Genomic DNA, 288358 nt, shown 5'->3' on the forward strand with positions numbered 1-288358 from the left:
GAAGTGCCTTTTTCCTAACAACTGCATTTGACCTTAGCGTTTTGCTTTCATGGGAACCTTGCTCAAATAGGGAAACAGGAAGATGCCTTATACTGAGTCAGACCATTGGTCCATCTAGGTCACGGGTGTCAAACACAAGGCCCGGGGGCCAAATCCGGCCCGCCAGACCTTGTCATGTGGCCCGCCGAGCGCCCCAGCCAGTAGGACCCAGCAGCGGGAACTTGCTGCTGAAGCGCCGCGCCGACAAAGCGCTGACAAACAGCTGGGGCCGGGGGGGGGATAGAAAGGCGGCCGGAGCAGCACTGCGTGGAGCGCCCCGAGCCACAGCAGGAGAAGGAGGAGGCAGCTTGCTGGGTCAGCGCCCGGCAACGCCGCACAGAGAGTCCCGAGCCTCTGCGACGCAGCAGTGCTCTGTAGCACTTTGAATCCTCCTCCTGCCATGGCTCGGCGCCTGGAAACGGCTGCTGCTGCTGCTGTTGCTGCTCCTGCTCCTGCTGCTGCTGAAGCACAGACAAAGCACCCAGCAGCGCCGCGTGAAGGAGGAGGATTCAAAGTGCTACAGAGCACTGCTGCGTCCCAGAGGCTTGGGACTCTCCGCACGGCGCTGCCGGGCACCGACCCGGGTAGCCGCCTCCTCCTCCTCCTCTTGCCTCACCTCCTCCTCCTCCTGCCGTGGCTCAGCCTCATGAACGTGAGCTCAGCAGCGGCTCAGCCTCACGAACGTGCAACTCTGAGGCTTTACGCACTTCTCCTAAAACGGACACCCGCTGCCTCACGCTGCACGGGAATTGCTTTTTGCCCCTGGGTCCCTTCGCGCTCTTTTCTGGCACTGAATCAAGGCGGCGACCCCCCCTTCCCTTTCTTTCTTCCTCTCTCTCATTCTTATTCTTTCTTTCCCTCTCCTTCCTTCCTTCTTTATCTCTGTCTTCTCTCCCTCTTTCTTTTTCTTTCCTTCTTTATTCCTTCTTTCCTACTCTTCTTTCTCTCACCTCTTTCCTTCCTCTCTCCCTCCTGCTCCCTCTTTTCTTTCTTTCTTTCTTTCTTTCTTCCTTACTTCCTTTCTTCCTTCCGTCCTTCCCATCTTTCTTCCTCTCCCTCATTCTTATTCTTTCTTTCCCTCTACTTCCTTCCTTCTTTCTCCCTTTCCGTCTTCTCTCCCTCTTTCTTTTTCTTTCCTTCTTTATTCCCTTCCTTATTTCCTACTCTTCTTTCTCTCCCCTCTTTCTTTCCTTCCTCTCTCCCTCCCACTCCCTCTTTCCTTCCTTCCTTCCTTCCTTCCTCACCCTCTCCCTCTCCTCAGAAACATAGGATGCTGCTTTATACTTCTGGCCTTTAAACCCTGGAACCAGGAGAGCAGCTCCAGTGAGTCAACCTCAGCCAGTCCCTTTGGTGAACATCTGTCCTACATGCAGAAGGACCCCAGCATCTCCAGGTACTAGTAGCTCTGCAAAGGTCCTGCATGAAACCCTAGCGAGCCTCCACCACCCAGTAGAGTTACCAAAAATCATTTTTCAATAAATTGTACAATAATTGTACATTTAAATATCTACTTGCCATTATTCTGACTGTGTTTCTGCTTTCAGAGCTAGTTATTACTTACATTATTACAAAAAACAGTAATAATTGAATGCAGTGACAATAATTTATGATAATAAAGAGTGGACACATAGTCCTACAGATACAACCGGCCCTTTGAGGGTGACCAAACTGCTGGTGCGGCCCCCGATGAATTTGAGTTTGACACCCCTGATCTAGGTCATTGTTGTCTACACTGACTGGCAGAGGCTATCCAGAGTTTCAATGCAGGGGACATTCCCAGCTCTACCTGGAGATAGAACCTAAGGTCTTCTGGATGCCAAGCAGGCACTCTGCCATGGAGCTACAGCCATGAGGATGCTAGACCTCGTGGTTATGGATAAGGGACTGAATTAAACAGGAACAAAATACTCTGACATACTGAGTCAGGGCAACAGTCCATCTGCACTCAGCCAGCCACCAGCCACTCCAGATGGGGACCCTCCTCAGTCTGAGTGTTGCTCTTACAGAACTCAACAGGGAGAAGGATGGGGATAAAACTACGGTAATTGGCTCTGCCTGTTGGTGTCTCTGACACCCCCTATTGTTGGGCTTCCTGCCTTCTACCCCACCATTCCCACCACTGGGAGAGATTATGTGAACTAGATTACATTGGGATAGGCTAAGAGTAGGATTAAGTGTGCAGCAGGAAACAGAATCCCACGTTACATGAAGCTCAGTGGATGTGGCCTTAGACCAGTCACTGTCTCTCATGCTAAGCTACCTCGCAGGGTTGTTGTGAGGGGTTAAATGGTGAAGAGAATCGTGAACACCACCTTGAGTGCCATGGAGAAAAAGGTGGGATAAAAATGCAATCAATCAAAACAAATCAAACCCTGAAATCTGGCGAGCACAGCTGCTGACCAGGGTTGTAAGCATTTTATACCTGATCATGTTTCTTAGAACTGATGGCGGTCCAACTTCTTCTGGGTTGCCAGCCACAGGCTCCCCCGTCCCTGCTGTAAGACTTGTCCATTTCAGCTGAGTTTTAACAGCAGAAACTAAAGAAGCATAAGATGGTTTTAATTTGTCAAGAGGATGCGGCCCTTTATATCTGAATTTGCTATTTTTACAGGGTTGTTTATCTGAAGCCTCAACCTGCCTCACACCCCCAGGACAGCAGCAGCCTCAAAAACTAGGCCCTGGATGTCAGATTAATTGAATTTTGTTAAATCGGATCAGTTTTCTAAACGGGATGCTGTAGGATTAATTAGGCAAACGAAGGGAGCTAAGTAAGTTTTAATTTGACTCGCCGACAAAACAATTGAACGATCAAATGCCAACGACAGAGCTAATGGGCACACAAGATTAATTAATCGGACTTGGCATTGTGAAAAGGGGAGCATTCAGAGGACTCTGTACAGCCACACATTTTCTACAACATCAGTAGGCTGTGGTTGTATTTGTGGCAGGAGAAAGGCATGTTGGCAGGGGTACCTCACGCCCTATGGGACTGGTAGGGTGGCAGACGGGAGGGCCATAACTGGGAAGTGCCAGATCCAGTGACAGACAGAGCTATCCACTGCTTGGTTTTTTTAAAAAGAAGGCATGCAGGTAGGGATTTCCTGAGGGCAGTGCTGCATTTGCCCTAATGGACTAATCTCCACAGGGTGTGTTGAAGAACTCCCATTATATTGGACTCCCATTATCCCTGATCACTGGCCATGCCAGCTGAGGCTAATGGGAGCCACAGTCCGGCAACATCTGGAGGGCTGCAGGTTAAATAGATCCTTGCATTTGCCATGGCATTTGTTTGGGTAACCTTTGCTTTCCACAAGACCCACTTGTAAGAAACACAAAATCCCCCTGTTCCTTTCTCCTCAAATTATACACTGTTTTTGTTCGGTTTCCTCGGTAAAGGGATATCAGGGTGCCTATTGTACAAAGGTAAAATGTGTGTGCGTTGCTGCACCCAATTTTACCTCTGGCCGCTCCCACCACTGGCACAGGGTGCTTAGAAGATTGTCCAAAAGGGAATAAAACCCTCAGGCTAGAAAAATGTTCCCCACCAGCCCTGGAAATCTGCTAGATTTAACCTCTGGCCCTCTTGCTGTGCCTTAAAGTAGCAACCTGTGATGCACAGAAATCCACCTCAATTAGTCCCACCCCCATTACTTTATCTAAGTGCTTTGACAAACAAAACCTGGCTAAAAAGGTAAAGGGACCCCTGACCATTAGGTCCAGTCGTGACCGACTCTGGAGTTGCGGCGCTCATCTCGCTTTATTGGCTTATTTTATCACCGCTTCTAGTGAAGCAGAGCAGCGCACAGAAACGCCGTTTACCTTCCCGCTGTAGTGGTACCTATTTATCTACTTGCACTTTGGCGTGCTTTCAAACTGCTAGGTTGGCAGGAGCTGGGAGCTCACCCCATTGCAGGGATTCGAACTGCCGCCCTTCTGATTGGCAAGCCCTAGGCTCTGTGGTTTAACCCACAGCGCCACCCGCGTTTTCAGCATTTTCAGGCTCCAGTTAAAGGTACAGGAGCAGAGCTGCTACAAGAAGTTGGCAACCCTAGCCGTTGCCTCCCTAGCAACTCTCCAAGGGGAAATGAGTTTCCTTAAGGACTAAAGGCAGGTTCTAGAGAAAGAAAGTAGCTGGTTTCCGTTCTCCTCCCACCCCCACCCCACAATTGGGAATTGACTTGAGCCTTTAAAATCTGTAGGCTTTGAATCAACTTTAAAGCTATTTTCTCCCCTCATTGCCTCTCTATGCTGTGGGGAAAATGTCCCTGTTGAGTTTCTGCATCTTGTGCAGCACTTAAAGGCACAGAATATGATTTAGGAGAGTAGGGACTGTATAGCATAGGCCCCTTGAGGCCATATTTTGTTTTGTTTTTTTGTTTCCCCCCTTCCACAGAGCAGGAGATAAAACAAGTGAGTTTGTACTTTGACTACAAATATTTATAGTCATTCAATTCTTAAGACTTCAGACTTTGTCAAGCTTAGATTAGACCCATGATTTCCTCTAAGCTTGACCAGTTCCAGAGACAACCCTATAGACATTTCCATGTGTGCACAGTTCATTCAGAGTTGTGCTGCACTGTGGGTTTTGTAGTGATGCAGGGCAATCCTAAAGTTGTTTATTTGGCTGTTGTAAGGCTGCAGAATTAACTAAATCCACAAGCAATGTGGCAAAACACATTCTTACAGTAGATCTGGGTTGAAATTTATCAGACATTTTTGTCTGGTGTGTGTGTGAAAATTTGATTATCTTCTTCTTCTTTTGCCTTCCTAGAAAAAGATGGCAATATTTTCCACCACCAAGAAAAAAACAAAAACAAAAACCCTTAGAGGGGGAAAAAGAAGCAGCTGCTTCATGGTAAGCCCATACTTCAGAAAATGCTGAAGAATTTCTCCTTCCCCTGGAGAAGCTCAGGGAAAAGATACCAGCCCTAATGCATGGCCAATTTTGTCTGCTGACAAATGTGGAATGCTAAGAGGTCATTTGCGCTCGACACTTGTTTACAGCCATAAAATTGCCGGCTATTGCACTGCATCATGGATTCTGAGTCTTAATGCTCAGTGAAGCATATTTATTGATTTAATAAAATTTATATACCACTTGATTGTGTAAAAAAAATATCCAAAACCTTAAAGCAATTTACAAAAAGATAAAGCAAGAAAAAATTACAGCCATACTTTAAAACATAGAAAAGTTAAAATACTAAAACAGATTAAAATTACCTCAATTTCCTGAGCATCTGGGTAGGCTTGTCTAAGCAAGAATGCTTTTAGCAGGCACCAAAAAGAGGGCAGTGACAGCACCTGCTTGATCTCAATAGGCAGGGAGTTCCAAAGTGCAGGCAGCACTACACTAAATGATCATGTTCTTACAAATGTGGAGTGGGTGTATGTGGCCAATTCGGTGGTGCCAATTCTACCAACTGAAGCAGTTGAGTGGGCCCATGTTGGGTAAGGAGATTTCGTAAGTACGGTAAGCTGGTCTCAAGTTGTTAAGGACTATATAAGTTAATAGTAACACCTTGAATTTGGTCAGGTAGCAAATGGGCAACCAGTTGTTAGATGCTGGCAGTGTTGGGATTCTTTTAGTGATTTACTTAAATAATAAAATGAGAATTCCCTGGATGCCTAGATCCAGGTGTGGGGCAAGTACTCTTTGGTGAGAAATTTAAAATCACAAAACATGCAGCAAAGTAAAGCATGGCAATCTAGGCTGTTAGACCTTTAAATATCCCCTTCTTAAGTTTCTTCCAAAGTTCCTCACTTCCCCTTAGCATATGTTTGGTAAGTTTGGTAAGAGATCATATGTTTGTAAGTTTAAAATGGTTTACTTACAAATATTTCAAAGCTCAGGTTCATGTGCTTTTCCATACAGCAGGAAGGGGGAAAAGGCAGTACAATTTAGGAAACATTTCCCAGTTTTTTGAATCTATCTTCTCATGAAGGGCTGCATCTCACCGGCAAAGAATGTGCAATGCATGTAGACGGTTCAGTAATTTTTCCTTATTGGGTGGGAAAGGAATTCATAGAATCACACAATTGTAGAGTTGGAAGGGATCCTAAAGGGTCATATAGTCCAACCCCTGCAGTACAGGAATCCAACCTCTGGTTAAAATTGCCCAAGGAAGGAGAGTCTACCACCTTCTGAGGAAGTCCATTCCACTGTCAAACAATTGTTACTCTCGTAAAGTTCTTCCTGATGTTTAGCCAGAATCTCCTTCCTTGTCACTTGAATCCACTGTTTAGGGTTCTGCCCTCTGGAACAACAGAAAGCAAACTTGTTCTATCTTCCATGTGACAACCATCCCTTTAGGTATTTGAAGAAGACTATCATAAGACCTTTCAGTTTCCTCTTGTCAAGGCTAAACATGCCCAACTCTCTCAATTGTTCCTCATAAGGCTTGGTTTCCAGACCCTTGAGCATCTTGGTCACCTTCCAGAGGAAGTCAAGCATTCCAAAATCTTCCACATTTCAACTATAGACTGCCAGGCCACAGTCAATAGAAACAATAAAAGTTGTTTAGATTGAAAATCATTGTTTGGCCCATGGCACAATGATGATAAAAACAGTTGCTCCAGCTCCTAGATCACTTTGGTCACCCTTTTCTGAACTTTCTCCAGTCGTACAGCATGGCAGGATGGGAATTCTCCAGGTGTGTGTGTGTGTGTGTGTGTGTGTGTGTGTGTGTGTTAAGGATTGTTATGTTTGAACAGAAAAAGTAGTCTTCTTTTTGTTGTTGGATGCTTATTTAAATGCACAGAGAGCCTGCCGCTGTTTGTTCCCTTCCCTAATCCCATCTCGGATGCCACCAGGAGGATGTTCAAAGGATGCACTCGGAATTGCAAAGGATGTGCTCTTTGGGAAGGGAGAATTAAAGTAGGGAAGAAAGCTGAACATCCCCCAGGGATCAGCTTGTGCCCTCAGGTGCTGTACTAATATTGAGGGGAGGGGAGAAGGAAGATTGATAGTATATGGAGCAGGGTGGGTGGGGAGACGAGGCTTATCCTGCCCAATATGCTGTTGATGGAAGAACAAGGATTGTGCCCTGCAGCTGTGGTTTTAAAATTAAATTACAGAAGAAAAGCAACTTAGAGCAGATGAATACCTGGTGGGACAGAGGGAGGGAGAGCCTGTGAGTGAGGATCCTGTCAGTGGCTGTCAGTCTCTCTGGGTCTCAAGGAACACACGCCCCATTTTAACAAGCTAGTCACTGGCTTATAGAACTGTAGAGTTTGAAGGGATCCCCAAGGGTCATCCAGCCCAACCCCCTCAGCAGTGCAGGAATCACAACTAAAGAATCCCTGACAGATGGCCTTAAACAGGCCCCTTAAACAGATGACAGATGCTCTGTTTAAAAACCCCTGTGGCAAACCTTGAAAAGCTGCTGCCAGTAGGTGTGCACAACGCTGAGCTAGATGTAGTAGTGTTCTGACTCAATACAAGGCAGCTTCCTAACTTCCCATGAAGGGGCTGCAACTCACTGGTAGAGCATCTGCAGTGCATAGTCCCCAGTGGCATCTCCAGCTCAGGCAGAGACAGAGCTCTGCCTGAAAACCCTGGAGAGCTGCTGCCAGTCAGTGTCAACAGTACTGAGCTACATGGACCATCAGTCTGACTCAGTCTAGTTTTATTTTATTTTTATTTCATAAAATTGATATACCACCTGATTGTAATAAAAAAAGAAACCTCAAAGCAGTTGACAAAAAAAGAAGAATACAGTAAAACAATAAAATTATCAGTTGGGGGGAAGCTATTTTTTTAAAAAATTAAATAAGTGAAAACCACATTAAAACACATGCCAGCATTCTGTGGGTTTGGATAGGTTTGCCTGAACAAAAAAATATTTATAGCAGACAGCAAAGGCAGGCACTAAAAGATGAATAGGGGTGTGCGCCCCTATGTTTCTATGAGCGAAATATTGGGAACCAAATATCTGTGGGTCCCAATAAGGGCTGGATGAGGTGTTAAAACTGAGGAATCCCGAGCGATTGGCTAGGTAGCTTGAGGGGGGAATCTTTGCCACCTCCCAAAAGGAGTCATTTCTTCATGCTGAAGGATTCCGCGCCCCCCCCCCCAAGCTTGCTCCTTCAAAAGCCAGGCTTACGCTCTTCGCTGGCTTTGAACTGGGGTGGGGGGGAGACGAGCTGAGATGAGAGAAAGGAGGGATTTTGTGCTCTTCCACACCCCTCGCCTCCTCGTGCCTCCGTCACTTGCATTGTCAAGTCTGATCAGAAGGAGGATCAGTCGTCCCGACTCTTCCTCTCTCTCCAGATTTAATTAACGGTCCTTTCATCTCTACCCTGAAGGAATCTGCTATCTTCTGTCTCCTTAATTAACGTTCATTAAGCAAATCAGAAGAACGTTTTCTCCTCACAGCCTGGAAGGTTCTTAGACCGCTTGCCAAGCACCATGTTTGCATGCCCCCCCACCCCTAAAGGGAGACGGCACAGTGAGGTCATGAGAGGGGGCGCAAAATGGGAGACCCTATGCAGAACCTGAATCTGTTCCTTTGTCTCAGCTGCTGAAGCCCTGTTAACTATTATTATTATTAAAGATAATGGGACTAATGTGGCTTGCAGATAAAAATACAAAACACAGATAAAATACAAAGAACTAAAAACAAATAAAAGATAACCATGAAGAAGTAATTAAGCTATAATATAATTAAAGCAATATCAAAAACAAACCTATTGAAATACAAATAAAGACAACACATAACTACTAAAAGCCCTTTCCTTCAAAAGTCAACCAGTTCCCATAGGCCTGTTGGAACAAGACAGTCTTCACCTGCTGGTAGAAGGACAACAAAGGAGGGAGCCAGTCTGGCCTCACTAGGAAGGGGGCAGCCAGTCTGGGGGCAGCCACCGAGAAGGCCCTCTCCTGCATCCCCATCAAGCCTGCCTGTGGGGGTGGCAGGACTGAGAGAAGCGCCTCCCTTGAATCATAGAATCATAGAGTTGGAAGAGACCATAAGGGCCATCCAGTCCAACCCCCTGCCAAGCAGGAAACATCATCAAAGCATTCCTGGCAGATGGCTGTCAAGCCATCCTCCAAAGAAGGAGACTCCACCACACTCCTTGGCAGCAAATTCCACTGCCGAACAGCTCTTACTGTCAGGAAGTTCTTCCTAATGTTTAGGTGGAATCTTCTTTCTTGAAGTTTGAATCCATTGCTCCATGTCCGCTTCTCTGGAACAGCAGAAAACAACCTTTCACCTTCTTCTATATGACATCCTTTTATATATTTGAACATGGCTATCATATCACCCCTTAACCTTCTCTTCTCCAGGCTAAACCTACCCAGCTCCCTAAGCCGTTCCTCATAAGGCATCATTTCCAGGCCTTTGACCATTTTGGTTGCCCTCCTCTGGACACGTTCCAGCTTGTCAGTATCCTTCTTGGAACTGTGGTGCCCAGAACTGGACACAGTATTCCAGATGAGGTTTGACCAGAGCGGAATACAGTGGTACTATTACTTCCCTTGATCTAGATCCTATTGATGCAGCCCAGAATTGCATTGGTTTTTTTAGCTGCTGCATCACACTGTTGACTCATGTCAAGTTTGTGGTCTACCAAGACTCCTAGATCCTTTTCACATGTACTGCTCTCAAGCCAGGTGTCACCCATCCTGTATTTGTGCCTTTCATTTATTTTTTTTTGCCCAAGTGTAGTACTTTACATTTCTCCCTGTTAAAATTCATCTTGTTTGCTTTGGCCCAGTTGTCTAATCTGTTAAGGTCATTTTGAAGAGTGATCCTATCCTCTGGGATATTAGCCACCCCTCCCAATTTGGTGTCATCTGCAAACTTGATCAGGATGCCCTCAAGCCCATCATCCAAAGATGTTGAATAAGACTGGGCCCAAGACAGAGCCCTGTGGCACCCCACTAGTCACTTCTCTCCAGGATGAAGAGAAGCCATTGATGAGCACCCTTTGGGTTATGTCAGTAAGCCAGTTACAAATCCACTGAATGGTAGCATTGTCTAGCCCGCATTTTACCAGCTTCTTTACAAGAATATCATGGGGCACCTTGTCAAAGGCCTTGCTGAAATCAAGATAGGCTACATCCACAGCATTCCCTTCATCTACCAGGCTTGTAATTCTGTCAAAAAATGAGATCAGATTAGATCTCAGAGCCTGGGCAGGTTAGTATAGGAGAATGTGGTCCTTCAGATAGCCTGGGCCTAAGCTATATAGGTCATAACAAGGGTCACTAAGAACAATATGGGTGCCCACCATGACCTGTGTGAGAAGGTAAGACAAGCCCTGCTGGATCAAGACAAATGTATGTCATGGTTAGCATGCTGTTCTCACAGTGGCCAACCAGAGGCCAGGGCACAGGAGATGGGTGAGCATCATACCCCTGCCAGGGATCTAAATGGGGGCTGTGAGCCAAAAGAGGGAAGCCATAAATTTCCTGGGACGTTTGCAGATATTATGTGAAGACTAGCTTTTACATTTTGTGTAAGCCTATATGAAACACTATGGCATTTCTTCCCACACCCACTTCCTGTCCTGCCAGCATGCCCCTGTCTACTTCTCCCAGGCAATCCAGAGAGGCAGCACTGAAATCCCAGTGAAAGATAGTATGAGAAGGCAAGGCGAGAAGGCGAGCTTGCTTTGCCTCCCCCCCCCCCCCCGTGGGAGACAGGCTCCGCCTCCTGAAGGGACTGCCATCTGCAGGTTGAGGGCAGTGGGTGTTGGTCCTGACAGCAGCCTGCCTTCAAGCTGAAGAGGGCAAAGCAGCTCACAGTCACCATTATCATCATGAACAGATGAAGAGCTGACTACGTCTGGTAAAATCATCTTTTCCAAACAACTCTCCTAAGAATCAGGAGGTGGTTAATATTTGCATTGATTCAAATTATATTTGTAAAAGTATAATAAAAGCAAAAAACAAACAAACAAACAACAGATATTTCATAGTGCTCTGCTTTGTTAATTCTGTGAATAGAAGACTGGGTAATCATTCATCTGTGCATTTCAGTTTGGAGGTTTTCTGACAAAAGGTGTTGTCAATTTGGAATTCCTGGTTAACCTGAGAAACAGCATTGCTCAGATATGAGGAACAAGGAATTGCAAAGTCTATTTACTACTGAGCACAACTCAAGTTAATCCAAGATGCTTTAAGGCAGATTGGATTCTCCATGTATTTCCCCCTGTAAAACAACAATCACAGAAACAGTCTTGTAAAAAGTAAAAATAACATTTACTCACTCAGAGTTTCTGTTGCAGAATGACAAATACAGCGACTTTGTTCAGGCAGGCTTAAAATTGTAATTCAGTTACAAAGACATGCTTTAGTATGCCTTAAGATGTCTTAAGATGGTGTCTGAGCGGACATTCTCACATTTCTGGCTTGATAATGAAGATGAAGAGTAAGAGAAGAAAGAAGATGTGCCCAGGCAGGTGGGACAATATATGTGTCTTGGGCACAGTGGGAAGTTCTCTCACGGGGTTTTCTCTAAGAAACTTACAGGATAAATAACTATGAGAGCTTCAGTTTCCAACATGCACCTATCTAGCAAACATGAATCGTTGGTTTGACTGCATTTTAAATATCCCAAAAAGTTGATAACTGATACATTGAAAGAACATGACATTCCTCTCAGTGACCATATTGCTCAAGATTATGATAATGGGGCAAATAGGGCCAGAAAACACAACAGCACACATGCAAAAATGGGAAAGAAAAAAGCTCTCAACAGCCATTTTTTCACCTTGTGGGAGTCACACACTCAATACATGTTGAAATGATAGTGCTGAATGCACACCTGAGACAATCACCTTTTTCAAAACAATTCAAACCGTGCAACACCACTTCCACTCCTAAGCAGTGGGAATTACTACAAAACGGTATTGGTTGTTCTCTTCATGGTATAATAAAACTCCAAAAGTCCGAAACAAGATGGCCAGATTGTACTGGATGTGTAAAACCTTTTGCAGCTCACTTGCTGGAAGACTTCCTAGAACCAAATTTGACAGCCAAAACAAGCCATGAAGTCCATGGAATTTTATTATATGTGACATGTTTTGTCTGTATGTTGATGTCAGCTGCGTGGTATCAAATATTAGCTGGCACAGATATTTGCAACAAGGTCATTCAAACTAGAGATGCCACACTGGATGTTGAAGTAGCAAATGTAGAAACTCTCCTCACAGAGCTGACAAAATTTGGAAGCAACTAGAAATGCATGTGGAATGAAGCCAGATTGGTTGTGTCAAACCTAAATTTAGAAATAAAACTCTTCCAGTAGAGGTAATGGAGTTGGGTTAAGAGGGCTAGGCCATATGATGACAGCACACCTGATGCCAACTTGGAAGAAATGAATGGCACAGATTTTACTCCAGAAGAGGCCTACTTCAGAAAGTGTATGTTTTACCGTTTGGAAAACAATATTCTAGCAGAATGTGATGCTGTTAAACAGTTGGCAGGAAAAAAAAATGATTTCTTGTGGAAATATCTCACTATGTCTGAAAGTGATGTGGAGGGGGGAAAGCTTTGTCTTTATCAGAACGATATCCTGCTGACCTTAATGTTGATGATTTTGGAAAAGAAATGCAACATTTATTCTCAGTACACAAACAAATTTTGTAAATGCACAATTAAAGCAAATGCAATAGAACTGTTGAACAGACTTGGTAACCTGTTTCCAAGTATTTGTGCTAGCTTAAAAGGTTAAAGGTACCCCTGACCATTAGGTCCAGTCATGGACGACTCTGGGGTTGTGCTCTCATCTCACTCTCTAGGCCAAGGGAGCCAGCATTTGTCTGCAGACAGCTTCCGTGTCATGTAGCCAGCATGACTAAGCCGCTTCTGGTGAAACCAAAGCAGCACACAGAAATGCTGTTTATCTTCCTGCTGTAGTGTTACCTATTTATCTACTTGCACTTTACCTATTTATCTACTTGCACTTGATGTGCTTTTGAACTCCTAGGTGGGCAAGAGCTGGGACCGAACAATGGGAGCTCACCCTGTCGCAGGGATTTGAACTGCTGACCTTCCAATCGGCAAGCCCTAGGCTCTGTGGTTTAGACCACAGTGCCACCCATGACATCCCTTTGTACTAGCTTAAGAATGCTATTAATAATTCCAGCAACAGTTGCTTCTGGCAGAGGTGGATTTAGGGCAGCACAACTGGTCCCCCCCCCCACAGAACTCTGTGCCAAGAGGGCACCTTCCCATCTCCTTCCCAAAGCCTTATTATTATTATTATTATTATTATTATTATTATTATTAGGGTTGTGAGACATTCGTACAGTATAAGGTTGGGGAAGAATGGGGTGGAGAGGTGGGGTGGGGTGGGGTGGTGAGGCTTATATTCTTTTGTATAGTGTACGTGTGGGGTTTTATGTCAGTGTCAACTGGGTAGGTTGTTTGTTTATTTGTTTGTTCGTTTGTTCGTTCAGGGGTGCCAACTCCCAAGAGACTGTGATATACTCAGTTATAAACTGGCAGTGATCACCCCCCTTTTTGGGGGGGGGGTTCAGGTCAAAGTTGTTGAGCTTTTTCTAGGGAGAAGGAAAGCCCCATTTTGGGGGGGTGCAGGGCAAAAAATGTTGAGCCAGTGATCTACCAGTGATCTTTCTCTGATGTCCAGTGATCCAGGGCCGGCTTTAGGTAGACCCCCGGTGGCGCGGTGCGCCAGGGCCCTGCGAGAGCGGGGGCGCCGGAGTGATCTCCGCCCCTCAGCGCCAGGGCGCGCGACCTGCTGGAGACTGCCCTGCAGTGATCTATCAGTAGATCACGATCTACCTGTTGGACATGTCTGGACGTTATTGAAATTCCTTGGTAGTGAGAGGTATTGGAGGTTAGGGTGTGGTTGGTTGTCTGCAGTAGGGTTTTTTTTTGCGTTGGGGGGGGGCTTGTTGGGTCAGGCAAGCCAGAATGATTTGTATGCTGTCGGTGGATTCTTGTTGTTGTCTTGTTGGGCTGTGTATGTGATAAAGGAGAACCATACCTAGCTATAGGATGTCCATCATAACTAGCAGGTACGTCTACTCCTGAACTGCTGATGGGAGCATCTCAAAACATCCAGAAGCAGGCATTACTCAGGGAAGAATGAAGTAGAAGAAACACTCTTAGCACCAGCAGGAGATCCTGAATGTTCACTTACAGAACATACATTTTCGCTTGCATTAGCCGTTCCAAGCGGTTTTAAGGATCCACAAGAAAAAAATAGCAGGGTTAAAAAAAAATGTTCTTAAATAAATCATGAGTGAGGGAGAGCTCTGTTTCATTCCCACAAGCCAACCAGGCTATTGTCTTCACATCCCCAGCCTTGGGGCCAGCTCTCTTGTCTCCCCACTCACTCACTACCTGTTATGCTGTGGGAGTTTCAAATCAGCTTGGAGCCTGGATGCCACACCGCAGCAAATGGTAAATAAATAAATAAAAAGAAATTTAGTGCCAGCATCAAACAGCAAAGGACACGAGGGAAAAGCTACCTCAAAAAGATTGCGGGGAAGTGATCCACTTGATAAAGAGGTATAATAAAGATGAGGGAGCACGCTCATGGAGATCACATGCCCTCCAACATTTCTCCGGTGAAAATAGGGGCATGGCCACTGGTCCCATCACCTCCTGGCAAATAGAAGGGGAAGAAATGGAGGCAGTGAGAGATTTTACATTCTTGGGCTCCATGATCACTGCAGATGGTAACAGCAGTCACGAAATAAAAGGACACCTGCTTCTTGAGAGAAAAGCAATGACAAACCTAGACAGCATCTTAAAAAGCAGAGACATCACCTTGCCAACAAAGGTCCATATAGTTAAAGCTATGGTTTCCCCAGTAGTGATGTGTGGGAGTTGGACCATAAAGAAGGCTGATCACCGAAGAATTGATGCTTTTGAATTATGGTGCTGGCTGGAGGAGACTCTTGAGCGTCCCATGGACTGCAAGAAGATCAAACCTATCCATTCTTAAGGAAACCAGCCCTGAGTGCTCACTGGAAGGACAGATCGTGAAGCTGAGGCTCCAATACTTTGGCCACCTCATGAGAAGAGAAGACTTCCTGGAAAAGACCCTGATGTTGGGAAAGATGGAGGGCACAAGGAGAAGGGGACGACAGAGGATGAGATGGTTGGACGGTGTTCTCGAAGCTATGAACATGAGTCTGACCAAACTGTGGGAGGCAGTGGAAGACAGGAGTGCCTGGCATGCTCTGGTCCATGGGGTCATGAAGAGTCAGCCATGACTAAACAACAACAAGGAAAAAATGCTACATTTTGGGATCAAACCAGGATGGCTTCTGTAAATCCAGGACTGTCCCTGGAAAATAGGGACACTTGGAGGATATTGCTTCCCCATTCTAAAGGGGGAGCCAGAGTGTCCAGCTTTAGTGGGGAGGCTGTTGTCAAGGCAACCATGACTCACCCCGCCCAGCCTATGTGACATCACTCACTGCTGGCTTCAAAGGCACCAACTGCAGCTAACCAGCAGTTGGTAGTGGGAAGCTGGACCATAAAGAAGGCTGGTCGCTGAAGAATTGATGCTTTTGAATTATGGTGCTGGAGGAGACTCTTGAGAGTCCCATGGACTGCAAGAAGATCAGACCTATCCATTCTTAAGGAAATCAGCCCTGAGTGATCACTGGAAGGACAGATCCTGACGCTGAGGCTCCAATACTTTGGCCAATTCATGAGAAGAGAAGACTCTATTCCAAGTGATTCCTATTATTGATAATATGAGATGCTTTAAATAATGGCAAAAAGTATTATCTAAATTCATCTGGCAGGGGGGGGAACCGATAATTAAATTTAAATTATTAATGGAAGAGAAAGAAAGAGGTGGTTTTTCCCTGCCAGGTTTAAAGATTTACTTTGAAGCTGCAGCTTTTTCTTGGTTGAAAGAATGGTTTATGTTGGAAAATGCAGACTTGTTAGACTTGGAAGGTTATGATAATGTATTTGGATGGTATGCATATTTATGGTATGATAAGATAAAGGCTCATAGAGGATTTAAAAATCATATAATTAGGAAATCATTGTTTAATATATGGTGCAGATATAAAGATTTGTTAGAAAGGAAAACACCTAGGTAGATTTCACCATTGGAGGCTAAGGCCCATAAAAGATTAAATATGGAAACTAAGTGGTTGAAATATCAAGATTTGTTGTTGGAAGTGGATAATAAATTTAAATTAAAGTCATATAACCAGCTTAAAGATAACTTAAGTGATTGGCTACAGTATCATCAGAATAATGAAATGTTTAGAATGGATAATAAAAATTTGGGTTTTCAAACAGATAAATCCAGATTGTAAATGGAATTGTTGGAGACTAAAACAAAAAATCTTTCAAAGATGTACAAATTGTTGCTGGAGTGGCATACGAAAGATGAGCAAGTGAAATCGGTTATGATTGGGTCACAATATTATGTTGATTGATTGGGAGAGGCTGTGGAAAAAAGGTTATAAATTTACTGCATGTACTGCTTTGAAAGAAAATATGATGAATATGATGTATAGATGGTATTTAACCCTTGTAAAACTAGCTAAAATGTATCGTACATCTGATAATAAGTGTTGGAAATGTAATGAAAAAGAAGGAACCTTTTACCACATGTGGTGGACATGACCCAAAGTAAAAGACTTCTGGGAAAAGATTTATAATGATTTGAAAAAGATGTTGAAAAACACTTTCATTAAAAAGCCAGTAGGGGAGGAAATCCCCCCAAAAGATGTTACATTCTTTCTGTATGCCACATCTGCTACAAGAATATTACTCGCCAAAAACTGGAAGACTCAAGAGATACCAACTATAGATGAATGACAAATGAAGATGATGGACTATATGGAACTCACTGAACTGATTGGGAAACTTCACGACCAGGAAGAAGAGATGGTGGAAGAAGATTGGAAGAAATTTAAAATATATTTGAAGAAATATTATAATATTTAATTTTAGAAACCTTAGGGAAGTGGAAATAGGCTTTGGGGTAGAATTTGGAGTTCCGGTATGTTTAGTATTTTAGGATATAGATGTGATATAAATGTTGATTAAATGCTAAAATGGGATAAATTGAGAATTTATAAATTTCTAAATAGGGAAATTGCTAAAGAGGATTAGAATTGAAATTCAGATAGGAGGGGCTAGGGGAAGTTACCAAACGATGTTAAGAAAAATTATGAAATTTTAAGAATTATGTGTTGTTTGTTGTTTGTGTTTGTACTTTTTGTTTTGTTTTTATAAAATGAATAAAATCTCCATTCCTCTTCTCTTCCGACACCATGTCCAGCTGAGTGGCAAACTCTGCTGGAAACGCTGAGCACTTTTTTACTATATCTTTTCAAAGCTGAGCTCCACAAGGCCCCAGGCCAGCCATCAAACCTCTTTGATACAACTGCAAATTCACTTTAAAAATAAAATAAAATGTAAGTACAGATGCAATGAATATCCTCGATGTTTGTTTCCCAAAGGCAATTTAGAAAACATATATGCATATTTATAATTGAGGATAAGCATCCCAAGTATAGCAATAGTTATCACAGGTCTGTGAGTGAGTGTGGTTGGTGTGTTTGTGTGTGTGTGTGTGTGTGTGTGTGTGTGTGTGTGTGTGTGTGTGTAAAATGGTAGGTTTTGCAATCCTGCTTTATTTTATTTTTACTTCCATTTATGAATTGCTTCCAATAAAGATATCTCGAAGCAATTTAACAATAAGAACATCAACAAGAAGGGCAGCAGCAGTTTCATATATGAAACAATCCTCAATCTAATACAGATACAGACCAGGATGAAAAATAAATACATCTCCACTGAAAAGTCTTGGTTTAAAAAGGAATGTCTTCAATAGGCACCGAAGGGGCAATCATCTGACTTACTATTACTACGACCACGACTACAATTTTTACTATTACTTTTATTACTATCACCTTCATCAATCTTTATTAGGGAGATGGTGTCTGTCTGATACATTCAAGAATGAACAGGATTTAGCGCTTAATATTGGGGCCATGAACTGGCCAGGACCTGGGGCAAATCTAGGGTTGCCATATTCTGAAGAGCAAAAAAGAGGACACATCTGTCAACTTCTACTTTTAACTATGGATCTCTAAGACAAGTCACATCTTACAGACCCATGAAAAGGAGGGTGTGTCCTGGAAAAAGAGGACACATGGCAACCCTAAAATAGGCAAGGCAGGCGATGGTCTGGTGGCATAGAGCAGGGTTAGCCAATGCGGTGCCCCTGGCCAGATGGATTCCAACTTCCCATACCCCTGACCACTGGCTATGGCTGGGGTTGATAAGAGCTGGAAGATATCACATTGGGCTGTCCCTGGCATAGAAGGACACATTAGTGGTAGAGATGTAGTGGTATAGTGTTTTATGGACTCAAAGACCCATTAGACCAGGCTTCCTCAACCTTGGCCCTCCAGATGTTTTGAGACTACAATTCCCATCATCCCTGACAACTGGTCCTGCTAGCTAGGGATCATGGGAGTTTTAGGTCAAAAACATCTGGAGGGCCGAGGTTGAGGAAGCCTGCTTTAGAGCATGATGCCAATAACACCAAGGAGGCAGGTTTGATCCCCATATGAGACAGCTGCATATTCCTACATTGCAGGGGATTGGTTGATCCTCTGGGTCCTTTCAAACTCTACGATTCTATGATTCTATACTATTTCTGCAGCGGGGTCTCTATCTCCAGCATCCCTGGGCCACCCACTCAGCATGAAAGGGGAGCTTTTTGTCCACTGAGAAGATGTCTTCTCACCCTTTGTACTGACTGGAGCCAATCAGAGTGAAAAGAAATGTGTCAACCACTCGGGGATCCCTTAGATGTCAATTCCATCCCTTTAAAGAAGGCCTGAGGGAAGGACACAGAGGAAAACTTGTTTTGACTGCTCCAAAGCTAAACATTTAGGAGCAGTGACGACACACGGGCCTTCAGTTTCCGTGGAATGAGGTACAACTTCTGTTAGGTACAATGGAACTTCAAGGGAAACAAAAGCTAAGAAGATATTGGAGCACTCCAGGTCATTTGCTCATGAATGTGCATAGAAAATAATAGGTCTAGCTGAAAGGCAACACGTGGAGATCTGCATTGATCATTGCAATGCATTCATAATCATTATTATTACACTTCAGGTTTACTAAAGTAACCAGCAAATCAACAGATGGATAGAGCAATGTATAAAAACACTTATGTATTATGCTGCAGAAATGTAGTACAACATAGAGTACAGCCCTAACCCTAACCCAACTCTCTTATATGAAAGAGATGTATATGTAATATATGTATTTTTTCATGTAATTTTTGAATAATTAGTGAGACTGCTTAAAACTAAACTTCAGATATACAGTAAGCAGGTGGTCTGATATTGACAAATTCTGATCGAGTCAGAATTGCCAAACATCACCTATAAATCTGTCTAAAGTAGAGTTCTCCTCCATCCCTACTTCTGAGTATACATTGCCACCCCAAAACCCTTCAACACCAATTGAAACAAATTCCTTCTTGAAGTAATTTTAAAAACCCTGAGCAATGCCAACTGCATACATTATGCAAATAGAGTGATTTTGCATAATTTCCCACAATCTGCACATTTTTAGATTGAATAATTTATTCTATTTTGCTAATCACAAGGAGGAACGAGAACTTATTGCTAGGAATCAGACCCCAGGGTCTGCACCTTTTCAAACAGGGTGTCCCAGTCTTAAGGACTAGAAACTCACTTTCGTTGTTTTTGTTACAAACTTAGATCTTCAGGAAGCTGTATTTTGTGGTCACTATCACATTCTGGAGCAGATCATGGCATATTCGTACGACTATTTAGGAAGTCAGAAGGAAAAGAGGCCAGCATTCTTTAACTAATCCCTTCATTCTCCTTCCTGAATGACAAAACCGCAGACAGCTGGACTGTAATGAGATTTGACTGAAAAATTCTACCAGTGGTGGACTCTGGAGCCTCACTGCACAGCCTGCTGGGAAAGATCTGCCTAGGTCATACATGTGCGTGCATCACGGCCAATCATGCCACTCCATGACTGACACTCTGGCAGAAGCCCATGCAACTGTCCTGAGTGATGTGTAATGATGGTTTTGTCAGGCCTGGTGCAGTTGGCACCTTGGCAGAAGGTCATTCGCGCATTCCCCAAATGAGCTATGTCAGGCCTCCGTTGCTTGAGTTGATTGATTGACTGGCAGCCCAACCGAGTGGCAGAATCGCCTCTGTGTCGCCGTGGTTTGTCAAATCTCCGACAGGTGCTCCAAGGAACCTGAAAGATGCCTCTAGCCAAAAGGCAGCTACAGCGACAGGTCACAGGAGGAGCTGCAGAGCCAGGAATGTTGCTGAGAAACCAGCAGAGCAATTCCATTAGCAGCAAAACCAGCAAATTCACACCAGGAATGCAGGAAGCAGCTCAATACTGAGTCAGACCAATGACCCATCCTGCAGCTATATTGTCAACACTGACAGGCAGTGCCTCTCCAGGGTTTCAGGCAGGAAGTCTGTTCCAGCCCTACCTGGAGATGCAATTGAGGTTTGATCCTGGAACCTTCTGCATGCAAAGCAGATACTCTGCTGCTGAGCAACAGCCAGTCCTAAAAACCTGAGCTGTGCTGTTTTTGGGTCTCCCAAAATTCAGTGGCCTTGCTGTCATTATTTAATGTAAAACGGTGGTTCCCAAACTTTTATTTGGGGGGACACCCCCTTGGTTCCATAATTTCATCCCCAGTGCCAACTACCCTATAAAAAGCAGTCAGAATAGTGGTTTGCATGACTCAGGAAGATAATAACACAATAAAATATAAAACAGTAACAATTACTGCATGCCAGGAAGAACACTTCCAGGATGCCTGGAAGAAGCGGACCATTTGGATCCCTTTCAGTCGGGATTCAGGCCTCATCATGGGATTGAAACTGCCTTGGTCGCACTGGTTGATGATCTCTAGCGAGCTAGGGACAAAGGTGAGAGCTGTTTCCTAGTTCTACTAGATCTCTCAGCGGCTTTTGACACAATCGACCATAACATCCTTCTGGACCGTCTAGGGGGGTTGGGAGCTGGGGGGCACTGTTATACAGTGGTTCCGCTCCTTCCTCCTGGGCCGTGTTCAGAAAGTGGGGGGGGATGAGTGTTCAGACCCCTGGGCTCTCACTTCTGGGGTGCCTCAGGGTTCTGTCCTCTCCCCCATGCTTTTTAACATCTACATGCAGCCGCTTTAACATCTACATGCGAAAGGCTGGACTAGATGAATCCCAAGCCAGAATTAAGATTGCCGGAAGAAATATCAACAACCTCAGATATGCAGATGACACAACCTTGATGGCAGAAAGTGAGGAGGAATTAAAGAACCTTTTAATGAGGATGAAAGAGGAGAGCGCAAAATATGGTCTGAAGCTCAACATCAAAAAAACCAAGATCATGGCCACTGGTCCCATCACCTCCTGGCAAATAGAAGGGGAAGAAATGGAGGCAGTGAGAGATTTTACTTTCTTGGGCTCCTTGATCACTGCAGATGGTGACAGCAGTCACGAAATTAAAAGACGCCTGCTTCTTGGGAGAAAAGCAATGACAAACCTAGACAGCATCTTAAAAAGCAGAGACATCACCTTGCCTACAAAGGTCCGTATAGTTAAAGCTATGGTTTTCCCAGTAGTGATGTATGGAAGTGAGAGCTGGACCATAAAGAAGGCTGATCGCCGAAGAATTGATGCTTTTGAATTATGGTGCTGGAGGAGACTCTTGAGAGTCCCATGGACTGCAAGAAGATCAAACCTATCCATTCTTAAGGAGATCAGCCCTGAATGCTCACTGGAAGGACAGATCCTGAAGCTGAGGCTCCAATACTTTGGCCACCTCATGAGGAGAGAAGAATCCTTGGAAAATACCTTGATGTTGGGAAAGATGGAGGGCACTAGGAGAAGGTGACGACAGAGGACGAGATGGTTGGACAGTGTTCTCGAAGCTACGAACATGAGTATGACCAAACTGCGGGAGGCAGTGGAAGACAGGAGTGCCTGGCGTGCTATGGTCCATGGGGTCACGAAGAGTTGGACATGACTAAACGACTAAACAACAACAACAATGCAGCCGCTGGGAGAGATCATCAGGGGGTTTGGGCTGGGTGTTCATCAGTATGCGGATGATACCCAGCTCTACCTCTCTTTCAAATCAGAACCAGTGAAGGCAGTGAAGGTCCTGTGTGAGTGTCTGGAGGTGGTTGGAGGTTGGATGGCGGCTAACGGGTTGAGTACTGTTTGTGGGGGACAGAAGGTGGGCAGGTGTGGAGGACTCCCTGGTCCTGAATGGGGTAACTGTGCCCCTGAAAGACCAGGTGCGCAGCCTGGGAGTCATTTTGGACTCACAGCTGTCCATGGAGGCACAGGTTAATTCTGTATCCAGGGAGCTGTTTATCAGCTCCATCTGGTACGCAGGCTGAGACCCTACCTGCCCACGGACTGTCTCACCAGAATGGTGCATGCTCTAGTTCTCTCTAGCTTGGACTACTGCAATGCGCTCTGTGTGGGGCTACCCTTGAAGGTGACCCGGAAACTACAACTAATCCAGAATGCGGCAGCTAGACTGGTGACTGGGAGCGGCCGCCGAGACCACTTGAAAGACCTACATTGGCTCCCAGTACGTTTCCGAGCACAATTCAAAGTGTTGGTGCTGACCTTTAAAGCCCTAAACGTTCTCGGTCCTGTATACCTGAAGGAGCGTCTCCACCTCCATCGTTCTGCCCGGACACTGAGGTCCAGTGCCGAGGGCCTTCTGGCAGTTCCCTCGCTGCGAGAAGCAAAGCTACAGGGAACCAGGCAAAGGGCCTTCTTGGTAGTGGCACTCGCCCTGTAGAACACCCTCCCACCAGATGTCAAAGAGAAAAACAACTACCAGACTTTTAGAGGACATCTGAAGGCAGCCCTGTTTAGGGAAGCTTTTAATGTTTAATAAATTATTGTATTTTAATACTTCTGTTGGAAGCCGCCCAGAGTGGCTGGGAAACATGGGCATAGGCAGGGGGGCAGGAGGGGGCAGTTGCCCCCCCCTTAGAAGCAGGGCCGCTGGTGGCCAGCCTGCCCCGCTGCCCGCCGCCGCCCGGTGCCGTCTCCCTTCTCCCTGGCTGGCTGGGGGGGGGGTGGAGGGAAAGCCCCAGAGCCGTGCAAAGCGTTTGGCTGGCTTTCCCTCCGCCCGCCCCACAGCCAGCCAGGGAGAAGGGAGACGGCCCTTCCAGCCAGCTGGCTGAGGGGCAGGTGGAGGGAAAGCCAGCCAAACGCTTTGCGCGGCTCTGGGGCTTTCCCTCCACCCGCCCCACAGCCAGCCGGCTAGAAGGGACGTCTCCCTTCTCCCTTGCTGGCTGTGGGGCGGGTGGAGGGAAAGCCAGCTTTCCCTCCACCCGCCCCTGCCAATCGCGGAGGGGGTCAGAGCAGCCCGATTTTGGGCTGATCCTGGTGCCCCCTCGCCCCTGCCGGTTGCGGAGGGAGAGGAGGGGGTCGGAGCAGCCCGATTTCAGGCTGATCCTGGCACCCCCTCGCCCCTGAACGACCATGGCTTTCCTTGCCCCACTGTGGCCCCTCCCCCTGCCTTGGTCCCGCCCCTTGCCCCTTGCCCCCCCTAATTTTGATCCTGGCTACGTCCCTGCCCCCAGGGGTTCCTACTGCTCACCTTGGGTACCACTGGTCTTAGCCATTAATAATCCATTTCCTGGTAGCAACCCGGATGGAGTTAGCATTCTCCTGCAGGTGTGAAAGAGGGAGATGCGGGTTAGGCAAAGAGACTGTTCCAAGAGCTTGATGGCCAGAGGGAGATTTGAAGCTCTTTTCTTCCCAGTCCTGACGTAAAACTCTTAACTCAGATCCCTACATGATGGACTGGGGAGGCACACCAATTCAGACTTTCAGGGTAATGGTATTTAAAGAAGAATCTAATACTGTACGTCAACAGATCATATATGATCCTGTGCTAACTCTACTTTCACTAGGGAGTGATAGCAAGCCATGTGCTTTTTTAATTTTTATTTAATAAAATCTATACACTGCTGCATTGTAAAAAAAATTAAAGAAAGAAAACCTCAAATAGGTTTACAAAAAGATAAAACAACAGAATCAAGAAAAAGATACAATAACTTTAAAACGAACAAAAAGTTAAAATGCTAAAACCAATTAAAATTCACAACAGCATGTCTAAGATTTGCTTAAATAAGATTTTTTTAAAAAATAAATAAATGTATAAATGCCTGACAGCATTCTTGCTAGCAGTGACTAGGATGGAAATAGCAGCCAGATGGAAGTTGGGCTCAGGTCTATCTGCCCCAAACTTGCTTGCAATGATTTGGGAAATAGTATGTTGGCTCAACACGGTAGAGTGGTCTGAGGCCAAGCAAAAAAATGCAAGTTTGGGGCAACGTGTTTTATGTTTCTTACTTCTCTGGTCAAACGTCCAGTGATGCATATATCCTTATGGAGAGATACAATTTCATAAATGACTTTTACTGTTGTGTAATATTGCACTTATTCTATGCAAATGAATACTCCAAATGTACTCCATATTAGTTTGGGTTTGTTTTTTATTGCTGTTTCTGTATGTGTATGAAAAATCGATAATTTTTGTTTGTTTTTTTAAGCCTCTGGCTCAGTGTGGGCAACCTGCAACCCTCCATCTGTTGTTAGACTCCAGCTCCCATCAGCACAGCAAGAATGGCCAGTGGTCAGGGACGATGGCAATTGTAGTTGAGCAGCTTCTGCAAGCCCAAAGACTCCGCACACCTCCTCTAATTGCTCCACCAAGCTGATTCATGCATCGCTCCCAGGCGCTTGTTTCCTAGAAAAGTAATGTCTGTTTGGTTTAATTTGACTTTTTCTCCTGAGTATGATTGCATTATCTCTGGAAAATTGTCTAATTTTAAAAGACAAACACAGGCCATGTACATGAGGAACGGGAACTCCTGAATCAAAGATATAAGTTCTGCATTAAGAAATTAATTAATTTTATTACGTTTATAATCTGCATCGCCTCTCTCTCCCTTCAGTTCAGTCTGCTTAGGGAGGGGAAACTGTTTTCATTCCCTTCTGGGCAAACTTTTGGGAGCCACATGCCAGTAGTGGGTGGGCCCAGAGGCAAAAGTGGCCAGAGCAACAAATATGAATGTTACAGTAGTGTAGTTTTTGAGTACTGTAATCTCTCTCTCTCTCTCTCTCTCTCTCTCTCTCTCTCTCTCTCTCTCTCTCTCTCACACACACACACACACACACACACACACACACACACACCCTCTCACCATCTTCTATCCAGGAGAGCAAGAATTCAAGGACACATCCTAGCTGCAAAGCAGGGTCCCTTCCAACTCTGCAATCCTATGGTTCTCTAGATAAGAACAAAACAGAGCAGTTGGGAAAAAAAACCTCTCTCCTCTCTTCTCTCAATATCTAAATGCCGCCTTCTGCACCATACTCTCTTTCTCTTGTAAAGTTTTTTTTAAAAAAAAATGTGATAATTTATATAAAACAGAGAATAGTAATTTTAACAACAGGTGAAAATTAAAAGATGAACAACAAAACCACAAAACAGGCGCATAGAATGAGTCCAGTTGCACTTGAATTAAAACAACACAGTCCAAGTAAAGACTACCATCATTATCAGATTATCAACTCTAGTTCCAGATTTGCTAGGCTTGTGATTTGCTAGGCTTGTCTTGAAAATCAGGAAGAACTTTCTGGTGGTAAAAGCCATTCAACAGTGGAATGGTCTCCCTGGGACTCTCCTTCACTGGAGGTTGGATGGCCATCTGTCATTAATGTTTTAGTTGAGATTCCTGCATTGCAGGGGACTGGACTAGGTGACTCCTTGGGCCCCTTCCAACTCTACGATTCTATATACCTTCCCAAAAAAACCTGAGGAAATGTTATTAGGAATATTGAGTAGGAACATAAAAAAGAGGATCATAAACTTTTCATATATGCCACCACTGCTGCGAGAGTTATTTTGGCCCAAAGGTGGAAAACGAACGAAATACCAACTATAGAGGACTGGAGAGAGAAAATGCTAGAATATCTGGAGTTGGCTAGGCTAACGGGAAGAATAAGGGAGCAAAAGGAGCAAAAGTTTCAAAAGGAATGGGAGAAATTTACAGATTACTTGAAGGAGTATTGTAAGATATGAAACACCAGTAGGTTAACATTACAAAATGCAACAGGATTTAACTTAACCTAAGTCATAAATTTATGTTTGATTTGAAAGACAATCTGTGACGGGTAAAACTTCACAGAGCGCCAAACCGGAATAGATGGAAGAATAAAACCAAGAGAGAGAGAGGTGGAAGTCGAGTTCAAGAGAATTAGAACAAGAACGGATTATTGAATGGGAAGGGGAACTGAAACAAATAAGTCACAAAACTAGGTTGACAAACTGTAATAACTTTGAGTTTATTCAAGAACGATATGGTACACTTTGAAATTTGTATATCTTTTATTCGTTCTCTTTGTATCGTACATTCCTTTCCCATTCTTGTTGATGTATGTACAGAAAAAACAATAAAAACTTTTTTTTAAAAAAAACAACTCTACGATTCTATGATTTTTATACATTGGTATCTTCCCATACTCTCTTTGGGGGCAGCTCCCCAAAGAACCCATTGCCGTAATCTAGCCTGGATAGAACCAATGAAAATAACCATCTCCTTTCTGGTTTTCTAGTTACAGTTCTACATTCTGCACTCACTGAAGTTCTCTGTCTTTCATGGAAATCCCACAAAATACGCATTTCAGTAATATAGCCTAGACAGAACCAGTGCATGTGTCAATATACACGGCATGAAACACAACAATAGAAACAACCTTTCTCAGTGTCTAGTTGCTCCCTTCTACACCAATTGAAATCTCTAAACATTATTTAAGAGCAGCCCCACCAAAAAAAAAAAAGCATTGCGGTAATCTAGTCAGGATGGAGCCAATGGACACGTCACTAAGGCAAGGCCGGCCTTCTCTAGATAAGGTGCAAGCCAGAACAAGCATATTCTCTCTCCCTATTGATCTGCATTTTTTCTGCCTCAGGGGTTGCTGAAAGCAACCTATCTGAAGCCCCTGGGCCTTGCTTGTCACCTTCACTTCCCACTGTTTCCCCCTCAATAGCCTCCAGCTCCCACGTTTCCATATCAAATGCCAATTTCGCCCCTGTCCGGTGTGGTTCCTGATAGTGGCTGGTGGGTGGGCTGAAAGTGTCAGAGGAATTCGCTCCAGCACACTCTTCCTGCTCTTTGGCTTCCCAGTCATGTGCTGCTCCAAAGCATGGCTGAATAAACAGCTCAGCCAGCACCCCAAGCTTTACCGCCCTTCCAATTTCACTGCAGAAGAGCCAGTTTTGCCGTGCATGAATTGGCTGGCGGAGGCCAGGCTGCATACCAACTTGCCCTGTCTTCAGATAAACCTGGGAACAGAACATCCAGGGGAGGCAGAACATAGCCATCATGCCTAGTAGCTGTTGATTAGCCTTATCCTCCACAAATGTGTCTAAAACTAGTTTAAAGCATATATTCCTGCAGCCATCACTAAATCATGTGGGTGCAGATTCCATAGTCTAGCTATGCACTCAGGGCCGGCCCACCTATAAAGCTCAGTGTGGCAGCCACCTCAGACAGCAGGTTAGGGATAGCTGGGAAGGGCAGCAATTCTGGCCATGGAGCAGCCCACTCACCAACTCCTGCACTTGTCACTTGCTGCCTCATCTTCCACCACTGCCACTCAGCCTACTTTTTTCTCCCCACCACTACCACGTTCAGAGTGCTGGGGCTTCCCCACACACACACCCCAGCTGTCTCTAATCACCTCAGGTGGGGGTGGAGGGAGCACCTGGGGTGCAATTTTCTATTTTACCTCAAACGGCAAAATGTTTTGGGCTGGCCATATACATGCTGAATGAATAAGGACTTTGTCCTGAATCTTCCAACATTAAGCTTCATTGGATCTCCATGAGTTCTAGTGTTATGGAGAGAATCATCTCCCTAACCACTTTCCTCATAGTTGTGTTGCTCCAACTACGTGGTGATTTTGGTTGCCTTTTGAACTATGGTAACTCCACCCACTGAGGCACACCAATGACTCTTTCTGAACAAGAAGGGGTATACAGTATAGGTCTTTTTTTTTTTTACCAGTTGATCCTTCCTAGGGCTAAAGTTCAGTGGTAGAGCTCAGTGGTTCAATTCCTAATGGCATCTCCAGTAAGGGCTGGGAGAGACTCTGAAACCCTGGACAGCCGCTGCTGCCAATAAGTGTAGACAGTATTGAGCTAGATGGGCCCAATGGTCTAACTTTGTGTAAGGCAGCTTCTTATGTTTCTGGAATGGTCCACAGCTCAGTGGTAGATCCCCTAGTAAACAAACAAACAAATAGCCAAGAAAATAAAACTGCAAAACAAGAGGAATGTTATGTAAGGTGAGTGGGGGTGGGGTGGGGGTGGGCACTCGGCTGGCCACCCTGAAGGTGCTTTTTTGCATAGGCAGTTATCAGAACATAGACAACCAGCAAGGGGTATTGCAAACAGCAGCTGCTGCAGCTCCAGGGTGACTGGTCAGGAGCTGTTGCCAACCCCCCATCTCAAATCAGCACCGACTTATATTATCATCTTTCAAATAAAATTTTAAAAAGCAATGGTCTGGTAGGTTGTTATTCCACCACCACCATCCCCCAAATCTGGAGTCCTTTATAAATGCGGAACCCAGATCCAGCCATAATCCCAATACTTACTTTCTTTCATTCATGCATGCTTAAGGGAAAACACACAGATCTATTTAAACAAGAAAGGAGAAAGGGAGGAGGGAAGGCTAGAGGCTTAGCTACCAGCCATCTCCGCGCCCCGCCCCACCCCCCACCCCTCGCTTGCCCGCCGCTTCCAACAAGCAGCCAAAGCAAAGTTTCTCTAGTCCTGGGAATCCACTCCTGGCTCACGGATTCAGCTCCAGCTGTCAAAACCCAGGTCAATATATGTTAATGAGGCTTTGAAAGTCCTGAGCAGAGGGAGTCACTTTTAGACTTCCTAAGACCTTCATAATTCACGGTTATTCTCTTGCGCTTTCCCCCCGGTGCTTTAAGAGAGAACGGGGTGGGCAGAGGGGAGGAGGAGAGACGGAGTGAGGAAAATATATTTAACAAGAGAAAGAGCGAAAGGGGCTTAAATTATAAATGAGGGCTAAGTTTCCAGAACCTTTTGCAGAGTGTTTGTACAGACAAATTAGCAGAGCCGGAAAGCGCCGTCGAAGGAGACAGCAGGTGCATACCAGTGGAGCGTGGGGAGATTTTTACCCTTAAAAAAAAAAAGTGGAGAGAGTGGGGTGCATAGACTACAAAGGTGGCTAGTCCAGTTCGAGGTCTGCCACCTCTGCTGCGTAATCAGGAGGTGGTCTCTTCAGGATGCCGCTGTCTGCAACCTCCCTCCACAAGCGCACACAGCGATCCCATCAGTAAAACATAGAGATGATCACGTTGGCTGACCTTCCATGGTTACTGAAAGGATTGCTAAATGAGGTATTCAAGGTGTTATGAATACTTTCTTAAAAGGAGGGGGGAAACGCTGTATAAATTAAAGACAGGCCTTCGTTTTGGAGTAAGAAACCGAATTGCTGCAACATTTGTTTCATAAAATTTATACACCGCTTGATTAAAATAAAAAAGTGGTTTGCAAAAAAAGATAAAGCAATAAAATTATCACTAAGAAAAACTGACAACAATAATTTAGAACGTTCAAAAAATTGAAATAACAATAGACTAAAAACAGATGAAAACTTGCATCCACTTTCAAAGCATCTGGACAGGCTTGTCTAAGCAACAGTATTTTAAAGTAAAAGGATCCCTGGACGGTTAAGTCCAGTCAAAGGCGACTATGGGGTTGTGGCACTCATCTTGCTTTCAGGCTGAGGGAGCCAGCGTTTGTCTACAGACAGCTTTCCAAGTCATGTAGCCAGCATGACTAAATCACTTCTGGTGCAACAGAACACCATGATGGAAATGGCATTTACCTTCCCACCGCAGTGGTACCGATTTATCTACTCATGCTGGTATGCTTTTGAATGCTAGGTTGGCAGGACCTGGGACAGAGCACAAGGAGCTCACTCCATCGCAGAGATTTGAAGCCCAAGAGGCTCAGTGGTTTAGACCAAGTGTTTTAGCAAGCGCCGAAAAGAGTATAGTTGCAGCACCTGCCTGATGTCATTAGGCAGGGAGTTCCAAAGTGTAGGTAATGCCATACTAAAAGATTGAGTTCTTACAAATGCAGAATGGGTATTTTGTTGCAACTGTAACAGTGGGCACATATCAGGTAAGGCAATATTCCCACTTGCTGGATCATCACCTTGTTGTGGTGATGCCTTATCCTGAGTCTTTCATGTTCCTATGACCCTTGTGAGCGAAGCCATCGGGAATCTCGTACTAAGAGGAAGGCACGCTTGGCAAATCCACACCGTGATCAACTCCCGCCTGGAAACCAATGTCCCCACTGTGGAAGGACGTGTGGATGCAGAATTGGCCTCCACAGTCACTTACGGTCCCGGACCCATTGTTAAAATCGTGTTTATGGAAGACAATCTTACTCAGCTATGAGTGATCGCCAAAGAAGAAGAAGGCAATATTGTGGGTGAACTAGTCCCAAGCTGTTAAGGGGTTTATTTACTAATAGAATATACTCAGGGGCGTAGCCAGAGGGGCAGGAGGAAGCTGCATTCTCCCTAAATCAATTAAAAGAATACAAATCTGAGGCTCTGCCCCACACAACAAAATCCCATGTATACGCCCATGTATTTACTTATTTAAAATACTACTTGTTTCTTTTGTCATTTTAAAAAAAATGTACACTGCTTTTCAGGGTGAAACCCAAGTTAGTGAAGTGAACTCTGAAACAATCCAACAACCTACGTAGATATGTAATAGTGATTTATTCCTATATATGTGGAAATGCATGGTGCCGCCACACTCTGCAGTTCATGCAGCCACCAACAGGAACAGCAGACATGCCCAGGCAAGCTGTATAACAGAGCGAGGAAGCATTGTTAAAGCATCTCTCCCCCCCACCCCCACCCTCCGTTAAACATGCCTACCTACAGTGGGGTTTAGCAAGCTGCCCTGCGTGGTCCCTCCTCCTCCTTTAAAAGGAGGTGGGGCTTAGGGTAAAGAGGGAGGGTTTTCAGGTGAGTCTTCAGGCGAGGGAGGGGTTTCCGGTGTGGGGAAGGGCAAAGAGGGAAGTGGGGTCAATGAGCAGAGCAAGCAGGGGGTGGCAGCTCCAGGTTATCAATATTTTGTGTAATTTTAGAATTTTATTGTGCCTGCTGTTTTTAAAGTCTGCTTTTATTGCTACTTTTAATGAATATTTTATGCAAACCACTCAGAGCTGCTTCTTCTTTCTGATTAAGTAGCATGCACACCTTGCTGAATAAATAATAAATAAAATGCAATGTATCAGTAAAACTGCAATAAATTCCTAAAAGTAGGGAACGGCTGTAGCTCGGTAAAGAGGATCATCTACTTTGCATTGAGAAACTCCCAGGTTCAGTCCCCCATTGCATCTCCAGGTGCAGGGCTGGGAAAAACCCTGGAGAGCTGCTACCTGCCACCTGAAGACAGCACTGAGCTAGATGGATCAATGGTCTGGCTCAGGATAAGGCAGCTTCTTGAGTTCCTAACAGAAGCATGAGAGAACTACCTATTAGAGTGTACCTTAATATTTTTTGTTTAAGAGCCACATGAGTGGGGTCAGAGGCATCAAGACTTGGCATGGTTGGGCATGCAAAGCAGCAGAGAACCCCCTGGACTCACAGAGGAAAGGAACGCCATGGAGTGTGTTGTAGCAAACAAAGGGTCTCCCAAACTTGGATCCTGGCTACCTGAAAGTTTGTATCTCCCTATGCTTGAATGCCTAAGATGAGCACCTTCTCTTGCTCCCATCAGCATCAGCGGTGACAAGAGGAAACAGGACCTTTTCTGCACCTGCTCCCCTATTGAGGGATTCCTTCCCAAGAGAGGTCAGACTGGCTCCCTCTTTGCTTTCCTTCCACCAGCAGGCTAAGACCTTCCTGTTCAGATGAGCCTCTGAAAACTAAGGTGCAAATGATGCTGATCACTGGGCTGCTGTCAGGGCAAAGTGGATTTTAACGACTGGGTTGTGATGTACTTTAACTATAGTTTTTCAACGGGTTTGTTTTTATGGCTTTGTATTGTATAATGATGTTTTTAAATCCCAGCTTAGAAGAAAGGCAGGATATAAATCCATTAAACAACAACGGCCTTTCCCAAAAGTGTGTTATTATTTTTTATAAACACCAAAACACTTGCCAGAAGAAAGGAGCTGATTCTCTCTAGGCCTAGTTGACTTTGCTGTCGGCTTCTGTTTCATCGCTGGGTGCACAAAGCAGGCTCCCTTCCACCCTGCTGCCTTGGGTGAAGAGGTGAGTCTTACAATGAGTCCAGAAAAAGACAGAGACACTGCTAGGCTCTTCCTGCTCTCCTTAGGGAAGCCATGTCAGAGCCATTGCCCATCTCACCGAACTCGCTCTGCACAGGGACGCTTGTGGGAATAGTCCAGGTATGAGCACAAACAGGTGGACAAGAAGTACAGATTCCTGGAGGAAACTGCCTTAAGAAACTCTATTTGTTTATTGCAGAGGAGAAATCTGATTCGGAGCACTTTTAAAGGAAAGCCTACCTAATTCCTTCTCAGTTGAACAAAACATGAACAAAAGGCAGTCTCTAGCTGAATGCTCAAGTTAAGCAGAGAACATGCAGGACCTTGGAGAGCTCTGAGGGATCCTTGTTTGCTGCAGCAGGGGATGCTGTCTCTGCTGAGAGCCAAAGTCTGGGAGGGCTACGTCCCTGGAAAAGTGGGCTGATTGGTTCAAGGGCGAAGCTAAAAAAACCCAGCAGTGGAGAAGTGGTGAGGATAGATCCCTACCTCCTTTAAAAAAAATTGTCCTCCCCACTCACAGATTTTCTCTCCCCCTTGGCCCTTGTCTCCCATTTCATACAAATTTGAAGATGACCCATGAGAGCATAAGATGCTCCTGTTGTATCAGGCCAAAGGCCCATCTAGTCCAGCATCCTGTTCTCACAGTGGCCAACCAGAAGCCCCAGTGGGAAGCCCAGAAGCAAGACACAAGCACAACAGCACAACTCTCCCCACTTGAGATTCCCAGAAACTAAAATTCAAAGGCATGATGGCTTTGGTAGCAAATATAGAATATAGCCATCATAGATAATAGCCATTGGTAGCATTAGACCATATTGTTACTTGCAGGTCTGCATCGTCACATGTGTCTAGCCTCTGGTTCTGCCTTAGCTCTTAGAGATAAGACCCATCCTAATCTACAAATATCCTACAAAAATCTTCTAGGCTGGCGTTAGGTTCAGGCCACTCACCCCCATGTAATAAACCCATCTACGTAGTACAAAAGGAGGTTTAACTAGGCAAATGCCCAACTACTGTCCTCCTAGTTTGTACAAACTCCCCTGAGCTCCTTCTTTAATAACCTAGCTTTTCTCTTAAGAAAAATAATAATACAATTTATTTTGTTTAATAATAATAATAATAAAATCCTGTTATGTAGGTAAGTCAACTTCATTCAGCAATGCACCACTTCTGCCATCTAGTGGAGAGATTCATTGCAGCACACAACCATTTTTGAAGGGACTTCCATGGCTGACAGCAGCCTTTGGAAGAACTGGGAGCAATTTTCCCTGTAGTGCCTTGCACTGGCCTAGATTTCCAAAAGGTCAAGAATTCAGTCCAGTTGGAGGTGTGTGTGGAGGAAGTGTGTTCACTGGCAAAAGAGGGCATGAACCATGTCTCCTCGTTTGCATTTTGGAGGACATGTGGTGTCTTCATTATTAATAAAATAAAAATAGCATTTCAGTATACAAAAAGTTGAGTTAAGAGGTAACAATGATAGAAGTTTACAAAATTATGCATGGCAAGCTGAATACCAAATTAAACAAATTCCTTCAGTAGCACCTTAAAGACCAACTAAGTTTTTATTTTGGTATGAGCTTTCGTGTGCATGCACACTTTGTCAGATACCAGTTATTATAACTGAATACTGTACCAGTTATTGCAAAGGACAGGAGGGCTCTTGTGCTCAGATCTTTCCCACAGGCATCTGGCTGGCCACTGTGAGAACAGGATGCTGGCCTAGATGGGCCATTGGCCTCATCCAGCAGAGCTCTTATTATGTTATTATGTAGGACAAAGCTGTGAGTGGCATGCAGTCTGGTCTGAGCACCCTAAGCAAGCCTGGTGCTTTCAGGTGCTCTGATGATATCCCATTGCTGGCGCTGAAGTAAGGCTGCATATACACCATGCATTTAAAGCAAATATTCCTGGATAGGGATAGCCTGAGCCCAGTTGTCCATACATTGGAAACTTGTAGCTGCATTACTGCAATGCACTCTTTGTGGGGTTGCCTTCAGGATTGGTCCGAAGGCTACAGCTCGCGCAGAATGCAGTGGCTGACTTGCTTGTGGGGGCAAACTACAGCTAGCATATAGGTAAAGGTAAAGGGACACCTGACCATTAGGTCCAGTCGTGACCGACTCTGGGGTTGTGGTGCTCATCTCACTCTATAGGCAGAGGGAGCCGGTGTACAGCTTCCAGGTCATGTGGCCAGCATGACAAAGCCACTTCTAGTGAACCAGAGCAGCACACGGAAACGCCGTTTACCTTCCCGCTGTAGTGGTACCTATTTATCTACTTGCACTTTGACGTGCTTTCGAACTGCTAGGTTGGCAGGAGCAGGGACTGAGCAACGGGAGCTCACCCCGTCACGGGGATTCGAACCACCGACCTTCTGATCGGCAAGCCCTAGGCTCTGTGGTTTAACCCACAGCGCCACCCGCGTCCCATAAACCCCCGGCTAACAAGACTTGCACTGGCTGCCAATCTGCTACTGAGCCAAGTTCAAGATGCTGGCACTGTTATAAGAATTTAAAGTCATATATTTTTAAAAAATGTTCATAACTATATACCGGTATATAAATCACATGTCTGAAACCCCACAGAAAAGGTCCTGAACAAATTGACCTCAAATATTTCTCTGCAAGGTCAAAGTGGAAAACCTCCCCATTGTCTCTTTCCTCACAAATCCTGTCTTAAGGGCACATTCAAGATGAGAACAGGGTGTGAGCCTGTGACCTAGATTCAGGAATTAAGTAGTTATAATAACAAAAGAATTATGCTTTTGAATTATGGTGCTGGAGGAGACTCTTGTCTTGAGAATCCCATGGACTGCAAGAAGATCAAACCTATCCATTCTGAAAGAAATCAGCCCTGAGTGCTCACTGGAAGGACAGATCGTGAAGCTGGGGTCACGAAGAGTCAGACACAACTAAGTGACTAAACAACAACAACAACTTGCCAGACAGGAGATAAAACAATGCACTCAGATTTCTGTTGTAGACCACCTTTTCTGTGATGTATGTATGATGTATGATAAAGAAGGCTGATCGCCGAAGAATTTATGCTTTTGAATTATGGTGCTGGAGGAGACTCTTGAGCAGGCATCCCCAAACTGTGGCCCTCCAGATGTTTTGGCCTACAACTCCCATGATCCCTAGCTAACAGGACCAGTAGTTGGGGAAGATGGGAATTGTAGTCCAAAACATCTGGAGGGCCGAAGTTTGGGGATGCCTGCTCTTGAGAGTCCCATGGACTGCAAGAAGATCAAAGCTATCCATTCTTAAGGAAATCAGCCGAGTGCTCACTGGAAGGACAGATCCTGAAGCTGAGGCTCCAATACTTTGGCCACCTCATGAGAAGAGAAGACTCCCTGGAAAAGACCCTGATGTTGGGAAAGATTGATGGCACAAGGAGAAAGGGACAACAGAGGATGAGATGGCAGGACAGTGTTCTCGAAGCCACCAACATGAGTCTGACCAAACTGCGGGAGGCAGTGGAAGACAGGAGTGCCTGGCGTGCTCTGGCCCATGGGGTCACAAAGAGTCAGACACGGCTAAACGACTAAACAGCAACAATGATGTTTCTGGGGGTGGTGTTGGACTCCAGGGCGGGCAATTTAAAATGTCTATATAAGGGCTTGCACGCATGGCTCGGGGTCCTCCTCCTCCTCCCTCCTGTGTGTGGGGAGTGAGCACCCTGTTGCAACAGTTAATAAAGATCAGGCTTACTAGCTGCTTTGCTTCTCAATATTCCCTGGCTGGTCTCTGTTATTTTCTCCTACCGATAGAGAACCTACAAAAGGACTCTATATGGGCTCTTGGGTACCTCTTAAAGGAAAAGGAGCAGGTTTTTTTCTTATATCAGTACTAACCTATAAGTCCCTATATAGCACAGCATCAAGTTGCTTAAGAAACCACCTTACCCTTTATATACCCGGTAGATCACTGCCATCTCCTGGAAAGTTTCTCCTGCAAACTCCAAATATATGAGAAACCTGCTCCCCAGTAACTTGGAACAGGGCCTTCAGCATGGCTTTCCCTGTTCTGAGAAATAGCAAGTACTCACTGTACTTTTCCAAAGCAGCCTTTTGGTTCCCGCAGGTTTTCCCAGCTGGGTAAATTGGTCTTTACCACCAGTGTCTACATTGTTAGGTTTTTAGACCTGTTTTAAACGTATCTGCTGTTTTTAATCATCTCATGTGTAAATCACCTTTAGACAGTTGTTTAGAAAGCAATTAATAAATCACAGATGGATATGATGATATTAAGGACCATAATTTAAAGCACAAAGCTTCACCCAGGAAGCCTGGGAACTGTGATTTACCCCTCACAAACATATAATCAATCCCCAGCACCCATAACAAACTACAGCTCCCAGCACTTTAGGGCAGTGTTTCTCAACCAGTGTGCCTCCAGATGTTTTGGGACTACAACTCCCATCATCCCTAGCTAGCAAGACCAGTGGTCAGGAATGATGGGAGTTGTAGTCCCAAAACATCTGGAGGCACACTGGTTGAGAAACACTGCTTTAGGGTGAGTGCAAATGCAACTTCGGTCACTTTACAAACCCTTCTCACTAGAACCAGCAGTGTTGTGTGTGGAGGGTGCGTGTCACATTTTACTAGCAACCCCAGCTCTGGAGTCCCCCAAATGGAGTCACAACCTTGTTATAAGAATTTTAAGGCCTCAAATATAGAATATTCTTAAATGCACACATATATAAATATATGAACCATGTGTCTGAAACAGAACGGGAGAACAATCCTGAAGCCATTTTGATTCTCCCACAAATATTCCTCTGCAGTAAGGGAGGCAAATGGGGAAAGCCTTTCCTTTCTCTTTTTGCTTACAAAGCCTGTCTTAAAGGGCATATTTGTGTATGAATAGGGTGAGCCTGTGACCTGGATTCAGGAACTAAGGTATTAGCCATCACAAAAGAATGGCCAGACTGCACTAGTAATGCAATCAGTGGCCATTATCAAGTATCCTGACAGACAGGATTTCTGCTACAAGTAGGTAGCCGTGCTACTGGAAGGATTTCTGCTGTAAACCGCCTCCTTCTGTGATGTATGTATGTTTTAGGGGGGTGGTCTTGGGCGACAGGGTGGGCAATTTCAAGAGTCTACATATAAGGGCTTGTGCACCATTGTTCAGAGTCCTCCTCCTGCATGTGGTGAGCGGGGATCCTGTTGCAACAGTTTATTTCCTTTAATAAAGATCAGGCTTACTAGCCGCTTTGCTTCTTAATGTACTCTGGTTGGCCTCTGTTATTTTCTACCAATGGAGAACCCACTTAAGGACTCTATACGGGCTCTTGGGAACCCCAATAAGAGAAAAGGAGCAGGTTTTTTTCCTTATAACATTGGACATCTTATTGATTTATATGAAAGGCTTTTTTGCTGCTTTGGAGGGAAATTGCTTCACGATCAAGCAAAAGGGAGCATTAAAATGAATCAAAACCTACCACCGCCAAACAGAAATGGGTTAAAAACCAGGCTGCAAACACACCATGCATTTAAGTCACCATACATTTAAGACTCCCCAGATCTTGGGAACTGTTGTTTCCCTCTCACAGAGTTATAATTCCCAGCACCCTTGAACTGGAGTCATGTCCATTTTAAAGATGTTTCACCATCATGAGGTCTAGCAGCTCTTGTTTTGTTTAAAGACAAATTTCTACACATGGAATTGTTTTTTCTCTTCCAGAAACATTCAAAGCTTTGGGAGACATCAGTGGGAAGTAGATGTTTCTTATACCATAAGCACAGATTGAGTGTGGCAAGGAGGCTGGAAAAAGAAGTCTGGGTTTTTGTCTGGAAGGATGTGTACAGTATTTTGCTTTAGGCCTAATTCTGATCTTGGGGGGGGGGTTGGAAGAAACAATGCTATCGTACTTTGATTTATGTAAGCTTGTACGAACCTTCGAAGTTTCTAGTTCACAATGTTTTTCCTGACATGTTTGCCTGCATTTGCTGTTTGTTTTTTAAAGTGCCAAAATTGCTAACAGTTCCCTACCTGGTCACCTGTGGGGGAGGAAACACTGGCCCGTGAGTGCTCCAGTTGGAGAACAGCCTTTACCAAAGGTGTCATGGGCTTTGAAGACACTCGAACTCAGGACACAAGGGAGAAACGTGCGAAGAGGAAGGCACACTTGGCAAACACATGATCACCTCCCACCCGGAAACCTATGTCCCCACTGTGGACGGACAGGTGGATCCAGAATTCGCCTCCACAGTCACTTACAGACTCTTTTATAGAATACAATCTTACTTGGCTGCGAGTGATTGCCAAAGAAGCAGCTACAGGCCTGATTATTAGAGTTTGATATTTGCACGTTATTGCATTTAAAAACAACGGAATTTGATCTTTGGGGATTCTAACCTAATCTGCACCTTCCAGGCTCTAAGACAGGCATCCCCAAACTGCAGCCCTCCAGATGTTTTGGCCCACAACTCCCATGATCCCTAGCTAACAGGACCAGTGGTCAGGGATGATGGGAATTGTAGTCCAAAACATCTGGAGGGCCCAAGTTTGGGGGTGCCTGCTCTAACATATGAATCAGGGCTTACAGCACAATGCTAACTTAGCGGGAAGTCCTAATGAATTCACCGGGCTTATTACCAGGTTAGTGGGAGTTAGAATTTCAGCCTTCGAGGTGTGTGAGAGGAGGAAGGCGCTCTCCCAATCCATCCCTGATCCAGCAGACAGTTTGTTGGACTAGGAATGCATCATCTGAACTAGACATCACTGAATACAGAATGGTCCTTGTTGCAAGATCCCTTTCAATCTTGCTTTGAAGATTGTTGCTGGCTTACAGTACTCCCTTCACTCAGAAATTGCCCTTTTCTTGTTAATCTCAAGGTATCTGGGGCAGGCTCCAGGGTTGTGGGGGATCTGGGCAGTGTCTGTTAATAAAGAATAGGCTGCTCTAGTCTTTATCATGGATGGCGATAGTCTGCGGTCCTCCAGTTGCTGCCGCACTCCAACACCAACCCTGCATGGCCAATTTGTAGTCTTAATGACCAGAGCCAGGCCCACAAGTTCCTCATCAGTTAGATCTCTACAGATTTCCTCCTGGTTTCAGCCATGGATACTTGTACAACCAAGATTTCCCACCCCCAAATGGATTCCAGTTGGTCACCGAGAACAGGATGCTGGACTAGATGGGCCATTGGCCTGAACAAGGAGGCTTGTCATATGTGGGAGAGCTTTGCTGTTCCTCTTCTGAAGAAGTGAAGGTGAAAGCAGGAAGACTCTGCAGATTTAAACCAGGAGGTTCCCTTACTTTTCATTTTGTATCTTCCACAACCAGCCAAAATAATGGTGGTGCATTAGAGAGTTTCCTCTGGAACACATGTCCATTAACTCCCCCTTGGACAGATGGGCAAATGCTAAGCTTCTGCCTTTTAAAAAAAGCTTGACCTCTTTTATTATTATTATTATTATTATTATTATTATTATTATTATTATTATTATTCCAGGTGCAAATTCTGGGGTATTGCAAAATATATTTATTGGTGGGTGTATGGAAGAAATCTACTGGGAAAGATGAAAAATTTGACAAGGACCTTTCTTCAAAGGATTTTGAGGTTTTAGCACAGAGAAGCTAGCTGGATCTTCATTCGCACTGCCATAGCCCTTCACAGAAAAACCCTAAACATAGACGGTTCGTCTCACCCACAAAGGAGGCTGTGGGTAGATGAGGGCTACATAAAATGGAAGCTTTTCACCAAACCTATAAATAATTTGGTGGAAATCAGTTCCACAAAATAAGGCAAGAACATCTAGATTCCAATTTGTTGCCATTTGCTGTGAGAGAACCTTCACAGACAGAAGCATTTTACCTCTGGATACTAGATACCAACAGCTATCTGCCCTGTTTGTGACGTAATATAGTCATAGGGAACCTACTGTTCTCCATATCTTAATAGACACCTAACTCACATCTCCCCCTGCCAAGCATGGACAGTGGTCAGTGAATTTTGGCACTGCTCCAAAATTTATAATGTATGCAAATTTCCAGCAAAGTAACAAGGTGAAGATGGATTTGAGAAATCTGAATTGCCATGGGACTTTGTTCTGATTGACCCGCCTGAAAGAATTTTTCATGAAACCCAAACACCTGCCCCCCCCCACTTCTTTTTGCTACAACATAGCAGTGGATAAGCTTTTTGCTAGGAGGGACCCAGCTGCTGCACATATTTCCTCCTGCCTCTGTTTCAAGGGATGGTCCTCTCTCTAGCTGTTTTAATACTGTGGTGGGCTGGCTTGTTTCAAAGCAGAAAAATCCCTTTCCCATAGTACAAAAGGTGTGCTAGATCTATCGTTCAGATGGTCAGGGCTCAATCTGGGAGGCGACTTCTTTAATTACAACAAGAATGCAAAAAAGAAGAAGTGGGGAACACCTTGACACCAAAAGTATACAAACAGGGATATCGGATCACAGTAGTTTTTGTTTTGTTTTTTTAAAAAAATGTGTCTTAAAAAACCATTAAGGAAACTAAAAGGCGGCAAATACAGTGCCCACATGGTGCTTGGAAAGCCAGCTTCTATAGGTTTCAATTTTTGGAGATTACAAAAGAAAGCAGAACAGTGTTTCGAGGCAAAAAACAAACAAACAAAAACATTCCTTGATGAAGAATGCTCTAGTTATCAGATTATCAGTGCGGTCATGAATTCGAAAAATAATAATAATAATAGAGGTGTGCCTTTTAAGAAGGGATTGTTGGGCACATACATAAGATGCTGGCAGTTTGGTTTTATTCCCCCACGGAACCCATGTTGAAAAAGTCAGTCCCCAGACTCCGAGATGATGCGTTTTCCCTGCCCCTCCTATTTCTACCATTCTTTTTTCTTCTCATCCATAGAGACGCCACCAGGCCCAAGGGCCACCACCAGCAGGAGGCCTCCAATGACGGACATGGTCTGGAAGAAGTCGTACTTGAGGAAGTCGTGCATGGGTTTGTAGACTGGGATGGTCCAGAAGGCATTGAAGTAGATGTTGATGGCAAAGAGCCAGATGACCAAGGTCAAGGCGGCCAGTTTTGTCTTGAAGCCAACAGCCACAAGGATGATCAAGGCTGTGCCCACGATGTTCTGGAGGATCTAGGGGAGGGAGGTGAGACAGAGAAAAGTAGGAGTCATCAGAGGCTGGTGTAAGGGAGAAGAGGGCATCTTACCCCACCTAATTCAGCCTCCCCTCAGCCAGGCCCCACCTGCTGGCCTTAGGATTTGCCACCATTCTAGGGGGAGGCAGCCCTGGCTGTCAGCCCCCTCCTCCTCCTTAGCCCCCCTGGTCTTTGACAACAGGCATTTTCAGTAGTGGAATGCTCACACACACCCAAGAAGCAGACCTGGCCCTATCACTGTCATGTTTATCCAGGCTTATGGTTTTTAACTGGGAGAGTAGTTAAATCTATATCTGGCCTTTCTTGTGCTTATCCTTTACACGCAGTGTAAGGACACATTCTTTGTAAATACATTATTTTAGTTACAGGTAGGTAGCCGTGTTGGTCTGACGTAGTAAAAAAAAAAAATTAAAAAAAATCCTTCCAGTAGCACCTTAGAGACCAACTAAGTTTGTCATAGGTATGAGCTTTCATGTGCCATCAAATGCCAACAGTGCCCTTCAGCTCTCTATATTGGACAAACAGGCCAAACCCTACGCCAAAGGATAAATGGACATAAATCTGACATCAGGAATGACAAGACAGAGAAACCAGTAGGAGAACACTTCAATCTCCCAGGACATTCTATACAAGATCTCAAAGTAGCTGTTTTATTACAGAAAAATTTCAGAAACAGACTGGAAAGAGAAGTTATTGAATTGCAACTCATTACCAAGCTTAAAACCATGGAGAGACCAGGTCTGAATAAGGACACTGGATTCTTATCTCATTATACATGATAAAGCTTTCTTTAGCATCTCACTCCTTGCTTTTTCCTGCAAGACCAATTGCAGTCGTTAACAGTTGTTAACTGTCATCAACAGGTTTACCACTCCTATCAGCCTATCACCCACTCCCACCACCCTTCTGAGTAATACCCCCCACCCCCACCCTCTGACTATTCATAAGGTTCTGGTGACTTCTGTTTCAGTGTATCTGAAGAAGTGTGCATGCACACGAAAGCTCATACCTATGACAAACTTAGTTGGTCTCTAAGGTGCTACTGGAAGGAATTTTTTTATTTTTGTTTTGACTATGTCAGACCAACATGGCTACCTACCTGTAACTGTTTCAAAATATGATATTGATGTCTTTGCTATTTTATTTTTTACTGTATGACTTGCTTTGAGGCAGCTGAGTGCAAAAAATATGGCCAATGCATACAATAAAGAACAATAGCATCTCATTAGGAAGGAGGGTGAGGAGAAAGCTATAATCTGTTGACTCTGCCTGCCCATCACTTGCCCATCGACATTGGCCTCCCTGCTTTCCACCCTACCAGGATCAATAGGCTACCTACCAGTGCTGGGAATAGGAGGAGCTGGAGGAGGAGGAAGAGGCAAGTCCCATACAAAAAATACCTCTCCTCCTAAATGAAAACAAAATATTTGTAATGTTTGGGCCACTTACCGAAAAGAAGCTAGCGTCAAAATGCAGCAGCGTCATAAACATGAGGACTAGCAGCACTCGTCCACCCAGCTGCATGTACTGCTTAGGGGAACTTTCCCGCATGGTGGGGACTCCAGCGAACATGCTCTTCCCCTCTGACCGTGATTCAGCCAGCAGCAGCAGCAGACCGCCCCCCAGAGCAAGGTTCCTGTAGATGGCGAAATATAGTTACCGGTAGTCCAAAACACACACACCTGAATACCTACGCCAGGCGTGACAAGATTCACAAAGGGCTTGCGCACCAACAAAAATTAAAGTGACACAGTGGTGTTCAAATATGCTGTTACAAGTCTTAAGATGCTTAAAGGTTATATGCTGGTTGCCTCTGGAGTTTTTGAGTGACAAGTCCCAAGAGTGAAAGTGGCTTACATTTTGACACCTGAGATGTATATATCTTTTGGGATCCACCTTATTTCTTTGATTGTAAGTTGCAAACAGTTTTTAACCTTGCGATTTGATTGTTGTTGCCAAACTGAGGCCTTAAGAGTGAAAGGTAGGTAACGGATGATAGCGATAATGATAAAACGTTAAGAAACATTCAAAAGCAACCTTGACAAGCAAAATGCACAAGGGACACTATAATCATTTTCTTCAATGCTGGCTGGTTAGAAGTGAACGATAAATGAAACTAAGAATAAATAAGCAAGAACTAGTAAAACGAGATAAAAGAGAATGAGACATACCTCATCAAAAACTTCAGATCCCATAAAATGCTGTACGCAATTGTCTAGGAGGAAACAACCAGACACGATTGAACCCTTTGCTTAAAACCACCTTTTCCTTTTGATCTTGAGGTTGCAGCAGCTAAATACTCCAAAAAGAAGCTTGGCATCTATCTGCTGATGCTCACTTTCATCATTTCTTCTACCTTCCCTCTCCCACACTCTTTTTCTGCCCCCTATTTAGCACAGAAACTCCTTGGGACATTCACTTATGCTTTCTCTGCAAAGATCTATGCACATTAATGTCACTGTGTAAATAAGATGGGTTCTTTGGACAAGCAAGGGGTATGAGAGTGAAAATGGAGTAGCGCTTTTTTGCTAAAGAAAAACAAATGCTTTTACAGCCTTACTGCTAATATATTTTGCAAACGTGTGCACGACTTAGAAGAAGGGGGTACCCATTTTTAATTTATTTTACTTCCCTGCTCCCAAGAACTATGCAGCAGCTATCTCATAAGATAAGAACATAAGATGAGTCTGTTGGATCATGTCAACAGCTCCTTTAGTTCAGCATCTTGTTCTCACAGTGGCCCCCCAGATGCCACACGAGCAGGACCCAAGCACAAGAGCATTCTCTCCACAGGAACTGCAGTGTTGCTTTGGGCTGTGAGGCAGAGCATAGCCATCATAACTCAGGGCTCAAGGTGAGTGTGCAGATTCCGCCTGAAGTACTGAACATTACACTGCTGGAAACGGGGCTGTTTTTGAATTTCTGTCCCCCCCCCCCCATTGTGTTTTTCTTTAGAAAACAAGAGGTGTTGTTGTTTTTCCACTTCTACATAACTCAGAGCTAATGTGACCACGCCTCTTGTTTTGACTTCGAGCCCGTCAGCACTCAGACACCCTAGTTTGCTACAGGAGGGGCAATGGAACCCCCAGCTTCAGAGCCAGGAGGAGCAAGTGTGAATAGGCACGGTTTTTCAGTGTTGTGCAATTAAGAGTTGGGATTGATTTCCTTACCTGTAGTGCTATAATGCCAAATAATCCAAAGCAGGCATACTGAACAAAGTTCCTACTCAGCACTAGGATGCAGCCACCTAGGAAAGGAGGCGGAAGAGAAGAAATAGCCAAGTCAACAGCATTAGTGAATCATGTTCCCCTTGCTAAGGTTCTGTTGACCCTCATATCTTTTAAATCCTTGACTCGCCTGCAAAGCTTTCTGCTGGCTTGTCTCTTGAACCATAGCAACATCAATCTCTTTAAAGGCATCCTTGTTTTTAAGCACTAGTCCGGCAGCCACCAGATCACCTGCCTGTCAACCATGTGACATGGCCGTAACATCAGCTGACCCGTTTTCCTTCCCCACTAAAAGCAAACTCAGGGGGCGGAGTGCTGACAGACATGGGAGCCAAAAGAGAGACAAAAACAAAGCGCATAGGCAAAGGTCCAGGGCTTGGCATGCACTGATGATCAGCCGTCATATACAGTCAGGTGCAGCAGGGCTGTTGGGCATGGGCTGGCTGAAATCAGGTCCACGGTGATTCCCCACTGCTCTTCTACAGTATATTAAGCCAAGAGTATATTAAGCAATTGTCACTGCAATTTACAACTGATGAAATACTCCAAAGCTCACTTACATAAGCTATTGGGCATCAAGCCATGATGTACTGCTGCAGGATTGGATTGGCCAGAAGGGTCTCCTTAAGTCTTGCTGATCAGCTGATCTGTGGGGCTTCAATGCACAATGCAGAGCTCTTTGCTGCCAGTCCCTTACCAAGAGCCCCAAGTGGTGCTTTGAAGCCCCGCGGATCAGATGATTCATGGGGCTTCAAAGCACCTCACCACTAGGCATAATTGTCAAATTTGGGGAGGGGTGATAAGGATTTTGCCTGCTGGATGTATCCGCTTCCCCACCCCTGGTTTTAAGAGGAGTAAGGGCGGCTTCAAAACCTGTCATCTGGCATAAAGGGGTGGGGTGGGGAAGGGATCTGAGAATGCTCTTAAGGGTTGTGATCTTGTAGAGGACACACCACTATTATAGACTGGGCAGCTGTAGTCCAAGCAGAGGATTTATGGGTCCCTTGGTCCAGAAAACAGAATCTCCATTTAACAACAAGCGTACAGGATCTCAATATTGTGCCACTTACTTAGCTGTCCAAAAAGATTAATGAAGACAAAGATGGAGGCCAGGAAGTACCCACAGTTCCATGTGGCATCAATGTAGTCCCTCTGCTCGCTCCACTGGAACCACATGCGGATGCCATCTTCAAGGAACGTGCTGATCAAGCAGAGGCGGGCCACGTGCGGGAGGTACTGTTTTGTCACTCGCAAGAACTGCCAGGGGAAAGAAACACAGGTGAGAAGAATGGGCAGGAAGCAGGGGCCACCTGGCTTCCTAGCAGGATAGGGATAGCTTGCCTCTCAAAGTGCAGTTGTGTTCTCCCTCTGCTGTCAGAGGTAGCATGCCTCAATACCTGTTGCTGGGAATCGCGAGTGGGAAAGATTCAGGTTCTGCTTTCAGGCTTCCCTTAATGGGCCTCTGGTTGGCCACTGTAAGAACAACATGTTGGACTTAATGGGCTTTGACCTTATCCAGCAAAGCTTTTCCTAATGTCCTTAAGGGCAACTCCAAAGTGTTTAGCTTGGGGAATGCCTTCTCATCACTTAAATGTAAACAAACCAAATCTGTATCTTGGGTGGTAAGGTTGACCCACCAGGATACTCTAGACAGAGCAAGTTCCCTCTGAGGCAACTGCAAACTGAGTGGGATGCAGGAGCCATGACCCCGTTACTTAAAGGGTAGAAATGGGGCACATGCCAAAACACATCTAGCTTGAAAATGTTCCCAATTGTGTGACTGTACAGAGACCAAAGCTAATCAAAGTTGGAGGGGAGGGGGGACTTCCAATGAACCAGCCTTTGAAAACTTGGGTGCTCTCCAGATTTTTTGGGACTACAACTTCTATCATCCCCAACTATCAGCAATGCTGCTTGCGGCTGATGGGAGTTGTAGTCCAAAACACACACACACACACACACAAAAACCAACCAGGTTAGGGAAGGCCGCAGTAGGCAGTCTAATCCCAGAGCTATAGCAATAGATCACATTAAAGGATTTGCTAATCCACCACCTTGTTTCTCATAAAGTGCATATATAAAATTTACCGGTATATCCAACCCTCCTTCCAAGGAGCTCAAGATGGCATACGCAATCTCATAACAACTCTGCGAGATAGCTGAGGCTGAGAGGCAGTGAATGGCCCACAGCTCACACAGTGAGCTTCATGGCCAAGTGGGGATCAGAACCCATCTCCCAGGTCCTCATCCAGCACTCTTAACCATTATACCGCACTGGTTCTCAACTGTCAGCCCTAGATGCTCCAAGGATGCCTCATTTACTCCAGTACTGATGATTTATGAGACAAAAGGCTCAGCAATAAGTCTATTTAGCCAGAGCCTTTTAACAGACATAATTCTGCATGATTTCATTTTTAAAGCTATTTTAAGCTAGTGGCCCTCTCCAGTGTACAGTACTCCATCATTTTAATTTACACACAGTGCAAAGTACTTCCTTTTGCTCATCCTGGATCTACTGATCAGCAAGCCCTAGGCTCTGTGGTTTAACCCACAGCGCCACCCACGTCCCATAGTGTTCTTTAGCTGTCCTTTTATTCATGTAACCAGGGTGCCAGAAACCCTATAAAGTCATTCTTTATTTATTAGTCCATTTTTATCCTATGTTCCTCCAAGGAGCTTGAGGTCTTTGCCCAACTTTTTTTTCTAATCCTCACAACAACCCTGCTAGGTAGGTTAGGCTGGCTAACTCAAAATCACCCACATCTGAACCTGGATTGCTTTGGTATAAAACTGCTGACTGGTACATCAGTGCTTCCTCAGGGGGGAAACTGGAAGTCACAGAATGCAACTGCTTTTAGGCAGCGTCTGGAAAGCCCCATTCACCACCTCCCTTTTGTTTCTTGCAATACAGCAGGTGGTTTTAAACAACAGCAGAGGCTTGAATAAAGCAGGGAGGGAGGAACACAAAATACCTGAGTGGTTCTGAAAGGATGGAAGGGTTGGGTGAGGTGTTAAGGGAGCAGGTGGAAATGCTGGCAGGTAGGTAGTTTTGACCAGCAACACAAAAAGGGGCAGCACTCTAGTAACATTATATATCTTCCTCTGTGTTATTTTAGAGCAGGCATCCCCAAACTGCGGCCCTCCAGATGTTTTGGCCTACAACTCCCATGATCCCTACCTAAGAGGACCAGTGGTCAGGGATGATGGGAATTGTAGTCCAAAACATCTGGAGGGCCGAAGTTTGGGGATGCCTGTTTTAGAGGTTGAGAGCTTGCATCTTATCTAACTGACAAAAGTCTAATACTGTACGTTCTTTCGTTACCTTTTTTGGATTTGTTTTTTCTTGTTATGGTTTTGTGCATTAACTTGTTTCTCTTTATATTGGACAAAGCAATTTAAAAAATGGTTACAAAAAAGAGGTTTTCCAGCTTCCCCCCCCCCCCAAAAAAACACCCCACCCTTCCTGGCACATAGGAAAAAAGCAAGTCAGAAAAAAAGCTTCAGCCTAGCATTTTCCCCAACAGGCTAGCTTTTTGGATTCAGGCACCGATACAAGTACATGCACACACACACACACACACACACTCACACATTTTGAAGTGATAAATACCAGGAAAGGCTTGCCACACTCATTTCTGATGACTGGGTAAATGCACCCTTCACAGGAAGTAAGCAGATGAAAATAAGTCTTCATGCTGTTTGTTGAGCATGGTTACGGGACAACCAACCAGCAAGTTGGGGAAGATGAAAACTACAGTGTGAATAATGCCAGGCAAGTAACTTCTGGGAGCTCATGAACAGGACTCGTAAACAGGGGTGTTTGCAAGGATTGGTGGAGGAGACTGAAGAGAGTGAGCTTGTTTCTTTCGGATTAAATCTGGTAGTTTGTCTTGTGCTGTTTGGAGATTTGATTGTTTGCAGGCCTGGTCCTCACCTACAAGAGGAACTGTCTGAAAAGTGGAAGTACTTTACTTGAAAACTTGGGAGGAAGTGATCATGTCCTCTCCCTCTTAGGGTTCATGATACAGAGGCAAGGGAAATGTGAGCGTAGTTCGGACAGGCACCCTGGACTTTAAGAATGCCAATTTCAAAAAGCTTAAAGTACTACTGGGTGAGATCCCATGGTCAGAAACCTCTGAAGAAAAGCCCAAGGTGGATGGGAGTTTCTTAAGGGCAAAATACTGAAGGACCACAAATGCAGACAGTTCCAACAAGAAAGTGGGAGGTATTTAAACAAACCAGCGCGGCTGCATAAGGAGCTTACAGATGAACTGAGATTTAAGATGGACATGTTTCTTCGGCTGTGTTTGAAGCAAGAGGAACAACAAGCAAGTGGTAGGTCCTCTGTGTAGAGAAGACAGAAAAATGCTATTGGGTGACAGAGAGAAGGTGGAACTGCTCAAAATCTTCTTTGCCTCTGTCTTTGCACAAAAGGAAAGCAATGATAACAGATTAAATGATGTAAGGAGGGAGCTGGAGAGCAAGATAGGAAGAGATGATAAGGGAATACCTAGCTACTTTAGTTGATTTAAAACCTCCAGGGCCTGATGAGCTGCACCCAAGGGTACTAAAGGAGCTTGCGGTGTAATCTCAGAACCTCTGCCTATAATCTCTTGGAAAGCATGTGAGGTCCCAGCAGACTGGAGGCGGACAAATATTGTCCCTGTCTTCCAAAAAGGGGAGAAAATAAGATCCAGGTAACTGGTGAACTTGACATTGATACCAGGAAAGGTCCTAGAACAAATCACTCAGCAGTTGATCTGCGAGCACTTAGAAAAGGATGTTATGAATACAATGGTACTTCACAAGACGAATGCCCCGCAAGACGAATTTTTCACAAGACGAATGCGTCTTGCGATCTGATGGTGACTCGCAAGACGGATTTGTTTTGCGAATCGCAGTTTCCCATAGGAATGCATTGAAATTTAATTAATGTGTTCCTATGGGCAAAAAAAAAGAAATTTCAATGCATTCCTATGGGAAACCGCGATTCTCAAGACGAATTTTTCGCAAAACGAATTGACTCGCGGAACGAATTAAATTCGTCTTGCGAGGCACCACTGCACTAAGACCCAGCACAGGTTTCTCAAAAACAAGTCATGCAGACTAATCTCATTTCTTTTTCTGATGGGGTAAAAAAAAAAACTTGGTGGATCAGGGGAACTAACTCATTTCCAGCCCCAGGAACAGCATGGGAAGAGTTCATTTGACACACCTAAACACTGCAGCCAACACACTAATGTGTCACATCACACAATTTGGAAAGCTGTGCATTAATGGTTCCTTGTCATCCAGGAAAAAAGTTACAAGTGGGGTGCCGCAGGGTCCTGTTCAACGTTGCTTGGATGAAAAATTGATGGGATGCTCATAAAGTTCGCAGGTGATACCAAATTGGGAGGGGTAGCTAATGCCAAAGAGGACAGAATTGGGATTCAAAATTACCTTAACAGATTGGAAAACTGGGCCCAAGCTAATAAAATGAATTTGAATAGGGAGAATTGCAAGATTCTACACTTGGGCATGAATAACCAGCAGCACAAATATAAGACCCCTGGCTTACCAACAGTACGTGTGAAAAAGATCTATGGGTCTTAGTAGACCACAAGCTTAACATGAGTCAACAGTGTGATGCAGCAGCAAAAAAGGCTAATACTATTCTAGGCTGTATCAACAGAAGTATTGTGTCCAGATCAAGAGAAGTAATAGTACCACACTATTGTACCTGGAATACTGTGTCCAATTCTGGGAGCCACAATTTAGGAAGGATATTGACAAGCAGGAATGTGTGCAGAGGAGAGCAACCAAAATGATTAAGGATCTAGAAACCAAGCCTTATGAGGAATGGTTGAAGGAACTAGATATGTTTAGCCTGGGGAAAAGGAGACCGAGACATGGAAGGTGAAGCAAGCTTGTTTTCTTCTGCTCTGAAGGGTAGGACTCGAACCAATGGCTTCATGTTTCAAGAAAGGAGATTTGAACATGTTACAAGAAAGGAGATTTGACAGTAAGAACAGTTCAATAGTGGAACAGAATCCTTCAAGCAGTTGTCAACTCTCCTTCATTGGATGCTTTTAAGCAGAGTTTGGATGGCCATCTGCCATGGATGCTTTAGTTGAGTTTCCTGCATTACAGGGGGTTGGATTAGATGACCCTTGGGAGTCCCTTCCATCTCTACGATGCTATGATTCTGTGATCACCAGATGTCCCCAACTCCTGATGTCCACCATGCAACAAGGCAGGAATTTATGCAGCTCTCCAGGTTAAAATGCAAGTGTTGAGATCGCTTATACACACAGAGAGAGCAAGATGCAAAAGCAGTAAGTAAAAATTCAGGCATGCTCACAGACCATACGTGACTAACACAGAGAATTGTACTTTTGGGTGAAACTAACCGAGGAAATCTGGAAGAAGAAACAAGGAGAAAAGCATGGCACATATTTACTCAAGTTGAATAGCCTTGTTCATAGTTTCACAATCCCTCCCTGATAAGAATTTTACACGAAATCTGGCACCTTTCATGAAGAAATTATTTGTTAACTCATGTTACTATGTGGATACATATTTTCCCTTGGTTGTTTTTTTTTTGAACCCTTGCACTTGTGGTGGCCCAGTGACTAGATGCAAATAAACAAAATTTGAAACTGGGACAGAAGTTTGGCAAACTATCCTGGAACCCTAAACATCTTAAATTCAATATTTACAACCACAACATGGTCCTAGCCCTCTGGAGGAAGACACAGTGAGACATGCAATTACAGTGGTACCTCCGTTTGCGACCACAATTGGTTCCGGGGAGCCGGTCGCTCCCCGAGTTCGTCGCTCCCTGCGGCACGCTTCTGCGCGTGCGTGAAGCACCGATAGAGCACTTCTGCGCATCTGAGCACCTCGGAACCTGGATGTAAACACTTCCGGGTCCGCAATGGTCGGAAACCGAAGAGGTCGCTCCCCGAGGCGGTCGAAAACCAAGGTACCACTGTACTGATTCAGGTCACACTTGTTAATGTCGATCATTTACATCAGGGATTGAGAAATCTCTGACCCTCTGGACATTGTTGGACTACAGCCCCCATTATCCTGGCTAGGGCTGATGAGAGCTGTAGTCCAACAGCATACGGAGGACCGCACTTTCCTTGATTTACATAGTACAGTCATACCTCGGTTTAAGTACGCTTCGGTTTGAGTAATTTCAGTTTCAGTACACCACGTACCGTCTAGAACGGATTAATCCATTTTCCATTACTTTCAATGGGAAAGCTCGCTTCAGGTTAAGTATGCCTCAGGTTAAGTACAGACTTCCGGAACCAATTGTGTACTTAAACCGAGGTACCACTGTAGTTGCTTTTGACTTTCTTGTTTCCCAGTTGCTTAAAACCTGTAGATCCTCCCCCTGCCTCACGCTCACATAGTTGCAACTGGTTAAATGTCAGAAAATGGTATAAAGATTATCTGATCTAAGGAAATAACCCAAATAGAAGAGTTATAGAGCTTCCTACAGGCGTGTGAAGCGGATGATTTTGTTTTGGAAAACCCTGAGAGGAGGCAGATTATCCTGCACTGTACATAATAAAAAGCAGTATGTTTTTCTCCTGTAGTTTCTATGCTAATGGAACTACCGAGCTTCTGAACAGAGTACCTAGAGTAAGAATATAAAGATGTTGCACAGGAGACCAGCAGCTTATTCTCTCTCAAGCCAAACCATTAGTGGGAAGGACTTTTATGCAGACAGCTTAGTTATATGAATAGCCTGCCAAGCCTTGTAATGGAAAAGAGGGTAAAATAAACAATAATTAGAGAGCACCTGGCTGCATTCAATTCAGATCTTCTACTGGGTCTAGTTCTCTTCAGGGCTGAGCTCTGGAGAGGAGGCTTGCTGGGGAAGAGAAAGGGCAATTGCTAGTAGCAAAGGTCACCATCTTATAAGGAGTGAGACTGTTCATCTCTCTAGTGCAGTACTGTCTACACTGACTGGCAGCAGCTCTCCAGGGTTTCAGGCAGGGGTCTCTCCTAGCTCTATATGGAAATGCCAGGGGTTGAACTTCGAACCTTCTGCATGAAAAGCAGGTGCTGTATTACTGAGCTACAGCTATCTGTCTAGCAATCATCTAGCTATCTACATTGCCTCAAGGCAATGTACACGGTGCAGTAAACACAGCTAAAAACAGTTTTAAGCACCTCATAAAATAGCAACAGATAAATTTTAAAAGAATATGAAGTAGACACCCATTGCAGAACCTATGCATTAAGCTGGGAAGCCTATCAGAACAACAAGAAGTTTCCACTGTTTCCAGAAAAGTGCAGAGAGCGGGCACCTGTTGTTGCCTTGATGGGAATGCTGTTCCACACATCCATACTGAAAGATCTGCTGTGAATTACTATGAAGTAGGCTTCTGAGGTCTTTGGAACTTGACTAAGCTCTCCTGTAGACTGCAGGGACCTGCTGTGTATATGTGGGATAATGTGGTCTCTCAAGTTTTGCTGGCAACCACAAATGGCTAGCAACCATGGCCAGCAAAAATTAGACAATCCCATATCACAATCCTACCGGTGCAATCGTTAACAACATGTTTCCCCTTCTGGGTGTTTCAGCTGTGCTGGCATCACACTAATTAGAGCAGAAATGCCAGCCAATAAAAAAAATGATAGCTTGCAGAGTTGAATTTTCCATTCCTCCCCTTCCTTATCTAAAGAAGCTTCAATTAAATCCCAGATTAGATGTTTTCAGGAGTTGCTTGTTACACAAATGCCAACTGTGCAAGTATCTCTCTCCACATACAGACATATAACTTGCGGTACATTGCTGCACTCCCCCAAAGTTGAATGGTTCTGCTTTGTAGTTGCACAGGTGGTAATTGGCCTGTCTGTTGGGGCAAGTGACATGAAGAGGAAATTATCTTGAGAAGTTGGCAGAGAAATCAATTTAGCTGCAAAAACCTCAACAGCTGCTTTGCAATTAAATTGCCAAGTACTTGCAAAACACCTGAGGCTGCCTTTTGCAACCATGGCAGAAGTGCATCAGTGCTCCTAGAGGTTATGGTTTACATATATTTAAAGGGGGAATACCCACCTTGCAATTTCAAGAGGATCCATGCACGCCAGGCATCCCCAAACTTCGGCCCTCCAGATGTTTTGGACTACAATTCCCATCTTCCCCGACCACTGGTCCTGTTAGCTAGGGATCATGGGAGTTGTAGGCCAAAACATCTGGAGGGCCGCAGTTTGGGGATGCCTGATGCACGCCCTCACACACACCAGATAATTTTGCCAGTTTTGCACTCTTTGGCTTGATCAACTGAAGGCAGGAACAGATTTACATTTTACTAAACAATTCAAAAAATACTGCCTTCGTGCTTTAAAAAAAATCCTCAAATTGAAGAAAACTAAAAGCATCTTTCTTTTGAAATGAAAGCCAACAATTTAGGAAAGGAGTCTGGAAGATTCCTAAAGGGACCCATTGGGGGAGGTGAACCCCTTGTGGTTATGGACCCATGTGGCAATGAGAATTCCACTGGCAGAAATGCAAACTCTGTTGCCTACGTCAGTCTGTCTCAGGTGTGAGGAACTTTTGGTCCTCCCGATATGGCTGAACTACAACTCCCATCATTCCTGGCCATGCTTGTTAGGGCTCATGGGAGTGGTAGTCCAGCAACATCTGGATAGCTAAGGTTTCCACACACCTGCTCTTGTCTTCTCACCCAAAAGCAGCCCTGCCATACCTCAATTTGTCCCCATGAGATGGGAAGAGCAGACTGTTGAAGACCAAGTAAGAAGCCTCATTCATATTTGAACTAAGACAGACACATCCTTATTTCACACCTCTGCCGACACACCATTTGAAAAATGGATCAACAGAGTATGTGGCTACGAAGATGTGAGTATTTTTTTAAAAATCAGTGCAAAAAAAAAAGTTATTTTTAGTGGAAGGCATTTTGGGAAGGGCAAGAAATATCTTCTCCTGGACAACTGGGCTTTCAGAATGTTGTGTTTAAGAAACCTCATTTCGCAACTAGTGTAAACAAACTCATAGAAATAAACATGCAAATATACATATAAATGCACAGTTTCCTTTTTTAAAAGGACAGAAGCATCTGAGAATGTAGTCTTGTAAAAGTGGGCAGATCCAAAACATCTGTTGTCGCCCTGCATTTTACTTCTTCTATCCAGCTGATGGGCCTGCCAGCAGCATGGAAGAGACACAACTCAGGGTAGAGCATCTGCTTTCCATGCAGAAGGTCCAAGGTTCAATCCCAGGCATCCCCAGGTAAGGCTGGGAGAGCCCTGTCTGAAACCCTGAGAATCCTTTGCTAGTTAGTGTAGATCAGTGTTTCCCAACCTTGTGCCTCCAGCTGTTTTCGGACTACAATTCCCATCATTCCTGACCACTGGTCTTGCTAGCTAGGGATGATGGGAGTTGTAGTCCCAAAACATCTGGAGGCACAAGGTTGGGAAACACTTGTGTAGATAATACTAAACTAGATGGCATAAAGGCAGCTTCCTATGGTCCTAGATGATGCTTTAAAAAATATTGTTTCACCTAGCAACCTCTGCTCCTAGGACGATATTAAGTTGAGGTTTTTATTGGCAAAGGGCATGGCTAAGAGGTAGTGCATCTGCTTTGCAAGCACAATGTAAGCACAATGGTTCACTTCCCTGCATCCCCAGGCAGGGGTAGGAATGTCTCCTGCCTGAAACCCTGGAGAGCTGCTGCCAGCCAGTGAAGGAAATTCTGAGCTAGATAGAAGAATGGTTTCTAGGCAAGAATGTTTACTGTTTTTTTAAAATACTAACGTGCACAGCAATTTGCAGAGTAACAGTATACAAAAAGATTATTGGCACCTGGAGCATAATCAAGGTGGAGAGGCAAGGAGTTGAGACAAAGAATAAATGTGAGCAGGTGGGGAGTTGTCAGGGGTGAGGACGGGTGCAGAATTGTTGAGCAAAGCTAGGAGGATGCAACTCATGTGAAGGGAATTTATCATGAATCAAAGCTTAGGGATAGAACAAAACTGGGCTGTAGAAGGCTTAAACAGGGATGTAGCCATTGTGGTGCCCTCTAGATGTTGCTGGATTCCAAATCCCATCAACCCCAGCCAGTTCAGTCGGAAGTCAGAGATGATGTGAGTTGTAGTCTAGCAGCAACTGAAGGACACTGCAATTGTCTGGGCTAGCTAAAGGGGAATGAAGCTGTGTGGGGATTGGGGGGGGGGGCTGAGGAAAATGGGATCATTATTACCGCTAACTCAGCATTTTTATATGCTTGCCTAAAGACACAAGATCATAAGCAAAGCTTGCTGAATCAGGTCAATGGCCTATCTAGTCCAGCATCGTGTTCTCGCAGCAGCTAACTACGGCCTGATAGAAATTGGAAAGGAGGCTCCGAGCACAAGAGCACTCTTCCTTCCAGAGGTTTACAGCAACTTGTATTTAGAAGCATTAACGCCTCCAACCACAGAGGTTGCAGTGCACAGGGTTGGACTAGGTGACCCTCGGGGTCCCTCACAACCCCATGATTCTATTATTCTGACATCTTTGTACCCAGAAGGTCACAGACACAATCCCAGGTATCTCCAGGTAGGGTTGGGGTATTCCCTGCCTGAAACCCTGGAGAGCTGCTGCCAGTCAGTATAGACTATTCTGAGCTAGATGAAGAAGGTCTGACTCAGGATAAAGCAGCTTCCTGTGTTCCTATGGCACAATCTCAGCCACTATGCTATGTCTAGTTATTTGTCCCAGTTTTTCTCCAAGGAGTTCACAGTTGTGTACACTGTTCTCCCCCTCTCCATTTTATCCTCACAACAACCCTGGGAGGTAGGTTAGATTGAGAGTAAGTGACAAGCCCAAGGTCACCCAGTGCACTTTATAGCTGAGTGAGGATCGGAACCCTTGTCTCCTGGGTATGGCAGTCTAACTACTGCACCACAACAGCATCCCATAATTTGTCTGTTGGGGTAATGTAGAAGTTCAGTTAAGCTGCTAAGCTCCAGGGCCCTCGATTATCAAACTATAAAAACTCTTACAGCAGAAGTGACAGAAGTCACTGCTACCATGCTTGCCGTCTCAGGTGGCTTTTTTTTTTTTTAACCCAGGGTAAATTAAGGTCATGCAGTTAAATGTATTTGCTACCAAGGGATATTTTTACCAAGGGATAATATTCTTTTTTCCAAACCAAGGAAAGCAGATAATAACGTAGGGTGTAAACTGCTTTGAGATTTGTTTATTTTCTTAAATATAAAGCAGTATAGAAATGAAAGGAATTATTATAATTATTCATTTCATTTCTATACTGCTTTATATTTAAGAGGGAGGAAATACCCTGGAGTACCACATGATGTATGTACCTTTTTTGTAAAGGCAACACCCCCACCCCAACCATCATTTGCTGGTTCACTTAAGAGGCACCAGACACATGAAACAGCTTAAGCTGTTGCCTGTCTCACACATGTTTTCCATCACAGTGCCAGACTGTGGTTAGATAAACCTGTACCAAGACAGGGACAGTTGACACTGGCTTATGAGATAATACCGGATTGTCTTGTCCAAAAGGTAGGAAGCACAGAAGTGTATTTTACCTTCCACACACCTGAACAACAGAATCTGTCACCAGCTGCCTTTACCGGTAATTGTTCTTCCCCTAACACCAAAAGAATTAAAACAACTTTCAACACCTCCTGGCCATTTTCTTCTTAAAAAGGGAAACCCGAGCGGCAGTTTTCTACCTTCTCATAAGCTAAAAGGAAATATACACAAGGGCAGTAAGGAACCAGATGTCACATGAGCTGAGGAAACGAAAGGAAGCTTGAATTCCATTCATTCAGGAACACAGGGGATAGGGAGGAAAGTTTTTAGCCTCTCCGCTTTTGATCCAGAGAAAGGTGAAGATTTGGCTCTTCTGGCTGATAAACAACCCCCAGGAAAAGATTGGTTTGTGATAGCACTCTATTTAATCTGGAGTGCCAAACAGAGATACTGATGCCTCCAGTAAAAAAAATCAGTAAAAAAGAAAAAAAGACTTGGGGTTTTTGTAAACTTGAATACTACTCAAATATAATAGGTAAAGGTAGATATAAAACACAGACAAATGATCAGCATATTACCAATACACCGATCAATTTCCTCATGCTTTGTCCAGCATTTTGATAGGATCATGGTCTCTGAGAAAAACCACTTTTCTGACTTTACATTACTTTGGAAATCTCCATATCCCCAAATGTGGAAAGTGTTTTAAATGATTTCATTAAAGTACCGGGGGGGGTAGTTCTTTGTGCCCCACTCCAAAGGTAGGGTACATTAAATGACTCATACATACAGTACACATTCTACAGAGGAACAGGGAGAGATTATACTGGTGGTGACTAGACACCATAGCACTCCCAGATTGCAGAAGCTCTTGGGTAGAGAAACTTCTCATTATTTTCACATTTTCTTTCCCTTTCTCCCCACCCCACCCTCAAATTTATAGACCACGTTAAATAAGCACCCTACTTCACCATTTTCTGGAAATCGCCAAATCTCTTACCTCCCTCAAGGATAGGATAGGTATAGCAAAGGAACGCACAAGACACACCTTCATTTCGCTAACGTGCAATGCAACCCCATAACGTTAAAGCGAATCCCTCTAATCTCAGAGGCAAATTATTGCCAGTGGGGAGGAAAATCTATGATGTCTGAAACTGGTCTTCTGTCCCATAATAATCCTGAGTTACGATCTCTTTGAGGGGAGTGGTGGATTTCACACTAGTCATCTGCTTGATTAGCAGGATCGATAGGGCTGGCTATTCACAGATGACCTGAGCCCCAATTATCGCAAGACGCAAAAATTTAGGAGGTTGAGGAGGCGAGTGTTAAAACCCTGGCCCTCTTGACATTGCTTTGGTTTCTCATTCTGCGAGCACTCCTTTAAGCAATCTTCTCCCGTCATTTTAGATTAGATCAGTGAAAGATGGGGCCGCGCCCCTCAAATTTGTGCGGGTGCAAAGCACTCGGGATCTGGGAAGGCTGATCTCCCGATTCCCTCTGAGGTGGATCCTATGATGTTGGGAACGAGATCGCATCCTCAACGACCAACCCCCCTCCCCCCAGCACACACAAAAAGCCACAAAATATCAACACCCCCCACTCCGCAAATCTTCCTCTCTCCTATATAATACAAAGAAGACGCGTGAAGGAAAGGGACTGGACTCTCCAGAAATATCTGCAAAACCCCATGTGTGCAGGAAGGCCTCCTCTCCTTCAAGAGAAAGTGGGGGGAGGAAAGAGGAATGAATCCACACCCACCTGGTCTGCAAAATCCTCTGCGGTGCTCATCAGATCGTTCTGCCCCATGGCTAAGTGAGTTCTGCGGGAGTGGCGAAGGGAGGAGTGGGTTTCGCTCCAGGATGTGTTGGGTGCTGCTCAGCGCCTGGGAGACCGGACTAGCCGCTCACTCACACACACCCCCGACAACCCCTCCTGTGGTGGCTGCTGGCAGCTTGCTGCTGCTGCTCCTATTGCAACGAGGCTGCACAGGAAGTGGCTGGGCTGTGTTGCACTCGCTTCGAGAAGCACTGCCACGTAGGCCAACTCTTAAAGGAACCGCGCGGGGGACGGGGCGGCGGAGCCTCTGCCAGGCAGAACAGGGAGGAATCTCCCTTAGGCTTGGGGCGGAGAAGCACCACAAGCTGACCCGGGAGGCCTCGCTCGTGGAATCGGAGCCGGTGCACGTGGAGTCGCCCCACAGAAGGCCCCGCCACCCTTCCCGAGGCCAAGGGCGCAATCCCGTGTGCAATGCAAGAGGGCTGGGAATAAAACCCCAGTGAACCCTTAGCCTCTGAGCAAAACCTGCATTTGGTGTATTAGGGTTGCAGTTTTGCAGTCCGTTTCTAAGGCATCTGGCAGGTATTGGGATCTCCATGTGTTCTTAATTATTATTAATTTATTTGTTCACTTGTTATGGCCAAGGTCTCTAAGCACCCTCCATTTAAAAACAACAAACATAGGAAGCTACCTTATACTGAGTCCAACTAGCTCAGTATTGTCTTCACTATCTTGCAGCAGTTCCTGGGGTTTCAGGCAAGGATTCCTTCCCACCCAGGCCATACCTGTAGATGCCACTGGGACTGAACCTGGGACCTCCTGCATGCAAAGCAGATGCTGTACCACTGAACTACACCCTTTCCTCTAAATATAAAGTAAGATTCTAATCTAGTCCTTACGGTTCTGAATTAAAGGCTGAATTAAATAAAAAGCTGTCATTTGCTGAGTCTGGTTCAGTATTGTCTACACTGACTAGCAGCAGCTTCTTCGGGTTTGGTACAGGGAATCTTTCCCAGACCTATCTGGAGGATACTCAGGATTGAACTGTGGACCTTCTGCATGCAAGGCAGATGATCTACCATTGAGCTACAGCCATTCCCCAATATATAAACATACCATTACAAATTCAAATGAAACATTTAACATTATACAAACAATTCATGGATGTATATACAGTACACACTATAACAGTAACAGGAAGCACTGGCAGAATGCTAACAGCAGAATAAAATCAGTTTGGTCCATCAAAAGCCTGAAGGGAAAGGTCAGTCCAGCACCAAAAAAATGGCAGTGAAGGCGGAAGGTGAACTTCACCTGGGAGAGCAATCCACAGGTGAGGAGCCACCACTGAAAAGGCCCTTTCCCTTGTCACCATCTTTTGAGCCTCCCTTGCAGGGAACCCGGAGAAGGGTCAGTCACTCTTAGCCTAACATTCTTCACAGGGTTTTTGTGGGGATAAAATGGGAAGAAGCAAAACTGTGTACACCACTCTGAGCTCCTTTGAGGAAAGATGGTATATAAATGCAAAACTAAAAGCAACAATGTCAGTTAATAAACTATGCTGATTGCCGATTTGCCACTGGGCCAAATTCAAAGCACTTATGTATAGACCCAAATAAATACAAGAGTGCCTCCTATATCAATTATGCCTAACACTAGATCACTTCCCAACTTTTTTGTCAAAGCTGACCAAGGTAATGCCCCAAGGAAGCCTATGCACATAGAAAATTACAGGGAAACCCATAACATAGGGTTACCAGATGTCCCCGGTTCCTGGGGACAGTCTCCGGATTTGCAAATCTGTCCCTGGACAAATTCCATCCCCATAATGTCCCCAGATTTGCAAATCTGTCCCCGGGAAACATGGTAGCGGCAGCCTCAGCAGCCCAAAGCCAGCCTGGTAGCGCAGTTGGCTCTGTCTGGCTTCAGGAGCTGCCGTGGCACCCACCATTTTTCCTCTCCGGAAGTCCCCATATGATGTGTTGCGTACATCATATGGCGACTTCCGGAGAGGAAAAATGGTGGGCGCCATGGCAGCGAGCAGCTCCTGAAGCCAGACAGAGCCAACTGCGCTACCAGCCTGGCTCTGGGCTGCTGACTGCCTCTGCTGCCGCCACTGCCGAAGGGGAACCGGGGACATCCGGCAGTACAGATCTCCTGCCATCTTCCCCCTTTGTTTTGACTGATCGGGGGAGGCTCATGAGTAGCGGGTGGGCGACTGTTGCCCAGTTTTTTTTTAAAAAACTGCATTTATGTTTCACAGTGTGTGAAAGAAGGGCTTTGCACCTTGCCTGGCAGAGAAACCGTGTGCCTTGTGCCCCTTCTGGGCACCAGCGCACCGCCCGCGACTCCCAGGCCTGCCACGGTCTGTCAAAACAAAGGGGGAAGGGGGCAGGAGATGGGGAAGGCTTGGGAGTCACAGGTGGGCGGAGTGCCATTGCCCAGTTTTTTTAAAAAAAAAAAAAAACTCTGCACATTTATGTTTCACAGGGTGTGAAAGAAGGGTTTTGCACCTTTATACAATATGCATGTGTGCTTGGGCCCAGGGTCTTTTGCTTCACCATCCCCACTACAGTGGTACCTCGGGTTATAAACGCTTCAGGTTACAAAGGCTTCAGGTTACAGACTCCGCTAACCCAGAAATAGTACCTCAGGTTAAGAACTTTGCTTCAGGATGAGAACAGAAATTTTGCTCCAGCAGCACGGCGGCAGCAAGAAGCCCCATTAGCTAAAGTGGTGCTTCAGGTTAAGAACAGTTTCAGGTTAAGAACGGACCTCAGAGGTACCACTTTACTGATTCCCTGTTGCTACTCAGCTTTAAAAAAAAAAGTGTCCCCTGATTCATTGAAAAAAATCTGGTAACCATACCATAACAGTATATACGTATTTGTATGGTAGCAGTACTGCTATTGTAGCCCACATGAGGTCAGGTGCTGCAGCCAGGTAGTGGGATTCCCAGCCTATCTGTTAAAGTCCAGTGCAGCACAGAGACTAAAAATCGCAAAATCTCTGGTTTGAATCTCACCTCTCCTGTGATGAACTCACCTGGTGGCATTAAACAAAGCCATTCTTACTTAACCTCCTTGCCTCCCACCTGCAATGTGAGAATGGCAAACAACAGTGTCTACATTACAGGGCTGCTGTAGGGAACATCGCATATGTCAGTCATACTGGCATCCTCTTGGACTTGATGGTACTTTACCTGGTTACACAAGTTCTTCAAAGAGATTTGTCTCTCTTAGGCTTAGCTTTCAATTTCAATTTCCTTTTTACCAATGTACTCGAGTAGTTTCCTCTTTTGAAGTGATTGTGCTGTACTTTCCTTCACACCAGTTCCCTTTGCATACAACACTGAATCTGACAGCAATATAGTACTGCTTCCAAAAGATTCAGCAATGCTTCCATCACACACCAGGTCCTCAGTGTCACTGGTGAATAAGCCACCTTGAGCACCTGGGAGAGAAAGGTGGGATATTAAATGGAAAAATACATAATAACGTCCCAGGTTTTGCTTCCCATATACAGTAGTCAGCATCATAATCAACTGCTCTAGGACACAGTCTTACCCGTGTTTCTCCAAAAATAAGACACCGTCTTATATTTATTTTTCCTCAAAAAAACCCACTATGGCTTATTTTCAGGGGATGCCTTTTTATTATTATTAAGTATGGTACAGTTTAACCTTGTAGTTAAACTGTACCATACATAGTGATAAGCCTATCACTATGGCTTATTTTCGGGGTATGGCTTATATTCCTTGAATGCTTAAAAATCGTGCTATGGCTTATTTTATGGCTACGTCTTATTTTCGGAGAAACAGGGTATATCACATCCATACTATATATTTAAAGCATAATTAAAGCATGACTTCCTCCAAAGGATAATGGGAATTGTAGGGGTGTTTTTTTAAGGGTGGTGAGAATTGTAGCTCTGTGAATGAGTAAATTACACTTCCTATGATTCTTTGGGCAAAGTCATGTACTTTAAATGTATGGTGTGCATGTGATCTTAGTGTATCTATAAATTTGACCCAGGTCAAGACTTTATTCAGTTTGGATTTTTAGGGTGCTTCATTCAGCTGCTAGGTTTATGTTGATTTTTAAACATGCTTTTCTGTTACGATCTTAATGAGTATGACTAAGGTCCATAACTTTCATTGTATTTACTCAGAGTAAACTTAGTTGAAAAGTACCTTTTTAAAAAGGTCTCTGCCTTGACTATTTATCTGTATTGCTTTTAAATCTATCTTCATTTGTTGTTTTTGGTATTATTTCAAAATCTGCTTTAGTTCCTTATATGATTGTAAATTGCCTTGAGACTTAACACCAACAATGATACATAAATTAATAACATCATCATAATTTCCATGGAGGCGCAGGTTGCATCCACAGCAAAGTTGGCATTTTTCCATCTCCACCGCATCAAGCAGTTGGCCCCTTACCTCTCTCGCCCTGATCTGGCCACAGTGATCCATGCGACGATCACCTCCAGGCTTGACTATTGTAACTCGCTCTACGCGGGGCTGCCCTTAAAGCTGACCCAGAAACTCCAGCGGGTGCAGAATGCCGCGGCGAGGCTCCTTACAGGGTCCCGGCCGCGGGATCACATTCATCCAGTGCTTTACCAGCTGCACTGGCTCCCGGTGGAGTACAGGATCAGGTTTAAGGTGCTGGTTTTGACCTTTAAAGCCCTATGCGGCTTGGGACCCTCGTACCTACGGGACCGCCTCTCCTGGTATGCCCCGCGGAGGATCTTAAGGTCCACAAACAATATTCTGGAGATCCCGAGTCATAAGATGGCTAGATTGGCCTCTACTAGAGCCAGGGCCTTTTCAGTACTGGCCCCAACTTGGTGGAACGCTCTTTCCCAGGAGACCAGGGCCCTGCAGGATTTGTCATCTTTCCGCAGGGCCTGCAAGACAGAGCTGTTCCGCCTGGCCTTTGGGTTAGACTCAGCCTGACCCCTGTGTTTTTCTCCCTCATGGCTTGGATTTATGGCCTACTTGAAATGAGGCTGCACTTTAAATTTTAATACTGTATTTTAATCTGTATTTTAATTAATTGTTTTTATGTTTTATTGTAATTCTGTTGGTGTCAGCCGCCTTGAGCCCGGTTTTTGCCTGGGGAGGGCGGGGTATAAATAAATATTATTGTTGTTGTTGTTGTTGTCGGTCAGTTTTCATAACAATGAAATGCGGCCACCTGTCTGTGCGACCTTTTGCCTGTAAATAAGGTCATAATAATTGTTTAATAATAATAATAATAGAAATTCTCTGATTTTATGTTAGCACAAAAGTGCTACCCAGCAACCTCCACTTAGACTTATGATTAGCAAATATTTGCTCAAGCCTAAATGTAACTTTGCAGACTTCTGGTTGTTGGGTTTATTTTTAAAACCAGCTGTATTCGCAAAGGAAAGGCTCCCTTCACTGTTCTCAGATAATTTTGACCCTTAAAAAAACACACTTCATTGTGGGGCAAAGAAACCACTTTGCACATGCTTTGGAGCCCTTTCCTCTAAAACACGTCACGCCCTCTTGAGGAATTGATGTGCAGCAACCCTAATAAAATATCACAGTGTTGGGTGTGTGTGTGTGTGTGTGTGAAAGACAGTGGGAAGAAGTAGGTTCCGTTTTGGGGTAAGGTTCATAGCTGCCAAGTTATCCCTTTTTTTAAGGGAAATTCCCTTATGCTGAATAGGCTTCCTCGCGAGAAAAGGGAAAACTTGGCAGCTATGGTAAGGTTATGAGCTAAATTCTAAAAAGTTGGCGGGGGGGGGGGCGGAACTGCGAAATGCATTTGGATATCATGAGAGGAGAGCATATATATATGAAAGCTGAAAATGGGCGGGGGAAAGTAAAACAGGTCTGAGGACGAGGCAGACTTTTTTCCCGCCACAGAATTGGCAGGTGAAGAACGAGTGGGGGGAGGGGAGAGGAGGAGGAAGGCGGGAGCCGTTTGTGTCTGTTGCCCCTCCCCCTTCCCCGGCCAGCCATGGAGAACTACGAGGTGGGGGGGGGCAAAGGGTTGGCCTGAGGAGAGGTGGGGGGGGGACACGACAATTTGAGGCGAGGAGGAGGGAAAGCAACGGAGGTTTAACTCCTCCCCCTCCCCACACATGCATTTGAAGTGACGGAGGGGGCAGGATTGGGGAGGGGATCTATATCTACATCTCCCCCCCCAGATGCTGTTAAGACTACAATTCCCGTCATCCCCTGGTGGTTTGTCAATTCTGGCTCATGGGGCTTTCTGGGAGTTGTGGTTCAACAACATCTGGAGGGTGAAAAGAGCATTTCTGTAACCTCTCCGCATGCTGTTAAGGCTACAATTTCCTTTATCCCCCGACTACTGGACCATGCTGACATCTGGGAGTTGTAGTACAATCACATCTGGAGGCCCAAAATGGCTGCTGCCCATCCTCTATGTACATTTATTTCATTGCAGGAGAGTGGTAGGAATTGGGGGTGGGGGAGTTTAACATATGGGCAATTTGTGTGAGAAGGCATATCAGACCTAGGGAGGGGCGTCTGGAGGTAAGCCAGGTTTTCAAGGAGGGGATAGATGGAACTATGCTGCTATCATCGTTGTCATTCGTTGTCTTTTTATTTTACTATTCCCACTAGAATGGTTTTAAAGGTGTGGGTGTTGCCTCCATGTGGGTCGTGAGTCCCGGAGGAAAGAGAATCAGTGAGAGCTGCAAACAGGGAATGTTTCAACTGTTTTTAATTCTGAATTTTAAATGTTCTCCAAAGAATAATTGGAACTGTAGTTTGTTAAAGGTGCTGGGAATTGTAGCTCTGTGAAGGAGTAAACTGCATATATTAAAAGCACATTTAATGCACATCTGAAGTTCATAACTTCCCCCAAAGAATCCCAGGAACTGTTGTTTCCTCCTCACAGAGCTATAAGTTCTTAAACTAAGTTCCCATATATTTTTCAAAGGACACTGTCAGCTTTAAATGCGCGTTGAACGGGCTCTAGATGTACAGTGTGGATCTGCTTGAAAATTCCTTTTCTTTGTTCCCAGTATATTGTGATGGATTAATTTGGAACTCCCTGCCAGTGCATATTGACATCAGACAGGCACTTTTACTGTCCCCTTTGTGACAACTGCTAAAAACATTTTGTGTCTACAGTGTGGATCTGATTAAAATAATCAATATACTGTATTTCTTCACAGTATATTGTGATCTGTGTACCAAGCATTCTGTGTGTAGCTGAAATGTATCTGTCTTGTCTTGAGGAAGTACAGTATGGTGCCTTTAAGGTGTTCCCACTGTCCTTAAACCACTTGACTTACATACAGTACATCTACTATTCCTTGCAGATTCTGAATACGCTGCCTCATGGGGCCCTTGGGACAATGCTAATAGTGGAATCAAAAGTGGAGAAAGAAAAAGATGGCAGCAGAAAGAAGTATATTATGAAAAAGGTAAGGGGGGGGAGCAAGGGCCTTTATGGACAAGATGGGTCTCCAGTGATTTTATTTTATTATATCTGATTTGATTGATTGCAAGGATGGGGGACACGTGGCTTGAAAGGAGTACATGTGGATCTAAGGGTCTTAGTTGACCACAAGCTTAACATGAGTCAATTGTGTGACGCAGCAGCAAAAATGGCTAATGTAATCCTAGGTTGCATCAACTGAAGTACAGTAGAGTGTCCAGATCAAGGGAAGTTATAGCATCACTCTATTCTTCCTTGGTCAGCCCCCACCTGGAGTACAGTGGCCAGTTCTGGGCAACACAGTTTAAGGAGGATATTGACAACTTGGAAGGTGTGGAGAGAAGGGGCACCAAGATGATTGAATGTCTGGAAACTAGGCCTTAGGGGGGAAAGTGAAGAGAGTTGGGCATGTTTAGCCTGGATAAAAGAAGACTGGAAGTGGAAAGGATAGTGTCAGAGGGTCGTCGTGGCTACTCTAGAGTAACTCCGCCTGAGTCCAGTTTGTCTTCAAAGAAGTTTATTGTGCTATCTATTTACAGTGTAGAGACAGCTTAAAACATGACCTCTCATCCTGAATCAGAATCCGGCAATGGCGTACATCTGTTCCTACGCCAGCAAAGTAGTCTGGGTACCCCAAAATGCCACCACCTTGACGCGTGTTGCGGTGCTCTCCTCATTTCTGGCGCCGGAAGGAGCTATGCCCTTTCAGTTTCCTCCCTCAGCAGTCAGTTGCCTGGCTCTGCAGTATCCCCAAACATCTGCCTGCATCCCTCCGCCTCCGAGCTTTCCCATTGTTCCTCACTCTGATTTCTCTCCCCCTCCGAGTCTCTTCCTCCCCCTCTGGCTGCTTCAGAACCACTGGTGCTCTCTGTACTTGAGGTGGACGTTAGGATGATGGGGGATGGCTCCCTGTAGGGAGTCCCCCTTACAGATAGCCATCATCAAATATCTAAAGGATGGACGGACCAAACTTGTTTTCTGCTGCTCTGGAGGATAGAACCCAAACCTTTGTCTTCATAGACAAGAACTGGGCAGTCTCGAGCAGGTCGGCTGCCCTGGCGCTGAGGGGCGGAGATCGCTCCGGCGCCCCTGCCCTCGCAGGGCGCAGCATGGTTTCCGCGCAGCTTCGCCGCACGGCGCCCTGGCACACCGCGCCACTGGGGGTCTACCTAGAGCAGGCCCTGAACAAGAAAGGAGATTGCGACGAAATATTAGGAAGAATTTTCTAACAGTAAGAGCTGTTTGACAGTGGAATGGACTACCTTAGAAGGTGATGGGCTGTCCTTCATTGGAGGTTTTTAAAGAGATGGTCATCTGTCAGGGATTCTTTAGCTGTGAATCCTACATTGCAGAGGGTTGGACTAGATGAGCCTTAGAGAGGTCTCTTCCAACTCTATGATTCTATTATTTATATCCCACCTATTTCTCCCAGGACTTCATGGTGGCATACATGGTTCTATCTTGCTCCTTATTTAACACAACAACCCTGTGAGGTAGGTTAGGCTGAGAGGCAGGGCTGGCTCAAAGTCATATCCAGTGAGCTTCATGGTAGTGGGGGAACTCTGGTTTCCTAAGTCCTAGTCTGACACTCTAACCATTGCACCATATTGGCTGTATGAAAAACCACATATTCATCAAGAGCCCTTTGGCTTCTGTTACAAAATGTATTATTATATTAACAATCAGAACATTACTAGAGGAAAAGGACTTACATATTCTCACCAGTCCATTTTATCTGTTGTGTAATAGCCAGGACTTAATACAAACAAGCATTCAACAGGGTTTAGCCTGGGAACCTGCTTATATGTGGGTGTGTACTATATAATATTTATTTTTGATATTTATTCAGAAATGTATGACCTGTTTGCTTCTCGGTCTATATGGTTTGCAGTAAAAAAAATTTTTTTTACCGTACTTCATATAACCACACAGAGATATTTACAACACTCAATAATGTCAAAACGAAATGCCAGGGCTCAATGCTGTTGGGACATGTAAAGAGTCTTTTTTTCACTGAATAGCCACAATCAGGGCTGGATTTAGGTTCAATGAGGCACTAAGCTACTGAAGGAAATGGAGCCCTTACATGTCCAGCTGCCCTTTGTCAACAACAAATTGTTGCTGTTTTTTGTGTTGAATATATGCTATATGGTAATTTATGGACCTGTTGTTGTTGTTTAGTCGTTTAGTCGTGTCCGACTCTTCGTGACCCCATGGACCATAGCACGCCAGGCACTCCTGTCTTGCACTGCCTCCCGCAGTTTGGTCAAACTCATGTTCGTAGCTTTGAGAACACTGTCCAACCATCTTGTCCTCTGTCGTCCCCTTCTCCTAGTGCCCTCAATCTTTCCCAACATCAGGGTCTTTTCCAAGGATTCTTCTCTTCTCATGAGGTGGCCAAAGTATTGGAGCCTCAGCTTCACGATCTGTCCTTCCAGTGAGCACTCAGGGCTGATTTCCTTAAGAATGGATAGGTTTGATCTTATTGCAGTCCATGGGACTCTCAAGAGTCTCCTCCAGCACCATAATTCAAAAGCATCAATTCTTCGGCGATCAGCCTTCTTGATGGTCCAGCTCTCACTTCCATACATCACTACTGGGAAAACCATAGCTTTAACTATGGTTTAACTTTAACTTGTCGGCAAGGTGATGTCTCTGCTTTTTAAGATGCTGTCTAGGTTTGTCATTGCTTTTCTCCCAAGAAGCAGGCGTCTTTTAATTTCGTGACTGCTGTCACCATCTGCAGTGATTAAGGAGCCCAAGAAAGTAAAATCTCTCACTGCCTCCATTTCTTCCCCTTCTATTTGCCAGGAGGTGATGTGACCAGTGGCCATGATCTTGGTTTATGGACCTAATAGGTATCTAAAGCCATTTGCACATAACAAAATATGTATTTTATCAAAGTAATTGATAAAGAAATGCGCAAATCAGTTTAGGGAGCAGGCTAGCAGGCGGGGCCCATTACTTAAATCATAGGAGCCTACACAACACAAAACACTGTTGCTGTATGTAGGTTTTATTTTTGTTTTTTATCTTATATTTTTGAAATGTACATCCATTTTTTTTAGAATAAATTTTTATTCAATTTTCCAATTTAACAAATTTAAAATAAAAATAAAATAAAAAAACAATCTTTTCTACAAAACATCTTATATTATCGTCTTACATCTTGCTCTGCCGAGCAGTGACTTCCCCCCCTCCCCTCATGCGGGTATCTTGTTAACTCCAGTTTTTGCAGTTCCTTTTTAACTTTTTTTAGTCAATTCGTAGGATTTATTTCAATCCTGCAAGTGTTTTCAAAGATCTACAGTTTTTCTCCATATAGTCCACATATTTACTCCAGTCCTTTTGAAACTTCATCTCTCCTTGGTCTCGGATCTTGCAAGTCAGTCTAGCTAATTCAGCATAGTCCATCATTTTCATCTGCCACTCATCAATTGTAGGTACATCCTGTAATTTCCATTTTTGGGCTAACAATGTCCTAGCCGCGGTTGTCGCATACATAAACAATACTTGATCTTCTTTTCTAATCCCTTCTCCTATTATTCCCAACAAAAATGCTTCCGGTTTTTTTGGGAAAGTATATTTAAACATCTTTTTCAATTCATTATATAACATCTCCCAAAATCTTTTTACCTTATCGCATGTCCACCACATATGATAAAATTCACCATCTTTCTCTTTACATTTCCAGCATGCTTTTTCACTCATTCTATACATTTTAGCTAATTTAACTGGTGTTAAATACCATCTATACATCATCTTATATACATTTTCCTTCAAGGCGGTACATGCTGTGAATCTTAAAGTTTGATTCCATAATTTCAACCACGCGTCATATTCAATATTATGCCCAAAGTCTTTTGCCCATTTAATCATCACCTCTTTTGTTAACTCATCTTTTGTGTACCACTCTAACAACAAATCATACATTTTTGACAAAAGCTTTGTTTTGCCTTCTAGCACTTCCATTTGAAATCTGGACCTTTTGTCCTCAAAACCTATTTTCCTATCTTCTCTAAGAACATCATTTATTTGATGATATTGTATCCATCCTGTTAAGGCCTCTTTGATTTCCTCATATGGTTTCAGTCCCTAGCCTTTTTCAGTTTTTGTCAAAATTTCCTCATATGTGGCCCTCCTCCCCTCCATATTTACTTTCTTAACTGTTAGTACCTCTGCTGGTGATATCCACCATGGTGTCTTAGTCTCTAACAGCATTTTATTCCTTTCCCACACCTCGTACAGAGATCTTCTAATCACATGGTTTGTAAACCCTTGATGGGACTTTTTTTTATCATACCATAAATATGCATGCCATCCAAATCTGTTGTTAAAACCTTCCAAGTCTAGCAGGTCTATATTCTTCAAAACTATCCATTCTTTTATCCAGCACAGACAAGATGCTTCATAATACAGTCTCAAGTCTGGTAAGGAAAATCCACCTCTTTCTTTTCGATCTATCAAAATTTTATGTTTTATTCTAGGCTTTTCCCCCTGCCAGACAAATCTTGACAGAATCTTCTGCCATTCTTGAAATTGTCTTGTGCCTTTCACTACAGGTATAGTTTGAAATAAGAATAACATATTCGGTAACACATTCATCTTTATTGCTGCTATTCTTCTGAAATGTACATCCAGTTGTTTTTGTCCTTTAAATTTTTGGTGGGCCCCCAAGAGAGTGGGGCCCTAAGCTATAGCTTGTTTAGCTTATACTGTACGTGAATCCGGCATTGGCCACAATAATTCTCTAGAGACATTCAGAATTAGAAGGACTTCTGAGTTGTAATTCTGAAAATAAGGTAAAGGTAAAGGACCCCTGGACGTTTAAGTTCAGTCAAAGGCGACTATGGGGTACGGTGCTCATCTTACTTCAGGCTGAGGGAACTGGTGTTTGTTCACAGACAGCTTTCCGGGTCATGTGACAAGCAGGACTAAACCGCTTCTGGCACAATGGAACACCGTGAAGGAAGCCAGAGCACTCGGAAACACTGTTTACCTTCCCACCTCAGTGATACCTATTTATCTGTTTGCACTGGTATGCCTTCAAACTGCTAGGTTGGCAGAAGCCGGGACAGAGCAACGGGAGCTCACCCCTTTGTGTGGATTTGAACTGCCAACCTTCCAATCAGCAAGCCCATGAGGCTCAGTGGTTTAGACCACATCACCACCTGCGTCTGGAGATAGGAATGCAAGGTAGAAAACTGTTTTATATTGTAGTTTGTTGAGACTGCTGGGTATTACAGCTCTGTGAGAGTGAAACTACACCCCACAAGATTCCTTAGGGGAAGCCATGTGCTTTAAATGTGTGTTAAATGTTTAAGTGTATTGAATGTGCCTTAAGTGTTTGGAGTGGATAATAAGTTGTTCTACTTTTACCAACTTATTTGTTGTTTGTTGTTTTGTGCAGGTTGAATGTATTGATGAAAAGCAAGCAAATGATGCTCTCCAAGAGGTAGCTTTCTGTTAATCTTTCTTTTTTATTTCACACATCGAGTGAAGGAGGCAGAGGAGTAGCTAGCCGCTTGGGTGCCCGGGGTGGCGCGTGCACCCTGCAACCAGGGGTGGAGCAAGCTGCCAATGGGGGGGGGGGAGGCAGCTGTAGGGTGGCTGAGGCAGTAGGCAGACACAAGCCCCACGCTGCTCAAAAAAACATGGAGTTTGCAGGCACTGGTATGTCCACCCACCGCCGCCTCCTCAGGATAGATGCGTGGCTCTGACACACTGCAGGCCCCGCAGTGTGACGCCCACTGCCCCCTGCATTACCTAGCCTCTGGATTAGACAGATTCATGGAGGAGAGGGGCTGTTGAAGGCTACTAGCCATAAAGGCTGTGCTCTGCCTGCAAAGTTGGAGGCAGCAATGGTTCTGGTTTCTGGAAATAACTCAAGGAGAGAGTGTTTCTGCAGTGGCGTAGGAAGGGGCGTGCGGTGGGTGTGGGAGTTGTTTTTTCAAAAAACACATATTTTTGCTTTTTTGTCACCCCCCTCAATGATGACACCCAAGGCGGCCTGCACCCACCGCACCCCCTTCCTATGGCACTGGAAGTAGGATATTGCCTATTTGTGGTATAGTATCAGACCAACCAACTATCTGGCTCAGCATTGTCTATGCTGAATGGCAGTGATTCTCCAGGGTGATGCTCTACCACTGATCTATGCCCCATTCCTAAACTATGAAAGCATATGGCACAATACATTTATTTGTCTTTAGAGCAGCACATTACTACAACACACTAAGCTTCCCTTCTGGACTTCATGCAGGAAACCACAAGGGATTTACCAATGGTTAGTCCTACTCAGAGTAGACCCATTGAAATTGATAGACATGACTAAATTGCTGCAGTTTGTGTGTTGTCTGTGGTCAAGAATGGAAACCAGTTAAGCAAATTAATGACTGGTACTTGTACACATCATAGTTGTTGGGGTTTTTTAAAGTTTACTAACAATATACAATTAATAAATGCTGTCTTACCATTCTTCTGATATGTCCTTTACACTGAAATGAATAGGTAGCCGTGTTGGTCTGAGTCGAAGCAAAATAAAAAAAATCCTTCAGCAGCACCTTAAAGACCAACTAAGTTTATATTTTGGTATGAGCTTTCGTGTGCATGCACGAAAATCTGTGTATCTGAAGAAGTACACGTAATCTGTGTATCTGAAGAAGTGTGCATGCACACGAAAGCTCATACCAAAATATAAACTTAGTTGGTCTTTAAGGTGCTGCTGAAGGAATTTTTTTATTTTACTGAAATGAATGTAAGTTGCATTAAGGAGGGGACAGTGTGATGAATAATGTCATATTTGGTGGAAGCGAAATGGAAGTAGTGCTGATTGTGAGAAATATAGGTTGGAATGGAAACAGCTTTTCTTCTTATGCCTCTACTTTCAAAGAAGCTGGGCTATTACCTGTGAATCAGGAACAGGGGTTGATTTTAAAACAAGCCAACTTCAGACCATAGAACTATGGAACTGGCTTATTTAACTTACTCATGGACTCAGGTTTCTCAAAGCTGCCTCTGATATTATTAGTTTTTATTATTAAGTGCCTAAAGCATCTAACCACTTGACAAAAATTAGAAACAGCAAGCCCCTGCACCAACCCCAACTGCAGGCTTAAACTTATAATTACATCCCCGATTAGTCAATGGCGACACACATACAAAAAATTATGGGGATGGCACAGAAGGGACTAAGGATATTTCTAGGCTGGCAAGAAAGAAAAATTGCAGCATATGTTAACGATAGTTTAGAAATGGGGGGCAAGTTGGGGAGCAAGTTCCTTGTTAGATGGTGCTTTCCTCCCTGCCCGGTTCTGCCTATATGATTAGTTACTCTCCTGTAATTTTAGAATTACATTATCCAGATGTGGAAAGGGTGGAGTCCCATGGCAGAGTAACTGGAAATCTCTTGCAAAGCTAGGATCCCTCTCTAAACCTAGGTGAGGATTGTTACAAACCGTAGATCTATCTTGGCTTGGAAGGTGGTTGGACTCCCAATCCCTCCCTCCCCTAAAAAAGAAGTTAAGGTGTGATCCTAAGCACAGTTTCATGGGAGCATGGTCTGCTGAAATCAGTTGTATAGCATCCAGCAGCATGACTGAATCAGGAGGAGAAATTTGGCAAACAAGGGACTGCACCACTTTAGCTTAAATTGTTTTAGTTTACTATAGAACCTTTCTCATCATTTTTCTGAAAGGCCATGGAACTGCTGAAGCTGAATCATCAGAACATCTGCAGCTACAAAGAACTTTTCATCATCTGGGACAACAAGGTGACAATTTCCTAAGGCTACTATGGTATATACGGGACCCAGGTGGCGCTGTGGTTAAACCACTGAGCCTAGGGCTTGCTGATCAGAAGGTCGGCGGTTCGAATCCCTGTGACGGGGTGAGCTCCCGTTGCTTGGTCCCAGCTCCTGCCAACCTAGCAGTTCGAAAGCACGTCAAAATGCAAGTAGATAAATAGGAACCGCTACAGCGGGAAGGTAAACGGCGTTTCCATGTGCTGCTCTGGTTTGCCAGAAGCGGCTTTGTCATGCTGGCCACATGACCTGGAAGCTATACACTGGCTCCCTCGGCCAATAATGTGAGATGAGCGCGCAACCCCAGAGTCGGTCACGACTGGACCTAATGGTCAGGGGTCCCTTTACCTTTACCTTACTATGGTATATACCAGGCATCCCCAAACTTCGGCCCTCCAGATGTTTTGGACTACAATTCCCATCTTCCCAGACCACTGGTCCTGTTAGCTAGGGATCATGGGAGTTGTAGGCCAAAACATCGTACAGTATGTACGCTTACTGAAAAGATTAAGTTTCCTGAATTCAATGAGACTTGCTCCCAAGTAAATTGCAGCAGCTCTAAACTGGTGATCCAGGGATGTGTCGCTTCTGAATCCATATCAGTGTAGTCCAGTGGATGCCTTTAAATAACAATGATCCATACCATGGAGACCCATGTTCATATTCCCCATAGTTGTTAGATCTGTGATTTCCCTGTAACTGGATCGTACCACCTTAGGTTGGGGAAGGTAGGATGGGGGGCAGACAAATATTTTAATGCATCCCCATTTATTTATTTTGTCAAATTACTTGTACTTACAAAAAGTATCATGTTAGGGAGAAGCTCTGCCAAATTATCATATGAAGAGGCCGGACCACATGCACTTAGGCAGATTGCAAGTCCTGGGATTTATTGCCTGACCCTATATGCAAAGATTGGGTGGTGGTTTCACTTGGAAAAGCCTGTACAGTGTTATTAGCATCCCCCTTCCCCACACTGGGCTGGAACTGGTGTAGGAAGCCTTACTGTGACAAACTTTGAAACCCCTTGACTAAATTGGCATGGTGATTTTCATCTTCATCCTGTTCCATGCAGATTTCCTCCCTCTTTCTTTGTGTGGTGATGCATTATTCAGATCAAGGGGACCTTTCATCTCTGATCAAGGCCAAGAGGCAAAAACCTGAGAAAATTAAAAAGAAGGTAGAAAAGAATGTTTTTATTTAATAAATATGTATAATACAAATAGTAATAATTGTGGAAGGTTAGCAGCCAAACTTAACAAGTGCATATTCTTGCTGGTTAGCATTAGAAGGGGCTAGGTCCACAGAGCTTTGTAGCCGATAGGCAGATACTCAGGCCATAGAAAAGCAATTGGTAGAGAAGGTTCTGCGTGGTGTCATTTTCTCCTCCTGAAGAGGAAGGAGCATATACTGTAGTACATCTGTTCCTATCTCTCTTCCTTGGACCAGCCATGAGGGCAGGCATTTCCTTTGTTTGCTCCAGTCCCAGGCACATGCCTAAGACTGGTTATACTGAATATATAGTTTGTCTGCATAGTTTTTTTACAGCTACTGATTATTCCTGCCTGGGTAGCTAAGTACACAAACTCCTTGTGGGCATTAACCACAGGAACTGTTGAGAGAATGTCTACTTCTGGGACCTGGTTCTGGGTGTTGTCACTCGCAGGCTCAGCCTACTCTTGGCATGTTTCACAACAAAAATCTATGTTATGATAGCATAATCAGAAAACAGGTGGGCAAATGTTGCTACGGAAGGAAGAGCATTATTCCCATTGCCCATCCTTTCTTTGTCAAGGGTCAACAGGAAGGAGAGAATTTCTGAAGACTTTAACATGGCATGACAGCAAACTTTTCTCCTGTATATTATGTCCTCATTATTTCATATATTTCTTTCCATAGGTGATTAAAATGTTTCTAGGGCAGATGGTGGATGCTTTAGTTTACATCCACAAACAAACCATTTTTCACAGGTGAGGTGTCAGTTTTTCAAAATATTGTTTTGTTATTTATCTGCAGTAGTTTGTAGTGCAAAACCTAAGGTCTTTTAACAAATGAACTCTTAACATGGCTGCAACTCTATTTCAACATGCTGTAAAAACAACTCTGATGTGTTTCAGAAACCTCAAACCATCCAACATCCTTTTAGACGACAAGGCATCTTTCGTGCTTGGTGATTTCAGCACGGAAACCCTAATGAATGATGAGATGAAATGGAAGATTAGGGTGGAAGAAGGTAGCAATGTGTTGTTATCTTTTCAGCAGCCCTGTTCTTCAGAAAGACTGTGGGGTTTTTGAAAATATATGGTCAAGGAGAAAATATTTCCTTATGACATGACATTGTTGGCATCTAGAAGAACGTTAAAGTATACAGTATGTAATTTAGTAATGGTAGTTTGACATATATGTGGAGTGTTCCACACCATACATGTAAAGTGCAATACTTCCCCCAATGGACCTTTGGAATAGTAGTTTGCAGAGCTGCAATTCCCAGCACCTAAATTAGAATTCCCCCCCCCCAAAAAAATGGGGGGAAGCCACATGCTTTAAATGTACATTAAATGTATGGTGTGGATGGTTAGTGAGTCTCAGTGCAATAGACATGTGCTCATATTGTCAGAACATATTCACATCCAGTACGTTACAATGGGCTGTATCCAGATTAAAACTGAGGAGGAGGAGGAGGTGAGTCTCAGAGGAGAGTTATTGAAATTAACTGAAATTACCTACTTATTACTTTAAAAGGGTCTACTCTGAGACTTGATGGAAGTTCCAACAACATATATAGAGGGCCACACTCCCTATCCCTGTTTGAAGCTGTTCTGTCACCTCATGTGAAGCAACACGTTGGGTTGCCATATGTCCTCTTTTTCCAGGACACGTTCTCTTTATCATGGGTATGTAAAATGAGAGTTGCCATAGGTATCCATAGTTAAAAGTCAGCAGATGTGTCCCCTTTTTTGCCCTTCAAAATATGGCAACCCTAAGTTACAGTGACATTATTATTATTACCTGTCCCTTCACAAGCAAGGTTTTAACGATTTAAAGTTCAGCATTAAAGACCATTAGAACAAACTGCAGTCACAGGAATGGGGTGGGTCCTGAAAATACACATGTTAGGTGTCAAAAGGTCAGTGTATAGAGGCTCGTGTTCACCATTTCCTGAAAGCTTGAGCACAGCAAATAAATCTCTGTGGGGAGGGAGTTACACAACGGAGACTGCTCTCCTAGACCAACACCACCCCACATTTATGAGGACTACCAAGAGGGGCCCCACTTTACTGATCTTAGTACCCAGGAGCAGTGCTTTCTTTCTGGGGGGACACAGGAGGACACATACCCCAAAACATTTTGTGAATTTAAGTTTGGCCTCATTGAGGGGCAGTATTTAAATAAGAGTAGGAAAATGAGAGTACCCCTAAACATTTTTAGGGGGGGGAGCACTTCCCAGGAGGGACTATAGGGAAGGAGGCAGTCTTCCAAATATTTGGGGCCTGTTATTCAGGGCTTTAAACACTACCACAGACACCTTAAATAAGGCCCAGAAACAAACTGACAGATCTCTGCAGTGCCCCATGCAAACTGAATGGTAGCTTATCCTTAGAATGTTTTGCGGGTTCTTTTACAGTTAAGGTGTAGAAATGGTTCTCTGAATATGGAAAGCTTGAAAACCACTATCTTTATTTATTTCATTGCATTTATAGACCACCTTTTTGTCTAAGGAACTCAACATGGTTCTCCCCCTCCTCCTTTAATCCCCACAACAACCCTGGAAAATAGATTAGGCTGAGAGGCAGTGACTGGCCCAGGGTCAGCTGGGAAGCTTTATTGCCAAGTGGGGATTTATCTATCAGGTTCTAGTCTGGCACTCTAACCACCATGCCACGCTGGCTCTTCAGTTTATTAAATGTATGAATTGCCTTTTATAAACATCTCAAGGTGATTTACAAACATATCACAAAAATGGTACAGAGCAGCGATTGAAGATAGGTTTAAAAATTGAACAAAATTAACATTAACACATAAAGCACAGACCTACCCCCTCCCCATCTAGCTAGAAAACATTTACAAAACAAAAAATATGTATTCAGTTGTTGCCTTCTGATGGAATATTGTTACACCTCCAAAGAGATGTTACTCTTGGTTACAAAGGAAAAGTTACAAGGGATAAAAATAAACAAATAAACCACACCCCTTGGCTTTTCTTCCCACAGATCCTCCATTCAAATCCTGGATGGCTCCAGAGGCACTCAAATTTTCTTTCAGTGACAAATCTGACATCTGGTCTCTTGGCTGTATTCTTCTCGACATGATCTCCTGTGTGAAAGTAAATTTCCCCTTTAACCGTACTGTGAAGGTGTTCAGAGTTGGCTCTTGAGATAGATAGTTACATTAAATACACGCAGAATGCGGTTTTCAGTGACTGATATTCAGAAACCTACCAACAGTATATATATAAGAGGTATAAGAGGTATCTCCAACTGGTATCCAGAAGCATGCTGCCTCCAACATTGGAGATGTCTACGAAAGATATACCCACCTCTGTTATGTATATGATAATAGATCTATTGTGCTAAATGATTAGATTTTGTAAATATTAGGATTTAATTATAACTTGTACAGTATGTTATAACTGGGATATGTTATAAGACGGTCTCAGTGTGTATTAGAAGGGGTTAATGTAACTGGTTTGAGGTGTTTAATTAGCATTTATGTGTAAACATATAAATATAAGGCCTTGAGAATGTAATCAAGATCCATGTGTATTGGAATATGTGTGTGGACCTACATATGAGCATCATCAATTAGCATGTGAAAATTCAATTAACCTAGGTAAGCATCCTAAGTGTGTACTAGCCATTAATCCTAGTATAGGGACTCAGGTGGCACTGTGGTCTAAATCACTGAGCCTCTTGGGCTTGCTGACCCAGAAGGTCAGCAGTTTGAATCCCTGCGACAGAGTGAGCTCCTGCTGCTCTGTCCCAGCTCCTGCCAACCTAGCAGTTCGAAAGCACACCAGTGCAAGTAGATAAATAGGTACTGCTGTGGCGGGAAGGTAAATGGAGTTTTGTGTGCTCTGGTTTACATCAAGGTGTCACGTTGTGCCAGAAGCGGTTTAGTCATGTTGGCCACATGACCTGGAAAGCGGTCTGTGGACAAACGCCGGCTCCCTCGGCCTGAAAGTGAGATGATGAGCGCTGAAACCCCATAGTCACCTTTGACTGAACTTATGGTAACCGTCCAGGGGTCCTTTTATCTTAATCCTAGTCAATCAACAAGTGTTGATGAGGTCAAAGCATCAAAAGAACTGAATATTAGAATACAAATGAATAAAGGGGGATACTTTTGGAAACAGCAGAATTAGGAGATAGTACCAGGAAGCAGAGAATAAAGTATGGGACCCAGTTGGTTGGTTTGTGTGTGTGTGTGTGTTTTGGACTACAACTCCCATCAGCCGCAAGCAGCATTGCTGATAGTTGGGGATGATAGAAGTTGTAGTCCCAAAAAATCTGGAGAGCACCCAAGTTTTCAAAGGCTGGTTCATTGGAAGTCCCCCCCTCCCCTCCAACTTTGATTAGCTTTGGTCTCTGTACAGTCACACAATTGGGAACATTTTCAAGCTAGATGTGTTTTGGCATGTGCCCCATTTCTACCCTTTAAGTAACGGGGTCATGGTTCCTGCATCCCACTCAGTTTGCAGTTGCCTCAGAGGGAACTTGCTCTGTCTAGAGTATCCTGGTGGGTCAACCTTACCACCCAAGATACAGATTTGGTTTGTTTACATTTAAGTGATGAGAAGGCATTCCCCAAGCTAAACACTTTGGAGGTGCCCTTAAGGACATTAGGAAAAGCTTTGCTGGATAAGGTCAAAGCCCATTAAGTCCAACATGTTGTTCTTACAGTGGCCAACCAGAGGCCCATTAAGGGAAGCCTGAAAGCAGAACCTGAATCTTTCCCACTCGCGATTCCCAGCAACAGGTATTGAGGCATGCTACCTCTGACAGCAGAGGGACCCAGGTGGCGCTGTGGGTTAAACCACTGAGCCTAGGGCTTGCTGATCAGAAGGTCGGCGGTTCGAATCCCTGTGACGGGGTGAGCTCCCGTTGCTTGGTCCCAGCTCCTGCCAACCTAGCAGTTCGAAAGCATGTCAAAATGCAAGTAGATAAATAGGAACCGCTACAGCGGGAAGGTAAACGGCGTTTCCTTGTGCTGCTCTGGTTTGCCAGAAGCGGCTTTGTCATGCTGGCCACATGACCTGGAAGCTATACGCCGGCTCCCTCGGCCAATAATGCGAGATGAGCGCGCAACCCCAGAGTCGGTCACGACTGGACCTAATGGTCAGGGGTCCCTTTACCTTTACCAGGAAGCAGAGAATAAAGTATGCTTATATGTGCCCTGGAGTCCAAGATAAGCTGCAGAGCAAAAAAAAGATGTTGATGATGCTGCCATGAGGATAGGCCGGCACTGCATCTTGGGGTGCTGTTGCTGTGCACCCCTCCATTGAAGACTAAAGGTTACATATATGTGTAAAACACTCATATATCTTAAAACTCTACTGCCTCTGCCATGTCTGAACTTCCATCAGACACATGACTGGATGAGTTTCTGGAATCCTTGGATGTGTGTATGTATGTGTGTACATATAGAGGTTGGAGGTACTTCCACTGTCAGGCTGTATGCTTCCGAACAAGGGGGTGGCACTTACTGCAGGCCCTGCAGCCCGCCCGAGCCACACGTCTCTCCTGGGAGTGACACAGTGACTCAGGTGCCTGCAGGCTCTGCTCTGCCTGAAACGGCAGTGTGGGGCTTGCATCTGCCCACCATCTCCCCCTCAGGCTGCCACCCTACAGCTGAGGGGGAGGCACTGGCAAGGCTCCACGCAGTGCGCCCTGCCCTGGTTCATCTTGCCCTCATGGGTGGCTCGCCTCACCCCTGGATGCAAGGCACGCATGCTGCCCTGGGCACCTGAGTGGCTAGGTATGCCGCTGCTTCTGAATACCAGTTGCTGGAAACCACAGGAAGGAAGAGTGTGGCACTCATGTCTGGCTTGTAGGCCTCCCATGGGAGCATCTGGTTCGCCACTGAGAGAAGAGGATGCTGGGCTAGATGGGTCACTAGCCTGACAGAGCAGATTCTTCTTATCACTCAAGTCTTCACAACATTGAATTGCGCACCTCAGCATTGAGGTTTCTCTTCTTAGGTGTGGAAAAGAGGAAACCATTGGACATTTTACTACAAACTTCAGTTCTGAAAAGTTAACTACTTTTGATTATCGTGGGAGAAACTGAGGCTGCGCAGCGCCCTCCTGCCGACCCAGCCTACCCCTAGAGCCGGCCCAGGGATCATGCCTTTCTGGTGCCAGTGTCATAGCTTCTTGCTAAGTAGCTCTGGCAGCTGTAGTCCTGCAAGCAAATGAAGATGCTGTTAGGGCAGGCATGTCCAAAGTCCGTTTTGGGGACCTAATCTGGCCCACCATTCAGTTTAATCAGGCCCCTGTGGAAGTTTATTTCCTGGGGTAAAATCCTAAAGAAAGCTCAACAAATTCAACCCTTAAAAAAGCTCAACAACTTTGGGGTAAAAGCTCAATAAATCTGGCCATCTTTGAAAAAAGTTTGGACACCACTTAGGGTATGTCTTTACAGGAAGTGTAACCCTCCTGTGGACCCATTTCTTTCTGTAAGGTAAAGGTAAAGGGACCCATGACCATTAGGTCCAGTCGTGACTGACTCTGGGGTTGCGGCGCTCATCTCGCGTTATTGGCCGAGGGAGCCGGCGTACAGCTTCCGGGTCAGGTGGCCAGCATGACTAAGCCGCTTCTGGCAAGCCAGAGCGGCACATGGAAATGCCGTTTACCTTCCCACAGGAGTGGTACCTATTTATCTACTTGCACTTAGTCGTGCTTTCGAACTGCTAGGTTGGCAGGAGCTGGGACCAAGCAACAGGAACTCACCCCGTCGCAGGGATTCGAACCGCCGACCTTCTGATCAACAAGCCCTAGGCTCTGTAGTTTAACCCACAGCACCAACTACATATCAGTGATAAACCAGAAGTGAAAGAAAGCAGAACCTATAGAAAATAAAATTGTTCAAAGCCTTTGCCAGTTGGCAAGGTCACTTCCATCATTTGAATTATGAACAACCCATGCTCACTTTAGATATGTATGAAGAGTTAGGGGGTCTGCAGATGAAGGCTGGTCTATTAAGGAAAGTGGAGCACTGCACTACTCCTCACTGCCTTCAGCCAACCCCCTTCTACCTGCCTTCCTACTTACAACCAATCCAAAGGACAACTCTGGCTGCCAGCAGCGTCCTCAAGTCTCAGTTCTGCTATTCTAGAACTCGTGTCATTGGCTCTGGCTCCACTAATAATATAAGTGTAAGTCATAGCTGTCAAGTTTTCCCTTTTGTCGCAAGGAAGCGTATTCAGCATTAGGGGATTTCCCTTTTTTTGAAAAGGAGAACTTGACAGCTATGGTGTAAGTGCCTTCTGCCCCACCCGTCCCAACGGGCACCAACCAGCACTCACACTTATCTTATTATTGGTTACATTTTTGTCCCACTGTTCCTCCCAAAGATGCTCAGAATAGCAGCTATACCAGGGGTCCCCAGACTTACCCGCCTTTGGGCCGGTGCCCGCCGCGCCGATCGCGCGGCTGGCCGGAGGGCAGGGGAGTGCGCGCGCAGTGGGCCGGAGGGTGGGGGATTGCGCGCCAGTGTGCATGCGCACACCCATTTATTGGCGCGGTGGCGCGCTTCCAGGCCGAAAAAAATCGCCGAAAATTGTTTGTGCGCATGCGTATGGGCCTCCCCAACCCGGAAGTGCACCTCCCCTGACCCGGAAGTGCATCGGAAATGACCTCTTCTGGGTCGGGAGAGGCCCATACGCATGAGCAGAAACGATTTTCGGAGATTTATTTCAGATCTGGAATGGCGCCGCCGCGCAGCGCGCTTCAAGAGCAGGCGGCGGCAGCGGGCGGGGGGGCGTTGCGGGCCGGATTGGGAGGCCAATTGGGCCGCATCTGGTTCGTGGGCCGTAGTCTGGGGACCCCTGAGCTATACTATAAACAGTTCTGCTACCATGAGTCTGTAAAGAGAAAACATACACAGATTTCATTATGTGCTCCTTTTGTGTATTTGCATGAGTTTCTTTTTAGGTGAAAGATCCAGTTTCATTGCTGCATAACATTAAGGAGAATAGCAGTCACCTGGAAGAAGCCCTGATAACTATGAAGCAGACGGATACACCTTTGTCTTCTCTTTTGCTAATGATGCTGCAGATTGAGCCAACAATGAGGCCCACATCAGGGTCAGTCCTAGGTTTGTTTTCTCCCTTGCTCCACCCAATAACCCACACAATGCATTTAAAGGACATTTATACCACTTCACTGTAGTAGTCACAGCTTCCCCCAAAGAATCCTTGGAATTGTAGTTACAGGTAGGTAGCCGTGTTGGTCTGCTGTAGTCAAAACAAATTTAAAAAATCCTTCCGGTAGCACCTTAAAGGTAAAGGGACCACTGACCGTTAGGTCCAGTTGTGGACAACTCTGGGGTTGCGGCGCTCATCTCGCTTTACTGGCCGAGGGAGCCAGAGTACAGCTTCCGAGTCATGTGGCCAGCATGACTAAGCCGCTTCTGGCGAACCAGAGCAGCGCACGGAAATGTCGTTTACCTCCCCACAGGAGCGGTACCTATTTATCTGCTTGCACTTTGACGTGCTTTCGAACTGCTAGGTTGGCAGGAGTAGCACCTTAAGAGACCAACTAAGTTTGTCATTGGTATGAGCTTTCATGTGCATGCACACGTCTTCAGAATTGTATGGAATTGTGGTTTACCTCTCCCACAACAATGCCCTTTACTCTTAACAAACTACAGTTCTCAGGATTCTTTGGGAAAGCCATGGGCTTTAAATGGACTTTAAATGTGTGGTGTGGATGTAACTATGGAAGTTACTGTCGTTGTTCACTGAAAGAGAGGGTAGTTGGCTAAACTTAAAGGTTTATGCCCCCAATCTCAAAGAGAAATTAGGATCCCTCAAAATGAATGCCCAGCTTTAACAATTAAATAATCCCTTCCCTTTATTTTGCTTATTTTACATTTCTAACTTACCTTTTAGCCCAAATTGGACCCTCAACATAATGTACATATTTTAAACTAAATTAATTGATTCCCCACTCCACTTCTCTTGCTACTTTAGGGAGCTAACTGACAATGCATTCATCAGAGAATGCCTGATTCTTGCTGGGTCACCCTTAGTAAAGGTGAAGAAGACTCTGCCTCCAGGATTACAGGACTTAATACTCAACGGTGGGATCCCAACTGTTCTAGGTAATGCTGGAAAAGCAGCTCTGAAACAGAGGCTTGTAGCTTTCTTGGGAATATGAAAGAATGTAATATATGAGGGGTTGTTTGTGGGCTGCATTTTCAAAGTGATTCAGATGCACCCCCACTTCCAAACACAGTCCCTGTCTTATAGTTGCCTTGAACCTCTTCCCCTTTACACTCAATGACAGAAACATGCAGAAAATCTGAAACCATTAAAACCCCACATAATCCTTTTGTTTTAGGCAGATGGGTTAGTGAGAGAACATGTTCTGCATTTGAGGTACCCACAAACTGTCTCGTAAGGGCGTGGCTAAACTAAGGCTTAATCCAGGGATTTGCAGTTGATGTTTCATGCCCTTAAATGCAGTGGGTTTGTATCCAGTGTTAGTCATACTCAGAGAGTAGACATACAGTACTGAAACTGGGGGCACGTATTCCCAGTAAAGTTTGTGGGAAGGCTGTGGACATATAGTTGCATCCAACTGCGTTCTACTCAGAGTTGGAACCATGAAATGAATAACCCTAAATTCATTGTGGCATTAATCTACTTTGAGTAGGATTAATATTGGACAAGCCACGGGTATTATATGCTGCTATTATCAGAAAACATTAACCCATGCACATTTATAGGCATTTAATAGGGTATTTGAAGAACAATGAGCTGTATCCAATGCTAGTGCTACCAGTCATACAGCTAATTTAGGTCCAGTAATTTCAGTGATTCTCCTTGGAGTAGGATTAGCACAGAATACAATTCTGTGTATTCTCTCTCTCTCTCTCTCTCTCTCTCTCTCTCCTGTTTTGTCTCCTGCAGAATTCATGCTGTCTTACGAGGACATAGAGGAAGCTCAAGAAAAGAGCATTGAGCGTCTAACTGTCCTCTTGAAAGAAGAAAAGGGTACGCTTTGACTGTGCTGCTGTCTCTCATTGGATACATATAAATTGATGCACAGGGTTCCATGAGGATAAGGAGCATGAGTCAGAGTGGGAAAGCAGAGTGTTGGAATTCTCCCCAAAGAGAGTGCAAATGTGGAGGTTTCTCCTGCCTGCCCCTGCTATACTTGTAATATAGGCATAAACAGTGCTATTTTTGTATGAAAAGGTGCTGGAACTCACCATGAACACCACCCCTCATTCTCGTTCTGGTGAGTTCCAGCTGAAAAAAAAAGCCCTGGGCATGTTACTTCTGTTTGGAGGGTAGTGTTGTTCAGAGCCAAACTGGATGGGAAAGGCTTATCTTGGTCATAAGAGTGGGGCATTGTGCTAGTTGCATGTGCCATAGCTCCTACCAGTGGGTTGGGATTTACTGCATTTCCAGCAACATTTCAAGGATTGGGAAAGAACCGTGAGTGATTGAAATCAGCTACATGAGAGGTGTATGTGACATGGGGGGGCAGGAAAAGACGCATCTGGATTGGCTGTGTGATCAGGAACTTCATTGTACAGCCAATCTATGCAGAAAACAGATTTGAAGTCACCATCCTGGTTAGACTTGGCTAGATTGGCTGTGCTGGATTGGCTGTGCATCTACCGGTATGTTCCCTATGGGGTAACTCAATCGTATAGTCAGTTCCTGCAGAAAGCAGCTTTGCCAGCCTTATGCAGCTGCTATGCGGTACCTTGTAAGTTCTGCAGCCACGCTGATAGTCACTGCATGCCTGTCAACTTGGCCTGCTCCCAGACCCCAGAGATATCATACAGCAAAGTGGCAACCCCTAAAGAAGAAGTGCTGTGGACCATCATCCTCTGCCCACATCCACATATCTGCATTTCCCAGCATCCATGCAAAGAAAATTTTAAAAATTTAAACTATAAGAAAAGAGCAGTAACATGTATAATAATAATAATAATAATAATAATAATAATAATAATAATAATAATAGCAACTGCTGTTTCTTCCCCACAGCCAATCTAAAAGTCTTCTTTGGAGTAACGGAGCTTGTTATCTCTGCAATGAAGAATCACATTGATTCTCCTGAGGTACAGTTAGCTGGATATTCTTTGCTGCTTGAGCTCACTAGCAGAGGTAAGGGTGATGAGCAATGATTGAGTTCCATACCTATTTTATTTTATTTTATTTTATTTATTTATTGAATTTATATACCACCCTATACTTGGAGGTCTCAAATTATAGGCAAAGTGTCTTGCTATTCTTATCATCTTCTTTCACCTAAGTTGAACTTGCTTTAATCTACTTCTTACCGTGTTCTTTGACCTCTTTTTTTAGCTGTTAGATGTTGACTTGCCCCAAAGCTACAAAGTGGCTCTTCTGATTTGTGTCTCTTTAATGGAAAAGCGGGAGGGGCACAGACAATGCAATGTAATAAACCAAGTTTAAGTGCTCATCTGCCAGACACCTCAGCTTTCACTATGGTTAACATTGGCTACGGTTTAGTATTATGTGTGAACCAGGCCAGAGACTGTTCCTGAATCCAGTCTTGTGTCTATGTAGCAAGAGATGTTCTCTTTGCAGTGGAGGCTGGCCCATTGTGACAAATGGAGCGCTGCACCACCAACTTCAATCTGCCTTCAGCTAGCCCCCACCTGCCTTTCCTCTTTCTTCTGATATGTCCCGGGGGGGGGGGGTGGCCCTGTCTGCCAGGAACTTCCTTCTTAGTCTGAGTGTTGCCCTTTTCTTTATTTAACAAAACATATATACTGCTTGATTATAGTAAAACCTCTAAGTGGTTTATAAGAAATGACCAAATTCAACATGGAGGCAGATGGAATGAGTTGACTCTGCTTGTCATTGGCACTGGCTCCCCATATTGTTGGCCTCCCTGCCTTACACCCTGTCCTAATAGGCACCAGTCACCATCATTTTTTTTATTGGCACCTTTGTGATGAGCTGTTGGAATGAGTATCTGATGCCTCCTTGATTTTATGTTATGCTTTTGGCAGCCATGAGGCAGAACCTGAATGTTGAATTCCTAGCCTCCGAAAACATACTCGATTGCCTGTTAGCCTCCATGAGAACTCATTTCAACAACCAAGAGTTGATCTGGATGATTTGCACATTGTTCATGATGATGTCGACTAATGGTAGGTACAATATAGACCAGATATTGCCCTAGTTCAAAGTGGTATCCTGTTTACTCCAGAAAGCAGTGGTGAGCTTGGTCCTGGAGCCTGGTAAATAATGGAATAATGGTTGCACTCACACTATATATTTAAAGCACATTTGCAGGAATATAACAGTCATGCTTCCCCCCAAGGAATCCTGGGAATTTTAGCTTGCCCCTCACAGAGCTATAATTTCTAGCATCCATGTTGGGCAAAATATTCCTGCATTGCAGGGGTTTGGACTAAATGATCCTTGTGGTCCCTTCCAACTCTACAATTCTGTGATTTTGTAAAGAGTTATACTTCCCAGGATCCTTTTTGGGAAGTCCTGTGCTTTAAATATATGTTGTGTATGTATTCAGTGTTTGCTGACAAAGCCCAGGGTAGCAACATGTGTTATTTCACTCATTACAAAATGTAGACACAGCCAGCCCTGCTATGTTTGGGGACCCTTTTGCTCAGGGGACCAGAGCTGCTTCCTCAAAGTATGCCTTGGTGGTAGCAGTGAGAAGGCAGCTTTTTTTGTTTTAGGGATGAACAGCTAATGGCTTGAGGGTTCTCTAACCAGACTCGCACTTGAGCCAAGAAAGAGGCAAAGGGCATTTTAAAGTACTCCACACCCCTGTGTAAACAGCAACAGATGCTCAGGGCTTGCACATGCTTCTGCTTTTCCCACCACTTTCTACTGGTAAAACCCACTCTTTACTGCTGAATTGGAGCAAACGTCAATTGGGTTTTCTGTGGATTGATGTTTGCTCTGATTCAGCAGTAAAGAGTGGGTTTTCCTGGTGAAAGTGGTGGGGCAAATGGAAAACCACTTGGACCCATGCCTACAAAGCATGGGACAAGTAGAACACTGCTCTGACCTGTGCTTTCTAGGCACATGACAAGTGGAAGTATGGACAGGCCCTTAGTTGGAAGTCTCAACTGCACACACGATATGTCCAGAGAGGAACCTTTTTTTAGCCTGAGGGGGCTGCTTTCCGGGCCATATATTGGTGGTAGATGCTGTGAAGAGGGGCAGCAAACACACACGTTTCTCAAGTTTTCATCCAAGCATGCTAGAAGCATTATCAGAGTTCCAAGGGCACATTCCAACCAGACAAAAACACTCAGGGAGGGTGCAAAGCAGGGCTGGTGAGGCATGTGGCCTGGGGAGAACCACAGGGGCCAAATAGAAATGCTTGGAGGGCCGCATCTGGACCGCAGGCCTGAGGTTCCCCACCCCTGTTATGTGAGGCAAGATACAGACCAATGAGAGTCAGTAGCTGTGATGCTTCTATGGAGGACTCTGCCAAAGCCCCCATTTCTCTTCATACTGGGGAAAGGAAGCCAAATAACTATTAACTTGGACTGGTAATGGACTGGATGAGAACCAACAAGCTGAAGCTCAATCCAGATAAGACTGAGGCAGAGTTAGTGGGTGGTTTGCTAGATCAGATGGATGAGAGGTTGCCTGCTCTTGGTCAGGTTACATTGCCTCTGAAGGAACCGGTACGCAGCTTGGGAGTATTTCTGAATCTGTTGGTTGAGGCTCAGGTGGTCTCGATGGTGCAGAATTCCTTCCATTAGCTTTGGCAGGTGACCCAGCTGTGCCCTGTCTAGACAGGGATAGCTTAACTTCTGTCGCCTATGCCTGGTAACCTTTAGGTTAGATTACTGCAATGTGTTGTATGTAGGGCTGCCCTTGAAGACAGTTCAGAAAGTTTAGCTGGTGCAGAATTCAGCAACCTGCTTGCTCACCAGGACAAGACGGTTTGAGCCAATCCTGACCTACCTGCACTGTCTGCTATTCAATTTCCAGATCCAATTCAAAATATTGGCTTGACCTATAAAGCCTCAAATGACTTAGAATTGCAATTATCTCAAGGACCACCTCTCCCCATATGAACTGACCCAGAACCTGTGATTATCATCAATGGTGCTTCTTCATGTGCCCCTTTGTGTGCCCCTACAAGAGGTATGGAGGGTGGCAACATGAGAACAGGTTTTTTGTGATAGCTCACCATTTGTGGAATGCTCTCCACAGGGATGCTTGTCTGGTGCCTTTGTTATATAACTTTAGATGCCAGGTGAAAACATTCCCCCCCCCCCACACACACAGTTCTTTTAAAATGTGGCCATCTAAACCAGAGGAGGGTATTGGTTTTGTTTGTTAATATATTATGTATTTTTTGTGTTTTATATTGTAAACTTCCATATGATCCTCAGATGAATGGCGGTATAGAAATTTAAATTAAAAGAAATATAAATTAACTGGCATTTTTGCTTCCATGGAACTGAGTCAATAGATAGAGATATTACTTGGCCTTGAACCTTCCTCTATTCAAAGTCCAGTCTCAGAAAAAAAGGTGTGTGTGTATAAAGTTATTGGGTGTCAGCAATTAAAAAATATAACTAGGTCAGGTACTCCCAAGCTGTGGCCAATGAACTACTGTTCATTCAGATAGTCCTCCATATGCTTGTGGATTTGTGGTTGAAGGCAGAAGAGGGCACATCCATCACATTCAGTATTTGTGTTGATTTTTAATTGCATTTTAATTGCCGTTTTTATTTCTTAGCGCTGTGTTTTATTGTATTGCAATTTGAATTTTATGGTATACAATTAAATGCAATAGATAATAAATTAAAGGAAGTAATAAACACCATACAGCATCTAGCATGTACAGCAGCATTATAGTGGCCACTATAGACAGAAAATCATTAAGTACAGTAATCCACTAAGCCCCTGCACAATTTTCAAGTGTTCTATGGGGATAAAGAAAGGTTTGGGAACTGCTGAAGTACATAGAACAGGAAAAGGCGGAAAGCATTATGTTATGGTCAAATAACATTAGGATCTCTTTCTTTAGTCATATAAAAATTCCTTCAGTAGCACCTTAAAGACCAACTAAGTTTTTATTTTGGTATGAGCTTTCGTGTGCATGCACACTTCTTTCTTTAGTCATGTTTTTAAACACTCACATTTCATGCTGTCATCAATTTGCTGAGTGCAAAAAAGAACTAGTGCAGTTATCAAAGTGCCTTCGTGCAGTTACAGCCACTGTCCATTAAAATGGGAGGAGAGGACAATTTTATTTGTTTTATTATATGTTGTATAGTATGTTTATTTATTGTATGATGGTTTAATTTGATTAAGTCTGAGAAACGATTAGATTGCAAAGGATAATGCAGTGGTATGATAAAATAGATGGAGTTGTGTAATACTTACAATTTTATGTATTATCTAAAGGTTTGTAAATTTATGATTTGTAAACTTTTTGTTTTTATGTTTTTTGATTATTTTCAATAAAGTTTATTTAAAAAATTAATAAATAAAAATGCTTTCCCCTTTGCTTCTCAGAAGTTGCAGCTCAGGCCCTGAGGAAAGTTGGTGTCTTCACAGATATCCTGACCATTCTGGGTAACTTTGCCCAGAACAAAGAGATCTGCCTTGCTTGCTGTGGGGTTATTTGGAGTCTGGTAGTGCATGGTAGGTATGTGTATGTGCAACACGTGTTGGCTTCTGCAGTTGGGAAAAATGCTTCCTAAATTTGTTGACTTGCTCAGATTTCTCTGGCAGAAAATGTTGGTGGTAATAACTTGAATAAAAGCAGAAGCAAGGGAGCAGATCTGCTTAAAGGGCTTTTCTTGGGCCTTTGTTACACCTGACTCTTTCATTTTCAAGGCTCCCCCCCCTATATATATATATATATATATATATATATATATATATATATCCCTACTCTGTTTTTCATCTGCTCATTCTAATCCATTCACTAAATTGCATTGGGTTTTCAAGTCAATATGGAAAGATAGGGTGCAAGTGTTTAAACATATTTTGCTTATTATTTATTTATTTGGTTTATATATTTATTATTTATACAAATATTTGTATAACACCATCTCATAAAAAACCCCAAAGCGCATTACTGCAATAAAAATATATAACTATACAATAAGAACCATAAAAAGTTAAAAACAGACATCAGTTAACCATTGTAGAAGGATATATTCTTAATTGCCTGCCTAGGCCTGGTGGAATACAAACATTTTTAGCAGGTGTTTAAAAATTGAAACAGAAGGCGCCTGCTGAATCTCTATTGTCAGAGAATATTCTATAGGATTGGCCCAATGACACTATAGGCTTGGTTTCTTGTTGTCCCCCTAGTTGTTGAGGCTCATATGGCAATCATTGATGCCCCTGCAGATCATCTCAGTGATCAAGCTAAGATGGAAGTTTTCAGGCGACCTTGAGGTACCGTAGACCTAATTTGTTCAGGTCTTTGTAAATTAATACAAGAACATTGAACCTGGCTCAGTAGCAAGTGGCCAGTTTAAACACTAAACATTATAGATAATGAAGACTGATGGTATGCATTCACGCCAGCTGAGAGCTGAAGGCATGTGTGCTGCCTGGCCTGGGTTCCCTTGGGTCTGCCTTTCCTCAGTGCACACAGGTCTTTAGCTTACTTATTCGCTTCATTTTACTGTTGCCCACCCAAGGGCTTTAGGGAAGGAGCAGGCTGTAAAAGCCAGTCACCTAGCTGCTGTCTCATACGGTATTGCCTTCTTTTGTTGATGCAGATACCAACGTGGCTGAAAGCCCCCTGAAGTATGCTATTGAGGTTGTCTCTATAATCCTTCACATGCACCTTCAGGATGTGGAAGTGGCTGAGGCGGCATGCTGCGCTTTCTGGGCTCTTGCTCTCCATGGTGAGCTTTCAAGACCTGCTTCATCCATAGTGGTGGGACAGAGGAGCTTAACTTCCCCCATCTGGGCACGGTGGGTATTATTTCAAAGTACAGCTTACAGGCACACTTCTCAACCAAGATTTGGCAATGGTGGGCAACTTGCTCCGCATGATTGATCTTCCCCACCAGTGCCCATCTCCAAGGCAGTGCTAATTAGCTAGATCCAAAAAAGGCCTCCCTAGACACACACGCACACACCATGCAAAACTGAGCTGTGCATTCTAAAGCACACTCCAGAAGAGTCTCCAATGTGGAGTAATTCCACAATGATTGCTTGAATATTTGTCAGCAGATGATCAATGGAGAATTATCTCCTGCTGCTAGCTTTAAAATTTAAAGAGCAAAGCCATATTGTACATTCCCATTCTCTGATTATTTCATGTAGACCAGGAACAACATACCCTAACAGTTCTTCACCCATCTTTGGAGCAACGTTGGGGGTGGGGAGTCATCAAAATGGCATTTGCTTAACCGGATTCCTCCCCCCTTTCCTTGCCAGGTTGTATTGATGAAGTTAATTACGAACCCTATTCCTTGCTTATCCTGGAGGCTCTCCGGAACCATCCTGAAAGGCCAGTGCTGGCAAAGAACGCCTGTCTGGCATTGGCAAGCCTCTTGAGGACATCTGGTAATAGCCTATATAATGGGTTGGGCAACACTTGTGGCCAACACCACTTGGCACATTAACTGTGGAATCCTACGAGCTGCTGTGCAAGTTGCAGCACCAGTGCAATGATTCAGAATAATGCAATTGAACCATACAGGACTTTTCACAAGTGAGATGTGGATAGGGTTGACAGACTAGTAGTTGTTGCCAGTAGATGTTTTGGAAAGATTTGGAAATGGCTTAAAAGAGGTTTGGCATTTTGCCCTGAGATGTTGACAAAGAACATACAACTAGGTAAAAGACAGAGGTGCAAAAGCTCGTTTACAGCTGGAATCCAAACTTTTTGGGTTGGTCTAGGTTAAATTATATTTTACACATCAGATTGCTGCCTGTGTTAATGCTGTATTTTTAATATATACCTAGATATTTATTTATTGCTATGGTGGGGTGTAATTTTAAAACAACCACCAATTAATGAAAATCAGTGGTCCCACACAATTATTGCCAAGCCATCAAATGCTACCAGTAACTATTTCTTAAGGCACCCAGAGGAACACAAGCCAGTGCTAATAGATGCAGAGCATGGCAATTGTGCCTGAGCACTCCCAAGTCAGAGTGGTTCAGCTTTCACCACAGTGCAGGTGGGCAACAGATTGTTTGCAGAGGAAGACTGGTGGTGGTCAGGAACCTTCTGATTAACAAACTGTCTCCTTTTTTCCAGAGTTGTGTGGTTTCCGGTTCATAGTAACTGATGAGAAGGGCAACGGGATTGTCCTGCTCAAAGACTGCTATGAGCTCCACCGTGAGGATCCTGAAGTTGTGGAAAACATTTGCATGTTGATTAACGAGATGTTTAAATATGGCAAGTCTGTCTTCTTTGGAATCCCAGCCTGTGTGCTCTGCAAACCAATGGGATGAGGGGAGAAGATTCTGGGCCTTGGGTTCCAATCCATGTTTAAACAAGGACTTATCAGGTAGCCTTGAGCAAGTGAAAATGGTAAATGAATTACCAACCTCCCTCACAAGCAAACCCAATGAGGAATTTTTACTCTAAGGCTTGAGGGATGGAGTGCACTAGAAGTCTAAAACACTAAGGGGTGGTATCAAATGTAGCACCCAGTTAAAAGTCTCTGGGTTGTATTCAACTAAGTTTTACTTAGTAAGTGTACCCTCTAAAATTGATGGACCCAAGTCATTCATGTTTATTACTTTCAATGGGCCTACTCTGAGCAGGACTAGCATTGGATACAACCCAGTTAGTGGTATACGTGTTCCACAGGCAAAATGATTTGTGCCAGTGGAATATTGTTGGGCAATAGATTGCACAAGGCTACAGCAACCTGCTCACACAATTTGCTGCATAGCAAGCTTCCACTAGCACAACTGTTGCAGCTTCCAGTCAAGCTACTGGAGTCTATATAGCTCCATATTGTCCACACTGAATGTCAGAAGACAGCAGTCTCTCCCAGCCCTACTGGGAGATGCCAGTAAGGATTGAACTTGGGATGTTCTGCAAGCAAAGCAGATTATCACTTAGCTATGGCCCTTTACTCACTACACATCTGATATCATAGGATGCCACCATTGTTGAGGAAGATCAAACAACAGGCAGGGAAATTAATTAGTAATGCTCACTGCATAACAAGGGTTGATTATTCCCTTTCTTTGAAATGCAGAGGATATAGTTTTGGAGATGGTTTCCCAGCACATTACTGAGATGCTGACTGAAATGAAGAACCGGTTTACATCTAGTCTGGTAAGCAAGGATGCTAGAGATTACAGTGGACAGCCTTGACACTTCAGTAAAAAGCCCCGTCTTTTCTATACCTACCTAGAAGGGATAATACAAATACAGTAATAGCATCTGGCCTACAACTAAGCCACTGGGCTAAAAATAATAAACTGAAAAGATTGGATTTGTTGCCTTCTGTTCCTCAGCTGTTTATAGTCAGCATCTTATAGGACTGGCTCCGGGGCTTGGTCTTGTTGTGCACCTGCTAAGGCTCACATTCCTTCAGGAGGGCCTTAGGTTGCCAACCCTGGTCTTAGCTGTAAAGCCTACTGAATGGTGTATTTTGATTGTTTTTGTAAACTGCCCTGGGGGGACTTAGGAAACATAGGAAGTGACAGTTAATACCATTGGTATCCATCTAAACTCTGTATTGTCCACACTGATTTGGCAGTGGCTCTTCAGGTTTCAGGCAGGGGGTCTTTCCCTGGGGCCCTCTGCATTCCAAGCAAGGTGGTCTACTTCTTTGGCTTTGGTCCAGTACCTGGCAGATATTAACTCCCCTTATGAACCTGCCTAGGTGCTAAGATCCTCAGGTGAGCACCTTCTCTTGGTCTCATCAACATCAGGAGCATGAGATTCACACATTCTTGGAATTCCCTCCCAAGAGGTTGCTGGGAGTTGTTAGGATATTCCTATTGCCCTTTCAGAGGGACTGACTGTTGAACCACTCTGAGAGGAAAAGGGGACTCCTAACAACTTGCAGCACCCTTAAACTAACTGCATTGCCAGGATTCTTTATTTCTATTCTTTATTCTCTATTTAAAGTGGCAGTGTTGTGCTTTAAATGCAGGGTACAAATGTGGCCTTTGACTCGGTACTTGCCTTGCATTCATTAGTTTTCATTGTCAAGCTTTAAAGGGACACAGCATACATCTGAGAGAGTCATGGGAGGATTGGCATAAAAAAGGAGCTACCTTACTGAAAAGAAGTTTAAAAAACAAAACAAAAACTGGCATCTGACACTTGCTTATTTCCCCAACCAGGAAATAGTTGCTCTAGCAGAAAATGCACTCTCTAAACTGCACAAAAAAGGTAAATGATATCAAAACACAAACTTCAGCTCTTTATTTTGAAAGCTCTGAATCTTCAGAAGTATTCTTTAAAGCATGTATCTTTTACCCCTACCTGCAGGGCTCCTGCCTGAAATGAGACAAGTCTCACTCTAGAAGATTGCTTCTTTGCACTATTTGTCAGTCAGCAACAGCATTCAAGAAACCTGCCATATTTCAGGAAAATCTTAAACCTTCTATACACTTTTGTTTTACAAAACAGTCAATAAATATGAATACCAGATGAGAACATGTGGTCCTTCAGTTTGTTAGTCAATGCTATTTTAAAAATTAGGAAATCCAATCAAGGCATCTACTTTGTCCCTTGATCTGTGTTGCTGCAGAGGTATTCAGTTTCAGATGCAGATATTTAACTAATCCAATTAATTTTGGGGATTTTTGCTGATCCATATACCGTATATTCCAGTGTATAAGACGACTGGGCATATAAGACAACCCCCAACTTTTCCAGTTAAAATAAAGAGTTTGGGATATACTCACCATATAAGAAATACGACCCGACGTATAAGATGACCCCCGACTTTTGAGAGGATTTTCCTGGGTTAAAAAGTAGTCTTATACGCAGGAATATACAGTACTTTTATTTTTACTTGCTCTTAAAACCCACCCCTTTCAAAAGCAGTTTACCATACACGGTGGATAATGCTATTTGAAGAGCGAGAAATCATGCCTAAGGCTCCCCTTTCTGCCTGCAGAACTATTTCTCTGGATGCTAGTGAGAGAAAGCAGGTGGTGACCTGAAAGGAATTGTAAGCCAACTGATTATCAGTGTTTACAAGCAAAGCTGTCACCAGAAACATGAAGTGCCTCTATTTTCATGGCTTATTGTGTTTCCAGCTTACACATATACAAGTTTACATAGATTTTGAAGTTTACATAGATTTCCTCAGCCACTCAGGCCAATGGCTCCAGGCTCCTCTTTAACTTCTGACAGCTTTGTATGTTCACCAAACTGATGCCTGAGGTGTGCTTGCTACAGCAGTTCACCTTTCAAACAATTCATTCATTGTCCAGCAACAATGCCCTGGGCCCTGCTGGTTCCCATCTGCTGGTACATAAGCCATATTAACATTTTGGCTGGCTCATGTTTCACTTTAGGGGGGAACAAGTTGTCTAATTTCATCTGCCTGTTTGAAAGCAGGAACCTGATTTATCTCAACAGGCGCTCAATGATATGTCGAGCTGGAGAAATATTCATATATTTTCATTATAATAGTACAGTCAGCTCTATGTGCAAAGAAGCACACTATCTTCAAAAGCGGGGTTATGGGTAGAAGCAGCTATTTCTCTCTTTTCAGAACATTTATGGAGAGAAATCATAGACTTCCTCAGAGTGGCAGGTGACACACTAGTTTGGTTCTTGGGCTTGTGCTATCCTTGAATGGTATATCAAATACAGTAGCAAATTTTAAGGCACCCAGGACACAGTTAACTGTTCCAGGTAAGGTAAGAAAATCATTGTGTTTCATTGTGTTTCTCAAGCTTATGACAGAGGCTCCAGGAAGCTGTCAGTTGCAGAAGCAAATAGAAGGGTTTCATAACTGAATAACTTGGAGTAATTTCTGTATGGTAGCTGACCAAGGGCAAACAAAAGCGTCCAAGGGGAAAGGCCAGCTTGACAACTGATATTTTTACTCAGTCAGTGCTGGTTAGTACAGCGAGCAGGACATATCCAGAGATACTCAGATTTATTATTTCTTGGTCTTTGATTTTTCTTTGAACGAGGCTTCCCACTGCTTCCTCGCCATCATGTACAGCCTCATGGCTGCTTGGGCATCCTGAACCTGAGAGAGAGAGAGAAATAAGCAACAAGTTTAGGATACACTGAATTAGTTGACTTTGTGTCAAGTGATGGAATCAACAGGGTGAAATCTTGCCAAGTGACCTGACTGCAGGAATGGTGTAACTCCTGGTTGGTCCCCAATTACTCTCACATTTCTACCAACAACAATGGGCATCTTACATGACCAAATTATAACCCTTCCCCTGATTTTAAAGGCTGGTGCATTGCACATTCTACCAGCAACCAGCCGCATCACATGAGGAGGGCAAAAAGCATTTCTTAAGGCTTGCATTAACGACTTTGGTTTTCATTTGAAAAAGGAAGGTGGGACAGAAATATAAAAACTTAATAGGAACATAAGAAGCCGCCTTATACTGAGTCAGACCATTGGCCCATCTAGCTCAGTATTGTCTCTGCTAACAGGCAGTGGCTCTCCAGGGTTTCAGACAACGAACATTTTCTTAGTCCTGCATGGGGTTATACTTGGGCCCTTCTACATTCAAATGAGATGCTTTACCACTGAGCTATGGTCCTCCCCATTAAAAAGCATAGTCTTTGAGATCATATAAAAGCTCTCTCTGAGGCATTTGTTTTTTGATGGCTGTGTTACATATGCAAATTATCAGTCAATACATGACAAGGACATGTGTGAACTCATCTTTATTTTAAGATTCAAACACATCATTTGTGAAAACGGCATAGAAAACTGTTGGGACACTTAAGCTGCAGTCCTATATGCAATTTCCTGGGTGTAAGATATATTGAACCCAATCAGCCTTACATCTGAGAGGACATGGGAGTTTACTGCTGAGTATACATGCCTGGAACTGCACTGTAAAGTCTCTTTGACACTACTAAAGAAGAAAAAAGTAACATCAATTTTCTGCATTTTAGCAAAAAAAGGGGGGGAGAAACATAAGCTTTTTGGTAAAGCTTATGTAAAGTGGGTTAGATATAGAGCCCGGGAGCAGGGTAGAGTTAGCAGTGTTAAGAAGTGATGGCCAGTGTACCAATAATAATTTATTAAAAGCTGTAATTTCTTAGAAGAGAAAATATAAACAATTAGGAGATAGCCCAGGCTTAAACAAGAGCCAGCTCCCCAGTAAAATAGAATACATTTCCCCGTTAGTTCCATTCTGAGCCAGGAATTAATACGTCACTTGCAACCAGAACCTAATGAAAGAATACCTACTGAACTATGTTCGAAAGCTTGCACCTTCACATTCAGCAGTTTCTCGCAGAGCAGCTTCAGAGATGGCCTCCCACTCTATATGAAAGAAGAAATCGTGATTTGAAGAGGAGGAACTGTGCTTGATTTCTTTGTGTTGCTGTGAGGCCAACAACAACTTGGCCTACACTAACAAATCCTGACAGGTTTAATTGTTGAGAAAGCTCAAGGGATCCAAGATTACCACAAAAGTCAATCTGCTTTGTCTTCACCATTTGCATTAATGGATGACGCACAAATCTCCCTTACGTCTGTTAAATAAAACCTACAAAGCACACAACTGGACAATGCCTTTTTACATGCTACCCTGAAATGCAGGAATCCACTTAGGTAGGGGACTCCCATGCTACAACTTGGAAGGGATTCCCTGTTTATATGTTTGTTTACATTTCCCAGAGATCCTACCAAATACATTGAAAACCTATATTCCTGTACATACACCACTACTTATAACGTGTTTTACACATCTGTAAACTTATTAAATGATCCACAAGTTAATATAAACCTTTGGAAATGGTTTTTGATTTTCTGGAGAATTTGTAAATGAAATAAAGCTCCACCCTTCTCCCACAAAGTATATTTGTGCTTTGTTCCTCTTGCCTATCTTAATTCTGTCCACTTGTCAATTACCGTACTTTTCCATGTATAAGACAATTTTTTTTTACTCTAAAATTATGTTTAAAAACAGGCTTCGTCTTATACATGGATAGTGAATGGGGTGGACGGTTGATTGGCTGCTGCTTCTCTAATTGGGTTGGTGATGGGTTTCTGCTGCAAACACTGCTGTGGATTGGCTGTCGCTGCTGCAATTGACAGCTGCTGTTCTGGGATGCATGTGATTACCAGCGGACAGCTTTTCTCAGGTAAGAGATTTTTTGCTGGGGAAGGGCTGTCGCTGTGGCAAGTGGGCGATTGTCAGCTGCCAGCGATTGTCAGCATGGATGCTGCATGTGAGCGATTTTTGGAAAAACAACAACAACCCAGCTGTAAAACTTTGGGCAATCCTCCACAAAAAAGCGGAGCCATCTCTCCCCTTTCTTCTGAAATTTGAGTCCCCCGAAATAGGGGTGTCTTATCCATGGGGGCATCTTATAGATGAAAAAGTACGATAATAAATCAATTTTTCCATAAGTCCAATATGCCATTCAAATTTGCACCTTTCAAGTCCTTCCTGAATGTGCCCCTAAAAAAAATCCAATTAGTGGTTTATCTTCCAAGTCCTGATTCTCTCTTAATTTTTTGCAAATAATTTTTATTCATTTTCAATAAAATCCTCCAATTAATGACAAATTCCAAATTATAACAATAATATATTCCAATTATTAAAAAAATTCAAAAGGGGACTCCCCATGTTCCAGATGTCTGGTCCGAAAGTAGTGGAATATCAGACATTACTGATTCTCATTTAAATACAGACTAATTAAACACTTGTTCCCCAAATTGTGCGAGCCCCTGGTGTTCCTGGATTGAGAAGATGAAGCAGTGGGCTTTCTCACCAAGAAGCTAGGAGGGAAATGACAGCTGCCACTTGGACTAGAAGATTAACTTGTCCAGAAGGAAAATGGCAGTGGAATGATCAACGGCCCCAAGTTCTAGTAGCCTCCATACTTTTTGATTTAAAGGAGAGGGAAACATTTTCTGGCCCACCGAGCCAGATCTTTATCTCACCCCCACACTGAAAGCCAGCTTTTGACAGGTGGGCGGGCCCATGCACTGTCAAACATGTGCTGCAAGGTGAATAATAGGTGGGCAATAGGGTGATGACTTTCTCATTTTGTTTTCTCAAAAATTATTTCCTGTAGCACAAATAGATGAACTTTTGCCTATTAATGATTAAAATGAGGTATATTCCATTGAAATATTTAAAAAGGTCACGCACAAACCGTTTTAAATTTTTTTTGTATGCCGTTTTACCATTTCATAAAATTGTATTAACAATTCTATATATATTTTGTATCAAATTTGGACACAACACCACATTGCACAATGGGGAGTGTTCTTAGCAACATAGGGTATACAAGGTAAAAGCCCCTTTTTGGGACCTCAAAACTCAGCCAGCAGACCCTGCCGGGCATGCTGGGAAAAGAACCTACAGGAGAGGTAGCAAAACATCGTCTATACTGTTACTGCAGCTAAAAAAAGCTTCCTTGTGTGTTTGATGACCCTATATAATGTTGTATATATGTGACTCCAAAGCTTGGGTTCGTTTTTATATCTGCTTACAGTGTCAAAAAACTGATAAATAAAAAATTTAAAATCATTTTGTGCGTGGTTTTTTTTTATCAAATCTCTTTGAAAGTAAGATTTTATCTAATCTTTAATGAAAGCTCATCAAATTATGATACAGGGAAATGAGGTTGTTAAAAAGTCATCACCCTAGTGGGCAATCATGCTCAGCTATCAAAGTTGGCCTGCGGTAATGAGAGGAGGAGTCTGCTTCACACCAGCACAATGTTTGCAGGGAATGCACACAGGAAGCAGCACTCAGCAAGACTGAGGGCACCCCCTATTGGGCCAAGACCAGCCCACAGGGCAGAGGTTCCCAACCCCAATGTAGATTCTGTTGGTTTGAGATGGAGGAAGGGGATGTCTCTCAGTTCCTACCTTGACCTCTTGTTTGAAAGGCTTGTATCTTTGTGTATCCCGGATTTTCTTCTTGGGGTGGTCAAGGAACAAGATCTGAAAACGGTCAAAAGGTTTCCACTGTGAACATTGCTCATGGTGCTGAAAATCATGTAGCAATTGATTAATCGAGACATTGGAGTAGCATCCACAGTTGTAACGTGAACAGGTAACCTGAGTGAGAAGCAACTGGGCTTGCAAATTGCAGTTCAAACTTCAGCTGACAAGAGAACAGTCTCAGCCCAGCATAGGACATCTCAGAGTGGGAGACCTCAAGAGGAGAGGAAGTATGGCCTTTCTGGTTGAGTTTGGGGTGGGAGAAGCAGATGAAAAACCAGACTGGTTGCAAGTCTCTGAATACCAACAATGAAAGGCAAGGGTTGAAAGACAATGAGCCAGTGTGGTGCAGTGAGTAGCATGTCAGACTATGACCTGGGATACCAGGGATCAAATCCACATTTGGCCAAGAAGCTTATGGCTGTGATCTTGGGCTAGTCGCTGCCCCTCTCAGCCTAACCTACTTCAAAGGGTTGTTGTAGGGCAGGCACCCCCAAACTTCGGCCCTCCAGATGTTTTGGACTACAATTCCCATCATCCCCGACCACTGGTCCTGTTAGCTAGGGATCATGGGAGTTGTAGGCCAAAACATCTGGAGGGCCGCAGTTTGGGGATGCCTGTTGTAGGGATTAAATGAGGAGAACCATGTACACCACCTTGAGCTTTTTGGAGAAAAGGGTGGGATATAAAATATTGTGGAGGAGGGATTATTATTTTTGTTTTTTTACTATGCTATATATTTTTTTGTATTTTTAAATTGTAGACTGCCCTGTGACCTTCTGATGAAGGGCAGCATAGAAATAGATATATAAAAAATTCAATACAAAAAAAAAATAAACAAAGTTAAGGGCTCTGTACCTTTAAGTCATTGTGGAGAGCATGACCAACAAGGACTCTTCCTTTTAGGATGCTGGCCACTTCCTCCTGAACGATTTTAAAATCCTCACCTGGACAACCAAAGAAACACAGAGAAAAATGTTCTCAGCAAAAGCACAACAGGAGTCCACAGAAACACACCACACAAGGGCCTTTCATTCTTTTAACATATGTGTATATGTTTTTGAGAACATAGCGGTAAAAAGTCAGCACGATGTACACATCAATCAGAAGAAAAACCCATAACTAACCATAACTGTGACTGAGTGAAGTATGAAGATTGTTTACATCACCATCTTCTTCAATATTAATAAATATGGAGCAATGGGTCAGAGTTTACACCAGAATGAAATCTGATCAGAACCCATAATCAACAGCAACAACAATTGCTAGGGAGGGGGACAATATGGGCCTTTTTAAAAATAACAGGCATTTTGTGGTCCCTTCCAACTCTTCAAGGGGACGCGGGTGGTGCTGTGGGTTAAACCACAGAGCCTAGAGCTTGCCGATCAGAAGGTCGGCGGTTCGAAACCCTGCGATGGGGTGAGCTCCCGTTACTCGGTCCCTGCTCCTGCCAACCTAGCAGTTTGAAAGCACGTCAAAGTGCAAGTAGATAAATAGGTACCACTACAGCAGGAAGGTAAACGGCGTTTCCATGTGCTGCTCTGATTCACCAGAAGTGGCTTTGTCATGCTGGCCACATGACCCGGAAGCTGTATGCCGGCTCCCTCGGCCAATAATGCGAGATGAGCGCTGCAACCCCAGAGTCGATCACGAATGGATCTAACGGTCAGGTGTTCCTTTACCTTTACCAATTCTACAATTCTATTATTCTGATTCCCTTGCAGAACTACAATTCCCAAAGTGGTTTAAACAATCCCTCTTCCCAGGGGAGCCATGACTGTTCAAAGTTGTAGAATGGTGCTTTAAATGTATAGTAGAGATATGGCCTGACTCAATAAAATACAGATCCTTACAGTCATAATATGAAATCAGTACACCCACAGAGCACCAACCTGTCTTTAGGTTTTCAGGGCGAATCCCACTGACGGCCGTCCTGTAGTCTGTCACTTTTTCCATTGCCTTGACATACTTGTCGTAAACACACTTGCCAAAGAGGTTCACAATGGACACACGGGCCACAATGCTGTCTTTGCCTGTGGGCCCCACACCCACCATTTCACAGTCCATGGCCACAGCTTTGGTTAGGCTGCCAAAAAGGAGAGAGCCTTATTATTATGTTAACCAGCTGCTCACCAGCTGCCTCCGTAGGACATCAACATTTCTAGGGAAAGGATTTAAAGAGCTCTTTGCCCAGAGCTAGGCCCTAACTGGAGATAGCTTATTCCCAACATAAAATAGGATGCACAGTTAAGCAGCTGCAGTGTTAAATCATTCTGACTGGAAAATTGATTAATGAAAGCTTTAATTGGGGGGAGCCAATTAATTTAGTGGGTGCATTTTCAAAAAAATTAGGTTGCAATAACAACATCGTACACACATTAAATATCCCACGCTACACAGAAGGCATTACGTCTAAAATAATATCCAAATAATGTAGGAAATTCCTGTACCAGACAACCATTGTATAGAAGACAATACACAGTTTATGTTTTACCAAAATGATGTTTTATAGTGGGGGTTTTTGGGGTGTGTGTGTGTGTGTCATTTTAAGCCATGTGCATGATAAAGCTGAAGAGAGAGTTGCAAGAGTCTTTATGCTTCAAACCTTTGTTAGTTAATTTTCCTATAAGTGTTATTTGCCATATTTAATTTAATTTGCCAATCTTTTCATGAGAATCAATACGAACTTAAAGTTAAAACCTCTTAATAAGTCCTCTTTTACTAGTGGCCAGGCTTTTAATAATGAGATACTGAAAGAATTTGTAGGGTGCTTCTTCAACAAATTGACAAGGAGAAATTTTCAAATGGTGGTGCTGTGTGTTAAGAGCATGCTGGTGTTTGTATGTGCATGCATTTTCATTCCCAGGCTATTTTAGTTGCAGCATATTAACTGTTAACATGCACAAAGCAGAAAATATTGAAGATGTTGGTTTTTTTTCTTTCAACAGTGAGAATCAGAATTTCTCCCATTAAACTATAAGCTCTTAATGCCTCATACTGCTCCTCTGTTGAATTTTCTTTTAATAAAATGAAGATGTATTTAATGAATCCATATATCCATCAATTCAAAGGCAGTTTAATGTTCAATTAATATTGCTGCAACAGTTCAAAGGCATGTGCTATTAAGTACCAGTATCAGCTTTACTGAGAAACATTTACCCTTCAAAAGCATTTTCTTTAACCAGTGCTTCTTCTGCTAACTGCTGGGGTCTGACTTCTGGGATGCCCAGATTTTTTCGGGCAATTTTTGCTGCTTCTGGACCCAAGGCTGCTTCAATATCATCAGGATCAACATCATCAAACCAGATACTAGAAGGGAAAGCAAAAGATAGGTGACCAAAAAATGCACAAAGTATTAACCAGGCAAAAGAGTCAGGCTGCTGAAATGGAGATGGGTGATGATTCATGTCTCCATGTAGCCAAGGAGCTCATTTGGGCCACTCTTTATCACTTAGCCTTGCCCACCTTTTAAGGTTGTTGTGAGAATAAGAATGGCATAATCCTTTGTATGCCTCCCTAAGTTTCCTTGAAGAAGTGTAAGCTATAAATGTGATGCATCTTCTTGAAGTAACTCAGATTTAATAAGGCAACTTCCTTATAGGGATGTTACAACATTTGGGGCTTTTTAAGTTTAGAGATGAGGCGAGTAAGAAGCAACATGATAGAAGTGTATAAAATTATTTGTGGTATGGAAAACAAGGGCAGGGAATGAATCATATCTGAATGGGATGTCCATAGCGCCTGCAAAAAGTGACATTGGTAATAGAATCAGTCTGTGTAGCACAGATTCTATGGAAACATGTTTGATGAACATGCCCATAAAATTTTAAACACTGCAAATCAGATGTTGACCTCAGTGGGACTGCTCTGTCTTAAAGAGTTGCTACCCAACTGGTCTGCAAATTTAAACACACACCCAACCTCCAACCTGAAATACACAGACGGTAGTTTCACAAGTGGCTACAAGTTAAATTATTTTGGTAAGATAAGAAGACCAGTGGCTCATCTAGCTCAGGATCCTGTTCTCACAGTGGCTAACTAGAAGCCTGTGGGACTCCTACAAAAAGGAACTGAGCACAAGGGCATCTCTCCCCTTCTGTGATTTCCAGCAACTTGCATTTGGAAACATTACTGCCTCCAAATGTGGAGACAAGAGCATAGCCATCCTGACTAGCAGCCACTGACAGACAAATTCATGGAGGAGGAGAAGGCTAATCCTCATTTAATGTCATTAAGTTGGTGGCCATCACTGCCTCCTATGGGAGGGAGTTCCACAGTTTAACTATGTGCTGCATGAAGAAACTAGGGGCCTATACATCTGCAGCTTTATGTGCAGCCAGTTAAGTTGTGTGTGTTTGTAAAGATCATTAAGCAGAAGCCTGAAAAAGACTTACTCTGCTGGCTTTGGTTCCACTTCTTCTTCTGCTTTCCTTCTTTTCTGTTTAATGTCCCCATATATCCTCTCCACATTGTCCCTTCTATGGCCTCCTTTGGGCTCTTTTCCATCCTCCTGGGCCTGGTGCGAGTTCTTTCCATGTACAGGCTTTTCAGAGCTTGCAGAAACTGGAAGAGCAAAAGGTTCAGCCTGATTCTTCTTGGCCTTTTCTGGAGGCTTGGATGCCAGCATCCTCTCACTTCCATTTACCTTTGGCATTTTGAGGGCAGCTCCTTCTTCTGTGGCCTTGTTTTTTCCCTTGGAATATGTGCTGGGGGCAGTAAGAGCGGAATCCAGAACAGCAGCCTTTGGTTTCAGAAGCTGAAAAACAAACCAAGAAACGCAAATCAGTGCAATTCCAATTTGGTGTTGGCAACCAGAGACTCCAGCTCATGCAGATTCCCATCTGGTCCCCATAACACTCTCACCCCTCAACAACCACATTGTAATCTCCAGGAGCAGCGGCGGCGGAGGAGGAACAGCACACACATTTGCCACCATGTCCACCAGCTTGGCTGTGCTGCTCCAGCTGAGGTAGAGGATGGGGAGCTGGAGGACCACAGCCTCTAGGGCCGCATGTGACTGTGTGTTAGACCATCCTGCTCTAGAAGATAAATGCTCACAGAAAACAGAGAACCATTGTCCAGTCATACCTCCTGCAAGGCCTTCCAGTTGCACGAAACTTCCTGGGGATTTTTTGGAGGCATATCTGCCATGGCTTTGGAATCCTTTTGTGCTTTCTTCCTTGCCCCTTTGATTTTCTTTTTCCAAAACAATGTTTTCTTCTTCTCCTTCCTGTGTTGTTTTTTTAAATTTTCTGATATACTTGTGGAGTTGCCTGCTAGGGCTTTTGATTCTTTGGTTCTAATTTTTGCCATCCTGACATGACAGTCACTGACCTCTCACCAAAACCATTTCTGAAACAAAAAGTCAAACTTTATAACCCATGTAGTACAAATTGATGCTTTTGAATTATGGTGCTGGAGGAGACTCTTGAGAGTCCCATGGACTGCAAGAAGATCAAACCTATCCATTCTTAAGGAAATCAGCCCTGAGTGCTCCCTGGAAGGACAGATCGTGAAGCTGAGGCTCCAATACTTTGGCCACCTCATGAGAAGAGAAGAATCCTTGGAAAAGACCCTGATGTTGGGAAAGATTGAGGGCACTAGGAGAAGGGGACGACAGAGGACAAGATGGTTGGACAGTGTTCTCGAAGCTACGAACATGAGTTTGACCAAACTGCGGGAGGCAGTGCAAGACAGGAGTGCCTGGCGTGCTCTGGTCCATGGGGTCACGAAGAGTCGGACACGACTAAACGACTAAACAACAACAACAGTACAAATTTAGGCACTTATGTATTTAATTAATTCCTCCCCCCCCATGGTCCAAAAGGCACTCTACATGGTCATATAATCACAAAAAATCAAAAACCTGATACGCCTTTGCTCATCAATTACACATTTCAAAACAACGTAAGATCTGTCTTTAAAAAGTAACTATTTGCTTTATTACTGTGGAATTTCCAAAAGAAAGCATTTGTAAAAATTAAAATTAAAATAAAAAATAATAAGTTGCATTACTGAAATAAATGCACTTTTCGACGATATTCTAATTTTCCTAGTTTCACCTGTAGTTTTTAAAGCAATAGCCCCTGCCTGTCCAAATCGTCCTGCCTCTTACAACTTCAGTTCTCCCAGATGACTCATAATAATGATAATGATGATGATAATCTTTCAGGTAAGGCAGCGTTGCACAAAGATCACTTAACTCCACGGTGCTTCGACCCTCCACTTACCCAGCGCTCGGGCTCCGGCTCTGAAGCTCGCGGGGCTCAGCACGTGGCAACGATGCTGCCCGGCTCCTGCAACGCGCCTCCTGCCCAAGAAGCAACGAGCTCCCAGCCTGACGCCAACCGGAAGTGAGTCCTCTCCCAGGAAAGCGCCGGTGGGAAACGCAAGCTCTGTCGAGCTGGTTCCTGCGGAAAGGGACGGAACAGAAACGAAAGGACAGCACCCTCTAGTGGGGGCGACGTGGAATAACAGGGGTTGCCAAGCTTGTGTGGCGGGATGTTAATGCGGGATGCTTGGGTAATGGTAAACAGAGGCTGTAATCGAGGAAGGGACGGGGGAATCTTCAGCCTTCCGGCAGCTGATTGGACTACAGCGCCCAGCAAGCCGGGCCAGGTGATCATGGGAGTTGTAGTTCATCAGCATCTGAAGAACCAATGGGTCTCCCCCCCCCCCCACACGCCTCTTGCAATATATTTACCACCAAACTCAGAAGGGGTCTACTTCATAATTCGTTTGCTTCATTTATTAATTGGTCGCTTTTTCTTTTTTTATCAAGAAAACGGACAGTTAGAGCTGTTTGGCAGCGGAAGGGTCTCAGGAGGTGGTGGACTCTCCTTCATTGGAAGTTTTTAAAGCAGAGGTTGGATGGTCATCTGTCATGGATGCTTTATGGCCGCCGAGACCACATAACACCGGTCCTGAAAGACCTACATTGGCTCCCAGTACTCGTTTCTGAGCACAATTCAAAGTGTTGGGGCTGACCTTTAAAGCCCTAAACGGCCTCAGTCCAGTAGACCTGAAGGAGTGTCGCCACCCCCACTGTTCTACCCAGACACTGAGATCCAGCTCCAAGGGCCTTCTGGCGGTTCCCTCACTGTGAGAAGCCAAGTTACAGGGAACCAGGCAGAGGGCCTTCTCGGTAATGGCACCCGCCTTGTGGAATGCCCTCCCATCAGATGTCAAAGAGATAAACAACTACCTGACATTTAGAAAACATCTGAAGGCAGCCCTGTTTAGGGAAGTTTTTAATGTGTGACATTTTAATGTATTTTAATCTTTGTTGGAAGCCACCCAGAGTGGCTGGGGAAACCCAGCTGGATGGGCAGGGTACAAATAATAAATTATTATTATTATTATTATTATTATTATTATTATTATTATTATTGTTGTTGTTGTGTATTGAGTCAAAGGATTTTATATCTGTATTATTATTGTCTGTATTTGCATTAGGATAAAGTAACTGCCTTTTGGTTCCAGAGGGTACAGCTACTATTGGTTCATTTAAGCTGCTGTATTTGGATCCTCTGTCTTATTGGTTTCCTCCAAAAGGCAGCACTGTGATTGCTTGATATTGTTCCCTCCAAAATGTATCCCTTCCTAGCTAGTCCCCTGTCCCTATAAATGTAGCTTTCCTCTCCTCAGTCTTCAGTCTTGTTCACTTTAATAAAGAGCTGTTACTAGAGAACTGTCTCCAGCATGTTTTGTCAAGAGAGCTGAAATCACAAACCCCACGTCACAACAACTGGCGACGAGGATGGGATCCGGAATGCTGAGGAGCGGTTAAACACAACCCTGCCTCAGAGTCCGGATTGCAGCTGAGAACAAGACTCACTGGCCAGCTGAGAAGACGACCCTGCCCGCTAGGACAATGGAGAGTCCAAGGGTATTGGAGCCCTTCCAGCCATCAGAGCCCCACACCTGGGAAGACTACGTCGAACGCTTCGAGTTCTTTGCAGTGGCTCAAGGGATCACCGATGCCAGCAAAAGAAGGGCCACATTCCTGAGCTACTGTGGGCCCGAGACCTTCAAGCTGGCCAAGGCATTACTTGCTCCAGCGAAGCTGAGTGAGACATCTCTCAAAGATATTCTTGCCTGCCTAACAAGCCACTTGGCGCCTACTGAGACCAAGATGGCCCGGCGGATGGAGTTCCATAAGAGGCAGCAGCATGCTGGGGAGTCTGTATCCACATTTCTGGCTGAACTCCGGAAGCTCGCTCAGCACTGCGGCTTCCAAAATCTGGAAGAGACTCTCCTGGATCGGTTTATTGGTGGTCTGAGCAGCAAGAAAGCCAGAAGACGCATCGTGGCTAAAGAAGAGGTTACCCTTGCTTCAGCCTTGAAAGAGGCCACCGCCACGGAGAATTATGAAAGAGAGGAGCTTGATGCCAGTCGCAAGGCCACTAAGCCACAGATAGAAGTTGCACATGCCATGGACGAGCTAGAGGCTACTCCGAGCCAGAGCCCAGTCCGTGGGGTCGAGTCGGTGCGTCAGGCCTGCACAGTGCACAGAGATCGCCGAGGCAGTTGCCCAGGTTGTGGCGGAAACCATGAAAGGAAGAGTTGTCGTTTCAGGGATGCTATCTGCCGGACGTGCGGAAAGACGGGTCACATCGCCAGGGTCTGTAGATCGGCGGCGTCGGGAGCGACAGGAGCACCTAGACTGGAGCATCGCAGACCGCCCACAACAACTCGTTTTCTAAAGGACTGCCACTACGTAACGGAGATCAACGGGAGGGCCGTGCAGTTTCCAGCGCAAGGCAAGGCACACGTCAAGGTGAAGATTGAGGGTCAGCAGTGCGACATGGAGGTGGACTCCGGATCCGCATTCACCATCGTGTCAGACCAGACCGCGAAGACATTCTTCCCCAGGGGTAAGTTGCCCCCTCTGGAGCCCTTTCCGGCAACCTTGCAGTCGTACTCAGCAGGCTGCATCCATGTTATGGGAATGTGTGCCGTGGAGTACAGTTCCGGGACAAACAGGCTGTACTCAAACTGGTGATTGCGAAGGGCAGTCGCCCCAGTCTCCTGGGCACTGACTGGTTCCCTGCCCTGGGACTGAGTATCTCAGGGCTTAATTCAATCCAAACCTGCCCTGAGATGAGCGAGGTATTATGCAAGGAATTTGCTGGTCTCTTTAATGGAAAACTGGGTTGTTATAAAGGGCCCCCAGTTGACTTCGAGTTGGACCCCGGGGTGGCTCCAATCCGACTGAAACCAAGGCGAGTGCCATTTGCACTGCAACCCAAGATCGAGGCAGAGCTGGATAAATTGGTCAAGCAGGGAGTTCTCTCACCCGTGGACTCTGCTAAGTGGGAGACTCCAATCGTCACACCCCTTAAAGCAAATGGGGAAGTCAGGATATGTGCAGATTACAAATGTACTATCAATAAGGCACTCAGGGGAAACTCATACCCCATTCCAGTCGTATCACATCTGTTGGCTAAACTGGCTGGGGGCAAGGTGTTCGCCAAAATTGACCTGGCACAAGCTTACCAACAGCTGCCAGTAACCCCACAATCAGCGGAAGCACAGACTATTGTCACACATAAAGGGGCGTTCAGAGTTAACAGATTACAGTTCGGAGTTTGTGTGGCCCCAGGGATTTTTCAAGGGCTCATGGAACGCCTGTTAAGAGGTCTGCCGGGGGTCTTGCCATTTTTTGATGATGTTTTGATTGCTGGAAAAGACCCACAGGAACTGGTTGCGCGTGTCCGTGCAGTGTTGCTCAAGTTCAAGGAGGTGGGGTTGCAACTGAAAAAAGAAAAATGCAGTTTTGGGGTGCCAACTGTGGATTTCTTGGGGTTTAAAATTGATGCATCAGGCATCCACCCCACAGATGCTAAGATTAAGGCCATCATCGAGGCACCACGACCACAGAACAAGACGGAGTTGCAGTCATTCCTGGGACTTATTAACTTTTATCATTCGTTCTTACCCCAGAAAGCTTCGGTAGCTGAACCATTACATAGACTATTGCAGAAAAAGAATGTGTGGCGATGGGGGCGGGAGCAGCAGAAGGCTTTTGACTCCTTGCGAGGAATGCTGAGTAGCAGGAGCGTCCTTGCTCATTATGATGAGTCAAAGCCGCTGGTCCTGGCATGTGATGCCTCTCAATACGGTCTGGGGGCTGTGCTGAGTCATAGGGAACCGGATGGGTCGGAAAAGCCCATCTCTTTCTATTCCCGTACGTTGTCGCCCACAGAGCGCAACTATGCTCAAATTGATAAAGAGGCACTGGCTATTGTGTCCGGAATCAAAAGGTTCTATGATTATTTGTACGGTCGCCATTTCTCCATTGAAACGGACCACAAACCACTGTTAGGGTTGTTCAACCCAAACAAACAAACGCCACAAATTCTCTCCCCCAGAATGTTGCGTTGGTCAATATTCCTGAATGGGTTCCAGTACACCTTGACCCATGTGCCGGGGAAACAGTTGTGCCATGCTGATGCGCTGAGTCGATTGCCCCTTCCTGGCGGGAGCAATGAGGATCCTGCTCCGGCGGAGCACATTATGATGCTAGAAACACTTCCGGGGGCTCCTGTAACAGCTACGGATATAGCTGAGAAAACTAGGAAAGATGCTGTTCTCTCCCGTGTGCTCACTTGGGTGGGGAGGGGGTGGCCAGGTGGTCCGCATGAAGAAAAATTCAGGCCTTATGCGACAAGGCAGCACGAATTGTCCATGCATAAGGGTTGTCTCCTATGGGGAGATAGGGTGTTCATCCCAGCACCACTGAGAAACAGGGTTCTTGAGACGCTTCACATGGGACACCCGGGAATGGTCAGGATGAAGTCGCTAGCCCGATGTTATGTGTGGTGGCCTGGAATGGACCAGAACATAGAACAATGGGTACGAACATGCAAGGCATGCCAAGAGGTGCGGCCAGAAGTGGCCAGAGCACCAGTCCACTGGTGGGAGCAGTCCAGGACTCCCTGGAGCCGGCTGCACATAGATTTTGCTGGGCCATTCCAAGGGAAGGTCTTTTTGGTTATCGTTGATGCATATTCCAAATGGTTAGAAGTGGCGATGGTCCCTAGCATGGCATCAGCTGCCGTAATCAAGGTGTTGAGGCAGCTGTTTGCTACCCACGGGTTACCTGAGACCATTGTATCAGATAATGGGGCAGCTTTTGTATCCCAAGAATTCAGGGCATTCTTGGCTGATAACTTTATAAGAGGGGTCACATCCGCGCCCTTTCACCCATCCTCCAATGGGCAGGCTGAGCGCATGGTAAGAACAGCCAAAGAATCCATTGCGCGCTTAATGGAGGGTAACTGGTCGGCTCGCATTGCGCGAATGTTATTTTTGCAGCATGCGACGCCGTGTACTGCGACGGGCAAGTCGCCAGCCGAGCTGCTCTTAGGTAGAAGACTGGTAACGGTGCTGGATTATGTCCACCCAGATAAAATGCCAAACCGTAATTCAAGAGCAACCCCCCAGGCTGAGACTGACACAACAAGGTATCTCGCCCCTGAAGATCTGGTCTGGGTGAGGAACTATTCACGAGGTCCGCGGTGGGTGGCCGGTGTGATCACCCGGGCTAGTGGACCTGTGTCCTATTATGTGACCTTGGAAAATGGGCAAGTTTGGAAGAGACATATAGATCAGCTGAGGCGCCGGGTGCTCAGCAGGGAGGAGTCAGATAATTCATCCCTGGCTAATGACCCACAGCTGCAAGACCAGAGTGAAAATGGTCCAGAGGTGCAGTCACCAGGGGCTTCAGCAAAATGAACCAGGGTCTGCTAGTCCTCATGATGACGAGGTACAGGTCGGGGACCCTGAGATGTCTGGGACTCCATCTGTTCCTGATGAAACCCCTATAGCAGCCCCTCCACCACAGGTAACAACCAATCCAGAACCTGCAACACCTGTTGTCAGGAGATCAGGTAGAAGTTGTAGGACCCCACAGTACCTGAGGGATTACGTCTGCTGTGCTCACTAGGGGGGGGAGGGGTGTTGTGTATTGAGTCAAAGGATTTTATATCTGTATTATTATTGTCTGTATTTGCATTAGGATAAAGTAACTGCCTTTTGGTTCCAGAGGGTACAGCTACTATTGGTTCATTTAAGCTGCTGTATTTGGATCCTCTGTCTTATTGGTTTCCTCCAAAAGGCAGCACTGTGATTGCTTGATATTGTTCCCTCCAAAATGTATCCCTTCCTAGCTAGTCCCCTGTCCCTATAAATGTAGCTTTCCTCTCCTCAGTCTTCAGTCTTGTTCACTTTAATAAAGAGCTGTTACTAGAGAACTGTCTCCAGCATGTTTTGTCAAGAGAGCTGAAATCACAAACCCCACGTCACAACAATTATTATTAGTTGAGATTCTTGTATTGCAGGGGGCTGGGCTACATGACCCTTAGGGTCTCTCCCAACTGATTATATGATTCATTACATGTCTGTTGTTATAGAAAAATAGGTGGGTTGGCTTTTGCTGCCCAACTCCCCAAGGTCCATGATTGGTCAGAGATGAGTGGATGGAGACAGGATTCAGTGAAAGCCAGGCAGATCTTTATTTTTCTGTTGCAGCAGAGTTCCCTCTCCTTGCAAGGAGGCAAGAGAGACCTACAACAAAGGTGTGCAAGCCCCTATAAAGACTTTGAAAATTGCCCACCCTGTAGTCCACAACCACCCCCCAAAACATCATACATACATCACAGGAGGAGGCAATCTCCAGCAGAAATTTGAGTGTGTTGCTTCTCTCCTGTCTGCCACGATACCTGATAATGCCTTACTGATTGCATTTTTTGGGTAGCCTAGCCGTTCCTTTGAGATGGCATAACCAGGAAATTGGAAGGGGGCTGAAAGACCACACACACACACACACACACACACACACACACACACACCATGAGAAGAGAATCCCCTGCACATTACCAAACTATTCACATATTTCCCAGCCTTTCACCTGTCAAACCAAATCCTCTAGTGTCAAGAGAAAATAACAGCAATATATCTGCAAAGGCATTGTATCGGCAAGGGAAGCTCAGCTAAGGAGTTCTCTGGGGATACTGTGAATGTCCAAATTCGGTCATCAAAAACAGATCAATTGCAAAAAGGTGTCATGCTGGCACTTGCTCCAACAGAAAAGGAGGCCCCTGCGGCGGAGCATGCCTGGTCGCACAATAGGGGTCCTAACCTTAACATTCACCCCAAGGTACGCATTTATTGGACGGGCCACCGGTGCATGCATTGGCCAGGCTTGATGGCCATGCTCAGCAAGGCCGCAGCGGCGCATGACCCCCCGAGAGTTTTGATTGTACATCTGGGGGGGGGGAATGATCTAGAGTTGAACAAAAAGGCATTGCACTGACCCTTGCTGCAAGGGCGGATATAGAAAGCTTGCATGCCTTCTACCCAACAATGGCCTTGGGGCCTTGAGTAGCGGTTTTAGGCCTTGGCAAGGTATCATTTAGTAGTCCAGGCATCCCCAAACTGCGGCCCTCCAGATGTTTTGGCCTACAACTCCCATGATCCCTAGCTAACAGGACCAGTGGCCGGGGAAGACGGGAATTGTAGTCCAAAACATCTGGAGGGCTGAAGTTTGGGGATGCCTGCTTTAGTCTATCATCAGGTTGGGGGAGTGTTCATGCTCCCTTCCCATGCGGCGGTGTTTGCAGGGCCCGTTAAAGGGCAAAAAATGGGAGTCCCTGGCCTTAGAGCGGCGGCATGTACCGGTAGGTCAAACTCTACTGGAAGAAAAAAGGTTTTACTACTTCCCTGTAGCAGGAGATTTTACAACAAAGGCCTCCTTAATCTTTTATGGTTACAGGAAGCCTGGTTCAGAGAGAGCAGGCGGTCTTCTGTGCCTGCTTGCAATTAACTGACAGGATTGCGTACCTGAGCTATCAGCTATTTGTAATGGGAATAATCCATATCAGAAATCATATTCATAAGGTGGCCCTTAGCTAGGAGACACCTACTCGACTGAATATCCATCCAGGAGTATCCGACTCAACTATTACCGTGTTTCTCACATTTTAAGACACCGTCTTATAACTTTTTTCCCTCAAAAAAACACTGGGTGGCTTATTTTCAGGGAATGTCTTGTTTTTATTACGTCAGGAGCAGTGCCCCTCTTGCTCCCTGGCTCCCTGCGGGGCAGGATTCTTGACTGAAAGAAAAGGACGGGCAACAGCCACCACCAAACTCCGTGAGAGGGAGTCTGAGGGAAGGGAAGTGTGTGCGTCCCTGGCCCAGCCCTCTCTCCCCGGCCCTGGGATGTTCGTGAGGGAGGGAGGGAGGGAGCTCCTCCGAAGGGCTGCTCTCTCTCTCTCTCCTCCCAGGTGGGGACTCACTTAATAGCAATCTGCTACACTGGAGCTTCTTAAATTTAAACCAGTACAGTATAATGGAATCTATCTGTGTGATGCAGTACGTATAGCAAATAAGGATCTCTACCAGCCAGCCCAAGACTTAAGAGCGAAAGTTCCAACAATGTAGCACTTTGTAGCACTGATAGCAAAGAGGCTACCGGCTGATAAGAGATACTGTAGAAAACAAGGCAGTTGAGCAGCAATTAAAATGGTAAATGGTAGCAATTGTAGCAATTGAGCCAGCAGGAAAGCGGGGTGAGATAATCTGCTGGTCCTAACTGCTTCTCTTACCCACAAAATGTTAACTTTTAGCAGCTCCTAAACAGCGAGAAGCCACCGGCAGCGATCCCGGTACCAGTAAAAATCCTTAAAGGGGCAGCTCTACAGACAAGCAATAGAAAGAAAAAGAATCCTCACTTTTTAAAAGGTTTTTAAAAGGGGGGAAGGTGGGGGGAAGCGAGAGGTGGGCTCTGTGTGTGTGTGTGTGTGTGTGTGTGTGTGAGAGAGAGAGAGAGAGAGAGAGAGAGAGACACGCAGGGGAGAGAGAGAGAGAGAGAGACGCGCACACAGAGTCTCTCCCTAAAGGGGAAGGCAGCGTCTTCAATCGCCCCTCTTTTCTTCCTCCTGTTTCATCTCCTCCCCACCGCAAATGCCACTTTTCTCCTCTTCACTCACACAGCCTAGCTAAAAAAAAAAAAATCGAACGGGAGGGGAAATCACGAGTCTGCAGCAACCAGCAGCTATGGCTCTTCGGTGCATTTTTACAAGCTTTTAAAAGAAATACGTGTCTTTGGAGCGACAGCAAAATGGGGAGAGATTTTTAGGGGGGGGGAGTTTGCTGGCGGGAGGGGGGAAGGGTCTATCACTATGTCTTATTTTCGGGTTATGGCTTATATCGCACAATTGCTTAGAAATCCTGCTATGTCTTATATTATGCCTACGTCTTAAAAAAGGAGAAACACGGTATATGACCAAATTAGTTCATGATTTTTCATCATAAATATACTGAGATGCTACAATATTCCAGGGCCATCTCAGGCTCCAGGCGATAAGAGGAAAATATCCAGCTGATTACTAAAAGGAGGCAGTGAGGGCATAACTGCACTCTCTTCATGTTTGTTATGTCAGAACCATAGCAAGTTCTGTGGATCAGCGGCATAGCATCTGCCTTGCATGCTAAAAGCTCCAGCATTTCCAGGTAGGGCTGAGAGAGACCCATTGCCTGAAACCCAGGTGAGCTGCTGCCTGCCAGGGTAGACAGTACTGAGCTGGATACTAATACATACAAATATATTGCTGGATGTTAATGAATCTGATTGTAGTGATGAGCCAGGTACTGCACAGAGCTTCTGCAGAATCTTCCACAGATGACACAAAAACTGCCCCCCCCCGTCATTTTCCTCAGATTTCCCAGAGGCCTGCCTTGTCCAGGATTCTGCCAAATCTGGAGAGGATGCTGTGCTCAGGTGGGGCCTCCTCCTAAGCCCCATAGCGACATTTTGCCTTGGAACTTGGCAGGTAAATGCAAACGCTGAATCTGAGGCTTGCTCTGTGAAGCCTCTACACCCCACCCCATTGTTTAAAGTTTTATCATAAAGCTAAATGATATAACATTTAAAATAACTTGTCACTTTAGTCAGTCATTAAGAATAAGTCCTCTTCAAGACATTGTGTGTGTTGTAGGTGGGAACAAACTTTGCTGGCTATTAATGAATTCTACAAATGAATGACATAATTAAAAAAAATCCCTTTTTTGCAGTGCATCTCATGTATGGTGATATAGTTTTTCAGATAGGACTACCTGCTGTACTCTTATCTAGCCATTTATTATGCGACAGCCCATTTATGTTCTTCCAGTGGGTCGCTAGTACTGATCTGGCTGCTCTACAATTCTATGCAGAAGGACATAAACTCCACAATTCTATGATTCTCAAAAAAAATATTTCTCCCTCTTTCCTCCTCCTCTCTCTTTCCCTCAATCCCAAATTGCCAATAACAGTAATGTCTCATTCCGGATACAACTGATTTGTTTGAATGGTTTTATGTCTTGAAAACAAGAGACTCAATATATTGTATTGCTTTCAAAGAAAATAGTTTATTAGAAATATATTAAACAAAAAAAATACATTATCTTACAGGGAACAGAGAACCAATCAGAAAGCTGGCAGTACAGAAAAGGCTGTGGAGCAGCCACAATAAGAGTTCTGGCTTATACAGGTAGGGCTACTCCGTTGTCTTCTGCCGCTTGGGATCTGTGCGACTATGGCTCTCAGTGGCGCTCCTTTTGATTCCTTCCTGTGCCCTCTTGGCCAGCCGTGGATCTCTTGGCCTATTCTGAGATGTAGCCTGTGGGTTTGAGGAACTGGAATCCCCAGATGCTGGCATCAGAGGTGCCCCACTGTTCCCTGGAGCAGGAGCACCAGAAGATAATGCCTGGGGATGTTGTACAGGAGGTTTACCCAATTGGGCCGCCAGGGCCAGCTGCCCAAATCTGACTCCCAGCAGACTCCCTGGAACAGGAGCACCAGAAGATATCTGGGGATGTTGTGTAGAAGCTTCACCCGACGTGGCCACCATGGTCACATGCCCAATCTTGGCTCTCCCCGGACTCTGCTGGACTGGCATGGGCTTCAGGATCATCTTAGCACCACTTGCATAGCAAGGAATATTGTTGTAATTGGTGTTGGAGGTCCTGATGATGGAGCCTCTTTTCTGAGCATCCTGAATCAATGCGTTCCAATCTTTATTTTCCTACAAAAGGAAAATTTTCCTTTTTACAAAACAAATTCTTACTATTTGGGGGTAGTGGTGGTTTATAAACGGGGAAATTAATCTGATGCCTCAAACAAGAAGCTGTTGTAACTTGATCTCAGTTCTCTTTCCCTCTCAGGCAGGGAAGGGAACCTGACTTAATCTGCCCCCCTAGTGTTCCCAGCTGGCCTGCCAACCTTCAACTTCTTCTCAACCCCACTGCCTGCTGCTTAGGAGACCATTCTAGCTTCTCTGCTACACTACAGGAAAGTGAGAGTCTGACTGTGTGGGTCTTGGGCTTCCCCTGCTTTTGGACTGCACCTCTCAAGAGCTTTCAGTTGTGGAAAATGGGGGCCTTAGTTTGAAAGGTGTTCTTCACCCTTTGTCTAAGGCTGGCTGAATTAATCTAAAATACTAGAGACCACTAATAATGGGTGTCAGGAGAAATGAGGACAAACTTCCTCTGGATTGCACCCACTGAACACACAACAGAGGATCCCTCCAATATGCCCGTACTCAGGCTATAAGGATCCTTCCCTCCTCACTGCAGTTACAAAACAAGCAGCAGCAGCAGGAAAATGAGTGTTTAACAGGAATTCATTCGCAACTCTGAACTGTACAGGAGCAAACCATCATTGCCAGGCCTTCCAATGGACAAACCAGGATTGGAGGCCCTCTAGTGGCAAAGTCATTACGCTACAAGGCTGGGAAAAAAGGACCATATGAAGACTTTGCACCCACATGGGAGTAATTGTGACCTCATGCAGGAAAATGGCAGGACGGAAAGAGGGGAGTCCCCCATGCCACTTGCTTTATCCCCCGACTGGGCTCACTCCCAGCCCAAGCGCCTTCCCAGGAGAAAGCTGGGAGGACAGGAATCTGATGGGACAGAGGCAACAGGCATGGCAGAGGGTGGCATTCCTTTCTCTGCTTGGAATCAACGCTCCCCTGCACACAGCTGGCATTCTAGCACAGAGGAAGGAGTGGGGAACTTTTGTGGCCCTGCAGAAGTTGCTGAACTCCATCTCTCACCACCCTTGACCAATGGCCAGGCCAGTGGGGCTGCTGTCTGTCACACATCTGGAGGGCAACAGGAGCCCTGGCCCTTACAGCATCTCACAATCAACCTTCCGGCCTCCTCCCATAAATGCCATGCTTGGCCTTGCATGAAAAACCACAGTGGTCAATGGTCAGGAGTGATGGGAGTTGTAGTCCAGCAACCCACAGCTTCCTTAGCTCTGGCCTCTGGAATACCATACTGCCAGTCTAAGATCAATTGGTGAAAGAGCTAAAGTAACGAAAGTTTACAATCTATGAAATCCAAGTTTCAGGTTCCTCTGGGCGCCCACAAGCAGGGGCAAAATTGAAATGGCACTGACCCCCTCCCCAAACAGGGCCTTCTCAGTGGTGGCTCCCTCTTTGTGGTTACCCCCTCCCTGGGGAGCTGCGCCTGTCTCACTCATTATTGCCTTTCAGGAGCAGTTTGAAAACCAGTTTGAAAACCTTCAGCCTTCGGTGGCTGAAGGAAAACTGGATACAGGATGAGAGAATGCCTTTTCCAAAGAGGTTTAGATCTGTAGCTCTTCTTAGAAGGCTTTCAAAACCATTGTTTTGTGTGTGATATGTTTACCACCCTGGGCTCTTGAGGGCTGGACCTAAATTCAATAAATGAATGAATGAATGTGGCCCAACATTTTCCCCAACCCCGCAGATTCAAAAGATTTAATTGTCTACAACACCTTTGGCCAGCCTGGATCTCTCCCAAAGTTTTGAACTGCAATTCTCACCTGCCACAGCCGGAGCAGCAAATCCCCCTTTTCAAGGGCAGACAAATGACACCACCTATAAATACAGCATACTGGGCCTGTTGGCACCCTGCTCCTCAAACGAACCCTATGAAGTAGGCTTGATTTATTGCTTTGGGAGGCAATGGGGGGGGGGGCCTTGGGCCAAGCCCCACACAGGGCCAGGACAACACCACTGGCCCTCCAAGTCCCGCTTTTCTCTACAAGGAAGGCTGACATATATATCCCGAAAGAGAGTTTATGCCTTTTTCCACGTACCATGAGCGTCTCCAGGTGTCCAAGGATGAAGAGGCTGTACTTGGCTCGGGTGAGGGTGACATTCAGACGCTGCAGACTCTTCAGGAACCTGGAGAAGGCAAAACAATCCACAGGTGAAGCTGGCTCAGGATGGGCAGTGCACCCTGTGTCCTCCTAGCTGACCACAGTGGGGTTAACTAAATCCCTGTTGAAGTTTCAAGGGCATTAGAAATGCATTCGTAAGTGCATTACTAAAAGGTTGCAGGCATTCCTACCAAGGTTTCCATGTCTATGTATAATTTCAATGGGCCTCCTCTGAGTAGAGACAAGCCCCTGTTGCCATGTTTCTGCTTTACATTTTTTTATTGGAGGCCCAGATTTTGATCAATTTTGTTAGTGGTGAATATTTATTATTGATACTCATTTATACATGGTTTTTTCCACTTGCTTTGCAATATTTTAGCTTCTCTCTGCCTCCCTCATAGGTTCTTTATGGAATACCTTTTAAGATTATAATTTAAAACATTCATTATGCTTGTTTATTGATAGCTCTAATTATCATTTAATTTAATTGTTCCTTGGGTGCCTCCTTTATTGGACATCATTTGAGAGCAAAGTGAGAAGCTTGGGGCATAAATCTTAGAAGCCAGTCCATGATCTGCTTTTGCAATTTTCACTCCCTGCTCCCCCCACCATGTGGCTTCCAAGCACAGAGCCCCTTCCACCCCCCACCCCCATGTGGAAAGGAAGTGGGCTGGTGGTGGGAACCAGCTTTAGGTCAAGACCTTGACACACACACACACACACACACACACCTCTGTAACACAAACCATTGGTGGATTAATATTATTTGTTGTGATTCATGTCAAAACTCTCTCGTTAATATTTCAAAACCGTGCCTGAATATTTATTTGTTTCAAAGGTGATTTGCAAAACAGAAAGGCACCATTAGCGCAACTGTGACCTTTTTCTCCTTCTCAAAAAAACAGGAAAAGTCCAAACCTGTAAAGGAAAAGGAAAAGAAGTGCAGCCCTGTTTCCCTATTTCACCCCATCAGCCCTCCGTGGGGCCAACAATTTTGCCGGGTCACATCTCAGAGCACCAAACCCCTTGCCTACCAGGGAGGACAGGGGTTTGGTGCTCCATTTCTCCTCTCCCCCAGTGAGACACAGCGGAAGCTCCCTCACAGAGAACAGAGAAGCACCAGGAATTGGAAGTTCACTGGAGTAAGAAGCTGCAGTGATGAAGCTCACATGGCCTTGGCCTGCCCTCACCCCCTGCAAAGAATATTGTGGGACCACAAACCTCTCCTCTCCTGAATCCCTTATGGGCATCACAGGTGGCTGCAAGAATGCGGCCAGAGACCAACAGGGGGCTCTAACAGACAACTGTGACTTGTGGACAATGGTCCACACACTTGACCACCCCAAGGATTGCACCTGAGCCCTAGAATTGCCAGCAGAGGCACCCCAGTTGACACCTCACAAGACAACAGCAAAGCCTTACCCTATTGACCCTTGCGTGCTTTTCGCTCTGACACAGGTGACAATGATGCAGTCCTTCTCACGGCCCTGGAACCCATCCACAGTGTCGACTTCTGCAACGCTGAAAAAGGAAGGAATGTTGTACAGAGCCATTCAACACATTTCTTTTTACTAGTACTGCCTCCAGAAAGCAGAGGTAAAACTAAGAAGGAAACAAGCCACAGTCTTATGACATTAGAAGAAAACTCTGCACTTCTCATTGACTGGGGTGGGGGGGGGTGGGAGAGAGGAAGGGGCGGAGGGAAGATTACCAGAGTTACTGAATGGGCTGCGGCACATCACTTGGCCCACCTCTAAAATGAGAACATATCCTACATTTCACACACACTGGTGCATAAAGAAAATAGTTCTTTGGGGGGTGGGGGTATTTTTGTATACATACTTTTTCTAGGGTTGCCGTATTTCTAAAAGATCCAGGACAAAAGGCCACCTTTCAGAAATCCCCCCAGATGTAATTCCCTGACCACTCAAGGCTTCAGAAGCTTCTACCTCTTTTCTTCTCTTCCAAACTCTTTCTCCAGCTCGCTCAGGATCCTTCTTTTCTGAGCATTGTATGGGGTGATGATCCCAATGTTATGAGAGTTGATGCCTTTCTTCATTTTTGTAATTAACTTCATTAATTCTACGACCAGTTTCACTTCCTCGAGATTGATGAAGGAACTGAAGAAGAAAGAAGTAAAAAGAAGTGGGGAGGGAGAAAAGGTTGAGCAGAAGGCCTTGTAGATGGATGAGTGCCTCAGGTTAAAAGTCAACACAGGCTGTTTGTTTCTCTTAGAGGGGGGTTTGGGGGACATATCCTGCCCCAACATGGTTCTGGATAGGTGACCTGAAAGATGACTTCAAACTTAATGATTCTCCCCAACTCTGAAAAAAGGTAGCTCTCAAAACTCTTTGCCAGCAGTGAAGGAGGACATGGCTGCAAAAACTGCCACCTGCTCTTGCTGTAGCGGACAGTGGGAAAGACCAGATTAAGACAGCTGGAGGCTTTCCAGTGGGGCATCTGTTTGGCCCCTGTGAGGACAGGATGCTGGACTAAGGAGGCCTTGAGCCAAGCTTGGAAAAGGGCAACCCAAACAATGAAGGGGTTGCAACAACTCTCCCTATAAGGAAAGGTTGCAACGTTTGAGACTTCTTAAAGAAATGGCAATGCAGTAGAAGTTAATAAAATTATGCATTTTGTTTTTTGAAAGTTTTTAGTCTTATTTGTTTGTGTAAAAAGCAGCTAACAAATACAATAAATTAAAACAAATCAATAATGTTTAATTTGTATTGGATTTTACTTGAATTTGTTTATTTTGTATTTTGCTTTTTTATTTCACTGCTGGTAGCTACTGTGAAAAAAGCGGACTAAACGTTTAACAAGCAAATAAATGAGTATCTTACTCGCTCTCCCTTCTCTCCTGGGCATCCAAAACATCGAAGAGGAGGTACGGTAGGAAGGGCCAATTGTTAGAGAATCGGTTCTCTTCTGTCCACCTATAACACCATGAGAATAGTCACCATGTAATAGCATTTTAAAAACAGTGTCCAGAGTCAAATGGCTAAATTCTTCACTCCTGAAAGAGGCACTGTCCATTCACATGATATTCCCCACCTGGAGAAAACTAGCATGTCAGTGGAGCCGTAGCTAGTGATCTTGTGCCTCTGGCAGAACTGTTCAGATTGCGAGCCCTAGCCACAAATTAGCTCTTCTTTCTGCCTCTCCTTCAACCCCCCAACCCCACCCATTCAATTCACCCTCTATTTAAAACCATTTCTTATGAGACAATAATCGATATTTCTATTTATGGACTTATTTTAGCCGATTTTGCATCCCTCCCCCATCGCCTAGGCCCCTGGCAGGGGCCCACCTAACCACCCCCTAGCCACGGCCCTGCGTGTCAGGGAGGCGGGGATGATCAAAACTGCTCTCCCCGATGTCCTAGTTTTCTACTTGCAGGGAAACATTCCAAAAGTATGACATTAACAGGCAGAGATTAGCAGTGGAAGGGTGAAAAAATACAGATGCTTATACAGATTTTCCCTGGTGAAGGCTCAGAAAGTCTATGGGACTCTGCGAAGTTCTTTCAGTAGTTAGGGTTAGACCTTAGTATCCTGGTTCGTCCCCAAGATTCTCATTCTCTGTTTCTACAGTCTCCTGTTTCCCTGCCCTTTGAAAAGCATCACCCCCTTTGCCACATAGTCTGGATTGCTTGAAAACAACTTTAAGCAACTGTGCCTCATATGATTAAGTCTTTGGGGTGCACTTAATCCTAAATGCGGTGTTGCAGATTCCAAACAATCACCCAGTTCTAGAGAGACAACAGGGCATGAAAGCTGTTTTCAGTGCTGTTGGCATGCTGAGATTCTGCAGGACTGCAGAACGTGATACTGGGTGTGAAATCCAACTTCCTGATAATTTTAACTTCCATTCAGTAAAAATAAGTTGTTTCAAGCCTTAATGCTCCAAAGACATGCCTGATTATGAAAGCACAAAGGCAATGCCTGCCAAAGCCCCCAGGAGCAAGAAGAAAGTCAGAACAAGGTTTCTGGAGTGCTTTTGACTTTCCCAGGAGCAACAGAAAACCCATCTAAGAAATTGTGCAAAGTAAGATAAATTTCAAAAACAAATTGTATGTACAATTCATACATGTCACAGAAACCAGCTTTTCCTGACACAGAATTTGAATTTTATGGGCACAGAATTTTATTTTATTTTTATTTTTTTAAATAGCTCAGCAGCAGCAGCAGCAACAGCAGCAGCGTGGCATAACTATAGCTACTTGCCACTATATATATCCAGTCAAGTACCAAAGAGCACATAACATTTCAGAAATGGTTAGAAAGAACGATTATTATTGTTTAAGTATCAAATCAGGTTGCCAGAAGGAGTCAGGATGGACGCCTATGATCATGTGCAGAATTTTCACTCATATGAGTACTCACGTGTAGTGCTTGAGCAAGTGTATTCCCCCTCTCTCTAAAACACACACACCGGATATGATGTCCAGGTGTTGCCAGGCTACAAGTCCCCCCATCCCTGACCACTGGCCCTTCTGGCTGGGGCTGCTGGCTGCTCGACTCCAGCAGCATCTGGAGAGCACAGCCGACCCACCACTGGACTTGGGGGTTCTGAAAAATCCAGGGTAAAGTGGAACCTTTGCCCACGTTCAGGTCAACTTCTTCTGCAACATCTTTTGGCTTGAGGAGAGATAATCAATAACAAAAAGATGACTACGCACCCGTCAGTTTTCAGAGCATGGTCATAGACGTAGTTAGAAGGGAAGAGGCAGATCTCGGGGTGCATCCTGTATTGAATGGTCAAGCACAGGACTGGAAGCCTGTTAATGACTTTCTCCTGGAGCTGCCCATTTAACTGTCTGCACAGCCGCTCCATCAGAGACTGCCCATAGCCGTAATCCTCAGCTTTCTGCCAAGGTGGGAAAGAAGCAAGAGAAAGGAGGAATGAGACTTTCGGTGGGTGGGTCAGGCGCAGGCAGAAACTAAAAAATAACAGGTTGCCATGTGAAATTGCTCAGGGTATAGAGCTAACTCCACACCCTCTGGGTTTTTTGTCTTTTCCCTCTCCAAAAACCTCTCTTAAGCCAGTATTTCATGGGCACTGGCACACTCAGTTCTCACTGGGCTGTTTTAGGAAGAAACAACATTGGGTCTCCCACCACCACCCATATTTTTGTACTTCTGCAAACTGACAGGCCAAACCAAGTCCGCTGACACATGTCTTGTAAATGGCTGTTGCATTTTCTGCATGGCTGCTGCAAGCCACATTTTTTGTGCATAGCTGCTACATTTTGGCTACATAAACATGAGGGCTTGGAGATCAGTATTAGTTTAAAGTTTAACATTAACAGTGATTTAGAGGGCTCAACATGTCCCATGTACATTACCCTGTGATAATCCTTACCACCATCCTATAAAGGCAAATCAGTACTATTATACCCATTTCACAGATTGGGAGGGGAGGGAATGAGGCAGAAGTAGGTTCATGGCAGGGAAGAGATGTTTGAAGTAGAGATTATGAATGAGTGAGCCCTCGAGCTACCTAAAAGGCTTGGGAAATTAACAGTCCCATGAAATAACCCTACTTTTTATATGCTTGAATGTGGGGAAGATGGCAGAAGAAAAAGAGTGCAGGAACATCTCCCCTCTTCTGACGTTGTCCGCAGTGCATCAGAACTAAGAGAATTAGTGGTGCTTGAGGAGCAAAAGTCTCTCAAAGGCTACTGCTATAGGAATATTTCTTGATATACATTTTAAAAATACATTTATAAAACACTGGCCCTACCCACTTTTTCCTCTGCCTCACATGCCACTGAAATGTATCCCAGCGTGCTTGGGTACATAAATCTTTCTTCTACCCAAAACGCTATTGTCTACCAAAATGGGGGCCACATGGGCTGATTTCAGAAAAGCCTGCAAAACTGTGTGATTCATTTGATCAGGCAAAGTAATTCAGTCATCGTCACTGGAAACAGCTCATATGCCATTAAGGAGCTGATAGGTTGTCTACTTTATTCATGCCAATAACAGGGTCATGAGATAAACAGAATGCCAGCTCTCGACTGCACAACTTCATCTTTTCTGGGATAGATAAAACACCTTAATTTGTGCCATACTCACCATGGATTTAACTGTGGGGGGCAGCTGTTTTGGGTCTCCAACCAGGACCAGTTTTTTGCAGCCATGAGTGAGCGGAATGAGACTTTCAATCTCACAAGACTGTGCAGCCTTTTAAGAAGAAAAACACACCAGTGTGAATGGAGTGACAGGAAGAAAGGTGTATTCCAGGCAATGACAGAAAAGCCACAGGTATGGATCCTAAGACCTTGCTGCAGGAGCCATCTTGCATCAAATCCTGCCCCCCCTTCCCACATCTGCAGCTCATCCACTGCAACTCCCAGGAGCCAGTTTTCAGGAGGAGGGGGAAAGCCAGGGTCTTCCGATCCAAACCACAGAGGTTCCTGAGGATCTTGCATTAAAAAAACACAACCCTAATTCCTAGCCCTCCAACATTTATTTCTCTGCGTCCCATTTCAATGTATTTCTGCTTTACCTGTATGGTTATCTTGATCTAGTTCAGCTTTCCCTCCCAACCCAGCAAGTGCCCATCAAAGGTTTTGGAACTGCAACTCCTACCAGCCCCAAATGGGAGCCCTTTCACATAATGCTTGACGGCACAGCTAAGTATTAACATACAAACAATACTATTTTGTTCTTGGATTACAGCAACTGAATTTTAAAGTGTTGAGGTTGGTTTATTAAAAAGTGGTGGTGATGGCTTCTTCAACTTGAGATTGGTGGATAGCCAGTTGCAGAAATAAGTTATCTAGGCATCAAAGTCAAAATGCCCACCCTCAAAAATGTGCAAAGCACTCAAGCCAAGAGGAAAACTCATTTTCAAATCTCAGCACACACAGAAAATTAACACTCTGCATGTTGTTCTTGCCACGACAGGGGCTGGGGACAGTGTCAGATTTTGCTAAATGAAGTGACGGAGGAGAGCCTGCTCATGGCCCAAGAATGACTGCCTTCAACCAGGCTGAAGGCAGCTTACGTCCATTAATATAATTCTTTCCCCTTACAAAGATATTAATTGGGGTTCTGGGACCAAGAACAAGCTTTGCAACTCTCAAGTCCCCTGCTCTAGGCATCTTTGAGAAAGACTTCACTGGCAGAAGGTTCAAAGAGGGGGTGCTGCTCTCTGGGATGGTGGAACCACTGGTCTGAGCTGCAAAAGGAAAAACTCCTTACTGCCAGAAGGAAGGCTGTGCAATGTGGTGATAAGGCCCAGGGTCAGAGAAAGAGGAAACAAGCGGCAGTCCTTATAGGCAAAGTATATTTACTGTTGTTACGCTGCAGAGAAGGGGGGTAAGAGAGGCCTGTCTAAGGCCTCTTGTGGGGAGACAAAAGATGTCCTCCAGAAGGCACATGCTTTGCAGAAGGTCCCAGGTTCAATCCCCAGTGGCATCTCCAGGTAGGGCTGGGAGAGACTCTTGCCTGAAACCCTGGAGAGCTGCAGCCAGTCAGGATAGGCAAGATGGGTCAATGGTCTCATTCACTATAAGGCAGCATCCTTCATTTCCTAACAGGGATACCCAACCTTTTGGCACTCAGGGGCCTATCTGGAAATCTAAGAAACTGTTATGGGCTCCACAAAAAAACCCATTCACAGAAGAAAAACTGGCAAGGCTCTGACTCACTGGTACCTCCAACAAAAAACCCCAGGCAAACCACCCATGCACATCTCAAAATATCACACTGAACAAAAAAAGCTGCCTTGAGGGAATTTAGCATCAGAAGGTGGTGTCAGTGATGGAAATAAACAATCAAATAAATAAATACAAAGCCAGCCAACGTGAACAGGGTTTCTGCGGTGCATAAAAGGTACCAAGGACACCCTCCCCACTGAATACCCCCTTGCTGCCATAGTGCCCACTAACCTCATCCACAATGACACAACTCAGAGGGTCACAGCCCTGCCGCTGGAATGCTGATACCAGCATGCTACTCCCACTGGTGCTCAGCGTGCAGCAGATGATGTGAGACTTCAGGATGATGTTCGCTTTCAAATCGCCTTGTGATCGTCCGCAATCCTGGAAAACACAAGAGCCGGGAATTTCATTTTGAAGAAGACTTAGTTTTCAGACAGAGCCCAATTTGTTTTTACAACAACAAGTCCATGCTCAGTGTTTGGTTAAAGATGAATTCAGCTCCTTTTAGAGGAAGAAGTGGCTTAGATGCTAAAATGAAGGGCCACAGCTCTGTGGAGGGGTACCCACTTTGAATGCAGAAGGCGGCAGCTTCATTAGCCAGTAGTCAGCTAGGGCTTTAGATGTCCCCTGCCTGAAATCCTGAACAGACACTGCCAGTCAGTGCAGACAGTATTGACCCTGATAGACCAATGGTCTCAATATAAAACAGCTTCCCTATGCTCCTATGACTCAGGATGAACACAGCCAATACCTGCGTAGAGTCCATTTGAAGACATATGTGTTCACCAGTGTGGCACTCAACAGTGCTGCTTCTCCCAATGCCCACTAAGCCCCTGAGCCCCACCTTCTGTGCCACAAGGTGGTGAGGAGAGCTACCCCCTGCCTTGGAAAGTGCAAAAGGTTGTATCCAACATAATGAGCCCATTAAAATTTAGTTGCATACAACTTGTAGAGCTGAAAGAGGAAGTAGGAGGGAGTGCTACACTTCTAACTTCTTCTTTTCATTTGATGTGCATTTCAAGGCTCAGACTGGCACCTTAATAGCTGAACAGAAAGCAAGACACTGGACTAGATGATCTCTGAGCCCCCACAAATGCTTATAAGTCTATGACTTGGCTGAGTTAGGGGCACATGACTGATGTGCAACAGAGCTGCAGCACCATCAGTGATCTGCGGTAATGAGAGGTATATCCTAAGCTGGAGCTAACTCAAGACACAAACACTTTTTTGCACGATGAAACAAAGCAGTTCACTGAGTGAGGCTGTTTTTAAGAACACCTTAGAGATCAAATGGTTACCTTCTTCAGTTGAACAGTGACCCTCCTTCTTTCCTCAGCAAGTGTGCAAATCTCCTGGTCTAACATTCGCATCTGAATGAAAGTGGGAAAGTTGCACTCTTATTTTTAGCAAGCATAAACAACCAAGCATGGGGAAGAGCATAGTTCAGCAGCAGAACATCTGCTTTGGATGCAGAGGGTCCAAGATTCAATCTCCAATGGCATCTCCAGGTAGGGCTAGGCAGGTAACCCTGTCTGAAACCACAGAGAACTGTTGCCTGTCAGTGTTGAGAAAATGAGCTGGATGGATGAAAGATAAGGCAGCTTCCTGAGCTCAGGAGCAGTATCTGCTAAGCATGCAGAAGCTCTCCAGTTCAGTCCTCAATAGCATTTCCAGGGAGGAATATCCATTGTCTGAAACCCTGGAAAGCTGCTGCCAGTCAGTGTAGATCAGGGGTGAGGAACCTTTTTCAACCTCATGGCTGCGTCCCTTTCTGAGAAAGCTTGCAGGGGTCATGTGTCAGTAATGGGTGGAACAATGAATGCAAGTTGTTCCCTTTGTACAGTTGACTCAATTCTACACCCTCTCTCCCAATCTGCTATCCAGGAAAGTAAAACTCGGAGGACACATTCTAGCCAGGCAAAAAAACAAACAAACCACTTCCTACCCCTGATGTAAACAATGCTAGAGAGATCAATGGTCTGATTCAGTGGAGAGCAGCTATTAAGTCAGCTTTAATTCAGAACCCTGGGGACTGGAACCTTATTTCATTTTAGGGGACAGGCAGCTGTGCAGAGGTAGAGCATCTGCTTTGCACACAGAGGGTCACAGTTCAATCCCCAATGGCATCTCCAGGTAAGCTTGGGAGATACCCTTGCCAGAAACTCTGGACAGACACTGCTAGTTAGAGCAGACAATGCTGAGCTAGATGGGCCATTGCTCCAACTCAATATAACAAATATTACTTAAAAAAATGTGTTCTGCACAGCCCCCTTGCTGCTTGAGCCCCCCATTTATGGAGACTGCGTCCTTGATCAAGTGAAGCATGACACCACAGCATTTTGGCCCCTCCCCCATGCCTTCACACTTTTAACTGCAAAGCAGGTCCAAACAAGTTTCAGAATGCCGGCCTACTCAACAGTCTGATTTGGACACGCTAATCCTAGTTCAATTACCCATGCTAACAAACAAGTACCTTGTCTACGCTTTTGTTTTTTTCTATAGCACGCTGGCGAGAAAGAATGTCCAGCTGTTGATCCAGCTCTTCTTTTCGTCTGTAAATATCTTGCTTTGTGCCAAGGGCTGCTCGGTCTAAGGAATCCAACCAAGTGGTTTTAGTTTAGTCATTTATATCCCACTTTTGAAACAGAACATTGGTCATTTACCAAGATGCTTTCTCACACACACTGAAATTCAATGCTCCTAAAATTCATAAAACTGCAGGTTTGTATCTAGTGCTAGTCAGGTCCATTAATTTCAATGGGTCTGCTCTAAGCTTCCGGGCTCCGGGAAGGCAAACGGCAAAAAGCCCCCGCCGCGCCGCACTTCGGCTCGGGGACTGGCTTGGCGGCGGGAAGAAGGGGAGGAATTCCTGCTGCCTGCCTGCTTGCCTTCGCCGAGGAAGTGCTGCTGCTGCTGAGCCGAAGCGGCAGCGGGCACTTCCTCGGCAAAGGCAAGCAGGCGAGCTGTCTGCCCACTTGCCTTCGCCGAGGAAGCGCTGCTGCTGCCGAGCCAAAGCAGCAGCAGGCACTTCCTCAGCGAAGGCAAGCGGGCAGGCAGCCCGCCTGCTTGCCTTCGCCCAGAAAGCACCCGCTGCCCCTTCGGCTTCCTTGGCGAAGGCAAGCAGTCTGCTGCTGGTCGCCAGGGGGAGCAGCCGGGAGCAGCGGTTGGCGGCCGCAGGTAAATGGTAGGCAGAGGGGTGGGGGGTGGGGAGTGTGTGTGTGTGTGTGTGCATCCAGTCTCTGCATCCAATCCCTGTGTCCATGGGGCACATGCGCAGTAGCGCGGACACAGGAACTGGACGCAGAGACACAGGGACTTTATTATATAGGATGTTGTTGTTTATTATGTTGTTTATTATGTGATGCTTCATTATTTCTATTATATTTAAATAAGAAGCCTTGTAAGGGCAGAGTACACACAGGTCCTGCTGTCTGCATGCTTGCTATCTGAAAATTCACCTAATGGCACATAAAGAATTATGCCCAAACCTCACCATACACTTTGCAGATTCAGACAGCCAAACAATCAACTTCCTTACTTTCTTGTTTGTTTGTGCTCTGCTAGCCAGCAGAAGCCATTTTCGGGAGATAAATCCCACATTAGCATTAGAAGTAATTACTTAGGGACTACTTGTTTTACGAACTTTTGCCTAACAAACTATTTCCAGGAAACATATTGTGTTTGCTAAGCAGAACCTGCACATATAAATTTATTTAATTAAACAATCTCCGGCTACAGACCTGGATAGGATGGGAGGGATAGGATGGTATTACAGGATTTCATCCCCTCAGCTAATCTCAGCTCTGGGTTTATAATGTGGGAAGACTATTTCAGATAGAACAGAGACCAACTTTTGTACCTCACTATTAAAACAACTAATCAGGAGACAATTGCCCATGGGGGAAAAACAACAACTGATAGATGAAGACGACAAATTTTACATGTACGATACTCTTAGAGAAAAATACCATCTGTCAGAGGTGGCCCAGCGACAATACTTGCAGCAACAACATCTTTGGTCCAGTGGCCTTCACAACATCTGACACACCCAAGATTTTGGAGCAATTAGATAATTTAGTTTGAAACTAAAAAGGCAGGGATTACTTTTTATAGATATTTATTATCAACAAATAAGTGCGATAGGCAGAGTTTAAGAAATTATTGGAATAAAGATTTGGAATGTTCACTATTTCCTAGACAGTAGGAAAATGTCATGGCTTCAGTATCGGATGCATCGATGGATCTTATACAAACATAAGGGAGTCCAGTAGATTCTAAGTATTATTTTCTACTGGACTCCCTTATGTTTGTATAAGAAATGACTATCTAATGTAGCTCTTTGTTGTAGCTGTAATATAGACAGTGCTTCATTGAAACATATGCTTTTACTGCGTCCCACACTTACTAAGTTTTGGGGAGGAAGTGTTGAACTATATAAAAAAAGACACTACAGAAAAATTTAAGATTTTCAGAGGTGAATGTGCTCTTGAACTATATACCCATTGTATGGAAATTGACAAGAGGACAGCAAAAATGGAATCTACGTGACCTAATGGTGGCCAAGAGACTGATACTGACGAATTGGAAGAACAGAGCTATGATTCCCCTTAATGGCTTAACATATGATTGGACAGTTTATAGATGCAGACTTTCTTTGGATAAATACAATAATATTTGGAATGAGTTTAAACAGAATAAACTACTGACAATTGTATGTGTATTAGGATAATAAGAATATACACATCTGGATATTTATGTATGGTAATGTAACAGAATTTTCTATTTTTCATTCTCACTCATTTTCTTTCTCTTTCCTCACTCTCTTTTTATAAATGAAATGCTTCTAATAAAATAATACTACTAATAATAATTTATTATTTGTACCCTGCCCATCTGGCTGAGTTTCCCCAGCCTCTCTGGGCAGCTTCCAACAAAGATTAAAATACATTAAAATATATTGGGCCGGGGGAGGAACCGTAAAAAACCCTTTATAAGATACTCACTCATCTCATGGTCAGCCTGGGCATCTAGACTAAACCTCCAGACATCATTGTTGATCGAGCTTTCTTGTCCCAGTCTCACCAAGTTGATGTCGCCACAGTTTCCTAGATGTAAAACAGATACTCAGTGCCTTGCTAAATTAGTTTGTTTTTTGAAAAAGAAAGAAAGCAAAGCATTCGACAATTAGCAAATCCTGAAATCTGCATCTTGGACATTAAGTTAAGAGCTGGAAAATGTTCAGGAAAGGGCAACTAAATGATCAAGGGGATAGAACAACTCTCCTACAAGGAAAGGTTGCAGCATTTAGATTTTTTGGGTAGTCAATATGAGAACCAGAAGAGGGCTACATGGACTATTGGCCTGATCCTGCAGGTACTTAATGTTCTTTTGCTGAAAACACCCATAGGATGGTTTACCAAAAAACAAATACAAATAACATTTTTAAAAACAAAAAAACAAAAACCCACTAAAACTAGCAAGAATAAATGAAGCAAACCTTTCAGTAGGTAAGTGCAACACTAAAAATATCTCAAAGGATCCTAAATATCCTTTTTTAAAAAAAGTGTAAGGATGTACAGGAAAGACCATGCTTGGAGTCTAAAAGATAAACAGAGATGGCACCAGGCACCATTTGGAATGACTTTTCTGCAGGAACATATGCTACAGTAAGAGTAATTACTGCTAACTACACTGAAAGGGTGGAGGCACAGTCCTAAATGACTTAAACCCTCAATAAGTCTTAGTGTTTAGCTATAACCAAGCCAATTGATCCCACCAAACCATGAATTCCACAGATGAGAACTGGACAAGAACTCAGTGTACCCAAAGGTTTGCTACTGTCCTGGCAATTTTCCTTGAACATAAGAATAATTTTTTTCATCAAGTCGTCGACGGCAGCGTTGGATGGGGCACACAGCAGCACACGGTTCTTGATTTTGCTTTGCACAGAATTTCTTTTTCCTGGTCTCTGGAGATTGCAAAAGGGGGAGGAGAGAAGTTGTACATTACACCCAGAGTAGCACAATTGAAACAACTGTATCATATAAATAGTCATGTCCAGTCTAGGAATGCACAACAATCCACACATGGAAGAACAAGGAATTGTATTATAACTTGGCATTGTTATAATGAGGCTAACATTGGATTATTGTAATTGAAAACTAATAAAAATTATTATCAAAAGAGGAATGCATAATAATTCTTGAATAATTCCCAGTGAGCATCTGAAGAAGTGTGCATGCACACAAAAGCTCATACCTGTGACAAACCTTGTTGGTCTCTAAGGTGCTACTGGAAGGATTTTTTTAAATTTTGTTTTAATCCTTGAAGGGTCTTTCAAACACCATCTAGTCCAACTCCCTACTGGACAAAGGGTCTACACTGCAACCTCAACATCCCTGAAAAAAATGCTGGGGGTAAAGGACCTCCTGCAACCCACACACCCTGAGATAGTCTCATTTGAAAAGCTCCTAACTCTATGAAGTGCCCTCTAATATTTAGCCAAATAACTGACTCCCTTGCAGTTCCCTCAGGGCACAAAGAAGATGGAGAAAAAATGTAAATGCAATAATGTAGGGCAGTCTTACACCCTTTTATATCATGGTCCCTTTTTAAAGCATAATGGTTGTATCCATCTAAATTTTACTCAGAGTAGACCCTTAAAATTACGAGGCCTCTGTTAATCATGCACAGTAACTGCAGAGAGTCTATTCCAAGTACAACTAAGAAGAGCCTGCTGGATCAGGCCAATGACCCAACTAGTCCAGCATCCTGTTCTCACAGGGGCCAGCCAGATGCTTGTGGGAAACTAGGAAGCAGGATCTGAGCACAAGTGCACTCTTCCCTCTGGGGGGTGTAACCAGTTGCTCCGGCACTCGGAGTGGCGGGGCAATCCGCCCATGGGGGCACCATGGTGAGTTGCCCATGGAGTCCACCCAGCAGACGCAAGCCCCATGCTGCTGTTTTTGGCAGCGTGGGGCGCCGAGCCACCATGTCACTCCCAGGAGACTTGTGGCTCAGGTGTGCTGCAGGCTAGGCCCCACCCTCCGCAGTGTGCCACTTTGTCACCCTCCTCAAGGATGACTCTCAGGGTGGACCACATCCCCCGCACCCCCCTTCCTATGCCCCTGCTTCCCTCCTGAGGTTTCCAGCAACTGATATTCAGAAGCATTGATGCCTCAGGATGTGGCTAGTAGCCATTGATAGTCTTATTCTCCATAAATTTATCCAGTCCTCTTTTACATACTGCCTGCTATAGACTAGCAATGGATTCAACAAATTGTGTACTCTGGATTTTATGTTTGAAGGATCATAAATCATATGAAGAATATGAATCTTTAACCATTCAGAGTTATCTATATACATTTTTTCTTTACCAGTCCCTCCTCTTACACCTGTGTCTTTAATAGCAACCTAATACATAGCAATTTATAAGATCTTCATCTTTTCTGCATTTTTTTATTAAACAAGATTTATATACCGCTGTGTGTGTGTGTGTGTGTGTGTGGGTGGGTGGTTTACATAAAGTTAAAAAAATAGCAAATAATCAGACATATAAAATGATGAAAATAAGAGATAAAAATAACCTTTTTAAATAAAAAAAACCAGATGTACATAATAAAAGTATACGTCTGGATAGGCTTGCCTTAAAGAAAAGGTTGAGCAGAAATAGTACAAGGAATATGCTTGTACTATTTCAATGGGCAGGGAGTTCCAGAGAATAAGTGCTGCCTCATTGAAGGCTCAATTCCTTGCAAGTGCAGAATAGACATTATGTAAAGGGACAAGAACAGGTCCAATAAAAAAAGAGAAGAAAGCAACCCTACTTTTTTTTTTTTCTTTTAAGCGCCAGGCTAAAACCAGTATATAATAAGAGGGACTACTATTTATTTAACAAGATTTATATAGGAACATAGGAAGCTTCCTTATACTGGCCCATCTCCCTCAATAGGATGCATGGACTGACGTCACTTGCCTCCAGGGTTTCAGGCAGGGACCCTTTCCTAGCTATACCTGGAAATGCCAGGGATCAATTATGGGACCTTTTCTGTATGCTGAGCAAACACTCTACCATTATAGCTATGTTGTTTCCCATTAATTAACAACAATAACTGAAAATAAAACCTTAAGTGTTTTACATAAAGCAATATAAAATATTGTGTCTTGTAATCTGCCACCAGAATAAGACAGCTGGGGATGCCATTTGTTGTTAAGCCTATTAACTACTCGCATGCATTTCACAAGGACTGGCACATGCAGGGTGTTATCAACCTAACCCACCTCAATGAAAATGCAGTAAAGGAGTCCAAGGATAGTCTCAGATTTCCCAGACCCAGGTGGCCCATGGATCATGCAAACTTTGGGCAGAATAAGACACCAGAATAAGACAGATGGGGATGCCATTTGTTGTTAAGCCTATTAACTACTCGCATGCATTTCACAAGGACTGGCACATGCAGGGTGTTATCAACCTAACCCACCTCAATGAAAATGCAGTAAAGGAGTCCAAGGATAGTCTTAGATTTCCCAGACCCAGGTGGCCCATGGATCAAGCAAACTTTGGGCAGTGAAGGATACTGTGTCACGAGGGCATAAGCTGTTTTAATAGCTGTCCTTTGATCTTCATTAAATTCTCTCATGTACAAAGACTGTGGGGTGGGGGAGAGGAAAAAGGCATGTCATTCACCAGAACTTTCTATTCCCTGAGATTTCTGTGACTTGGTTCACACTGCTGCTATGCCAAACCATGGCTTAGTGTGCGCATGTGGGTTCCTGGGACAGGAACCTTGCTAATTCTCCTGCTTTGAGCTAGGCCATAGTTCATGCAATATTACTATTTTTATAATGAGTGATTAAATTTGTATACCGCCCTTCATCCGAAGCTCATAGGGAGGTTCACAACATAAAAATACAAAATGACAGCACAAAATGCATAATAAAAAGGAGACATAAAGGAGTAGGTAGAATTATACTCCTAGGTGAAGACAACATTCCTTCTTGAGCAACCTTCTAAGGCCAAATGCCAGGGACAAATATGAGCAGAACAACATAGTAGATTTTACCTTTGTACAGTTGCTTCTTCACACTCAAGACACCACATCACAGCCAGGCAAAAAACAAAACCACTCAAGGAAGGTGCAAAGCAAGGCTGCTGAGGGAAATAGCCTGGGGACAGTTGCAAGGGCCAGACAGAGGCTTTGAGGGTGGAATTTGGCCCCTGGACCTGAAGTTCCTCACCCCTGTAAGACATCTAAAAGACCATTCCCTGTTCCCAAGGTCTAGTGATCTGTAGCCATGTTGTGGGCATCATATGAAAAGCAGCAGTTTATGAACCATAATTCCGAAGGTTTCCTTGGAGATGGCAGAAGGAAAGAGAGCTTCCATTTGTTGCTGATCTTACCAGTTAACTGTCACTTCTTTTCTTCCCCCTCCCCAACCCACTAAGGAAAGTTGGCTGCTGGAGTAGAAATACAGTAAACAGACATCATCTCCCCTCTCTCTGGCCTTCTCTACCCATCTCTGGGGGAATTTCAGCTTAAAACATGGCTCATTGGTATACAATTTGGTAATGGGTAGCAAGGATCTTATACTTCCCTAAATCAGAACTGGGTAATATCTTTAACCCATTTAAAACCAATTCAAACACTTACACAATTATCAGAGTTCGCATTTGATCCCGTGAGAGAGAAGTTGGTGTATTCTGGGCGTATTATGGCTTGGGCTAGAGGGCTTCGGTTAAGCAGAAGAAGGGCCTTAAACATTCGCTGTATGGTGACCATCGAACCAATGGTGAGGCACTTTACTCTCTTTTCGATACAGGACAAATTCCCTTGTGTCTTGATAGACAGGCTAATGGCATCCTGCTCTTTGCTTTCTATTTTTTAAAAAGAAAAGACACATACATAGGGATAAAATTCAGAAATAACACTATATGCATTCATCATCATTTAAAACCCAAATCATAGTTTGAGAGCATTTCCAGTACTGTATATATAAAGTTAAAGGGACCCCTGACAGTTAAGTCCAGTTGTGAATGACTCTGGGGTTGCGGCGCTCATCTCGCTTTACAGGCCGACGGAACTGGCGTTTGTCCGCCTCTGCAGACAGTTTTTCCAGGTCATGTGGCCAGCATAACTAAGCCGCTTCTGACAAAGCCAGAGCAGTGCACTGAAACGCTGTTTACCTTCCCGCTGGAGCGGTACCTATTTATCTACTTGCAATGTGTGCTTTCGAACTGCTAGGTTGGCAGGAACTGGAACCGAACAACGGGAGCTCACCCCGTTCAAACTGCCGACCTTCCAATCGGCAAGTCCAAGTGGCACGGTGATTTAAACCACACCACCTGCATCCCAAATCATAGTTTGAGAGCATTTCCAGTATATATACATACTAACAAATATGGTTTAGAGTTCTTTGTCTGCATTCATTCCCCAAAACCATGGATTGCAACCCCACTTCAAACCATGGTTTCTGATGTCAAATCATGATCTCTAGATTTCTTGGCTTGCCAGCTGACCATACACCATAGTTTGTCAAGTCCGGCTTTACATCAAACTAGAGTTAATTTTCCTTAACCACAAAGCTTGTTGCAATATATGGGCCGAGCTAGAATTCCACGCTCAAATAGCAGAAAGGAATATCCCAAATCAAAAGAATTAATGACACAAATGGTTGGGCTAAGGTGATTCTTTCCCCCACTGTTACTTACTATAATAAAACCGAGTCACGCAACCGACATGGTGCACTGGGCGGCTTTCTCCCTCGCCAGGGTTGCTATGAAAGGCTTGCTTTTCATACACTGTTAAGACCACAAAGTCATCTTGCTTTGGGTACTGATTTTTCCTCAACTTGCTCTCCGAGAGGTTAGCTGGAAAAATAATTTGAACACAGAATAAAAATATGCAAGCATCTAGCCACATATGGATATGGCTTTGATATTACCAAACCCTCAGTAAAAAGAAACACATCAACCACAAGTTGCTGAAGCTCAGCTTTGAATTTTCAGTTACACCTGTGACCCATCCTAATAATCTTTTGTCAATTTAGTAGTATGAGTTTTTTGTTTTTTTCATTTGTAAGACCTGATGAGAACAGTTTCAGAAACATAGAAAGCAATCTAGGTGTTGAGATAAAACAGGCACACCTCTCCTCAATCCCTGTTGTTTTTTAAAGTAGTATTAGTTTTTTATTTATTTAATCCTTTAGAGCCCCTGGAGTTCAGTTTGCTTGGGTCATGGGCATGGGATATTGATTTATTTTGTTTCCCAAAATTTATACCCACCCACCTCAAGGTTTTATACTTCTTTTATACAAGAGGTATAAAACAATAAAATTATTGGTATAAACATCTTTTTTAAAAAAAATCAGATCAGTGCAAAACTGAAAATGGTCTAAAACACCCATCAACATGTGGGCAGAAAAGCAAAAATTATGCAGGCAAGAAGAAGTATAATAGCACTTGTCTGCTTACCCCAGCAATTTCACCTTAACACAAGCATTTGCTATCTACTTCAACCACCACTGAAAACAGAACCGAATTTTTACTGCAGTTTGTTTATATGCTGTGAAATTCTCACTCACCTGTAAAATCTGCTTCATTTGTGTCCAGATTGAAGTTCAGCAAAATTAAGTGGCAAGGCCTTTTGTCTTTCGATTTCTGGTTCTCTATCCAATCTTGTGCCACCTACAAGAAAAAGCAAGTTTTGGCTTAACACAGCAGCTATGAAGAGTGCTCTTCCATCCACTAGACTTTACAAAGGGGTGATCCAGACATCAATGCTTTGTGTAAGTGAAAAATTAATTCATGGGCTCTTCCACCCTGAGGAGTTCGTGTCCCCACTCTCCACCACCATGAAGGCATTTTGGTCTCAATGGGAGAGTCTAGAGCTCACGGATGACATACTATACAAATAATGGGTAGAAACCACTGGGGCTGGGCAAGGTGGCAGCTAGTTGTGTCACAGAATCATAGAACTGGAAGGGACCCTGCAGATCATCTAGTCCAAACCCCCGCAAATGTAGGAATATGCAGGTGTCCCATATGGAGATCAAACCTGCAACCTTGGCATTATCAGCACCACACTCTAACAAAGCTGAAGAAGCTGGGGCACTCTGGTGTAGCCAAGACCCTTGGTAGAATAAGGAAGAAATTCTAGTTGGTCAGGGGCAGACAGGCTGTAGAGAATTGGTGCCAAAGGTGTGGTGCCTGCATCAACCACCAGTGGAGTTGGGCCCTGGGCAAAGTGGCTCTACCACTGTAGCTAACATAGCCACCTGGAGTTCAGCAGAACTAAAAGAGAGGGTTTATACTACACTAGCTGGCCCTGCCACGCGTTGCTGTGGCTCATCTGTGTGATTCCCCTGACCCTGTCCTGACCCATGACATATCACGCCCCCTTCTCCCCCACCCCCAGCTCATCCCTGTGACTGGGCCCACCGTGTCCTGACCTATCCCGTCCCCTCCCCCCCAACCCCCACCCAGGCAAGTCAGTACCTCCATTTGGCCTAGTCTATAAAGGCTTCGGCCGTATGTAAACGGGAGCTGAGGTGCTATTGAGAGGGAAGGTTTTATAGGTGCACTACTAGAGGGCGCTGGTTTGCAACCTGGTTCTTTTTCCAGCATGCATTTTCATCTGAGTGGTGTGTTTTGAAACACAGGGGTTGGGGTTTTTTACCGAGCACAGGTGTGACATCCGTCTTAGCAAACTTTCCTATAGCCTTCGGACATTCGCATGTGATGTTGTGTGAAAAGTTCACCTCAATCGGTCAAGCAGTTTTGTTGAACATTGGAGATGAAGGAACATACCCAGTTTACATATATACATATACATATACATATACATATACATATACATATACATATACATATACATGGATGGTCTTATGGTCTACTGGAAGAACCTGGAGTCCAAACCTCTGAATTTGTTGTAAAAATGAGATTTATGAAGGATTTATTAAATACGATCGAAAGTCATCACATCAGTGGCCGTTAAAATAAAGGATTAAGATCGGAATTGTGGAACTTGGACTAATTAAAAGACTTGGTGCAGGACCAAGGAATGACATCAACTCCTGATAGCCGGAACATGGGAAGTCACCCAAAAATGTTTAATTCGGAACTGATTAATTGGCTCTTTTGATTGTACTGTGATTTGGCATGATTTGGTATTGTATTAATGTGGCCTACACTGGAATGTTATTAATGAAAAATTAATAAAAATTAATTCATTAAAAAGACAAAGAAAGTAGTATGATAATGATTTAAATGTATGGTGACGATGTAGCCTAAGTGGAATTGCAGTGGAGGTAGGAAGAGAAGAGGGGAGGAAAGAGGAAAATGGGGCATTCTGTTGCCAACTCTGGTCCTGTCCCCTGCTGGTATGCAGCAGCTCCCAACCACCTCCACTGCACTTCCTGAAGGGTCCACCAACTAAGGTATGTATCCTCCTTACAAGTGTGTATTTTTAAAAATACTTAATTCTTTGTACATAAAATGCTGAATATAAAGCTATGGAACGCTAGACTGTCCAACCTGTATTTGCACATGCCCAAGAATGCACTTTAAAATAGTACACCAGTGGCACTGTGCATCAGCACAATTATCCCACATTACTTCTACTATAGCACGGAACAATTGGCAGGACTGCGGGAACAAAGGGACATTTTCCACCTTTGGTGGGAATGCCCACAGGTCGTATCATTCTGGTCTGGGATCAAGAAATACCTGTTCAAATTTTTGCCCAGCTTTCTTTGATAAATATGTTGGCAGAAATGATGAAGACCTTTCGCTCAAAGGAACGTTAAACATGGGTGCTGGCAGCAGCCTAGATTTCCGTAGTCCCAACAATGGAAAACATTACAGAGCTTGAATATTTCTCTATGGTGTAAAAAACCTAAATTATGGGTCTGCAAGGGGAAGGAGGACCCTGAACATTTTTACTCGGTTTGGTGGGAATTTCTCTTAGGTTTCAAAGATGGACATGAAAAGATCTTCCCTTATACCACCTAGAGAAACATGATGTCATGATTTAAAATTGGGTGTCATTACTTCTTATGGTTCTTTTATCTGCCTTGACTTGTTTTAGATGTCAAGTTATTATTATTTTATTGTTATTGTTTCAGACAAGGTCTGAAAATCAATTAAAAATGTGTTTCTTTAAGCCAGGTGGGCCTCCCTGAAACTAGCCAAAAGACTCCAGTTAAAAGTGGCCACCAGACTACAAAGAGCTGAGGGAGACTTTACTTACTGTTTCAAAGGTATTTAGCATCATTAAGGGGAAGAAAGTATTGAAGTAGTCATTGTAATCGTTAAACGTGGCTGGAACAGTTGTGATGATAGATTGTAGGAGGTGACTTGGTGGCCCAAACTGACTGAACTGTGCAAACATGTCATAGTTCCACTTCAGGATTTCTCTGATAAATATAGCAGGATTTCTCTGCTGGGCATTCACACTGTTTGCTTGTGTGACGCGTGGATTCATTTCACGCCTGGAAACAGCTCTGGAGGCAGGCAGCACCCCACCATTATACACATTAGATTTATTTTGCACATTTAGCAACTGAGGGACGTTATTCAAATTCTGCGGTTGGAGAAAGCTGTTCAGCAAAGGGATTTTGTACTGCAATCCATTCTCCTTTGAGGTGGGGGGCTTGAAGGGATTTGATTTGCTCTTCGGAACTGCTGGGGTTTTTGGGGTACTCTCGAGCTCCTTAGTGAGGTTCGCACTCCGGGAAGAAACACTGAAGATTTTCACCGTGGAGAGCCTAGGGGGTGCAAAAGTCTTGGTGGATGCATTGTCTTGTGGGCCACCAGCAGAACAGCTTGTGCTGTGAGCCCCTGCTTCAGCTGCTTCCTTGCATATCTCCTTAGCATCCTGTAGTGGGCTTGCAGATACACTGACTTCCATGTGTGGGGGGTTACTGCCACTTTCTCTTTGTGAACACAGCTCCATGTCCACTGGATCCAGCTGTGTAAGAAACAAGTTGTCATCTTCAATGTTCTCATTCAATTGTGGCTCTCCCACTTTCAAAGCCACATCCTCATCAGAAGAGCTAGAGGAGGAATCTGTAGAGGTCAAGGGGCTGGTTTTACTAACTCTAGCTTCAAGGATTGAGGAACTTGGGTTCTTACCCTTCTCTCTCTCATTAGGCCTTGTCTGCCTATAGAACTGAAGTTCTTGGCAAGAAAGAATTTTTCTCTTTTTAATAGGTAGGTGTGTAGCATTTATTAGCTGTGATGCCCTTTTCTGTACAACCCTGCCAGCAATTTCCCCATAACGACGCAACTCAGCGAGACTGTCCTGCGTGCGCTGAGATAGTTCAGCTGCTCTACGGACTTTCTTTGACAGGCCAAGTTCCTCTGTCAGTGAGGCTGGGGGTGGAAAATGGTGGACTTTGGCGGGTGGGACCACAGCAGGAGTGGATCTTGCTGATTCTGCCTGTGGTGGTGCATTCCCTGGCTGAATAGTAGACTCTTTGACAGTAGATGCTGACTCTGAAGGATCAATAGGTGCTGATGGATCTATATGTCTGGAACACCCTGCATCCGTCCCTGTGGAAGTCGAGTAACACATTGCATTTCTGCTGCTAATGTTGACCTTCTGAGCCGGTGTATGTGGCTTTGTTTTAGTTTTACTATTTTGCACCTGGTCCTCTTTTGCTTCTTCAGTGGCATTAAGCCAATGAGGATTCGGCTCATAACCCCAGTTATTTATTTCCAAGTCAATGTTTGTGTGGCCATTGTCTGTCTCCACTAAAAGGTTCTCCTCCTCTGTCAGTTCCTCATCCATTTGACTGTCCTGCCATTCTGAGTACATGTCATATTCTGCTTCGAACTCAAACAACTGCGATTCATGTTCTGCATTTGTCGGTGAGGTATTCATTGGCTCTTGCCCCTGTGCACTGGGTTGCTTCTCAGACACACACGTTTTATCTTTCCTGCTCTCTCTACTAGAGCTCACTTGGTTTTCATCCTCATCTGAAGAATCAGAAATAATAATCCTCTGGATTGACAACTCGTCCTCACTGGAAGACTGAGATTGATCAGAGTCTATAACTTTCTTGCTGCTTTCCTGCCTAGAGTCAACAGGGGAACTAGTGTCTTTGGTGTAAGCAATGAATGTGTCTTTACTGAGGACGTCAGTTTGGGAATCTGTTGCTGTGGTGGTTGCGTCAGCGACAGCTTCTGCAGGTCTATTCTCCAGATCCTTCATAATGTCAAATGACGTCTTATCCCTCGAGTCATCACTGCTGCTTTCTTCAGGATTGTGCTGATCTGTTCTAAACTCTACTTGCAGGTCCCTGTAGAGAAATGGCTTTGATGTGTTGCTAGCGCTACCTGCAACAATATCACTCTTCCGCCCTTCCTGGCTTTTCCTTTGGTCTCTAACTGACTGCTCCTCCTCTGTTTCTGGCTCCAGCGCGGTGCTTCGTCTACTGTTTTCAATCAGCTGTCTCAACTTCAGGGTGACGTCAGGTCTCAGAGGTTTCCTTTGGCTTGTAAGGTCATTCTGACCAACACTTTTCTCCAAAGCATCACTGTTGTCATTGTTCTTTGTCATCAGAGGTCTGGAAACTATAGGTGTCTCCGCCAATGACCTGATGTTCTCAACTCTTATGTGCTCAATACCCCAGTCCAAGTCTCCCTTGTTATGGGCCCCTAGTGTCTGGTGACAGCTCATGTTTTTTTGAACATCCGTGTCATCCTGTACTTGGCCTTCTTGGCAGACTTCATCCTTCCCTGCCCCTGTGTCCTTGCACATATTCACTGGACACATGCCTTCCTGCTTTTCAGTTACACAAGTGGGAGGGCTCTCCAAGGTGGGGGGGGAAGTTACTAATTGGACCCGCATGCTCCGTATGATATGCTTTAGAGTGCCCTGCAATTCTTCAGTCTGTCGGGAACTCAGCTCCCAGTTCATCCGGTTACGGAGAAGCATGTTGAGTTCAACAAAGAAATGCTTACAAACAGGAGCCTTCTCACCACATAAGCCTTCCTTCAGGATATTACGAATCAGTTTCATGCAGAAAGACTGCACAGACTCAGTTTCCACAGATGGTGATGTAGCTGTACTTCTTAAGCAGCTCCTGGCCACCATTCTTTCAATGCCAACCATGAACACTGCACGTGGAACCTTGGCCCATGCTACCACTATCCGCACCCATTTTTCCGCGCTGACCCACAGAGAACCCAGGCACTGTTTCTTAAGATGGAGTTGAATCACGATCACCAGGATCCAAATATAGAACTGAGATACTTTGTCATAAGATTTAGCAGAGTTCTCGGAGACATCTGCTTTTAAACACAGGTGGTTCATAACCTCTACACTGTAGCCAATCCCCAGCTCCCTGAGGCCCATAAGGGAGTGGATGAAAGGGACGAGCCATAGAAAAGTGCTGTTGTGCAACCGTATGTCTTGGCCAAAGTCATTCTGGAATGCATCGATTAATTTTCTCATATCTTCATACAAGTCAGGGAAGTAATTAGCACAAACATCATATTTCTGCCCGGTAACCTGAAACAAGAAGTCACTGTTTTAACAGCATGTTCTCCATTCCTTCCCCGCCCCCCACCCCCCTGCATATACAGCTGCCATCCTCCTTACTTCCAATGATTTTACTATGACATGAAAGGGGGTTTGTTGTGCTTCAGATGTTGGACTCAAAATCCCATCAGCCTCAGCCAGCATGGCCAATGATCAGAGACGATGGGAGTTGTAGCCCAGCATCATCCAGAGCGCAGCATTTTTTAAATGAAAAAACCAAAGTTTTCAGGAGGCTGAATTCTGTTGCCGGTAGGAAACCACCCTTCAAACAAACATCAGGATCCAGCCTTTGAAAATGAAAAGTGTTTGTTCTAGAGGACAGGTGTGGTTTGATTCTTCTCTCCAGATATACTCTGGAGCTGCCCATATAACCATATTTCAATCATGGAAGGAGACAAGAAATTAGATCAACATGCAAGTTACCTTCTGTGGCTTTTCTAGGTGGTAGCCATACACCAGTTGGCTGCAGGTGACCATTTCATCTTCAGTTTCTGATAGTGGCACAGATCTAGTCCTTCAAAAACATTAAGAAAGCAAAGCATTTAAACCAAAAGCTATTTATTGAAATGTGTAGTGTACATCATTCTTAAAGCTCAAGACCCTGAGTCCCAAAGACTATGCAAATAATTATGGTTTTACATTTGTCACAAAGAGTACTTAAATTGCTCTCAGACTTAAACTGCCTTAGTGAAAGCTAATTCGCTTAAGCCAGAGAGATCAGCGTTCCACTCAATTTTAACTCTAAACCACAGATGATTGCAAAGAAATCTCCATTTTTCTTCATCTTGTTTGAATCCACTTTGACCCTTTAGGACTCATATTTAGGACTCATATTATGTATTAGTTTTAACATATGTGTATGAAGATTAACTAAGCTCGTCTAGTAAGGAAAAAACATTGTACAGTATTTAACTAAGAGGTTATGTGTACCTGGTACAATGAGGGAACAAACTCTGAAGGAAAGTAAGCAAATAATCAGTATGGCAATGGTGAAAGAACTGCTAGGCATAGCAGCACTTATATTTAACCTGATAAATGAATCACAGATAATGGAAAACAGATGTTGATAAACAACTAATAGAGAAATTAATCTAAAAGACCCTTAAAAAGGTTACCCTTAAAAATGTATATTAAGATGAGGTTGAGATGGACTGGACAGAAGAGCAAAAGGATCTCTGGTTGGTCTAGAATGGTGTCAGTGAGTTGTAACTGTGATGGGAAAGTTTGCTGTAATGTTATGACTGGTCAAGTAGAAATAATGTTTGAAAGCACTAAAATGCAGTCTCCTCCAGTATTTTTGAAGAGACTGACCCTATGTACATTTGTACTAATAAAGGCCTACTTTTCAACTGAAGCCTGTGTCTTTGGGGAGTTCAGTGGAGGGAGGACTTCTGGTCCAACTCCTTTACTAATTTCTTTCCAGAGCTGGAACATCTGAACCCAGCCTAGATGACTAACCACAGCTTGCTTTGGTTGATTCCAGTCTGGCACTACAATTTAAGTTTTGTAGAAAGAAACTGGTTTGTTTGCTCATCTGTGAGACAACCTAAGGCACGCTGGAACAAACCATAGTTCACATACACACCATGGATGCACAATGATTTGTAAATGCAGAAAAGACAACCTCACTAAGTCATAGGCTCCTTAGGTGGCTTTGGAAGAAATACCACAACATCCACAAAATGGGCATGAGCAACATAGCTCACCCAATGATGTTAGATGGAAACTGTTCCACTGATATATTTTCTGCAGGAACCATGTTTCATAAAATTAGAAAGTGCCACAATGTATGAACACAACACAAATCCAATCAGGAAACTCATAATTAAAATCAATGTAGTGGTTAACTTTTTACAGATAACCATCCCTACAAAACATAATATACTTATAAAACTAGTATTAGAACTAAAACAAAAAACCAAAACAAATTACAATTGAAACAGTGAGTTTTATTGATAGGTATTTTAACTGGAACACTTGAAAACATTTTAAGCAAAGCCTTTATCTGATTTGCAGATAACATAAAAACTATATCAAATCTGTTTAATCTTAATCCAGGGGTAACTAATATAGTTACATGTTGATGGACAATTCCCATCAGCCTCAGCCAGAACGGCCAGTTGCTCAGCAAGAATAAAAGGACATCACACTGGCTTCCAAAATGCTGCATTATAAAAACAGTAATAAAAGGATAAAGGACTGACCTCTTGCACCTTTGGCGAATTCTCTCTATTTCTTTATTATAACTCACACTGTTGTTAATAGTTTGGAATGCCTCAGTTGGATCAATGTGCTGCCCCCACACTTTGGACCCAAGCTTATCCAGGATCACCATGAAGCAGTGGAGTGCAGGCCAGAAGGGACTGTTACTTTCATCTGAAAAAGACAAGCCAAAACACGCTGAGATGGGGAATAACAATTAGTCAATGAAAACACATAAATGAAAAAAATGAAAATGTTGGGTACATGAGGAAAATAAAATAAAAACCCAGTATCAAGCAATACTGAAATTGCCATTAAATCAGTGAGCAAGTTTGTTTGTATTCAAATTATGTTTTACTCAGAGTAAACTTCAAATGAAATGAATGAACCTGGCTAAGTTAAAGAACTGAATTGATGCTGAATCCACGAGCAACCTATGGTCCCTGCAAGTATTTCATGCTGCCTGCTGCAGCTGATCAGCTGTCCTCTGGCAGCAAAATTTTGCTGCCTTGGGAGGTGGAATGCCCACATGCTTGGAGCAGGAGAGTACTACTGTATTAAGCTGAACTGAGGAGAGAGTGTTTCAACACCAAACTAGAATGTATTCAATTAGAGAAAATACTAAAAATCAGCGTATGTGTTCAACCACACAGCCAATTACACAAACTGCCCCAGGGTGCGTAGGATCCCCTCCACCCCCTGCAGGAAATGGACCTTCATTGGTGCGCCAATGTCACATTTCCGTGACGGGGGGGGGGGGGAAGGATCCTCGGATAGGATCTACCAAAGCTGCTCATATGAGCAGGACCAGCCACAGACCTATCAAGGAAGTGACTTGGAACACCCCACAGGTTCATTCCCTGGTAAGGAACTCAATCAATCAGTAAAATAAATAATAATAATAATAAAATAAATGACAAAGAGGAAGAGCAAGTAGAAATGGAAAATGATAGCAGTAGTTCAGAAAATGAGATAAAATAAAGTGTCTTCTGTTTTTGTTTTTTTTAAAAAAGCACTACTCAAAGGGTAAGGTAAAGGTAAAGGGACCCCTGACCATTAGGTCCAGTCGTGACCGACTCTGGGGTTGCGCGCTCATCTCGCATTATTGGCCGAGGGAGCCGGCGTATAGCTTCCAGGTCATGTGGCCAGCATGACAAAGCCGCTTCTGGCAAACCAGAGGAGCACATGGAAACGCCGTTTACCTTCCCGCTGTAGCGGTTCCTATTTATCTACTTGCATTTTGAGGTGCTTTCGAACTGCTAGGTTGGCAGGAGCTGGGACCAAGCAACGGGAGCTCACCCCGTCACAGGGATTCGAACCGCCGACCATCTGATCAGCAAGCCCTAGGCTCAGTGGTTTAACCACAGCGCCACCTGGGTCCCTTCAAAGGGTACTCAAAGGGTAGTGGAGCTTAAATATTGAAGTGGACCTTAACTTTATTTGCTGTTGGTGCTAAGGGGCAAATCTGATTATTTTTTATGTTGATGGTTTCTTGCTTTTTTGTTGCAAAACGGGTGGTTACACGTTTTATCACAAGCATAATACTTTAATCTACGCTGTGTTTCACGCAATTTGTAAAACTACTCCGCACTGAACTTGTTTTCAATTTCCCCCCAAATTCCCATTTCCCCCGGAAAAAAACAGGGGGGGGGGGTTTCTCATGGCTTCAAAGTTCTTGGAATATTACATCTCTAGGCAGGACTAAGTTGACTTCTTTCCTCCCTGCCGATTCTGTCCAGTCTCTCTAGAACTAGGTGAGAACTGGTTCTGCTATTTGCCAGGGCTAGAATCTCTGCCCATCCCGCTGGTACTGCTAGCTTCCAGGGCTATAGGCACCACCGGAAGGTCAAATGAAGTCTTATCATCTGAGTTCCTAGGAAATTCACCTGTGTCCTTGGCTGTCATTGTACCCACTGTATCGAACACACAGAGGTACGGTGGGGAACTCAGCATTTAGCCATAGTCTCAGGTTGAAAGGTATAAAAAAACCTTCTAGGACCTGGGGCCTAAGGAGTGACTATCCCCAGATACTGAGAACAGATGGAAAAGGTGCCAAAAGGGTTGAAGGACTGGAACAATCTTTACTTTGGCACCGCCGCCGGCACCACCAGCAGCTCCAGTGTTCTTGGGCACAGTTATTGCTAGGATCTTCAACAGGTGGGCAAAACTCTCAGCACAAAACAAGTGTGAGGCCCTGTTTCCCGCCAAAACCTTGGGCACTGGCTCAGAAAAGAGTAGGCCCAAGAAATGCCATCTGAGGGACTGGGACTAAACCAACTCCTGCACTCTGGGCCAATGCCTGCCGGATTCACTGACAGTACTCAGTGTGGGGTGTGGTGCTGTCAATCAGTAATTGAGGGGGTGGTGCAAGGCCCAGCTGCTGTGGGCCCTACAAAGCCTCAGTTCTCTCTGCTGGCTGTTCCTCTGCTGGCTCCTGGGATGCAGTTCTTGGCAAGCTTGAGGGTACACCAAGGGAGACCCGCCCACTGCTGTGGGTGGCCTCTGCTCCTCCGGCCTCCTCACCTGAGAAATTGGTCCAAAATGGAGGCTGCGACTTTTTGTCGTTGGATTCTCTAATTAAATGTGCCTCAAGGAAATGAAAGCTTCTCCCCATGAAGCAAACGGCCCAGCAGCGGGGCAGGAAGGAAACGAGGCAATTACCACTTAGGTACTGTACCTCTTCCTTACCACTGAGGTAAGATCTGTCTAATCTACATATTCCTGCCTGTGGAGCAAGTGTGGATGGGGGGGGAACAATCCATGTGAGGATTCCCTCTCTGCTGCAGGAAAATGCCAATTAACACAACAGCGCTCATTAGCAAACAAAAGTAAGAATAAAGGTCTGCAGAAACCTAAATGATTTTAATTATCAACTGTGCTGAAAGAAGATATTACATTGCAGGTAAATATGCATGAGCCAAAGCACATTGGGTAGGGTGGGGTGTAATGTTTTTAAACTGAATTTCTCATGTAGCAACCAAAACAGAAGCATTACGGATAAAGGAAGGCAAGTTACAGGTATCAATTTATGCAATTTCAATTAGAAATAAGGCACAGTCTAAAAACAGATTTCTATTCCTCCTCAGAAGAAATCACACCTGATTCTCCAAAAAGAAACTCCCTAAAACCTATTTGGTGATATCAAACTTCAGTTAATAATCTAGACTCCAATGAAATCAATGGACTTTCATTAACCAATGTGTCTAATCTATGACTTAGTTAGATCTCACCCAATAACTGCAAAACACATAAGAAAAACAAACTTTCAATGACATTTGAGGTCTGTTTCTTATAAGCATAGAAACTAGCAGTCAGCCATCATGCACTATAGCATTTGAACATTAAATAATTTGACATGCAAGTTTTATGGCTATTCAGACTATTTTTAATTTACTTTTATCACCGCCCTCAAATATTATTAATTAATTACCATCCGTGTCTTTCTTAAGGGTACTTATTATGCATTGCATGAAGTCTGTCTGCTTTTCAGGGTTAAGCAACATCGAATCCATGGCTTGCTCATCCAGCACCATCAGCATCATACAGATACCTACAACAATGAAAATTACAAAGTTCAGAAACTGGGCATTGCCTTAACCCCCAATCTTAATCCATAACCAAACTAAAACCTACTTATTGTAATTGCACCTGCTTACAGTCCTCTCAAACTTTAGACTGTTTGTGTCCTCCAGAGTTTGGGAGCACACCATCCCTGGCAATAGGCCATATTGACTGGGGCTTAAGGAGGTGGAGTCCAGCAACATATGAGGAGAACCATGTTAGCTACCCCTGCTTTACATTACACATCCCTTGGGACAGGAACCGTTGTTTTAGAATTTAGCCAGGTTGTAGATACATGGATTGAATGGTTGAATTAAAACAGGGGTCCCCAAACTAAGGCCCCGGGGCCGGATGCGGCCCAATCGCCTTCTAAATCCGGCCCGCGGACAGTCTGGGAATCAGCATGTTTTTACATGAATAGAATGTGTCCTTTTATTTAAAATGCATCTCTGGGTTATTTGTGGGGCCTGCCTGCTGTTTTTACATGAGTAGAATGTGTCCTTTTATTTAAAATGCATCTCTGGGTTATTTGTGGGGCATAGGAATTTGTTCCATTCCCCCCCAAAAATATAGTCCGGCCCCCGCAAGGTCTGAGGGACAGTGGACCGGCCCCCTGCTGAAAAAGTTTGCTGACCCCTGAATTAAAGCATAATGATATATATAACTGTTAAGCGCCACAAAGTCAATGATAAGGAAGCAAAGTTTTAATTATAAATGGAACAGGAGGAAAAGGAGCCTGGCGATGCCTTAAAGGGGGTGGGGTGGGTGGACAAACCTGTGGCCCTTCACATGTTATTGGTCTACAACTCCCATCATCCCCAGCTGACATGTCCAAAAATAAGAAGAGGATAATAAATGTACTCCAGAAACATCTGAAAGGCCAGAGATGAGCTGGGTGTGGGGAGAGAAGCCTAATAGGTTTATTGTGGCACCTGATTTCATGGATGAGGGCTGGAATACAACCCCTGGGGAGAGATGCTGCCCCAGTCAATGTGAACTATTAGCTGGATAGACCAATGGTCAATCAACTTCCTATGTTGTTGTTGTTGTTGTTGTGTGTGTGTGTGTGTGTGTGTGTGTTAGGCAGAGGCAGAGGCTGTGCATATGGTCATTGCACCCACTTTCACCCCATACCCATTTTGGGAGCACTGCTGGCATGAGACCCTCAGAGCATTCGTTATGAGCCAATGTGGCTCTCACCAAAGGGAGAAAGAAAGTTTAGATATTTCTGCTGTACCACAATGTTACCACACCCAGTGGAATGGGGCATGCCTAAATCCCTTTACCCTTCAGACCATCTCAGCTTGCTTCTACTCACCTAGCCAGTAGTTTTTGTAACTGGTACTATCGTACAGGTGGTCAGGCAACAAGATGAGATTACCCTTCTCAATTGTTCTGGGGCTATAAACACAAGCATTTTCAAAGAGGTCCAGCTCTATAACTTTGAGCAAGCAAGTTAGCACTTCTTGGATGTCATAGTAATCGTCCCTGTCCACCTTTCCCAGACTCCTGGCTGTCAGAATGGCCCATCGACGGATCTGTGGATTTGAAGGGACATTATTAATTACTATGGGAAGGAATCAGAGCAGCTATTGTTATGGAAAGTGGGGCAGATGCCAAGTTGGTGTGAAAGACAACTGGTAACCAAGTCTAACCTAAAGGTTCACATTCCAAACCAGACAGTGTAGATATCTTTCGGGGGAAACTTACTTGAAAGCCGTGGACTTCTCCACAGCCTCCTCACTTACCAATCATCCCAGAAAATGAGGGACAGGGATATTTTAACAACAACTTATCAAAAACAAATAAAAAACCTGGGTGGAATCACTAAAAATAAAACTGTGTTAACAACAGTATAGAACAGCTGAGATGTTACTTTAGGTTGAATCCAGTGTCAGTCCTACTCAGAGTAGACCCATTGAAATTGATGGGCATTACTAACTTAGGACTGTTAACATCAATAGATCTCTTCTAAGTAGAAGTTAGATACAAGTTTTTTTTTATACCTCACCCTTTAGCCACCCTTTAGAGATACTTACAAAAGTTAGGGTTTTTTATTTCTTCTCACACAGGGTAGCCCCCCCCCCAAGGGTCTTAACCAGGCAGAGATTTCTGTTGCCAGGCCCTCAGCCTGATTAAAAGAACAAGCTTCCTATAAAGGTTTGGTGGCTTCAATATTGCATTAATGCAATGAGCTGTGTGGGGTTTTCCTTGTACTGCAGTTAGTGCAGAATGGTGCATCATGGCTGCTGAAAGGTGCGAGACCTTGTCAGCATATAACACACATGCTCACAGACCAACATGTTGGTTTGTTACCAGGCCAAGTTCAAGGTGTTTCTATTAATATATAGAACACAGAACAGCTTGTTTGTTATTTCCTAGAACTATTAAGGAAAGCATTGTTGGAACCATTGTTTTCTCAAACTTGTTAACGTAATGTGAAAAATACAGATTTGTGTCAGGCTTTTGGCAAAGTCTCCCATTATATACTTGTGAAGAAGCTGGTAAAATATGGGCTGGACGAGGTAACGGTTAGGTGGATTTGTAGCAGGCCGAATAACTGAACTCAAAGAGTGTTCAAGAATGGTTCCTCACCATCCTGGAAAGAAGTGACAAATAGGGTGTTGCAGGGTTCTGTCCTGGGCCTGTTGTTCAGTGTCTTTATAAATGAACCGGAGGAAAGAATTGAGAGGATGCTCATCCAATTTGCAGGTGACACCAAACTGGGAGGGGTAGCTAATGGCACTTAAGACAGAATCAGAATTCAAGAGGACCTTAACAGATTGGAGAACTGGGTCCAAACTTCCAGAATGAATTTCAATAGCTCCTGTACTTTAGGCAGGAAGAACCAGTTGCACAAATATATGATGGGAGGGCACCTGGCTTGCCAGTGGTACATATCTAGGGGTCTTAGTAGACCACAAGCTTAACATGAATCAGTACTGCGATTCAGCAGAACAAAGAGTGAATACTATTCTAGGCTACATCAACAGAAGTGTAGTGTCCAAATCAAGGGATGTATAGGTACAACTCTATTCTCCCTTAGTTAGACTACAACTGGAATATTGGGCACCACAATTTAAAAAGGATATTGACAAGCTACCACAATTCTGGGCGCCACAATTTAAAAAGGATATTGACAAGCTGAAATGTATACAGAGGGCAACCAAGATGATAAAGGGTCTGGAAACCAAGCCTTATAAGGAATGGTTGAAGGAGCTGGGTATGTTTAGCTTGGACAAGAGGAGACTCAGAGGAGAGATGATAGTCATCTTCAAATATCTTAAGGGCTGTCATGTGGAAAATGGAGCAAGCTTGTTTTCTCCTGCTTGGAGAACTTGAACCAATGACTTCAATTTACAAGAAATGAGATTCTGACTAAACATAAGGAAGAACTTTCTAGCAGTGACAGCTGTTTGACAGTGGAAGATACTCCCTTGGAAGTTGGTGGGCTCTCCTTCCTTGGAGGTTTTTAAACAGATTGGGTGTCCACCTGTCATGGATGTTTTAGCTGAGATTCCTGCATTGCAGAGGGTTGGACTAGGTGATGCTTGGGTCCCTTCCAACTCTACAATTCTGTGCATAAGGACTTTCTTTCATTTGGCCAATGGTTAAGGCAGCTTAATCCTACATTTAAGCCTGGGAAGCAAAACTGAAAATGAAGAAGGAAATTAAAGGAGCTCACCGATTCATTAGGGTGTACCATGAGCAAATAGATCCCTGGGTGTTTCCCAAACACCTGGCAGGGGTAGTTGATTACCTCCATTCTGCATAGGGTCCTCACAAACAGTATGCCTACAATTCAAAAAAAAGAGAACACTAATTGTTAGGGCTGCTGAAATAACCATAATTTGAAGGGAAATGATCCTTGCATAAGATGAAAGCCATTTTCAAAGATTCATAGAACAGGAATGGACTCTGTGGAACCCTCTGCATAGATCAACACTATGCAGAGGGTTTTATCCTATAAATTTTCTTAAGGGAGATACCTGTCTGGCATTTTAATGAAACACACCCCCCCACACACACACATATATACACAGGAGAGAGTTGGCAAACCTTCCCTAGGCACCTTACTATATGGCTGGACCAAAACAAATCCACAGCTTGTCTTTCCAGCACTGTTAATACACAGGTGCCTGCAACAAAAAGAATTCTACCCTCCTGCTTTTAGTAAACAGCAGGGATGCATGTCTTGGGGAAGTCAAGTGAGCAACACCACCCAGGCCACAATTTCTGATCACTTGTGATGGCAACATAATATAGTAGTACTGTAATAATAATTTTGTGTACAAGATTTTCTGAGGGAAAAAATAGTACAAAATAGCCCAGTCAACCTACCACCACCTGGTGTATCCTGAGAATGCAACCACTAAGTGATTTGTCACAACCTGTTTCAGTAGCTGTTTTCAAATACTGTAACTACCGTATGCAAGGGAGAACCAGATCAAGTTTAGGTGCCCCGAGATACTCACTGAGGTCTTTATGAACCAATAGGTAGGGGTATTTCAGTATTTCCAACAATGGCACTCTAACTTTTTTCTCGAAGTCGGAATCCCGGCATTGCACCTGTCTTTCCTCATCATTGTCCAGGATATAGATGACATCTTCCTTCGGCATTGATTTCTCAAAATGGGCAATAAGACGAGTGGTTTCAAGCTTCCAAAGGATCTGTAATTTGAAAATAAATTAACTACAGAATTATAGAACAGAGATTGCAGCAACTAACTCTGTGACCCTAAAAAGATGCTAGCTAGAAATAGAACCTACAGATTATTATTTATTTTAAAACATTCCCACTCTTCATCCCAAAAGGATCCCAGAGCACCAGACACGCAAGTAATAAAACACTTAAAAGATCTAAAAACAGTTCCAAAGGAGATACAGACTGGGAAAGATCTCTATTTAAAAGGCATAAGTGGGCAAGTAGTAGCAACCAGAAAGGATTTGTTTTGGTTTTTTTTTTAATGTATCATAAACAATGACTGCATTCCAGGAAGTATAACTCACAATGATATAGCATAAATGAAATCAAAACTACATTATGCAAAATTACTTATTCTTGAGACAATTCTGCCCCTTGTCTTTCTCTGCCACCCTAGTTGGTATGTTAGATTTCCAAGTATGTTAGATGGAGAAAAAGAAAAAAAATTACAGTTACCTATTCATAACAGGAGTTCAAGAAATAGATTTGTACAATCTCAGGTTGTAAATTAGCATAAATCTGTCTAGTGTAGGAAAGCCAGGAAAAATTAATCCGGTTGAAAAACAGTAACTAAAAGTTAAAATATTTTTGTTTGAGCTTCACCAGAGAACAAAGGAAATAAAATGGAGAAGATGGCAATGGGCAAAGCTACTTGTCCTTGAGCTCTGTAGTCTGTTTTAATTTGTTTTTATTTTGAGAAGTTTTGAAGCCGGTTAGCTCAGCTGTTAATGTTAATTGCAACATACAGGAAAGGAACGTATCTGTTTGATCTATTTTAATTTTACGTGAGCTTAAAAACCATATATTTTAATTGGGAGGACAGGTGCTGGGAAAACAGCTGTTTTTGACTCTGATTAGTTGATAAGGAATGTTTAGAATCTCATCTCAACTGAAGGAGATTCTATAATTTTAACAGTTTCAATACTGTATGGTTAGGTAAAGCTAAAAGACCCCTGAATAGTTAAGTCCAGTCGAATTCGACTATGGGGTGCGGTGCTCATCTCCGCTTTCAGGCTGAGGGAGCTGGCATTTGTCTGCAGACAGCTTACGTGGGTTGTGCCCATCATGACTAAACTGCCTCTTTTTTATTTTTACAACCTCTTTTTTATTCCCCAGCAACCCAAAACACATTCTTTTTCTAAAACCTCGAATTCCTGACTGTCTCAAGACTTCCTGTGTATTTTGAGGAGGACGACGACTGGTGATGCTTAATAGGAATAACCTCAGCCATGTATCTTCTTGACACTGGGCTATTATTCCATAGCTGGTTCCATAGCTGGGCCAAAAGCCTAGCCCACCTATCCTGTATTTTCTCACATCTATAAACTGAGGCTGAGAGAAATCAGGAGGGACAGCCCTGTATGTAAAGCAAGTTTCTAAACTTAGCTTTTGCACACTCCTATGTGCCTCCATGATTCCTTATAAACCTTTGCTTCCCTCACCCCCAAATACATGTGGATTCTACCCCATAGAGGTCCAGACTGAGGCCCTGCAAGTTGAAGGGCTGCAGCTCAGGTCCAGAGCAGCTTCTTTGCATGCAGAAGGTTCCAGGTTCAGTCCCCAGTGACATCTCCAGGCAGGGCTGGGAGAGACTCCCTGTCTAAAACCCTGGAGAGCAGCCTGGAGAGCAGCTGCCGGTTGGTGTACGCAGTACTGAGCTACAGAGACTAGTGATCCAACTGGTAGCTGCAGGGGAGAGATTTTTAAATTAAGAAATAGATTTAAAAGTTATGCAAACACAGAAATGTTGCAAATGGAGGGTCAAAGCAGGATGGAGCTCAGGACTGGCAAATGGTGTTGTACATTGATTGTATTCAGGAGCCAGACAAAACATATCCTTGGCCATTTTGTAATCTGATGAGTTTTCAACCATACTCGAATTCTCACTGTTTACATTTTTCCACTGTGCTGTGCCAGTTTTCAGAAAAGATTATATGGCCCTGTTTCTGAAAGGTCAGGGCAAAGGATAACAAGCCATTTTATAAGTCAGGGGCCACCGACAAGGTTAAGTAATGCTGAAAGGATGTGTAAGTATTAAGTCAAGCAGAAAAGGAAGCAATACAATAGAAATGCTAAATGCTGGCAGACGCAAGAAATACAAAAACTGCAGCAATAACCCTCATATTGTGGCACCTAAAGATCAATAAATTTGTTGTTTAGGCTGCAGTAAACTAACATGACAATCACTCTGGAAATCGCCCATTACATGAGAAAGAAAAATCCAAGCACATCAAAACAAATCTGCAGTGCAACTCCCTCCTCTTATTCTAAATTATATAACCCACAATCCCCCCTCAAAAGATATCCACAATTATTAGAAAACTTACCTATACCCTCATAACTCATGAAAAAACCTTTTTTTAGATACCCCTATCTCCCTATAAGAAATTGACAATATTCTTAAAAAAACCGAAACCACATAAAGCCCCAGGACCTGGTGGCTTCACTTCTGAGCTTTATAAACAATTCAAAGAAACATTATTATCATATATGATGCTCTTATTTAATGGCCCAATGAGAGGAACATATATCACCAAAACATGGTACCACACCAAGGTTATAGCTATCCCAAAACCATTTAAAGACCACCAAAAAGTAGAATCTTTTTAGCCAGTCTCTCCGATTATGAAATTTCTACATGAGTGCTAGTCAACAGGATTAAGACATTGTTATACAAACAAATAGCCCCAGACTAAGCCCAAGACCAAGCTGGTCTTGTCCTCCATTGAAACATCACCTGACCTATCAAAAAGCTTTTAAACATAAACATTGTAGACAGACAACCTCCCCACTGGTAGTCATCACCTTAGACATCAAGGCCTTTGAACGTCTGAAATGTGACTACTTGCAGGCAGTCCTTTTTAAAATGCAATTTGGCCCCAAATTAAGACAAATTTTGAAAAAGGGTCTTTTAAAACCTCTGGGTCAGCTAATTGCTTTCTGACTCCTCAAGCAGGAGAGATGCTTATCTGATTTATAATACAAAAATGTGAACCCGATGCAGCTGTGATTTAAGGGGCTGCTCACGAGGTTATCAAGGGCATTATGATTTAAGATACGTGCCATAGTTCAGCATGAGAATTTGGGGAATATCTTGCTTGAGTATAAACAGAGTTTCAGCTGTGTCAGTTTTGACAATCATACAATATATGCTTGCCTGGAAAGAGAAGGCAGGACTAACTCCAGCACTGTCCCCTCTGGTAGCCCTCACCTTCCACCCACAATTTCACAACACTTCTTGACAATTTGATGTGGCCAGATGGAGAACAGAAGGTTTATATCAGTTGTGTGACTTTTATAACAGAAATACACCACTATCAGATCAAAAAATATGGACTAAATAAGGACACTTACAAACCCTTGGCTGCTACTTCTCCAAATCTGCACTTTATTTGCTAACCCAGTAAGCAAACTGTCACCACTAAGGCAGCCACAAGGCCAATGGCCCCATTTGAAAGACTTGCAATTGCCAAAGAAGGACATGGCCCATATATAACACCCATAATCTATAGCATTCTACTCAGTGGATTCACTTGACCCTAATAAACATCAAAGGGAATGTGATTTTGGCTATGAATTTGATCCAGGTCAATGGAATAGACATTGGACAGAAAAACCCCATTTAAGTCTATTTTGGCAAACAATAGAGAATGGCTTAGTTGGTAGAGCATGATAATCTCATGGTCATTGGTCCAAGCCCCACATTGGGCAAAAAGATTATTGCATTACAGGGGATTGGACTAGATTACCCTTGTGGTCCCTTCCAGCTCTATGATTCTGTGAATCTGTAAATCCTAAAACTCATATGGGTGGTACCTAACCCCCAGGAAGATGGAAATGATCCACCCTGGCACCTCACCACTTTGCTGGAGGGGCTGCTCCACACCTGGTACATATCCCACATGTGGTGGAAATCCAAAAATCCAGAATACTCCCCCCCCCCAAAAAAAATATTGAAGTCTGGTTAAAGCTAGAATTACGGTAGCTTTAATGAATTTATTTAATAAATGTATTTCAAAACAGCCATCTATTGCAAGTGGCGAGATGCAACATAACCAGACACTGGAAAGACCTTTCTGGCAGAATGATAGACAATTGGTACAAAACAGTTTGGAAACAGTCCTCCTTGAGAGATTAACAAAATATTTATGGTTCACACATAGCATTTCCCTCATCAGCATTTGGCTCAATTTGGTTAATCCAAATTTAAATTTAAATGTAATTATCTTCACTTTGAACTCCCCCTCCCAAATTCGTCAATACACCAAAACTATTTATTGTTTCATCGATAATTTAAAAGGAGCATGATTATTACTCATACAGTGGTACCTCAGGTTAAGAACTGGAGGTCTGTTCTTAACCTGAAACTGTTCTTAACTTGAGGTACCACATTAGCTAATGGGGCCTCCTGCTGCCGCTGTAGCACGATTTCTGTTCTCATCCTGAAGCAAAGTTCTTAACCTGAGGTACTATTTCTGGGTTAGTGGAGTCTGTAACCTAAAGCGTCTGTAACCCGAGGTACCACTGTACAGTACTTAATTTAATTTAATTTAAGTACTGTATTGGATGTTTGGCAATACAACGTTAAATGCTATTTTTTAACTCTACTCTGTACTATTTCCCCTTTGCTTTTGTTTTAACCAATTCACGAACCAAGAAACTATACATTGATCACTAATGATGAATCATATGTTGTAGGTATTACTGCACATTTATTATGCTATTTTTGTGATAAACAAATGACATGTGACGACTGTCTATTTATATGCATCATTTATTATGCCAAACCTAGATAAAAGTTACTGGTATTCAAAAATGAAGAGCAAAAAAAAAGTGTGTCATGTCAGAATGTAATCCTATATAATAATGTCCATGTTGTCCCTGCGTCCAGATGTCCCGTGTGTCCCTGGGGTACTGCGCATGTACCCCAGAGACACAGGGATTGGACGGAGGGACAACGGCCAACCGCCGCTCCGCCAACCGCCGTTCCGAAGCCCAGTCTCATGCTGGAGGTGCGCGGCGAGGCGGCGGGGGAAAGAAGCGCTCCCCCCGGCAGCCTTGCCGCGCACCTCCGGCATGGGACGGCGCTTCCTCGGCCGAAGCGGCAGCAGGCGCCGAGGGAAGCCGGCTTTGGCTTGGCGGCGGCGGGAAGAAGAGGAGGAATTCCTCCTATTTTTCCCACCGCCGCCAAGCCAGTCCCCAAGCCGAAGTGCGGCGCGGTGGGGGCTTTTCGCTGTTTGACTTCCCGGAGTGAAGGGGGAGGCAAACGGCGAAAAGCCCCCCCCCCGCGCCGCAATTCGGCTCTGTCCCCCGCACGCTTTAGTTTGGGGAAGCAGGCAGGGAGACGCAACAGCCCGGGAAGCTGCGGGCTGTTGCGTCTCCCTGCCTGCTTCCCCGAGCCGAAGATCGGCGGGCGATGTTTGCCGGGGTTGACAAACCCCGGCAAGCGGCGCCCGCCGATCTTCGTGTGACAGGCAGTGGGGAATGCAGGCAGGCAATAGAGCAAGCGCCTGCCTGCCTTCCCCGCCGCCAGTCCCCCGGTGCTTCGTGCAGCGCTGCTGGGTGCCGACCCGGCAGGCCGCTTCCTTGATCTGGCGGCCTGCCGGGTCGGCGCTGATCAGCGCTGCGCGGAGCACCGGATCGAGGAGCCAGCATGCATTCTAGCGCCCGTTTATTTAACGGGCTGAAGACACTAGTGAGCAATAACTCCTTAAGGCTTCAATATGTATGTGGAATGTTAGCATCCAAAATGCATATGTGAAGGGTTAATTGCAAAAGCTGTAGAACTCTATGACAGTTAGTAGAACAGTCTTAACTGTTACAGCATCAGGTATGTTATGTTGCACTACTGTCTGCCCTGGTTAGTTAGTCTGTAACAGTGTAACCCAGGGGTCAGCAAACTTTATCAGCAGGGGGCCAGTCTACTGTCCCTCAGACCTTGTGGGGGGCTGGACTATATTTTGAAAAAAAATATGAACCAATTCCTATGCCCCACAAATAACCCAGAGATGCATTTTAAATAAAAACACACATCTACTCATGTAAAAACATGCTGATTCCCGGACCGTCCGTGGCCCGGATTTAGAAGGTGATTGGTCCGCATCCGGCCCCTGGGCCTTAGTTTGGGAACCCCTAGTGTAGCCTATGTAATACGTATTAGCAATTTAAGAAACATCCACCTTCATTGTATCTTTTAATCTGCAACTGCGAATACACTAAAGGAAAAGCTACAGTGGTACCTCTACTTACGAATGACTTGACTTACGAATGTTTCTACTTACGAATGGAGGTCCGTCCGCCATCTTGGATGCGGTTTAGATAGAATTTTTTCTACTTACGAATTTTTAGATAGGCTTGCTTCGACTTACAAATTTTTTCTCCCAATGCATTCCTATGGGATTCGACTTACAATTTTTTTCGATTTACGAATGTGCGTTCAGAATGCATTAAATTTGTATGTAGAGGTACCACTGTATTTGTTATTTAAACTTTAAAAGAAAGTGTCTTGCATAGTTTTTATAGGAGGGAAAAGAGAACTAATTAAAGGGGCAAAAGACCCAGGGCTGTCTTCCATATACTGTACAGTGGTACCTTGGGTTACAGATGTTTCAGGTTACAGACGCTTCAGGTTACAGATTCCGCTAACCCAGAAATAGTACCTTGGGTTAAGAACTTTGCTTCAGGATGAGAACAGAAATCACACAGTGGCGGAAGGCCCCATTAGCTAAAGTGGTACCTCAAGTTAAAAACACTTTCAGGTTAAGGACCTCCAGAACGAATTAAGTTCTTAAAAAGAGGTACCACTGTATACTGCAAATAGGAACTAGAGTTTAATTACAACAGGATAGGCATTCAAAAGTATAAAACAGAAGGACACGGCAGAGGAAAGAAAAAATCTGGGCATGGGGAGGGGGGAACCCTCCAAAGTCTGCAGCTTTTAAAAACACTTGTGTAGACTTCGTTAGATCATTCTCTGTGCAATTCAGATTTTGAGTTACAGTACACCAAAGGACAGAGACAAAACTAAACAAAACATCAAACACCACTTGAAAGCCTAAACAGAAACAGTTAATCTGAAATTTGTTTTCAGAACTAGAGGAACAAGGACTTTATTTTTAAGGAGATAGAGAAAAAGTAACAAGGCAAAGAAAAGGATTTGCAGACCACTTTTTTATTTTACACTAAGAAAGACTCATTTCCAAAGTGAATCAACTGCACATAATTTACTTTCATAGTTGCTGCAGCCACCTTGTGAATTCAACTTCAAAACCCCTACAGTGGATTGTATTCAATCTGAGCTGGTTCCTGTTTAATTAATGGGCATGACCGACTAACTTAGAGCTGAAAGCAGCATTCAGCATTTGGAAGATAGGTAGAGATTTGTTTGGCAGCCCCAACATTTTGTTGTTGGGGCTTTAAAGTGCTGCATATCACATAGGGTAGGGGGGAATGAGTCACCTGACAACATAACTTGTCAGGTGACCGCCCATCTCTCCCACCAGGTGAATAGTGGTACCTCTACTTACGAATTTAATGTGTTCCGAACACACATTTGTAAGTCGAAAAAAATTGTAAGTCGAATCCCATAGGAATGCATTGGGAGAAAAAATTTGTAAGTCGAAGCAACCCTATCTAAAAATTCGTAAGTAGAAAAAATCCTATCTAAACCGCATCCAAGATGGCGGACGGAGCTCCATTTGTAAGTAGAAAAATTTGTAAGTAGAGTTATTTGTAAGTAGAGGTACCACTGTAAATGAAAGCAAATTACCTCATGTAAGGATGGCATCTCATCCTTCGCTTTATGATACTCATCCACACACTCCAAACAGTAACAAAGGTCTTCGTTGGCTGCAGCAAATTTATCTGGGGGCAATGAAGAGGAGGCATAGCGCTTTAAGGTGGTGGCAACTGAATTAATAGGGGTGCACCAACAGCACGTCTCCATTCTGTAGATAAACACAAAAATAAGGAAAAGGTTAGATAAATTATTGTTTTAATTATATGAAAACATGAGCACAGAAATGACCTGAGCCAAGTTCAGTAACACACAAAGCTACCTTATACCAAGCCTGGCATAAGAACATAAATGAGTTTGCCAAATCAACCCAAAGGGTTTCCAACAGGGGCAATTCAAAGCCCTAATTGGAGATGCTGGGGACTGAACCTTGTACTGTCTGCATGCAAAGTGAGTGCAGCTCCATCACTGAGCTACAGCCCCTCCCAAATTACCTCAGGGGGAAGCTCCCCTACACAGGTTCACATCTGTACATACAAGAACTATCAATATTATTTTGTGACTGAATGACTTAATGTGCCAATGTAACTTTTACCAACACACACTCCCCACATACTGGTACATCTATCTCCCAGCTTCCTGCTGACAAGGCAGCACAACATAGGTTGTGTTAAAGCAGGCACCCCCAAACTTCGGCCCTCCAGATGTTTTGGACTACAATTCCCATCTTCCCCGACCACTGGTCCTGTTAGCTAGGGATCATGGGAGTTGTAGGCCAAAACATCTGGAGGGCCGCAGTTTGGGGGTGCCTGTGTTAAAGCATAAATATTTGTCAAAAAGAATGGCTCCCTGCATCAGAGTTGTGGCTGGTTTTCAGAGACAAGGGAAGAGATTAGCACTCTGGTGGCTATCACTGTGGCCCTGAACTAAGTATGCTTAAGACTGGTACATCAGCCGTCTATTCTGCCGAACATTAAAATGTAAATTGATTTGATGATATTTATTCAGTCATGACCATTATGCACCCCCACCCCCACAAAAAAACCATCCAGGGTCAAAATGAGCAAGGAATCTGCCAACCCTTGAAGAAATGCACAACTCTGTTGGCAACCTATTGTGCTCCCAGGACAAACCAGGCAGTCTCACACCCTAGTTTGCAAGGAGGAATATTAACACTTTGAAATGTAATTTAAGGAATTACATTGAAATGTAAATGTAATTTAAGGAATTCAAAGGCCAAGGCCTTTGAAATATAATTTAAGGAAGTTTTACAATGAATATTAACTATTATGTCCAGTAGTTTGGTTAATGTTTTAGCTCCAAAGCTCCCTTTTGGGAGGAAAAGCAGCTTATGAATTTGGAGTGATAAATCAACTGCACAAGATCACAAGGGAAGGGGTGCCCAAACTTCAGCTTTAGTTATGGAACCTTAATACACAAACTGTTCACTGCTTCTTGGATAAGCTTGCTTTAAGGCAATAAAATATAAATGTCTACCCCAAATACACATTAAAGCAGATAAAGACTAGCCAAATTTGTTACTTTGGTTTCTTCCCATTTACTTTCACTCTGCCAAATTCATTTTTTTCTTGGCTTACCCACAGATTACTTCCTAATACCACTGTCCCTGACTCACTTCTTTCCTGTTCTTTGTAACCTGCTACCTCCCAATACATTTATTTTACAGGCATACTGCACAAATCAATAAGGCGGCAGTCACATCTGTAAAACAGCATAAAAGCAAGCACCTGTACAATGATATGCAGTAACAAATTAACTGAGTGATAAAATTATGAATTTGGCTATATTATCCCACACCATATCTCTATCTCCATCTCCTTTTGACTGCCTTACTCTTCCTTATGGGTAGGTATTTAAGACTAAGTGTATGGGCATGGTTCGTTCTTTTTTTTTTTAATCAAACTTTATTATGTATTTCAGTCATTACAATTAAAAAAGAACTATACAGTTATAACTTTGTACAGTTGTCTTATTCAATTCCCTCACATCTCGTCCCTACCCCTTCCCCCTGACTTCACAGCCGTTTCTAAACTTATCCCGTTTCTCCCAAATGGCAAATTCTGCACACCATTACCCTATTCTCAGTGATTTCTTACGTTACTTAACATTTCTCGACTTCCATGTTTTGTTTATTTCATTACATAGCTCCCAGTTACTATTTTTCGAAAAATAAAGCCTTTTAGTTATCGGAGATAAGACTTGGTTTCTCTAATTTACTTTGTAAGTAATTTGAAAATAGCTTCCAATTATTTTTCGAATCTTCATTTTTTATACTATTAATTTCATCATATTTTTTGCCAAATTATAGTAATTAAATAATTTTTCTTGCCACTCTTCTTTACTCGGGGTATTTGTGGCCTTCCAGTTTTTTGTGATTAAAATTCTCGCGGCGGCTACTGCATAACTGATACAACATCTATCCCTGGGTTTGATGTCATCCGGTAGCATTCCTAAAAGAAACAATTTCGGGCATTTCTTAAATGAATACTTCAGTATTTTTTTTAGTTCTTTGTAAATTGTTTCCCAGTACGCCCTGATTGGTTTACAATTCCACCATATGTGTATATTAGTTCCCACTTCCTGGTTGCACCTCCAACATATGTTACTCATTTCTGGATACATTCTGGCCAACTTGACTGGTGTTAAATACCATCTATTTTGCATTTTCATTAGGTTCTCTTTCAAATCATAATTCGGTGTAAAATTTTGGTATCTCTTCCATAAGTTTTCCCAGTCTTTCATAGGTTCGTTCTTTTTAATCATCATCCAATGTTTAGATTTTAAGCACTTTATAAATCATTATGAAGTTATAATTGATAGATAAACTCAACTTTTGCAGAACACATCAGCATAGGAGCACAGAAAGCTGCCACATACCATGACAAGACCATTGATTCATCTTGGTCAATGTTGACTATAATAATAATTTTTTATTTATACCCCGCCCATCTGGCTGGGTTTCCCCAGCCACTCTGGGCGGCTTCCAACAGAAAAATAAAACTCAGTAATCTATTAAACATTAAAAGCCTCCCTGAACAGGGCTGCCTTCAGATGTCTTCTAAAAGTTTGGTAGTTGTTTTCCTCTTTGACATCTGTTGGGAGGGCGTTCCACAGGGCAGGCGCCACCACCGAGAAGGCCCTCTGCCTAGTTCCCTGCAACTTGGCTTCTCGCAACGAGGGAACCGCCAGAAGGCCCTCGGTGCTGGACCTCAGTGTCTGGGCAGAATGATGGAGGTGGAGACGCTCCTTCAGGTATACTGGACCGAGGCCATGCTATGCAGTGATGGGCAACCTTTTGAGCTTGGTGTGTCAAAATTCACCAAAAAACTGAGCATAACTCGGCTGGTGTGTCACTTTAAGAAAAAAACCCATAATTTTGCGATATTTATAGTTTAAATAACAAAAATGTATAATTGTAATATATAACTGTATTTAATAAACCAAAAATTAATTATTTAACCAACCAAACCAAAAAACCCTTATTTATCACAAAGTGCCCAGAGTTGTTGAGCTTTTTTGGGGGGAGCTGCTAACTAAAGTTTTGGAGGTTTTTTGGGGGGTTGCAAAAGTTGCTTTGCTTTTAGGGGGGTATGCCCCAAAGCTGCTGCGCTTTTTTTGGGGGGGAAAGAGAACAGAAATAAATGATGAATAATACCTTCGCTGGAACTAACATGCAGCACCGACATAGTCTGCCAAAGTGCCAGAAAAAACAGCACAGAAAGGGTTAAAAATACCAATCTCTGGCTACCAGCTGAGACAAGCTCTAGCAAAGAAGAACAAATGGGGGGGAACCAACAACAACAGCACGAATGGGCCAATGTGCCAGCAGTGAGGGCTCTGCGTGTCACATCTGACAGGCGTGTCATAGGTTCGCCATCACTGGTATACTGTCTGCAGTGACTGGCAGCAATTCTCCAGGGTTTCAGACAGGGGACTTCCCCAGCTTTACCTGGGGATGCTGAGGATTGAACCTGGGACCTTCTGAATGCAAAGCAGTTGCTCTGCCACAGTGCTAGTATACTGGCAAACAGGCCAAGGTTTTCTTGATTCAAGTAGGCAATAAAGGATTTTATTCAGAGAATGAGGAAGGTAAAGAGCAAAGAAAAGCAGATAAACTCTTTCAATAGCCTGAGAATCCCCTCTGGATGGCAAAATGGTCAGATTCTGACAGCAGAGGTGCAGCACTTCCAACACAATACAGCTGCATTTTTCTGTGGATTTTCTGAAAGGACAGAACTCTTGTCTCACCCCATCTCCACTCTTGGAACGCATTAATTGCCTGTTCCTTGGGTTAATCCTCCTGTGGCCTTGACAATATTTATGCTGTCTTACAAAGCAGGCAATGAAGATATCTACAGTATGTGACTAGATACCCCACTACCCATATATATGGGGAGGCACCCACTGCCAGATGGTTCTGTTGAGAGATTCAACATAGGCTTACCTAAGAAGACAACAGCTCAACATTCTCAGGCTGTACCCAACAAGACAACAAGAAGAACCCACCAACAGCATATGAATCAATATGGCTAACAACCCAACAATTCCCCTCCCCATGCCCGCAGGCAAACAAATCTCACTGCAACCAGCTAAAGACAACCAGCCATGCCCACCCTCCTCCACCTCTCTCAGTACCAAGGAAATATAATAAATGGCTAGAAAGGGAAAGCCCCAAGTGACGCTGACATAAAAACCACACACTTACACCAAGTATTACCACCCCAACCCACCCCCTCTCCCCCTTCTTCCCCAACTTTATTCTGCATACAACATTAATGTCTCACTTCAAATGTAAAAAAGTCTACAACCTCAAAAAGAGACAACCCATGTACTTTTGCAAACCAAGACAATATTTAATTTAAAAATGTTATTTAAAAAGCATTAGACTGTACTAAACTGTACCGTTGGCATAGAATTGCTAGAAAGAACAATGCTACAAATGTGGATAAAATTTCTTCACATACAGTATAAGGAAAGGGGCTACATATCTATGCAAGTAACTCCGGGAACCCCCCCGTGTCTTCTTCCAAAGCCCGGTAATTAGCCCTCCACCTTGCCGGCCGCGCAGCGGCAGCGACCCCAAGGATTTCCGTCTTTTAGAGACAGGTAGGTAGCCGTGTAGCACCTTAGAGACCAACTAAGTTTGTCATTGGTATGAGCTTTCAGATACTGTACATGGTGTATCTGAAGAAGTGTGCATGCACACGAAAGCGCATACCAATGACAAACTTAATTGGTCTTTTAAAAACTTCGCGAAAACGCGAGGAACCCCCGGAACCGCCCTCTAAGTGTAACATGCGAATTACACGCACACGCGCACATTTCACGGGGACTCTCCCATGACAGTGGGAAGAAAGGGATGCAGCAAAGGCATTTTCTAACATGCAGAACTGGAGGGACACAGAGATGCTGCGGGGAGTACAGTACCTGAAGCGGGGAATAGCAGTGCCAGCCCCCGAACCATAAGCAACTGTTGAGTATTACTCCTTGCCCTCCTCCCCACACCTTCGCCAAAGCCTCCCACACACACCCAGCCCCTCACCTCATTCACCTCCTGTTCCGGACAGGAGCCCGAGGCAAGGTAGCTCACAGCCGGCCCGCAGGCGCGGGCAACCTTGCTGCCTTCGTCTCTCGTTCTCTCCGCTCGCTCAAGCTGTTCCGCCGGGCACTGACCCCGCCCACCTCGCGACGGAAGCTTCTCACTCCAGCGAAAAGGCCGATCCTCCCTCCGATCCTCCCTTTTCTAGTGTCTTAGAGTCATCTCCATGGCTCCGCCCACAGAGGTAGATAAGTAAATGAGAGGCAAGTGCACAAACGCGCGTGCTCAAAACACGTTCTCCACCCTCTCCCGCCACCCTAGAGTTAGGAAAAACTGTAGAGTCGCCTCAGGCTCCGCTTGCCGCTCTTCTGCCTCATTACTCATTTTGCATAGACTTATAAAACATGCTACTGAGGAAGAGCGGAGGAGAAGTACAAGTAGATTCAGAGCTGATGAAGCGGCTGGGCCAAAGCCAAAGGTCGCTCAGTTGCGGATATGCCTGGAAGCGAAGGGGAAGTCCGATGCTGTAAAGAAAAATATTGCATAGGAACCTGGAATGTAAGAACCATGGATGGAGGTAAGCTGGATGTGGTCAAAAATGAAATGACAAGAATAAATATTGACATCCTGGGCATCAGTGAACTAAAATGGATGGGATTGGGAGAATTCCGTTCGGATGGCTATCATATCTACTACTGAGGGCAAGAATCCTGTAGAAGAAATGGAGTGGCTCTCATAGTCAACAGAAGAGTGGCAAAAGCTGTAATGGGATGCAATCTCAAAAATGACAGAATGATCTCGATATGAATCCAAGGCAGATGTTTTAACATCACAGTAATCCAAGTTTATGCACCAACTACCGGTGCTGAAGAAACTGAAATTGACCAACATCTGAAGAAGTGTGCATGCACACGAAAGCTTATACCAAAATAAAAACTTAGTTGGTCTTTAAGGTGCTACTGAAGGAATTTTTGAAATTGACCAATTCTATGAAGACTTACAACACCACCTAGAAATGACACCAAAGAAGGATGTTCTTCTCATTACAGGGGATTGGAATGCTAAAGTAGGGAATCAAGAGATAAAAGGAACAACTGGCAAGTTGGGACAACTGGGAGTTCAAAATGAAGCAGGGCAAAGGCTCATAGAGTTCTGTCAAGAGAACAAGCTGGTCATCACAAACTACAGTTAGAACTGGATATGGAACAACTGATTGGTTCAAAATTGGGAAAGGAGTATGACAAGGTTGTATATTGTCTCCCTGCTTATTTAACTTATATGCAGAATTCATCATGCGAAAGGCTGGACTAGATTAATCCCAAACCGGAATTAAGATTGCCGGAAGAAATATCAACAACCTCAGATATGCAGATGACACAACCTTGATGGCAGAAAGTGAGGAGGGAGGAATTAAAGAACCTTTTAATGAGGGTGAAAGAGGTGAGCGCAAAATATGGCCTGAAGCTCAACATCAAAAAAACCAAGATCATGGCCACTGGTCCCATCACCTCCTGGCAAATAGAAGGGGAAGAAATGGAGGCAGTGAGAGATTTTACCTTCTTGGGCTACTTGATCACTGCAGATGGTGACAGCAGTCACGAAATTAAAAGATGCCTGCTTCTTGGGAGAAAAGCAATGACAAACCTAGACAGCATCTTAAAAAGCAGAGACATCACCTTGCCGACAAAGGTCTGTATAGTTAAAGCTATGGTTTTCCCAGTAGTGATGTATGGAAGTGAGAGCTGGACCATAAAGAAGGCTGACCGCCGAAGAATTGATTATTTTGAATTCTGGTGCTGGAGGAGACTCTTGAGAGTCCCATGGACTGCAAGAAGATCAAACCTATCCATTCTGAAGGAAATCAGCCCTGAGCGCTCACTGGAAGGACAGATCCTGAAGCTGAGGCTCCAATACTTTGGCCACCTCACGAGAAGAGAAGACTGCCTGGAAAAGACCCTGATGTTGGGAAAGATTGAGGGCACTAGGAGAAGCGGACGACAGAGGACGAGATGGTTGGACAGTGTTCTCGAAGCTACGAACATGAGTTTGACCAAACTGCGGGAGGCAGTGTGTAACAGCCTGAAGCAGCAGTGCAAGACAGGAGTGCCTGGCGTGCTCTGGTCCATGGGGTCACGAAGAGTCGGACACGACTAAACGACTAAACAACAACATAAAACAGTAGCCGGATCATTCTCACTGCCGGAGACGATGCGTCCGATATAGATATACCACGGCCGGCGCCTGCGCGCCCTGCGAAGGTTGAGCCAAATGAAAGGGAGGCGGGAACGCAGGACCTTAGCCCGGCGCTGATTAGACGGCAGTTTCTCGCGTCACCAGGAGAAAAGGAAAACAAAACTCCATGTGCTGCGTTGAACTCACAGTGAAATTCTAGTTGCGCCTGTATTTTTAAATTGTTTCCGATCGCTCATTGATTTGGCTTCACTCTTTGTTTTAAAAGGGCGCAGTTCGTGGGCATGTACTTTATTGTGCTTATTTCTCTCTGTTGTGGTTCTTTTTGTAATGCTATTACAGACGCAACCACAACCCCGTGACGTGGGCTTAGGCTTCGAGAAAGAGAAGCTAACCGGCTCAAAAATCACACGCAATGATCTTCGCAGCTTAGCATATGCTTGAGCCTTAGCCTCTTACCTGGCTCCGCTTTCTAACACCACCCTTTATCTAAGGAGCTCTGGGTAGCAAACCGAACAACAACCCTGTGAGAGAGGTTCGGGGCTGTCACACACATCGCTCTGCTTAAAATAGCCGCTCAAAACCCACCCCACCCATATATAGCACAAGCCCCTGGCATCCCGAGAAGACGCCTCTCCTCCCAGGAGATGTTTATTCCTCTCTCCAACCAACCCGCAGGGGCGGGGATGGAACGTATTTCGAAAGTTCAGTCGGGGCGCTCTAGCCTTTCCAAGTCAACACGCTCCTTCCGCTGAGGAGAGGAAACGGTGTAAAACAACCGGAAGTGGAGCCTGTGGCGCGTGTGCTGGACCACTTTGCAGCGGTCGGTGACCGAGGAAGAAGAAGATGCAGAATCAGGTATATTTTAGTTTGTTTATCTCGCATTGCAGTAGCCTGGCCAGTTCGTAAAGAGGAATTAGGGTTCGCGGGGTGCTGTTTTCGAAGCAGGAAGTGTTGCTTAATTGCTTTGCAGTACAGGATTTAGTATTATAGGTGCCTAAAGCGCTTCCACGTGGGTTACTCCTCTGTTTACTGCATTTATTCACATCGCACGTTTGCTCTAACTTCAGTTTATCGCTGATTGTTGGTCACGGTGGCCGGGGCCAATTTATTTGTTTTTATTTATTATATTTGCATCCCAAAGGAGCCCAAGGTGGGAAACCCATCCACAGTTTTATAAAAGCAAACTCTTACAACAGTTCTAAAATGGCATTTCATCCAGTGTTTTCAGGATTGCCAGGATCCGTGTTTTTCAGGCACCAAATATCTGGGTAAGCTTGACAATTTCAAATTCCTCTTGAAAGTTAATAACGTTGGAGACAGACTCACATCACTAGAGAAGACATACCACAAACCTGAAACCACCACTGATAAGGCCCTGTCATGACTCAGGACCAACCAGACAGCCCTCAATGATGGCACAACCAGCAAGGCCTCATCTGTGTGTGAGATGTTTGATATTAGTAATGTAGGGGGGGATGGTGCTGGCTTTTGCTGCCCAATTCCCCAACAGACCCTGAGTCCCCTAAGTCCAGTAAGAGAAGAATTAATGGAGGCAAGATCCAGTGAAAGCAAGGCAGATCTTTATTATTCTGTTGTCTGACAGAGTCCCCACCCCTCCTTGCAAGGAGATGAGAGGCTCGGAGCAAAGGTTTGTAAGCCCCTTTAAAGACTTTCAACATTGCCCAACCTCTTAGCTAAAGACCACCCAGAAAAATATCACAGAAAGAGGCAGTGGCTTCTCTCCTATCTGCCAGGATACAGTACCTGAAAATGTTTTACTGGTATTGGTTGCATTATCAGGGCAGTTTGGCTATTCTTTTGAAGTGGTAAATACTTTAGTTCTTGAATCCAGGTCACAGGTCCACCCTATTCATACACTAAGTATGCCCTTAAGACAGGATTTGGAAGTGAAAGAACTAATGTATCAAGAAGGTTTCTCTTCCGCAGAGGAAATAGAGTCATTAGGAGAGCCAAGATGGTTTTTTAGGCTTGTTCTGTTTTCTCAGGGAATATTTCCTAAATTTTGATGATGGAAGGATTGGTTTTCTGTGGATTGTATGTCTGCTGTGTGTGTACATCCTAAAATTTTATAACCATAGGTAGGATATACTACTTTCTGGCTACCAGAGAAGGAGGAAGTGCTGGTGACCTCAATTTCTGCTTGATGGTTACATGGACCATTAGCCTGATCCAGAAGATCTGTTCTTATGATTAGGGTGCAGGTCAGTGGTAGAGCATCTGCCTTGAATGCAGAAGATCCCAGATAGGGCTGGGAATGACTCATACCTGAAACCCTGAAGAGCCAACCAGTGTAGGCGGTACTGAACTACTGTAGATGGACCAATGGTCTAACTTGGTATAAGGCAACTTGTTATGAAAGTTTGGAGGGCACCATGTTGACTTCATCTGCTGTAGTACAGAAGCTTTTGTGCGCTGGCCCCATTTTGTCAGATGCCTAAACTGTTACCCGTAGGTAGATGACGTAACAACAGCTGCTTTGGAGGATCTCATCTTAGTATAGCAAGCCAATATACGAACAGGCCTTTTATATATTTATACTTATATCCCTGACAGGTTCTCAAAATCAGCTTATGAAAGTTTCTAACAAACTTTATTCACAGAACTGCAACCCAAGAAAATGTCAAAACAAAATTAAAAAATTCCTTCCAGTAACACCTTACAGACCAACTAAGTTTGTTATTGGTATGACCAAACTTAGTTGGTCTCTAAGGTGCTACTGGAATATATATTTTTTTAATTTTGTTTCGACTACAGCAGACCAACACGACTACCTACCTGTACCAAGAAAATGTGTCATGCAACTGATGAAGTTAGTCATTAAATTGCAAAACAAAACAAACAAACAAAAAACGCAGCAGCACTGCAAAAGATGCTGGGGGGGGGGGAATTCAGATTTTACTTTCAAATCTACCCAGCGAGTTTAAAGGCCTTCTTCAGGAACTAAATTGAAAAACAGCCTGCAGAGAGATCTGTGGGCTATATCTCCCAATACCAAAATATTGCAGAGTAGTGTAACAGTTAAGAGTGCTGGACGTGCGTTAAATTCACATTGAATCATGAAGCTTACTGGGTGACCTTGGTCCAGTCAACCCATCTCTCAGCCTAACTTGTCTAGCAAGTTTGCTATGAGGATAGAATGGGGAGATGAGAACTATGTACACCACATTGAGCTCCTTGCATGAAAAGGCAGGATGCAAATATAATAAGTAAATAACTGGAAACTAGCATTGAAGTGCCGCAGTACTGGGCCTGATGGTGCCTACATACTCTTAAGGCTGTTTGAGTTTTAAATGCTTTATCATGTTTTTAATATTAGGTTGGAAGCCACCCAGAGTGGCTGCGGAAACCCAGCCAGATGGGCAGGGTATAAATAATAAAGTGTTATTGTTGAATAAATTGTTGTTGTTGTTATATGCCACCTCTCCTTTACTTTTTAAAGGAAATTATGCACAGAACTGATGCATCATCAGCCTCAAATGGCTTTCATTTCCCAGAGTTGGTGAAGAAGAAGAAAAAGAAAAAGAAGAGGAAGGAGGGCCTTAATGGACAGGGGGGTGACCAACCTGTGACGGCTGCCCCTTGCTCGCCTCCATCTTCTGGACATTCCTCAATTTTTCCTGGGCTCGTTGAGGATACAGAAGCTACTGGGGCCTGTAGAAAAAAAACAAAGAACGTAAAAGTTGAGAAAGAGATTCCAGACTCTGAGTCAGATGCTACTTGGATCCCAACAGACAATGAGCTGAATAGCAAGGCTGGAACAGATACTCGCGTGTGTAATAAGAAAAAGAGGAAGTATCAACCTAGTGAACAAGAGGGTGGCAGAGACATTTGCATTCCTGAGACTCCAGAAAAGGCCAGGGGCCTGTGTCCTGTGGCACCCTTAATGCAGCACTTAGATCTTTCCCTGCAGGAAAGAAAAGAGGCAGCTGAGTTGGACAAAACTGCAGAATTTTGTACTCCCATTGCACGGAAAAAGAAAAAGCGTAAAAAAGCTGAAACTCCAGAAGAGGCCAGCAGCCAGCTTGAAGTAAGTGACTTGGAAAATGCAGGTTATGTCTCTGAATCCACACCTGTTCAGAAGAAGAAAGCAAAGGTGCTCTTGTTAACAGAGCAGGCCGAGGCAAATAGAGCTTCTGACAGGCTCACAGATATTAGGGCTAACCCTCCACGTTTGCACAAGCACAATAGAACAGACTGCAGTGACACAGAGGACACACAGAAGGACCTCTTTGCACCTTCACCTCCTGCACAGCACTCAGACCTTTCCCAGGAGGAAAGAAAAAAGGCAGCTGAGTTGGACAAAACTGAGGAGTTTTGTAGTCCCATTGCACGGAAGAAAAAAAAGCGTAAAAAACCTAAAGCTCCAGAAGAGGCCAGCAGCCAGCTTGAAGCCAGTGACTTGGAAAATGCAGGTTTGCACAAGCACAATGCAACCAACTGCAGTGACACAGAGGACATGGAGGAGGACTTCTTTACACCTTTGCCTCTTGTAGCCTTAACACAGCTCTCAGACCTTTCCCAAGAGGAGAACAATGAGGTGAATAAGTTGGACAGAACTGTGAAATTCAGCAGCCCTGCCACACGAAAGAAATCACATAAGCGTAAAAATGCTCCCAGCACGAATGATTCCGATGATGGGTGAGTACCTTACCCATGGATGGGCTTCTTGGCAGGTGTGAGGAAAATATGAACTGCTTTTAGTATTTAATTTGATGTTTAGCAAAAGGGTGAAGGGCTTCATGCACAGGCTCAAGGCTAAAACAAGTTTGTTGGCAGCAGATCTCTTGTGTGTCTTGATTTGTAGAAGTGGGAGTCTGGGATTCAGAAGACTCACTAGAAACAGGGTGGAGCTTAGGTATGTTGAAACCTTCCTTCCTTTGCCACTTCAGTTGAAAAAGGCACTCCTGGCAGCTTACAGTTATCAGAAATAGTTGCTTCCCACTGGCTTACAATCTAGAAACACAGCCAATCAGGTTAAGGTTGGTCTGACGCAGTGCACCTTAGAGACCAACTAAGCTTGTTCTGGGTATAAGCTTTTGTGTGCATGCACAAATAATAATAATAATAATAATAATAATAATAATAATAATAATAATAATAATAATAGGCTGTATTAATTGCCCCCAAATTGTAAAACGTTTCCATGGTTGGAGTGCCTGATTGTACTAAAAAGACTGTGTTTCAGCTGGCAGCCACCACTAGTATTCCTTATCCAAGCTTGTGAGCATAGTAAATTGTTTCAATACACACATCGCATTCCAAGAATCTCACACTCAAGCATTAGATATGCTATTCCAACACTGCATAAGCATCACTGGGCTGGTTGATCAGGTCACCTAGTAAGCAATCTTACCAAGACAGGAGTCTTGGTGAGGTGTGGCTTTTGTCAATAGCATGTGTCTCACAAGCTAATGCCGGGCTTTTCCCTGGGATCCCAAAGCGATTTTCGGTGCCAACAAGTGCCAGCAATAGTATGCAGGCCTCATGTTTTGCTCTCCTAACAGGCCACAGAAATCCTCGACTCCTGTTCATTCGGACGCTGAGGAATCATCTTCCAGCAAGTTTTCCCTTGTGGACAATGAGTTTGTAGAATTTTCCCAGCTTGCAATGAAAGATCTAGACTCTGCCACCAAGGAGCTGGAAGAGTTCATTCCTCATGTCAGGACCCTGAGTGATTCAGCGATCAAACAGCTGGCTGGTCGGGACCTGGTCAGGTTTAGAAATTTTAAGAAAAAAGGTGTGTGCAGTCCTGAGTGAGAACACATTTTACTTCGGTAGTAAATCACCTTTTACTTGGGATTCAGTAAATCAAAGGTCTTAGCAATTTCTTTGCATAATCTCCAAAGTGTTATGTACAGGTGATTAACACTCAAATAATGAAAATGCATTTCAGGGGGGTGGGGGAGAAATGTGTACACTACCCTTTCATCCTGGGAGGAAAGGTGGAATACAAATGTTGTTATATGTATTTATCGAAAGAAGGTGTATATTTTGTACACACACACACATACAGAGCAAATGTACCCCATTCTTCAACCAAAAGAGGCTCTTAGTGGCTTACATACAATCACTTAAAACCAAGTAGTCACTTCTTATTGGCCCACAATCTAAAAAAGACAGCACATCAGGAAAGGAGGACATGGCGGGCAGAGGAAAATACAAACTCAGGCACCAAACTCAGGGCTTTAATAACCAGCAACAGTTTAGGGGTAGGAAGTTTCTGTTGCAGCTTCTATTCTGGCAAAACTGGTGGAGGGTCCTTCCCCTCTTTCCCACCAAGATAACCTAATGAAATGGTAGGTTTTATACATACACACACACACACATGCTCTTTGCAAGGGGTATAGCAGCGGTGAGTAACCACTAGTTCTCTAGATGTTGCTTATTTTGTGGGGGGAAAGGTTGGGACACCACGTTTCTTGACTCCCAATTCAGAAAATCAAAGAGCATGGTCTGCCCTCATATTTGTCACTCGTGCGTGTGTAGGTGTGTACATGCTCAGCAGGGATGGGGAACTTGTGGCCCTCCAAATGTTGTTGGACTCTAACTCCTATCTGCCTCAGACAACATGGCTAATGGTCAAAGATGGTGGGAGATAAAAGTCTAGCAACCATGTGGAGGGTCACAATGTTTCCCACCTCTGGCTTTGAGAACTTTTAAGATGGCAAACATTTGGTGTTTGTCGTAATAACCAAGACCCAAACCCACATCAACAAGCTTATCATGGGTTTGCAAGCTTATCATTTTATGGTAGGTATAGAGAAGCTATGGCCATCCAGAGGTTGCTGAACTTCCAACTCCCATCATACCTGGCCATTGGCTATACTCGATAGGGCCATTGGGAGCTGGAGTTCAGCAATATCTAAAGACCCAAAGGTTACTGCACCTGTTTTATGGGAGCACCAAGCACAATTTAGGAGTCCCGGGTCCTGAAAAATGGCCAGTTCCACAAAAACTGACAGTAGACAAGTTATCTGTGAGGCTCATGTTGCAACAGTGGAAGGTATACGTGGCCATGTGTCCCTGAAAACTACTCAGCCTTATGAATGAGTGATAATGCTAAAGAGCAAGGTCTGAAATCTGAAACTTTAACTTTCCTGTTCTCCCTTGGAAATGATGTAGGCATTGCAGTGCGATTTGGCAAATTTTCCAAGAAGGAAAACGACCAGCTGCGGCAAAATGTTGAGGCCTTCTTGAAAGACACTGGGATAGAGACTGCAGAAAAACTCCTCTTTACTCACAGGTTTCCCCAAGAGAGAGAATCCATCAGCAAGCTGAAAACTATAAACTTGTTTGGTGCAAAGATTGGTGAGTATTTGACTGGGTGGCTTTTGTGGGTGACTTGTGTTCGGTTTCTGTTAATTGGTTCTCATGGGAAACTTACTTGGTAGTGAGGGGGTGGTCTTGCTAAAATATTTGCCTCTAGTACATTTGTGAAGCTGTCTAAATTCCCTCCTTTATCCGTGTTTGTTTTTCCATGTGTACAGACACTTGTTAAGATACCGTGGCCAAATTTAGCATGATGGTTCCTGAGATCGCGGAGCAGATGTTTAGGTTTGTTTGGATACCATTGGATGCCATTTTGAATGAAGATGGCGAACTGAAATCTTACAAAATTGCCCTGGGTTTCTTCATTTCTTAGATCCCCAAGCAATTCTGGGCACAAGGTAGCTAGTTATACAGTGGTACTTCTGGTTAATAACTTAATTTGTTCTGGAGGTTCGTTCTTAACCTGAAACTGTTCTTAACCTGAGGTACCACTTTAGCTAATGGGGCCTCCTGCTGCTGCCGCATTACCGGAGCACGATTTCTGTTCTCATCCTGAAGCAAAGTTCTTAACCTGAGGTACTATTTCTGGGTTAGCGGAGTCTGTAACCTGAAGTGCCTGTAACCTCAAGCATCTGTAACCCGAGGTACCACTGTATACAAGTTAGTCAGGGATGGAGAACCTTTGGTTCTGTAGACATTACTGCACAAAACCATCAGGAAGAACTTTCTGACAGTAAGAGAAGTTTGACAGTGGAACAGACTCCCTTGGGAGATTGTGAACTCTGCTTTGCTGGAGGTTTTTAAGCAGAGGTTGGATGACCATCCGTTAGGGATGCTTTAGTTGGAGATTCCTGCATTGCAGGGGGTTGGACTAGATGACCCTTGGGGTACTTTCCAATTCTATGAACTCCCATCACCATTGACCATGATGATTGGGACTAATGGGTGTCCAGCAACGTCAGGGAGGGAATGAAACTGAAGTCCCTTTAAACAGCTGTTCTCACAATTACCAGCTTGCATACTTCAGGAGTCAAAGGCTCTGATGGAGCTGGTCTTTTACCCAAGCTGATGGCCTTTGGCTTCCTCTCTCTCACACTGAGGCAGCCTGATGGAATGGCTGCTCACAGGTGACAGTTTAGGGAGAGGAAGCATGATGGAGCTCATCTGGTCAAAGTAGGGCTGATGGAGTGAATTTTATTTTTAACCTCTCAGAAAGAGGGAAAATCCCTAAAGAAAAAGATCAACCACAGTCATTATGAAATCAAAAAGTTCCATGTTTTTTGAAGTGTGATGTACAGTTTTCCTCAGCCGGCCTCTGATAACGTTTCCAGAGAGAACGAGGTTCAAAACAAATAAATGCTGCCCTGGGCTTATTATATAAAATTGAATAAAGGGTGGTAATGTTTTGGTGTATAAAAACACAATCAAAACATACCTGCAAAATCAGCAGCCCATAATCCAATTAGCTCCTTAATGTAGATTGTCTTTAATCACAAAATGTCGATTTTAATGCATCTTTATTGATTCTTCTGAAGCTCAGGGAATTCCAAGGCCATGGAGGCTAGTATATTACCGAGCAAGAAAAATGTACGATCCCAAGAATTATAATGGAAGGTAAGAAAGGCAACTGGGCTTCTCGGGGGGGGGCGGTTCTGTTGTCATGGAGGCATCCCAGAATACTTGGCCACCAAGCCTAACAGGACAGGGTTCTGGAGTTCCTACTCAGGAAGTTTCTCTCTCTGCCTGAACTCCAAAATACTCACATTTTAGCTCCTGATTTCTGATTCCACTAAAGCTTTAACTTTTTTCCTTTGTCAATGCATACTTTTGGGGGTGGGGGTATGGGGGTTACTGGCTCCTGATCTCAAGGAAGCAAATCATGGAAGCAATAGAGACAGCCACTGCCTGATGTGTAGCATGAGGGAGTTCCAAATGTAGCATGCCATTGCACTAAAGGGACGATTCCTGCATCAAAGCAAATGGACCTCCCAATAATATGGTATCTGCAGAAGGCCAGCTCCTACAAAGTGAAGTCAGAGCATAAGAGCCTGTTGGATCAAGCCAATGGCCCACCTAGTCCAACATCTTCTTCTCACAGTGGCCATCCACATGTCTGTGGGAAAGTACCAAGCAGGACCCTGAGCACAAGAGCCCTCTTCCCCTCTTGTGGTTTCCAGCAACTGATCTTTAGGATCATTGCTGCTGCTGGCATGGAAGTAGAGCAGAGCCATCATTGCTAGTAGACACTGATAGCCCTCTCCCCATGAATTTTGTCTAATCTTCTTTTAAAACAATCTAGATTGGTGGCCATCAATCCTTCTGTGGGAGCATCCTCCATATTTTAACTGTGGTGCATAAAGAAGTCACGTTTTTATTTTTCCTGTATCTTCCAAAATTCAGCTTAATTGGAGAGAGGGAGAAAACTTCTATCCCTCCACTTTCTCCAAGCCATACATAAGCTTAGAAACTTCTATCATGTCACCTCTTACTTGTCTTTTCTCTATGTGGAAAAGTCCCCAAAGCTTCAACCTTTCTTCATAAAGCAGTCGCTCCATCTCCTTGATTATTTCTGTTGCCCATTTCTAAAGCTTTTCCAACTCTGCAATATCCTTTTTGAGTTGAGGCAACCTGAACTGTACAGTCTTCCAAATGTGGCTGCACCGTAGATCCATATGAGGGGGTTAGGATACTGGTTCCATTGGTGCTTTGTTGGGGGTATACTGGGTGAGAATGTAAAATGTATTTTACATTGAGCAATGAGCAATTTCTTTCCAAAATGTTCATTTACCAAAGGTTGCTCATGGATCCAGGCATAGGCATTATTATTATGTTCATCATGTTTATTACCTGCTTTTCTTCAAGGAGCTCCTCCTCCTCATCTTATCAGCAATCCTGTGAGGTAGGTTGGTCTGAGTGACTGCAGCCGGCTCATGAACTTCATGGCTGAATGGGAATTTGAACCCTGGTCTACTAGGTCTTAGTCATGGGACTGGTGCCTCCAGAATACTATGCAAAGCGTTAATGCTGTGGCATAGAATCCTGTGATGTCATACACCCGAGGCAGTTTTCCCCCGGTGAGTTCAGTTATCAACTGTTGTGAGATTTAGCTGTTAGAGCAGCAAGTATGTTGTGTTGTGCTGCTGTCTGCCTCATAGTCAGCCTGTAAATATTAGTCAGTCTCAGACACAAGTTCATGTAAATATGTTTCAGTAGTGTAAGTATTACCTGCCTTTCTTGTTCATTCAGTCTCACAAGAGCAAGCACACCAAGTAAAAGCCATATGTTATTTTTAAACTTTAAACGCAAGTGTTGCATAGTTGTTGTTTTTCTGGGAGAAAAAGAGAACTATTTAAAAAAGGGCCAAACAATCTGGGGCAACCTCTGCACAACTCTGTAAAGTATAATTACCACAAGTCTGACACTCTAACCCACGACCAGTGCAACTAGCTTAGTGAGAACAGCAATCCCTTTTTCTCCCTAGGTATTCTGAAAAGGAGAAAAAGAAGCTCAAGAAGTATCAAGCCATGTATGGCAACAACTGGAAAAAGATATCGGACCTGATGCTTCGCAGTAGCCATTCAGCTGAAACAAAATTTTCTGAGATCAAGTCTGGTATATTAACACTCCTGCACTCTTCCCCCCCCCCCCCTGCCCGGGCCCCAACCGTGGCCTAATCCTTCCTCAAACCAGGACTCAGGGCTTTTAAAATAATTATTTAAAAATTTCACCAAAAGAGCAGAATTATGGGAATTGGCATGCTGGTGTATCTTTTTTGGATCATTTATCCTATGGTACTTTCTTACCTCTGTCATTCAAGTTCAGCAAGTTGGTGAGGGAACCAAGGGGACGGAAGCCCAAAAACGTTTGGGAACTACTGAACTAGGTTGAATGGAGGACTGTTGCTATCTGTTTAAACCAGCAATCCAGTTTGCCATTCTTGTTACTGATGCTAGCCAGCCAAGACATTTCCCCCACATAAGCTCTTGCAAGATGTCTATAGAGTTGATAATGAATTAAATCAATATTTCCCCCCTTTTAAATGAATTCAGTGTATAACTCCGGTCCTTGGGATTCTGAAGAGACAAGGAAGCTAGTTCAAGCCATCAAGGAGACACTGCTGTCCAAAATGAGAGGTTCAGACTCTGATTCAGAGAAAGAGGATGAGGATGGAGCATTCACGCTCACGTATGAGAATCTCTACAAGGGCATCTCGTGGTCCCAAGTGGAAGCCAAAGTGGGCACCAGGCACTGGAGGCAGTGTAAACAGAAGTGGTAAGAGTGGCCAAGAACCTGTGTCTCCCTCTAGACGTTGAGCACAACTCTCATCAGCCACTGGCAACATGCATGCAAAAAGGCCCCAGGTTCAATCCTTGACATCTCTAGTTAGGTCTGCAGAATGATCCTTTCTTGAAACCCCTGCCAGCTGTCCTCAAGCAAATTGCTGCTCCCTTTTGCTCCACTAGGTAGGGCTATTCAAATTTGCTGCTCAACCCCCCTTTTAATTATTGCTTTTTATTTTATCGTCTTTCATTATACAATTACAAATTCACATCCATATTTTCACTTATATTTAAGGTATAACAATCCATATCCTGATTACTTTTTCTTCCCCTGTGATTTCCCACCACCACATTGCAGCTTTTTCTATTTACATTTCATTTTCTATTGTGTTGTATATCTTGTTATCACTTTTGCACAAAATAAATGACTTATCTATCTGGATTTTTACTTATCCCAACCGTCAATATCTAAAATGTACATATTTTCCAAAATCATCCACTCTCCTTTTTTTGAAATTTTTAAATTACAGTCATACCTCGACATCCGAACACTTTGACTTCCGAAGGTTTTGACTTCCGAAGTCGACAACCCCGGAAGTCTTTTCACCCGGCGCACGCTTCGCGCATACGCCGGCCACGCTCTTCGGCATCTGGAAACCTCGACTTACGAAGACAGCCGCGGAACGGATCGTCTTCATAAGTCGAGGTACCACTGTAATTTTCTTTTCTCTCATTACAAATATACTTATAGCATACAGCTTATATAAACATCTCTCCCTCCCCCCTTTGGACTTCCCTCAACTTCAATTTCTGGTTTATTAACCTCATTAATATAATCTGCTATTTTCTACAAATATCATATTTTTCCTTTTATTACATTACCTATTCCCTAGGTAATAGGGACCCAGGTGGCTCTGTGGGTTAAACCACTGAGCCTAGGGCTTGCTGATCAGAAGGTCGGCGGTTCGAATCCCTGTTACGGGGTGAGCTCCTGTTGCTCGGTCCCAGCTCCTGCCAACCTAGCAGTTCGAAAGCACGTCAAAATGCAAGTAGATAAATAGGAACCGCTCCAGCGGGAAGGTAAACGGCGTTTCCATGTGCTGCTCTGGTTTGCCAGAAGTGGCTTTGTCATGCTGGCCACATGACCTGGAAACTATACGCCGGCTCCCTCGGCCAATAATGCGAGATGAGCGCGCAACCCCAGAGTCGGTCACGACTGGACCTAATGGTCAGGGGTCCCTTTACCTTTACCTTATTCCCTATCCCTAAAATTGTGAAAGTTTATTTAAATCCTAGCATCAGATCAATATTCCTTTTTTGTTTCTGCAAATACAATATAAAAGGTTCCCACTCTTTTTCAAAATCCCTATTGTCCTTTTCTTGAACTCTGTGTGTCAGCTCTGCCAGCTCCGCGTAGCTCATCAGTTTTTCTTGCCATTGTTCTTTGTTAGAATTTCTCCAGTCTTCTAATTCTGTGCTAGCAATATTCTCACCGCTGCCGCATATATAAATAATGTCCTTTTTTCTTTTTGCAAGTCTTGTCCTAAAATACCCAACAGGAAGGCTTCTGGTTGTTTAACAAAAGTTATTTTAAACATTTTATAAAATTCATTGTAAATCATTTCCCAATATACCTTAACTCTTTTACAATCCTACCACATATGATAAAAAAGTCCCTTCAACCTCTTTACACCTCCAACATTCCGATATACCATCTATACATGATTTTCATATAATTTTCCCTTAGCATACAATCCGTAAATTTCAAATTTACTTTCCAAAGTTTTGTCCAATCTTGTATATTGTGGCCTATGTCTTGTGCCCATTTAATCATTACTGATTTCACTGATTTCACTTCTTCATCTTTCATTTCCCATTCCAAAAGGATATTATACATTTTCTTTAATAATTTTGATTTCTCTTCTATTACTTCCTTCTATTTCCATTAGATGTTCTTCCACTCTTAATCCAAGGGTCTTCCAAGGGATTAAACAAAAACAAAAACAAATTGTAATCCAGATGATATTTGTAATCCAGGTGAAGTTTGCCCTCCAATTAATTGTATCCCACTGCACAACCCTGCTTAGTCAGACATTTTTCCCTACTCCTGCTTTTCCAGGCACTTCACCTCCCTGGGGTTAGTCCCCCGGTTATGGCAAAGTGTCCCCGTGCCAAGCTTTGGTAGGGTTTGCAAGGATCCAGGGTCATTTTATTCTCTTTCGTTCACAAAAACCACCTCTCCATTCATAAAGGACTTCACCTCATTCATAAAGGCTCCACTTTTAGTTTAGAAGGGCAATAGTTCAAAAAGTTGTATTCTTTGTATCAAAAAACAGAGGGTCTGTTACTCTTTTGCCAAATGCAGGTTAACTTGTAACAAGATGCTGATGTGCTTTCAAAAAGACTTTAACTCCATTCACAAATCCACGCTGCAGTATCAGTTCCCCAAAAGACGGAAGTCGACTTCCTTTTAAAACTCAGTCTTTGCCAAATTTTTATTCTGGATCCAAATCTTAATTTAAAGCACAAAAAAAGAATCCACTCTCTTAACCAGCATAAACATGTGGCTTTATAATAGAGTTTTAAATCTGGCAGAGCGAGGTCTCTCCTTTCTTTTTTATCCGTTAGTAATTTGTACTTGATATATGGTTTCTTGCCCTACCAAATAAACTTGGATATGTCCCTTTCCAGATTTTAAAACACTCCATTTCCCCTATAATTGGGATCATTCGAAAGGGGGGGAAGGGAAGAGGGGGTATTTTTCGCTCCATAAGACGCACCTGACCATAAGACGCACCTAGTTTTTTAGAGGAGGAAAACAAGAAAAAAAATTCTGAATCAAATGTTGAACTAAACTATTTAATAAACAACTGGTCCCACCGCCGCTTCTCGCTGGGGCAGGCACAGGAGGCACAGTTGGGAGAGGCACTGAGCTGTGCCTTTCCCAACCGCGGCTCCTATGCCGGCTCTTGCGAGCGGCAGAGACAGCAGAGGGACAAGCAGCCCAAAATGGCTGCTTTCAGGCTGTTCGTCCCTCCGCTGCTGCTGGGAGCCATGACTCCAGCGCCAGAGGCATCCCTCCGCTCGCGACTGCAGCGGCAGCCAAGGGATCCCGCTGCCGTTCAGTGCCTTCGCACAGACATTACCCCTTCCTTTTTAGGAGGGAAAAACTGCATCTTATGGAGTGAAAAATACGGTAACATTTTGGGTAAAACTTTTGTTTTGATAGTCAAGATTCTTCCCCATAGTGTCAAATTTAATATTTCCGTCCCTTTTTCTTTCTTTCCATACTTTATTATAATTGTTCTCAAATAGGTTATTATTTTTCATGGTTGCCTCAATTCCTAAATATTTGACTTTCTTCGCTATTGACAGACCAGATTTTTTTTGTAACTCATTCTTCTCTTGTTCACCCATATTTTTAACCATTAATTTCATTTTCAATTTATTCAATTTAAATTCTGAAACTTTACCGAATATACTCATTTTTTCCAGCGTTTTCAAGATACTTTCCTGTGCATTTTCCACCATTGTTACTAAGTCACCTGAAAATGCCTTCAATTTACTAAATAAACAATTGTAATCGGCTTTCTTTTCTTCTTGAGGCTTAATATTGTAACCAAGAAGATTATGGGTAAGCAGACGAAGAGGAGCAGATTTGAACATCTGCGGATAAATATTGCCCTCATTGAAAGGTATTTGTCAAATTTATTGTTTGTTTAATAAAATTTATATACCACTTGATAACAGAAACAAACTCGTGGTTTTCAAAAGGAATAAGACAGGGGTCCCCAAACTTAGGCTTTGAGTCAGATGCCCGCCGCGCCAATTGCGTGGTGGGCCGGAGGGTGAGGGAGCGCGCACGGGAGCGTGCGGCTGTGTGCACCCATGCGCATACGCTATTTCTGGCACACTCCCGACCTGGAAATCGCCGGAAATAGCCTGTGTGCATGTGCAGAAGCCGCCTCCGACCCAGAAGTACACCGGAAATGACGCTTGCGCATGCACACAAGCTATTTCCATCGCTTTTCTGAGTCGGAAGTCGGCAGCCGCACCGGTAAGAGCAGGCAGTGGCGGCGGGCAGTGGGGGTCCCTGGGGACTGCATAAAAGAGCCTTGGGGGCCATATGTGGCCCCCAGGCCGTAGTCTAGGGACCCCTAGAATAAGACAATAAACCTCTGGTATTTATATGCATGAATGTTGCCCCAGGTTGTTTGACCCTTTTATAAACATAGTTCTCTTTTTCTTTCCTAGAAAACTGTACAATATTCTCTGTTTAGAGTTTAAACTTAACGGATTACTTTACTTGGTATTCTAAAACATATTTACACATGTGTTTGTATGTGTGCTCTCTCACTCTCTACAGTTGATAACAGACCTAACTGAAAAAATTGTCAGTTTGCATTTTTTTGGTGTAGAAGGTCTTTCCTATTCTAATTGATTAAAGTAGGGTTCTGGAAGCTTCTCTGTGTGATACAAGCTGGTGCCAGGTGAAAGTTTCTAGTTAAAAAACAAGTTTGTGTTCTGCCTAGAAAGAAGCAGAAGGTTCATGATGTTTGGGTTTTAGCTTTAAAGAAGCTGAACAGCTGGTTTAAACTGGTTCTGCTATCTCTTTCTGTCAAGGTCATGCTGACTTGTAATATTAGGCCAGAAGGAGCCTTTTTTACTTTCTCTTTCCTTATGGTGTGGTGTTCTGTACACACTATGCTTAGTGTTTAAAGGTAAAAGGTAAAGGGGCCCCATACCATCCGGTCCAGTCGTGTCCGACTCTGGGGTTGTGGTGCTCATCTTACTCTATAGGCCGAGGGAGCCGGCGTTTGTCCACAAACAGCTTCCGGGTCATGTGGCCAGCATGACAAAGCCGCTTCTGGCAAACCAGAGCAGCACATGGAAATGCCGTTTACCTTCCCGCTGTAGCGGTTCCTATTTATCTACTTGCACTTTGATGTGCTTTCGAACTGCTAGGTGGGCAGGAGCTGGGACCGAGCAACGGGAGCTCACCCCGTTGCAGGGATTCGATCCGCCAACCTTCTGATCAGCAAGCCCTAGACTCTGTGGTTTAACCACAGCGCCACCTGGGTCCCTTAGTCTTTAGGTTTCAGTATATTGTAAGTTTACAATAAGACTTACAGTAAGACTATGCTTGGTCTTTAGGTTTCAGTATATTGTAAGTTTAAGTTAAGTCTACTGCAACTGGATTTCTTGTGGACAGTGCCAATCTTGAAGATATTGGATTCGTAACCGTTAAGCTCATTTGTCTTCAGTAGTAAAAGCTATGCTGGATGAAGCTAATTGCCTACCGGTAACTATATGTTGGGATCTGCTCTGGATCAATACTGAGGCAGAATTTATGACAAAAACTGCCTACAAAAACTGTGGTGACGTCATAGGATTCTATATTACTGTACATTAACTCTTTCCATAGCATTTTGGATGTACCACACCCACAAAAACTACCAATAAAAACAGTTTAAAACTATTTTAAAGCATTCAGTAATAACTACAATCAACAATAAACTAAAAACCAGATCAAAACACATGTCTGGGTAGGCTTGCCTAAACAGAAATGTTTTTAGCTGGTGCCAAGAAGCATATAGGCAGGGAGTTTCAAAGCATAGGTGTTGCTATGCTAAAGTGCCAGTTCCACAGATCAAAGCGGTAGAGTGAGTGTATAAGCTCTGCCCAGGTTCCTTACAAGTACCTGGAATCAGTCTCAGATCCTGTGATGCTATCATTATACAGCAGAATATAAGTATATAAGCCGGAACAACCAAAAGACAGGTCTCCTTTCTAAAGAGCCTAATTAATTTCAACAGTAACATAAGGCTGTAGCTAGGGACGCAGGTAGCGCTGTGGGTTAAACCACAGAGCCTAGAGCTTGCCGATCAGAAGGTCAGCGGTTCGAATCCCTACGACGGGGTGAGCTCCCGTTGCTCGGTCCCAGCTCCTGCCAACCTAGCAGTTCGAAAGCACGTTGAAGTGCAAGTAGATAAATAGGTACTGCTACAGCGGGAAGGTAAACAGCGTTTCCGTGCGCTGCTCTGGTTCGCCAGAAGCGACTTTGTCATGCTGGCCACATGACCTGGAAGCTGTACGCCGGCTCCCTCGGCCAATAACGCGAGATGAGCGCCGCAACCCCAGGGTCGGTCGCGACTGGATCTAATAGTCAGGGGTCCCTTTACCTTTACGGCGGTAGCTATCTAAATCACAGTCAACCCATTGACTAAACCCATTTAAATTTTAAGTTTTCTGCCCACTGTTTTCAGTTGGTTTACAAACCTGCCCGAGCTGTGAGATAATCAGAGAAGGCCCTTCTTTCAGTCCTGCCACCCTCACAGACACGTCTGGTGAGAATGCGAGAGAGGGCCTTCTTAGTGGCTGCTCCTAGACTTTGAAACTCCCTTATTAGAGAAGCTAGACTGGCTCCCTCCTTCTTGTCTTTCCGCAAGCCGGTGAAGACTGTTTTATTCCAACAAACCTTTGCAACTGGCTGCTTTTAAAGAAACGGCCTTTAACTGTTTTCACCAGATGCATTTTAATAAATTGTATTTTACACCAATCATTCAAATTCTATTATACTTTTAAACTTTTATATATGTCTTTAGCTTTCCATGTCTTACCCGTGTTTAATTTTTTTGTGAGCCGCCTTGAGTTCAGTTTCTGGGGGAAAAGGTGGGACAACACTAAAAATATAATAATAATAAAGATAATAATAGATAACGAGCAAATCACCCAGATTTCTTCTGTATTTCAGGTTGCATGAAGTGGACGCTGATGACGTGGAAGAAGTTGATTGGGAAGAGATATCCAGTGCTATAGGGTACATTAAAAAATATTTGTCAGTAACATGGGGGAAGTGCCTACAGTTCTGTACCCTTTTGTCAAGTTCTGGATGTGTTGCTGGTCTGTACAGTGGTGCCTCGCTTAACGAATGCCCTGCTTAACGAAATTTCCGCTTAATGAAAGGTTTTTTCTAGTGGAGGTTGCCTCGCTAGACGAATTCGTTTTACGAAAAATTCGTCTAGCGAATCGCGGTTTCCCATAGGAATGCATTGAAATTCAATTAATGCGTTCCTATGGGCAAAATTCTTTAAAAAAAATTCAATGCATTCCTATGGGATTCACTAGACGAATTTTTCGTTATAAGAAAAGACCCGTGGAACGAATTAAATTCGTCTAGCGAGGCACCACTGTATAATGCAGGGATTGGGAACCTGTGGCCCTCCAGATGTTGCTGGACTCCCAACTCTCATCAGCCCCCAGACAGCAAGGCAGATACTCAGGGATGATAGGCATTGGAGTCTCAACAACCTCCGGAAGGCTACAGATTTTCCCACCTCTGATCCAAGAAGAAGGATTCCCTACTGAATGTAAGAGAAGGATGCCTCTATTTAGAAGAGGTGTTCCCCTCTGAAAGAGAAGGATTCTGCTTCTTACATCAGGTCTGGAGAACCTGTACCCCTCTACATAGTTGTAGGATCAATAGTCAGGAGATGATGGGAGTTGTAGCCCAACATCATGTGGAGGGTCATAAGCCTCCCGTCCCAGGTGTATGGAAAGGAGCATTTAATGATTCTGGGCGCGTCTATTTGAAACGTATTGGGCAAGTATCCATATCAAAGGAAAAGACAGTTAAGAACTGTCTCCTGGATCAGGACAACGGCGAGCTCCATGGATCATAGATGTTGGCTGGTTTGTTTACAGCAGAAGCATTCATAGGAGCAATCTTCCAATTTTCATTAAATACATGCATACATAATTTTATATGTATGCCACCTTTCCACTTTTCAAACCATGCTCAAAGCAGCTTACAGGTGAAAAAAATTCATAACCACAACAAAACAAAAGTAGTCAATAAATGCAATAAACAAAACAAAAAATACACAACCAAATTGAACAGTTTCCACATAAATCACAATATTTAAAATAAAGATACAAAAAACCAACAGTAAGAGAAAAACCCTACCTCACAATGTGAGCAAATTCTCATGCAAGCACTATTCCAGAATAATTTCTTTTTTTATATATACCCCCTTCTCTCCCCCACAGGAATGTCCATCCATATTATATTCGGAGCAGATTTCATGAAATCAAGGCTTACCGTGTCCCTCTTTGGAATAACAGAAGTTTCATGGGTGAGTTTGCTGGTCTTTCCTCTTGCTCAGGGACGGGAAACCTGCAGCCCCACTCAGAAATTGTTGAGAATACAACTCCCATGATTCCCTGACCGTTAGCCATGTTGGCTGGGACTAATGGGAATTGGATTCCAACAACATCTGGAGGGCCATTGGTTCCCAAGCCCTCATCCATCTTGTGTCTGGTTTTTTTATCCCATGTATTGAACATATGAATCTTTTTCTAATGTACTCGGGAGGGGGGGGGGACCTCAGCTCTGGGCACCAAATGTAGCCCTTTAAGATTTTATCTGGCCCTCAGGACCCTTCGCCCCTTACTTGCCCTGCTCCAACCCCTTACTTGAGTGCTTTTGCTTGGCTGGAATGTGTCATTGAACCCTGATGGTGCCTCTTGCTTGCTTGAATGGAGGATAGAGAAGGGGTCGTGTGGCTGGAAACCAGACTTCTGTACGAAAGCTAACATTTGCATCCATTTTTCCACACACTTTTGCCCTCACCCCACCGACCACTGGCATGTGGCTCCTGTAAAGTTGCCTGGGAAGGAATGTGACTCTTGGGCTAAAAAAAGGTTCCCTCTCCCTTAACTGTATATGCACTGTGTGAAGAAGTGCTATCCTTTGTGTGGAGGGCACCATGTTGGCTAATGCAGCTCTAGCCTAAAGCCACCCCATGTTTCCAGTTGCCTTTTTGAAACTTGTCACATACCTCCAAGCTGCATTCATGCTCTTTCTATGTGTGTGAGTCTGGATGTTGTGGTAAGAATTTACTTCTCCTTGAGTATCTGTATTGTGATAAGGTTAGAGTACACAGTGGGTTCTTAAACCACATAATTTGAAGAAGTCTATATGGGGTTTGGAATAGCTATAAAGACCTCTTAGAAAGGAAAACTCCAAACTAGATATCACCCATAGAAGCAGTGTCAGTGAAAAAGACAAATGTGAAAGAAAATTGGGGTACTTATAAAGATATAATTCAAAGAAGGCCAACCAATATTTTTTTAAAAAAGAGAAAAGATATACAAGTCTGGATCAATGACTGGTTTCAGTACCATCAAGTAAACGAGATATTTTAAAAAAGAAAAAGGATTTAGTAAGAAAAGCTTGCAGTGTGAAAAGGTTATAATGGTTAACAGAGAAAAACTAACTTCCACAATTTAATTTTTTTGTTAGAATGGGATACTAAGGAAGAAACAACAAAGGCAGCAATTGATTTGGGACATAACATAGACATGATATCCTGGGAGATGCTGTGGAAAAAGGCATTAAACATTTCAGTAGGTCACACCCTAAAGGAAGACCTACAAAAGATGGTACCTCACCCTGACTAAATTGGTCAAAATGTATAAAAGGGGATCTAAGATGTGTTGGAAATATGAAGAAATAGAGGGTGTGTTGTTGGGGATGTAAGAAAGCTAAGGAATATTGGATGATATACACAGAAAAAAAAATATGTTAAGGCTGACATTTCCCCCCAAAATGGAGGTGTTCCTTTTGCGCATAGCAGAGGGTGAGATACCTAAGAATGTTTTAAATCTTTTTCTTTATGCAACTGCTGCGGCCAGAGTAGCTTATGCACTAATGTGGAAGGACAAAAACAGTCCAACAAAAGAGGATTGGCAGAATAAGTTAATAGAATACGTTAGCAATGCTGACTGTAAAGATAAGAAATCAGGATGAACATACCTTAAGAGAGGAGTGGGAGAATATTTAAAGAATTACATAAATCTCCAAGTAGGACTAGATAGGAACAGCAGCTAAATTAATTGGAAGGTGTAGGAAGATTTGTAGCACAACTAAGAGTAAAAAGGAACCCATGGAGGGAGGTGTGGGGAAGAACAAGGCAGAAGTATACTGAAATGGAGGTGCCAATTTACTGTAAAAGCATAAATAATTTTTTTAATTACTTCTACACCACCTTGTTCATTACCCAGGTGAGGGAACACACCTTGAAAAAAAACACACAAACCAAGGAAATAAAACAAATCCAACATCCAGGAGGGACCCAGCATTTATTAAAACTATTGCAGTGGGACAGCCTTGCTAACCAGCTGCTCAGCTGCTGGTTAGAAGGACTGCCGACTGATGAGAGGCAAATCAGAACAAACTTATATAGTAGTTCAGACACATCAAACAAAGAGTACTAAGAATCTAAACATTCTTAAACATACATCATGAAAGCTTATAGGTCATGAGAAGTAAAACACGCATGGCTTCATATCCCTGCAAATGCCCCAAATATACCCATGCCATTTGACCAATTTAGGTATTGGATGTCATATGTTGCCCTGGTAACCAAGCCTGTGATCAGAGCTTACTGACATTCCTCTCTCTTATCTCACTCCCTTACCTCTTCCACCTGTCCCTGAGCCTCTCAGGAAGCCTTAAGGATTTCTGATTAACCCTCTGGTGCTAACTCATGATAGACATCCTGGAGGGCCATTTTTGCCATTTCAAGGGTTTCTTGTTTATGGCCCAGAGAGCATACTGTTGTAAAATGCAGACCCACAAGATGCTTGCACAGAAAGCAAGCCGTTCCCTTCATGCAATTAAAATCAAAACATTGGAGAATTATTAAAATAAAAAAATACACACCTTGGTTCTCTTAATTTTTATATCAAGTGTCACTCAGGACAAGGCAGCTTCCAAAGTTGTGGAAGGTGAACCAGGAACTCTTTCATGCTATCTCTCTTTGATTCCTTGGATGTTCCACCTGAACTGAAAATGGCAAGGCAGTTGGAACAGTGCAGGGCCCCTTTACAACTGCACAACCTTGCCACCATCCACCATCTGCAACCAACTGTGTTCCATGAGAGATGCTAGTTTTGGCTTCCTGATAAGGTTCTTGACCCTTACCAAGCTATCAGTTAGTATTACCTTGTTCTGTGGGTTCTGTGTTGGAGGTGGGGCAAACCAACTATTGGAAATCCAGCAAGATCTGAGCATAATAAGAGTCCTGCAGAATCAGGCCAAAGGTCCATCTGGTCCAGCTTCCTAATCTCACATTGGCCAACCAGATGCCTGTTAATTATGGGAAGCATGCAAGCAGTGCTCCCCCCCACTTGTGATTTCCAGCAACTGGCATTCAGAGGCATGTTGCTTCTAGCAGTGGAAGGAGAACATAGCCATTGTGGCTCATTGAGATTTGGTATTTGTTTGTGTCTTTTTAAGAAATCGTCAATCATCTGTATGAAGTGACACTTCCAATGTTAAAGAAACAACAGACAGAGTTAATGGCAAAAAAGAATATAACTGTGGAGCCCCAGCAAGCTGAAGACCACAGCTGGAAAAGAGTTTTCGAGTTCGGCGACATCTTTCCTGACAGCAACAGTATCTGTGGTGATGACTCAGACGATGATCAGGAGAATTAGGACCTGGAGCTTGCAATGCTAAGAGCCAGCAGAACTCTCTGAGTTCATAACAGACAGACAGCACAGGTGAAACTTGGAAAATTAGAATATCGTCAAAAAGTGCATTTATTTCAGTAATGCATCTTAAAATGTGAAACCAATATATGAGATAGATGCATGACATGCAAAGCAAGATATGTCAAGCCTTTATTTGTTGTAATTGTAATTATTTGTCGTTGGAAAAGACCCTGATGTTGGGAAAGATGGAGGGCACAAGGAGAAGGGGACGACAGAGGACGAGATGGTTGGACAGTGTTCTCGAAGCTACGAACATGAGTTTGACCAATCTGCGGGAGGCAGTGGAAGAGAGGAGTGCCTGGCGTGCTCTGGTCCATGGGGTCACGAAGAATCGGACACGACTAAACAACAACAACAGGGCGGGTCAATTATAAATTGAATGTAATTAATGAAATGTAATAGCGATGTTTATTTTTGTATTATTGTAACTATTTGTTTTATTACTGTGGAATTTCCAAAAGAAAGCATTTGTAAAAATAAAAATAGTAAGTAAATGCACTTTTCGAGGATATTCTAATTTTCCGAGTTTCACCTGTAATTCCACTAATAAAAAGAAAGAATATAATTTTTTTCACTGTTTATAAAAAGATAAATAAAGCTTTATTTAATTTTGGAGGATTGTACTTAACATTTTATTACTACTTTGTATTTGAAGGAGGCGGAGCAACAGACACATTGTCCATCAAAAGAATTATGGGAGATGCTTTGAATCCACTGGGGTCCGGGAAGCTACCCCCAGAGATTCCAATCCAAGATACGTTCATGCTCTATCTCTGCTAGGTTATTTTGGAGAAGGTATACAGTATATTATTTTGGTGACCAGTGACATTTATTGTTTGGTCTGATATAAAGGTGCAACATTCAGTTCCCATTAAAGTACAGAGTCCTCCTTGCTTAGCTAAGAGGTAAAATAGAGCACTCCTCAAGAAATCCTCCCTGGATTCAGAAATATCTGCCCAGTTGCCACTGTCCCCTTCTTGGGCAAGATTTTTTGAGCAGGTGGGTTTTAGGACAAGTTTTATTACAGAAACTTGCTTTGGTCACCTTGTATGATGGATGATGCAAGGTTTAAGAATGGCTAAAAGAAAACAATGCACACAATTGCAACAACTAAAAGAGCTTCTGTAGCTACAGCAGATTAGCAAGGGGAAACCCAAGCAACCATATGGCTGCATTTAAACAACAGGGATAACATCGGAGAGCCCCTTTAGCAGTTTAAAAAGTGGCAAAAGTGGGTCCCTGTACCAGAAAATAAATCTGGATTTTTCTGACTATCTCTGGTTCCTGCTTCTCAGCCAGCATCAAGCATTCTTTATTCTGCCTAAAAGTGTGTGAGACCCTGAGTTCATAATGGAGATGGTTCCTTTTACTTCGGTTCACACATCTGGGGACATCATGTTGGCTAGGTCTATTAGCATCCATGTAGAACAGGCACCCCCAAACTCTGGCTCTCCAGATGTTTTGGCCTACAACTCCCATGATCCCTAGCTAATAGGACCGGTGGTCAGGAAAGATGGGAATTGTAGTCCAAAACATCTGGAGGGCCGAAGTTTGGGGGTACCTGAAGTAGAAGTCAGGCCCACCAGATGTTGCTGAACTGCAACTCCCAGCAGTCCTAGCAAACATCTGGCCATTGGCCAGGGATGATTTGAGTTGTAGTTCAGCATCATCAGGTGCAACAAAGGTTCCTAATGCCTGCCTTACAGCTTAAGCCATGGGTAGGCAAACTAAGGCCCAGGGGCCGGATCCAGCCCAATCACCTTCTAAATCTGGCCCGCGGGCGGCCCAGGAATCAGTGTGTTTTTACATGAGTAGAATGTGTCCTTTTATTTAAAATGCATCTATGGATTATTTGTGGGACATAGGAATTCGTTCATTCCCCCCCCCCAAATAAATCCACCCCCCACAAGGTCTGAGGGAAAACAAACTGGCCCCCTGCTGAAAATGTTTGCTGACCCCTGGCTTAAGCCAAGCAAGGTTAACAGCAATTGGTGTGGGGTTTGCTGCCTCCTGGGCACATCAGTTGCCTCCTGGGCAAGTTTTATGGCTCTCTTGTTCACACATGCAGCTTCACAGTAAGGCCATGAAACTCCTGTTTTGTTATCTCTGAAGCCCATCACCTTGTGGCCTCTGTTCTGAACCATAGACCCAAAGGAGGGCTCGTGGGAGTGGTTGGGTGCAGGAATACCACCAGAGTGCTTTAGTAAAAGAAAGTTGTAAACTTGCAGAAAATCAACCTGCCAGGTCTTACAGCCTTTATAGACGTGATGGGCACTGCAGGAAGAGATGGCTTGTCCGAGCCCAAGCTAAACGTTCATGCATTCTTTATACACAAAGCAGCTTAAGTCACTTAGGCCAGCACTTCCCCTCACTTCATCTGACCAGATGAGGGCACAGGTGGTAAAAATCCAAAGCTTACAGATAGTTCCCCTTCCCGGGCTCAGAGCCCAGTACTCTACGCCCACAGATAAGGATAACACCAAAGCAAACCAATTAGCAAATATCAAAGCAAGTTAGTATATACATATGGGCTCATTGCTATAACTACCAATTAATTGTGGGGTCATCTTGACTACCAAGATGGCATTTGCAGAGCTTCCAGAACAGTTCACTTTTGGTTCAACATTCTCTCCTATATTGTTAGACTTCTCCCATTGGCCTCAGTGTGTAGATCCAAACAGTTTAAAATATCATGGAAGGCCTGTAAACACCATGTTGGACTAATTGTTATTCGCTGCAAGAATGAGCTCACATACTATTATCCACTTGCTTTGATTTATGCTTATTGGTTTGCTTTGATGCTATGCTTATCAGTTCAGCTTGGTGGCCTGCTACCTAGGTCTTCACAGACAGGTGGGCTTAATTGGCCAGCTGCATTCAATGTTTTCTGTTTAGGTAAAGGTAAAGGGACCCCTGGCCATTAGGTCCAGTCATGACTGACTCTGGGGTTGTGGTGCTCATCTTGCTTTATTGGCCGAGGGAGCCAGCCTACAGCTTCCAGGTCATGTGGCCAGCATGACAAAGCCGCTTCTGGCAAACCAGAGCAGCACACGGAAAAACCGTTTACCTTCCCGCTGTAGCGGTACCTGTTTATCTACTTGCACTTTGACGTGCTTTTGAACTGCTAGGTTGGCAGGAGCTGGGGCCAAGCAATGGAAGCTCACCCCGTCACAGGGATTCGAACCGCTGACCTTCTGATCAGCAAGCCCTAGGCTCTGTGGTTTAACCCACAGCGCCACCTGCGTCCCACCTGTTTAAGCAATACAAAAAATGCTTGCCTGGGTGCAGTCATGATGAATGCTTGCTCTTTCATTTTTTGCCCTGAGTCAAGGCAGCAAGATACTGCAGGCTTTTGTAATTTTGCCCTTTCTTATAATAAAGAACTGTGACTTGACCAGGCTGGTGTTTCAGCATCCTTTAGCATCAAACCACTCGTACAGGGCCTCCTTTGGACCTGTGGATCAGGACACTCACCCTACATAGCCAATGGTTAGGGGATGATAGGAATTGTAGTCAGAACATCTTGCAAGGCATCAAATTGCCTTAAGTTTCTGTTGCATTTGAATTGTGGTTCCCACCCTAGTAAGCCAGCATGTAAAAGGTAAACTGACCATTAGGTCCAGTTGTGACTGACTCTGGGGTTGCAGACTCTGGGGTTGCGTTGTTCGAGGGAGCCGGCGTACAGCTTCCAGGTCATGTGGCCAGCATGACTAAGCTGCTTCTGGCGAACCAGAGCAGCGCACGGAAACGCCGTTTGCCTTCCCGCTTGGAGCGGTACCTATTTATCTACTTGCACTTTGACGTGCTTTCGAACTGCTAGGCGGGTAGGAGCTGGGACCGAGTAACGGGAGCTCACCCCGTCACAGGGACCTGACCTTCTGATCAGCAAGCCCTAGGCTCAGTGGTTTAACCCACAGCGCCACCTGTGTCCCACAATCTTGGGTTCCACATATACTGCCTGGATTCTCATCAGCCCTGACTGTTGGCCATGTCTGCTGGGACTGATGGGAGTTGCAACATCAGGGGACATCAGGGGACCTAATAGTAAAGATACAGCATCTTCAGTCTGGGTTTTAAGAATTTTAAGGTCATATATATAAAGTAAATGTTCATAAATGTACCAAGCAAGCACATACATAAATGTATAGACCACATGTTTGAGACCCACAGAAAAAGTCCTGAAACCATTTGTCTCTGCCAAATTGACCTCAAAAATTGAGAACCTCCCCATTGTCTCTTTGCTCACAAATCCTGTCTCAATGGCACAGTTAAGATATGAATAGGGTGAGCCTGTAACCTGTGACCTGGATTCAGGAAAACAAAAGAGTGGCCAGGATACCCAGGTAATCCAATCAAGTAACCAACAAAGGTCCGAATAGTTAAAGCTATGGTTTTCCCAGTAGTGATGTATGGAGGTGAGAGCTGGACCATAAAGAAGGCTGATTGCCGAAGAATTGATGCTTTTGAATTATGGTGCTGGAGGAGACTCTTGAGAGTCCCATGGACTGCAAGAAGGTCAAACCTATCCATTCTGAAGGAAATCAGCCCTGAGTGTTCACTGGAAGGACAGATCGTGAAGCTGAGGCTCCAATAATTTGGCCGCCTCATGAGAAGAGAAGACTCCCTGGAAAAGACCCTGATGTTGGGAAAGATGGAGGGCACAAGGAGAAGGGGACGACAGAGGACGAGATGGTTGGACAGTGTTCTCGAAGCTACCAACATGAGCCTGACCAAGCTGCGGAAGGCAGTGGAAGACAGGAGTGCCTGGCATGCTATGGTCCATGGGGTCACGAAGAGTTGGACACGACTAAACGACTAAACAACAAAGTAGACAGGAGGAAAAAACAACGCACTCAGATTTCTGTTGTAGTTCACCCGCCCCTTCTCTGTTGTACGCATGATGTATTGGGGGTGGTCTTGGGCTACACCCTTTCTGTGATGTATGTATGATGTTTCCGGGGGTGGTCTTGAGCTGCAAGGTGGGCAATTTCAAAGCCTATATAAGGGCTTGCACACCTTTGTCCGGGGTCCTCCTCCTCTCTCCTGCGTGTGGGGGGGAGCACCCTGTTGCAACAGCTTTAATAAAGATCAGGCTTATAGCCGCTTTGCTTTCGTATATCCTGGTCTGGTCTCTGTTCATTTCCCGACTGGTTTGAGCCTTAAAAGGTACGCTCTCTCCGAAGGTCCAGTTGAAGGACCCCTCAATATTATTGTTTCGGTTGTATATTTAAAGCACTATGCTATCACTTTAAACAGTCACAGCTTTCCCCAAAAGATTTCTGGGAGCTATAGTTTGTTAGGGATGCTGAGAGTTGTTAGGAGGTTCCTGTTCCACTAACAGAGCTGCAACTTACAGAGGTTTAACAATCCCACTTAATAAGGAACTGTGGTAACAGTTGTGAGTGAAATACTTCCTTGCCCTTTTAAATCTTTGCATTTTCAAATATTGCTGAGCTGGCTTTGAAAATAAGACTAGCACCCTTACTGAAAGGAAATTGAACTGATAATAAAAGGTAAAGTAAAGGGACCCCTGACCATTAGGCCCAGTCGTGACCGACTCTGGGGTTGCGCGCTCATCTCGCATTATTGGCCGAGGGAGCCAGCGTATAGCTTCCAGGTTATGTGGCCAGCATGACAAAGCCACTTCTGGCAAACCAGAGCAGCACATGGAAACGCCGTTTACCTTCCCGCTGTAGCGGTTCCTATTTATCTACTTGCATTTTTACGTGCTTTCAAACTGCTAGGTTGGCAGGAGCTGGGACCAAGCAACGGGAGCTCCCCCGTCACAGGGATTCGAACCGCCGACCTTCTGATCAGCAAGCCCTAGGCTCAGTGGTTTAACCACAGCGCCACCTGGGTCCCTTGAACTGATAATACTTCTTAGTAAATGTTTATGATGCTGCAGTAATTGAGGTACACTTCACACATGCAGGATGTTTTAATGGAGACTTGTTTTGGCTTGTATAAGAGTTGTAGGGTGATGACATGTACCTCGGGTTAAGTACGCTTCAGCTTGAGTACTTTCAGTTTAAGTACTCTGCGGACCCGTCTGGAACGGATTAATCCACTTTCCATTACTTTCAATGGGAAAGTTCGCTTCAGGTTAAGTTCGCTTCAGGTTAAGTACAGACTTCCGGAACCAATTGTGTACTTAAACCGAGGTACCACTGTATGGGAAAGGTTTAATCAGCAGGGAAACTGTTCTCACAGGAAATAGCCATTGTTGTCACTTGTGCTGGTATTCTGATGTTGGAAATTAATCCAAGATGTCAAAATGACACAACAAGGTGGGCCAGTGCTATGTACCAGCAGTGTGAGAAAGCAATGGTAATTAATCAGGTGGTGATTTATCTTCATCAAATAATGGGTTTTTGTGGTGCAAAGTGTTTGTAATGGGGGCAGTCCTGAGTGCTGCCTGCCTATGTATTATCCTAATGCAACCTTAATCGCTAAACAGAATCAATGCCTCTTCCACGCACATCAAGTTAAAGGAGACTTTTCTATGTAAATGATCTGCTCATTTCCCGGATATGAATATTTACGCTTTGTCTACCAAACATAGGCATTTCATTTTCACCTCATGAAAATAAACAGCTCTGGTATGCTCAGCAGCTACTGGACCTTGCAATTTTTGCTTGTTGCTTCATTTTTGTGAGAGCATAGGGAAGTAGAAAAGAGCATCATGGGAGAGAAAAAGATGACAAATTTGTCTACTGCATTCGTACCTTAATTCTTCACACACACACACACACACACGGCACACACATCCAGTTTATTCTAAGATGAAAAAGGGAGTATCTCCTTTATTCAAAATAAGAGTTGATTGCCCAGACGGCTGCCAAGTAATTCTTCAGCCTAACTAGCTACTCCTTCCCTTCCCCACTTCCATTCTGTGACTTCAAGAGGCAATTTTGCTGAGAGATTAAAGTTTTCTCACAGGCCACACTAAGTTCAGTTTGGGAGGAGCAGAGAACTCTAGTATTTCGTTTGGGAGGATGTGTGGAGGGGTGGGGTCTTTTGTATATTTTATGTTTGAATTTCTTCACTAATGTTTTATTCCGGATTGTTTTACTTAATATTTTAATGTGTGGTAAACCGCTTTGAGATTTCTTCTTAAAAATATAAAGCGGTGTAGAAATGAAATGAATAATAATTGTAGTTCTGTAAGGGGAACAGGGGCCTCTTAACAACTCTCAGCACCTTTAACAAACTACATCTCCCATAATTCTTTGTTGGAAGCCATGTTTGTTTAAAGTGGTAGCATAAGGCCTTTAATATATGGGGTGAATGTGGCCTTCCTCTCCCTTCTGGCTGTGATGTTGTGTGGGTTTGGGTGTGTATTTAGAGCATTCTAGATTTTTAGCTTAAAAAACTTGGGCTATTCTTGATCGTCATAGCTCCCCCTTAATGGGTTTAAGTAAAATCTATGACTGCTTGTTCTCACAAATGGTAGAATGAAGTGACCTATAACTGTTGAGACCTACAATTAGTTCACCTGGTGATTGGTCAGTTTCTCCTCTAACTGTTCCAGGTTCCCGTAGTTGCAAAGCAACTCCCCATAGTGACACTTTTGCCAAATAAATACATAACTACATACCCTGTTTCTCATATTTTAAGACATACCCATAAAATAAGCCATAGCAGGATTTTTAAGCATTCAAGGAATATAAGCCATACCCCGAAAATAAGACATAGTGATAGGCGCAGCAGCAATGCCGGCCGCGGCAGGAGGAGGAGGAAAAAAATAAGACATCCCTTGAAAATAAGCCATAGTGTGTTTTTTTGAGGAAAAAATAAATATAAGACGTGTCTTATAATATGAGAAACACGGTACATACATACACAACACATCTCGGCAAGCTTTTGTCCAGGTCTCCCCACCCCCACTTTATAAAAGAACAACCTTTAATCTCCAAAGAACCTTGTTGTTGTTGTTTTTAATGTAACTAATCTAATTTAAAAGCTGTGTCAAGATATTTCTAATAATGAATGCAAAGTTGCATTTGTATACTATTTTTGATTTAAATGTTCTACTTTTCATTTTAAAATTATTTTTACTCCATTTATTTATTGCACACATTTTTCTCCAAGGAGCTCAAGGTGGCGTACGTGGTTCACACCTCATTTAATCCCCATAACAGCCCTGTGAGGTAGGCCAGGCTGAGAGGGAGTGGCTGGCCCAAGGTCAACAGGAGAGCTTCATGGCCGAGTGAGGATTCAAATCCTGGTCACTCCCAGGCCCAGCACTCCAGCCACTTACAGTAGTTGAGATTTTCCTAAACAACTGTGCATGTTTCCTTTCTTGAGCACTAGAGCTTGAATAGCTGTTTATATTTTGATTATGATTTGCCCAGAGCAGAGGTGTTAATTCTCCAGATTATTGAGGGGCCCCAACCTGACCTCGCATGTATGACATCGCAAGGAACCAGGGGGTGGAGCCGAACACCCTCTGAAAATTGAAGTGGTTTGGCTCCCTCAAAAAAATACATTGCCGGTGGGGGGGGGGACTGCCCTGGCCTCTAGGCCCTGAAAGTTCATGGCAGACTTGACAATGCATAAACTGGCACATGCTCCTAAGTGCAAAGTTGCCCTGGGACTCCATCTCATCTCAGCCAGAGGATTTTACAGTTTGATATGCGTGTGTGTGCTTCCTTGCACTCGGTTGTTTAGCAACCCCTTGCGCTAGTGTGGTGTTGCTGCGCCCTACCCTGCTGTTGGCTATTGTTTTATAAACACGGTTAGCGTCCCCTGTTGCCACGGCAACCAGCCTCACCATTCCCCAGAGAGGAGAAGGAGAAGGTATGTGTACCTTTGGTTCTTCAGGATTTCTTTTCCTTCTTTTCAAGGCCTTGAGGTAACCCAGAGGGGCTGTCTCTCTACTCAGCTTGCCTCTGCATCCATTCTCTCCCCTCCAACGTGGTGCAGCCCAAAAGGAGCCAGCCGGGAGCCACTGCAAGATCCCTCTTGTTCCAGAGCAGTGGTGAGCATCTTAAGGGTGGCACCGGTGGGAAGCCATGGCAGCAGCCACCCCTGCGCAGAAGACCGCCCAGAAGGTGCGCCTGCCCCGGCGCCGCAGCGTCAGCCAGATCTGTCCCCCGCCACGGAGGCCAATGACTTTGGCAGAGTTGTACCCAGGCTGTGAGAACGAGCGGCTAGGAGTGGCCCGCGAGAGCATGCTCCAGAACCATCTCATCGCTAAGGTGAGGAGGCTATGCCGCGGGACTGGAGGGAGGGGGGGTCCCCAGGCCGCTTTGGGGGACCTCTTGGGATTTGTGTATGCATGTGGTATTTTCACAAGTTGGTGGGACTGTCAGCAAAGTGACCTCTGACAGCCTTCACAACCCCACCCCAGCTGCTTTGGGACATAGAGAGTCAGAACATTGGTCCATCAGGCTGAGTGCTGTCTACTTTGACTGGCAGAAGCTCTCAAGGGTTTTATGGAGTAACTTTCCCCAGCTCTACCTGGAGGCACCAGGGACTGCCCCTGACCTGTAGCACTAAAAACAAGGCAAGTTTCCAGTCCTCGTTGTGTTTTAAAGGCTACTTAAAATAGGAACACAGGGAGATGCCATAAAACTAAGTCAGACCCACTGGCTCATCTGGTTCAGTATTGTCCACACTGACTGGCAGCAGCTCTTCAGGGTTTCGGACAGGGGCCTTACCAAACCCTAGCAGGTTGAACTTGGGACTTCCTGACTGCAAAGCAGATGTTGTACCACTGAGCTACAGCTCTTTCCCCTCCATTGGGCCTGGCTGTAGCAGTAGCCATTTTCTATTTTGCTCTCTGGCAACCATGGCAACCTGTTTTCATATTAAGTTATGCCAATCTTTAACGTACAGTAATAAACCATAGGAAAAGTTAAGATCGACACACACCTATTCACAGCTTCTCACTGAGGGAATTTTACTTAGTGATACAGAGTGGCGGAAGTTCAAAATGGCAGCTTTCACACCCAGCTTCATGGTGCAGGGGCTCACATGGAAGCCACGTGGTGGTGGTCTTGGGAGGGTGCGAGGTCCCCAGCAGCTGCCTGGGGCGGGCAGATAGATTGATAAGGACTGCCCCTTAAATTGTGGATGCCAAGCACATTTACATACATGATGTCCTGCATCATTTGTTTAGATGTGACCTTTTCATTAGATGTATATATGCATGTATGTATTTTCCTGTCTTCTCACTGCACTGGATTGGAATAATAATTTTAAGGTGCTTCAAGGCTGCCTTACAGGGAACATACATTTTGCCACCAATTTTCTTTTATATGTTACAAAAGGGACACCAATAAATGCTTTTAATTGTTTGTTTGTTTGTTTATATTAAATAAATGTCTATACTGCCCACCATCCAAGGATCACAGGCAATTTACAACACAGAAACACAAAAATACATAACATAGTAACAAACAAAAACAATACCCTGACCATTATACAGTTTCATTAGCCAAAGACCTGGACAAAGATGAATGTTTTTGCCTGGTGCCCAGAGATACGTAATGAAGGCGCTGGGCAAGCCTCCCTGGGGAGAGCATCCCACAAACAGGAAGCCACCTCAGAAAAGTCTCCCTCTCCTGTTGCCACCCTTCAGAGATGAGAGCAGGGTCTGGGATGGTTGTTAGCAAATGGCAGACATCAGGATTTGCTCGCTAATAAGATAAACTGGTCAGTATGGAAGGGAATGCAGGTCAGTATGAAGGGGAATTGACTACTTTTAGTAAACAGCAAAGTTCCAGTGGCCTTGAATATTGATGATAACACAGAATTAGAACTGCAACTGTCTGCAGGTGCCAGATTAAACACTAGAGGGAAGCACGTGATCCTCTAATAGTTTAAGGATGAGCTGAGATTCTGTTTCCTTTGCACAGTTGTTTATTGTATTCATATCCCATTTTTTTGCTCCTGGTTCTTCTCCCCATCCTCATTTAACCCTCACAAAAACCCTGTGTAGTTGGCTAGGCTGAGAGGCAGTGCCTGGCCCAAAGTCACCCAGTGAGCTGTCATGGCCAACTGGGGATTTGAACTCTGGTCTCCCAGGTATGGAGTACGGCACTGTAACTGCCAGTTTGCATTTCTTAGTGCAGAAAGTATTTATCTAATGTGTTGAGATCTTTCCTATTATAATTAATTCAAGAGGGTTATGGAAGCTTCTCTGTGTGAAAGAAGAAACAAGGAGAATGATGTTTGGGTTATTCCTTCAGAGAAGCTGAGTACAGCTGGCTTAAACTGGTTCTGCTATCTCTCAGTCAAGGCCTTGCTGACTATAAAAATAAGGCCAGAAGGAGCTTGGGTTTCACTTTATCTTTCTATCTCTTTTCCTTTGGTGTTCTGTATATAGTGTTAAGGTTTAGTCTTATTGTAAGTTATTGTAAGTTTAAATTAAGTCTGCTGCAACTGGATTTCTTATGGACAGTGCCAATCTTGAATGTATTGGATTTGTGACCATTATCAGTAGCAGTAAAGCTCTGCTGGATGAAATACAATTGCCTCTGGTCTATTTTTTTGGGAATCCTACAACATGTTTAAGTTTTTACTTTGCTAACTATACGTTGGAATTTGCTCTGGATCAATATTGAGTAGAATTTCATGACAGTAACCACTACACCAGGCATCCCCAAACTTCGGCCCTCCAGATGTTTTGGACTACAATTCCCATCTTCCCTGACCACTAGTCCTGTTAGCTAGAGGGATCATGGGAGTTGTAGGCCAAAACATCTGGAGGGCCGCAGTTTGGGGATGCCTGCACTACACTGTGCTGGTTCCAACAGAGTATGGAGCAGAAATCTCTAGGCCTAGTGATAGCAATATATACTATTATATCACCTCTACGAAGAGATCTGGTTGCCTTTTTGTTAGTGGGCCAAGTTTAAGGCGTTGCCCTTAACAACTTGGGACCAGTTTACTTTTGGGATTGCTTTAACCCATACATGCCCACTCAACTGCACTGATCTGCAGAACTGGCATAAGAACGTAAGGTGATCCTGCTGGCCCAACTTGCTCAGCATCTTGTTCTTACAGTGGCCAACAAGATGGCCCTATGGGAAGCCCACAAGCAAGACCTGAGTGCAACAGCACCTTCCCTTCCCGTGGTTCCCAACAACTGGTATTTGGAATCATTGCTGCCTCCAACTTTGGAGACAGAGCATACCCATTGTGGCTAGTAGCCACTGATAGCCTTCTTCTGCTCCATGAATTTGTCTAATATTTTGAAGTTATCTATGTTGGTGGTTATCACTGTCATCACTGTTTGACTATGCACTGTTTGAAGAAGTACCGGTACTTTTGGTCCTAATGTTCAGGAGTTCTAGTGTTTGGTGAGAGGGAGAAAGGCTTTTCTTTTTCCTAATCCACTTTCTCTGTGCCAGGCATAATTTTTATAAACATCCATCATCTTGCCTCTTACCTTTTCTCTAAACCAGGCATCCCCAAACTGCGGCCCTCCAGATGTTTTGGCCTACAACTCCCATGATCCCTAGCTAACAGGGCCAGTGGTCAGGGATGATGGGGATTGTAGTCCAAAACATCTGGAGGGCCAAAGTTTGGGGGTGCCTGCTCTAAACTAAAAAGTCCCAAATGCTGAAACCTTTCTTTATAGGGGAGCTGATCATTTCAGCACTGTTTCAGGTGTCACACAATACTTGTTCCACACTTTTAATAAATCAGTCTCTTAATGCAGTAGTACCTGTACTTTGGAACTCCCTGCCTAGCCAATAGGCAAGCGCCTTCATTGTGCTCTCCTATTTGGTTAGGCAGACCTCTCCAGACCTGTAGAATGTTGACAGGTGTTTTATTTCTTTTTAGCTACTGTTGGTTTTAATCATCTTTAAAAACATTGAAAGTACCTGTTTAACTGTTTTTTATTTATAATTTTAATTTTTTTATTTTTTTATTTTTGTAAACCTGCTTAAAGGTTTTCTGTATACATTTTGTTAAAAAAACATCTGAAAGATTAATGACCAGGAGTGTTATTAGATAACATGACTGTTCTATTCTATTCTATTCTTTTTATTGTGTTCATATCCCACCTTTTCTCCCAAGGAGATCAAGATGGCATGTATGGTTCTGCCTCTTCTCATTTAATCCCCACAACCCTGTGAAGTAGATTAGGCTCAGAGTCGGTGATTGGCCTAAGTGATACCCAGCAAGCTTCATGGCTTATTGAAAGACTTGAACCCTGGCCTCCCAAGCACCGTTGTCTGACACTCTAACCCAGGTACCCCCAAACTTTGGCCCTCCAGATGTTTTGGACTACAATTCCCATCTTCCCCAACCACTAGTCCTGTTAGCTAGGGATCATGGAAGTTGTAGGCCAAAACACCTGGAGGGCCGCAGTTTGGGGATGCCTGCTCTAACCACTACACCGTACAATATGCGCAAGCCTGCAGCTTCCATTCATAGCCCGTACTGAGGATGTGTCCTGTTAGCTGCCCAAGGGTACCAACTGCTGAAGCCAAGCCTCTTAGTCATCATCACCATCAGATTGCATTTTCCACATACAAATTGTGTAACAAGATTACAATCTGGAAGTTAAGACAAGGAGGAAAAAACCCCAAACACTGCTCTGTTTAAACTTAACCCCATCAAAATTTAGCAGGGCTCACTGCAGGAAATGTGTTTTGACATCAAAGCATATCCATTTACTTCCTTTTTAGAAATCTAGTCTGTGGGATGAAGCACCACTGTCCTCCTCGCTTTGCCCCTTCTGTGCATCCCTCCAAAATAAATATATTTATAGCAACGCTGTCACCCTCTGTTTTAGCAACACCAAGAGTGCCTTTTCTGCAGCACCTACTTTCTTCCTCCTCCTCTAGGCGGCAACCTCACATAAGTTTCCTTAGTTCACTGCCTTTATCAATAGCATAAGATGCAGTTTTTTAAAAAAGAGAAAAGTTTGCTTATAACAGGACTGGAGGAAACTGTGTCCCTCCAGATTTTTTGTTTGTTTGTTTTACTACAACACCTATCAGTCCCAGGCCACATAGCCAATGGTCTGGGATTATGGGAGTTGTAGTCCAGCCACACCTGAAGAGGCATAGGTTCCCCTATCCTTGTCTTTACATATACAGTATTTACATCCTGGAGGCATTGCTTAAGTGGATGGGATGTTTTAAAAGGGGGAGGGGCAGAGAAGAGCCATTGAAATAATGAAGCCATTGAAATTAATGCACACGACAAATTTACACCCATTAGTTCCAGTAGGTCTACTCTGAGAAGGACTTAAGTTGGCAGCAACCCTTTATATTTAAATTTGCACAGCATGCTAACGATCATATTGCATTATTTTCTAGCTTTGTCTATTATTTGTTTTATTTTCCAATCCTCTCAGATGCAGTGAAAATTGGGATATAAACTTTTTAAAAATAAATTAATTGCCATTAAAAAAATTCGCAGAACCTAGTGGGGATCCAACTGAGTCAGGATCCTGGCAGCTGCTGGACTCTGGGGTCATGGCCGAACCCTAGACAAGAACTTCTATTTCCCTCTCTCCAATAAGACTGGACAGGAAATACCCAGTGTTCTGCCCAGGGTACAGATGGACAGCAACCAAAGCAGTTTTATCTAGAGACTAGCTGGCCCTGTGACTGCCCCCACCCTATGCCAATCCATGACGTATACCGCCCCCTTCCCCCCCCTATCCTCCAACTCCCGGTAAGAAAAATCCAGGATCAACTGCGGCACGGCACTGGAAGTCGCTTCTACGCATGTCTGGACATGCGTAGAAGCAACTTCTGGTGCTGCCGCTGCCCGGTTTCCGGTGCCCAGACGTGGGCAGAGCGGCACCGGAAGTCGCTTCTACGCATGTCTGTGTAGAAGCGACTTCCGGTGCCACTCTGCCTGATTTCTGGTGCCCAGACATGGGCAGAGCGGCACCCGAAATCGGTTCTGCGCATGTCCAGACATGCGCAGAAGGAGCCTCCCTGGCAGGTAGGAAATCTGGGGGATTTACGGGATTTTTCTCTATTTGGGATAACAGCGGGAAACAGGTTTAAATACAGGGGTTTCCCATGAAAAACGGGAGAGTTGGCAGCTATGCCCCCACCTCCGGGTCATCTCTGTGACTGGCCCCACCGTGTCCTGACCTATCCCGTCCCCTCCTCCCCCCAACTGCCATCCAGGTCAGTACCTCCATTCGGCCTAATCTGTAAAGGCTTCGGCCTAGTATGTAAACTGGAGCCGAGATGCTGTTGAGAGGGAAGTTTTTATAGGTGCAGTACGAGTATAGCCGCCTCTAGAGGGTGCTGGTTTGCAACCTGGTTCTTTTCCCAGCATGCATTTTTGTCTGAGTGGTATGTTTTGAAACACAGTGTTTGGGGTTTTACGTGGCACAGGTGTGACATCTGTCTTAGCAAACTTTATAAGAGCCTTCGGACATTCACATGTGATGTTGTGTTCAAATTTGAACGTAATCGGTGACGCGGTTTCGGAGAAGAGCGGATAATAACCCACATGCCCAGTTTACATTTGTATATATATAGACGTAACATTTCTGGAAATGCTGATATTTCAAAGAGTGAAAACCCTCCACAATATTTCTATATATAAAAAAGCAAAAGCCCATTCTCAAAATGCCCTGAAATATTAAAGGAAACCACTGAAATATTCACAGTGTTTTCTTGGATGCCTTGCACAAAGTTAAGATTCTGTCCTTGGTTCAGAATCAAAAGGTAAGGCAGATTTCACCAATCTGGTGCCTCCACTTCATTGGGACTATAGCTGACGTCCGCCTTAGCCAATACTGAAAATGGTTCCTTGCCCCTGTCTTAATGGGAGGAGCTATTCAATAGTGGAACAACATGGAAGTAGTTTAGCAGAGGTTGAATATTCACCTGGTGGGGTTGTGGCAGTTGCACTGAGCATAGGATTAGACTGGTTGACCACCAGGGTGCCTTCTTCAGTGATACAGAAGCAGTGAGCAAACTGGAGCTGCCTGTGCTATTGTTGTTTACCGTAGCTGGCATCGCCCCTTGAAACTTGTCCCTTCCATAAGGCCCTGCCTCATGTGGCAGCTGCTTAATGGTGCTGAATGGACAGAGCTCTGTGTCTGTGTTCATGTGCCCTGCATCCGGTTGCGCAGCCTGTAATCCAGTTTGTGGCTTGTGGCCATTGGGACTGATGGGGCAGAAGGCAGGGAGCCTACCAGTAGATGGTGCCAGAGAGCCAATGACAGGCAGAACCAATTAATTCAATTTTGTCTCCATCTTCCTTCCTGATGAGTTGCGGTATATAAAGGACAAAAAGAAGACCATCATATGTATAAAGCTCCATGATACCATGGTGAACAGACATGGCTTTCCCTGGAGAATTCTGGGAGGTGTAGTTTGGGAAGAGTGCTGAGAGCTGCTAGGAGGCCCCTATTCCCCTCACAGAGTTACAATTCCCAGAGTGGTTTAGCAATCAGTCACTCTTCCCTGAGAACTCTGAGAAATATAGCTCTGGGAAGGGGGGGGGGAGGTAAAGAACCCTGACAGTTAAGTCCAGTCGTGGACGACTCTGGGGTTGCGACGCTCATCTCACTTTACTGGCCGAGGGAGCCATCGTTTGTCCGCAGACAGTTTTTCTGGGTCACGTGGCCAGCGAAACCAGAGCAGCGCATGGAAACGCCATTTACCTTCCCGCCGGAGTGGTACCTATTTATCTACTTGCACTTTGATGTGCTTTCGAACTTCTAGGTTGGCAGGAGCTGGAACTGAGCAACAGGCGCTCACCCCATCGTGGGGATTCGAACCGCCGACCTTCCGATCGGCAAGCCCTTGGCTCAGTGGTTTAGACCACAGCCTCCTAACAACTCTCAGCACCCTTCACAAACTACAGCTCCCAGAATTCTCTGGGGGAAATCATGATCATTTAAAGTGGTGTCATAGTGCTTTAAATGTTTAGTGTGAGTGTGGCCTGAAACTAAGGATGAAGCTGTGAGCCAGTGCTGCCCCTGGACTGTTTTTAAGTAAGGTAGGCAAGTGAGGGCAGACTGAGTTTGGTGGAGCTTCCACTGTCCTAAGCTAGCCTGAATCCTTCAGGTGCAATGGGGGATGCTGAAGGAAGATTCAACAGCTAGTGTGTGTGGTCAGCTTTTGCACATAGAAATGGAGAGAGCGGAGGGATATGTCCTCTTGTCCTTTGTCTCAAACTGCAAAACGTTTTGGACTATTCTTGCAGTGTTGTCTTTGTTATACAATGAATTTATGTGCTCTGCTTTGACGAGTGTAATGTAATTTTAATCTGTGAGTCCCTTCTATGTTGTTTCAAGACTGGCTGAAATGACAGGATAATGACCACACATTATGGAGCCTTAAAGCACTGATATGCACTGAAATACAATTCTCTACCGTGTTTCTCATATTATAAGACACGTCTTATATTTATTTTTTCCTCAAAAAAACACAGTATGGCTTATTTTCAAGGGATGTCTTATTTTTTTCCTCCTCCTCCTGCCGCGGCTGGCATTGCTGCTGCGCCTATCACTATGTCTTATTTTCGGGGTATGGCTTATATTCCTTGAATGCTTAAAAATCCTGCTATGGCTTATTTTATGGGTATGTCTTAAAATATGAGAAACAGGGTACCTCTTGTGTCCGAGGGCCTTCAAAGAGTTCTCACTGCATGCATACCTACATTTAATGCATATGACTACTCCAATGAATCCTAGGAACTATGGGTTGCTGCACATAGAGCTACAATTTCCAGCACCCTTTATCTTTCCAGCACCTGTGTTCTTTGAGGGAAGCCACATGCTTTGAATGTTTAGGGTAGCATTTGGCTACATATTACTCAGAGCAGGCCCACTGAAATTAACAAATTTGAAGATGACACCAAACTGGGAGGGGTGGCTAATGCCACAAAAGACAGAATCAGGATTCAATATTACCTTAACAGAACTGGGCCAAAACTAACACAATAAATTTCAACAGGGAAAAATGTAAGATTGTGTGCACTTAGTAGTACAAGTGAAAAGGATTTAGGGGTCTTAGTAGACCACTAACTTAACATGAGTCAACAGTGTGATGCAGCAGCAAAAAAAGCAAATGCTATCCTAGGCTGCATCAACAGACGTCTAGTGTCCAGATCAAGGGAAGTAATAGTACTGCTCTGTTCACCTTTGTCAGGCCCCACCTGGAGTCCTGTGTCCAGTTCTGGGCACCACAATTTAAAAAGGATATTGACAAGCTGGAACGTGTGCAAAGGAGGGCAACCAAGATGATCAAGAGTCTGGAAAACAAGACTTATGAGGAATGGTTGAGGGAGTAGGGTATGTTTAGCCCGGGAAAGGGGGGAGAGAGGAGATATGAGAACCATCTTCAAATATCTAAAGGGCTGTCCCATGGAAAATGGAGCAAGTTTGTTTTCTCCTGCTCCGGAGGACCAAAACAAGGAGATTCTGACTAAACACCAGGAAAAACTTTCTGACAGTAAGAGCTGTTCAACAGTGGAACAGACTCGCTCTGGAGGTGGTGGACTCTACTTTCATGGAAGTTTTAAAGCCGAGGTTGGATGACAAACTATCATGAATGCTTTAGTTGAGATTCCTCATCGCAGGGGACTGAACTAGATGACCCTCAGGGTCCTTTCCAACTCTACAAGTTTATGATTCTATAAGTTATCCATGCCCATTAACTTCAATGGGTCTACTCTGATTAGGACTAGTGTTGAATACATAAGAGTCAAATTTCCATAATATAATGAATACTTATATGTCATTTTCACTAATATATGAATTTTTATGCACACTTTACTCTAGGATTTGCATTTTTGTGAGCATTACTTGGCTGAGTAGCTGCATTGCAAAATTTGGAGAAGTGTGAACTTTGAAAGATGGCTGCATTTTGGGTTGCATATAGTTTTGAAAAGGGCAAAGTTGGTAGGTTGGCCTTTAAATGTGAACTGAAACACATTCTCCCCCATCTCTAGAGAGCTGGGAAGTACCGTAGTGGCATCATAAGGGTGGTAGCTTGGGGCAGAAGCCTAGAGCCCCACTTGGGTCTCCAAACACAACAGGGCTGGCTTATTACCTTTGAAAATTTAGCATCTAAAGAGGGAACCATTAAGTCAAGAGTCTTCACCACATGACTCTTAACACAAAGATCCTGTACTCTGCTATTTTAGTGAATAGGGCAGACCTGAGTTTAGACACAGATGCCTGCCCCCCACACCACCATCAAGTGGAGTTTGCCCTTGAATTATGGCTTAAAAGAGGAAGCATCCCCACTCCAAGAACTGGGTGTTGTCAACTTTTTGCACTTGGGTTACCCGAAGGGAATCCTTGTGTGCCCCAGGCAACCATACAAAGTGAGTGGCTCTTTCCAAGCCAGAATTAAAACTCTCCTTTTTTGGCCCCCCAAATTGAGGACAGTATTTTATCAGGATCAGGTACAAGGAGGGGACAACGACGACGAAACAAACAGGACCTTCCCTGGGAAATGGGGACAGTTGGAGCGTATGAATTGAGAGGATAAAATAGTTATTATCAGATTAGCCTCCGCCATGAAAAGCACAGTCCCACATCCCTCTCCTAGTTAGTTAGCATTTAGATAGGATGGCACCAGGGCTACACAATAGACATCAAAGCCTGAACTCTTGGGCTCAGCAAGAGGGATTAATTTCTTTAACCAACACGCCTGCTTTGGCCTCTTCTCATTACCCCTGCCTTGTCATCCTCAATGTTAGATTTGATTGAAGATTATACCATTTAGGCCTTTCCCCCTCTTTGCCACTGAAAAGGGGAGAGAGGGAGGGAAAAAACACACCCTCCCAGCCCTATTGAATTGTACATTCTTCAGCTGGGCCGACGTCAATACTCGTCCACCCCCGCTTCCTAATTCTGCTTCATTTAAACTTCATCAACTTTTTCAATCAAGTGGAAAGATCTTGAAATGGGGTCCATAAGCAGAAAGCCAAAAGCCTTCTCTTTTTGTCAGATAATTTATGCGGTTTTCTTCCCCCCCAAAGACACCACCCGCCCTGCACACTCTTTTCTCTGGTCTCCCCCCCCTCCTTTTCCCTTTCTAATTCCTTCTCCTTTTCGCTCCCTTTCCTTGATGCTGCAAATGAGATTACAGTATTTAAATGACTATGATAATCAATCCGGGGACCTTGAGCCAAGATTGAGGTTAATTTTTCTTAGCAGAACAAAGAAAGCATGATGTCTCAAGGGAGATCTGGAGGTGCAATCTGTGTTTGTCGATCTCCCCCACCCCACTCCCCACTCCCTGAAAATCCAGCTTTTGGAAGCTTTCCTTGTGACTAACTAGGAGGGCTGTTGATGATTCCCCCCACCCCCCGGTTTTCCAACCAACGGGGCCCTAAGAGAGAAGAAATGTAATTTAGAGCTGATAAACAGCTAACCACCTTCAATCAACAATTTTAATAGGGAAAGAAGTCGCTTAGATGGTGTGATGGGCGATATAATGAAACAGCTATCATTTACCGTGGTTATATTTAAGCACACCTTTGAATAGATTCTCTGCCCCCCCCCATAAGAGCGGGAGGGGGGGAGTGAGTATTCTGCTGCTGAAAACTTTTGGAAAGAGCAAAACTAGAACAATCTGTACAGATCTTAGGCATCTGAAGCTTTTTCTTATGGTCACACAAACTCCAATTTCTGAGTGGTAAGCAACTCCAGGGGTTCCAATGCTTACCCAGAGTTCAGTTCAAGGTGGCTTACATAGTTGTCTCCCCACCCCCACCCCCAATTTAATCTCCACAACAAATCTGTAAAGTAGGTTAGGCTGAGAGGCAGTAACTAGTCCAAGGTCACCCAGAGAAGTTCCATGGCTGAGTGGGGATTTGAACCCTGGTCTCCCAGGTCCTAGTCTGGCATTCTAACTGCTGCACCACACTGGCTCTGATTTCCTTGGAGAGAAGGTCAGTGGAGCCTGTGGTGTCTTTGGGGTGTGTTGTTTTATTTACGTATGTATACAACCTGAGCTTAGGTTCTTAGACCTTCTCTCCCCGTTAGGTTTTGAGGAAGATCACCCATAGCTTTGGGGTCCACCACAGAGCAATACAAGCCTCTGTTTCTTCAGCTACCAGCATCAGCCAAAACTCACATAGCCCCCCTTCACATGTAGGTCTTTATGCTTGGATGGCATGGCATCGAGCCAGGTGAGGTAGGATGAGGCCCACCTATTTATCTTGATGGCAACAGGCAAGTACATGGCTTTTTAGACAAGTACATGGCAGCACTGGCAAATAGAAGGGGAAGAAATGGAGGCAGTGAGAGATTTTACTTTCTTGGGTTCCATGATCACTGCAGATGGTGACAGCAGTCACAAAATTAAAAGATGCCTGCTTCTTGGGAGAAAAGCAATGACAAACCTAGACAGCATCTTAAAAAGCAGAGACATCACCTTGCCAACAAAGGTGCGTATAATTAAAGCTATGGTTTTCCCAGTAGTGATGTATGGAAGTGAGAGCTGGACCATCAAGAAGGCTGATCGCCAAAGAATTGATGCTTTTGAATTATGGTGCTGGAAGAGACTCTTGAGAGTCCCATGGACAGCAAGAAGATCAAACCTATCCATTCTTAAGGAAATCAGCCCTGAGTGCTCACTGGAAGGACAGACCCTGAAGCTGAGGCTCCAAAACTCATGAGAAGAGAAGACTCCCTGGAAAAGACCCTGATGTTGGGAAAGATGGAGGGCACGAGGAGAAGGGGACGACAGAGGACGAGATGGTTGGACAGTGTTCTTGAAGCTACGAACATGAGTTTGACCAAGCTGCGGGAGGCAGTGGAAGACAGGAGTGCCTGGCGTGCTCTGGTCCATGGGGTCACGAAGAGTTGGACACGACTAAACAACAACAACAACAACACGGCAGCACTGAACTTCCATGGAAACTGGTCTGACTGGTTCAGCATGTTTCCTCTTATAGATACTGACCTGTGATCACATGTGCATTATGTGGACTGACCTCCACAAACCTATAACACTATGTAAAGTGAGAAAATGCACCATTGAGGAGAGAAGAGCAGAGTCATATCTGGAGCCCACAACCCAACACCCATGCATTCAGAAGGCTGCGTGAACAGACTCCCATGCAGATATAAACTCTGCTTGTGCAGGTTTTCAGGGGCAGCCAGGGTAAGCAAAGATACTGTCCTTTGATGGGTCATAAAATCATAGAATTGTAGAGTTGTAAGGGGTTATGAGGGCCATCTAATCCAACCCCCTGCAATGCAGGAATCTTTTCGCCTGATGTGGGGCTTGAACCCATGACCCTGAGATTAAGAGTCTTATGGTCTACCAACTGAGCTATGCCAGTAGGGTCCTAATGGGTGGACAATGGTCCAAGAAGCACCAGGTGCCTTATTCTAGCTTCCATTTACATTCCTTATAAGCAGGCCTGGCTCCAGCAGTTAGCCAAACTGGGCACTAGTTGAGGGTCCCAAGGGTTTGGAAGGCCCAACCCCGCCACACCACCATTCACATCCTCCAGGCCGCCATCAATTATGAGGCCCTGGACTGCAGTCTGCTCAGCACATATGTAAATCTGGTACTGCCCACACCACACATCAAATTAATCTGCACTCAATCCAAGCCTCCCAAAACTAGGCACATTCAGTGGGCTTGGGGATGTACAAAGTGATAGAGCACCTGCTTTGTGTGCAGAAGACCCCAAGTTCAATCTCTGGCATCCCCAGCTATGGCTTGGAGAGACTCCTTATCTTAAAGTCCGGAGAGCTGCTTCCCCCCCAAAAAATTATGGGAGTTCTAGTATGCTGAGAGTGCTGAGAAGTACTGTAGTTCAAGCGCATTACCATTTTACATTATTTGGAAACAAATCAAATCATCTCAGTGGAAACCCTAACACTGCAGACACAAAAATACCAACTGTTCATGCTACTAGTGATTTCAGAGACAATAAAGACATAGGTTTATGGACCACATTGAATAACGAAAAATATCATACTCGACTGAGAAAGGTCCATCAAAATGTCAGCACTGGGATAGACCATTTACTACTCTGAAGCAAGCCATGCCCTCTTCTGGTCAAATAATTTATTATATTCCACCAAAGTAAACGGAGAAACCTACCCTCAAGAATGGCTAGTGTATTCTCCCACAAAAGGAAAAGTCTACTTTTTTTGCAAACTTTTTTGTAACCACACTACCTCAACTATAGCTTTAGCTTCTACTGGATTCATCAAACCCAGAAAATATGAACTTTACACTAACATACTTAACAAAGAGCAATTTCTCTTTTGGCAGAACCTAGCCACTTCAGGGGAAATGATTATTTGGGTTCTCCAAATAATGGTAACTTTCTGGAACTGCTTGAATTAGTTGCCATATTTGATCCCTTCCTGTGTGCTCTCATAAATCAGTATGGAGGTAAAGGCTTTGGTCACCCATCATACTTATCCAAAGCCATATGCGACGAGGTTATCTAGGTGATGGTTATTACAGTTCAAGAAGCAATACCGAGCGACTTCAAACAGACAGGTTATTTTTGTTTATTAGTCAATTCAACACCTGATGTTTCCCATGTTTTTCAGTTTACTGTTATTGTTAAATATGTTTCTCTTCATGATGGATTATGAGCTCAACACTTTCTGAGTCTTTTTGAGCTGAGAGATCACACCAGTGAAAGTATGGCTGAGCTGATACTGAACTTGAAATAGATTCCAGCAAATGTAGAGGGACAGTCATATGACAATGCAGCCAATATGGCTGGCAAGGATAACAGAGTTCAACAAAAAGTTCTGGAGAGGAACAAGTTTGCAAGGTTTATTTTACTTCTCAGCTTCTACAAAAAGATGGGCAATGATAAAAAAAATGCCTCTTGAGTCAAAAGTTCCTAAACATTTATCAGACACAAGATGAGAGGCTCAAGCCAAAGCTACTGCAGCTATTAGTGAAAGTTATGCTAACATTGTTGAATTGCTCAATCATATTTATGGAAAAATCCAGACGTATGACAGGAGATACAGTGGTACCTCTGGTTACGAGCTTAATTCGTTCCGGAGGTCCGTTCTTAACCTGAAACCGTTCTTAACCTGAGACACCACTTTAGCTAATGGGGCCTCCCACTGCCACCACACAATTTCTGTTCTCATCCTGAGGTAAAGTTCTCAACCCGAGGTACTTCTTCCGGGTTAGCAGAGTTTGTAACCCGAGGTGTTTGTAACCCGAGGTACCACTGTACTAGATGACAGGCTGAAACTCTTCTGCAGAAAATTGAATAGGTAATTTGACTTCATGCTTCACCTTTAGACCAATTTCATAAAGTTAACAAAGCACTCAGAAATTTCACAAGTTTTGTTGAGCAAATATTTACAGCTCACTATTGCAGCTCGTATCTCTAACACTCAAGCTAATTTTGATGAAATTGAACAGCAAACAAAATTTACTCTACCAGATGTAGAGTACAAAACTGTCAAAGAAAGCAGAGATTCTAGGGGTGTGGGAAAATTGTGAGAGAGCATCCGAAAACTTAGATGAACTTTCTCCAAAAGACAAGTTTAGGGAAAATTAATTATCCCTGTCATGGATCCTCTTGAAGCCAACCTAAACAGAAGGGCAACAGTATATACAACTGTAGCTGACAATTCTTCATTTGTGGTAAACCTGCAGACAACCAAGGAACATATTCACAATGGCATTGAGATGTTGATGCAAGAGTATCCAAAGGATGTTGACCTTAGTTTAGTCAACGAACTCTTACACTTGTACCTGTACATCAATCAAGCTCACCCTGAAAAAGAAAATTTCACCCACCAAGATGTGTATCAAGTAATATTCCCGTAGAAAATTCGGACAGCTTTCCCAACTGTTTAATTGGTTACAAAATGTACCTGCAAAATATCATTTTTTAGTCTAAAAGGGATAAATAATGATCTACAGTCAACAATGTTCCAAGATGGATTGTGTGATCTAAGCATTTTCTGCATAGAAAATGATAGATTGTGACGTACATATTTTAATGAAATAATTGATAAGTCTGCATCCAAAAGATCTCAAAAGAAGCTCAGAAGAAGCTGCTCTGACTCTGTATGTAGCGTAATGTTATAACATAGCTCTGATTCCCCTATGAAGGTTCTGTGTGAATGTCTTCATTAATTCCATACTTTTGTAAAATTATTAAAGGTTATACATTTATAAACATTTTATCAATGCTAAAATTTCAGCAATGTTCTATTTTCATTGGGCCTGTGGTGGGGGCAGTGGTCCTGTGGTGGGGGCAGTCTAGAGGCACCTCTAGACATCCTTTTAAAAGTGCATTAATTAGTGTTCATGATGATATGGGGGCAGTTATCTGCATTCCCACTTTTACTATTGCTTCTACCTGCAAAGGTTTCAGGGTGGACTTCCTGCTTCATTTGCAATCAGTATATATCCTGTAACTTCCCGCTGAAAATCTGTAACTTTTCATACTGCAAATGCTCAAGTTTATTTTATTTTATTTTTGTCTCACTTTTATTGTATTGTAGCAGAAGAGTTACCACTCCAGACAATAATGTAGTAACACTGGGGAAATATCCACAGGGCAAACTCATAATACCATCAACTAACGTGCTATTACTACACGAATGACACATTTCAGAATACACCTGCCAAAAAAACCCAGTTTGGAGGGGCTTTATGCGTTGTGTTTACAAGGGAACAACCACTGTCCTATAAGAATTATTTATCATTTATTTATTGCATTTGTATCCCACCTTCTCCATGGAGCTCAAAGTGGCGTACATGGTTCTTCCACTTATCATCTGAGCCCCAGAGCAATCCTGTGAGGTAAATTTGGGGTGAGAAGCAATGACTGGCCAAAAGTCACTAAGCTTCAAGGCCATGTGGGGATTTGCACACTGGTCTCTCAGCTCCTGGTCTGACACTCTCATCATTACACCGAACTGCCCCCCTTAATTAAATTAAATAGTAAAAGGCACACACATATGCACCAGGTGCCTAAAGTACCCCACCCACAGGGAAGGCTGCCCACTGCCACTCTGAGTGATTCACTGCTCTGGCCTGTGCACTCTTCAGCATACACAACACCCTGGTTAATCCTGCCTCTCCTGCCTCCTCAAAGGAAACATGTTCTGTTTCCGTCTCAGTTGCCTTGTTAAATCTGTTTTAAGCTCTGCTACCCAGAGTTATATTTTATTTCTGTCAGGAGAGAGAATCTGTCAGGTTTTGTACGCAACATTCATTCACCAAAGTTAGGGTTGCTGTTTCTCCTCCCCCCCCCCCCCCCGCTTCCTTCTCCATAGCAATTTTGAGTAGAAAATGAAACCATCTTTCAACGGAATGAGCAACATCACTTTTGGACAGACTTATTATGATCGGGGAGATTGTGAAAGAGGAAGGCTGGGAGAACGATGGCATCCATCAGTCTCAGAAACAGTGTGCTTACAAAACATGTGTATTCCTGCTTGCGGCCATCATTTCGTTGTACTGTTACAAAATTATAATCAGCCTAAAATGTGATTGTGTCATTAACAAATGGCTCCTTCTGTGTCCGTTGACACAGAATTTGAAAAGATAAATTAGGTGTATTTCTACCACAAATCTCTCTGGTGCACTCCAGCCCCTAAGCACATTTGTAGGAAAACAATGGGTGAATACACTTATTTATCAGTTGGTAACTGGCCATCGTCAGTACATGTATGAGGTAAAGTGGTTGTCTGTAGCTCTCTTCTACCATTCTCTCTCCACAAGTTCTCAGAACAGAGAGAAAATAAAGCGTACAAGGGAGACATTCACACCACACATTTAAAGTATTGTGATACTACTTTAAATAGTCTTGTCTTCCCCCCAAAAATTCTGGGAGCTCTAGTATGCTAAGAGAGCTGAGAGTTGTTAGGAGGCCCCTATTCTCCTCATGGGACGTGAGTGGTGCTGTGGGTTAAACCACGGAGCCTAGGTCTTGCCAATCAAAAAGTCGGCAGTTCGGATCCCCGCGACGGGGTGAGCTCCCATTGCTCGGTCCCTACTCCTGCCAACCTAGCAGTTCGAAAGCACGAAATGCAAGTAGATAAATAGGTACCACTCCGGCGGGACGGTAAACAGCATTTCCGTGCGCTACTCTGGTTTGCCAGAAGCAGCTTTGTCATGCTGGCCACATGACCCGGAAGCTGTACGCTGGCTCCCTCGGCCAGTAAAGCGAGATGAGCACCACAACCCCAGAGTCGTCTGCGACTGGACCTAATGATCAGGGGTCCCTTTACCCTACAATTCCCAGAGTGGTTTAACAATCAGTCAGTCATCACAGGCAACTCTGTAAACTGTAGCTATGTAAGGGACCAGGGGGGGGTCTCCTAACAACTCTCAGCACCCTTAACAAACTACTGAACGCAGGATTCTTTGAAGGAAGCCATGACTGTTTAAAGCTGAATAATAGTGTTTTAAATGTATGGTGTGGGTATGGTGTGTGGGTGTGTCCTGAGACCAAGGAGGAGGACCAAGCTTACAGCCAGTCCCACCCCCTTGTAATGGTTTTAAGAAAGGCAGGCAACTGAGGGCAGACTGAGCTTCATAGGGAAAGTGCCCCATTTGCCCAAATGGACCAACCTCCATTGCCGTAAGCTAGCTTGATCTCCTTGGGTTCAATAGAGGACACTCACAATGAGTCGTTCAGCTTTTGGAAATGGGGAGGGGAGAGGGAGGCACCATCTTGCCTTGCCTCAGGCAGCGGAACATCTTGGGCTGGCTTTTCAAAGTTGTCTTTGCTACACAATGAATTGATGTGCTCCACATCATGACAAGTTTATGTTCTTTTTTAGCTGTGTGAGGGGAATAGGGGGGGGTCTCCTAATGACTTTAAGCACCTTAATGATACCACAACTCCCAGGATTCTTTGGGTGAAGCCATGGCTGTTTAAAGTGACTATTACAGTTTAATGTGGCTGTATCACAGTGCTTTAAATATATGGTATCAATGTCACCCTTACAAATTATCCTGGGAAATGTAGTTTGCTAATATAACTTTAAATCTGTGGTGCATATGCAGCACTTTCGCATGCTACCAGAAATCAAGGTTTTGTTAGCGTGGCGGGGGGGACTCCCACAGTGGCGTCGAATCCCATGAAGACAGCCACCACAGGGAGTTGCATAAAACGGCCTTCATCTCCAGAGTCATTTGTATGTATTGTTCCTTCAGCCGTTCGATTATTGTGTTTGTTGCAGGGGGGGGGGATAGAGTGTCTCTTTTGCTGACATTACCCCACTTTAAGTCAATATTGACTCGCCACAGGGAAATTAAAACTCCACTAAGAGCATGAGCAGCCATCCCCATTACCGATGCCAAGTCTGCAATTAATAAGGTTTGTCAGATGAGGAAGGCATGTGGAAAGAGGAGGAACAAGGCCACCCCCCTCAACAATCATTCCTGAAAATTATACCATCCAAATAAACTAATGAGGTGATAACAGTGATTACGAGCAGAGTGAGAAAATATGGTTTGCCTTGCCTTAAAAAAAGGAAAGAAAGTTAACCCATCAAGATGGCTGTGAATCGTCGTTAAACAAATCAGCATATGGCTACATTAAAAAGGGGATGGGGATAGTATTGTAATGGATTAATTATATTTTATGTAAACAGCTGCTCCTCCTAATGGCGACTCCTTTTTTTATAGGGCATGGTTGTTTATGGTGCTGTGCTACAATTTTCTTCATCTGGATTTAAAGGGGCCATTTTGAAAGTATTGGAGGGTTTTAAAATAAATAAGGAGTTATTTGTTTAAACCTCTTAAGTTCAGCTGTCAACCAATCAAAAGTTTGCAATAATTGATTTGCTTAAATAGTTGTGGAAGGGTGCTTTGGAAAGTTAGTTTATCTGTTTCATCTGCCTCTTTGACTTCAGTGTTATACACAGAAAAATATGGTAGGTTAGCCTCTCATACATCTCACCTCCCTCCAAGGTACGCATATTTGCATAAAATCTGTGTAGGCTAATTTGGATGTACAGGAGCGAATTTAGAAATAATTACTATAATGTAAGTAAAAAATACAATAGATATCACCACGTTGGGGAGAGACAATGACTAGGCCACGTTGGTATTTGCTCAGATTGCTGTCCAAGGTGCCCATGTTGATGGTCTGATCTACTTAACTTGGAGAACATTAACAAAGCATTAATTCATGGATGATAAGGCTATCAATGACTACCAGCCACAATGGCTGTGCTCTCCCTCCCCCTTTTTAGTCAGCATAACTATGAATACCAGTTGCTGGGAATTGCAAGTGAGGAGAGTGTTGCTCCTACATTCAGGTCCTTCTTGTGGGCTTCCCTTTGGGGGACATCTGGGGTGCCATGTGAGAAGAGGATGCTAGACTAGATGTGCCTCCTTTGGCCTCATCCTGCAGGGTTCTTCCTATGTACTTATGAAGGGCTGCCCAGTTTAGGTTTAAACCAAAGAGCAATAAAAAGCACAGCCCCACAAATTCCTTGGAGGATAAGGCTATTGCCCACTATTAGCATGTAGCCCTCAAAAGACTGCCCAGAAGGGAATGCGGCCCTTAGTCTGGAAAAAGATCCCACATCCTTTAGTTTAGCCTGATGTTTTGTCTTCCAGAGCACGTTTGTGAGCGTGTTTGTGTTGCTTTACAAAATTCATCTCACACTTTCCCCAAAGTAGACAAGGAGGATTGGGAGGGGGGGGGCCTTTGGTAGCATTTCTGTTTCTTTCCACTTTTCTTTTTATGAATGTTGGATATTTTCAACACAGGGTTCATGAGATAGAAAAATCCAGCTAAGCCAAGGTGGTCCCAGACCGTAAACAAACTTAATGAGAAGGAAAAGATTTGGCAAGCATTTAATCTCTCCTACAATGTATCTCCACTCTGATCATTGAAAAACAACATCCCTTAGCCACCCCTGAAGTCCTACAATGGGGGAAGATTCTGCCACCTGTGAGGAGAAAGGCAGAGAAAAAGATGGACGGCTTAATTCATAAACAGGTTCCCCTGGCTAGAAGGAGGCCTGGCAGGCACAGTTACTTACTAAACTTCATTGGTGGTATTTCTCCCTTAGGGACTATTTTTGAATTGTTTGGCTTGGTTTCTTAAAAGCAATAACTACAACTAAGAACAAAAGACGAGCATGGCTGCTTGATCAGGCAAAAGGTTCCAGCATTGTCCAGCATCCTGTTCTCACAGCTCCCAAACAGATACTGTATATATGGGAAACCCACCAGCAGGATCTGAGTGCAACAGTGAGCTCTCCCCACTTGTGATCACAAGCCCATGGTATTCAGACATGTATGGCCTCTGACAGTGGAGATGGAATATAAGAAGAGTCTGACTGGTGGATCAGGTCTAAAGGTCCATCCTGTTGTCAGCCAGATGCCTGTGGGAAGCCCCAAAATAGGACCTGAACACAACAGCACTATGCCTATCTGCATTTCCTAGAAGCTGGTAATCAGAGTGGAGAGAGAGCACAATCTCCTCCTCCTCCATGAATTTGTCTTATCCTCTTTTAAAGCCATTCAAGCTGGTGGCTATCACTGCCTCCTGGGGGAGAAAGTTCCATAGTTTACGTAAGTAACTCTGTGCTGCATGAAGAAGTGTTGCCTTTTATTTGTCCTCAGTCTTCCAACATTCAGTTTCATAGGTGCCAACTCTCTGGGGCCCTGGGCACCCGAGCACCCACAAAATTCCCCATGAAGGGTCCGGGCACCAACAAATTTTGGTGCCAGGGCCATGCACAGTGCGTGGCACCCATGGCCCTGGGCACCCACAGTTGTGGGCCCAAGTTGGCACTCCTGTTCAGCTTCATTGGATAGCCACAAGTTCTAGAGTTATGTTGGGGAGGGGACTTTTCTGTGTCCACTTTCTGCGTTCCATGCATAATTTTATAAACTTCTGTACTCTTACTTCCCATTTTTCTAAAGTAAAATCCATCTTTTCCCGTAGAGGAGTCATTCCACCCCTTTGATCATTTTCCTCTAAATTGGTGGCCACCTACTATTTAAACACGCCTGTTTGTAATGCATGAAGGTACCTTAATGGAAGATTCATGGTCGCTTTTATTTTTAAAAGAACTTTATTTATTTATTACCTTTATTTCCTTCCTAGCTTTCTTCCGTCATGGAACATGGGGGTGGTGTTCATGAGGTTCCAAAGTGGTCTCTCATCCAGGCACCAATTCAGAACTAGGACCAAATTGGCATCATGTGCCATCAGACAGCCTTCCTGCAACAGCCCTCGCTTCCTCCCTGCACTCGTGTCAACTTGAGAGGAAGGAATTCCTCAGTGTGGGGGCTGCCACAGAGAATGCCTTCTCCTGGCACACCTCTACTGCTCCAAGCTTCTGAGGCTGGTGGAACAACCAAGAAGGTCTTCTCTGCCAATCTTAGCACCCAAGAAGCTCTGTAGGGGAGGGTGTGCTCTTTCAGGTATTGGGGGCCTGAGTCATTAAGGGCTTTCAACACAAATGTGCGCACCTTAAATTGGACTCAGAAACAAACTGGCAACCAGCCCAGCTGTTTTAAAACAGGAGTTATATGAAATCTAAACGGAACCCTAGCCATTGTACAAGTACACCACTTCCTGTTTGTCATAAGCCCAGGCGATTATGAATACTAATGAGGCTTCCAACCCTTTTTGTTTTGGGGGAGTAGCTCTGTCAGCTGGGAGAAACATGCAAACCTCTCCTCTTGCATCTGTGCTGTCTCATGTGTGATTTCTGTTTGATTCACAGCTAATAAAGGGGCCGTCTTGTACTTTTCAGACAAAATAAACAAACGAACTACCAGATTGCAGTATTTCAGCAGAATAGCAACTCTACAGTAACAAGCTGTCAAGTGCCCCACAATTTTCCTGCACCTTGCATGGCCCATAGATACCTTGTCATGCATGGATCAGCCCCATTTTCCTTGAAATATCCTCACTTTTTCATAAATGATGAATGCTTGTGCATAGAAATGCATTTCTCCCTTCCTCTCTTCCCTGTTCTAAGGGGGTTGCCTTGGAGATTCTATTTTCTAGATGCTTTTTGCTACAAATCTTCCTCTTTCTTTCCTCTTTTGAAAGAACAGCTTTCGTAAGAACTTTCTCCCCGGCTTGTACCTGTGCACAGATGCCTTTAACTTCTGACCTCCCCCCATCCCTGGTTCAGTCCATCTGTTCCAAACTGCTCTGAGTACCACCTGCCTTTAAAAAGGACCAGGGAAACTTGACCATAAACCTTCCATCTGTTCCTAGTAGAGACTGTTCAAAGACAGGGGAGATCATGACCAAGTGAGCCTCAATCAGCTATTCCCCATTTGCCTTACCTCCAAAAGGGTACTGTAGAAAGGTACAGCCAAAATTATCAGAGGACTGGGTGCCTTTAAAAGAGGATTTGGACAAATTCATGGAGGAGAAAGCGATCAATGACTACTGCCCATGATGACTATGCTCTGCCTCCACAGTAGGAGCTAGTAGTTTCAGAATTCCAGCTGCTCTTGTTCTCGAGTCCTGCTTGACTGTTTTTCCACAGGCATCTGGTTGGCTACGGTGAGGGCAGGATGCTGGACCAGATGTGCTCTTATGTTCTTATGGAGTAGCTGCCCTATGAGGAAAGCTTATAACATTTGGGACTTCACAAGTTTAAAGGAGACAATGAGGAGGAGGAAACACAAAAGAGGTGTATAAAAAAATATGCATTGTTTGGAGAAAGTGGCTAGAGAAACATCTTCCTCCCTCTCTCCTGGAACTCAGGGATGTCCAACGCAACTCAGGACATGCAAAAGAAAGCCCTTCTTTGTTCAGTGCGAAATCCAAACTATGGAGCTCTCTCCCACAGGAGGCAGAAACGATCACCAACTTGGATGCCTTTAAAAGAAGTTTGGACAAATTCATGGAGAAGTCTCTGCTATGCTCCGCCTCCACAGTTGGAGACAATAAGGTTTCTGAATACAAGTTGCTGGAAACCACAGAGTGTGGTGCAGTAGAGAGTGTTTTTGTGCTCGAAGCCTGCTTGCAGGTTTCCAACAGGCAGCTGAGTAGCCATGGTGGTGAGATAAACATCTATCACAGGGCAGTCCAACACAAGGCCCTCAAGGCCTTTCTTGGCTGGCCTCAGCAACAGCCGGGTAAGCAGGGTGCTGGGTTTTGGGAAGGAAGTGTGAGGGCTCTCACAGGGTCTTAGAGTCTTCCAGCCTCCTTCCCAAAGCCTACTTAGTGCTTTCCCAGCTTTATGAAGAAGGTGGGAGGGCTCTAGGACCTAACCAGAGCCTTGTGCCTCCTTTCCAAAGGCCACCACCTTGCCTAGGTTAGCCAACTTAGGCAAGGCAGCAAGAGGGCTGGTGGTGTTGGCGTTATCAAATTTGGGGCTCTCTCTCCCACCCCCTCATGACAAGGCAGTGTGCAGCCTGCGGGCTTCGTATTGAAATACTCGTGTGGCTCTAAACTAAAAAGACCCATTTTTGGTTGGGTCTCTATCATTGCTTAAGAACACAAAACAGCTATTACCTAGTTATAATGCTAGCTAAACAGAAGCAGCACATCCAGGTATCAGAACTGGTGACAAGCAGTCATAGCAGGACTACTCTCCCACCACCAACCATCCTACTTCCCTGGATCATCCTTTTGGCCATTGCAGGCAGGTGCGAAAAGAAGCTGGAACAGATGTGTTATTGGTCCAATCCAAAGGGGCTCCTCTTATCTTATTCCAGTCTTGGATCATTAGTGGAGGCTGATCCATTAGAGTGAACGGGGCACTGCCTTACTACCCTCAGTCTCCTCTCAGCCAGCACCCCTTACCTGCCCTCTTATTTACAACCACTTAGGGAGGGGAGAGGAACTGGCTGTCCACTTCCTCCTCTTTGGCATTGTCTTTATACAACTCAGCAGGAAGGAGAATAGGAACCAAAGCAGAATTAGTTGGCTCTGCACACCATTGGCTCTGGTGCCACTTACTGTTGGGCTAGCAGCCTTCTACCCTATTAAGTCCTGACCCGCACCACCCACCATCTCCACTGGAATCAATAGGTGTTTGGAATCAAATAACTCTTCCTCCTTGCTGCAACAGTGCAATTAAGAGAGAGGTGTTTTATGGACTACTTCCTAGTTCATCCAGCCCCTCTCTGCTGAATCCTGAATTAACCCACCTACATTTTTGTTTTTCGTATTTATTATTCTTTAAAAAAACCACACACGCATCTTGCATGCTTGCTAACCACTGCTTTGTAACATCAGAGCTGTGGGAATTGCCTTTAGCAATTTATCCCCAATTCCTTTGGAGTGGTGTCCCTTGGCAGCTTGGAGAAAGCAACGCAGTCGTTTTAATAGATTTGGCTTTTTATTGGCTGGCACGTTTGCTGCAGGAGCGCAATAATAATAAATTATGAAACTAATAAGTACATTGCAAACAAACCCAGACTACAACCCTTCTGCTTCCTTTCCCCAACTTCAGAAACAGGGTTGGTGGGGGTGAGTAATTTATGGATACAATATTGCACATTTAGGAGAGTAATAAATTACCAGGTTTCATTTTTTCCATCCAATTTGAGGCAGGGCAGCTGTGTTTTTGCAAGCCATAAAGCCTCTTTCGAAGCCTCTGAGCAAATGAAAATCACACACACATACACACCTTATTGTAGAAAGTGGCATCTAGTTGTTAGGATACCTGTTTCAGAAAGATATTTGAGCATCAAGATATTGAGCTCTCAATACCTTAGAGATGAGCCCATGGCAGGTTTCAGACCAGTGGCAATGAACCACCATCCATTGCTGGCAGAAGCAGTGAACTGCATGGAGATAACCCAGGCCAGTAAGGAAGTTAATAAATGAATGAATTAGAGCATTTTACCTTGATCTTCCACTAAATATGTTCCCAGAGTGGTTTACATACCGGTACAATTAGTTGAAAAGGGGCAGTCTCTGCCCATAGGCTTACAATCTAAAACAAAAATTCTATGACACACAAGGAAAAATGGAGAGGGAAGGAAGCAGGGTGGTGGAATCAAACTCAGGCATGAATTCTTAAACCATTGGATGATTAATCTTATTATTTATTTAGTTCCTAAGATATATATATAACTTTATTATTATTATTATTATTATTATTATTAAAAAAGAAATCCCTAATGTTTACAAAACCATCATCATCAGTATAAAAAACAGTTAAAAACAATTTAAAACATTCAAAATAATAATTAAAATCAACAATAAGCTAAAAACCATATTAAATCACATGTTAACATTCATGTCTAGGTAGCTGTGCCTAAACAATAATGTTTTTAGCAGGTGCCAAAAAGGATAAAATGAAGATACTTGCCAATAGGCAGGGAGTTCCAAAGTGTGGGTCCTGCCACATTAAATGCAGAACAAGTATTATGGCACCTCTAACATCATTAAGGATGGGCCAAAGAAGGTCAAGTGTTTTTTCCCAGCTCTTTCCTGAAAATTTAAGCTTCCAGCTACTCATTCTGATTTTCTTTTGTATAGACCAGGCATCCCCAAACTTCGGCCCTCCAGATGTTTTGGACTACAATTCCCATCTTGGGAATTGACCACTGGGCCTGTTAGCTAGGGATCATGGGAGTTGTAGTTACTCCTGTGTAAATCATGATAGGTACCAGCTGCCTGGTGTACTGCACAGATCGGGGCTACCACCCTCAAAGGTCATTTACTCAATTGCTGCTCCAAAAAGAACGTTTCTCCCATCATCACCCTGCAGAGATGCATTAGGAACTGAGCACATCTCTCTCCAGGAGCAGGAGGGAAAGGAAGGAAGCAGCCCAGCTTCACTCACTGAGTTAGCAGGAAGGCAGGGAACCCAGCACACCAGTGATATCAAAGGCAGCCCTGCTGAACACACTCCCTGGCCAGCAACAATGCCACCTCTCTCTCTTCCCCCCCCCCCAAGCCTGCTGTATAAAACTGTGGCAGTTGTGTCTCCTAATCAGTCAAAGCCACCCCTCTCCAGCCTCAGTGAAATGGAGGCCTCGCTGTTTTTGTACAGAGCTCTCTCTGTGAAAATGAGGTATTGCTCTCTGCACTAGAGGCACTGTTCAGCAACAACCATGTAAAGCAGCAGTGGCGAGCGCTGGCATGCAGCAGTGAGGCCTCCCTTGAGTACCACTCTGAGGCAGCCACCTCCCCCGCTCCATGGGCAGGTGGGCTCTGGTTATCTTGCAGCCTGCATTAGGGTATCCCAATGCATTTGGGGAATGAAGATCTGGCCTGGATTGGGCCCACCTAGTTCAGCATCATGTTCTCACCGTGGCCAGCCAGGTGCCCCATTTGAAAGCTCACAAGAAGGGGCTATCAATGGGTATTCAGGGGCATGTTGCTTCAGAGAGCAGAGAGAGAACATAGCCATGGCGGCTGGTAGCTGTTCTCAATGAATTTGTGTCAATCCTCCAAGGTGATGGCTATCAGTAGATCAGCTTATGTACCTATGTGGAGGACATAAATGCAGCTACCCTGGTGACTTAGTTTCTCAAGGGACATTCCAGCTTGCCTCAACATCTGCTCCTGCATCCGGGCATAAAATCTGGGAATCGTGGGTGTAACCTAGGGCATTGGAAACAGGTTTATGAACACAAGAAGAGCCTGGCTAGTGGGCCAGGCAAAATGACCAGCTGGCCCTGCCTTCTGTTCTCCCAGTAGCCAGTGCTTTTTTCTGGGGGGGGGAGGGATGCAGAGGTATGCATACCCCTAAACATTTTGTGAATCTTTGTACTTTTGTCCATTGACTTTATTTATTTCCCCTGATGGTAATTTTCTTGAGTCAAAATGAGAGTACCCTTAAACATTTTTTAAAGAAAAAAAAAGCACTGCCAGTAGCCAAGCAGATGCCTCAATGATGAGGCAACAAACAGGAGATGAGTGCACCGTGTTCTCCCCATTTGTGATTCCCAGCAGCTGGCACTCAGAGGCAGACTGCCTCTGATACTGGAAGCGGAAAATAAGAAAAGCTTGGCTGCTGAATCAGGCCCATCTAGTCCAGACTCCTACTCTCGCAGTGAGCAACCAGATGCCTCTGTGGAAAGCCTGCAAGCAGGATCAGGCCACAACAGCCCTCTCCTGGCTCTACCGGTATGATCTGACAGATTCTGACTCTGGTTAAGGTCTGACATCACTGCTCTGCCATCAGACCAGGCCTGCCTGGTGTCTGCCACCTGGTGTCAAGCATGTGGACAAGGCTTTGAAGCATTGGCGATAAGCCACCTTTGGGGCTGAAAAATGTCAACACAAATGTTCTGGTTTAATCACACAGATGTGTTCCCCCCCCTTCCCATGTACAAGCATGTACACTGTTCAGAAGAAGCTCTTCAGATGGATCACACATTTAAAAGAAAAAGAATTAGAGGAGGTTAAAATACAGCTGCCCCTGTTATTATTCCTCCCCCCTCTAATAAAACCACAGCATGGAGAGGCGCAGTGGTGTCACCATCTAGTTTTTCATCCTCTAGTTTTTCCCTGTTCCTACTGCTTTTCTCCAGCTGTCGGAGTCATCCTTCCGCTCTCGCTTTGATCTATTAGTTTGCCACAGAAATGGGGTTTATAAATCATTCTAATGCAGCCCCAGGAAAGACGGTGCTTAGTGCCGAAAGATATACATCGTGGTTAACAGCCACGGCAGGGAGGAAAACTCCTGCCTCGGAGCTGGGCTTTGGCGACAGGTTACTGATAGTGTTTGTAGTTGCTTGTTTTTTGTTTTTTTGTTTAAATGTCTGGCTGTGTGCCACCAGGGGCACGACCACAGGGAATGTCCCCTGCCCTTCTCTGTAATATTTCAAAACTTCCTCTTCTGCTGGCCCAGGTGAAGCCGCTTGTGATGACTCACAAAGAAAGCAAAGCAGCGTGGGAGGAGGCAGGGGTGTGATGGGACGCCTGCAATGCAGTGGCATAGAAGGAAATGCCACTGGGAATAAACTGGCGATTGCTCTTTTGCAAAATGAAAAGTGCAACGTTTTCCTTCCTTTAATTAAGGGAGTGTGCAGGTTTGACCTTTTTTTTAAAAAAAATAAATCTAATTAATCGGCTGTTTTAAGAGTTGCGGTCCTGCCTCTCCCAGGAATATTTAGGGCCCCATATTACGGCCTATTATTCATTTAAACTTTAATTTAACCAGATTCCCTCTCTATCCGCCTACCTTGCAGCCCTGTCTTCTTAATTAGTAATTTTCTCTATCATATGCAATTATATGCACACTTTACCTGAGTGTATGCAAATAATAATAATAATGTGCACACATTATTTGGTTGCAGGATTGCATTGCAAAATTCAGAGCAGTGCAAATTTTCAGTCTGCCTTTCGGTCTGCATACTATTTTCAGTCTCCATCCCTGCCCTTCAGGTAGGCTCTCCCGAGGAACACATACTGGAACATAGCTGGAACACATACTGGAAAAATGAGTGTGTGAATAGATGGCCTGAAGGTGGCCTGAGCCAAAAGGGTTTATCTTAATTTTTAACACAGAAAGCTGTTTTATACTAAGGTGGTAGTATTAACTGCACTGACTGGCAGTGCTTCTCTGGGGTAGAGCCCCCCTAGCTCTACCTGGAAATGCCATTGGGGAACGAACCCAGGACCTTCCACATGCAAGGTAAATGTTCTCCCACTGAGCTATGGCCCTTCCATTTATGAGTGAACCATACAGATTTTATTAGTGCCCAGGGACTTGTGGTGGGAAAAGCAGAGAGAGGCATCCTCTCCATTTTGCTATTGGCTGGTTCTTCCATGATGCTCTCTGTCATGTCTGATCTCTAACAGAATGAGGGGGAAACAAGAATTTTGAAAAACACTGGCTGTGGGTCCTCAGAGTCATGGGCTGCTAATAAAAAATATTGAAGGTAAGTATTGAATCACACAAAATGTCTCACTTTGGGCACTGCTATGCAACCTTCAACAAAGCCTGAACACACTCTCCCCTCACCACTACTGCCTGTCCTTGCACAACACACACACATACACAATCCCATTGCCACCCATCTGTCCATCTTCTTGTTCCTTATAATTGCCTTGTTATTGTCAATGACATGGACACACATCAGATGCTCCCCAGAGACACCAAGGAGAACTATTGTTTCTTAGCTAAACCAATAGCTACTGCAATAACCCCCTGCCGTTCCCTTTTTTGTTGAATTAATCTCCCACTTTCCTTTGCTGAATGGACATAAACACACAACTGAAGTTTTGGATTTATGACTTTCCTTAGATGAAGGGTTTTTGGTTCCCCACCCCCTTAACTGTTCAGAGCGAGCCCAACCCAATAGTCAGTGCAAACCCCTCTCCAGGGCAGAATGATCTAATGTTTTCATTCATTCAAATTACAAGAAAGATGATTCTGACTAAACATTATAACTTTCTGGTGGCAAGAACAGTTCAGAAAATGGTGGACTCTCCTTCACTGGAGGTTTTCCAACAGAGGTCAGATGGCCACCTGTCAAGGATTCCTTAGCTATGATTTCTGCATTGCAGGGAGGTTGGGCTAGATCAGGCCTCCTCAACCTCGGCCCTCCAGATGTTTTGAGACTACAATTCCCATCATCCCTGACCACTGGTCCTGCTAGTTAGGGATCATGGGAGTTGTAGGCCAAAAACATCTGGAGGGCCGAGGTTGAGGAAGCCTGGGATAGATGATCATGGGGCGGGGGGGCACCTTTCCAGCTCTACAATTCTATGATTCTGTGAAAGAAGGGTTGTGCTTTGATTTGAATGTTGTTTCAGAATGTGTGAAATCCTACCTATTAAATGCAGCTATTTTTAATTCCTGCCCCTCCTCACCTAGGGCAGATAAATATATTGACCCTGCCCTGTTGTTGTTTTCACTGCAAATTGGGGAAAGTGTGTGCAGTCTGAACCACATAGCTGCCAAAAGTGACTCAGACTGCACCCACTATCTCCATACACATCCTTATGCAAAGGTGATCAGTTTGGGATGCCAGGAAGGGAAAGTATGGGGTGCAACTCACTAAAGCATTTACTAGTTTCCAGTAAAATCCCTATACTGTATATACATAGTAGGTCACTGTGTTCTGCAATATGGTTTGTCCTTGAAGCCCCAAAGATGTCAGAAGCCTACTCCACAGTACCTTGGAGCAGGGCCTGCAGTTTGGTGGCTCCTGTTCTGTAGAAGAGCATTCTCCCCTTTGATACACCTAGAGGGCAGAGGGTTGGCAAAAGATGAACTAAGAAAACAGCAGGATAGATGTTACATTACATGACCTCACACATAAGAAAGATAAGGCCATATGTCTTGTCTACCCATCTGTCTTGGATGCCTTAGTTGAGATTCCTGAATTGCAGGGGGCTCAACTAGATGACCCTTGGGATCCTTTCAACTCTGATTCTATGACTGAGTATTCATCCCCTCTGAGGGGAAGACTGAGTATTCATCCTCTCTTTTATATATATAGATAGATAGATATATAGATATAGATATAGATATCATTTTTTTATATAGATATATAAAACACACACACACACACATATATGCACATATACAGTGGTACCTCAGTGGTACACAATTGGTTCCGGAAGTCTGTACTTAACCTGAAGCGTACTTAACCTGAAGCGAACTTTCCTATTGAAAGTAATGGAAAGTGGATTAATCCGTTTCAGACGGTCCGCGGAGTACTTAAACTGAAGCGTACTTAACCTGAAGCGAACTTTCCCATTGAAAGTAATGGAAAGTGGATTAATCCGTTCCAGACGGGTCCACGGAGTACTTAAACTGCAAGTACTCAAACCGAAGCGTACTTAAACAGAGGTATGACTGTGTATGATGTTGTTATTTTGGCCCTCCGTGCCTTTATGCTCAGATGAAAACAAATATATAAATATATAATACATACAGATCTTCCATTTCCTCCCTAATTTGTAGTCTTCTGGTGTTAGCCAGGCTTATAAGACACATGCTCCCAATTAGCTGCTTCTCTTAATTTAAATGCTTCATAAATTATCTCCTGCGCTGGTGGATTATCACTTCATAATGCGAGTTAGCATTTAAATAAATAGCGGCGATGTAGAAAATTAGAGAGGTTTACAGTCTGGAGGCACCGACGTAATGAAGGGAAACAGCACACCAGCTGAATGTGGCTTTGCGAAGGGTGGGGGGGGAGGCATGTGAAGGAGATGTTACTTGGGCGGCCAAGCTTCAAGGACCTGAAACTTTAGCAGGGCCAATGCTGGGTTGCTATAGTGGCTGTTAGAATAGTCCTAGCCACAAACTCCCCACATTCTGCTCTGAGGTTACCCTGAGAATTCTATGCCTGAAATAAGTTACGCGAGCCGCATGCAATGTTTACTTACACTTTGCTTCGCTAATGAGCTGGTACATAATATACCAGTGGGATGCCATTCACCTAAGCTGCCATTCCCAGAGTGGTTTAACTATCAATCCCTCTTCCCAGGAAGTTATGGGAATTGTAGCTCATGTGTGCGGAATAGGTTGCAAAACAGCTCTCAGCACCCTTAGCAAACTGCAGATCCTAGGATACTTTTGGGGGGGGGGGAGCCATGACTTTAAAGTGATATGGTGCTGCTTTAAATGTGTAGTGCAAATGGGTACTTAGTTGGCGACAACCCAATATTCCGACGCAGCACTAAAAATTCAGCATTGCTGTTTATCAGTAGCCTGAGCAAAAACTGCATTTCTAAATTGGTACTTAAAAGTATGCCGATTAAGTGCTTGGTGAATATGGTTTATAATGCAGGTGCCACAACCACAGGCGCTGGGTTGCCCCCAAGAATCGGGGGTGCCACACACCACACGTGGGTGACGTCATATGTGGGTGACCAGTGTCGGCCTGGCATGAGGTTGCACCAACCTGCGCAGCACCTCCTGACACCACACAGGCCAGTGCAGCCTTTCATTGATGCTGCACCAGCCGTGCTCGAAGCAATGCTTTGGCCTCCTCCACCCCCTCAATATTTGTGGGGGAGGCTGAGCCACCTGCTAAGGAATATTGAGGAGGCTGGCAATACCTCCAACCCCTAGAATTGGCATGCCTGGCCACAACACAGAAGACCTTGCTTGTTTATGTGCATGTATGAGTCAACCTGGAGGTAAAGAAGCTCAGCAACCTGGACCATAAAGAAGGCTAATCGCCAAAGAATTGATGCTTTTGAATTATGGTGCTGGAAGAGACTCTTGAGAGTCCCATGGACTGCAAGAAGATCAAACCTATCCATTATGAAGGAAATCAGCCCTGAGTGCTCACTGGAAGGACAGATCCTGAAGCTGAGGCTCCAATACTTTGGCCACCTCATGAGAAGAGGAGAAGACTCCCTGGAAAAGACCCTGATGTTGGGAAAGATGGAGGGCACAAGGAGAAGGGGACGACAGAGGATGAGATGGTTGGACAGTGTTCTCGAAGCTACCAACATGAGTCTGACCAAACTGCGGGAGGCAGTAGAAGACAGGAGTGCCTGGCGTGCTCTGGTCCATGGGGTCACGAAGAGTTGGACAAGACTAAATGACTAAACAACAACAACAACATGAGTCAACCTAACAAAATGTAATTTCTAAATGTAATTTATGGTTGCCGCCAGACTGCAGGTTTCAAATCTGGGACCTTTTCAGTGCAAAGCATGTGCTCTGTTAAAGGGTCAAGTATGTACAGTATGATCTGAGTGAGAAGCAGGGATGGACAATATGTACTTTTTGTTTGTTTCTCCCATTCTGTTTCCCCCCCAATGTTAAATTAAATCTTCCACATTTTAAAAAAAAACCTCACGAAAATACATCAGCATTTAAGTGTGAATCTCTCCCAACAAACATTTCAGCCTTGGTTGGGGTCCCTTCCAGCTCTACTGCGATTCTATTTGAATGCAGTTTTGACCAATATACACATTGTTGAATTTTTCAAGCCTTGGTATATTTGATTTGATTTATTATATTTCTATGCCACTTTTTATTCAAATGAATTCCACAGCGGCTTACAAACAATAAATAATGATAACATTACAGAATGTAAGAGAATATCACACATGCAGCATAAGTCATATACAGTAGAATAATTAACAAATCATCAGTGAAACGAATTGTGTCACCCATCATGGAGAGCACGTGTTGCAGTGAGATCACCTGAACTGCTTCCTTGTTGTGGGGCGGGACCCTTTGCATAGCCACAACACCCCATTGGTTGCCCCTTGGTTGCTGGGGCAGAAATTTGGCCTGTTGGGTTGTCTATTGGCTACCAAGGGGCTATTTAAGTTGCTGCACGTCGCTGGGAGCTTCTTCTTTCTTGCAACGTGCACTGGATCACCTGCCCTCTCTCCCTATATATAGGGCTGTTCTTTTGGCCTTGCTATGCCTGTCTAGGGGTTGTCTGTTTTGGAGCAGGGGCCCGGTAGGAATTTTGCCATTTGACTGTTTGGCTGTTGCCCTCTGTTTTTTGCCTACCGTGTAGCAAATCGTCACAACTTTGTAAGGTTGGCGGTTAGGCATTGGTTCAATGTTTTTGGAGGGGAAGTGGTTGGCTGTGCCTGCTCCTCCATTTGCTGCTCCTAGGGAATTCTGTTAAAGGAATCCAGGGGCTCGCCTTGCTTTTGTCCAAACCCTGTCGGGGGGGGGAGGCTAGGGCCACACCAGAGTCCCTGGGAGCATCTGGGGTGAGCTGAGAGACTGAAGCCAGCTTTGTATTTCCCCAGAATGCTTTCCCTTACTGACCTCTGGTGGTGCCCTCTGGTGGTGCCTCAGTGCAGGTTCAAGTAGTCTGGATCCATGCCTAAGCAACCACTCACATGCTGTAAGTAATAAAGTTGTGGCCAAAATTAATGCCAAAACCTTAAACTAAAATTCTGTGTCTATTGTGTATTTATTTGGGGGTGGTTTGGGGGGGGGGGTCTTCACACCCAATTAAAATGTAGAGGACACTGAAAAATGTTAACTACCACAATTAAAGCAAAAGTCATACTATATAATTAACAAATCAATACAGCATTTATAATCTATAAAACAATGTTAACAATTTATAATCTATAAAACAATGTTAACAAACTTGCAGCCAAAAAATAAACTAAGCACTGTTGAGTTCATACACACACTCTGCACACCCCCATGACTCATAATCTTTCACTCTGGAGGGGGGCAGCACAGATTAAACCAACCAACCCCCCCAATGGTAGCTCCCTTGTGAAGGTGTCTATGGATAGAGGGTGAGGCAAGGCAGGTAGAAACAGCCATTACTTTATGACCAACACAGAGTCCTTCTCCTCACATAATGCATTTTTGCATGTTATTTCCACCGATATATGCATTTTCATGCACACTTTCCCCTAATAAACACATTTTTTTTTGGTCCAATAACTGCACTGTAAAAATTCAGGGAAGTGCAAATTTCTAAAGATTGCTTCACATATTGATTCTAGAAGTGTGAATTAGTTTCTCATCAAAATGCAAAAAGAATTTTATTTCTCCTCTGTACCTAGAACTGGCAACCCTAAACCCTCCTGAAATGCAATAAATTTGCCTGTGTCCATTAAATTGAGACTTGCACTTCCCTGGAATACACAGTCACGTTATCCGCCTATGCTTGCAAGCCATACCCCACAGCAATGTGCGTTCAACATGCCAAAATTTCACAGGCTGAGCTTGATGGGCAACAGCACACACCCTGCTCATTACACATTTTTTAGTGATCATGACATTCTAATATGTCAAACCACTTCGTGGGAAAGTAATGCAACTAATAACTTTTTTATTCATGCCTGAGGGTTGGACTTTGGTTGCAGCTGTCACAGGATGTGTGTGACATTTTTTCCCCTCTCCATGCTTTTTTTTAAAAACACACACATGCACACCATGATTCTGACACAACAAGACATTCTGTTATGCCTGCAAGTTGGGGACTGTGAGATAAAGCAGAGTTCCACGAAGATGTCAGTATTGAACCTTGGGCTAATTTTTAAGTGGTTGAAAGTTGGTTTGGTTTCAGGGAGTCAATTTAACACACACACACACACACACACACACACACACACACACACATTTTAACACTCGACTACTAAGATTTGCAGCACCAGTTGATGGATAATTAGTCAGCCCCAAAACTGACTGATCCGTGGGCCGTGAAAAGCCAGTCACTGGGGTAACAGGGAGTACCCCTTAAACAAAGAGCCCTGTTCTATATTTTCAGCTACCTCCATTGAAGGTACAAGGTCTACCTCAAATATCACTGGTGGAACTACATCAGACTTCCCCGCTGCTTCAGTCACACAGCCGTAAGAGATGAGCAACTGTTGCCTTGAATAACTTGTGGTCTAAGGCTTTGGCCTACATCTTTGACTGTGAGATCAGACCTCAGAGCCCTCTTCAAGAAGAGTTCATGTCCAGTTTGCAGGCTTCCCGTAGGCATCTGGCCAGCCACTGTGAGAACAGAATGCTGGGCTAGGTGGACCTGTGGCCTGATCCAGGAAGTTCACATTATGTTTTATCTAAGTTTTACTTAAGTAGACCAATTTACATTAAAGAGCCCAAGCCAGAAGCATGCCTGGTGGTGAAGATTCAAGATGCCACTTTGAAAGGGGCATGTTCCACCTTGCCAAAAAGCAAAATGAAAAAATCCCAGCGGATGTCTTCCCCCCCTAAAGTCTGCTCTTTCCACACCCTGTAGTAGAACAGACAAGGACTGGGCTCATTGCTATATTAGGGTGATCTGTCCCCATGGGACTGCTTGCCTCTTGCTGTTCTCATCCCTGTCCCCACACCATGGCACAAAAATCCAGGGACTTGGCAAGGGGCAGGGCAGGTGGTGTTTGCACAGAGACAGTGTCTCCCTTTAGCTCTGAGCAAGGCTCCCCAACCTTGGTCTGCCATTCGTTGTCCCCACTTCCTGGGGCCTCTTGTGCTGCACAGACGAGACTGTCAAAAGCAGGGAGATATAACCCCCTCCATAACACCTTCCCAAAGGCTTTGGTGTCTATTAATAGTCCAGCCAGAGTCATACAGCTGTCTGGGACTGGACTGGGTGCCAGGGGTGCTGGGGAGAGGAAGAGAGAGATTGGATCTCACAAGGACTGGAGAAGAAAATATCTATTTCTCTCACTCACTGATCTTTCCAATCATCTTCCCTTCCATCTTTTTTTTTTAAAAAAAATATCCCTATCTTGTAAAAGGATTGCAAGTGAGGCGCATTGTAAGCTGCATTTTAATAAGTCAATATGAAAGCTCAAAATTATTTAAAGCTTCTTAAATAGGATTATATTTGATTTCTTATGGGAATTGTGGGGTACAAGGCTGCTAGAGGCAGGGTCCTTCCTCTGCCAGTGTTGTTACGTTAACAAAACACCAATGTTCAGGATCCAAAGCCACACCCATTGGCTGGCCAGCTTGCTACGTGCTCCCTGCTCCCACTAGAGGCAATGATGGCCACCAAATTGGATGTCTTTAGAAGAGGATTAGACAAATTGATGGAGCAGGAGAAGGCTATCAATGGCTGCTAGTCACAATATCTGTGTTCTCCCTTTCCTTGTCAGAGGCACTAATGCTTTTGAATTCCAATTGCTGGAAACCACAGGAGGGGAGAGGCCTCTTGTGCTTGAGTCCTGCTTGTGGGTCTCCTACAGACTTCTCAGTGGCTACTGTGAGAACAGGACGCAGGATAGATGGGCTATTGGCCTGATCAAGCAAAGCTCTTCCTATGTTCTTACATTATAAGGAATTTGCTGCCCAGACTGACCTGGCAAACACAGTCACAGGTGCAATATCTGGAGCAATCTGGGTCCAAACTAAAGCAACTGCAAGCCTTGGGCTAGGAGACCTTGGGAGGCCCAAACTTGATAGCATCTGATCATGAGAAACAAAACCTCGTTCTCTTCTTTATCTACACAATGAAAATAGAAAATTGCTGAAATTTTAGCATTAATAAAATGATTGTTTATAGATGTTGTTGTTGTTTAGTCGTTTAGTCGTGTCGGGGACTTTGTGACCCCATGGACCAGAGCACGCCAGGCACTCCTGTCTTCCACTGCCTCCCGCAGTTTGGTCAAACTCATGTTCGTAGCTTCGAGAACACTGTCCAACCATCTCGTCCTCTGCCATCCCCTTCTCCTAGTGCCCTCAATCTTTCCCAACATCAGGGTCTTTTCCAGGGAGTCTTCTCTTCTCATGAGGTGGCCAAAGTATTGTTTATAGATATATAACCCTTAATAAGTTATGGCATTAATGAAGATGTTCACATAGACGATTCACATAGCCATACACTACATACCGAGTCAGAACAGTTCCTCTCATGCTCTCTTGAATGCAGACTTATCAATTATATCATTAAAATCAGCAAGCCACAATTTATTGATTTCTATGCAGAGAATGCTTAGATCGCACAACAGATCTTGGGACGTTGCTGACCATAGATCACTCTTCATCCCTTTAAGTCTAGAGAGTGATCTTTCACCAGCACCATTTGTAACCATTTGTAAACAGAGCAACAATCTGAAAAGTGTTTCCACATTTGGAAAAGCTGTCTGAATTTTCTCCTAGAATATGTCAGGAGTGAGCTGGTAGTAAATTACACCACGCAAACTCGACGTTTTCCCGCCACCAGTCCCTGGGCTCCAAACCTTTCTCTCTTGGTGGTTCCCCAGCTGGTTCTTCCCACCATTCCTCTGAGCCCAACCAGGCCATGACAGAATATTATTTAATATATATACTGGTGGCTGAAATGTATTTTTTCTGGTTGAGCTTATTTGATGTACAGGTGGAAGTGCAGGGGGGTAGGTTTCTCTGTTTACTTTGGTGGGAATATAATAAATTATTTGAGCAGAACTGGCCTTGGTTTCTGTACATTTGCTTCTAAGTAATAGGTCCATCCCAGTGCTGACAATTCCAATGGACCTTTCTCAATTCAGAATATTTCCTCATTATTAAGTGTCATCCAGAAACCTGTATCATTATTGCCTCTGAAATGTCACTAGTAGCATGAACAGTTGGTATTTTTTGTGTCTGCAACACTTGGACTTCCTTTAATTCTTTAAGACGGTAACGAACATGAACTGCTTCTTTTGGTGTAACTATCTTGGGGTATGTTCCTTCTGCACCTTGTATTAATTCTTTGCATGTAGGCACTTCATTGTCATTTTCTCCTCTCCTGAAGTTTCTGTACCTGTAGTGGTAGTTACTGACAACAGTTCTCATCGAAGTTCTTGGGAGGCTGCATTCTGTAAATGGTTGACTGGTTGTTCATCAGTCTGCTCAGACTGCTCAGTGTGTAGTTTACTTGATTTTCTTTTGTTTGTAAACATGAGTTTTCCGTATCGGAGGGATTATGTAGGACTGCTTCTGCCTGCTGTACAAAGCCATATGACGGGATTAGCTTTAAACGTTGAAGTATTTCCTGCTGCTCTTTTTGTCGCTTTTGTTTACTAGCACCCCTTTCATATCCCTTACTCATTATTATTTTTACAAAAAGTAAAGATTAAATATTATTGTGATTCACAATGATATAAAAGCCTCACTTGTTCTCGAAACACACTCACTTCTGATAGACAGTGATCAGTATTGCTACACAGATGGCTTTATCATTTGGTTCTGAGTAGCTTTAAAGCCTCCACAAACTTTACTGAACAGCAAGTATGCACTTGTGCAACTATTATACCGCCATAGACTTGTACATCATGTGTTTAAAGTTACTAAGCAACTGGGGCTACCGTAGATACCGGTAGTAAAGTCTTGCTATCAATTTCTGGTGCACAGACCTTGCCAATTTCCAGTGCACATCACTAGGCATGCAAAAATATTTTTAGAAAGTTATTTCTGCTTAGAAACACCCGGTTTTCAAGTAGGAAGTTAAAGTCTTACCAATCCCCCCTCCTATTCACACACATACATACACACAAACACACACACAGAGCCTGTGCTTAAGTGCTTTTCTATCTTGCTGGCCCTTTAAAACCGAATTCCTAAGAGTTCATTTGCATTTAGATCTCCTTTGGTTCCTTCTCATCTGAAGACAAATCCTCACAAAGGCTGCTTAATTAGACCAAATTAGATTTCCACCCAGTAGCTTGTCATTCATTAGAAAAACCCGCTGTTCTTTTTCACTCTTCTCTCCTCCCCCCCCCTCCGCCACTCCCCCCCCCTCAGTAATTACAGCCTGGTCTAGTCATTCCCACCCAACCCCATCTCAAAATGTTCACTTCAGATTCAAGAGCTTGTGCTCAGTGTGATATAGACACGAGGCAAGATTCAGCCAGCCTGCAATAAGCCTGCCAGTTTTGAGAGTCGGATACAGGGGGATGCAACAAGCGTTCTTTTAGCCATAATGGGCTATTCTGTTTTTGTAAGCCCTCAGCAATTAAGTCTGTGATCCTCCAGGCAGTCTCACCAATGACAGTGAGGGTACTCCTCAGCCAAGGCAGCCTTTTAGTAATTTCACTTCATTAAGGCAGCAGATCTTTTGGTAATTTGGCAGCCTCGGAGCTAAATTCCAACTATTTTCTTCTGACACAATCGAATATGGACAATGATTGTTCATCTGCCATCTGCTGCATCAGGCCATTAGCCCCATCTAGCCCCCACAGTGGCCAGTCAGATGCCCTAATGGGAGACTGGCAATTAGAACAGGAGCACAACAGCATTCTTCCTGCTTGCGATTCCCAACAGCAGGGGCGTAGGAAGGGGTGATGGAGGGGGTGGTCCGCCCCGGGTGCCACTCTGGGGTGTGGGTGTGTGACAAGATGGCCCCTGCCTCCCCCCAGCTGTAGAGCGGTTGAGGGCATGGCAGTCCGTAGGGGTGCCACTCACGCGGCCTCCGTACGGGCTGCCTCTCGCACGGCAACCGTGCAGGCTGCCGCACATGCAAACTCCGTACGGGATGCTGCACATGCGCCGCCCTGGGTGCCAAAGAGGGCTCCTCTGCCACTGCCCAACAGTGGAGGCAGAACATAGCCATTGCAGCTAGTAGTACCGTGTTTCTCATATTATAAGACACGTCTTATATTTATTTTTTCCTCAAAAAAACACACTATGGCTTATTTTCAAGGGATGTCTTATTTTTTTCCTCCTCCTCCTGCTGCGGCCAGCATTGCTGCTGCTCCTATCACTATGTCTTATTTTCGGGGTATGGCTTATATTCCTTGAATGCTTAAAAATCCTGCTATGGCTTATTTTATGGGGATGCCTTAAAATATGAGAAACAGGGTACATTACTAGTAACCATTGATAGCCTTTTCCTCCATGAATTTGTCTAATCATTTAAAGCTATCCGAGTTGGTGGCCATCATTACATATTGTGGGAATGATTCCATAGTTTAACTACACACTGTGTAAAGTACTGTCTTTTGCCTGTCCTAAATCTTCCAATGTTCTTGTTCATTGCATGCCTTTGGGTTCTAGAAGCTTATCTCTATTCACCTTCTTCACTCTATGTTCATTGTTACACACCTCTATTATGTCCTGCCTTATTCACCTTTTCTCTTTTCCCAAACTCAAATGTTGTAGATTTTCCTCAAAGGGGAGTTGCTCCAACCCCTTGATAACCATACAGTAGTTGCCTTTTTTTCAACATTTCCCAAACCTACAGTATCCTTTTTGAGAAGAGGCAACCAGAACTGTTCGCAGTATTCCAAGTATGCTTGGACCATAATTTGTACTGGTTGGCACCCGTCTGTCTCAGGAGACAATAAAAAAGTGTGCCTTTGGGGGTGAAGTCAAACCATTAGAGAGTTGCAGTACCTACTATGACTGTAGAGACTGATACAACAGCAGATATGTGTTTTTTTGCAGCTGGGGCAAATGAAGGCGTCTGGTTGCGCTGATGCAGGTGTGCCATAGCATTTCTTCTTTCTGCGCTCCTCCCAGTCATTTCTCCTTTGGTCACTGCTGTGGATACACGACCTGACTGTCTGTCTCCAGGCACTGTGGTTGTTTACAAGGGATTCCCACACGGTGGGGTTAATGTTGCCAGCCTTCATGTCCTGTTTGCAGACATCTTTGTGAAAATAATGTATTAAAAATTTCATTCTAATATGGGGGGAAATACAAAAATGTGTACAGTGGTGCCTCCGTTCCAAAGGCACCTTTGTAAATTGAAAAATTCGCAAGTCGAAAAACGCCATTGGAAACGCGATTTCCCATAGGAATGCATTGGAAACGGAAAAATTCGTAAGTCAAAGCAACCCTATCTAAAAATTCGTAAGTCAAAAAATCCCTATCTAAAAGAAGCCGCGGTTTCCCCCCGGACGTCAAGACATTCATAAGCGCGTGGCCATTACCCCCATTCGTAAGTCGAAAAATTCGGTTGTCGAGTCGTTCGCAAGTCGAAGTACCACTGTATTCTAGGAGGAAATCACTAAAATGTTGGTGCATTTTCACCAGAACTTTCTAAAATAATAATAATTAGAAGCCAAGGTGAAGACATGGCAAAGTGAACTCAAGAGAAACTGAGAAAAACCAATACAGAGAGATCTGTCCCTCCCTAATACAATGATATATTAGCAGCAGTAATAAAGAACTGCTTCTTTTAAACAACACACAACATGCAATGGCGTCCAACGCACACACACACACACCCTTTTTATGCCCACATATTTGATAAAATGACCGTCCCCTTCCAAACCATGAAACCTTTCCTTCTTCATCATCTAACTAAACTCGATGTGCCGTGTTACAGTTCCCTCAGGGACGCTCTCCAACACATGCCTCTCCACACCCCCACACTTTGTAGCTCTCCGCCTTCTCCAAGTGTAATCAAACATCAAGCTAAGTAGCAAATAAATCTCTCCATCTCATAAGCTGCGCAGCGAGATCATGTAAATGCAAATGAACGGCTTGATTTCAAGCTGTTGTGGAGGAAAGGAGGCGGGGGGGGGAAGACTTCGGGCCTTTGCTCCGCCTGGCATGGACCAGTAAATCAGAAATAATAATCGTAATGGGAGCATGATGAGGAGTTTGACTATGCAAGGGAGTGTAATGAAATAATAAAAACACACCCGAAGCAGAGCAGAAGGAAAGGAAACAAGCAGGGCTCGTGAACAGATTAAGGAATGGTGTGACCTCATGGCTTGCAGAAGCTTCTGATGAGGAACAGACTCATTTAGGGGTGAAGAAAGACATCATATTTAAAGAGATGTTGGAGCAGTTTCTTTATCCACACTGTGAGCATGGCTGCCTCCTGACTTTGCAACATGTATGGCAGATAGGCTTTCCATCACTCTGAGCGCTAGGGGCTGTATCCAATGCTAGCCTTACTCAGATTAGACCCACTGAAATCCATGGATTTCAAAATTAGCCAGACCCATGTATTTCAGTGGGTCTGTTATCATCAGACACAGCAACCCTAAGTCAGTTGTCAGTCTCACGTACCCTAATCCTATGCTTCAGGTAGGCTGCTTGCATTTAAAAAAATTAAAAAATGTTAATACACCACATTTATCATGTGCATTTATCAGTTTGTAGATTCATCATTTGCCTCTTCTTTTTAAAGAAAACAAACATTTTAAAAATACTGTCAACAATGCTCTGGGGATTTGTGGCAAGTGAATAGGTGATGTAAGGGGCACTAGCCAGCTCACACCAACCACTAGCTTCTGGCTATTGCTGCAAACATGCAGAACATGTTTTCCTCACTACCACCACAAATCTCAACCCTCGTATCCTTCTCCCAGACAGTACATGCAGACAAAGGCTCTGGCTTGTAAGAAAGAAAGAGATACATATTCAGTCAGATAATGGTACAGGGTTAGCAACAGACCCAGTGCTCAGGGCCGGCTCTAGGTAGAGTCCTGGTGGCGTGGTGCGCCGGGGGAGCCGGGCTGGTAGGCGGGGCGCTGCGCGGCAAAGCCACGCGGAAACCATGCTGCGCCCTGCGAGGGCGGGGGCGCCGGAGCGATCTCCACCCCTCAGCGCCAGGGCGCCCGACCTGCTCGAGACTGCCCTGCCAGTGCTCAGAAGTTACACTTCAGCAGCAGGGCAAGAAATGGATGGAAGCAATGAAGATGTCCCAACAAGTTTCAGCACCCCACCTGCAACACTTTTAAAGACAAGGTGGGGCACACACATCATGGAAATATTGGTGTTGGGGTTGCGAAGGTGAGCTCTGTCAGAGAGGATGGGTCTGCTTCCCTCTGCGAAGGCGTTGCCTGGTTTTAGGTGACAAGCTGTTCAACTGCTGTCACCACCTCCTGTTCAGACTCCCCCCATAGCTGTTTTTAGCCCTCCTGAGCCTTCACTGAGGCCTCCTGCTTTGCAGAAAGAATGTCCTGAGCTCGGCTGGATCAGGCCAATGGCCCATCTAGTCCAGCATCCTATTCTCACAGTAGCAATGCAGATGCCTGCAAGAAACTTGCCAGCAAGATTTGAGCACAAGAGCACTCTCCCTTCCTGGGGCTTCCAGCAACTTTTATTTATTAATTTCTAAATATATTTTATTGAATTTTGATAACAGGTTACAGAAAAAGGAAATGAAAGAAAAATAGTTCAGGAATGTTAAGTTGTTACGATTGCCAATAAGGAAATATAGGACACAGCTGTGTGATTTACTGAGTTGATAAGAAAACATCCCAGGAGGGAACGGATGTGCAGTCTATGATTATAAAAAGGTTCCATGGTAGAAATCAAAACAATTACAACTATTGATTTCAAAAAAAGTCGAAAAGTAACCTTAATGCATATTAAATCATTTTACTTAAAAAACAACAACATTTAACTAAGTTTAATTATGAGCAGCATAAAGTACTTCTTAAATGTGTCCTGAATCTGCCAACGTTCAGCTTCATTGGGTGGCCACAAATTCTAATAGTATGAGAGAGGAAGATAAACTTTTCTCTATCCACTTTCTCCATACCATGCACAATTTTACCAACTTCTAACCTCTCACTCACTGTTATGTACTGAGCTGAATCCTAGAACAATAGGATTCAGAATCAGCGGGAGCTACCCAATCCAACTCCAGGTGGAAGTGAATCCGCAACCTGATTGGCCTGCTGGAGCAGCCAATCAGGCGGCTGGCAGAAGTGAATCTGCTACCTGATTGGCCTGTAGGAGCAGCCAATCAGGCTGCAGGCAAAAGTCAATCCACAATATAATTGGCCCACAGGTGTAGCCCTGAAGTAGCCAATCACACAAGGCCCATTGTGTAAATAATGTATATAAGCAGATGGTTTTGGGAAAAGAGCCATTCGTCTTCTCTTCTCCTCCTTGATGACTATGAGCTGAATAAAGAGCATGAAATTCACTCTTGACTCCGAGTATATTTCACTGGCGACGAAGGTGGGATCCTGCTGAGCTGACCGCCACCACGCACTGCACCGCAGCACCGCCACCTGCTGCACCGCTGCATCGCACCGTGCATCCAGGCTTCAGCTCCAGGACCCAAGGAACCCAGAATGGCAACCGACAGCAGCTTCTCGCCATTCAAACCAGCATCAGGAGACTGGGAAGGGTACGCCGCCCATTTCAACTTCCTCCTGCAAGCGAAAGAAGTCACCAACGATGCCATGAAGAGGGCGACATTCTTCAGCGTCTGTGGAGAGGAGACGTTTGAAATTGCCCGGGCTCTCCTTGCACCTAGAGATGTCGCTACCGTCTCTTACAAAACAATAATGGAACGGCTGAAGGAGCACTTCTCACCACAGCCCTCGGTGGTAGCTTGCCGAAATGCCTTCTACGCAAAACGGCAAGCCCCGGGGGAAACCATAACTGGGTTTGTGACCTCCCTCCGCCAAGCCGCCCGGTTATGCAACTTCTCAGAATTGGAGAACATGCTTCGTGACCGCCTCGTCGGTGGCCTGAGGGACGAGATGTTGCAACGACGCCTCTACGCCAAAAAAGACCTCACGTTCCAGATTGCTCTGGAGGAAGCCCTGGCAACCGAAGCCGCCGAGAGGTCAACGCAAGAGGCACGACCGGCCCCGCCATCCCAACCGAGGGTCTACCACGAAGACCTCACCGACGAATCCGAATCTGACAGGGAGGAAGTACACCGAGTACAGCGGCGCACTCAAGCAGCACACACACCACAGCAGCCTCGACGAGAAGGAGGGAACTGTGCAAGCTGCGGGGAGAACCACGAGAGGAGGACCTGTCGTTTCCGCAACGCAGAGTGCAGGCAGTGCAGAAAATTGGGACACATCGCCCGGGTGTGTCGGGCTCGACTCACCCGTCGACAAGCATCAGATGACCGACCCAGGAGCCCCAGGTCACACGGCACCATGCACCAAGGCAACTCGACGGAGATCACGGACTACCAGGTATTCCAGTTGCCCCATCCCAGCACAGAGAAAATTTATATAGAGGTACAGATAGAGGGAGCCCCATGCCGCATGGAGCTGGACACGGGTTCAACTCTATCCATAATCTCGGCCCGAACATTAAGGGAACTGTGCCCTAATGGGGGTCCCAAACTAAGGCCGGCCCCATTCACCCTCCGGGACTTCCAGAAACGTAAGGTCCCTACTATGGGGGTGGGGACCTTCAGGGTGCAATATCGAGGGCGAAAGCAACAATTGGACTTGCTGGTAGTTAAGGGCCCCTACGTTAGCTTACTGGGACTGGCATGGTTTGGACCTCTGGGGCTAGCCGTTACCGGGGTGAACCGCACTAGCTTACAAGTGGACGTGGACGCCATATGCAAAGAGTTTCCAGGGGTTTTCGATGGGGCATTGGGACGATATACAGGACCCCCCATTGCCCTACAGCTAGACCCCGCTGTACGACCCATCAGGCACAAGGCCCGCCGGGTCCCGTTTGCCCTGAAACCCCGCATAGACGAGGAATTGGACCGGCTCGTGGAGCAAGGAGTGCTGGAGCCGGTGCCCAACGCCCCCTGGGAAACTCCAATTGTCACACCCGTCAAGCCTAACGGTTCGGTCCGCGTCTGTGCAGACTACAAATGCACCATAAACAAGGCTCTCACGGCCCATGCATACCCAGTGCCAGTGGTCAGCCATGTCCTCGCCACCCTGGCTGGGTCAAAAATCTTTGGCAAACTGGACTTGGCCCAAGCGTATCAACAGTTGCCTGTGGACGAAGCCACAGCAGAGGCTCAGACGATTGTGACGCACAGAGGGGCATTCAGAGTAAAGCGACTGCAATTTGGCGTTAGCGTGGCACCAGGCATATTCCAGAATCTAATGGACTCTCTCCTTAAAGGGATTCCTGGTGTCACCCCCTTCTTCGATGATGTACTGATCGCCGGGCCCACACCAGAGGAATTTGAGGACCGCCTCCGCTCCGTCCTGCACCGTTTCCAGACGGCGGGCCTCAAGGTGAAGCGGGAAAAGTGTTTACTGGGAGTGCCGCAGGTGGACTTTCTGGGATTTAAGGTGGACGCAGAAGGGGTCCATCCAACCGGTGACAAGGTACGGGCCATTTGTGAGGCCCCAGCGCCCAAGAGCAAGCCCGAACTTCAGTCATTCTTGGGACTATTGAACTTTTACCATGCCTTCCTTCCCCATAAGGCAGCGGTAGCGGAGCCCCTACACAGACTCCTAGATAAAAGGGCCCCTTGGGTGTGGGGCCAGCGACAAAGGGCCGCATTCCAGGCAGTCAAGGACTTGCTCGTCTCGAACTCGGTCTTGGCACACTTCGACGAGAGGCTGCCAGTGGTGCTGGCATGCGACACCTCTCCCTATGGCATCGGCGCTGTCCTGGGACACCAACTCCCGGATGGAAGAGAGGTGCCGGTGGCATACTTCTCCCAGACGCTTGCTGCAGCCGAACGAAACTACTCACAGATTGACAAGGAGGGTCTGGCAATCGTGAAGGGCGTAAAAAAATTCCATGATTTCTTGTACGGGCGGCCCTTTACCATAGTGACTGACCACAAGCCGTTGCTTGGCCTGTTTGCCCCTGAGAAGCAGACCCCCCAAGTGTTGTCTCCACGTGTCCTCAGGTGGTCAATTTTCCTTGCCGGCTACCAGTATGCACTAATCCACCGCCCTGGGAAGGCGATGGGCCACGCAGACGCCCTCAGCAGGCTACCACTACCAGAAACAGGCCCCGACCCAGCGCCTGCGCAAGAGGTTATGACCCTGGAGCTGCTTCCCGACCGACCCATTCAGGCACAAGAAGTTGCGCACCATTCCACAAAAGATAGGGTCATCTCCCGGGTCCTGGACTGGGTGTGGCGAGGATGGCCCAGCAGCAGCCCCGGGCCAGAATTCGCTGGCTACACAAACCGCAAACATGAACTGTCGGCCCACAAGGGGTGCCTGTTATGGGGAAGCAGGGTTGTTGTTCCCCAGCCCCTCCGCAAAAGGGTCCTCACAGCCCTACACGAGACACACCCAGGGGTAGTGAGGATGAAGGCCCTTGCCAGGAGTTATGTGTGGTGGCCGGGGATTGACAGAGAGATAGAGGCCTGGGTCCAACACTGCCAGACCTGCCAAGAATCCCGCCCGGATCCCCCAAGGGCCCCAGTCCAGCTCTGGGAGTCCGCCCGACATCCATGGTCACGCTTGCACGTGGACTTCGCTGGCCCCTTCCAGGGAAAAACATTCTTCATAGTGGTGGATTCCTACACCAAATGGCTGGAGGTCGCACTGGTACCATCCACTTCTACGGCGGCAGCCATCCGGGTACTACGTAAGCTGTTTGCGACCCACGGGCTCCCTGACACCCTCGTCTCGGACAATGGAACCGCATTCACGTCAGAGGAGTTCCAGACCTTCACAGCGCAGAACGCCATCCGCCACATCCGCTCAGCACCATTCCACCCTGCCACCAATGGCCAAGCGGAGCGCATGGTGCGGACCACCAAGGACAGCCTCCGCCGCATGACACAAGGGGACTGGGAATACCGCCTTGCCGCATTTCTTCTAGCACAGCACAGCACCCCAAGCACAACGACGGGCCGGAGCCCAGCTGAATTACTAATGGGCCGGCGCCTTGCAACTAGACTGGACCGACTTCACCCCGACAGAGCTCAGGATGAGGTAGTGGTGGGGAAAGGCAGGAACCCCCGGACATTTGTGGCCCAGGACCCAGTGTATGCAAAGAATTTTGGGGCAGGCCCAGCATGGGTACCCGCCACAGTCACCAAGGTGACCGGTCCCGTGTCGTACGAGGTACTAACGGAAGGGGGGCAATGTTGGCGCCGCCACTGCGACCAGATACGGCGACGATTCCCAGGAGGAACCCGGGAGGAGAGCGGGACAGAGGGGTCCCAAGGGGACAGCAGGGCAGTGAGGCCTGTAGAGCGAGAGGGGTGGGCAGAGGAAGCAGAAGCAGTAGGCACAGAGGGGCGCCCCGAGGCTGGAAGGACACCGGAACCAGAGCTACAACCTAGTGGTTCAGTGGCGCCAGACCAGACAGCCCCGGCACAGCCAGCAGCCTCGGAACACGAGCCAGAACCAGAACCCCTGACCAAGGAACACCCCAGGCCACAACGCACACGGAGGCGGCCAGCAGACCTTGGGGACTACGAATGCAACTTCCCGGGCAGGACTGGAACTTAGAGGGGAGGGGTGTTATGTACTGAGCTGAATCCTAGAACAATAGGATTCAGAATCAGCGGGAGCTACCCAATCCAACTCCAGGTGGAAGTGAATCCGCAACCTGATTGGCCTGCTGGAGCAGCCAATCAGGCGGCTGGCAGAAGTGAATCTGCTACCTGATTGGCCTGTAGGAGCAGCCAATCAGGCTGCAGGCAAAAGTCAATCCACAATATAATTGGCCCACAGGTGTAGCCCTGAAGTAGCCAATCACGCAAGGCCCATTGTGTAAATAATGTATATAAGCAGATGGTTTTGGGAAAAGAGCCATTCGTCTTCTCTTCTCCTCCTTGATGACTATGAGCTGAATAAAGAGCATGAAATTCACTCTTGACTCCGAGTATATTTCACTCACCTTTCCTAAAAGTCCCAAACACTGTAACCTTTCATCATAGAGGGGTCGCTCCACCCCTTTTCTGAACACCCCACCCTGCAAGTACACAAGGTCGCTTTTCAAGGAAGCAGTAGTGGTTGCAGCAACCCACAGGACACATTTGGATGGGTTATGGGTTTGTTTTGTTTTTCTTCTTGTTTTTATTATGTATTTTGTGCTTTTGTGCTTTTATGCTATGAACAGCCCTCAGATCTTCATATGGAGGGTGGTTTTTACAAATAATAAATAAATATGTAAATAAAACAAATAAATTTGAAATCTTGGACCCATTTGCTTTTCTTTCATTTGTTTGTTCATGTTTTTATTTCCCTCCAAATATTAACCCCTAATTTCATAGCAGCTACAAAATAGTGCTGCAGAGAGCTGTTAGTCCGGGGGCACTCACTGCAAATCTGGAAACAGCCTTTTTGAGGATTTCCTCAAATGCACACACTTTGCCTACAACACAAATCTTTTGCGAAGTCATTTTCTCTTGTTCTGTTTTCTTTTGGTATGTTCCTTTCAAGAATATGTGCCTTTTTAAGGCGCACCTCAGTATATGAACTTTTGCACCCATTACTAAGGCTGGAGACCTGCATCAAACAATCAAGGAGGAGAGGGAATGGAATGGAATGGACTGGCTGGCATACCCCACACACTACAACATTGTATTGCACTTGTAGATGTAAACGGGCCACTGCAAAGAATTGTATGTGCATGCATCAGGATAGGTAGCTGACCAATGGAGTTTTGCCGGTCCGAGAGCAAGAGAGGTCCTGGGTTCAGTCATCTGTATCTCCAGGTTGGGCTTGGAAAGCCTCTTAGCCCCAAACCCCGAAGAGCTGCTGCTAGTCCATGTAGAGTACACAATGCTGGGCTACCTGGACCATTAGTCTGAGTTGGTATAAGGGAGTTTCCTGTGCTCCTGTGTCTTACTGGAAGGCCTGTAGCTAAGTGCACAGGAGGTTCCATGTTCAATCCCTGGCATCTCCAAGTAGGGCAGGGAAGAACCCCTGATCTGAGCAAAGCAATCTAAAGCAGCACCCTGTGTTCCTATAATAGACAGTGTAAATCTGGCATTAAATTTTAGGTTCCCTAAAGGTTTTGTGCCCTTCTACATTTGAGGCAGAATGTCTCCAAATGTGGCCATATAAATAGTGTTTAGGAGGCTCAATTGCCATCACCGAAGCCATAAAGGGAGCAAAGCTTTCAGAAGGTGCCCAGAGAAAATTATTAGGCCCGCCTGGAAGATAGCAAGAAATGGGTTTTAATTACAGGGGAGAGAGTGGAAATAAGGCAGCGAAATTACATCTTAATTAGGTTTAATGAAGTTGTCTGTTGGTGGGGACAGCTGTCAGGAGAAGAAAGCGGGGGAATCTGCATTCTAGCCAAAGCTGGTGAAAAGACAAAGATGCGGCCAGGCTGCTATAAGGGGATAAGGTGGTGGATGTGGATGGAAAGAAGGCTGCCACCTTGTGTCACATTGCAGCATTTCCCTCTGCCATTCTGCACATCTCCTCATTGATGCTAAAGATTAATCCACTACCGGTAGCTTTTTTGCTAACCGGAAACTGAAATATCACTACCTTGTGTGTGTCTTAAAATTCTGCAGTGTTCCTGGGTCACTGTGGGTGCTCTCATATTTGATCTGATCTGCAATTTGGCTCCTAAACTGCCCCGTATAAAACAAAGTTCCAAGTTTTCCCATTAACAATAATGGGGAATCTAAATGCAGCTGTAATTTTCTTCTGCTTTTGGCCAAAGTGGATGAAATGTACAGGCACATAATGCCAACTGGGTGTGACCTTGAGCCAGTCACTGCCTCTCAATCTAATTTACCTCACAGGGGGTTAAAAGAGGAGAACCACATACACCCATAGCTGCCAAGTTCTCCCTTTTTTTTAAGGGAAATTCCCTTATGCTGAATAGGCTTCCTCGCGAGAAAAGGGAAAACTTGGCAGCTATGCATACATACACCACCTTGAGCTCCTCAGAGGAAAGGTATGATATACAGTAAATGCAATAACCAAACAAAATAAGGGTGGAATAATAACAACAACATAAAAAAATGCACATTAAAATAAATTGTTTGCAAAAAATATATATATTAGTCAAAATGGCATACACAATTCTGTTGATTTGAATAAATGCTGCCAAATTTTCATAAGTACTTTTTTTTAAATAAAAGAAAGGCAGAGGACTGAATTTAAGATTGGAAAAATGAGACACCAAAACCGACAGATCCTTCCATCCCTATTCACAAAACATGGGCCATCCTGAAGGCATTGCCCTTCCAGGCCTCCTGTCAAACCACTCTGCCAAAAGCCTCTGGTCTGGTGTGGTCTGGCTCTCCCCAGCCCAGCCCTCCCCTTTAAGACAGTATGATGTCATCATGGGGGCTAATCTCTGGCTGGCTTCACCATGGAGACCCTGGTCAAGGCACAAAGATGTGATCAGAGGTCAGTTAATCCCACAGACACCACAAAGCCAGGGTACACAGAAGGGAATAAAAGGAGTTAATTTTAAAACTAAATAAAAAGAGGCCAGCTATTGTGTGCCCACTCCTGCCCCCCTGCCCTCTTTTGAGCCTTCCTCTGGCCACCCCCATATTGTCCTCCTTCACCCACTTCGTTCTTGTCCATCAGTTGGTATTTTAGTGACTTTTTCTGCCTGGGAAGGGAGGGGCCCTTTGTAGGGGCTCACACAAATGTTTTCACGGTTCCAGCGCAATTTGGAGGTCTCCTTTGTAGGGTTGTGTAGCTACAAGGGGAATCTTTGAGTCGGGGTCTTGCTGCTTTGGATCAAGAGCAGCCCGGATTTTGTGAGGAGAGGCTGTGTAATGAAGTGGCTAGAGTGTCCGACTAAGACCTAGAAAAGGTCCTGCACTCAGCTGTGAAGCTCACTTGGGTGACTTTGGGCCAACCACTGCCCAGATGGGGGGAGGGGGGAGAACCATGTATAAAAGGGTGGGATATAAATGCTTTAAACAAATTTTTTCAGATCTTGTGTGGGTTAGACAGTTTCTCTGGGAATATTTCTTTTAATATTTTTCTCTTTTGTCCTAAGGGAAAATGCAGCCACCATACAGATTTTCACCTAAATATTCTCCACCATATTTTTCTGTGTGGAAACCACCATTTCCCATACATATGAACCCATGCACTCAAATCTCTCAGAACAACGCTAGGTTGATGGAGAGGGAAAGAGTGCAAAAAAGAAAGAGTTGCTGCTAATGGTGACCACCAACCCAAAGAAACCCTTGGAGATTTTTTTTTTCTGCCTCTGGAAAAAAACCCAACAAAATATTTTCCAGCTCTGCTAGATCAGGCCAATGGCCCATCTAGTCCATCATAGTGGCCAACTCTTTTAAAGTCATTCAAGTTGGCAGACATCACTGCCTCTTGCAGGAGCAAATTCCATATTTAAACCTTGTGGTGTGTGGAAAAGTCCTTCCTTTCGTCTGTCCTGAATCCTAAAACATTCAGCTTTATTGGATGTCAACTGAGTTCTAGTATTAATGAGAGGGGGAGGGGGAAAATCTATATCCACTTTCTTCATGCCATGAAATAATATTTGAAAACAGATGCTGGGAAAGGTTGTAGCTCAGTGGTAGAGCACCTGCTTTACATGCAGAAGGTCCCAAGTCCCAGGTTGAGTCCCTAAAGGTATCTCCAAGCAGGGCTGGGAGACCCATCCAAAGTCTTAGAGATTCACTGCCGGTCAGGGATAGAGGTTGCAGAGGTGGATTGGAATAAAATGTGGGCTAAAAACCCACTAAAATCAGTACCAACTTGGATATGAGAAAATTACTACACTGATGGCATTTGACACCATTACATAGTGTAGTTATATTAATAAAACTATCCCACCATTGTGCTGGAGAGGCTGCAATAGTATAGGTACAACATTTCAAATGTGATGGGTGTGTTGAACATATAAAGCCGCTCTGGCAGAGGATGTTTACATGTTGTTGTTGTTTAGTCATTTAGTCGTGTCCAACTCTTCGTGACCCCATGGAACATAGCACGCCAGGCACTCCTGTCTTGCACTGCCTCCCGCAGTTTGGTCAAACTCATGTTCGTAGCTTCGAGAACACTGTCCAACCATCTCGTCCTCTGTCGTCCCCTTCTCCTAGTGCCCTCCATCTTTCCCAACATCAGGGTCTTTTCCAGGGAGTCTTCTCTTCTCATGAGGTGGCCAAAGTATTGTAGCCTCAGCTTCACAATCTGTCCTTCCACCTTCAGAATGGATAGGTTTGATCTTCTTGCAGTCCATGGGACTCTCAAGAGTCTCCTCCAGCACCATAATTCAAAAGCATCAATTTTTCGGCGATCAGCGTTCTTTATGGTCCAGCTCTCACTTCCATACATCACTACTGGGAAAACCATAGCTTTAACTATACGCACCTTTGTTGGCAAGGTGATGTCTCTGCTTTTTAAGATGCTGTCTAGGTTTGTCATTGCTTTTCTCCCAAGAAGCAGGTGTCTTTTAATTTCGTGACTGCTGTCACCATCTGCAGTGATCATGGAACCCAAGAAAGTCAAATCTCTCACTGCCTCCATTTCTTCCCCTTCTATTTGCCAGGAGGTGATGGGACCAGTGGCCATGATCTTGGTTTTTTTGATGTTGAGCTTCAGACCATATTTTGCGCTCTCCTCTTTCACCCTCATTAAAAGGTTCTTTAATTCCTCCTCACTTTCTGCCATCAAGGTTGTGATGTTTACATAAATGAGGTATATTACGGGTCAACATGTGGAATGTACTCCAAATCTGGAATTGTTAACTACTACTTTCAAAGAAGGGCAATCTGACCTTCGTTATAATGAACTAATCACTTTTCTTTTAGTATGGCATGCCTACTAGTGGCACAGAATTGGAAAGGATGGGAAAATCTGTGTGTCGCTCATTGGAAACAGAATGTATGGTCTATTGCTGTATCAGAGGAATTAACAAAGAGATTAAATGCATTGAATAATACAAATGATGTAGACGATTTTGTTGAAATGTGGCATACTTTTACAAAATACTTTACTGATAATCCTGAAGAATGACAACTACCAAAATCACAGATTGGACAGATTGCCAAACTTATCTAGATTGATCTGTCCTGGGGCGGGGTTGGGCAAGTTGGTCTCAGTGTAAGCCAGCTTCCTCTGTTCCTATTTGGAATTGGGCCATACGGTAGTTCATTGGTTAAGCATCTGCCCAGCATGCAGAAGGTCGCTTGTTCAATGTCCAGTAGCATCTCCAAGAAAAGCTGAGAAAGATAGGTGTTGTCTGCAATCCTCGAGAGCCACTGCCAGTCAGTCTAGACAATACTGAGCTAGACAGACCAATGGTACGACTCAGTATAAAGCAGCTTCCTATGCTGAAGCAAAGCCTAGGCACTAATCAGGCATTTCTACATGTGAATTTACTTTGTGTGATTTATTCTGCTCACAGAAAAGGAGGGTTTCATGACTGAAAATAAATAAATTATTTAGCTGGTAGAATATTTAAGATGACTGTTTTACTTCTCTTTGCAGCCGGAGGTTGGGAAACCCCGCAGAAGTTGCTACACTCTCCCTGGCTATGCTTTCAACTATGGGTTATATTTGCATGGGCTGGACGGAGGCGTTGCCGAAGGTAGGCCCATGAGGATGCATTTTCCTGTTAATTTCCGCTGATATATTTTCACCTTTCCACACTTTTTGGAGGAAGCAAGTGTGCTTTCTATTGCATTTTTGTGATTTCCTGAATCTCTCCTTTCATGTGGCATTACCCTGGACCTCCAAAACATCATTTAAAAATTGTGCATTCATGGATGATATTGAACTCAGAGTGGTGTCTGGGGAGGGAGAGATGCTACACCATCCCATTTTCAATGCTCTACTAAAGTTCCAGGGAGGATGCACTCCTTCATTCCCAGTCAGTGTATGTCCCGTAACTTTCTGCTGAAATCCTGTAACTTTTTGTACCATAAATGTTAAGGCAGCGGGCGGGGTGCATAGGTAGTAATGTGGTAGTGTTGGGGAAGTGTTGTAGTACAACTAACGATGTGAAATGATGTGCAGACAGTCCAGTATTAATCCAGCACGGGTACGCTATTATTGCACCAATGGTATACTGCAGCAAACACCCATGTAAAAGACCCTAGTTTCGAGAGGCCATTCACTGTGCATAATATTCCCCATTCTTAGGACTAAAGTAGAAGGGATGTTATTTATGCATACAGACACTGCACGGATGATTTCTGTCTCCCCCACCCCCACCCATATACAGTATATATCTCACACAACACAAATAGTGCGACAGTGGGAAACTGGGTCCACCCCTGGGGGGGGGGGGGAAAGCCTCAAGAATATTGTCTCTAGCTTAGACTTCTCACTTACAAATCGTGTCCTCCCCCAAAGAGGGCATGTGTTGCGGTGAGACCTGGCAACCAAACCCTTGTGTTGTGGGTGGGTACGATTGGATAGCCACAACACCCTATTGGTAGGTCCCTTGGTGCTGGGTTCAATCTGACCAGTGGGACACTAGCCAAAATAGATCAAGGGACCTATATATGCCTGTGCACGTGACCCTGAGCTTTCTCTCTTGCTCAGTGCATCGGAACACCCACCCACCTCTCCCTATATTTAGGGCTTGCACTCTTGACCTTGCTATGCCATCGTGTGTTGTCTGTCGTTGGGACAGTGGCATGGCTGAATTTTCCCCCACTTGGCTGATTGGCTGGTGCCATTTGGGTTTCGCCTGCCATGTAGCAAATCGTCACAACTTGTAAGGTTGCGGATAGGCTCTGGTTCAGGTGATAGGGATGGGGGAATGCTCTCGCCATCCCTATGTGAAGGGTATTCTATTAAAGGAATCCAGGGACTCAATGGTTTGGTCAACCCTGAGAAGGGTTGTGCCCGTGCCTGAGTCCAGGGGGACATCTGGGAGGTGGACATAGCATGTCCCCAGCTTTCCGCCATTCCAGGTGTTCACTCTAGGCTGACCTATGCTGGTGCCCTGGGTCAGCGCGACCTGCAACGGTGCAGGGAGCTAGTCGAACCAGAGCCTATGCAACCACTCACTTGCTCTAATCAATAAAGTTGTGGCCTAAATTCTGCCAAAAACCAAAGCAAAATTTGAGTCTTGTCTGAATTTATTTAAGGGGGAGGTTTAAAGGTCTAAACACGCAACTAGCTTTCTATGTGCTGGGAGTTTCTCTCTCTCTCTCAAACACACACACCATAATATATATAACGCTTCATTGTAAAAACAAAAGGGAAAACTTCAAAGTGGTTTATAAAAAGATTTAAACAGGCAGGGCCGTCTTAAGCGCCCCTGGCGCCATGGAGCGACGGATCCCTCCGGCGCCCCCCTGCCCCGTTTCCCAGCGCGGCTGCCACAGGCGCTGCTGCGCGGCGGGCAGGCAGGCACAGCGTGGTTGCTGTGGGCACAGCTGCGCGTCGAACCGGCTGGCCAGCGGGCAGGGGCAGCTCGCGGCGCCCTCCTGGCGGGCCGGCGCCGTGGTGCCCTGCGCCACCGGGGGTCTACCTAGAGCCGGCCCTGTAAACAGGGGCCAGCAAACCTTTTCAGCAGGGGGCCGGTCCACTGTCCCTCAGACCTTGGGGGGGGCGGACTATATTTTTTTGGGGGGGAAATGAACGAATTCCTATGCCCCACAAATAACCCAGAGATGCTTTTTAAATAAAAGGACACATTCTACTCATGTAAAAACACAAGGCAGGCCCCACAAATAACCCAGAGATGCATTTTCAATAAAAGGACACATGCTGATTCCCGGATCGTCCACGGGCCGGATTTAGAAGGCGAGTGGGCAGCATCCGGCCCTCAGGCCTTAGTTTGGGGACCCCTGGATTAAAACAATGCGATTATCATTTTAAAAAACCCCACAGTTAAAAACAACTATTTGAAACATTTAAAAAACCCAATGCTGAAAACCAGATTAAAACAAGTCAGCATTTTATATATCTGTATTGGCTTGCCCATACAAAAATGTTTTTAGCAGATGCTGAGAAAAGTTCACTCAAGGCAGGGTGTTCAAAAATTCCAAAATATATAAACACAAATACAAACACGCAGTCCTCAACCTGAAAGCTATACAGTTCATGAACTGCTTTAACCACAACCACCACCCTGTCTGCTAGGCCAGTCTGCACAGGAACGGCTTCCACAAATATTCTTTACTGCGTAACACAAATACAGTCATACCTTGGTTTTCGAAGAGCTTAGTTCACGAACAACTTGGAACTCGAACACTGCAAACCCGGAAGTAGATGTTCTGGTTTGCAAACTTTGCCTCAGAAGCAGAACATCTGGCATGGCTTCCGATTGGCTGCAGGCTTGGGTTCCCAACGTTTCGGAAGTTGAACGGACTTCCAGAACGCAGAAGCTTGGGTTTCGAATGTTTTGGAAGTTGAACGGACTTCCGGAACGCATTCTGTTCAAAAACCAAGGTACAACTGTATACTGTTGTCTCCCCATAGCCATTGGCCACTGGAATTCTATGAAGCCCAAGACCATTCCGGAGAAGGAGAGGCCCCGCGACCAGAAGGCCTGCAACGTCCGAGCCATCAAGGCCGGCTTTGTCACAGCACACGAGACCAACCTGTACCGCAAGGAAAAGAACATCCGCCTCGGCGAGGATGACGAGAGGCGCTTCAAGAGGACACCTCCGAAAGTACCTGCGGACATGACATATGGGAGGCCACCACGGTGAGCAGAAGAAAGTGGGGCACCTCCTTGAGGGATTCCACAGAGGCGTAACGATGGAGAAACTGATTGTATTGCCCCTGTTATTTACCTCTCTTTTTTTGTATCCTCCAATCTCATATAATAGAGGCTTGGGGGAGTGGGCGGACCCAGTGGTGTCTTCCCAGTACCAGTAAGGATGGGGCAGGATGAGCTAGAAGTGGTGAGGTCAGGGGAACTCCAGGTTGGCACCTGTTGAGCCCCCACAGGGCTGCCGCAGCACTCCAGATCTCCGCTGACATCCCCACTGACGGAGATTGGTATAAATTCATGGCAAATGGAATGGAGATATAGTCTGGTAATTCTTCTTGGGGCTGATGGGAGTTGTAGTTCAGCAACGTCTGGATGGCCAAAGGTTCCCTGCTCCGGGTACAGACAATACAGAGGGAGGTGGATCAATGGCCTGACAGATTTCCTGTGCTTATCAGAAGCATCTATAGCTCAGTGGAAGAGCATCTGCTTTGCATGCAGAATGTCCCAGGTTCAATCTCTTACCAGCTACAGGAGAGCAGAGTGCTCTTGGGCTCAGATCCTGCTTATGGGTTTCCCACTGAGGCATCTTGGTTGGCCACTGGATACTGGACTAGAAGGGCCATTGGCCTGATCCAGCGGCCAGGCTCTTCTTATATTCTGCATACCTTATGAAATGCCAGATGGGCGGGTTACAAATAATTTAAAAATTATTATTATTATTATTATTATTATTATTATTATTATTATTATTATTCCTTGTGTGGTGTCGGGTCAGCTGTGACGTTACAGATCTCACATTTAAAAAGAGGGAGTGGGAAGCGAACTGCTAATAAAGTTGGTTTTTCTATTTAAAAAAGGGAGTAGGTGGGAGGGAGGGGGAGGAAATGGCTGCAAAAGGAAGATGTGATGAATGACAGCAAGTATTTTACCCGATAGCAAATGGGCTGCGCCTATGCAAATTGAATGGATTTTAAAATGGTCTTTAATGACAATTTTCGTCGCAGGCATTAACATTAATTGCAGCCAAATGAAAATGCAGCATTAGGTTGCTGTTAGCAGCAAATGCCCTGGCTATAAAGCTTTATCTTGATCAGAAGCAGCCGTCATGGGGATGACAAGGCCGACCGGTAAATTGCAGGCAGAATAGCTCTTACACCGCACAATGATCCCCCGAAGCAGGCTGGAATCAGCATCAATTTCCCTTTATTTCTTCATAAACGGAGGTTAAATGGCTGCCCGAGAGACCAGCAGGCACGGTTTGAAAGTTTGCTCTCCCCCTCCCCTTTTAAAGAATAAATATGGCAAAATCCCGAGCAAGGCCAAAGTGTGGGATCTGACAGAGAAGAGGGGGAGCTATTAATTCAAAGTTATTATGCCCTATCCTGGATCGCCTTTAATAGCTACCTTTTATGGCAGGCCAGCTGTATTTATCCCCTTGCTTTAAAAGCATGTTATAGACCAAATCAAATTACTGGCTCATTAGACCCACTTTAGGTTAAAAAGGAAAGAAAACTGGGGTGGGTGGTATTTAACCCATTCCTCTTCTGAGTGGCAGGTTTAAGAGTTACCACCAATGGAGAGAAGTGCTTGCTGGGCCAGATGCCGGCCACATCCTCACCATACATTTAAAAGCACATTTAAAGCATAAGGACATAAGGACACCCCTGCTGGATCAGGACAATGTCCCATTTAGTTCAGCACCCTGTCCTCACAGCAGCTGGCCAGAGACCTGTGGGAAACTCACAAGCAGGATTCCACCACAAAAGCACTCTGCCCTCTTCTGGTTTTCAGCAACTGGCATTCAGAAGCATATGCCTTCCCTACAGAGAATCTTGGGAACCGTAGTTTACCCGCAAAGCGCTACAGTTCCTGGCATCCTTAATAAACAACTGTTTTGCACGCAATTCTTATTTACTTTATTTGCAGTGGGGGGAAGGGCTGTCACCCAGAGGCAGAGAATCTGCTTTTCATTCAGAAAGTCTCAGGTTCAATCCTAGTAGGGGTGGGAGTTTCCCTTGCCTGAAACCCTGGAGAGCTGCTGCCAGTCAGTGTAGATAATACTGAGCTTGATGAATTAATAGTTTGACTCAAGGTAGTGTGGCAGTAGAGTATCTGCCGTGCATACAGAAGCTTCAAGATTCAATAGTTGGCATCTCCCGGTAGACCTGGGAAGTGGAGCATTCCACCTGAAACTCTGGAGAGCCACTGCCAGTCAAAGCAGACTATGGCTAGCCAGTGTGGAGCCCTGCAGATTTTGCTAGCCTGCAACTCTCACATCCATGACCACAGTGTAAGGCACTACAATTAACACCCCTGAACTAGAGGGATCAGTGATCGGACTCAGTATAAAGCCTCTTCCTGGGTCGTGGTAGAGTATCTGTTTTCCATTTAGAAGGTCCCTGGTTGAATATCTAGGTAGGGCTGGAAAAGACCCTCCTCTGAAACCCTGCCAGTCAGTGCTGACAATACAGAGCTAGATGGGCCAATGGACCAACTCTGCATAAGGCAACTTACGTTCCTGAAAAGGGCCAGTAGCTCAGTAGCATAGCATCTGCTTTGCTTTCTGAAGCTCCTAAATTCAATCCCCAGCATCTCCAGGCATGGTGGCTAGTAATAGCTCTTTTCTGAAACCCTGGAGAGCTGCTACCTGTCAAGGTTGGCAGCACTGAGCTAGATATGGAACTATGGAACTCACTTCTGCAGGATTCTAGTTACAGGTTGGTAGCTGTGTTGGTTTGCCATAGTTGAAGCAAAATAAGAAAATTAAAAAAAATTCATTCCAGCAGCACCTTAGAGACCGACTAAGTTTGTCAATGGTATGAGCTTTCGTGTGCATGCACACTTCTTCAGATACACTGAAACAGAAGTCACCAAACCCTTATATAACCCGTTTTCCCTATTTTAAGACATAGTCATAAAATAAGCCATAGCAGGATTTTAAGCATTCAAGGAATATAAGCCATACCCCGAAAATAAGACATAGTGACAGGTGCAGCAGCAGTGCCGGCCGCGGCAGGAGGAGGTGAAAAAAATAAGACTTCCCCTGAAAATAAGCCATAGTGTGTTTTTTTGAGGAAAAATGAATATAAGACGGTGTCTTATTTTCGGAAAAACACGGTATAGTGAGAGGGTGGGGAGGGGTATTACTCAGAAGGGTGGTGGGAATGGGTGAATGGCTGATAGGTGTGGTAAACCTGTTGACGACTGTTAACGACTGCAATTGGTCTTACAGGGAAAAGGCAAGGGGTGAGATGGCTTAAAATATAGCTTTTTCATGTATAATGAGATAAGAATCCAATGTCTCTATTCAGACCAGGTCTCTCCATGGTTTTAAGTTTGGACATAAACTGCAATTCAGCAACTTCTCTTTCCAGTCTATTTCTGAAATTCTGTCTTGTAACGAGACAGCTACTTTAAGATCTTGTATAGAATGTCCTGGGAGATTGAGAGGAACACTTCAATCTCTCTAAGCTTGGTCTCTAAGGTGCTACTAGAAGGATTTTTTTTTTCCGACTCCTGCAGGAGCCCATGGTGACCACCAATTTGAATGGCTTTAAAAGAGCTTTCTCTTTGGGCAAATTCATAGAGGAGAAGGCTATCAATGGCTATTAAGCACAGTAGTTATGCTCTCCCTCCACAGTCAGAGGCAGCAATGCTTCTGAATACCACTAGCTTGAAACCGCAGGAGAGAGGGCTCTCTTTTGCCTGGATCTTGTTTTTGAATTTCCACCAGGATTTCCGGTTGGCCATGGAACTAGGTGGGCCTTTGGCCTGATCCATCAGGGCTTTTCATAGGTTCTATAGAAACATGGTAAGGCAGTTTTAACTGGCTGTTTACCTTGGAAGGTCATGCACCAGTTTAGGTCAAGCGACATTGCATCATGATTAGAGGAGCTGTTCAATGTGTGTGTGTGTGTGTGTGTGTGTGTTCGCCACCTCCCTCTCCTTCCCTAGGAAACTTGTTTTCCTCAGGCCACGTGGCCACCTTTTGTTGCAAAGAGCCATAAAAAGGACATTTTTCATTCCTCTTTTTCCTTCCCCTTCTCTTCATCCCAGACATAGATTTATTCCCTTCCCAAGGTCTGTGGTGTGCTAAGCTGGGAGGGGCTTTTCAGGAAGGCGCTGATGGGACAATAATAGATAATATGGCCGCTCCCAGGAGCGTTGTCCAGGACTGTAGCCTATTCATCAGCAGCCGGCGCTCCTGCCAAGGTCAGCGCTAACGAGGATGTGGTGGGGTCCCCGGCCGCCCCCATGGGGCATCCTCCAATCAGATCGCTCGGATCCGCACTCCATCCTCTGATTTTTACAAGGGCTGCCTTCTGTGAACCAGGATATGCCGCAGGGAGGTTGCCCTCAGAGCGCAGAGCGCCTCAGTAACAGATAACTCTGCTGCATCCATGCTCTCATCCAAGAGACCCCTGCTCTCATCCTCCAAGCCTTGCTTTCAAGCGAAAGTAGGTGTGTGTGTGTGTGTGTGTGTGTGTGAGAGAGAGAGAGAGAGAGAGAGAGCATGCATTTACACACATACAGTGTGACTTTAATGTTTAGTAAATTGGTTAGATTAATGTATCAAACACCATTTTGATTAAAAAGGGCCCGATGATTAATCAGATTTTTAAAAGACATTTACTGAGTTTGCTTGTCTGTCTGTTTATTGCATTTATATCTGTTTGTTTATTGCATTTATTTGCCCACCTTCCCCCCACCCCCCCACAAGAGCTCAAGTGGCATGCTTGGTTCTCCCCCCTCCTCATTTTATCCTCGGAGCAACAACCCTATGAGGTAGATGAGAGAGGCAATGACTGGCCCAGAGTTACCCAGTGTGCTTCATGGATGAGAGGGAATTTGAACCCTGGTCTCTCAGGTCTTAGTCCAGCACTCTAACCACTGCATCACACTGGGTTGTACCCAGTATTCATCCTGCTTAAAGTAGAACTACTGGAATTGAGGATTATGTCGAATTCAGGCTCATTCATTTCAGTGGGTCTACTCCAAGTATAACTTAATTAGCTACAACCCTACACAATAGACTGGAGCAGGGTCCCCAGACTAAGGCCCAGGGGCCGGATGCGGCCCAATCGCCTTCTAAATCCGGCCTGCAGACGGTCTGGGAATCAGCATGTTTTTACATGAGTAGAATGTGTCCTTTTATTTAAAATGCATCTCTGGGTTATTTGTGGGGCACAGGAATTCATTCATTATTATTTTTTCAAAATATAGTCTGCCCCCCCCCCAAGGTCTGAGGGACTGTGGACCGGCCCCCTGCTGAAAAAGTTTGCTGGCCCCTGGACTGGAGAGTTGTGCCCCTCCTGTAAAAGCTAAGGCCTACAAGTTTCCCAGCCTTGCTATAGTTGCATCTAATAGGCCAGAGTGGATTGTGTGTTTCTCCCTGACTCCTGTATAAGTTTCCTGGTTCTTCCTATCTGGAGGACGAACAGGTTCCTCAACCCTAAATTACATTGTCCCGTGCTGACAGACAGCTGGAAAACTGGATAGCTTCTGCTTATGCACTTCCAGCAAAGGAAAAGCCACCGCCTCCAAACAGTGGGAGATTTAATGCAGCCAAACATAACTGTGCATAACCGCCAGTAAGTAAGGGCCTAAGGACCACAGAGAAAGCATGGCTAGGTCATGCTCACTCACCTTGGGGGAGCAAGGAAGTATTGTCATGCCCCCACCCCCGTTCTTCTTTCTCCCTCTTCTGTTTGAACCATGTAAGCTAAGCACACATCTGAGGCTGGGACCGCATGTTTGTGACTAACTTCTGTATTTTGCAACCCAAGAATGCCTTACTTCTGTTGTTTCTACTGTAGCATTGAGATGCATACATGAGACCAGTGATTACTATAAGTAAAGCATTTAAACTTACTAAAGTTTGTGGTCTATTCACTTAGAGAAGAGTAGAGGCAGGGGAGAATTGTAAGTGCTTAGTAATGGAACGTTTAAAAGTCAACCTATATTTCTTGTGCTTTCCAAGTGCTGCATAAATCTGTATTTTAAACTCTGGTGAGGGCTATTTTCGTTAAAAAAGCGAGCTAAGCCCTGCATCCTTTTTTAAATTCAGGTAATCAGCCATTTTTTCTTTTGGTAGTTCTTCACACAAGTGGGACTTCAGGATTAACTTGTGTTCCCCAGTTATTTCCCTAAACAAATCATAGACAAACCATAGAATCATAGAGTCGGAAGGAACCACAAGTGTCATCTAGTCCAATCACGTACAATGCAAGAATCCCAACATGTGGTCTCCCATCCACTTTGAAACAATACTGGATCCTGCTTAGCTTTGCAAGTATAGCCACATACATATAGACACCATATATTTAAAGCACTGTGATACCACATTAAAACAGTCACAGCTTCCCCCAAATAATTCTGGGGGTTCCAGTTGGTTAAAGGTGCTGAGTGTTGCTGGGAGACCCCTATATTCCCCTCACAGACCTACAATTGCCAGATTGGTTTAATAGTCAATCCCTCTTCACAGGGAACTGGAAATTGGAGCTCTGGGAGAATAAATTAGATTATTTAATTTCTATACAGCTTAATACCTGTTTCTTTGTCCATGGAGTTTTCTTGGCAGGGATACTGGAGTGGCTTGCCAGTTCCTGCTCCAGGTGGATCACGTTTAGTCAAAACTCTCCACTATGACGTGTCCATCTTGGGTGGCCCTACAGGGCATAGCCCATAGCTTCTCTGAGTTATTCAAGCCCCTTCTCCACGACAAGGCAGTGACACTTTGGCCAATACTTTGGCCACCTCATGAGAAGAGAAGACTCCCTGGAAAAGACCCTGATGTTGGGAAAGATTGAGGGCACTAGGAGAAGGGGACGACAGAGGACAAGATGGTTGGACAGTGTTCTCGAAGCTACCAACATGAGTTTGACCAAACTGCGGGAGGCAGTGGAAGACAGGAGTGCCTGGCGTGCTCTGGTCCATGGGGTCATGAAGAGTCGGACACAACTAAATGACTAAACAACAACACCACATACAGCTTAAAATATTTTTTAAAATCCCTAAGTGGATAAAAGAAACAAAGATCATCAAGCTCGAGACAAAACAAAATGACTGCCTCGGTTTCTTTCTCTTGTGGTTGGCTGTCTTAACTGTATTTTGTTCCGAAATTGTTCTATTGGTCTTTGGACCGCAATAAAGATTTAGTGGTGTATAGAAAACTGAAGCAACCACGGATAAACAAAATATTGCAAAAATACAGAGTTTCATAGAAAAATGTTACATTAATATATATAACTCAATATCCATTTTCCTTCTGACACACCCTTGCGGCCCTCAGCACTCTTAAAAGACTACAGCTCCCAAGATGCTTTGGGGAAGTCATGGCTGTTTACAAAGTGGTATCATAGTGCTTTAAGCATATGATGTGAATGTGGCCTACATGTTCTTTACTCAGCTTCCTTGAAAACACCAGCAATTTAGGAACACAGGAAATGGCCTTTTAAAGAGTCAGACCTGCTGGTACACCTAACTTAGTATTGTTCCCTTCTGGGCAAACTTCGGGAGGGGGGTGGTGGCATGTGCCAGTGATGAGCAGGGTCAGAGACAAAAGTGGTCTGGGCAATGAATGTAAAGTTTACCTTTTACAGTAGGGTAGTTCCTCCACACGCACGCTTCTCTATCCTCCATGCAGACAAACACTGATCATTTATCAGAGTTTAATGACAAATCCCAGCCTGCCAAAAACACCCAAGGTGGATGTGGAACAGGGTCAGAGAGGGATAAGGTCTAGGAAGTGTCCCAAGAGACAGATAGTGAGATCTGCAGGGCCACATTTGTCCCCTGGGCTTGAGGTTTCCCACCCCTGGTTTACACTGCCTGTCAGAAGCTCTCGATCATTTCAGAACAGGGAACTTCCCTAGCACAACCTGGAGATGCACAAGATTGAACCTGGGACCTCCTGCATCCCAGGTAGATGCTGCATCACTAAGCCATGGCCCTTCCCCTAAAAATAAAGTAAGATTCTAGTTCTCATCTGAATAAACAGCCAATTGACACAGGAAGCTGCCTTGTCCTGAGTCAGCTCAGTACAAGTTCCTGGTCCATCTAGCTCAGTACTGTCTACACTGACTGGCAGCATCTCTTCAGGGTTCCAGACAGGGCTCTTCCCAGCCTTACCTGGAGATGTGACTGGGGCTTCAACCTTGGACCTTCCGCTCAGCCCACTGAGCTGCCGCCCTTCCTTCCCCAGACTTCTTTGTACTCTGCTTCAGACACATTTCAGCAAGAGCAAAGCAAATTTGACACACTCATAACTACACGCACACTCCTCTAAGCATGGCAATGAACATCGGATAAATCTTTTTAAGCGTTCTGTTTACAAGAGAATTTATTCTTCTGACGGCATCAGCTCATACGAGCCCTCTGAGTCAAATAACAGATCTTTCGACTCTTAGAAAAGAGCATTTTCCTTATTGGCTGCCCACAGAGAAGTAATTTATATCACTGGTTTTCCCCTCCTTGCAATTTACTGGGGGTGGGGGCATGAAGGCATATGGAAATCTGAGGTCATCTGCAGTTTTAGTGGTGGGCGGCGGGGGGGGGGGGAACCACAGTCACTTTTTCTACCCAAGATAAGGCATTTTAATTTAATTTAGTGTGCTTTAAAATGCATGCAAGCTAACCATTTGTTTGACTGGGTAGTTTTGCTGGCATTCAGGATCCCGATTCCCAAATGTTTTCCACCTACGCATTTAGGATTTGTCAGTGGGGATGGGTCTTCTTTCTTTTTCTGAGGAAGGGAAAATGAGGACAAATGGGGATCATTTTCAAAATCATCCTCCAGGCCTCTCAGTGGCTTTATTTCTGGGGTCTGTTTAGAGGCCTATCTGTAAAGCTGTGGGGGGGCTGCATGATCCGGCTTCAAAGGACAGCTCCTTTATAGTCCTGCATTCCTTGTCCTCCTTTCCCCCACTGCTACTAATTGAATCTGCCCCTTCTTGGGAAGAGGGGATACTAACAAGCTAACAAACTGCAAATGGGCGTTTACAGCTTGACCTGGAAGCTCAGGCCCTCCGGCCACTTGCATCCACATTCCCTCCCCTGCCATTACTTTTTTTATGCTCGCCAGGCCATAAACAATTAAAAAAGATAACCAAATGCCCAGCGGTCCTCTTTCCTAATTAAGGTGTGAGCACCAGGGCTATGGAAGGGAGCTAAGCGCTTCAATTACCTCCCTGCCTCTCCTCTTTCTCTGCTTCCCCCTCCCACTTTCTGTCCAGACAGGTCCCTTACCCAAATCGGAACAATTAAAGCCAGCAAGAGAGGGAGGGAGAAAGAAGGAAGGTTCAAGGAACAGCAGGCTCTATCTGCTGCCTAGGAAAGACATGAATCTGGGTGCATCATTCTCTGTTGCTGGGACAAGGAGAGCAGAAGAAATATCTGACTTTGTCAGATGCTGTTCATCAGTTATCATTTGGGATGGAGATAGAATGGGGGGAAGGAGCCCTAGCATTGCACAGCATGGTAACACTGATCAGGGAATGGTGGAACAGCTGACTAGAACCTAGGAGACCAGGATTCAAATCTCCAAACAGACATAAAGCTCATTTGGGTGACCTTGGACCAGTCACTGCCTTTCAGCCTAACCTACCTCACAGGGGTGTAATCGGGATTGAGTGAGATGGGGGAGTTGTGCACCACCTTGAGATCCTCAGAGAAAAAGGTGGGATATAAATGCAATAAATAAAACGAGAAAAGGTTGCAACATTTGGGGCTTCTCAATTTAGAGAAATCCAAGTAAGAGGCAACATTACCGAAGTTTATGAAATTGCGTGTGGGATGGAGAAAGCAGACAGAGGAAAGTTTTTTGCCCACTTTCCTAACACTAGAATTCATGAACATCCAATGAAGCTGAAAGTTGGAAGATTCAGGATGGACAATATAAAGGCAGCATGTATGGTACCCTGTTCCCCCCTTTTTAATATGTAGTCATAAAGTAAGCCATGGCAGGGTTTTTAAGCATTTGAGAAATATAAGACATACCCCGAAAATAAGCCATACTTCCTCGCCGCGGAAACCAACCCCCACAGACACCTCCGCTCACAGAGTCACTCCATGCGGCCGGCACTGCAGGAGCGTGATCAGCTGTGAAGCGGCGCTCCAAGAGCCCCGCTTAACAGCTGATCGCGCTCCCACCTTGCTGGCTGCATCCTTCTCGTCCACCACCGTCCCTGCCGCTTCCGTGCTTGCCGCCACCGCTGGGCTCACTGCTTCTTCCTTGCCTGGCCCAGCCAAGGAGCTTGGAGTGCCCTGCAGTGGCAGGCGGAGCGCCTGAGCCAGCGGCCTCCGCTTGGCCCGACCAAGGACGCCTGCCGCCCCGCCACCCAGAACCGGTGGCTGTTGCAGCGACAAGCACTCAAGAGAGCCCAGCAGCGCCCTGAGCCGTAAAAACCGTACCGGCAATAAAAAAAAATGAGACATCCCACCGAAAGTAAGCCACCCTGTGTTTTTTTGAGGAAAAAAAGTTATAAAAGGGGAAACATGGTAGTTAAACTGTGGAATAGGGTAGAAGTAATAATAATAATAATATACTACAGGAGGTATTGATGTATACTAATGTGGATGGCTTTGAATAAGGATAGGACAAATCCACGGAGAATGTGGCCATCAATGGCTACTAGCCATGGGGGAGCAGGTGACGCCGTGCTTTAAACCATTGACCCTCTTGGGCTTGCCAATCGTAAGGTCAGTGGTTCTAATCCACACAACGCAGTGAGCTCCCGTTGCTCTGTCCCAGTTCCTGCCAACCTAGCCATTCGAAAGCATACCAGTGCAGCCAGATAAATAGGTACAACTGTGGCAAGAAGATAAACAGTGTTTCTGTGCACTCCGGCTTCTGACTCGGTGTCCCATTGCACCAGAAGCGGCTTAGTCATGTGGGCCACATGGCTCTGAAAGCTGTCTGCAGACAAACACTGGCTCCCTCGGCCTGAACCAAGATGAGCACCACATCCCATAGTCAAGTTTGACTGGATTTAACCGTCCAGGGGCCCATTACCCTTTTTTACTAGCCATTATGGCTATGCTCTGCCTCCAGAGTTGCTGGAAACCACAGGAGGGCAGTTCTCTTTTGCTGGGGTCTTGCTTTTGCAGGTTTCTCAAAGGTAAATGGTTGGCATCTGTGGCAATAGGATGCTGGGTGAGGTGGGCCATTGGTCTGATCCAGCAGGCTCTTCTTGGTTTCTTAGCCATTGGGCATGTTCTTCTTTGGAGCATGAGGCTGCAGCTAAGTGAAATAACAGGTTCCTAGGTTCAATCCCTAACACATTCAGGCTGGGCTAGGAGAGTGTCCTTTCTTTGAGAAGGGGATGATGGGCGAGATGGGCCATTGACCTAATCCGGCAGGGTTTTCCATATGTTCTTGATGCCCAGAGAAGGTATCAGAGGCTTATGTTGCACGGGGAGAAGGAAGCAGAATAGAATTTTGTAAGTTTTTCAGAGGGAAAAGTTTTCAGAGGAAACTGACACACCACCCCTAGAGTATAGTGTTGTCACTTTGTCCCTGGCTGCCTGCTCACAGGTCGGCGTTGTGCATAGATTTTAATTTTAACAAAACAGCTGTCTCCAGCAAAAGGATCATCAACATCTAAAAAGGTTTTTTTTAAAATAATAATAAAAAAGAAATTCTCTGTCTTCAGCTGAACAGACTTCGGAGCTGTCATTGATTTTCCGGGAAGTGGGGGGGAAACCCGCCTCTGGCTATTCAACCAAATTAGTAGTCACTGATGACCAATTATTTTGCCCCGCTGTGAACGGGAAGCCGTTACTAAAAATCCAGTTTGTCAGACCCAAGGCTTTTCCCCTGAAACACCTTTCAACCGGTGTGTACTTAGTCCCTCAGAAGGTTCTGATGCTTTGGGGAAGTTTAATCCTCCATATAAAAAAAATAAAATAAAAAGTTTTAATGAGCTGCAGGGATGTGACGGGCCATCATGAGAACAGGCTGTTCTGCTCTCGGTAGAGAACTGTTTCGCCAAATGGGCGAATCACGCCTGTCAGGATTTATACATACCTACAGCCGAAAAATGTCAGCCTTATATTTGCAAATTATAATTATCGTTCCTTGCGTTGACTGTCCTCCCCACCAAATACCTTAGGGTTTTTGTTTTTTCAAATAGAGAAGTCCTGATTTCCTAGTCTCTGTCACAAACATGCCACAGGCTTGTATCCAACAGGGAAGAGTTTGTAGCTCGTTTAAGGCCTACACAGTTTTGATTTTAAAATAATGTTAATAATTCATTAGCCTTTTTTAAAAAAAGATCCAGCCCACAGAGCCTTAATTAGGCACTCCCAGCCTCCCCATTTGGTACATGAGGCAGTTTTGGCTAAGTCATGCCCACCTGCCACCTTCACACCACACATTTAAAGCACTATGATACCACTTGAAATAGCAGTGGCTTCCCCCAAAGAATTTTGGGAGCTGTGGTTTGTGCATTGGGCTGAGAGGGGGAACCCCCTCTTCCCATTCCAGAGTGGTTTAACAATCCTTCTTCCCAGGGAATTGTGGGAATTGTAGTTCTGTGAGGGGAATAGGGTTCTCCTTTCTTTCTCTCTGCACTGTACGGTTGTCTGCTTAGGACTCTCTGATTTAGGTCTATAGTTCTGAAGCCCTGTGCGTTCCTCACCCAAAAGCATTTGGAAAGTAGCGGCTTAGGTGCGCCAGAAGGTGGAGGTGGCTGTGTGGTGGGAGCATTGGGTGGCAGAGAGTAGAAAAGGAAAGGCCAAGGATTGAAAGGAGGTGGCAGTTAGTAGGAGTGAGAGGGCAAGATGGGAGAAGCAGTAATTGTTAACAGGTTTGTTAAGAGAGAGAGAGAAAGAGTGTGCAACGTCCCCACGCACAGGAGGAGACTCACGGGGAAGACCTGGTTGTGCAGGTGTGTGTGTGTGAATATGGTGCCTTTCCTCCCTTTTCTATTTTAGTTCCCAGAACTGTCTTCTGACTGCATAGCACCAAAAAAGTGTCAATGGAGGGGGAAATGCCTACCCATGCTTCCTCTTTTTGCCCATCCATTTAAAAATCCATGTGTTTGCTGCTCAATTAAATAGTGGTACTTGCAGGGAAGAAATTTTCCACGAGGTGGAAAAAATTTTTTAGGTTTCTTATTTGCTTTGGTCTTGTTGTTTTATTTTATTTTTTTCTTTTTGTAAGAGAATCACAGAGTGCTTTTAATGAAGTTGACAAAACTGAAAAGCTCTCTGTTGTTTTTGTCTCATGCTTCTGTTAAAAGCAGAAGATGCCGTTAAAAGCAGAAGATGCCGTTAAAAGCAGAAGATGCCGTGGAAAACTTTGTGGCTGCAACTGCAAACATGTATATTCGGGGGGGGGCATGTTCTCATGCAAGTCAGCTGGCTACTGCACACATCCCAATTTTCCTCTGCAGAATGTTGGAGAGTATGATAACTGTTGGGTAAATCATTATCAACCTCTGACGGATGATTTAGAAGGATTGGTCCGGCATCACTTTCGCTGATCCATACTCAGCAGAGTTACATCTCAATGCAACTCCTTCCTTGGAAGCGTCTTTGGGGTTGAGGGTACACACAGTAGGCAATAACACACATGGACACCATAAAGATTCAGTCAGGTGTAGAGGTTTACTTGACAGGCATAAAAGCATATTGGTAGCAAATATATACAGACATTCACCACTGCCATGGTCAAGGCATGCTTAGAGTCCAACAAGAGTCCAAGACACTCTGCTTCTCTCACCGCAAGGCGCAAGCAAGAGACGCACAACAAGTTACACAGAACCATTCCCGTCATACTGTGCGTGTCCAAAGAACAGTTCTCATAGAAAATGTCCTTGCATAAACAAAACAATCTCAGCCTTCTGCTGCTTCTTGAAACTTCTTCTCTGTTCTTCTCTGTTTCTGGAACAAAGGATTCTCACAGAGAGAGAAAGAATATCCAACAATAACATCATTAGCAAAGGCTCCTCTGAAGCCTGCAGTGTGCAATAATTAGTAATAAAATTCATGGTAGGAGCAAAATAAATTAGGGGAGGGGGATTTGGGAAGAGTGACCACTTGCATACATGATGGGGAAATGGCTGCAACCTCCACCATTTATTTATTTTTAAAGCGTTGGCTATGATGAAGAAGGCATTTTATAGCTGCTCAACATTGACTTTAGGTAGGGTCCCACTCCTTCTGTGACTTCTGTATGTTGTTGGACTACAGCTTCCATCAACCCCAGTCAGCATGGCCAATGGTTAGGGGTGATGGCAATTGTAGTCCAGCCACACAATCTACTGGCCTCCCAGTGTTGTGAACTACAACTCCCATCACCATTGACCATTGGCCCAGCTGGGATTGGATGTAGGGAAATTCAGTTTTGTTTACTTAATTCACACTTCTCAAATGAAAACAAAGCTGTTATTCATAATTTACATTTTCCCAAATTTTGGGTTGGAAGTTCTCTATCCAAACAATGTTTACAAAAATGCATACTGTGTTTCTCATATTATAAGACACATCTTATATTTATTTTTTCCTCCAAAAAACACACTATGGCTTATTTTCAAGGGATGTCTTATTTTTTTCCTCCTCCTCCTGCCGCGGCCGGCATTGCTGCTGCGCCTATCACTATGTCTTATTTTCGGGGTATGGCTTATATTCCTTGAATGCTTAAAAATCCTGTTATGGCTTATTTTATGGGTTATGTCTTAAAATATGAGAAACAGGGTATATTATAGGGAATATATATATATATATATATATATATATATATATGTATGTATGTAAAGGGACCCTGACCATTAGGTCCAGTCGTGACCGACTCTGGGGTTGCGCGCTCATCTCACATTATTGGCCGAGGGAGCCGGTGTATAGCTTCCAGATCATGTGGCCAGCATGACAAAGCCGCTTCTGGCAAACCAGAGCAGCACATGGGATATATATGCATGCAAGTATGATGTAGAAAATAATGTATTATGTTAAAGGAAATTGCAAAACAGGTGGAGATGTTAGTCAAAAAGTCATATAAAAAGTTGCGACTGTTAGGCAAAATTCATGCTAAAAAGCTGGTGGATTTTCCCAAGAATTTAAGAAATCAATCAATTGAGGTGGAGCTATGGAGAAGTGGATTCAAAGATTGCAAAAAAGAGGAACTTAGCAGCAGAAACTGATGCATCCACCCACCTCTAGGCTGATAGGATGTTGGGAGTCCAGCAATGTCTAGAGGGCACATGTGGGTCTTGATCTGATCCAGTTATATGGCTTTTTATTATTAGGGATTCATTTATAGATTCCTTCTTCCATGAGATCTTTCCCTTCCCATTTTCCCCCAGGCCCTCCACGCCATTCTTTGATCTATTGCAGCACAAATACAAAGAGAAGTGGATGGACGAGCAGAGAGCCATCGTCAAAGCCGAGAAGGCAGAAAAAAAGCAGAAGGTGAGCAGACCTTAGGAGCATAAGAACCTGCTGGATCAGGCCAATGGCTCATCTAGTCCAGTGCCCTATTCTCACAGTGGCCAACCAGAGGCATATGGAAGCCTACAAGCAGGACCAGAATGCAACAGCAACTCTCCAATAGTTGTTCCTCATCATCTGGTATTCCAAGATAGACTGTGCCTGGGTATGGAGATTTTGCTATCACAATAGATCTCCATAAGAAGAGCCTATTGGATCGGGCCAATGGCCCATCTAGTCTAGCAACCTGTTGTGACAGTGCCAACCAGATGCCTCAGTGGGAAATCCTTAAGCAGGAGCACACTCTCCTCCTGTGGTTTCCAGCAACTAGTTGAAGATATGTGGGTTTTGACAGACTCCATGATGAAAGATTGGAGGTATGTTGCTTGTTCATTTCTAGGCCCAACTTAAGGAGCTTGTGTTGGTGTTTAAAGCTGTAAACAACTTAGGCTCCAAATATCTGAAAGACCACTTCCTTCCCTACAGATTTCCTTTGATGCCAGGATCAGCCTTCATGGTAGATCCACCACCTTCAGAATCTCATGGAATAGTGGTGACCCTGCAGAGAGTGGCAGCCTCTAAGTTGTGGAACTCACTCCCCACAGAGATGGATCTGTGCCTATATACTTGGGGGGGGGGAATAAGAAGTCTCACCTATTTACCCTAGCCTTTGATGCATGGGGTGCATATTTTAAGAACCCCTCAAATGGTAGTTTCTTTAAAACTGTTTTTAATGTTGTGTTTAAAATTGCTGTGACCCACACTGGGGAGCTTATGGTGAAAAGTGACTTCTTCTTCTTCTTCTTCTTCTTCTTCTTCTTCTTCTTCTTCTTCTTCTTCTTCTTCTTCTTCATAGTTAGCATGGACAAGAGATGTTTAACATGTGACACCAAAAGCATTTGTAATTTCTTTGAAAGTTTGTTTGAAGGAATTGGACTTTACTGTCTTGGATTGCTTCAGTATAATTTTTACCTCTTTTTTTTTAAAAAAAAACTTGTTTCCTCATTTGGGGTGTAGGGTTCATTCAGAGGCTAGTCCTAAGGATCATACTTTACACAAAGAATTAAGCAGATGTGTTTTCTCCAAAGTGCAAAATTAGAACAGTTTTCTGGGTGACCTCAGGCCAGTTGCTCACTCACAGCCTAACCTACCTCATAGGGTTATTGTGATGAGAGGGAGGATAGCTAAGTATGCCACCTTTTGCTCCTTGGAGAAAAAGTTGGGATATAAATATTGAAATCAATACATGCGTACATTAGGAGGGACATTAGGAGGTGATGGACTCTCCTTCATCTGAAGGAGGCTGGATGCCCAACTATCAAGAACTCTAGCAGTGGATTCCCTGGTGGAGGTGTTGGACTGACCTTTGAGTTCTCTTCCTGCTGTCTGTTTGCAAGCTTCAGGTGAATATGTCTCTGCTAAAATGGATATTTCAGCCAAATTCATTGACTCTAATGCTATCAGTCATTTCTGGCCATGATGACAGTGTTCTACCTCCACTGTCTGAGACAATGTGCCTCTGTAGACCAGTTGCTTGAAGTCACAAGGGGGGAGAGTTGCTGATGCCCTTAGATGCTGCCTGTGGTTGGATGCTGGACTAAGTGGTCCTTTTAGTAGCCTAATTAAACAGGACGCTTATTACCTTCTGCCTCTCTGCTGCTTCTGAATCCCAGTTGCTAGGAACCACAAATGGAGAGAGCTGTTACATTCACATCCTGCTTGCAGGCTTCCCTTTGGGGCATCTGGTTGGCCGTTGTGAGAATAAGATGCTAGGCTAGAATTGGCCTTTGACCTGATCCAGTAGCCAGATTCTTCTGATGTTCTCTTAGGCCCTTGTCACTTGATGCAACACAAGAGAATCTCTGCTGCAGCAACGTTCTGGTTGGCAGCACATTAATCTGTGTGCCGTACTTGTTTTTAGAAACGCAGAGGAAAGACATATGACACACGCACGACGCTGTTCAGGAAATTCCTGCCTCCGATGCAGGCGGATCCTCTTTGGAAAATGCCCCACTTTCAGAAGGTACGTTGGAGATACAAACAGACTTGTTGCCTTGACTCATTTGTGAACATAGCATTGATGACAGAGGTCCTGAAGAGTTGGCTCACAGCTTAACATTACTCAACCTCTGGAGAGGCCATAGTTCATGGGTAGAGCATCAACCTCACATGCAGAGGGTCCCAGGTTCAGTCCTCAACATCTCCAGGTGTGGCTGAGAAAGACTCCCTGTCTGAAACCTTGATGAGGCACTACCAGACACTGGGCTGACTCAACGGTCTGACTCAACATAAGCCACATTCCTCTGCTCCTGTTTAGGAAGTGCTATTGCTCAGTTGTCTGAGCATTCACATTGCATGAAGAAGGTCCCAGGCTCAATCCCCAACATCTTCTGGTAGGGCTGACAAAACAGCACCCAGCAGGATTGAACTCTCATCTTGTCACCTTCTGGCGGTTCCCTCGTTGCGAGAAGCCCAGTTACAGGGAACCAGGCAGAGGGCCTTCTCAGTAGTGGCACCTGCCCTGTGGAACACCCTCCCACCAGATGTCAAAGAGAAAAACAACTTCCAGACTTTTAGAGGGCATCTGAAGGCAGTCCTGTTTAGGGAAGCTTTTAATGTTTAATAAATTATTGTATTTTAATATTTCTGTTAGAAGCCACCCAGAGTAGCTGGGGAAACCCAGCCGGATGGGCGGGGTATAAATGATAAATTATTATTATCATCATCATCATCAGTGGAGACTTCTGCCCTGCTCTCTGCAGGGGCCTGAGGAGGACTTAACCTCTTGCTTATCAGCTGAGAATTTAGGGCTAAATTCTCCCACTTTAGATGTATGCACCAGTCCCTTGCAGGGAACTGGTAGATGCAGGCAATATAGAACTAATCCTCGCCTTTCTGCCCATTTCCCAGTGATGCTACCTGATGGACAGCTTGGCATGGTTTGAGCAAAATAGCCTCATGGGCCAAATTGGACGCCTGGTGGGCCATGGTCACCCTTTAGGCTAGAGGTTCCCCTCCCAATTTTGCATGAAGAGCTGCCGTGTCTAAAACTACCGTATTTTTCGCTCCATAGGACACACCTGACCATAGGACGCACCTGGTTTTTAGAGGAGGAAAACAAGAAAAAAAATATTTTGCTTTCTTGAATTGTCCTAGGCATAGCAGCCAACTCCTAGAGGCCTAGGTGCCTTTGCCTCCCTCATTAAATATTTGCAAAGGGGGAAAGCTCCATTTTTTTTAGGATCAGCTCAAAGTTGTGCAGCTTTTTTTGCAAATGGGAGAAGCCCCGTTGGGGGGGGCAGTCAGCTCAGAGTTGTGCATCTTTTTTGCAAAGGGGGAAAGCTCCAATTTTAGGATCAGCTCAAAGTTGCTGAGTTTCCTTGCAATGGGAAAAAATCCTGTTTTTATGGGGTTCAACTCACAGTTCTGCAGCTTCTTCTATAGGAAAGGAAAATGACCCATTTCTACAGTTTCCAGACAGATAATCTAATCAGCCAGTCACATCTCCCTCTGCAGACAACAATTGAGGCCTAGGCAAGGGGCCGGGAGGGGCCAGGAAGAGAACTAGCTCTCTTATCTCCCTCCCCAATCTCTTGCAATCAGCTGCTGAGCTGGTTCATTTCAGCTCATTCCCTCTTGTTAGCCTTTAGCTCTTCCTTAAAAAAAAAAAAAGAGCAGGATCTGCCTTTAGGCCCTGGCCAATTCGGCTCCAGGGACCATGCATTCGCTCCATAAGACGCACAGATATTTCCTCTTACTTTTTAGGAGGAAAAAAGTGCATCTTATGCAACGAAAAATATGGTACAAAGCAATGGAAAGTGGATTAATCCGTTCCAAACAGGTCCACGGAGTACTTAAACTGAAAGTACTCAAACCGAGGCATACTTAAACCGAGGTACGGCTATACTTTAGAGCACGGGTCTGCAACCTTTAAGACAGAAAGAGCCACTTGGACCCGTTTCTGAAGAAAAAAAATAAACTGGGAGCCGCAAAACAGGGACGTAATTAGAAATCAGAGGGCCTCATAGCAAAATTTGCTATGCCCAATAATCAATGTCCCAAAATGCCATAGAAAATTAATCAGGGCCCCAGTGTACCATAAATCATAATCAGTGCCTGATGTAAATAATAATTAATAATGAGGGCCCAATGTCATCCTCGTCATTATAAAAATAACTTTGAGTTTGGGCTGCCTTGATTACTGGGGACATAGCTGCCAAGTTCTCCCTTTTTTAAAGGGAAATTCCCTTATGCTGAATAGGCTTCCTCATGAGAAAAGGGAAAACTTGGCAGCTATGACTGGGAATGGGCACCAGCAACCACTGCCTTATGAGTTTGGGCTGCCTTGATTACTGGGAATGGGCAAAACTCTGACTCCCTTATTAGGACACCTGTATGGTTTCATGTGTGTTGCTCCCATCAAGTGAACTTATAAAATTTCCTCATATTGAATCAACCCATTGATTAATACATCTACCTCAATCTCCTGACCAGGCCGACAGGAGGCCACAGGCAGCCCGCAGGCAGGAGCAGCAGCAGCAGCAAACACGCGCTCCGAGCCCGCAAGCCTTTTCTGCTGCTGGGCGGGAAGAAGCGCGCCCGTTTTTAAAAAAATTAACTCCGCCCCCGCCCCCGTGAGCCTATTGGCTGCAGAAATGTGGCGGGGAGGGGCTGATGCAGGGAGGGGGCCGATCACGCTCCCCGGGCTGCTAATGTCACCTTGCGTCCTTTTTGCACAGCGCACGCGCACAGCAGAGTTGTGGACTCCGGCGGGTGCCGTGCAGGGCGCAGGTGCACAGCGCGCCGCCGCAACTGTGTGCTCCGGTGGCGGTGGGCACCGCGCGAGTATCTGGCGGGAGTGGCGGGCGCCGCCGCATGGCTCAGGCGGCGCATGGCTCGGACGCCTCCTCCCCTCGTATCCGCTCCGGAGCCGCAGCAAAGGTGTAAAAGAGCCACATGCGGCTCCGGAGCCGCAGGTTGCAGACCCCTGCTTTAGAGATAAAGAATCAAAAGCAGGGAGAGCCTCAAATTTGTGTATCAACTATCAGCAGCATCTCAATAGCAGCCTGAGCAGGCACACAGTTTCACCGCACATCCTCTTCCCTATTCTGGGCAAATGCATCTGTTGAAAAGATAGTCGTTTACTCCTACATTTACCTCTATGCCTTGTAAATTAGCACATGCACATTTTTAATGGAAACCTCTGCCCTCGTTGTTCTAACTTTTGCTGATGATCAAGTGGCCATCCCAGGAGTGGGGGTGTCATATATTTGCAATTCCAAACACACACATCCCAGTTTCCTATTTAATGCTACTCTCAAGACAGGAAAAAAGGGCATGCAGATTCCTGTAACGGCCACTCCATGCCATCACAAGCACCGTGCTTTGATCAGAAAAGAGTGTGGCTGGGTTTTTAAACTCCCACCACCCCCACCCCCCGTTTTGCCTCGGCCTCGTTGTACTCCACTTATGCCCCTGCCTTCCTCTGCATATCCATTTGCATATGTCAGTAATAATTTATCCCAGCTACTTGTCAGTGTGGGGTCTGCCGCAGCAGCGTGTGTCAGTGGAAGATCACGACCCAGGGGCTGTTCAAACAGATTGCAGTCGCTCGCTCACAAGCCAGGGTTGGGAGTCTTTGCTTGCTAACTTCACTCCCTCTGGGCCCTTTGCCAAATCCTCCAAGAGAGGAGAGGAGGCCCAGATTTTCTTGGACGACTGATCCCACTGCCCACCTGTTCTTACACTTGCAGTGGTTTGAGTCAGTATGGTACGTTCAACAAAACCAAGCGGTTTAAACTCTTCACTTGAATTGTGGCCAGTTCAGCCTGGTGGTGGCAGTGTTTACATCAGGGATGGGGAACATCAGGCCTGGGGACCAAATGCTGCCCCTGAAGCCTTTCTACATGGCCCTTGGGCTTCTTCACAGGCCACACCCCTCACCAGCCCTCATTTGCACCCTCCTCAAGAATTATTTTGCCTTTCTGATCAGAGGTAGATTTAGGGGAGTATGACTGGTTCAGTCACACTGGGCGCAGAGCCTCAGAGGCTCTGTTAGGACAGCACGGCTATCATTTACAATGGAGTGCAAGAGGCAGAGGGGCATCAAATTTTGGTGTTGCAGAGGGTACCACTGAAATTTGAGACCTCAAGACCTGCCACTGGTCTGATCATTCCTCCTGCTTGCGTGGATGGAAGATAGAGAATGGTGCATGTGTGTAGAAACTAGGTAAAATTCACATTTGTTGCTGTGCCTACTTTTGCCTCTTATCCTGGCTACCATAGGCATGTGGCCCATAGATGCCAACTCCCAGATTGAAAAATCCGGGATCGGCACCGGAAGTCGCGCTGCGGCCATTTTGGAACTGGGCAGAGCAGCACCGGAAGTTGCTTCTATGCATGCTCTGCCCATTTCCAAAATGGCCGCAGCACCAAAAATCGCTTCTGCGCATGTCCAGAGACTCCAGACATGCGCAGAAGGAGCCTCCCTGGGCTTGTAAGAATCCGGGGGATTTACAAGTTTTTTTTTAATCCGGGCTGCCAGCGGGAAACAGATGGAAAATTGGGGGTTTCCCAGGGAATACGGGAGACTTGGCAGCTATGATGTGCCCCCCCCCATGCACACACACACTGCTTGCCTACATCTTTGAACACTCACCTATTTTTAATACTCCCCACATGCAGAAAGCTAGTACAGTTGTACCTTGGAATCCGTTCCAGAAGTTCATTTGACTTCCAAAATGGAAACTAAAGCCACGGAAGCCCTGTCGAACATTTGGATTCCAAAGAATGTTCGCAAACCAAAACACTCACTTCTGGGTTTGTGGCATTCGGGAGCCAAAACATCTGAGTACCAAGGCATTCGGGATCCAAGGTAAAACTGTATCAGATCATAAAAATAGCCCTGGTGGATCAGATAAAAATGCCGTCTTGTTCACTAGCCTGTTTCTCATAGAGACCAATGAGAGGTCGCTGACAAAGTCACAAAGAGGTCAGAATAGCCCTCTCCTGCTGGTCTTCCCCAGAATAGGGGATTTTATTCAGTTTACATTTTGCAACAAACCTACCCAATTCACCATTTTCCAAAGTGAGATATGAACTGAAATGATGTCATCCCCTGAAATTTGCGTTATTTGAATTTTGCAATGCACTTCTCCTGCCAAGTGAGATGTATGGCAATGCATATGGTGCAAGTTAAGCATGCATAAGAATGCATATATCTATGAAAAAAAGCGCATAATGGAAAATTGCCTTGCAATCATTTGCATATTAGCATACAAAAATGTGTAGATTTTTAAAAATGCGCTAAAATGCTGGTGAACTTTCATGAGGAATTTTTATTTTAAAAATTATGGGCCTATTAAAATAAAACCTCTTTTTTGAACTGATACAATTTTTTCTCCTCTTCAAACTTTTTCTAGAGAGACTTGAGTAAAGGCCAGATCCCCAAAACATGGAAGACCTCAACTATAATAGTATTCCCCAAACCATAGAAAGACCTTGAATGTGTTGACTCATATAGGCCTATTTCTTTGATAAATGCAGATGCTAAATTATTTACAAGTCTTTTAGCTCATAGATCATCTTTGATTTTGCCCAATTACGTTCATCTGGACCAAAAATGAAATGAAATGAAATAAAGAACAAATCCACAAACTTATGTGGATAGGTGGAAAACTGAATTTAAGATTGGGGGGGGGAGAATGAGTAACTGCAACTAACAAGTCCTCCATCCCTATTCCCAGTGACCGGTATTCAGAGCCACACTGCTCTGATTTTATTTTGTTTTTATTTAGACCATTTATATATGCCAGTTAACTACAATCATCTCTGAGCAGAGTACAGTATGAGAAATTCAATATAGTGAGATTTTTTTATTTAAAAAGTCAATTGAAATAATCAGTTAAAATTAAAATGCCTGCTGAAATAATACTTTAAAAGTCTCAGTAGCTGCTGGAATTTCACTAGGGAGGGGGCCTGTCTGACCTCAACTGGGAGGGATCCGTTCCATGAGACTGGGCCCACCATACTGAATGCATGGCTCCTGGTGGATATGAGTGGCATGTTCAAGCCATCAGGGACTGCTATTAGTGACTCCCAGAAAGATCTCCATGCTCAGTCCAGGACATAGTGAGTCCGGCAGTCCCTAATAACCATTGATAGCCATAACCTCCAGGGCTCCATCTTCCAAAGCCATCCAAGTTGGCAAGGGGGCCAACTTGAATAAAATATTGGAGGGCCCAGGTAAGCCCCACCCTGCGTAACCGATCATATGACACGGTGCATGCACACCATTTGGATGGCAATGCCCATCCATTTTGGGAGGGGCCAGCCTCCTCAAATATTTTATTGGGGGGGGGCTGAAGCCTCCTCGTCCCCTAGGAGCTGGCTCCCATGCAAGTTGGTGATTGGTCATGTTATCTAATCCATAGTTCTGTCTGGGAAAGCTGAGGGCCTTCAAAGCCTTTCTGTGGGGCCCTCAGGTCTCTCTCCAGACCACATGCCCTACCAACTGCTCTTTACACCTTCCTTTTTGTGTTCTTGAATTTTCAAAACGCCTCTTGCTTCCCTGGATAAAGAGCAGGGGTGAGTTTGTATAGAACCTAGCCCACTGCACAGAGATAACATTTGCATCCATTGCTTCACCCACATTTGCCTCTGGTCTCACCCACCACTAACAAATGCCCCTCCTGCCCACGGAAGGTTGCTCCGAGGGGCATGCAGACCTTGGGCTGTAAAAGCTTCTGCATTCCTAAACTATGCACTGTGTTATCGGGGGGGGGGGAGCATGTAGGCTAACACAACTAATGCCACCCCATCACTCTAGTTGCCTTCACCCATGCCTGGTGTAGTGTTTAGTGTCCCTGACTGGGACTTGGGAGACCAGCCTTCAAATTTCCACTCGGTGATGAAGCTCACTGTGTGACGTTGGACCAGTGACTCACTCTCAGCCTAACCTACCTCCCTGGGTTGTTGTGGGGATTACATGAAGACAAGGATCTGGGAGACTGGGGTTCAACATACACACAAACACTGCAGTTGGCTATGTAGCTCACTGGGTGTGATGTTAAGCAAGTCACTGCCTCACTCAGCTTATAACCTACCTCACAAGGTTGTTGCGGGGATTAAATCATGGGGGAGATGAAACATATGTGCCACCTTAAACTCCTTAGAGGGAAATGTGGGATATAAATGCAATAAACAAACAAACAAACAAACCATTCATTCATTCATTCATCCTCCTGGACCACGCAGAAGGATTTCTCTGCAACTGAAACCCTTCTCCTGCCCCCCACCCCACTGCCCACTTAATTGCTGTCTGTCCACCTTTCCTGCCCTCCGGGCCAAGCCTCTGTGACATTACACAGTCATTCAGTCACTAAAGGCTAGACAAATTGAATATTTTTTCGCATTTGGATGCAGAGTTCAGGCCCCAGTGCCCCAGAATAATGGCACATGCTATTAAGCCAACCGTTTGATTTACAGGATTTTCATGCCGCCGTTCCGATTTGGTTCATATTTGGACGTCTCTTTGCGGGAAAATAGCCCTAATTTGTGCCTCCTGGGACCCTACGGGGCTTGCTTGTTTCCCCGCCAGTTCACTGACCTATCAGGAACAGGCGGGGGGAAGGTGCACTGGATTAGCAAAAGTTGCTGAACTGTAGTATATCTGCCAGTGCAGACACAGCAGCAATTGCTTAGCATCACATAACTCTTTGGGAATAGGAGAAAATTAGCATCCTGTCTATTCCGGCTAACAACCTCCAAGAAAGCAAGCAAAGGAGCTTTGTGTAACATATGTCTATAACATACATTTAAAGCATTATCTTACCAGACATGGCTTCTCCCCAAAGGATCCTGGGAGCTGTAGTCTGTTAAGGGTGCTGGGAGTTGTTAGGAGACCCTATTCCCCTCAGAAGGTACGGTTCCCAGAGTGGTTTAAAAATCCATCCCTTTTCCTGGTGAATTCTGGCCATTGTAGCTCTGTGAGAGGAAACAAGGCCTCCTAGGAACTCTCAACACCCTTAATAAACTACAGCTCCCATATTTCTTTGGAGGAAGCCATGATTCCTTAAAGTCGTATGATAATGCTTTATTATTTGTTTGTTTGTTTGTTTGTTTATTCTTTTAATTTGTATACTGCCCTTCATCCAACTATCACAGGGCAGTTCACAACATAAAAATACAAAACGAGAACACCAAATGCATGAGTGCTTACATATAAAGGCCTTTGGTCAATTAAACAAGCTATGGGGTATTGTTTCTTTTTGGTTTTTTTTATTACGGTATCATAGAATTGTAGAGTTGGAAGGGACCCTCGGGGTCATCCATTCCAACCCCCTGTAGTGCATGGATCTCAACTAAAGCATCCATGACAGATGACAGTATGCATTTTTTTGTGTTTTTATATAGTAAACCACCCTGTGATCTTCAAATGAAGAGCGCTATAGAAATAAAAGTTAATGGTAACAACTCAATAAGCCCCTTCCCACA

The 288358-nt window shown here is 44.5% G+C and overlaps 6 protein-coding genes across 9 annotated transcripts in view; 3 read left to right on the forward strand and 3 right to left on the reverse strand.

Moving 5' to 3' along the window:
- Positions 1 to 40742: 40742 nt before the first annotated feature.
- On the reverse strand, positions 40743 to 59245 carry SURF4 (surfeit 4). The gene is made up of 6 exons (XM_060270127.2): positions 59027 to 59245; positions 45826 to 46012; positions 44699 to 44775; positions 43700 to 43743; positions 42978 to 43164; positions 40743 to 41505 (listed from the first exon to the last, which is right to left on the reverse strand). The coding sequence occupies exons 1-6, from the start codon at positions 59072 to 59074 to the stop codon at positions 41239 to 41241; spliced, it is 810 nt and encodes a 269-aa protein (XP_060126110.1). The 5' UTR covers positions 59075 to 59245; the 3' UTR covers positions 40743 to 41238.
- A 5792-nt stretch (positions 59246 to 65037) lies between these two features.
- Positions 65038 to 96095, forward strand: STKLD1 (serine/threonine kinase like domain containing 1). The gene is made up of 20 exons (XM_088665424.1): positions 65038 to 65052; positions 65499 to 65576; positions 66371 to 66475; positions 71900 to 71944; positions 74186 to 74260; positions 75366 to 75470; positions 76190 to 76260; positions 76408 to 76523; positions 78502 to 78614; positions 83442 to 83593; positions 84482 to 84612; positions 85424 to 85507; positions 86516 to 86635; positions 87511 to 87651; positions 91016 to 91144; positions 92239 to 92367; positions 92906 to 93034; positions 93735 to 93875; positions 94690 to 94769; positions 95789 to 96095. Exons 1-20 carry the CDS (start codon positions 65038 to 65040, stop codon positions 95843 to 95845), a joined length of 2016 nt encoding a protein of 671 aa, XP_088521550.1. The 3' UTR covers positions 95846 to 96095.
- REXO4 (RNA exonuclease 4) lies at positions 95848 to 107881 on the reverse strand. The gene is made up of 9 exons (XM_035102218.3): positions 107796 to 107881; positions 106654 to 106917; positions 105960 to 106321; positions 104725 to 104874; positions 103458 to 103651; positions 102424 to 102512; positions 101491 to 101565; positions 98851 to 98925; positions 95848 to 97659 (listed from the first exon to the last, which is right to left on the reverse strand). Exons 2-9 carry the CDS (start codon positions 106876 to 106878, stop codon positions 97567 to 97569), a joined length of 1263 nt encoding a protein of 420 aa, XP_034958109.3. The 5' UTR covers positions 106879 to 106917; positions 107796 to 107881; the 3' UTR covers positions 95848 to 97566.
- Positions 107882 to 117961: 10080 nt separating this feature from the next.
- SETX (senataxin) lies at positions 117962 to 169981 on the reverse strand. Of its 3 annotated transcripts, none has more exons than XM_060270112.2 (25): positions 169745 to 169981; positions 164215 to 164392; positions 156217 to 156412; positions 155427 to 155536; positions 153060 to 153279; positions 151611 to 151730; positions 148183 to 148354; positions 146402 to 146492; positions 142682 to 145948; positions 140016 to 140118; positions 139144 to 139302; positions 138086 to 138309; positions 136916 to 137083; positions 134259 to 134403; positions 133439 to 133540; positions 130909 to 131024; positions 129734 to 129805; positions 128664 to 128816; positions 126844 to 126951; positions 125445 to 125632; positions 123607 to 123699; positions 122713 to 122883; positions 122186 to 122284; positions 120701 to 120788; positions 117962 to 118637 (listed from the first exon to the last, which is right to left on the reverse strand). In XM_060270112.2, the coding sequence occupies exons 1-25, from the start codon at positions 169747 to 169749 to the stop codon at positions 118110 to 118112; spliced, it is 6876 nt and encodes a 2291-aa protein (XP_060126095.2). In that variant the 5' UTR covers positions 169750 to 169981; the 3' UTR covers positions 117962 to 118109. The 3 variants fall into 3 exon arrangements, with proteins under 3 accessions (XP_060126095.2, XP_060126096.2, XP_060126097.2); XM_060270113.2 differs by having other exon boundaries at positions 169754 to 169878; XM_060270114.2 differs by lacking the exon at positions 136916 to 137083.
- Positions 169982 to 172650: 2669 nt separating this feature from the next.
- TTF1 (transcription termination factor 1) lies at positions 172651 to 195676 on the forward strand. 2 transcript variants are annotated; one of them, XM_035102220.3, is made up of 11 exons: positions 172651 to 172789; positions 175395 to 176593; positions 177460 to 177692; positions 179078 to 179263; positions 180760 to 180838; positions 182706 to 182836; positions 183274 to 183496; positions 187110 to 187199; positions 190259 to 190324; positions 191554 to 191639; positions 194807 to 195676. In XM_035102220.3, exons 1-11 carry the CDS (start codon positions 172778 to 172780, stop codon positions 195004 to 195006), a joined length of 2505 nt encoding a protein of 834 aa, XP_034958111.3. In that variant the 5' UTR covers positions 172651 to 172777; the 3' UTR covers positions 195007 to 195676. The 2 variants fall into 2 exon arrangements, with proteins under 2 accessions (XP_034958111.3, XP_088520882.1); XM_088664756.1 differs by lacking the exons at positions 187110 to 187199; positions 190259 to 190324; positions 191554 to 191639; positions 194807 to 195676 and adding an exon at positions 184035 to 184210.
- A 7850-nt stretch (positions 195677 to 203526) lies between these two features.
- Positions 203527 to 288358, forward strand: part of CFAP77 (cilia and flagella associated protein 77) — a 96150-nt gene continuing 11318 nt past the window's right edge. The window contains exons 1-5 of the mRNA XM_035102217.3: positions 203527 to 204263; positions 259252 to 259351; positions 262201 to 262429; positions 277741 to 277846; positions 279786 to 279887. Of these exons, the coding sequence (XP_034958108.1) occupies positions 204078 to 204263; positions 259252 to 259351; positions 262201 to 262429; positions 277741 to 277846; positions 279786 to 279887 (723 nt within the window). The 5' untranslated portion in view covers positions 203527 to 204077. The remainder of the gene's footprint in view (positions 204264 to 259251; positions 259352 to 262200; positions 262430 to 277740; positions 277847 to 279785; positions 279888 to 288358) is intronic.

The sequence above is a fragment of the Zootoca vivipara genome, chromosome Z2, assembly GCF_965207765.1.
Source record: "Zootoca vivipara chromosome Z2, rZooViv2.hap1.1, whole genome shotgun sequence".
NCBI lineage: Eukaryota > Metazoa > Chordata > Lepidosauria > Squamata > Lacertidae > Zootoca > Zootoca vivipara.

Coding starts and splice junctions, on each gene's coding strand:
- SURF4 (XM_060270127.2), bottom strand. CDS start 59,074: ATGGGGCAGAACGATCTGATGAGCACCGCAGAGGATTTTGCAGACCAG. Junction 43,165..43,699: donor GATCTGAAGTTTTTGATGAG/GTATGTCTCATT, acceptor CGCCATCTACAG/GAACCTTGCTCTGGGGGGCG. Junction 41,506..42,977: donor TTGACGCTAGCTTCTTTTCG/GTAAGTGGCCCA, acceptor TCCCTCCCCTAG/ATCCTCCAGAACATCGTGGG.
- SETX (XM_060270112.2), bottom strand. Junction 122,884..123,606: donor CAGGAGAGAAGGGAGAGCGA/GTAAGATACTCA, acceptor TTTCTTCTTCAG/TTCCTTCATCAATCTCGAGG. Junction 120,789..122,185: donor AGCACGCAAGGGTCAATAGG/GTAAGGCTTTGC, acceptor TGCCTTCTCCAG/GTTCCTGAAGAGTCTGCAGC.
- STKLD1 (XM_088665424.1), top strand. Junction 76,261..76,407: donor AAACAAACCATTTTTCACAG/GTGAGGTGTCAG, acceptor GATGTGTTTCAG/AAACCTCAAACCATCCAACA. Junction 93,876..94,689: donor TAACGAGATGTTTAAATATG/GCAAGTCTGTCT, acceptor TTTGAAATGCAG/AGGATATAGTTTTGGAGATG.
- TTF1 (XM_035102220.3), top strand. Junction 177,693..179,077: donor TAGAAATTTTAAGAAAAAAG/GTGTGTGCAGTC, acceptor GAAATGATGTAG/GCATTGCAGTGCGATTTGGC. Junction 182,837..183,273: donor ATTTTCTGAGATCAAGTCTG/GTATATTAACAC, acceptor AAATGAATTCAG/TGTATAACTCCGGTCCTTGG.
- REXO4 (XM_035102218.3), bottom strand. CDS start 106,878: ATGGCAAAAATTAGAACCAAAGAATCAAAAGCCCTAGCAGGCAACTCC. Junction 104,875..105,959: donor GTGGAACCAAAGCCAGCAGA/GTAAGTCTTTTT, acceptor TTTCCCTTCTAG/TATCTGGTTTGATGATGTTG. Junction 98,926..101,490: donor CTTTCAAACAAGAGGTCAAG/GTAGGAACTGAG, acceptor TCTTTCATATAG/AGTGGGAGGCCATCTCTGAA.